At 37.6% G+C, this 273649-nt stretch overlaps 5 protein-coding genes across 13 annotated transcripts; 3 read left to right on the top strand and 2 right to left on the bottom strand.

Moving 5' to 3' along the window:
* Nucleotides 1–30676: 30676 nt before the first annotated feature.
* Nucleotides 30677–208999, bottom strand: TMEM117 (transmembrane protein 117). Of its 3 annotated transcripts, none has more exons than XM_021545319.2 (8): nt 208876–208999; nt 205932–206236; nt 182534–182666; nt 134389–134488; nt 96251–96348; nt 64811–64970; nt 39246–39375; nt 30677–31651 (listed from the first exon to the last, which is right to left on the bottom strand). In XM_021545319.2, exons 2-8 carry the CDS (start codon nt 206206–206208, stop codon nt 31014–31016), a joined length of 1536 nt encoding a protein of 511 aa, XP_021400994.1. In that variant the 5' UTR covers nt 206209–206236; nt 208876–208999; the 3' UTR covers nt 30677–31013. The 3 variants fall into 3 exon arrangements, with proteins under 3 accessions (XP_021400994.1, XP_021400995.1, XP_077639610.1); XM_021545320.3 differs by lacking the exon at nt 208876–208999 and adding an exon at nt 208142–208260; XM_077783484.1 differs by lacking the exon at nt 208876–208999 and adding an exon at nt 205519–205602 and having other exon boundaries at nt 205932–206002.
* LOC144246268 (P2Y purinoceptor 1-like) lies at nt 184431–190125 on the top strand. The gene is made up of 2 exons (XM_077783126.1): nt 184431–184500; nt 189104–190125. The coding sequence occupies exons 1-2, from the start codon at nt 184431–184433 to the stop codon at nt 190123–190125; spliced, it is 1092 nt and encodes a 363-aa protein (XP_077639252.1).
* An 11413-nt stretch (nt 209000–220412) lies between the features above and the next one.
* On the top strand, nt 220413–239519 carry TWF1 (twinfilin actin binding protein 1). Of its 4 annotated transcripts, none has more exons than XM_021545317.3 (9): nt 220413–220499; nt 223620–223697; nt 226276–226454; nt 228003–228098; nt 229292–229396; nt 233891–234016; nt 234150–234300; nt 234706–234827; nt 236356–239519. In XM_021545317.3, exons 1-9 carry the CDS (start codon nt 220475–220477, stop codon nt 236524–236526), a joined length of 1053 nt encoding a protein of 350 aa, XP_021400992.1. In that variant the 5' UTR covers nt 220413–220474; the 3' UTR covers nt 236527–239519. The 4 variants fall into 4 exon arrangements, with proteins under 4 accessions (XP_021400992.1, XP_021400993.1, XP_077639608.1 ...); XM_021545318.3 differs by lacking the exon at nt 236356–239519 and adding an exon at nt 235556–236292; XM_077783483.1 differs by lacking the exon at nt 220413–220499 and having other exon boundaries at nt 223670–223697; nt 226388–226454.
* A 1047-nt stretch (nt 239520–240566) lies between these two features.
* Nucleotides 240567–252952, bottom strand: IRAK4 (interleukin 1 receptor associated kinase 4). 4 transcript variants are annotated; one of them, XM_021545313.3, is made up of 12 exons: nt 252841–252952; nt 252494–252664; nt 251316–251461; nt 250796–250993; nt 249914–250074; nt 249188–249252; nt 248827–248941; nt 247053–247162; nt 243938–244121; nt 243097–243159; nt 242277–242435; nt 240567–242160 (listed from the first exon to the last, which is right to left on the bottom strand). In XM_021545313.3, exons 2-12 carry the CDS (start codon nt 252652–252654, stop codon nt 242128–242130), a joined length of 1395 nt encoding a protein of 464 aa, XP_021400988.2. In that variant the 5' UTR covers nt 252655–252664; nt 252841–252952; the 3' UTR covers nt 240567–242127. The 4 variants fall into 4 exon arrangements, with proteins under 4 accessions (XP_021400988.2, XP_021400985.2, XP_077639607.1 ...); XM_021545310.3 differs by having other exon boundaries at nt 240567–242435; XM_077783481.1 differs by having other exon boundaries at nt 240567–242435; nt 252876–252929.
* Nucleotides 252953–253398: 446 nt separating this feature from the next.
* On the top strand, nt 253399–264740 carry PUS7L (pseudouridine synthase 7 like). Its single transcript, XM_031507905.2, has 8 exons — nt 253399–254293; nt 254907–255066; nt 256003–256198; nt 257963–258061; nt 259525–259606; nt 260956–261233; nt 262890–262943; nt 263520–264740. Exons 1-8 carry the CDS (start codon nt 253399–253401, stop codon nt 263841–263843), a joined length of 2088 nt encoding a protein of 695 aa, XP_031363765.2. The 3' UTR covers nt 263844–264740.
* The last annotated feature ends 8909 nt before the right edge of the window (nt 264741–273649 follow it).

Below are 273649 nucleotides of genomic sequence, written 5' to 3'. Positions count from 1 at the left end.
ATGGCTTCTTAATGTTTTCTGATGGGAAAAGTCATCAATATTTCCTTGTTTTACTGCACTTACTATTATTTCTTGATTGACTTTGTTCAGTATAAGCTTGTTATTGTGCAAATTTAAATAAATATTTCTCTTACCTTAAATTTCTGTTTGTGCCATCTTTCCTTTTCAAGGACATAATTTTCATGTATGCTGTTACTTGTTCTCCCAGTGTTCCTGGGAATCTGGACAATACGGTGACGTATTGCCTGTGTAGCTCCTCTACATGTGGGAGCTTATGCCCAGCACAGCCTTATGCCTATCATGTCTATCATGTCTTATCTTTGTTAAGATACACATAAATAATTAGTCATTACAGTGGATTAAACAGCAAATTAACAGGCCTAAAGATCCCATAAGTGCCAGTGGGGTGTTGGCACGCAGAGTCAGTAGAGACCCTTTGTGTGTGACTTGGATCTGTTCAGATTTACAGGGGATCGTCTCCAAGTTCCTGCTCTCTCCAGCTGCCAAGGGTTGGTTTGTCTTCTGTAAGCTCTGCAGCTGTTTTCACTGTTTGTGTGAAGTGTCTTAATGCGTGGAGATTAGTTCAAAATGCAAACCCTTTTGTCACTACTGTTCTGTTGGGACAGTAAATAAAGGAGGCTACGTGACCAAAGCTATGCTATTCTCAAAGAAAAATAAAGAATAAAGCAATGCTTACAAACCGCAGGCTGAAAAGGCTGAATTTTTAAAGAACGCATCACAAACAGTGGAAACAAAACAGGAGAGGAGGAAGATGCCCAAGATGGCAGCATTCTTTAGATACTGCTTTAGTACTCATTTTCTTTTCAAAGTGCCTTGCTGCTCTTCACCATCTCTCTTACAAGTTCAGTAGATTGTCATGAAACCTGGACAGGCAAAACTTCCAATAATATTGCTCCTGTGTGATATGAAGTTTGAAGGGAGGACCATGTATGTGGTTTTACAAAACAGAATTTCCTGAAAACAGATGCTACTTCAGTTTCATGTACTGCAGGAGATCAAAGGATACTCATGCAACCACATGTATCCAGTAGGAATTCCCTTGAACCCTCAGTGTCTACTGAGGTTTGGATGTTTTTGGATGAGGAAACATTGGTGTAGGCCACCAAATGCTAATAGTCTAAACAAGTCCAAGAAACTAAAAATCAGAGAAAAAAAAGTCTCAAATGGATATTTTACATTGAATAAAGTTGATAGTAAAAGGGTTTTAAAATGGGGATTTGGGGGTTAGCAGGAAAATTAAGCTTAGTAGGCCCTGGGAAAGCGTAGGCCTTGTACTTGCTAGAACTGCACCTGTGTAGGTAGAATATGATAAATGATATAATTGTTAGATGTGATGATTGTTTTGTAATTAATTACTGTTTAATTGTAAGAATAATCATGAGAAACTGTGGTGAGGGGCTTGAGAAAGATCACGAGAAACTCATTCTTGAATAAAGTCAATGTATACAATAGAAAAATATAAGTTCAATAATTAATATGTAAGTTTTATAATGATAGGATATAAAATATGTTCAGCTCAAAAGTCATGTCGGAGTCAGATTTGGGTCTGTACCCCTGATTCCCAGAACTCTTCAATAAAAGCACCTGCATATAATCATATCCCGTGATTATGTGTGTTCCTGAATGCTAACGAAGTTATGAAGATTTCCAGACCAAATATAACCTTTTCCTCATCTAGTCCATAAATAACAGGTTTTTTTCCTGTTTTGTCCTATTCCTGGCAAGCTGCAATCACAATTTTATAAGAAGAGAGTTTGCTCTCCCCAAAAAAGGTGCTTTCTCAATGTTTTCTTGCCTGCTAGTAATTGTCAGGAGGTCTTGTTTTCGCCTCAGACTCTGAGGCACATCTCCAGTGGATTTCATGAGCTGCTGCATGCTTGTTTCTGAGAGAAGGTTTAGCAGAAGTTGTGTGCCCTCTGAGAACTGCACTTCAATTTATTTCAAGAATAGGTACAAGACAGACATAGAAAATGCATGAAGACCAGAGTTCTTTTTTTGAACAGAATGAACATTTTTGAAGGGCAGAATCCTTGAGCTCTGGCAGTGGCTGTACAAAGCTCTTAAGAGAACCACTGGAGGTGGTAGAGTAGATCCCTACAGAACATTGTAAGTAATGTTGTAAGCATCCCTGTTTTGGCAGTGAATAGAAAAGTTGCAGGTTAGGCAAGTGTCTCTGAACTTAATCTGTTTCTGTGCATCCTCTGACTTCGGTTGCAGAGCTATGACAAATATGAGAACTCTAAAGAAAATTATCTCCAAAATATTTTCTCAGTCCTTTTCTAATAAAGCAATACTAGTGTAATCAAAACCGAAATGGTGTATAGATAAAAAACAAGCATCCATTTTCTTTCTTGCCTACCATGACCTGAGTGTTGGAGGATCTTTCTGCTATTGTGGGTTTGTCAATCACAGTGCAGTACACCAATAGGCCAAAAAGCCAAAAACTGAGACATAAGGTAATAGCTAAAACTTGAATCTGATCCTTGGAGAGACACTGTGTTGCATGTATGTAAAGAGCAGAAGTCATACTACTGAACAAAGTTGGAAGTCTCTACTAAATAAAAAAAATGAGAATGGGAAGTCTCTACTAAATAAAAAAAATGAGAATGGGTTCAGTGAATATTGTCTAATTTATCGATGCTTCAGGTTACTAATCAGTTGGGAGTTCTTCAAAAGGTCAGTAAACTCCAAGAAGACATATTGGTGACCCCTCATTTTCATTCCTTTTCACCCCCTCTTCCCCATCTCCCTCCTGTTCAGTTCAGCCAGTAATTAGTACCTCCTGTTTTTAATTTTCCTTGAAAAGTAAATTTAAATATGATTAAAAATTGATGTCTCATTTCCAAGCCTAAATTATCTGTTAAACAATGTAGTCCATAAAAAAGCCCCAAAACAATTCTGAATGATGCAGGTACATTGTGCTGTCTTACTGGTCTTTTGTTATTGATGCACTGTTTGCAGTACCAAAATTCAATAACTATGTCACTTCCATAAAGGAATTGTCACCTCTCTGCAGAGTAATTGCCCTAAGTTAATAGACCTACAGAAATAATGGCAGAGATGTCTTCAGTTATAATGCTGAATTCAGTGCTATGGTGAAACAGGTTGACAAAATGCAGCAGCTTTATAAAACTGTTGAAAAGGGACCTAACTGTGCACTTGTGAATTTCTAGTACCCACAGATTTACCAGGGGCACTATTAGCCATTGCATTTTTATAGGATGCCTAAAAATAGGTGTTTATGTATGGAGGGCTGTAAAAGTGCCCTCCTTCATTTCCAGCACAGGATCTTGCTTTTGTCTCCACTGGCCTACAGCAGGTTCATCCTGGGTCACCTCAGAGAGGCACAATCTCATGAGCCACATTTGAGCTGGCTTCAAATGCAGAATGTATATTCAGTAGGATCTCCCCTCCATAGATTCTCCAAAGTGAGGAAGGCTCCCAGTGCAGCAAATGGCAGTGCTGAGCTCACATGCCCTCTCAACAGGAGGGAACTCCCTTGGTTTGGCAGATAAAAATAGCAGCAGCTTCAAAGTAGGGCTCTGCTAGTTATTTTTTAATACTTTAACTTACTCACAGTTTAACTTGTCCCCAAAGCAGTTAATAATTTAAGCTAAAAATTGCTAGCTAGCTTTTGCCTACTCTACAAAGAAAATGTTTCAGAGTAGTACAAGTAAGAGGGCTAGAGCAGCTCTGGCATCTTCTGAGAGGGTGGCCTGTGTCTCTTCTTCAGTGCACCACTAAAATACCCACTGCAGTCGTGTGTTCTATTCAAGTCACAGTCATATTCATTAAGTCACAATCCTGGCTGTGTCTCCTGTTGCTATTTTAAATTCCAATTAAAAATTAAAAGCTTCTTGTTGATATAGTATAGTAGCCAAACCTCTGTCCTGGGAGAAAAAGATAAAGTGTGCCACTGGATTTTTGGGTAAGCAGAAGCATTATAGAGAGGGCCTGAAAAGAAAAAGGTGGTGTTAAAAGCTGTTTTTCATCTCTCTGTGGCTATTTATCAGCCTTGTGAATGGCCACTAGTATGTCAGTGTATTTAACTTTTTTTGACAGTGAGGTGCTAATGCAAAATGATAAAAATAAAAAATCAACTGTTAAAATAAATTAGTCATCTAGGTTGGTCTTGCACTAATGCCAAACAAGCATTGTTTACTATAGCAGGAGATTGACAACCCTATAGCCTACTAATCTGTTCATAGATTATTTCTGTAACTTCCAACTTTAACTATTACAAACCATAACAATCTATTGATCGCATAATTTTCATCCATAAGATAGCCAAACTCAAATTTTGAGATGAAGCATAGTTATTGTTTTTTCAGTAATTTCATGTTACCATTTAAGACTTCAAATGTAACTCTCAGTGTCATTTATGTATCAGTTTTGCTTGGAATTATAAAATAAATTTTTAAGGGCTTATTTTAGGACTGAGTCATATATGAAAACCAGAATAATTAGAATTGCATCACTATAGGTAGAGGGTATCCATCTAAATAGAACAACAGAAACAAAGTAGACTCCAGTGAAATTTCATGGTGGGGAAAGAAATTTCATTGAGGGGAGAGGGGAGCAAACCAAAAAAAACCAATCCCTCTGATGTTAACTTGGTCCTGTCCTCTTTTAATGACTGCTGCTCTGAACAAGAAGAAGGATGCAGCCTTGTGCATGGTTACCTTAGTTTTTACAAGAAGCTCCTTAGCTGATGCTGCTTTTGAATATTTCATCTGACTGACAGAATGACAGCATTTTCCTATTTATGTTCTTAGTGCGTTTGGTAAAAATGTAAAAAATGCCTGAAAAGGCCAATGCAGGATTGTCTGGCTTCCTTTGAAGGCCCTCCACTGTATCACAGCTGGAGCATCCTGACCAAGGCAGTTTTAGGTACCAACCAGCCAGGGTGAGTGGAGCACCACCCTACCTAAAGATGTAATCCTGCTGTTTTTATCACCTCTGTGTAGTAGGGTGCTACATAAGCTGTGACCACAATGACCCAGCTCAGACTGATTCCTCTTACAACCTTGCAAGGCAAAGCCTCCCCTTTTGGTTGCTGTATGTGGATTTTGCAAGTCACATGGTTTGTCAGTGCAAAGAGATGCAGGGGTGGGGTTGGTGCTGTCCTAAGAGCTTCCATATCACCCCAACATGTGCAACTCACAGCCCAGACAGGTCAGTCTGGTGACAAAGTCAGTTAATGAAGAAGGTGTTAAAATTTGGCCTTGCATGCACTGCTGGTGACAAGCTGAAGGGATAATACTATTACTTTAATGATCTTTTTAAAATCAGTCTCTTTTTTAATTTTAAATTTCCATTTGGTAGTTTGATGGGTCCTGATGCTTCTTTGAAGAACACAGCAGGTGAGGAAGAAATTATTCTTTCCTCTCTTGGTAAGCTTGTGAGGCTGCTCAGCTGCTGTTGTGATCTCTAGCCTCAGCAGCAAGAGCACTTTCTTTTAACATCCCTGTCACAATAATGGGAATTATGTGGTTTTATTCCCACCCTCATCTGCTCTGTGGCCTCCAGTATCGGTACCTGGCAGATCACTTTCAGTGTTGGCATCTCTCTGCATGGCTTCCATAGCATGTGATTTTAATTTCCCAGATTTTCAAACTTTCTTACATGAAATTTATCACTTCTTGGGCTAGAGATCACTCATGTTGATTTAGAGGCTTTAGCCAGTGTTAACCATCCCTTTACAAAAACTAAAAAATATGGATTCCCACTGTACATATTACATGTTCCTAATATAATGTACAATTAAGGTCATTGAATTTGGATAAATATTCAAGTCAAATTCTTACCTTAGTCCCAGTTTTCACATTTCAGGTTCATCTGTGTTTTCTATTGCTCTGGAAATTGAATGAAACTGAGTATGTGGTTGCTGAAATTTTAATTAACTTTGTTTTCTTTTTGAATGAGGATTAAAGCAAACCAAGAATCTTTTTCTGTTTTTTTGTTTTGTTTTTTTTTTTTTTTTTTAACAGAAGCAGTTTCCAAAATCTGAAGCTCAGAAGGCCAGTTTGCACCCTCACAATCAGAGGTCTAATTTCTTAAATCCTCCTATACTGAAATTTAAAATGCTTCATCAATTCCCAAAAAAGCTATAGATATTCAGACATTTATATGGCCCATTTAAGTGATCTTTTTGTTTCTTATATAGCAAGTTTTTGTCATTTGTGTAGCTTTCAAGTGATTTTTGCATGCTTCATGTATTTGAATCACTTCTTGTGGGTAATATCCCTTTGCACATAAAGCTTCTCAGCTGTTGAATTTGAATTTTCTTAGCTATTAGAATTCAGGTTCATATATGAAATATATTCTTGAAATATATACACCTGATCAGCAAAAGAAAATCCTACAGAGAGATTAATTTGGCCCAATGCACATAATAATGAAGGCAAAACTGTGTTTGATCTAGTATTTAAAATAGTTTCTGTGTTTTATTGTGTTCTTGGGCTGTGTTCCAGCAGGTTTGCATTAATCTACTTTATAAGTATAAACCTGGATTCTGAACAATCAATCAGTACAAGGCAAACTGCAGCCATTGCCTGCCTGGTATGAATCAAAACTTAAGACACGTGGACATTTGTGAGAAAATAGAGAAGCAGAGTTTTCACTGTCACCAACATGCTTTTCATGTTCAAAAACAAATATATGGAATGGTTTCAAGTGAATTAGGTAATTAATTTTTTGCTAGATTTTGAGAGTAAGATCAGGGAAAAACCTAGAGGTGAAGTTATAGTGTATTTACTATATTTACTTATGAAGTTAGTGTATTTACTGAGTACTGTACTGTTCTACACCAGAGTAATCTGAGATGGCACTGACCGAATAGTGCAGCTATTGGTCAATGGTTAAAAAACTTCCTCAAGGTAAAAAATGTCTTTGACTGAAAACCTCCTGCTGCTCAGCTTTAGACATGTTGCACAATTGATTAAAGGCACCTGAACACAGTCAGGTGGTGGTGGAGAAGCAGTTTAGGGATGTTGCTCTCCCCTGCTTTGCTCAGCTACAGCTGACTCCTCTGCAGGCCTCCTTACAGTGGGGTTGGGGCAAGCACATGACAGCCACACTGCTATGGCTCAAGGTCTTCAGGAGGTGCTCACTGGTGCTGGTTGTGTAGCCACATCCTCTGTATTGGCTTGGGTCAAAAGCACCAAGTTCTGACAGGAACCTCCTGCCATGGAAACCTGGCAGCAGAAGGAGAGTTGGCACGGATGCTGACAACTGGTAGCTTGCTGTCTTGAGAGGCAATGACATCTGCCAAGGATACACCAACAGACATCAGAGAGTTGATCCAAAAACCCAAGAAGACCGTGGAGATTTTCCCTCATATTAGGATCTGTGTTAAGATCAGATTCTTTTATTTATTAGAGAGATGGCTCTCTAGTAAGAGAGGAAGGACCTCCCATCAATATGCCCCTGAATTAAGGTCAAACAGACAATATGCTGAAGTCTATAATAAGGATTTTATTTAATAATAAATGTGAGACAGAGACACAAAGAAACAGGAAAAAAAGCAGGGGGTGAATAGAGAGTGACAGAGAGACAAATTAAATAGAAAGGTATTAAGACCTGTGGATCCAGTAGGTGTCCTGTTGGTTCTCTCTGGTCTTCAGGTCTTCTTGATCGTGGGGGTCCCATAAAACATGGGGTTCAACAGGTTAATACATGTTCAAGTGTATGTGGGAACATCCAGGTACCTTCCCTAGAGTGGGTTAGATTTACACTGTCTTTTGAAATGCTGTGAAGCATGTGCAGTCCTCTGGTGGAAGACATTCAGTCTCTCACAGACCCAAGCCCTGAAATATTTGTTCACATGCTAAATGAGAGAGTGCTACCAGCCCATTGTTTTTGGTATGGTTGGAACACATACACATCTGGCACAGTGCAGATGTGCTCCTCCGTCACCTTCTCCACTGGGATGAAGTTCAAAGAGGCCATAAATATATATAAACCCGAAAAGTATGACAATGAGAAATAAATTTGACCTATTTTGTTTGACAGAGGAAAAAAGAAAGTAAGTCAAACCCATCTTTAATATATTCTGGTTTCTAAGAGGAAACTTGGGTGGTAATGTCAGGAAGGCCCTGTCTGTGTCCCTTGAGGCATCCTAAAGAAAAGGATCAATTTGCTATGGGGCAGCTTTTCAAAGAGTGCACAATTAGGGGCAGTGATGCAAAAAATTACAGCCACAAAGAACAAGAAAGACTTGCAGACATGTGACTGAAACACCATGACTGGGAAAAGCAGGGTCTGGTTGGTCCTGTTGTGTGCCTTGGTTTCCCTAATTACAGATGCAACCTGTTGGTTTATCTTCAATAGCTTAGCAAGATTACTTTCACAGTGGTTGCCTGATAAATGTCTACTTGCTCGTTAACATAGCTGACATTTCCTAGCTCTGCTTAGTTATTCAGCCTCTGCTAATTCATATCCTTTTTAGTTGGTAGGCCAAAGTTCAAATGAAACAAATTTTTGATCCTATTTGTATGGCTGCATATACTTTCCCTCCTATATGGTCAGAATAATAATTTCAAACCCAGAAAAAACCCCAAACCCTGAGCAGAAAGCTCATTTACATTTATTCTGGGGCAAAACTTCTTTTGAACTCTGAATATAATTTCTTCTTAATCCCTTGCACTTTTATCTCTACAGTACAGTAGTAGTTCCTCAAATCTATATTGCTTTCCCATGAGGCCTATGCTATAATTATACATATGTACCCCATTAAAGCAGCAAACATTTTTTCAATATATTTAAAGAAAATAGTTATACAAGCTTACTGGATAATGTGTGTTGTTAGAACTGGCAATGTTTTTGATATGGGACAATGACATAATATATCAAACCAAAGCCTGTCTTTAAAGAACTCCATTTATCATGACCTGAATTTGTAAGGATATATCAGAAAATGTTTAGCCTGAGGAAATGAATAGAAATAGAGAATTTTTTTTCTGAAATGTTTGCTTCACCACTGTAAATTTTCAGAGAGCAGTCTCTGAAATGGCAGTAATGAATCAGGTGAATGTTTGATTTCAAGGGCTCCTTGGGAAGATCTAGAATTACTCACCTGAAAAGAAGCTGTACGCAGCTGAGCTGTGTTGTAGTTGCATGTCTCAGTGCTCTTCTGGGATGGAGCAGACTGGAGTGTAAAACCCTTCTCTGTTTCCTTCTTCACTTGCCCAGGGAGTAAGTGCCAGCCATTACCTCCTGCACAATTCTGGTCCTGTTCCCACTTTTCCTTTTCCCTATGCTTCTTTTTAGTCTGATTAAAAAAAAAAAAAAAAAAAGAAAAAAGCCATCTCTCCTCCCAGCGAAGTGCCATAGCCTAGATCTGAGCTGTGCTGTCTTTACTCAGTCTCCTTTTTGCCCAAAACACGTGCATTCTTGGAGGTCCAGTTACTGCAAGGCATGTGGTGGATGAGAGGATCTTCCATCAATGTGCCCCCCCCAAGTCCTGCAGCTGGCACTTTCAAATGTCCTTTAGTGAATGCCTCTGAGGAGAAAGCAAATTGAATACCACACACTAAGGGCCCAATGTCAAGAGTTTTTCAGCACTGCCAATGCACACAGATTTAGAGCAAATCAAATAGCAGAATGGCAGCTGATCATGCACTTGCTATTTTCATTCATTGACTGTTAATTTTTTTTTAAATACTGTCTTACAGAAAAGTCACAACCTTTTAGTAAATAATTTTTAATTTAAAAAAATCTGCACAGGATATAATCTTAGTGTCATTTATAACTTACTGAGTAGCTTTTATTCACTGGGCCACACCATCTTTTGTTAACATCCATGAAACTTCCAAAATGTTGTATTAGTCATCAGAGAGCTTTCAGTTTACTCCCAACCTACATTAGAGACAAATGCAGAATTACAGGGAAAGCATTAATAAAAAATTGACACTGAAGACTACAAGGACTGTTGCAAAGTGCATTTCCTAGTATGCATCAAGAGCTAACAATATAAAAAATTCTATAAAATTCATTCTTAATATAGTGTGGTTTGATTTTTCAAGAAGAACAATGTATTTTACACTAGGCCTAAAATTGTTTCAATAAATAATAAACCATTTGAAAGCACTAGGTCAGTGCCGATGAGCAGAATCAGTGGCATCCTGGTGTTTTTTTTCTAGAGTCCCTCCCATGTTTAGGTGGTGACAGGTAGGTAAGGAACCTGGTCCTCCCTTTCTGATCACCAGTCATTTAGATTGACATGAAAGATTTAAAGGCAGCAAATGAACTGCAGAGGACAAGGATTCACAGGCAGCTCAAGTGACCAATAAGGGATCTAATTCTGCATCATAATTAAAACAAAGGAACTCATTCCCTTCACTTCCTTGTGAAGGACTTCTCACCTTTCTTTGAGGACCATTAGTGGGACAGAAAAATCCCCAATAATTCATAATGGGACATTTTTCCTCCTCCTTTTCCTTTCTCTGCTCTTGGTTTTCTGTGTTCCTGAGGTTTATCTGCTGAGGTTCCTGGCACTGTAAGCACAATGTTTTCACTTATTTGTCTTGCATTGCTTTCAGGTTCTCTGACCACTAAAACTAAACCATACCTAACCAAACAAGCCACTGAGGAATATCTGGAAAAATCAACAGAGCTGTTAAAAGAGACTGCACATTGCATAAATGAGAAGCCATTTAGATGAACAATCTCATGTCTTCATAAGCAAAAGTGTCTCATTTTTCCATGTAGTGGCATGCTTTTGAGCATCCCTCTTGCCTCCCAATTATATGCTTGTCAAAGATAGAGACAGAAGGTCACTACCACTTTGCTTTCTCCATTGTACAAATCAGCCAATTAAAACTTCCACTTCTTAGTGTATTTCAATTATTTATGATACCTAGTTTGAATAAATACACTTCTAGGCCTGAATCTGGAAGATAAAAGGGAAAAAAATAGCATAGCAGCTCATTTGAAATGGGCAACACCAGACTGGAAAATAGAGAGAAATTCTCCTAGCATGCCTTTGCTGGACAGCAAGTCATGGGGAACATAAATCATCTGGCTTTCTTTACATTAGTTGAAGTGATCATTTGAAACTACACCATCCTGATATACTTCTTCTTAACATTCTATTTGGAAGTACAGCTGAGACACATGCAAACATATGCATATCTCCCAAGTAAATAGGGTGGGTTTAACTTGCAGACTAGACTTGCTGGACAGCTGAGCATCTAGCTCCTTCTGAAGTCTTGATGGGAACCAAAACAAACATCTTATCAGTTATGTCTGACCTGATGTATATACTCAGAAGATGCCTGTGAGAATTTCTGAAAAGCAAGGGTTGGAGTCCTCTTAGAGAGTGCTGAGTCTCATGGCTCCAGCCACGGCTCCCTGCCTCCAGACCATGAATCCATGTGTCCCACTCCCAGAGCCATTCCCCTTGGCCCCCAGACCAGGTGTCTCAATTTGCAGCTGCTCAGTCTAGGTGCTGGTCAGGGTCAAGCACTGACAACACACCCTCATTGTCCCCTGTTCTGGGTCACCTCTGGCACTTGGGCATCATGCTCTTGGGTCTGCAGACACAAGCCTTTCATGGGCCAGCAGCTCCTGTGATATCAGGATGAGTTGGCCAGGGAGGTACTGCTGTTTCCCAAGTTATAGTGGTCTTTGAGAGTGTGTGAAGCTGTTGTCATGTAACCCCACACTGCCTATCCTCCCCTATCCAAGAGCCCACTAGATGACTGTTGGCTCAGAGGAACTTACAGCTGGATCTCATATGGCTATTGTAGCTATAAGCCATATGGAATTCTGGATCAAAATGCTCTTATCAGAAGCTAGTTGCAATGAACTCTGTAACGCCAAAGAATGACACTGAAAATGAACCAGAGAAGAAATTCTTATGAACCTCTTATTGATACAATGAATTTTTAAAGAAGAATGAATATATTTCCATAAAAGAAAGCAAGTGTCAAGTCCTGTGAAGCTCTTCAGAATAGGAGAGATTGTAGCTTAACAGTTTTTCTCTCCTGAACAGCAAAACAAAGTAGAAAGGCTATTCATCAAAGTAGGGACAAAGCATTTTGGCACGGCATTTCAGCTAACAAATGCAGCAGATCTACTCTTCTGCTCCTGGGAAAGCCCTCAGTCCTCCTTGGCTTTGGAAGGACTCACTTACAAAGAAGAAAACCCAGCTGCGCAGTCCAGCTAAGAAAAGCCTCATCCCTAATGCCTGTCTGCAAACCGTGATGAGTTAAGTGGACATTCCCAGGGTGACATGGGCACAAGAAGTCCCCACCTACCTTCAAGGAGCTCAGACACGGTTTGAACCTGCAAGGACACCTGCATGGGAAGGCACAGGGTTTGAAGGGATGGTGAACTTTTTGACCTTGTTACAAGGCATGTGCATGCTGTGCCCAGGGGGTACCAACAGTCTCTGGTTAGCCAGCATATGCTCCAGGAATGGGTACAGAGCCCTGAACAACAAAGGGAGTGAGTTTCACCCACTCCATGTTCTCAGCTTAGTGCTGGTCAGGGTTGGACTCCATCTCTATGTGTTTTCTTCACATTAGGTACATGTACAAATGATGAGGCTTGTTTCCTGAGCTTTTGTTGTGAAGGTTGTCTATGCAAATTGCTGAACTTGGTTTTCTCATGTTTTATCTCTTCCCATATGATTGCAGGGTCAGGATCACTCTGAATTTATGGTTGGTTTTTTGGGAAATATTGAGGGATATTCAACTCCCCCTTTTGAACTGGCTTCCTCCAGAACAATCCCAGAAAGCCACTTGTCAGGAAGAGCGTGGTGTTCTCTACAGTGCTCTGAGCAGAGTGGCTCCCTGCCTGCTGCCCGCCAGTGAGGATCCATGCCTTTCACTGGGGCCATCCTGCTGAGCCTTTGTCCTTCTCACTGGCAACACTTTCAGAAACTGAAAAAGGCCTGTTTATCCCCTTGCTCATTTAAATGCAGACAGGCTAATGCCGTGGCTATTTAAAGTAATAGCAGTCAGCAGAACAGATGCTTAGAATGTGCGTGCTGGACTATCATTAAAAGATATGGTCTATGATTAAAATATGTTTTTCCTATGGGAAACTGCAGCCCTCTGGGACTTTTTGGCTTATTAAGAAAGTTTTGAGCTATCATGTCTCTCTGGCAGAGATAAAATAATGCAAACTTGCTGCTGATGCCAGGAGCATGTTGTTCTCGTTCCTGCTGTTGTTTCTGGATCTTGAGACTATTTTGTTTTGATTTTTGTAGCTTAGTGACTTTGAGTAGAAAGAATTAAATATCTTATGTTCTTCTATATTGAGATCTTACTTTCTTGTAAGTACCTACAGGTACTCTTGACTTTACCCTGTGATTTCATAACATAATATAACGTAATATCATGCAATATGTAATAAATCATATTTTCCACTCTGATTTCCTCTTGTTCACTATTTTCTAGATAAGAGATCATTCTGGGTGCTTGGATTGATAATTTCACAGATACAGAATGGATTTGGCTGCACATATTTCCTTGAAATGAGCAGTGACTGTATTTCTAATCTAACGGAGTGATTCTGAAAAATTTCATACTTACAGCTTATTTTTAACAAAGGAATTATTTCCTTTCAGGAACAAACCCTCTGTAGCATGGGAAGCTGCAGCATGTTATCCAGTTCCAAACTACATCAATTCTCACCAGAAGCAAATCTAGAGGTGTGTGTTCTACATTTCTTTGGTTAATAATGTGAATCAAGTTTTATTCGGTAAATAAAAAGATATGTGTTGCAAAAGTTTTCCAACATCTCATTTAGAGTGTAATAAACTGTGTTGTTTGCTAGCCTTGTGGCTCCTCTTAGTTTCTGATTGTATGGTATCAGAAAAATCGATATCTCATTTCTCACATCAGCCAGATGGATAGGTCAGGCAAGGGCTTCAGCCAAGCCTTTGTGCCATTCTGACAGGGGAAAAAACATGTTTTCCCTATTTCAAGCTCTACTGTTTACAAGTAGCTATTGACAGCTTTGCAGTACTTTCTCTCAGTAAGATCTATCACAGTAGAACTTTGAAGTCTTGCTGGCTTGGCTGTATTTCTTATACCTTCTCACTTACCACGTACAGCTATAAATCCTTAAAGTAGTTACTATTGCATGTGTTCACTAAATGTTGAGATCAGCCACGTAGTAAAAGGAAGTGTTCTGAATTTACGGTCAGCCTGACTTATGCTGATCCTTCCAAAAAAAGCTGTCAGGAGATTTTGGCTTACAAAAACCTGGCAAGTGCACTGCCATGCCTGCTGATGAAATTAGTTTCCCTGCATGGCTGTGTGGCACAGCTCTGTTGCAAAACAAGTTGGTGCAGGACCAACTGGCAGTAGAAAAGGTTTGTTTTTCTGCTCTGTGGATATCATGGTACACACTGACAAAAAGGGTAATTTTTTTATACCAAAACTTGGGAGAGAATACTAATATTAATATAAAGAGTATTTTCAAAATTAGAAAAGAGATGAAAAAGGTTGTATTTTGAAATGCATTTACTAAATTAAAACCATTTCTAGTGAAAGCATTGTTTTTTCACTTTTATACACAATATATCATAATCACATCCAAATAAGAGTATTAAAAGAAAAACAGACCTTGTGATTGCCAAGTGAATTATGCAATGTATGGGAATATCAAATAAGAATCATCCATTTAACTCTGGTTTGTGGTCCTACTCACAGTGCTTATTACACATTTTTTTTTCCACAGAGACACTGCTTGTTGAAATAAAAACACTGAAATTATTTTCTCTCCCTATTAACAGTGGCTGTGGGTATGAAAATTCCCCACAACAGTTTCTTCACAGTTATGTTGCTACATATGAGATGGTGGTAAAGCTGGCTTCAAAAAAGCCAGCACTGCCATTTAGTGAACCTAAAGCACTATCAGTATAGTAATCCTAATGGTAATTCCCATGTAATACAAGAAATTTAAAATTCAAATGCAGGTACTCCATTTTCCACATGTCAGCCCCAGAAGAGCTATAGAGGCAGCTCAACTCACAAAGGGAATTTGTGTGCAAATTCAGACCCTTCACAGACTGGTGGAAAGCAGCAGAATACAAACCAGTCCTGTGCAATAATTTTATATTAATCTTCTTAAAATGCCCACCGGTCCATGTCCTGTGATGAAACTGGAACCTCATTCTGTATCCTCCCTCTGCTTTGCCACATCCAGTTCCCTTGGGCCTGGACATGTCTGGGGAAGCCAGCCCACGTGCAGACACAGAGTGACAACAGCCCCCCTGGGCTGAGCCTGGACACTCTGGGGCTTTGTCAACACACCCCTACATTGTGTGCTTTATGGTAGTGCAACTCTGTAAGATTCATTTCCCATTGAGTTTGTAGGTCCAAAATTTTAAACTGAGACTAGGAAGCTCAAACCCAAAGCAATGATCCTGTGACTCTCAGGGAATGAAACCAGGAGTGAACAATGCCACAGTCTTCTCTGATGGCTGCACAAAACTATGAAACGTAGTGGGACTGCATAAGGATTCTTAAATAACTAAAAGAAAGTAATGGGATCCAGGTTTAGGTTTGAGGAATTAAATCCATTTTCCTTCCAATTGCAACTTCTGAAGTGCAGCTGATTCAGAAGAAAGGCTCTGTTTTGTCTGATATCAGTTGAAAGCTCAAAATCAATGACACCACACATCAACACAGGCAAAGAGAATATAATGTTCCCTATTATACTTTTTGAAGCTTACTTCTGTTAAGCATAAACTGTACTGTTCTTCTGGAAATAAAATTTAAAGATTATTTTGTCAAAGACATCAGAAAGTGCAAAGAAACAACTTTTGCACATTTTTAGCCAGTCTAACTTCAAGGCAGAAATCAGAGTTAAGAACAGAAAATAAACTATGACATAAAAGCAATGATTCTTCCTTTTCTGGATGATTGCATGCTCAGATTGCACTTAAAATTCCCAGGAGATATACAGATTGAGATGAAATATTGGTTTGGTGTAATGGCAGCATAGAGATCATAGCTATAAGCTATTTTTGTGAATCATAAATCAGTGTCTGAGCACCAAACCATGGGAGTCTAGCATTCAATTCATATATTATCACTAATTATAGGTTTTTTTTACTTGACAATGCATCATCACTCATGCAAGTAGATATAAGCTATTTTTTTCACCCATAGCCACACAACTTATATACAAGACAATGACTCCTGAAAACTGTGAAGCATAAATAAGAAAAAGGATCTTTTTGTTATTGGTAATTCTGTATCCAGTTGAGAAATTGTTTCTTCTCACTACAGCCCAGGGCATTGAACAGTTCTTTGCCCAAAGAGTTTATCTTTCAACAAGGCAAGGCAAGCAGAGATTCTGAGAATGAGACACAACAGCCAAGAATTTAGACTGAGTGACAGTTTGCAGTCAGCATATTAATTAAATTCTTTATTTCCTTAAAAGAAGAAACACCTGAGAACCTGTAAGTGAAGATGGGGTACAGAGGCTGTGAAAGAGAATCTTGACAACCTTGTAACAAGTGACTAATTAGCATGGAGGAGGAAATATTTAACCTTCATTGTGCTTCTTTGACTTGTTGACCAAACGGTCGGTCATCCTGATCAGTTAATTTTCACCATTTCTCAGCACATGCCGTCACCCTCAACCTGCAGCTGAGAACATTGCCTCTGGAATTGGGTTCTGTAGAGCATGTGCCAGTGCTTTCCCTATGAGCTCACAACTCATGAGTTGCTCACAGATGTCACCTGGCATCAGCCGCAGACATGATCCTCACTGCAGCCCTCGCTGAGCTGTCTCTATCCTTGCTCCTCTGGCTGAAGATATCTTTTTGATCTCCTATGCTGCATCCTTTTATTTCCTTTCTCACATATATCTGGGCCCAAGCATGGCACACTTATTGTGTGCAGGTCTATCTCAAATCACTCTTACAGTGTTTGGGGTGGGTTTTTTTAAGGAATATGTCTTTCCCATTAACATTATGTTCAAGCTGCAGCAGCTCCAGATAGCTGGAATCACTCTCATATGACAAAGAGGAGCTCAGGAGACAAAATGGTCTGAGCATCATCTCTTGCCTTTAGTTATGTTCACCAAAGCCTCCTACATTACAGTAAAATCTTGCCAATCATACTGCATTGGAGAGAGAGATCAGTGCTGCCAGCAGCAGCCTGCCAGATGATGTGAGCCAACTGTGTGCAGGGCTCGGTGCCGGTGCGGGTAGGGCTCGGTGCGGGCAGGGCTCAGTGCGGGTGCGGGCAGGGCTCGGTGCGGGCAGGGCTCGGTGCGGGTGCGGGCAGGGCTCGGTGCGGGCAGGGCTCGGTGCGGGCAGGGCTCTGTGCGGGCAGGGCTCGGTGCGGGTGCGGGCAGGGCTCGGTGCGGGCAGGGCTCGGTGCGGGCAGGGCTCTGTGCGGGCAGGGCTCGGTGCGGGTGTGGGCAGGGCTCGGTGTGCGCAGGGCTCGGTGTGCGCAGGGCTCGGTGCGGGCAGGGCTCGGTGCGGGCAGGGCTCGGTGTGCGCAGGGCTCGGTGCGGGCAGGGCTCGGTGCGGGCAGGGCTCGGTGCGGGTGTGGGCAGGGCTCGGTGCGGGTGTGGGCAGGGCTCGGTGTGCGCAGGGCTCGGTGCGGGCAGGGCTCGGTGTGCGCAGGGCTCGGTGCGGGCAGGGCTCCGTGCGGGCAGGGCTCGGTGCGGGCAGGGCTCCGTGTGCGCAGGGCTCGGTGCGGGCAGGGCTCGGTGCGGGGAGGGCTCGGTGCGGGTAGGGCTCGGTGCGGGTGTGGGCAGGGCTCGGTGTGCGCAGGGCTCGGTGCGGGCAGGGCTCCGTGCGGGCAGGGCTCGCAGCTCCCTGCAGCACACGGCTGTGGTGTGGGGAGCACAGCAGCAGCACAGTACCAGAAACCAGGCAAAGGAATAGAGAGGGGTCACTTGTTTGAGCTCCAAGGAAGTTTTATTTCTCCAGAGGATTCAGGGACAAATTATGATAATTGAGGGCAAAAAGCTGCTTTTAAGGAAAGGCGGGAATATGGGGAGGACACAACCTTTTACCAGCTGGAAGGCATCAGGGGAGGGGTGCAGGGTAAGGATTATCCAATATAAGCCACCAAGGGGACGAGCAAACCCTGCACCTCAATCTTGCTTTGAGGAGGGGATGGAGGACAGGTAACATTGCAGAAGGGAATAAAGGAGATACAAGGAGATTGACAGGCACTTGGCGGGAGAATCCTGGGGTCAACAACTCAGGACTGAACCATTAGGGAAGCCAAATGGGGTACATGGAATGAACCATTACAAAGGAATATTTAAAAGCTACTAGTGAAAAGCAAACTGTAAAATAACAGACTACCACAATCCATGGGCACTGTGGGCTGTGCAGGGGATTTGTGGGTGTGTTCTCCCTGGTACAGAGGCAGGAGTGGGGAACCCAGCAGCACCAGTTTCCACTCTTGCCTTACGCTGACAGAGTAGCTAACCTGGTGCTGATGAGGCTGAGGAGTGTTTGGCTGGCTCCAGCACAGATGGCCAACTGCGTCTGAAACTCACAGTCCCAGGTGGACTATGTCATGAAGTTGGAGCTATAGGGAAGAGGTTTCCTGGTGTGGCTTCAGAAGGGTAATCCTGAGCCGGACTATGACAAGAGTATGGTTTACACCAACCAGGCTGTCTGCATCTTCAAAGCTAGGAATTTGCACATAGAGGGTGAAACACTGGAATGAAGTGCTGGCTAACTGAACAGCATCTTTGCACTGGACTAGGAGATGTGAGGTCAGAATTTTTCCACTGTGGAGGAGACCTTCCTTTGCTAGTGTCCATATTTTTGGTTTTGTCCCATTCTCCTTTTGACATACATAATATGGAAAACCAAGGCTTTTCAATGATCAGTCATGTTGTACAGCAGCATTTGAGAGTGTGACTAGTTCCCCATGAGCAATATCTGTGAAGTGAACATTTGTTGCACAGAAATCTATAACAACCTTTCTAGGAGCAGGTAGGAAACTTTCAGTCACAAGCAGATCACTGAAACATTCTTTGGTCATATAAAATGATTGCCTTTGGTGTTCTTGACCAATATCTCAGCAGGTATCCACCAGGCATATGAGCTTTGTTTTATTTGCAAATATAGTAAAGTCATTATTAGAGTTGCTTTTGTGTCTGTACTGAAAGACAAGAAAAGAGTGAGGCAAACACTGAAAACACCTATAAAAGTGTGATAATTTCACTGAATTGCAGAATCACAAAATGGTTTAGGTTGGTTGCAGGTCTTCTGGTCCAACTCCCTTGCTCAAGCAGGGCTATGTAAAGCCTGTTACCCAGGACCATATCCAGATGGCTTTTAAATTTCTCAAAGGAAAGAAACTCTACAACCTTCCTGAGCAAACTGATAAACAGTGAAAAACTGTTTCCTGATATTCAGAGGGAACCGCCCGTGTTTCAATTTGTTTTTATTGTCTCATCTTGCCATTGAAAAGAGCCTAATCACCTTTGCACCTTCCCTTCAGATACTATACAACCCAGTATGCACACACATAAATGCAGAGCTAACGATGAAAATTTACAAATCAAATAAAAAGAGTGAAGTCAGTGGGATGTAACAACCAGTGGGGTGTAGGACAGTGGATTATTCCAGGAGATGCTTAAAGAAAACAGAAGCCTTCTAGAAGGTGTACTCTACTTTCTCAGCTTCTCTTATTAGGGCGTGAGACACTGAAATGTAATGGCTAATGGCTCAAACAACTGGCCACTTGCAAAAGCAGAGGTGCTTTGCTGTCAATGTGCAAGATAATAGCCCAGGTGCAGAGGGGGTGAGCACCACAGGATGACCATAATAAATCAAATAAAACCTCTGCTCCCGCCCCCGAGGGGGTCTTGGGGTTCGCTGAATAAAACCATCCCGTTCACCCCCAAGTCCCGTGCCGCCCTCGTCTGTCCCCGCGCGCCACGAACTGAACTGCAGAGCTTGCAGGGGGAAGCGGCCGCCCCTTCTCTTCCCTCACCGCCCAGCCCGGCACGGCTCGGAGTGCCGCGGCGAGAGGAGCGTATGCCGCGCCACAACAAGTTGTCATGTCTTAGAAGTTATCAGAAACCATCAAAGCATCCACAGACTCATTTCTCCAGGCCTTCCATCAGAGGCCTGTCATGAGAAAGTGTAAAACTCCCCCTGCAGGGGAGGTACGTGGGCATTCCTACCTACACCTGAATACATTTTAACCCACTGAACTTTGTGTTTCACAGGCTTCCCCCTATTCCCATCCTCTACTGGATCAATACATTGACCATTGCTTTGACCAAGGGGTATCTGAATTTCAACAATCAAGTCTCATCACTGGATCCATGAGTGGTAATATCTTTCTACTCTTATCATCTTTCTTTCTTTCTTTCTTTCTTTCTTTTCTTTCCTTTTCTTTTCTTTTCTTTTCTTTTCTTTTCTTTTCTTTTCTTTTCTTTTCTTTTCTTTTCTTTTCTTTTCTTTTCTTTTCTTTTCTTTTCTTTTCTTTTCTTTTCTTTTCTTTTCTTTTCTTTTTTCTTTTTCTTTTTTTTTTTTTTTCTTCTTTATTCTCCTAACTTCTCAAAATAAGCCAGACTAAAAAAAGCTCCAGTCAATTCCTTGTTGTGTTTTAGTAAGGTTGAAGTTCCTTAAGTTTGTTTGCTGAATTAAAGTTTGTGAAGTACCTTAAAAGTTTGTTTGCTGAATTAAAGTTTGTGAAGTACCTAACTCTGGATGCTGTTTTAAAATTTGCCATGTATTTTACCCTACCTTAATAGTCTAAAGTTTTCAAGTAAAAGTTTGTTATTGAGCCTCCTGAGAATTTTTCTGTTTTTCCCACATGTCACCCAGAGTAAATCAAACTACCTTTACCTGAACCTGTTGAGTGGACTGGGTAATAACATAGGGTCTGTTGAGAATCCTGAAATTTAGTCTACAGGTCCTAGGTGGTTGCTACCCTAGACTAGTTTAGTACTGAAGTTAGACTGTGTCAATATGTGGAAACTGTGCTTTTGAGCTAAAAAACTGCAGTGGTCAGACTTAATTTCTTCTCCAACTTGGAAGCTCTACCTCATCCAAAGGTCATTTTCCCTTTACACATGCATTAGGGTCTTAACCTTGATGTACTGCAGCATGCTAATGCTTCCTGTAGGCTGTCACAATTCTAACAGAAAAGAGGGAGAAAGGCTGAGTAGGAAAAATCTTATTTTTCATTATAAGAACAGGTACCTGTAAAACACCTCAGTTCACAATCTTTTCAGTTAAAGTTCAAATCTGTATTTTGCCACCTACGTATATATTCACGTTCTCAAAAGGGTTGAGCACACACATCCATCAAGACTTGCCAATGCAGTACAGTTTTATAACAGATTTTTACTACCGTAACTCAGCCCTTTTCCTCAATTTCCAGCATTGATTACATCCTACTTGCCTGTAGAAGTTCTCTAAAAAGTCCAAGAAAACCATTTTAAAACATTAAAGAAAGTATGGATCTAACCCTTCTTACCCTGAATACTCTGTGCCTCTCACTGCTGTTTGAACAGATTGCTGCTTTAGACACTCAGCTGCTGATATGCTCTTGGTAGCCTGTTACTGTCTGGTGTTTGATCCTCCTACACGCTCTACTTGTGTCACATCGATGTCTCTCTAAGAAGAGTATATGCTTGGGTGCAGGTGTCTGCTGACATATTACTTTTTAATCCTGGTAAGCCATGACACTGCACAAGAAATTCAGTTTGGTCCATCTGCTTAAGCAACTGACTCCTTCCTGTAAGTCATGGAATATGACTGGTAACATGTCTAGGCTAATTAGATCCAGACAAGGAAGAGTTTCAGTACTACCAGGGATAGCCATCCTCATCACCAGGAGAAACCTCCCAGTTACAGCAAACCAGAAGCTCCCAACACTATGGGCAGTTTGAAACTCTTCAAGCACTCAAGCACTGCTGTGCAGCATCAGTGACACCCCAGGAAATCCCTCATATCCTTTATAGAAAGGTTGACCCTCAAGTCACTCCTACCAGCATCCTCTACACTTTCCCAATGGCTGCATCCATCATCTCCCTTGCTGGGATATGCAAGGTGCAACACTTTTTGAATTAAGAAATGCATTCGATTATCTGCAATTGACTTAATTTTTCCAGTGTGACTGAATTTCCCAGTGCTGCTGAAAATCAAGCATGTGGTATCCCTGTGTGCCTCCAGGAGCTGACTCCTGGGAGCACCTCCAACCCATGCAGCTGCTCAGAAACTTTCTGCGGTGCAATCAATCCTGTGGTGTGGTTTCAGGGCCTTTGTAAGGAGATGCATCTCTGTAATGCATCCCTCAGTCAAAGAGAGTAGGGGACACAAGTGCATCTTTGTATCTAGGGTGAATTCAGGGACATTGCTTAAAGCCACCATCCTCTTGAGTCCAATGGTCTGTCTAGGAAGTTAATCATGGATTAGACAGCAGGCACAATTCAAAGAGGTGATGCAAAACAAGTCAGAGAAAGTGTGATCAAAGCTGTACATGGAATACAATCAGTGTCTGAAAATCCTTTTGCACCACAGGATCTACATAAGTTCTGCACACAATGCTGACTTCTCAGGCCACACCTGCAGCAAGGACTGAGAAATTTGTTCTTTTTCTGTAAATCTCGAGACTGTGCTGGGGGTTCCAACTGCAGATCATTATGGAAGTGGAACATTAATTTCTTTCAAAATTAAATTATGAATCTGCTCACAGTTCAAAGTTATTCTACAAAAACAAGAACAATGCTGAAATAACTTTTTGCTGTATGATGTAAGCGCCTCAGGTTTCTACAAACTGTCAGAATAGAGAACATGACTTTTTTATATTGCAGTTATCTAAGAGGCTGATGTGTTTTAGTTTCCTCCCTTTTAGATCGTTTTAGGCACTTTTTTTCTTCAGACTTAGAGCTCTGAAAATGTTGCTGTGTTATCTGTTGCTTTTCCTCTGAAGCTGTGAGGAAAAAATATCCAGGCTTTTCTCTCAACAAGAATATCTAGATTATATTGTTAAAACCCAAGGCATCTTGGAATTAATTTCTAAAAAGATTCAGCCAGTAGGACAGAATTCTAACAGTCTCACATCCCCCAGTATTATTCAAAGTAAAATTTTGGCTCAAGCAACTTGAAGGAAGAAAATTTTAAGTTTGGATGATAAAGCTGCCTGCAGATACATGCATTTAATACTGCTTATCCCACCACCTGCCTTTCACCATTCCCTCCATCTGCACAGATTGACCTTGATTGGCCAAACACTCCAGCCTTGCTGTGTGCAGGCAGAGATGTAGCACAGTACTTGTCACTTTCTGCTGCTCACATGTGCTCTCACCAGGCAAATGTTTGCCCTCATCTTGTCTCTAATCTGATACTGGCAGACTTTCACATCTCAGATGAGACTGTGTACCAGGACTCTAGATGCAGAATCCCATTACAAACAGATTGTTGTTTTACAGGTCTCTTTTTTTCATCATTCAAGAAAAATTTTTCATCATTCAAGAAAAAATTAATACATTCACAGTGTACATGACAGGAACCTGTTAGCACAATACATTTTGTTGCTTGTCTTTTAAACTCCCAGCATTGCTCTTCAGTGACACTTGATAGAGTTGAAGGAAAACACAATCCAGTATAAATTTTGAAGTTTCCATCACAAAAACTCTGGCAGCCTTTGCTATTACTATGAAAAGGAATTTAACTACTTCCTTTTTGCAAAATATCATTTGCAAAGGAACAATAGGATGGCACCATTTGAGGGGATAAAAGAGTGGCTTTGTAACTCCTTTGCATGTTACTTGCTGTTACTTGAAGCACTGTTGAAGTCTGTTTTCCAGATCACAGTATCTGAAAGCAGACTGGTTTCTTCTGAAGGAAACTCCAAAAGGCAATTGAGGAAGGGGTGAGGTATTTCCACTTCCAGTGGCAGTTACCCTGAGGCAGTTTCATGGCACAAGACAGTGGGGATCTGATGCTAACAAAACTGCCTTCTATTTTTAAAAATCTAATTTCTCCATCTGAAATTTATGCAAGGGTGAAATACACCTAATTCTGTTCCTGGGATATTTCATGCCATGTTCATGTATATGTGAATCATATGGAGCAAGGAAAACATTTGACAGCAACAAACTAGAAAGACTAAAGTCCTAATAAAATAGGCAAGCAGGGGATACCTGACATGTAGGAAATTGAGCAAATAATTTCACATCTTAGCCTTTTAATTTTCCTCTCTACTTTTGCATTTCTTTTGCAAAGTCTTCAAGCAGTTCCTTTCTAATCTCTGTAGTTATATTTGTCTGAGAGATTTGAATGCGACAGTGGTGCCATTACAGGTGCAATAAAATGAGTGGGTAGTTTTAGTAAAATACAGTTTCCTGTGACCACAGAAGATGGGGAGAGATCTCTAGGAAAGGTCTTTTAAACTTCCTAGTTAACTTCTCAAAAAAGTTGGTGGGTATTTCTGTGATGTGAAAGTGAAGCCTTTAAAACACCAGGAGGGACATTTGGGCTATATGTATTTATTCCTCCATGTGCACTTTGAAAGGCACTAGAATACATCCAAATGAGCAGACACCTTTGAAGTCTAGTAAGATCAGTATTACACTGTGTCTTTGTGACACTCCTCAGAGCAACAGGGCTACACTGTTCAGGATCAGTGACCTAAAATAGCCATATATGTCACATAGATCTGAGCTTTTATCTTTTTATGGTCCTTCATGACTTTCAAGCACCTGTTGGTACAGACTGGTTGCTAACTAAGGACCTATCACTGTGCTCTCTTAGGTGATAGAGGTATCACCTGGGCTTGAAAACTGAAAAAAAAGCCACTCAATATTTTAAGTGCTACAGCACATATTTCTATGGAGGTTTCATTAAATACTACACCCTAAAGCTACCTGTAGCTGACAGGTTCAACAAATAATTATATTGGCCCTTATAGGCAGACTTGCTATTAAAACAGAGCAGGAGGTTACTGCCAACTTATATTGCATCTGTTTTAACTGGTTTTTTTGTATAAATACAAAACTCTTTAGACTTTAGAATATTTTTTTGTTTTTAATTTAATGAATGACGTATGAAGTCTCTCCAGGACAGCATAGGAAAGAATTTAATTTCTGTCCCCTTTGGGATTATTTTTGAGGAGTAGCTTTGCTGTGGATAAGCAGGTCAAAATTGAAGGAAAGGGTGAAAAGGGAGTAAGAAGGTTGCACAGATGAAGCAAAAATGGCTAGATTGTCTACTCATAATTTAACTTTAACCTTGCAAAGATTTGGAAGACATTCTGGTTTTTTTACAGCTTCGTGAAGCTAAAATAGAAAATTCTCCAGTAATCATGGAAACATGGAAACAATGACTACTGGAAATTATCTCTTATTTGTGCTATTATTAGCTGACACTAAATAAGCCACACGTGCATCTTCAGCAATGCTGCCATAGCCAACAAGGGATGAACCTTGCAAAAATCCTCAAATATCTGGAGCAGTTGGAGCCACTGCAGTTTTGGAATATTCTAATTTTAGCTGTTGGTGGCTCAAGCAATACTTGTTTTTAGCAAGTGATTCTGTGAACCATTAAATACTGAAACTCTAACCATGTCTGAGTATGTGTTTTGTTGACCAAAAGACCCAGTAGCCACCAGCACATGTGCCTGCAGAGGTTTCAGAGGAAAGATCAGCAAGTCAAGCAGTGTATCAGAGCAGTAACCATTGATGGTTATCCCTATTGAAGGGGAGGGAGAGGGATACAGATTGTACCAAATCAATAACAGCAATTATGGTCCTTTGGAGGGTAACTTGCTGTTTAGGTCACTAACAATAAAAGTTTATTAGAAATAAAGACAGAAGAATGAAATGAAATGGACTTTTAGTGGGAAAAATGAGAGAAAAATGAAAAGAAGGAATTCAGTATGAAGAGAAGTGTTACAGATGTCACAAACAGCGTGAGAGCTGGGTCTATAACCTGCCTGCTGGAATCAGATAAGCTGCTCTTGTGCACACCCCAACTGCTACACATTAAAAGAAAAGCATGAGATTAGAAGTATCTCTGTGACTGTGCTGCTGATATATTTCTGAAAAGATTTGATTTTGCTACTTCACTCCACTTTGCAAAGCAGTTGGATTCATGATTTTCCTTTTTCCAAGAAGGAGTTTGCTCTGGAGAGTACCAGCCTCATGGAGCATCTCCCTTACAATTTCTTTCCCACTTCCTTTTCAGAAAACTACTCCATTCCCCCAAATAGTGAAAAGCTGCTGACAACCCCCATGCAGAGGAAGTGTTAGGAAAAAATGACGATGGTGTTAAAATCTAGTTACCCAGAAGAGCTACTCACCCAGAAGTCATCTGGAAGCTGGGAACTGTTTGTGAACATTTGGAAACAGGGACTTGCTGCTTCTGTTTGAATATCTGAAGGGGATGGAAAAGATTTCTAGTGATTTCCTGTCTCTCCATTTGTTCCTTTGTGTTCCTATGAAACAGGACTTCTATTTATATTGATTTGTTTCTGAAATGGTCACGTAAGTGACATTCTTCACCTTGAGGCCATAAAACTGACAGACCAGACTCCCCACTTTTTCCTGCCCTTGGTTGTCCTTCCTGGAGTAGTATATTGGGCATTGCAATAAAGTGCCACAGCACACTCAGGTAGCCCTTAGAACTCCCCATTGGACAGTTTTGAGTGCACAGGGAAAGGAGCAATTCCTTTGTCATTTGCAAGTTAGAATGGATGGACAGGACAGAGAGTATGGCAGAAGAGCTGGTCTGGCTGGTGCTGATAGCAGTAGCACCTCTGCTGATAAAGGTACTGCAACTGTTTGTTAATAAATGCTGTTTGTATCTTTGCATGTCACTATCCATAATCCCAAGCACAGGGCCACTTAAACATCTGACAAAAGTGTTTTGTCTCCATCCTGTGCCAGGAAGCACAAAGTGAATCACCTTCATATTCTTACTCACAGTGTTGTCTAAATTTTATTGTTCTTGCAATCTGCTTAAAGTTTAAGTTAGTTGCTTTTAAATGCACCCTAAAAATGCACACTAAATCCTAAATGCACCCTAAATGCACACTCTACTTACAGGATGTAACTACTTCAAATTTATAGTCTAAGATAAAAAGCCCCTCTCCCACTGAGCCCCTTCTAGAAGGTTGTTAAAATTAGTGCCAGTGTAAAAAGAATCTGTAACAGTTGTGGGAAAATGAGCTTGCCAGTCTACTAAGAAACTGACTTGACAACTTTGTGAGGTGTCTGCTCTTTGTTCGCAGGTGGTTGTCATGATGGATGCCGTTCATTGCAGGATAAACAATAATTTAACATATACTGTAATACAATGCAGTAGCCCAAAGTATGATGATACAAGCTGGAAAGGAATCTTTTAAAACAGAAATAATTTAGCTTCCACATACATCAGACAAAGAAATAAGTTGGGAACACAGGCAGTGCAATTAAATGCTCTTTCTTTGGTCTTATATTTTGTCTGCAAAATAAGTAGAGGCAGAAGAGATGAAACAACCTGGAATAAGTAACTGATGGAGCAATGTAGCATGAAAAGGGCAGTAGTAAATTGCCTTGAGAAACTCAGCAGTTTTCCCAACAAAATCAACTAATTCCTTGTCTCCTAATGTACATTCACATATGCATTTTATATATGTGGTTTTTGAAGATATCTATACATTTCCATAAGCATGAATATTATATTTAAGGTACTTTCTACAAAAATTCTTACCTTCTATTTGGTTAATTTCATTTTCATCTCAGTGAAGGTAATTGTTGAGAATGCTAAGGCAATTTATGGGCACCTGTGGGCTCATAAATCTTATGTGCTTATCCTAGAGATGTATCTTCTATATATATATACTATATCAGGTAGTTTCTATTGTTCATCACTGTATAATGTATCTATGGTAAAAAAAAAAAAAAAAAAGGTATTGTACCAAATCTGGTCTTTGTCCAAGCAGACATCAGCCAGCCCTGTAGTGATGGCAGCTGCTAGATGGCTCATTAGAGAGGATAGAATGGAGATGTGTAATTTGTGAAAAAATCTGACACTTCTTCAAGTTTCTCCCCTTCTATGGGTTTTTCAACATCCTCAGAAAAAGAAATAGAAGCCTAAAAATTTTTTCCAATAGTTAGATTTTCAGGAGAAGGTCAAATTTCCATATTGAGGTCCCAGTTATGGGTACTAGAGTAGAAAGCATTTCAGACTGTTTTGAGTTAGCAAAACATTTCAGAATTGTAAAAGTGAACAACAGTCGACAACAGTGAATGTGCTTGGAGGAATATTTCCATTTTGGGAAGAAGACTCAGAATGACTCTGCATTAGCAGCTAAACTCAGGGGCAAAGTTGTGGTTGTGCTCGCTGACTCTCCTCCAGCTCAGACCTTGAGAGGTCCTCCAGCTCAGGGTCTCTGCATGTACCCCAGCCACTATCCTTCATTCACTCTATCATGACCAAACGAGCTAAACTGATGTAAACCCCTGAAATGCACCAACAGTGGGCACCGGGTCCTCAGCACCATACCCAAAAACCTGTTCTTGCTGGGTTGCACTACTCAGTAATACAGAAATAAATGACTGAGTTAGGTACTGAATCATCTTTAGGGTGTTCAGCTCCCAGGTCTCTGTTTCAGAAGGTGCTTGGGGCAAGCCTGGCCACCTAACTCAGGCTTCTCAAACTTAGCACTGGAAGTGGTAATGAAAATACTCCTCTCTTCTTCCATCTATGTCTGTGATTACAAATGAGACTCCTACATGACTGAGAAGTCCTTTCTCCATTAATTAACTAGATGAGTTGACCATGGTGAGTGGTTACACTGAATCTTTAAACCTCTTACAAATTCATAATATAAGCAGCCTCTATGCTTGGCCATTATTTAAATACTCATGCAAAATCTAGGATTACTTGATGCTTTTTTTCTCTTTCATGAAGGCTTATAAGGACCTTAAAAGCATTAATTCAAGATGAGGTCAAGGAATTATTTTAGCTGTGAAATCAGTTGCTTAATAACAGTCTTCTCAGAGTCAAGAAATCATGCAGGCTGTAAGGCTCAAGTAATTATTTCATTTTTCTGCCTACATATTCATGTATTTAACTACTACTCTGAACAAATAGAGAAATAAGTTAACGAGAGATTTTCAGTACTTGGATTTACAGTGTCCAAAACATACAGAGAAGCATGTATCTGCAAAATTAAAAAGCTATTTCTGTGACTTCTTAAGAAATCAAATGCTGCTTGAATGTCATACATCAGTAAATCACCTCTTATATAGTACAAGCAGGATCTCATGCTGTTTCATCATTACTTATTAATGGCTTGTCTTTGATTATATTGTAAGCCAATTAAATAATTTATAGGTTGTAGTAGGCAAAAGCAAATAAATTTGGGGTTAGCCATAAGTTTTAATTGACAAAAAATTAGTATGATTATAAAATGCTTTTTTTCCTGATAAAATATTAGATATTTAATAAACAAAAATATTAGATTTTGACATCACTGTGATGCTGTCTTTCTTTTTTAGTGTCAGAAATACTTATCAATTGAAATAGGGCAATGCATGGGTAAAGTGTTTTGAAAAATTGCAAAACTGACAGAGTATGTTCCTGCCTCATAATAAACAATTTTTAAGTGATGTTTATTAAAATTGGCTCTCAAGTGATAGTTAATAAAAGTATAGTTCTATTATGCATGCTAAATTCAGCATTCTGAAAACTTAAAAGCAAATAGATTAAAACCAACTGAGATAAAAAAGTCACAAAGACAAAATACAGCAACACCAGAAAGTGACAGGGAAATAATTCAGTCTTAAAAATGACTTATTATTGGGTAACATTTAACAAAAATTGTATAGACTGAATTGGAGGCAAATCAGAGTCTTTCTGATATTTTAGATATGCAATTTTTCTAGTGCATATAGTTTGATCATACAGCAGAGACATTCACATTACAAAGTTCCCTTCAAAAAACAAAATCACCAGTTTCCCTCTATTTCTGATTCCAAGTAGGAGTAGTCATGGATAATAAATGAAAGACAAGAAAAAAAAAAGGTGAAGTAAAATTTAACAATTTATTTTAATTAAAAACCTTCAACATTTCTTCAGGATTTGGAGAAATTAGACTATAAGCAGTATGTTCCTATGTATGTTTCACATATACCTAGATCCTATCTGCACTGATTTGCAAAAATAAATACTGGATTTAATGGGCTTTGTGTCCTTTACTGTAATCACTCCCTTGGCGCTTTGAGGCTGCACGGGTTTGGTGGGATGATGGAAAGAGTTGCTTCAACCATGTATTTTCACCTCTGTTTCTAAAAGGTGAAGGGCAAAACTTTAAATCAAGGAGCAGTTAATCTTTAATTAAGAAAAACATAATTAGGCATTATCACATAATTGCTATTACTGATGGAGAAACTCATATTTTCACAACTAGTGACCCATGCTGTATTATGTCTCTGCTGTTTACTGCACAATAAATCTGTATTCGTGTTTGGCAGCTAGCCAGAAAAATTAAAAGATAATCAACATGCTTCTCTGCAGTCTGGTCATCAAAATCTCTGACTTCACAGATGAGTAAATAACAAAGTCAAGTTGTGGTATCCTAACAGAAAACCTTCTTTAGGAATAACTATTTTATCTCCTCTGACAAGACATCAAATGACACTTGAAACAACCATATACAAAAAGCTTTGCAAAGCAGATGAGAAGAACTGTGCTATACACCTTGTGTTGAGTTAAAAAACAGTTTAATGTCTCAAGGCACCACCACGGTAGAATTTTATACCTGCAAGTAATCATCTAATACACTATTATACAGTTAAGGTAATGTATTAATAAATAGCTTGTGCAATTTTGGGAAGCAATCTATAAAGGAATGTTAGATATATAATAGGCACATACTATAATACAAATAAAACCCAAAATTCCTAGAAAAAGCATGCTGAGCACCTCTTGGTATAGGTTGAGTTTCTTATTCTAAACACTATGTAAATCTTAACTTACAAAAGGTAAAACTGAAATCTTAGAGTAACTGCTTATTTAAACTGATTTTCCTGGGTATTTTCCTCTATGTCACAGGATTACTCTTAGGGACAGAGGACTCTGGTACTGGCTGTAAAGGGCTGTCTTGTTCATTCAGTTGTGCGTTCAAGTTTTCAGAAGTTAGAAGGGAAGAATTAAAAACAATTTCACTTAAGTCTGATTTTATGGATACCAGATGTGGTTCTTGAAAATCCAATGGTTCTTCTAACACCTGTGTATTTTCCCGTGTCATTCCCATATCTGATGGTGACTTTCGTTTCATTCTTGTGTATGATTTGTCTAAATTCTCCATGCCTTGGTCAGTTTTCTGAAATCTCCCAAAGAACCAGATGAAGAAACCAAACAAAGCAAAAGCCAGCAAACTTGGAATAAAAGCCAGGCATTTGACATCAAGGCTAGAGCCTGTGAACCTGCTGTGCAAGAACATGTCCCCTTCGGCATAGGTCCGGTTCGTCAATGGGTTAGTGTTATTGGATCTCCACTCCCAAGATAACTTAGTTCTGTTAAGGTCTCTCAAGCTCTCTGAGTCCTTCACTGTGTAGATCTTCTGTCCAGGACCGATATATTGACCATATTCATGAGGTTTGTAAAATATTTGGTTCTTCCACATATTCAGATCCAAGATTAAAACAAGGAAGATAATTCCATAGTTAAACCATTTGCCTGTTTGGAAAAAGAAAGTTCTGTCATCTGATATATCCATTTTAGAAGCAGTACAAATGCCATTACACATAAAAAATACTTGGAGAAAAAAAAGTTCTTTTTTATTAATCTGTAAAGAAGAGTTGTAAATAAATTTCCACCACAGTCAGATTTATGCTGAATATCCCTTAGTATTTCACAATTAGGTCTGGACACAAAACAATTTTGTAACACAAGCACAGGAGTATAACTATTCAATTGACATTACAGTTTGTAAGTGACCAGCTTATTAGATTGCTAGGTGATATGTTATAGATCAATAAACCTAAAAAAATCATTAATTCTAGGGCTTTAAAAATATTCACATGGAAATTTTCCATAAAAAGGCCACATTTGACAGAAACATTTATATTCCAGAAATTACTGAAGTGACTGAGCTTTTTGAGGTTGGTAATTATATGAATTTTAAGAGTATATATATAAGGTTGTTTGATATACCAGCCATGGAGTGCAAATATATTCAGGTACGGGCAATCAGACAAACTGCAATTTATAGAATCACAGTGAGATTACTGAGAAATAGCAAGGGCTGATTGTAGACTTCTAAGTCTAGCCAGCTTAGATTTTTTTATAATCTGTGTCTATGAATACACATAACAAATTATATTATTTTCACAGTCAAAGCATATCTTGCATTCTAGTTAGACATACATTAAGATCTCACCTGTGCAATGATGACTGCTATCACCCAAGAACCCGGCAAATCTACATGTCAACATTAAGTGAAAATACATGCATAGTAGAATGTTCCTGCTGGTGATGAATTATCTTGGTCTTTGCTGGAATCATATTTAAGTATGCTTCAAGTGAAAAAGAAAATGTATCATAGGATCTATCAAATTACTTAGGCTAGTGACTTGCAAAGAATTAATGGATTCCAGTTCCTGAAAGTGTGTGTGTTCAAAATGTACAACCATAATTTTTCAGGATGGTAAGGAGACTAACTTGTAATCAGGAATTATGTTTAATAGTTCTCTTCAGTTTAGATTAAATAGATTGAAAATAAACAAGAATATTTATTCTCTTGTGTTATTGTCACTGTTCAGAAAAAAAATTGAACTGAAAAGGCCTTGCAGACAATCCTATAATTCCTGAATAACTTCTCTGTCAAAGTCAAGTTGGATGGGGCTTTGAGCACAGTGTAGAGGAAGGTATCCCTGCTCACATCAGATAGGCTGGAACCAAATGACCCTTAGAGTCCCTTCCAACTGAAACCATTCCATGATTTCTCCCTGTGATTTCATCAGTTTTATAATTTACATATTAAAGAAAACTATCTTTTCAGACTATTAACACCACATTTAATAATATTTAAGTTTCTTAAATCAACACCAAAAAACTGAAAGTGATGCTAAAGTATGAAATAATATAACAAACAATACAATGGAACTTGATGTTTCCTGTGGATGTTTGCCATGTATTTAATGTTTCTATTTTTCCCATCACATCTGTCTTTCAACAGAAAGACACAGGATTCACTGATCAATAGCTGCTGTCAAGCATATAATAGCTGACTTCTTGTTTTTTCCTCAGCTGGGCACTTAGATGACTCTTCTTTACCTTACCACCATTTCTTAGCACACACTGGTATTACTGTTTTTCATATTCTCACTGTCTGAAAATGTTTTGAAAATGGCCATGGGTTCAGAAGTTATTTGATGCTGTTTGATAGAGTGAAAACCAACCCATATGTAGAACAACATCACATAATTCTCATTTCCTTAGGAAAAGTAAGTTAAACACAAATTACAATGAAAATTAAAAAATGCTCCACCCCTGTCACATTAAGAATTTAAGCACTAGCTTGATCTAAGAAAGATATGCTGTTCCTGTTTCATAGAAAGTATGAACTTGAAACTCCCTCACTCAGCTCCTATTCAGAGCTGAAACAGGCAGAAACAATGCCCTGAGCTCAGCTGCTGCAGTTGGGTCCATGTGGGCTATACAAACCACTTAGGTCCATCATCCCGTTAGTGAACTGCCACCTGTGTGTCTAAGTGGCAGCTAGCTGATTGAGAACAGCTGCTGTTCTATAGTGGATTTTATCAAGAAATCCTTAAATTTCTTATTTCCAGACAATTTTTTCATCCTTTGCATCACTGCTATGCTTGATGAGCTCTATGACTTTTCCCTTTCTTTTGAATACAGTTGTCATCGGAACCAAAGGCTGTGTATGAGTAACAGTCTCACTATAACCATATATGAGCACAAGAACATCTTTCTGGTCCTCCTCAGTAATCCCTTTAGCCAAGGGCTGCATTAATCTCCTTAGAAACACAATGACTGAGTTAGTGCTGTCTTGGGTACTTACTTACTTATGGATTTCTAGAATACTGTGTCCTCTGCTATCTATCCCTTTTCCAGACAGGTATTCACTGCTGTACTAGCAGGCATGGCAGCCAAATAAACCAACCAAGCCATTCTTCTAGATCCATGATGTCTTGGAGCATAAATATGTCATTGTGTTCATATGTGGTTATACACATTTTTAATATACTGACCAACCTTTAACATTATAACTTAAATGTTTATAATCTCTGTATATGAAATGATTGTTGCAACTTAATTTTAGCATAATCATTTGATAGCAAACTTTAAGTCATATATAATCAAGCTTATATAGGAAATAAATTAATTAAAAGTCAATCATAGCCTTTGATCTTGCATGAACAAATTCAAGTTTGTATGAATGCAAAGGATCATAATAAATATATTAAGAAGCTATAGATTTTAATTTTATTTTTAAAAATGTCAAGTTCAATTCCAGATTAAAAGTAACAAGGGAAAATGGAGCCTAACACTATGAAGTCATTTAACTTGTTTCTTACCCAGTTTCTGTAGGATTAGTATTACTGCTGCTTTAGGGTTGGCTCTACTTCAATGAAATTTATGTGGCCATGTTTTTATAGGCTCTGTAAACTACAACCAGTATTTGGGGATGAATATTCACTCCTGTTTTCTGGGAAAGCATGTCTGTTGAAGAGGATTGTATCCTCCTGGTTAGAACACTCACCAGAAGGGAAACCTTGACTCTACAATAACCTCCACTTGTGGCAGCTTGGACCTGCATCATAAGACCATGCTCTGAACACTAGCCTGTACAGAACTCTGCTTATAAACTGTTTCCCCTCCCTGCTGAAGCTTAAAAACTGTGCACATGAATACCAGGGGTCTTCTCATTTTGAAAGTATGGATTTTTATTTTTCCCTTTTCCAGAAATTCACATATTTTCACTATTGAACAAGATTTTTGGGCAAACGTCCACACAATATTTGGAATATATCCCAGTATTCCAAAGCAGCTACTGATTCTTGAGCAGTTTTATTTTTGTATGCCCACTTTGGAACAGACCATTAATTTCCCAACAAAAGGATCTCATGTAGAAGACAGTCCTCAGGAACTTTACTGAGGTCAGGAGGTAATGTGAAAATTCCACTTAATAAGGCTAGACACAAGCAGCCTCATGCTGTGCAACCACAGCCAGAGGCTAGTGTAGGAAATGTTTGGTTTAGACTTCTATCTCAACTGTAATTTGTGTCTAAAATCGCTCAGACACTGCTGTAAAACATTTGAAATGTTCTTTCTATCTTCTGTCACATTAGTGTTATTAGCTTGATACATGCATATGGACAGACCACTCACAGCTGATCTAAGATGCTAATCCTGTGAGGATTTTACATGTCTGTGTGCATGGACAGCTTTGGTTTTACCTCTAACCTTTCTATTTATGCCCATGGACTCCCTCAGGCTGCTCTGTGTAAGCCTGGGCTGAATCTAGACATGCTGTTGGTTCAACTCCCCAGCCAGCCATGCTGGTAACTCCCCAGCTATGAAGGTGATGATTTCTCCTTTGGGTAGAAGGGCACTTAGTCCAGATGAGCCCTCAGAAACCTGTTATAAACAGCCAGAGAAATCTCCCATCACTTCTGATACCTAAATCATAACATTTTCAGTTTGAAAATTATCTGCATATTTGTCAGTAGATGCTCTTGGATTTCCAGTGCTACCATTCAAGGGTACAAGGCACACTGGCCCAGTGTCTTTTAACCATGAAAGAAGCTGAAGTAACAAAATTTACTTTTAAGTTTTGCAAATTTCTCTGGGTATTATAGAAAATAGGATAGAGTATGTATTTGCATAAACATCAGCCTAAAAAGGAAAACACACACTTTGCAAAGAGCCATCTGTCAAGGGAAATCCAGATGTGCTAAGCAGATGCAGGAATTCAAGTTTTTTTTCATATTCATAAAAAAAAGTGGCTATCAAAACAGAATGAAGATATTTAATACTCAGTAAGGAGTATTGCAAGGAATTCCTAGCTGCAAAGAAATGAGAGTAAAATGAGGTACTCAGGTACCAGTAAAAATAAGACAGCTTTTCACAATAAATTCAAAATTACACTGAAGCATATTAGCTAGAGTCAGGAGATGTTAATTCACTATTACTGCCAACAACATTCAGAAATCACAAGTCAGGACTAAGAAAGCATGTTATTAATTTAAAGTAGCATGGGTAAAATAATATACTTTGTAGAGTTGTATTTTTTCTGCCTTTTTGAACATTGAATTATGCAGAAGCAAATTTAATTTTTTTTTTCTCTGCAATCATGATCTTTATTCTATGAAAGCTGAAATTCTCATTTACTCACTGTATTCAGGAGAAAAGTCTTTAAGACAAAATATAAAAAAAGAAAAAGAGCAACTGTCTTAAGATTTGTGACAAAATGAGGAAAGCGTCAACATAGAACATGTAACTGAAACTCTTCACAGAACTTGCTCAAAGCCATCAAGGCCAAACCAACAGAATGATGGCTTGAAATACTTGACTTCTTGGAATGTCAATTTCCTTAGAGCTGCTCCTTTGTGGGACTATTGCTTATTTGAAAAAAACAATATTGAGTAGGGCTACTTTTATTTATATCAATCAATAGTGACTAAAACAAATTGTGTAAGAACTAATAATGAATAAACTTTGTCAGGAAAAGGATGGCAAATGTTATTTCAGCCATGCCTTCTTTCTCCTTGCTACTTGGGAGAAAATGGTTTTCAGTTCCTATAACTTAGAGCACAGGTCATAGATTTATAGCCTGGAGTTATCAGTATAGCTAGTACTAAAAGAAATGTTTTTCAGGCCTCAGTGTTCATTTCCTGCTTGTTACTTAAAAGAGGTCCTATGGTTGAATTTAACATTCTGGATTCTGTGTATTAAACAGGGCCTAAATAGAGCTGGTTCCCTGCCATTACCATTGTCCTACCCCCCATGTCACCTGCTGCAGTTGCATCCATCTGCATAATTTTAGATTTGATTATATTAATCTTAATTTTATATATATATATATATTTATATATATACAGGGTTTTTTTAATATTCTACGCCTTGATTTGAGTAGAATATTCAAGTATCTGCACATCTAGAGCTTGAAAATTATCCAACATGGTGCCCTAACCTAAGATAAGAACTGATGGCAAGAACAGATGGTTCAAGAAAACTTACCCAAAGGGAGGTTCTTGTGCCATGTGTTATGGCTGTTTATTAGCTCTCCTAAAGGGTGGTGTAGCACTGAGATAAAACAGGCTCTCAGTAGACAGGATACGTGATGTGCAGTCAAATGAATTGATTTGTCTAGTGAATCTAATAAATGGATCTTGTTAATGCTGAGCAGGGAAAAAATTTCTTCAGTCTTCATTCATTATCTCATCCTCATTAAAAGAATGCCTTCTCACTAGAAAATCAGAAAAGACTGCAGTCCACTCTGCAGAAGACTACAGTGCATAAATATTAGTTTTATTTGGTTGGTCTGTTTTCAAACAGCAGCAATGCTAGTGATTGCATTTCTGATCACTAATTTATGTTCTTTGGTCTTGTTTATTCTTTGATTATCCCTGATTATAATCTATGTCTTTGTCTCTTCTACAATGCAAATCTGTTCTTCGCTCTTCATTTCCTCTTCTATCCCCCATTAATTATATGCCAAGTTTCTGTATCTGGTGACACAGTCCAACCTACCACGCCTCAGCCATTTTTCCTACTCCTCTGTGCATCCATTCCACTACTTTTCCTTATACAATGGAATAACAGTACAACATCTGGGAACCTTGTGGGACTGAGCCCTCCAAATTCATTCCCTAGTCTTGAGAAAAAGGAAAAAAATATCTTTTTTGCTGTCCCTGAATTCCATACCTGTAATTCACATAAAATATTTGATGCTTAAACTATTTTTTTTATTCTGCTCCTTTCTCTTTTTTCTCACTTGGGAGAGAAAAATGTGTTCATCATGTACACATCTCACAACATCTGTTTTCACCCTACACCTTCTAGTCACTGACTGGCCATCATTTACTTTGTCCTGTTCTGTAAACCTCTAATGACTTAAATGGTCTCCCTCAGATATGTACTAGCTCTTCTTTCTCCTTGTTGGCTGTTTGTTCTCTGTCAGCATTCCAGCAGGACACCTACCTTCAATTTTGAAGAACTTTCTATCACTCCATCTGTAAATCCTGCTGGCCCATTTGCCTTCCCTCAGTCAATACCAAACAGGTAACTTCTGCACTATTCTTTATCTTCTTTTCTGTTTTTTTTAATCTCATTTCTGCATTCTTTGCCTCATTCAATCTGCCTCAACTCAGTGCTGGTGTCATTCTTTCCTTGACACATTTTCTTACCTAGGCTTCAGCTCTCTGCTGAGCTTATGACTCACCTGCTAACTCTTGGCCTTATCTTTGTATCATCTCTGAATGCTCCTTTTGTCCCTGGTCTGCAGGAGTTTCTTTTGGCTTGTCCTTGGTTGCCCTCATCTATCTTATTTCTGTGTGGTGTCATGTGCTGTGACTTTTTGTATTAGCAGTTAAAGACCCCTGCCAATTCACACCTGCATTCTTCTGTTATCCATTATTATCCATCTCTTCTCAGTGTAGAGAGAGGAGCTATCTATACTCCTTTTTTATAACTTGAAGGTAAAACCAAAATATTTATCCCTATTTAACCTCCTTCTCTTTTTCATTCCCTACTGTTATTAAAATACTGATTCCCAGTATGCAAGGATATCAGGTACTTTTTATCTATATGTATCATCCATTTCAATAACTGCAATTCTATTTTATTTGAGGTTATTTAACTGTCTGCTGCTTGTTAGATGACTGATGGAAGTACGGTTATGAGTGGCCTTTGCCAGATGAGAATGACCGAAGTTATGAAAAGATATTAGCATAAATCATAGCAAAGGCATCTGAAAGCATAAGAGATTTGAAGATGAAGTAAGCTGCTAATTTCCCTGAGAGAGTAATTTTAGATAAAAGATGTCTGAAGTTACATTATGTATTATTTAATGTCACAAGATGTTGCAGAAATCCATGAGAAACAGCAGCAGGCCTCTGATTTGTAAGATACAGGTTCCCCATTTCCTTGAGATGGAGAATATGGATATGGACAAATAAAGAGATAGAAAAAGTCTGGGACAAACACAAAAAAAATACACATTTAAGACCATGGTAGCACACATTTATCACACAGAAGCAGATCACTGTGTGACTGTGTCACAGTCTGTAAGATTACCTACCTGTTATATGTATGTGATATTCCTCTTTCAATATCTTTTGGAAATAAGGTACTTTGAATTGCATGTGTGCTGAGGGCAAGCCTGGAAGATTCACTTCAACATCACCCATAAAGTGTGGAAATTCCCAGTCCTGTTAAAAAATAAAAATAAGAGCCTAAAAGTAAGATTTCACAGTATATTTTTGCTTTAAAATGTCTTAAATTAATAAAAGAGAAGTGTTCTTTATTTAAACCTCCCTTATTGGATTTTCTTTAGATTTGACTGACCCATTTGAAATAGAATACCTTTACATTAGATATTACAATATAATTTTAACCTCAGATCTATGTAATGATATGTGTGAAAAGTTCACTTCAGAATGACAGTACTGAACCCACCTTACCAGCAGATAGTACAAAACAGAATAAGGATAAGAATATTTATTTAAAATCTGGCAACACTAAGAATACCTATATAAAAACCCTGCTATGCTACTTACTCTGAGTAACTTATAATTTGGCAAACAGTTCACAGGTATAAAATTGGCAAAGAAGGCCTGAGCCTTTCAAACACCACATATATCTTGTATTCTACTTGTTCAGCTTACAGGGTATTTTCTGTATTTTGCCTTCATATATTTAAATAAAGAATCACTGCAAATGCAGTCCCTTCAGTATAATCTGCCTGAATCAACCCAAGCACAGTTTTCTCCACAGCCATATTGCAGCTGACAAGTTAATGTTGGAAATGTGGAAGCTCTTATCTAGCATTATGCAAATCTTGGTAGTTTGTGGTACCCCCGGTGAAGAAGAGCTGAATTTAAAGGAATTTTTCACTTGGTTATCTGTACCCACCATCAGTCACTTGAAAATGGGTATGACAGCATGGCTCATTAGAGCCCAAACTGAAAGCAATGGGGCTAGAATCAGGATGATTACTGCCAGTGTCATTACTCTGCGCACTGCAGATTGTTGATGACCTCCTGTTACAAACACACTGCCCCTCTTTCCATGCACACTCCTGGATTTGTATACAACAAGCTAGTGCCACAAGCACCTGAATTACTAAAAATAAAATAAAGGAATTAAAAATGTGAAGAACTCTGTGAATGACTTGTGATTCCTTCACATGATAATCATTCCAGCACAGCCATCTTCCCATGAGAACCAATTCAGGTTTGTAAGGTTAGAAAGTATCCTTACAGAGTAATAAAAAAATTAAAATATTCAAAACTAAGAATCATCTACTAAATTGGGAGGAGCTGCTGACTCCCTTAAAGTCAGAGAGGTCCTGAAGAAAGACTTTGGCAAATCAGAGGGCTGAGCAACCACTAACTGTATGAAGTTTAGCAAAGGCAAGTGCCAAATTCTTCACCTGGGATAGGGCAGCTCTGGATGCACAGACTGGGGAGTGCAATACTGGAAAGCAGTGCTGGAGAAAGGGACCTAGGGGTCCTGGTCAATGGCCAGTTGAATGTGAGTCAGCAGTGACCTGGCAGCCAGGAGGGCAAACCCTGTCCTGGGGTGCATGGGGCACAGCACTGGGAGCTGGGCAAGGGAGGGGATTGTCCCCTCTGCTCTGCACTGGAGCAGCCTCACCTTCAGGGCTGGGGGCTGGTTTGGGTGCCACAATATAAGACAGATATAAAACTACTAGAGAGTGTCCAAAGGAGGGCAATGAAGATGCTGAAGGGCCTTGAGGGGAAGCTCTGTGAGAAGTGACTGTGGTCACTTGGTCTGCTCAGCCTGGAGAAGAGGAGACTGAGGGGAGACTTCATTGCAGTCTGCAACTTCCTCATGTGGGAAAGAGGAGGTGCAGGCACTGATCTCTGCTCTGTGGTGACCAGTGACAGAACGCAAGGGGACGGCCTGAAACTGTGTCAGGGGACATTTATGTCATATACCTCAAAAGGTTTCTCCCCAAAGGGTGATTGAGCACTGGAACAGGCTCCCCCAGAAGTCGTCACAGCATCGCCCTGACAGAGTTGAAGAAGTGTTTGGACAATCCTGTCAGGCCATGGTGTGATTCTTGGGGTTGTTCTGCAGAGCCAGTAGTCCTTCTGGGTCTCTTTCAGATGAGGATATTCTATGATTATATGACCTCTAAAAGATTAATCACTATATATAACTTAACTTCCAAGACTTGCTCAGTGCTCCAACATTTTCTACAATGAAAGGGAAATGGAAGAGCTTAATGATCTGGAAATAGCACAGCCTGATCACTAACAGCTGATTTGTGCTAACTATTCGTTATACTGAGTTAAATGGATTAACAGGAGTGCAAGCAAGGAGAAAATCTGACACCTTTAACCTAGTTCTTAATGTTCCCAGAAATGCAGAAAGTGCCAATTTTCAGATGTAAAAGATAAGAGAAATAAGGACGCTCTCCTTTTGCCTTATCACTAATGCAACACATACACTCCTGGTAATACCTGCCCAGCTGCAGTCCCTTACCCTGCATCTGTGGACATCCCCTTGTAGGGGGTAGGCATTCAAAAAATGCCCAGAGATAAAAATTTTATGTGTGCACATTTTCAGTTCACCGTTTCTAATACACATCTTGGGACTGGTGTCTCTTGTCAATTCATACACACTCTCACTCAGGAGTAAATAGGAAGAAATACATCACATATTCCTGAAAATAAATGAATTGAGAACTGTGAACTCTGCATTAGTTATAGGTAAACACAGGTCTATAAATCTGGCCTCCTGTTCCTGTCTTGCTCAAAGGCTCCTACTGTGCCTTTTGCTGATTTACAGAAAAAATTCCACCATGCAGAATTTTGTACTGGTCTGTGTCTCTGCATCTGAGTTTTTTATTAAAAAGACTTTTTTCTCATCTGGATGAGTATTACCTGACAATAACATTTTCTACATATATGCCCCATACTGCATGAAGCACACCTGGATTGTATCATGGCCCTTATTACACTGAAGCACTGTAATATGTGGCCATAACTAGAGAGATGGGTACAGGCTGGTGCTGCAGACCTCACAGCTATAAACAACTCACTGGTGTTCAGCTAAAGAAATGCAGATCTGGGCTGGGCAAAACTACTTTAGGGGTAACAAGGAGAACAAAGAAGCATCTCAAGTAAGACATGATCTGTAAAACCTATCTGTACCATGGATCAAGGAGCAAAGAGCAAGGTCTAAACATGTTACCAAAGATGAAAACAGCCCCAAGCAACTTCTAGCATAAGAAAAAAGAAGCCATCATGATGAAGATTATATCATTGCCAACAAAGGACTCCAGATGCCAATGACATGCCCGTAATGGTCCCACTGGACCCCATCAGACTGAAACTGCCCATTTCAAGAACCACAGGAACAGAGGGAGGGTCAATGAAACATCAGGAAAAGCAATAGAAACTGAGAAGTGTGTGCATAAGAATTTGACTTATAAGAATAAGAATTATTACTACTACTACTACTGAAACTTCTTTCTGCACAAAAGTATTGTTTTCTGTAAGGATTAGATCTCAATTAATAATAATTTTTGGATTACACTATTTAAATTTAATAATAAAATCTTGATTTGATATATAAAGGTCCTTCCTCACCTATAAATAACATTTTGAATGTAACACCTTTATCAGAATGTTTATACAGTCTGTTCTTTAAGAACAGTCTCATGACATTACAGAAATAAAATAATTTGTAAAAGCCATCAACTAATAATAAAATGTATTTGAAAGCAATTTTAAGATAAGGAAACTAAAATAATGTGTTAAACCTACTGACTTCCATGGGAGTCACTACAGATGCAGCAGTTAGGAAAATGAAGCTTCAAGTTAGGGATTCAATGGGTTTAATTTGGAGCTTCATTTGACTCACAGCTCTGCTAAGTGTGAGTGTCAACTGTCCAGAGGGAGACATTCTCACCCGCAGATACATAGCTGTAGTATTTTCACTGTGTCAAAGAAAAGTAGATTATTATTACATTTTCAGGCTCATGCCAATATCAGGCTGTCAAATCCAAACACAATGGTCAAAGTGGCTATTTTACCATCTAGATTCTAAGAAAATGCTGTCCAAAATCTTTTGAATATGGGTTTTTGGGTTTTTTTTCCCTTACTGACAGCCAAAAGGCAATTTAATTTCAGCAATATCCAGAAAACCATTTTCCTAAGAAAGCAAAGATGCCTTGTAGATATATTCTACCTCACTTGTTAACAGCTACATGAATAGACCAAATATTCAAACCCATAAATCCAAGCACTTCTCACTCTGGAACATAGTTCAGGCCTGCATCATGTTTACCTACACAGTGTTTTCTCTCTGTGGCCTCTGATATCAGTCTGTGCTCACCACTGGGATATGAGGGCCATGTGTTACGTTAAAGTTTTCAGCTCATAATTATGCAAAGTTCACTTGACCAGCTTTAGTAGTCATTGTTGAGGTGCCTGTACTCTGCCATTTGTGGGATCTCATTAGGAAATGGGCCCAAAATACCACATTTAAAATGCATTGCAGAATTGAAAACAAAAAGCCATGCAAACATACTGCTAGCTCACATATGTACCTTTCATACTGCACAAACAGATTGTTTCTCCTTTAAATCCATCAGCATCAGACTTCTCATATTCATTGAGTTCAGTGGTTCCCAGCCTGGGGGGATGTGACTGCCGGGTACATCCACTCTGTGTGTGGCAATGGAGCCAACCCAGAGCCAGCAGGCTTAAATCAGCTGCTCAGAGGTCTCTAACCTCAGCGGAAAGTTTTGTGGCATGTGCAAATCAAATAAGGTTATTGCCTCATTTCACTCTAGTCATTGAGGAAAGGGCAGCCAGAGGATGAATTTAAGATCACTTAGAGCCTCATCCTGGTGTTGCAGTGGGCAGAGAGTACCTCTGATTTCCATCAGCTACCTCATTAAATGCAGAAGCACAGAAAAATTCCTGAGGAGACCATGGTATTTTGAGTCTCTTTGATTTGGTTCTAGCTACCCAGGCCAAACAGATGCACATACTCTCTGCTGCAATGCCAGGTGTTAGTTTAAGACCCTACAGTGCAGCTGGCAGCACCAGTTTGCTACCTCTTTAAGATATTTTCAACAATGGTAACTAAGCATCAAAGCCAGACTTTCCAATATGATCTGGCCATTTTTTGCCATCATCTGAGGAAAAGAGAAGGCATTTCCTGGGCTGTCCTATCCTGACCTCAAGCCAGGACCCACAGCTGCCCAGGAGCATATTGGCATGCCGGGTGTCCTGGTTAGGTGCAGGATTGGTCCTTGATGTTTTTCGTTGCAGATTCTGGGCCACATCCCCAGAGGATGAGGAGCAGGTGCTAGCAGGATCAAGTCAGGATCATTAGCTGTCTGGGAGAGGAATGCTAGCCCTCAGCAAACCACATCCCATGCATCATGCACACACAACACCACGTGCCTCAGCCATAAGCCTCTTTCCCCCCAGAAAAAAATGCCACAGAGAAGTTGGAACCATGATTAGAAAACACTAACAAGTAATGGCGAATAAATGTGCCACAGTTTTATCCCTCTTCCTGTTTGAATGTAGCTCTTGGTATGTTCAGTAAATATGAAACAACACTAAGAATAATATAAACACTGCTCAGATATAATAGGAAAAGAGGAATAATGTACACTGAATATTTTTGCTTTAAGTAATAATGACATATGCTATATTTAATGCTATGATCACACTTGTACTTTAAATGTCTCAAAACAGTAAATAAAAACAGGGGAGGGACTGAGGAAAGGCATATATGAATGTGTATGTGTTTCAGAAACTGCCAATGGAATTTTTTATGTATTTACTAAAAACATTTTGAGGTGAAGATGGTTTTCAGATATCTTTGCATCTTAGAACATGATGGACACAGATACCATGAGGAAATTTCAGGAGATGCAATGGTTTTGTATTTTTGCAAGTGTTTGAAGTAAGAAATGAACAACCAGAATTCAAAGGCCCAACTCATCTATGGTTATGTCTAACTTCATTGCAGTGCTGCAACTCACCGTGCTGTCTATTCCTGAGATCTCTGTGAGATGCTAAACTGCAAACATATTTATAATATTTCATTCAAACATAGGTAAGAAAGGAAGTCAGTAGCCATGACTAGAACTCACTTTGTGAGATCAAACTTACTGCTCACCTTCTGACCTTCTGTTCTTTGACAAATAAAGGTAGACAGTTTGATAAGCAGTGCTGGTTTTAGCCCTTCTTAAATAAAAAACTACATCTATTCTTAATGTTACTACCTATATACCTGAATGGCTTCAGTGGGTCTACTTGGCTCCCACAGTGAATGATACATTATTCTTCAGAAGACCTCCTCCTTCATGTTGGTACTATCAGTGCTAATCTCTTCATAGTTTTCAAGTCCAGAAAATGTTATTTTATTTGGTCATCTGATTTTGCTTCACCTGGCTGGACTGTTGCTGACAATGACCAAAAAACCCCATTCGGAACTGTGGCACCAAGTCCCTTATTGAAGACACTGCTTCACCATTTATCACTCAGTGTTGATTTAAAAAATTTAAAATATGGGAAAACCACTGCAGTGGTAGAATAAGTGCTTCGGTTGAGATCCAAGCTGCAGAGACAGAAGACTGAAGACAACTCCCAGGACCAGACATCAGTATAGAAAGGCTATCCCTGCACTGTATGGCAATGTAAGGCATTAACATATACACAACCATGCTGTTGCTCTCCATAATTTTTGTGCTCTTCTGTCCTCAGTATTTGCTTAGCTTCTTCAAGCTCCTAGCCTTTCTTTAGACAGACCACTGCAAATCTTCCTCTTTTTCTCTCATTTGAGAAAATGATAATAAGACAGCAATAACTCCCTCTATGACATGCTTGGCCTTGAATGACCCCTTCCTTTAAAAAAATCATTACAGAACCCTTTGGTCTATTACCTATTTCTGCTTATTTAAGGGCAACAATTCCCAGACCACACAGGACGCAAACAAGCCCTTTGCATTCTGCACTCTGTGCTGTGAATCTACACATTAATGCAATTTGAGCATAGACAAAGCTGTGTATGCACATGTCCTCAAAACAGTACCATTTGTTACTGAACTGTCTGAATTGGTATTTAGCCTTTCCACAGGACAGTCAAATTAATCTCAGTATTTCAGTCCACCTCAAATAAGGAATGCTTGCATTTGACTGGAAGTTGCATATCAACGCCCGCTTCACAACAGATGGCTCTTCCTTCTCTTCCCCCTGTGACTATGGTATCATCTATTCACTCCTCAGAACCTTGTAGTGCCTTGATACTGCAGACTTATTTTGTATAACATGTGACAGATATGAAGATTTCTACCAAACCCCACAACTAAAATTTTTATCAAGGCTCTCATCATCTGCTGTTCAGTTACATTGGCACCTTTCCCTCTGGCCTTCATGGGTGCTGTTCTCCACTGATACAGAAATGCTTCTGCAAAGACCATTCACCTAGTCTATTTTTCTGACCATGAAATTCTTCTCTTTCATACAATAAAGTACAGGCCACTTCCTTTCATTCAAATTCTTTTAGATCTTTCAACACCTATGTACAGACTGTCTATATGACAGCTGCTCCTTCAGTCATAATTTTTTTCTTTATTTAGAGGGTTTTTTTCCTCCTGAGCAGTTCTCTATCAGATGAAGAGCTTTATCCTGTCTCATTCTTCTTTATAATTCTCTTTTGCAGGACAAAACATTAGGATGTCATTAATTAGGTATTCTGGCTTACCTGTCATCCTGACCAATAAAGTTGCTACTGTTTGTACCCACCTGTCTAACCAGTTATAAGTCTGGGATTTTCTTTAGCAATGAAATTCTCTAGGACTGGAGTTGTATTCTGGCTGTCTTTAATTATCATCTAGCACAATGCTCTGGTCCCTAGTGATCATTGCTAGTTTCTTGACAGGACAAATGCTGCTAGTAGTGTGAAGAGTGAATGGCTATCCATTAATTTTCTTACATTAGGAGCAAATTGCGAACAAGCCAGTGCACAAGAAAGGACAGACACTAGAAGGTCTCGAATCTTGAGATGTGGTCACCATTTCCTGCTGAGGACAAGGGCTGTTCTGTCCTACAGCTGCCCTTTAAGTACTTATTAGTGTCAAACAGGAGCAAGGTGAAACCCGTTTATGCATTCCTGAGGAGCGGCAGGCACCACAAAGCACAGCCTCTGTGCACTTACTCCCAGGATGTCCTAGGACAACTCCACCAGACTTTTAATCACAAAAATGTGAGGTCTCACACATCCAAGATGACACCCAGAGGTTCCTCTTCGTTCTAAATCACTCTTACCTGTTGAATAGCTATTCGCAACTGCTGACAATGCTGATGAAAAAAAATATACTCAAAAGTAAATGTTCTTTGATTTTATTTCAGCGTCTCTATTTTCTGTAAGCTTTTACTCTTTTACTGTGTCACTCATGTCTGACCTCAGTTGAGTTTATTAGTTCAATCCTACTGGATAAGAAACACCAGTTAAAACTTCCACTTAATTCTTAAGCCTGTTAAACTACTAGACAAAGTGTTAATGTTACAATATTGTGTATGTGTAAAAGACAGAGAAATCAGCTCCAGTAAAGCAGCCGTCTTGTTCTCTACTTGAAACTTCTGTAAACCACCAGCCAGTTGTAATGGTTTTAGTAACTACCTCAGTGACACACTTTATGAAAGCTATTTCTGTGATGAATAGGAGAAGTGAACATTCACTAATAATACACAGTACATATATTTACACATTTACTGAGACTACATCCTACTGTCAAGGGAAATCATGACAGAAGAGTCAATCTTTCTGGTACCCTAGAAAACCAAATATCTGACTATGATGTGGAGAATAAAAATAAATTTTAAATATATTGCTGTACAATCATCTTCAACAATATCAGAATATTGCGGAAGTACACGCAATGAAACACATACCACTGCATTGTAGGAAATATACACACACTGCAGCTGAACATTAAATGGTATCTGGGGCATTTCAAGATTTGTAAACACTGGTAATGACATTTGTACCTATTTGAGAACAGCAAGCTCTATTTAGGGTTCTAAAGTAATTTTACATTAAGACAATTGTCTCCAGCTAATTTCAGCTGTATTAAAATGAATATTGTTCCTTCTCTTTCTAAATATCCACATGCATGAATTTCCTTGTTGCCTGATATTTAAATTTTAATGGTGTTTTTTAGTGTTACCTAAACCTGAGAAGAGACATTTGCTGTAAAATACCTGAGCAGGTATTTCCTTGCTATATGCTTTGCAACACAATAAAAATAGTGTTATAAAAATAAAGAGCATCTGGAGCAAGGGGATTACTGTGTGTTGTTCACTGTAGGTGGAAAGTAAATCAATCCAAAGCTGCATCAATGTTAGAAATGCACGACTGAGGAGCCACTCTGTTCTGGAAAATATTCCTTCGGATTATTATATGTTTTACCATCATCTATTCTGAGTCCCCAAAATTTGTGTCTGGTTCCAAAGAAAAGTATAAATTCCCTTTGGGTATTCAGTGTGATCTGAAGTGGCAGATTTGGACCAATGCTCTCAGTTTGAAACTCATCCAGCTTGTTTTGGTTTAGCTATAACTAAACAAAATAGCATGGGCAAGGTTCAGCTTGCTGCAATAAAGGTAGTGAAACAGTAATATTCAATTTCCATTGGAAAAAACCCCAGTATTACATGCTGCATTTGGCTGATATTGAAAAAATAATAGAGCTGAAGGCAACATAAAGTAAAAACTCTGAATGCATATGGAATACTGAGAGAAATGTCTCATGAATTTAAATGTAGGGTTTGCAAATAAGCCAATGAGAACTCCCTTTTCCTTAAAAAAAATGGTAATAGCTCTTTCCAAAATGATTTTCCTCTTCATAACTTGGGCTAAGTAATACATATTGTGCTAATTAATATATAATTTATATAAGGAAATAGAAAGAAAACTGCATGCAAAGGTTGTAAGAAGAAAGGCTGTCTGCAAAACATGGATATCTGTACCTAATTTTTGTTTCAGGGACAAGAGTAATATGGAATATACTTGGTCTTCTCTGCTCCCTATTTTTTTTGACTTGAAGTTTAAATATTTTCTACATCCTGAATTTTAGCCACCTAGTAGGATCTGCAGCGGCAGCATACTGTTTGCAAACAACTTAATTTCCTGAAGGCAACTTATCCCATTCCTGAACCCCATCTCCATGCTACCCCTCTACCTCCAGTTTTATCCTCAAAAGCTGTGGTGTGGCCATTGGGCACATCTGTTCCAGGACCTGAGAAAAATAAGAAAACAGTAGGTCTCCCTGTGTAAGTACAGGTCTACTAGTATTATTATTTTTGGTAAGTAAGAGGCTATACAAAACTAGTGTGCTGCTGGGATTGCTATAGTGTATCTTCCACTGAGTGCACAGCATTGTGTTAGTCACACTCTGCAGTTCAGTGACATGGCATATCCTCTTATTAGAAAGAGTGTATGTCACTTAATAGCTACAGAATTATTTGCTTAAGCTCTCTCTTTTCTATCTGCCCTCCCCTCTCCAAAAACCCATTCATTTTCTTATCCCTTGAGGATGTGATGCTAGTACTCTATGTTATACATACATAAATTACATTACTTAGAGAATGACCAATGTCATAAGGCAAAAGGATAGTCTTCAATGTGAATAAAAATTAGGGAAGATAACTCTTTTCTACAGCCTCCTCTCTGACGCCCAATGCAAAACTCACTTCCTGAGCATAAGAGAGGAAAAATGCTATTTCAGCTTTTTATACTGGAGCAATATATCTGCCTTTGCCAAGCACATTCAGAAAACATGAACTTCATCCTAAAAGGTTTTCATTGTTTAGAAACCTCCTGGGAGAGCTTGTCAAAAACACAGTGAACCAATTTCTAATTGCATAAACTCACCCTGGTCTTCGCAAACACAACTGTTTGGTCTGAATTTCAAAATTGTTCCCATGAAAGTCCTGGGGAACAGAGAAAATGTTATTAAGGTATTTTTTCTAATCTCAAAGACAAAATCAAAGTCTGGTGGTAGGCAATGAATTGAAGTATTCTCCTAGTGAAATTTGAATGTAAATATAGCAAGTATGTTGACCATAAGGTAAGGCTGAATTAAAATTTAAAAAAAAACCCAAAAGACAGATGAGACAGGGTGCAACAGGGTGGACAAGCTCAAAAAATTTGGAAATTCAGTGTACATAAGAAACCATATATACAGCTCTTGGCAGAAGCTTATTCAAACTAACATGCTTCTGAAGGATGTCTTCCTGCAATCCTTCTATTTAGTCTTTACTTTTGATCTGCAAGAAATTCCTTTCCCCTCTTGCTGTTGATGCTACTTTTGGAAGACAACTTGCTAATTTCTATTCAGGGAGAATTTTCTTTGAGGAAAATAGTAAATGCCCCATGAGCCACACTTTTTGGAGGGGGAGATGGTTTCTTACATTATCTCTTTTTTCAGAAATTTTGCTCTTTCATCTACTCACATAACACTGTATCTAATTTTTGCTACAAACAATAACACTTAAATTCTTTCCCTTTACTTTCTTTTCTCCCACAAATTCCTTTGTAACATCTACAAGTGATAGACTTAATTCATAAGTATCTATTTTTAATTTTAAGAACTTTCCTGAGAAAAATTTTAGGAAATGACACATTGCCTGTTCTCAGAGACGCTGTTATGAGGGCAAGATCACAGGATCTTGCCTGCAGATAAATCCATGGCTTCCAAACTTCCAAGCTTCAAAAATTTTAATTACTGCCATCAATGAATCAGGGAAGCTACATTACAGCAGCTGAGTGATTACTCTGTCAGTCTGATTAATAGGCTGGGTGGAGTTTTAAAGCAAGGTTCTGCATGTGTATATGCATGCAGGCAAGGGGTAGATGTGTGTGGTTTTTTGTGGGGAGTTCCAGTTTAACCAGTCAAAACCGTAACAGTGGACACAGTTACTGAAATTTCTGAACAGGAAAGTATAGAATTCAAGCATTATTTTCAACAGTTTAAAGAAATGCTAAATTAATTTTCTCATCAGAGGAGCTGTTTTAGGACAATTCACCAAGTCAAGAAAATGAATGAGCTGTTCTTTCACAGCATTCCTCAAGGAGGAATTATCTCAAATGATATGGTTACTTAATACGAACATTTATAAAGGGACAGTCATTATGCGAATTATGTATTTTACATAATTTATTTCAACTTTCAGTTTATAGCAGCACTTTTATCTTCCTTTCATTCAGTGATAAAAAAAGGCATCAATTATAATTCTCCTAACATGTCTACAGAATAAATGTCTGCTACTGAAGTTGCTGTGCTCATTCAAACATATCATTATTCATCAGAGGGTCCCAGGCAATCTACATTTACCAAAATAATATATAGATAGAAACTAGATGTAGCAGTTTAGGTACATAAGAAATGCACTACAAAACATATTGAGGGATGTGCTGGTCTGTAGCAGTGCTACCTGCTATGTGTTGACTTGGCTGGGCATTTCTGCTGTTAATTATGTAAATGCAATTAGAGCCCAGAGAACAATAGACTTGCTGCCATGTTTCTAAAAGAAAACAGACCATTGCTTTGGTGTCTCCTCAGACAGTACATTTTTCCTGAGGTTTATCCAGTTTACGTGTACAAAGCATGGCTCCAAGATATGCAAATATGAAAGAAATATGAGCAAACGAGATTATAACAAGTACTACTGCAATTTCAAGGAATCTATAATCATAGTTGGAGAGTTACGATGCAGAGGAAAAAAATAGAGCCACACAACAGGTTATTATTACAGGAACTTTTGAATTAATTTAGAAATTAAAGACTACTGGGCTATTGGCTTGCATCAGCATGCCTGACAGCAGAGGTCAGCTAAATGGTCTGATCTGCCAAAAATGCAATTTCACTGGATTCTGCAAACAAAAATTCAAAAGCTGAGTTACTAGTAAAAAAACATTTCTCATGTACTATAGTGAAGACCCTACTAGACCTTGCAGATGCTGAAAAGAGATGAAAGCTTGAGCTTATAGTCTTTCTACTTCAAATCTCATTCACAAATAACAGACTTCCCTGATCTAGGCTCCAAAATCCAGTGACCAGAAAAGAATTTTTTAAAAGTTTTTTATCAAGTGAGCCACAGAAGACTACGAGCTCCTATAGGAACATAGCACATGAGGATACATAATGCTCAAGGACACAACATTTTAACAATTCCCTGTCTTGTATCCTTGACCAATAAAAAGGCTGATCAAAGACTTGACTACTCCTTAACAGTCACTTAGAATGACTAAGCCTTTTGTTAGAAATTCAGAAAAAGAAATTGTATTAGTAACTAAATTCTCCTTCCTAAAATATTAATAATTTTTTTGCCTCTCATTCCCAGTTCTCTTCTGAGTTTTCCTGCAGTCAGCTGACAAACTTTTTGCTTTAAAAGCTGAGTAAAAATTCAAGGAAAATATCTCTCATTTAACTCTTGTAGCAACCATTTAAGAAGCAAGCAGTACTATTTCCTTCTGATAAACATACTATTCAAGTCTACATTGTCTCATGCCTAATTCTACATAATTGTTTCCTATGAACTCATACTACACATGGAAATCCTTTTGCTAATAGAGTGAAGCCCCATGAAACAGATTCTTTGACAGGAAAGAGAGATATTAGAGGCTCGTTACTTAATTGGCACTAATGACAACATTCTACCTCCCTGAAAAAGCACTGAAAGTTTTCACTAATTTCCATTATATAAGGGCAATTACCAATCATATAACTGATGTCTACATTTATCTTTTTATGAGTATGATTCTGCACAATGATTTCTACCAGCATGTGTTACCTTTTTGGAACTAAATCACTAAGGAAAACATGTTCTCATTCTAATTTTAATGTTACAGAAATCTATGATTTAGCCAAAAAACACACTAATAATTTAAATTAATTTTCTTATACAACCTGAAGGCCCATCTAGCCTGTGTTGATCTCTGTGTGGCTATACAGACACACCTATTCTATCCCAAATGGAACTTGAAGTTTAGCTACAGTTTTTTTAAGATTCTCACCACTTTTCCAGATTTCCAGTAGCAATCTGTGTCATATAAACAAAGAATACCATTAATTGATATGGTAGATAAAATGTCTTTGCTGGATAATACTGTTTGCCTCTCACTGTCCCAGTGAGCAGTACTCTCTGAAGTGGTCTTTGCAGAAGAAACCTCACAACTGTGTATATTTGCATTAGGACACACTGTGGAAATTTATTTACCAGAACTGTATGGGGAATAAAAACTTCATTTTCAATTTTTTTTTTTTTGACAGTTCAAAGTTGTTTGTACCTACAAGCACTATGTAAAGGGAAAGAGAGATTTTTATTGCTAGAAGAATGAATACAAAATTTAGGTTGAGAAAAGTTGCATGGAAGTGGCTACATAATAACTCTACTCAGACTGAGCATCACCATATTAACAAGGCATTTTGTCTGCAAATCAACACAGTTGTGTCAGGTTGGAGCCACCATCTCAGTGAAGGCCAAAAATGGAGCCAGGATGCCAGAGCACAGTTGTGTCAAGCTGGGAAAAGTCTCACCTCTGTTGATCTGAAATTCAGCAGGTCAAGGGAGCAGAGGCTTTTCTTCCTTCCAGACCCCTCCCACAGTGCAATAGAGTGAGAAAACTCAGTTCTTAGTGTAGTTTTATAAAAGCAACTGAATGAAATGCAGGAAGTTCCTTGCAGTACGAAAAGAGAGTGGTTTTGCCATAAAAAATAGCACTAGAGGAATTCATACACAAAGGCACCCAGCTACCACCATGGCAGGTGCCATATAGAACAGGCAGAAATCACAGCGCTGCTGCTTGTCATGCAAGTGGGTTTGTGCACATACTGATCTCATTTGCTTATAACTTTTCCAAATATAACTGCTTGGGCTGAACACAGCCCATGCCTGGTGTGTGCCTCAGGCTCTATTTTTTTTTTTTTTCCTATTTGGTTCTATGTTTCTGGTTTAGGGTTTTGACATTTTCAACTAGCACCATTTAATCACTTCTGAGAGTGAGATCAAATGGAAAATAATTTACTTTGCTCTGTAGAGATATCTCAAGTGGAGATACACAGTTTAGCAAGGGAGTAACTTTGTTTCAGAGATGTGCCTCTTGTTTTGCTGTAAATACATGCCTCAAACTGAAAAAGTTTGAAAAGTCAGTAACTTTCATACTTACAAGAATTTAGCTCAAGATTCAGAAACAAGCACCTTCCCAAACTGTGCATGACTCAGCATGCCAAAGAGTGCCTTAGCACCTAGAGCATCAAGCTCTAGTGAAACTTCAAATCTCAGAAGAGATACAGAGCATCTTCCGTCTCCCCTTTGCCTTCACCCCCATTTTTTGCTGCTGCTGCTGGCAGGACTCCGAGCTGCTCTCAAACAAGGACTGAGCTGGCCCTGCACAGCAGCCAAGAGACAGAGAGACAGCTTTCCTCTAATTACTAATCCCAAGTACTCTGTGTGCAGATGGAACTAGTCAAGTACAGCTTGAGCTAGGCATTTGGACCTGAAGGAAGATGGAGGCAAAAGGGCATTTGTCTCTGAGTCTGAGACTGAACATAGCAGTGACTATTTTTTAAAATTAATTTTAATTTTTTGGTCTTCTTCTTTTTATTTTGCACATAGCACAGCATAGCAGTATGTAGACTCAAAGTATATAATCAAATATAATACAAAAACTTTGTATTATATGCATTGGAACAGGCTACCCATGTGCAGCCACACACCTGGGCCATGCTGTGAAAGGAAATGACCACAGAGACATAAAGGTTTAATAGGAAAAATGGAATAGACTGCACAAAAGGAGGGGGAAGAGAGGAGAGACTTGAATAAGGGCAAGAGGGTAGGGATGAGAGCAGGAGGTTGGGACTGGCTGGTTAATGAAAAAGGGACCGAATTATGGAGAGGTGGAAGGGAGACAAGAAGTGATTCTGGTTTGAACAGCAGCTGCAGGGTAGATGAGTCAGATTCACTAAATATGGAGCCTAGAAATGAGAGACATAAAGACTTAAAGCTGGAATTGGATATAAATAATGGGATATGTCACAGAACCGGACATGAGGAGAACGCAGGATCGGGGCAAAAAAGGAGACACAGAGAGAGGATTTGGAAGTGACAGGAAGGAAAAAGCCACACTTGGGGCATATGATCAGAAAGTGTCAGTACCTCATTGGCTCTGGAGTTTAGAGTGATCTTCATGCCTCCAATTATTACCACCCTCTGCTGTTAACAAGTAAATGTGAAGTCCAGAGGCAAAGTATATTTATCTTCTTTTTTATGAACTGTCTCATTGGAAGAAAAAGCAGACACTGCTATTAGCAGTTGCTCACATGGCAAACATCCCTGCAGGGGAGGTAAGAGTTCCAGTACCTGATAAGACACATTGCATTCATATGGCAGGCTTTTGATTTTGAGATTGCTATCTTTTTGTAAAAAAATATCAGATTTGTGCACACAGAAAGTCCTGCATTAAGGCATCTGCCTGAAAATTTCAATGGTAAAGACTCAAGAACTAGATGTCAGACTAAGGTTATCTGTACCTTGTGGGTAGGCATGGTACAAGCCTTTCTTAATTACTGCATCACACAGAATTTGTTCCAGAAGAAACAACGTTTTTCATTAAGGAGTATCTAAGTTATGATTGTGAGGTGGAAATATATAGTGACAGAGACTCCTGTAGTTCTCCTGAACTCTGCATCTGCTGCACAAGCTGGAAAATGTGTGGGAAGAGAGGGTAGCAGCAGATGTGAAAACATTTGCCTCCTGTTACAGAAGTCATTGCTGCTAGGAGAAACAGAATTTGACCAGCTCTGCTGTGACACATCTCTCAACCTACTCTGCTATGAGGCTATGAGACATCTAAGAGACACCAAGTGAATTTCTAGAACCAAACTATTTTTTTTCCTATAGGATTGCCTCCCGACCCTACCTATGCTTAGATTTGTACCAGTGACAAGTGTCCATGGCTGGTATTGAAACCAACAAGAGCTGGACCTGAATATATCACCACTGGGAAGAGGAAGGGTTGACACAATATTCGTGGGGAGAACAAAGGTCCTGTAATGCATGGCACTGTCCAGATAGGATAGCACTGTACTCCTTTAAGATCAGCATAAAACAGTAATCAGACTTTTTATGGAGCTATATATTTGACACAGTTATAGGCATCATTCAAAACAAGCAAAGAAACTGCTTTTAAAATAGTTTGAATGCTACAAGAGAAATAGGGCTGCCAGTATAATAACATATAAGTAAATAGGTGGCTCTGTCTGTTACTAATGAAATAATATGCTAGATTCTCCTCACTCAATTAGGTAACTGCTCAGATAAGAGATGGGTAATAATATGAATTTTCATAATAATGTCATCAGACATCTCAAATTAGGGGCCCTTTGACTTTAATTTCTTTGTGCCTCAGTATGAAATGTGGACAATAATGGACAATAATACTCCTGTTGTGAAGGCTATTGTGAAGATAAATATATTAATGCTTGAGAAGCCCTTAGGAAATACAGCAATGAGTGTCACAAAAAAAGTCCACAAGGAAATGAATGATTTCATCTTCACAGCAAGGTTCCAATCATGTGCAGTAAGCAAGGCCTGGGGCCACAGGCTGCACAGAAAAGGTAAACCAAAATATCGAATAGCTTCTCATTAAGTGAACACCATTCATCCAGTGCAGCAAGTGAGAGGTCCTGTGGAAAAATGGAATGTGAATAGATAATTAAAGATGGTATCACAATGCACAGACAAAATAGGGGTGAAAATTTGTACTGGTGACTTAATTCTGACATCTCCTAATTCCTGAATGCATGATTCTGCAGCTTCAGTATTGTCACATTTTCAACACCATTTTTTATATGTCACTGTATTCGTCTTGCTTAAATTACAATCTGCTCATTTCTGATATTAGGCTTGTTGGTGTGATGCTTTTCTTTCTCTAATCCCCTGTATTTAGAGCACATTGTCCAGATATGAAAATCTTTGCAGCCTGACCTTGAGGAACAGGAAGTTTGTGAAATTTAGATTAGTACAGTAATTGTCTGGCCCAGAAGCCAAAAACATGCCCAAGGGTATTTAACATTCATTCAGAAGATGTAGCTAGTGCTTTTCAACTTAGGGTCAGAATAAAAGCGCAACTTAGAGCCAAAAAAACATGCTGCAGTTCTTGTCTGGGAGGTTGCAGATTGCTGGGGCACCACCAAGCAGCTGCCTTCAGAAATGTCACCCGGCACAGTCTCAGAAGTCTGGGCAGGTTTCTCCAACACACAGTCTGCAAAAACTGGGCCAAATCAAGGCTATAAAAATGTACACTCGCACTCCTGACATGGAACAACAATCTTCTTGGTTTCCTCTTAACTAGCTGCCTGATAAAGCAGATCACTTAATCACTTCTTTTCTGCCACCTACTCCTTAACAGATTGTGTGCTATACATGGGATCAGTGCTGCTGTTGAGAGTTGTTTCTCCACTTTAGGCACACAGTTCTGAACTGGAATGAAATTTCATTATAGACCAAATGCATGCTGCACATTGTATATAGTCAAGTCCAAAAACCATCTGAGCGAAACTAAAAGTATAGAGCCATCCAAGAAAGATTATGGGATTATACCCTTAAATCCATGGTGAGATACATTAGAAAGGGATGTAAACAGTTTTCTCATTTTCATCTACAGGCAATAGAATGGATTACCTAGCCACAAATTTCCATCATTTAATTCCTTGTGTGGTATGTGATGCAGGAAACATCACAGCAAAGCTCAGCGAGAACTGATGGAGAGTGAAATCAAAACTGGGTTTATATGAATGAAAGAGCTTCAATGTCTCTGCTGAAAGATGAAATAAAATCACAGAAAAAATGACCATTACCAGTCAGAACAACTACAGTGCAGTCTTCTGACTTATTGTATCACTAAATTAATGCTGGCAGGGGTGCAAGCCATGAATTCACTGAGAAGTACAGTACTCCAGAGGCTTCTGTGATTCTTGAAAAAGAGATGGAAACAACAGAGTTGGCCAGAACAGAGTAAAAGCTTCTTGAAGTGATGGCCAAATTTGGCTGGCCACAGAAGCAAAGCAGCCCTGCCAAGGCTGGGTCACTGAAACCATGAATACTTCCCTGGGAGTGGGGCACCACCACCAGCAACTGCCTCTGGTCTATGCCTCCCCCTGTGCCTCTGGTGCACTGTACAGTGCTGTTGGATGGAGGGAGACTATTGCAGGGGATAAAGCCAATTCCCAATCTTTCTCTCTGCTGACATGCTACCCTGTGCAGCATGACTATCCTGCTACCACCATGATCTTAATGCAGATACAGGAAACTGCTTGCAAATGTCTGCTATGAGCTGGAGGTGGCCAGGCTTGGAGCTGCCACCATGACTCCTGGGCCTGGGCTTCTTTCTCCCTTATGGCCCCCATAAGTGTTTCAAACCACTCCCAGCATCAGCCTGCCTTAAGGACACACAGCACCTTCCCCAGAGCCAGCCCTGAAAGTGGCTCTTCAATTCAGCTATTTTCATCCAGGGAGAAATGGATTCCATGCCTGCTGTGACTGATTTCAGAGGCTCTGACAGCACACCATGCATTGGTTGCTAATGGATAGTCCCCTCTGTGCCTGTGGCTGCCCTCTCTGCTAATGAAGTGGGAGATGAAAGCACATGGCACCATCACACACTACTCGAGGCTGTGTCATTCTGGTATTAGAGGTATCAAGACAAGTTCAGCATTACTGGCTACTGCAGCATTCAAAAAAGTGTTGGGAAGGGTGAAGTGAAAACTACAGCTCTTTCCAAGTTTGAGCAACATCACCTTTGTCCCTGCTTGTACCATTTCAATAAGAGCAATGTCGTGTTGACAGCACCCATTGGCTCAGGCAAGGCTCTAAGGAATCTTAATGAAAAATTATATTGCAAAATACTATCTGGGTACTAGGAAGAGATAAAGAAAAGGTTAATTATATGGGGACCAGCCAAGGCAAAGCCAACTGCTGGACACTACTGAGACTATTTGGGAGACTCTATAGGCATATTGATTTTGTTGTTTTGCTGCTCCAGTGGGAAACACAGAAATTACACTGTGTTATGTAGTGCTGGTGCCCAATCTATCTGTCAGACCTGGTGTTATTCTGGGGAATCTCCTTTGCCTAAAAATCATTACATGACAGAGAAGCAAACATGGTCAGATTCCAGAAGAAGGAATTTTTAGCTTTTGACCTGTTGGAAACTAGAAACCTGGTTGACTGGCCAAGCTACACAATGCCTATGATCCACACTTACACAATGCCTATGACCCACAGGGAGGGACATGATGCCAAACAGTATAGCTGAGTAATTAAATGGTAGTTGAAACTCAGAAACCATCACAACCTATAATTTCAAATCACTAAAAGCACTAGGGAGTATTTCCCCTCCTCTATACATATGGAAACAAATTATTTATTGATGGGCTCAGTAAAGTTTGGATTCTAGCAGATGCAAAAATATCTAATTCATTTGGTATCTCAAGACTCAGTGGTTAAATATGTCTGTTTTGTTATACAAATAAAACCAGCAGCTTTATAGCATGTTAGAAGAAGTCAAAGGAAATAAAAGTAATTGTCTTTTTGTTAATGTTTCATATGAGATACTTCAAACTTTTTGAGGAAGTATAAAGATCTGACATTCAATCAGATTTCTAGAAATAACTCAGCTAGACTAACAATATCAAGCATATTCTTGTTTCTTTTCCCCTCTACGGTTTGTTTAAGAGCAACCAAGTAATGCTTGCTCCCTCTTCTTACTTGAACTCAGTATTATTGGTAGGTGGATCTGTATGCTCTGTACAACCTGTCTGTAAGTCTTGTATGTTCAATATGCCATTAGCTAAAGGTAAGATATGGATAGGCATAAAATGTGTTGCCAAGGCAGTTCTCTGTCTAATGGTGGCAAACAGAGATTTATCTCTCTCTTTTTAATTCACTGCTTGCATTTTAAAAATTGCAAGCAATTCTGTCACTTAGAAAGCAGCTGAACCTGTTCAATCTCATCTCAAAATTTTTATTTTCACATAAAAACCTGTGTAACACTCATAACAAAGCAGATTTCTACAGTCAAATAATACATTCCAGAGCATTGCTGTGGAGAGTTGAAATTATCTGAATGTCACTATTACTGTTACATCAACATAAATCACTCCAATATACTTTGAAACAATGCAACATTTCTTGCACATACACCCAGCAATAATAAAGCCTATCACATACTGATTACAGCAGAATGTATGAAAAGGCTCTCCTTGCTGTTAAAGATTAAAATAGCCCCATGAAAGACTTGCAAAAAATTTCCAGATTTTCTTGTTCCTATAAGTGCATGTTTTTCTGTGAATTGGGCCTGGATATTTTGGTTTCCAGGGGCAATATGTGAAAATGCTGGGTCTACTTTTAGACAACTGCTTTGTTATTTCAGGCAAATATCTGCACTGCCAAAGAAGGGCTTCAGTGTCACATGTATGGCATGTACCCATTGTCAGGGTAAAAGGGAATGACTGTGACAAATGAGAAGCTTTTTCAGCTAATTCATTTTGGGTGTAGTCATCTCAGAGCCATGAGGCTCCAGCTGGGACTGGTGCCTAATTACACTAGAAGTTGTACCAAGTCAGCCTCCTTCACTGAGCACCTTGGGGGCTTAAGCAGACAATCACACAAATAGTGAAAGAAAAGAACTACAGTTGTTCCTCTTCTGCAAATGAGGAACTAAGTGACAGAGCTAAAAAAAGGGCTCAGCCCTCAGCCAGTATAAATTGGCACAAGAAGATTCAGGTCATCACAAATACACCAAGTTACAGAAGCTAGAAATCACTGGAGTTGGATTTGTAATGCCTGAGATAAATATAATGCATCCGAGCAAGATTTAACCATCTGCAATCAGTATAAAAGATGAAATGTACTTTAAAATACTGTGCTTCACATGTCTAGTTTAATAAAATCCACAGCATAAAATGATGGTGCCAGTTATCAAACTAGACAAGCACAGAATGGTAACACTGCAAGAAAAACCAGCCAGCTCGTTAAAATGGTAAGGGTAATGGTAATGTGCAATAAGGGACAAAATACACCCACCTTTTCTCAGCAGAAAATTATTTTGCTTATACTTTTCTTAGTCCCCAAATAACTGAAAGTCTTGAAAAAATAAACTTGTAATTTTTAGTGGGGTCTGGCAAGGGGGCAAAAGAATGTTTCAAGGATTTTTAGAAGGAATTTATATATCCTACTGGATCTTGAAAATATTTCAACAGAAACATCTGGGTTTTAATTACACATATCAATGTTTTTTGCCCCTCATCACCCTTTTATATAAACACTACCTACACTTTCATTAAACTCCAAAGTGTTTTCCTTTAAAATAAACCCATTTGATTGCCAAAGCATTATTTCATTCTCTGAACTGTAATAATAATACATTTCCATTCTCTTTGCCTTATCCTCAGAAAACAACAAAGTGAAGGAGGTGTGGAGGTTACTCTGGTTACTCAGAGCCTTACTTCCCTGCCAGGAGACAGGCAGTGACATTTCACTCTGTAGGACACTCCATTTCTATGTGCTTATTCCTGAGCTGGCCATTTCTGGGACCACACTAACTTGTCTCTCTTAGAACACAGTAACTCATTCCCTTGTTACCAGTCACAGAGAGATGATACAGGAACATTAAGAGAAAACAGATGCCTGATGGATGGCAGTGAGCTCAGGAGAGCTACTGTTCTGTGTTCAAAATTGAAAGGAGAGATACTTGATATCATTCAAAGCAGTGACTCTCAGGAAAAAAAAAAAAACAAAAAAAACAGCACTTTAGGACTGAGGAATTCAATGCAGCCAAAAATCTATAAATCCATAAGTAGCAGCTGTAGAGGCAGATTCAAGAAAAGAAATCTAGGATAGGAAAGAGATTCACATCTGACCCACTACTAAGAAATGCCATGGCCCCAATAATGGCATGAGAAACATTATACTTTTCTTGGTTAAATGGTATTTAGGATTATACTCAGGTATGTCACTTGGATTTCATACTAAGTACAAATAAAGTGAAGCTGTAGGTCAAGAGTGTTCCTTTCTAGTCCTTTAATTCACTTTCCAGGATTATTTTCAAATGTTTTACATCAGTACTGATAAGGAACACTTCCACAATCCATAGATAGATGAGGATGTAGAAAGGACAAAGAAGCGGGGAAAGTCTTTACTGTGTGAGAGACTGCAGGAAGGAAAATCTATTACTTGCTACAGAAAGGTGTCTCCCAAAGTCACCCCACTTGAACCTATCTCTTCTCCTTCAGAGATCTGCAGGCCACAGGAGATACACTACAACAGAGCCAGCCCCCACAGTAGGATTCTTCAGCAAACATTGCACAATTAGCTGAGTACAAATGTGTCTTCAAAATGGTTATCCATTTCTGTAATGCTGTTTGACAGGCGTGTCTAAAAACTGCTAGGAAGAGCAATATACTCTGAATGGAATGAAACACTCCACATAATTCTGACAAAAGTAGTCCAGGATATATGGATATATGGATCCATCATCAGTTTTATTAAAGGTGAATTTCCATTTACCCTGACTCATCTGAAAAACTTGTCACTGGTCACCTGCCCTTATTGCTGAGTTCACATCTGAGAGATGACCTTATCAATCTCTGTCAGTATCTGAAGGGAAGGTGTTAAAAGGATGGAGCCGAGCTGTTTTCTATGGTGCCAAGCAACAGAACAAGAGGCAATGGGCAGAAACTGATACACAGGAAGTTCCACCTGAAAATGAGGAAGAACTTCATTACTGTGCAGGTAACCATGCACTGGAACAGATTTTCCAGAGAGATTGTGGAATCTCCCTCACTGGAGGTATTCAAGAACTGTCTGGACACAACCCTGTGCAGTATGCTCTGGGATGACTCTGCTTGAGCAGGGAGGTTGGAGCAGATGCCCCACTCTGGTCCCTTCCAACCTGGCCCATTCTGTGATTCCATGTGATTTAATACTTTGCTCTCTCAACATGAGATTATTGCAGAAGCAATGCTAGAAATATATTGTAAATAAAATACACCAACATATTTTCACAGTCCAAATAGACAACTACAAGCAAGTAAAAAACTCCATCACACAAATATCACTTAGAAATGCAATTTTAAAGAGCCTCTTGCTTTGTGCTAGAAAAATATAAAAGAGTGTTCGGGACAAGCTGTTTCACATAAGTTTTTTCTCTATATTCAGCAGCTCCAAGAGCAAAATATTGGAATTTCTTTTTTCGAAGCCAAAAGGATGGTTTAATAGTTATTTTATATGAAGACAGCTCTGTTTTTCTACCCTGCATGCAATACCAAATTCAGTATAGCTTGATACATCCTGCATTTTCATTCATACTTTCATTACAGCTCTGTAAAGTACAATAATTTATTATACATTCTCTTGAATCTTTTTGAAACATCAAACAAAATGTAAAATTCAAAGGTAGAGAAAATAAAGCACCTTATGAGAAAAGCAGTATCATCAGAAAAACAGCATTTCCTTTCTTATCCTCCCAGTTCTAACCATGAACCACAGTGAGCACTGAACAGTGGTGGACATTGGAAACCAAAACTGAACTATAGGATTCTATGCACCTTTCAAGTCCTAGTACAGCAGTGATAAAATCTGAGTGCCACCAGTGTCACCTCTATGATAATTACTCAAGTAATAGATAGCTTTTTAAAGAGAACTGAGTGTCTCAGAAACACTCTCTGCTGGCAGAATTAGTAATATATTGGAGAGGATGGACCCATTGGTTCTTCTCATATTCTTTGCTGACCTTCAGTTCAACAGTCTAATATGTCTAGGACTATGAGCAGCCATGGGTCTTCCATACTCTTCTTCCTTACCTCAGCCCAAATGATATAATTTTTCAAAGAGGTTCGGGTGAATTATTCACACAAGGCTCAAACTACATACAGATGCAAAGGGGAGAGCACAGTTTCAAATGAAGAAGGTTTATGGCCACATACTTGTGACCCAGACTCATTTCTTAGCAGGTGGATTCAAAGGAGCAGACACCAGGCAGATTAAAATTAATCATCTCCCCAGTTAAGCTTTCAGGCAGAAGTCATTACACTACAAGGACCTGTCATCAAGTAAAAAAAAAAAATTCACGTAGAATTGAAAAGTTGAATCTTAATAGCAAATACTAATTTTCATCTATTAAAGTATCTTTGTGTGTGTATACATAATATTGTAGGTGTTTGAAATTTTGAAGTATTTCTTTCTTTTTTATCTGAATTTATCTTCCTAAGAGAAGATTTGAATTTACAAAACTACCGGCTTCTGTTTCTTTTCATGATGTAATTTTTGCAGAAAACACGTTCTAATTTGCAGTCATGCAGTTCTTACCTAGCACTCTAAAAGAAATCAGCAATATTTTCACTATAAAAGGCCAGAGGACTTTTTTGCAAAGTCACTGAGAATGATGTTATAAAATGCCCTTACTAGTAGTGATTGCAAACTAAACATTTATTTACCTTTTTGTAGCCTTAGTTAAACACCATTTGCTCTAGAGGAAGTAGTGACTAGGCAGCCTCAACAGCCTGAGTGGAACATTAGGAGAGTGTACCTGCATGACAATAAGAAGGTCAAACACCAAGATGAAAGAAGCCAAGAAGGCTCTTGAGACCTCATCACTTGGCAGAAATCCACGATTCAGCTTGTCCCAGCTGATCCAGTCAGTAGTGATGACAAGAACAACTACAGAGGTCAGAGTAAACAGAACTGTCCTGGAAGGAAGAAGAAAAAACAGTTCAGAGAGAATACGATAGTAATGAAGATGCATCATTCTATTTTATCTGTCTTCTAATGGTCAACTAGTATTTTATCAGCACTTTTCCCATGATGAAAACAGACTAAAGAAAATTAAGTGCAAAAACAAATCTTTTAATTTAAGAAAGAAAGCAGTCAGCTGTATCCTTAGTGGAAATAAATTTAGTAGCTAGTACTAAGCATATTGCAAAATTAGCTGAAGTATATCACTCTAGTTCTTCATTCTGTACTTTTCACTGAAGATGAAAACCAGTTAAGTAAGAAAGAAGTAAAATCTACCAAGGCCTGCATGATCTAGGCCAAATTCAAATCAATTAATTGAGAGAACATTGTCTAAAGCACCAAAGAAATTAGAGCCTTTGAAAATTTTTCTAAGCTGTAAGAGCTATAAGACACTAACTGTGAAGTCTAATTTTCATACAGAAACATGTCTCCATAAAAAAAAAAATGTTCAATGCATAAAATTAAATTTTTGCAAATTCTGGAGATTGCAAAAATATTTTGCTTTGTGTTTTCTAAGATGTCCTTTGTAAAAGTTTTCAACAATTTTATGACTTTTCTGAGAAGTCAGTGAAGAGTGAACCACAAAAGTATTAAGGCCTCTGTATAAATGTTACAAGAATTCCAGAAGATACATTTGATTAATTCATACAAGTTTGAAACATAGTATTTAAGAAAATATCTTTCTAAGCTATCCCTGCAAAATACCTCTGCATCATTTCCAGCAGCAATTTGGTAATACCTTACAGAGTTGGCAGCAGTGATTGATTGAATTTCTGGTTCCCTGGAAACTGGAAAATTTAGCTGGTAATTTAAGGGTGAGCAAGGCTTCTTCCAGTAGCCATAGCTGTCAGCAATACTGTGCTATAATAGTGGAATATCAAAATCTGAATGCATGCTCATGGCTAAATAATTGTGGCAGTTTTTTTTTTTTTTCTACAGCAATAATATCTCATTTTCTTCAGCTACTGAGTGTTGTAAAATAAAGTGAAGAATATTTTCCATGACATTTCCAAACACGACCAATATTCAGCAGAGGAAAAAAAATCTGTACACCAGTAGTCACGGGCTACCAGTCTGTATGCATTTTTTTAATACAGCAGCCTTGTCTGTATCTGTGAGGAAGGGAAAATAAATGCACATAGGCAATAGTATAATACATTTGGACTCATAAACATAATTCTTTTGAAATGATGGGCTGCACTTCTTCAGAATGTAATGAGACACAATGTAATGCTACCACCTTTAGCTTGGTACATCTATTTTTGTTCTTAATAAATTAAGTCAGTTACATGCAACACTATGGTTGACATACTAACAATTTCCCCTGAAAGAATTATGAGCACCTAGACAAGTAAAAACCAATTAATGGGCATATTAAATGTAATTAGACCTAAGCAATAGTCAAGCCTTCTTATCCCAAAACATTTGCTTAGCTACCATCTCAACTGTCAGTACCTCAACCTGACTGACATTTTTACAAGCTCCACTTTGGCACATACACAGAACAGTTTACTTTGGAAAGACAGTTCTCTCTCTTGCATATAGTCTCTTGAGACACACAAAAGTGTTTTTTCCTACTTATTTCACCTTCATATCTCATGGTTGATGTTCTTACTTTACCTGAAAGGTTCTCCAAAAAGAAAGCAATCCTCAGCACTTGTCTGCTGGTCAAGGCAGACTCCCCCAGCCACTAGGCACCCTGATTTTCTTTGACCTCTTTCTGTGGAATCACCACTCCTGGGGCAGAGGAAGTTTAAAACCATAATTTAAATCTGAGTATTTTGCTATAGGAAGCATATACCCAGAAGTTATGCTCAAGACTATTCTGCCTCAGTCCTCTTGAATTATACATTTGCATTTTGGAGCAAGAGTTAAAGCATGGAAGATCAAACTTTGGCATGTAGGCAAGCAAAGGCAGGCTTATTTTTATTCATGCTTTGTTGGCATGCATGCAAAGACCGATGTGTGTGCTCAAGTCCTGATTTCCTTGAGGAAATGCATATGCACTTAGAAAATGGTTTTGTTATTCATTCTGAAATGTCAAATAGGGAGGGAAGGGAGCAGAAAATGGGCTGCTAATAGAATAAGAAAATGTGAGACCAACAAAGAAGGTTAGACATAGACTTTCAAAATGGTTGCATTAAACAGCACAATTAGTACTCAGTTGTATTTTTGACCTATGATACTGGAACACAGCAAGATATTCAATACGTGCTTTTGGAGTTATTATAAATAGAGTTTTTTTGGCTTAGAGTTCAGTTAGCTTCTTGTGAAAGTACAGGGTCCTGGAGATTAAGGAAAAAAGATGTGGATTTCATTTAACTTGACGTAACTTGTATTGGATAAACCAGTGTGAGCTGCCCTGCTATATTTAGCCCAGTATAGTTTGCCCTTTATTCTGCAATGCACATTATTGAGAAAGAGCTACACTGTCACACTATGCCCCACATTGCTGGCAGGACCTCTCCTCATTACAGAAGGGGAAAAGCTACAAGGTGAAGGGCAAGAGAGGACTGACTCTCCTCTGTAACAGGCATTAAGAAGTGCAATTTCTGTCTCTAGTTCACAAAGGAAACACACTTTTATATTTCACTTCTAATTCTAGCTTCCTGTGTTGAATGATTATGGATCCTGGACACCTATTCAGTTGCAATAAGACAACATACTGCATACTCCTTAAGAGTGAAAAGAAACACTATCTCGACCAATAGCATACCGAATAGTTAAAATTATGAGGTAGGTCCAGAAAAGTCACTACTGTAATTATCACTGCCAGTGATTATTTAACAACCCCATTGCTACACTGAAATGGGGAGGGATAAAAAGAGGGAGACTGAAAAACTTTTACTGCCAAAAATCTCTCAAAAACCAGGCAAGCTTTTAGACTGTATCTCTATAATAATCCTTGCTTCCTTGCTTACCAGGACTGATTTTGGTCTTGAATTTGTGAAACCAAATCACTCACGCCAAACTGAATCCAGACTACTGGCTCACTTGTCAATAGAAGACTAATCTGGTTCTCAAAAATTTGGCAAGGCCCAAACCAGATGCATCTTCCCTTCTACCCCTTTCCACAACAATTTCTTCCACTGTAAGCTTTGATCAAACTGACCAACTTTAAAACTATCATCCAGCACATTATACATTATGAAAGATTGTCAACCACATGGACCAGAAGCCTGAGCAGTTTTAGTCACTGGTGGTGGTTCCCTTACGGCAGACAGAATCACAGCCTAAATCTTGTAGAGAGAAAACACAATGATCTTCTGTGATCGTATGTCCTCGATGCTTGGAGACATTCTCTTCTGATGTTTAGCATGTCCTACCTCCCTCATCAGGAACTTCTAAGCAGAGCCCATGAGGCCACGTTCTCTTGCAGCTCCAGGGCAGTACCACAAAGCCTTTCACAGCACATCCCTTTGACTCCACCCAGCCACACCCTCAGGAATCAGTCTGTTATTTTTCTGTACTGAGTGAAAACCGGAAAAATCCAGAATTTGTCCCTGGAAAGATAAAAGACAAGCTAATAAATGCATAAATGTTCATAAAATATTTAATGTGGGAAACAAGAACTCTTTCCAATCTGAGTCTCATGATTCCTCATGTCTAAATCAGCAGGGCAAAGTATATCAAATATGGATTCTGGTCTGTGATGGAACTTCATTTCTCAAACTGTAACACAGAGAAAATGAAGTTTTTAATTCAAAGGCTTAACACAATTCTCTGCACAACACTACCTTCCCTTTATTTGTGACTTTGAGCTACTCATTTTTTGGAGATATTTAGACGTTACATGACCCTCTGCTAAATCTTTTGTGATGCTACACCTTTGATGATCAGATAGTAAGAGTTCTGTCAAGACCAACTGAAGAGATGAAAGACAAACTTTAGTTATTTTCCTTTTGTCTTCTTCAAGGGGCAAAAACACTATCTTGCCCTTTTATTACACCTTTTCCAGAAAAAAAACCTACCTGTGCTTAGTCAAAAGTAGCTCTCAGATTTGTATGACTCAGTATTTTGAGAACTTTTCATCTTAATTTCACACATAATTTTCACTAAGGTAGGTCATTTGTAAATCATTAAACATTGTTAACTAGTATTCCAAGTATTACTTAATACAATGTTCATTTGGGATGGAACACTTTAGACAGGACCAAGAAACTGATCAGTCATGCTCCTTAGGGCTGCTCTTTGTGGGAGAGGGGTGTCTGCCATTACTGCTGTGCCACCTACATCACACTGCCAGTTCCTGTCTTGTCTCTGCACTTCCCTGGGGTTTCCCCAACTCAGAAACCACCCCCACTGTGTCACAATCCCCTCACTTGCTGTGCCATGCACCTGCACTGGCTCTGATTGCCTTGGCAACTTTTCATTAATGTACCCAAATAATTGCAAATATCCTGTGAAAACAGATACAGAAAAGGAACAACAAATTTTACTGCTCTTTATATTTAGAAATACTTTCCAGTCCTCAGGAAAGAAAGATAATCCATTGAGTCAAACACTCTACATAATTTTTAATCTCAGAATCAGCACTGGTCACATATACAGTCACACAGTACACAGTAACTACAAAGAAAAATGCTACTGCAGATGTTCACATACAAATGCCAATACTTTTTATTTCACTTGTTTTAATTAAGAAGGGCTCTGTTATTTAATCTGTCAAAAATAGCAACTCTAAGCCCATTCAAAATAAAATATTTAGTCTGCCTGTTGCTTGGTGTCAAAACCACTTCTGCAATTAAGCAAATATAAGTGACAGATGCTCTGGTGGTGGAAAGCATCTGTGTTCCCTGGAGCAGCGTAACTTCAATCCTCCAGCTGGCCACTGCTCTTCTGCCCCTATGGGACAGCTCTCTGAAAGAAGAGAGAGCAGGGCCTCAAGATTTCTGTGTTTACCAGCAGCTACTGCAGTGCCACAGAGTGATGACACAGTTGGTGCTGAGGATCCCATATTCAGTGTTTGTGTAGTGTGCACTGAGCACACATCCATAACTTTAGCACATCAGGTGAGTCCTGGAAAGCAGTGTCCACTTCAGATGTACCCGGAAGAAATCCCACTTGTGCACCCCAGAGTAATCCATACCATTAGCCAAAGGGCAGATGGCTAACTGGCAGGTCCACCCCAGAAATGTACTACTGAGGTGAATTGGTAATGCATACAGACCCTAGAAATCTAGGAATATTTGGAGAGTTAATTACCTCTTTGTAAGAGGTAAAGACCTCTTTGTTAAGATAAGGTGTTTGATCCTGATGGAGACAAGTATGTAGCAGAGATATGGAGCAATACTATTGTCAGATTTCAGAGCACCACACTCCCCATGGCATGCTCTGCAGGCATGAATAAGTGGGAGAAATTACATTAATGCATATTACCATCAATGAGACTTAATTATCTGAAGTTAAATATCAATTAGAAGAAAATGGTTTATAATTCAAACGTTGAATCACATTAAAGTCCCTGTCACCACAGTAGTATATGCCTGACTTCTGTCCACGTTGAAAGTAATGTATAAGTAATTCAGCATTTTCCAGTAACTACCAGTTCTGAAATACTTTTTCTGAAACACTCCCTATGCTGTGTATGGCTCACAAGTACATATTAATAGCAGATACTGCACATTTTGAGAACCATACATTCCCAGTTAAATCTTCTAAACAATGCTTCTTGCCATTCTGACTGGTGAGCTGAAACAAATTGGACACCACAGAGTATATTTGCTCTCAGGTGGCAAAATTGGAATTGTTTTTCTGCTTTTTTCTATATTCACTTACTAACACTATGAATTTTCCAGATCAAAAAGATGTAGAAGAAGCAAGGCTGGGGCCTTGCCAGGATTGACTTGGTATGCCTTTTCCAGCCAATGTCCCTAGAACTTGAGGATCTTTCAATCTTGCAACCCTAGCCCTAAGTATAAACCCTAATCCTAACCCTAACACCAGCTTCAGCTCTAAACCTAACAAAATCCTATGGGTTTTCCAGATCAGAAAAATGGAGCTTCAGCAAGACTGGGGCCTTGCAGGGATTGTGTAGGCATGCCTTTTCCAGCCCTAGTGTTCCTGGAGCTGTAGGCTCTTTGACTCTCTCAGCCCTAACCCTAAGGCTAACACTAACACTAACCCTAACCCAGCACCAGGCTAGCCGAACCCTCTACTATGGGTTTCAAGTTCAGAAAGATGTAGGAGCAGCAAGGCTGGGACCTTGCTGGGATCGTTTTGGCAGGGCTTGTCCAGACCCAGTGTTCCTGGAGCTCTAGGCTCTTTGACTCTCTCAACCCTAACCTTAAACTGAACACTCAACCCTAACCCCAACCCCAGTTTAGCCCTAACAGTAAGCAAATCCAGATGAGAAAAGTGGAGGAGCAGCAAAGCTGGGGCCTTGCTGGGATCACCTTGTCTTGCCTTTTCAAGCCCCAGAAGTTCCTGGAGCTGACCTAATTCCAACAACCTTTCCCACAAACCTTGCTTTACATCTATCTTTTGACTGTAACAGTTTTGATTTTATTAGAGTGCATCAATATAATTCCAGAGCTATTTGGGATTTTTGCACAAAGATTTGTAAAAAGCCTGAAATTACATTTATGTCAATATATAAAGGAAACATTTTGCTATGTTTCATGTAATAAAATTAATAAGATTAGGTAATGTAATCACATGGTGCAATAACAGAATTCTAGAGAGCATCATTTTTTTTATTACAGGTAGAAGCATCTTTGAGTTTCCTTTTGCCACACCATCAATTTGCTAAAATGAAAGTGTTATCTATTCCAAACAGCAGCTCATTTAAATTAAACTCATCACCATAAGCTTTACATTTCAAATGCCATTTCCTATCTGTGACACAAAAAAGCAAAACCAGTTTGTTAAAGTTCATGGTCTTACTTGTAAAAAACATTTTCAATCACTATCATATGCAAGGTAGTATAAAACTCACATGAATCATATCCAAGGAACTCTACTTCATGTTCAAATTCCAAAGTTAGAAGTTAATTGCTTAACTCCAGCAAAAAAGTATTTGGAAAGAAAAAATGAACCAAAGCAGAAAACCAAACACAATTCTATATAAAGAGAAGCCATTCTTCTGTTTTACTTTCAGATGGATTCATCACTTATTTTATTAATGGAATGGGGTGTGGAAGACAGCTGCTCAAAAAATAACCAAAAAAAGATTTAAAAAAATATTTTAAGAGCAACAATATGCCCTAGGGTAGACCTGCCTGGCAATTATTCAGGAAAAATGGTTTCTATTCAGAAAAGTGCAGCTCATCAAATATGGTAAATTTACCAGTGAAAGGGATGATTTCTGTAATGCGAGGGAAGCTGTGTCAGAATCACTCACAATCCCTGCACTTCATTGTGTTTGAGGAGCCTGGGCAGCATCTCAGTTACACCAGATGATACAAACAGTGCAGAGGCAATTACCTGTTCTGAGTAAGTCAGACCAGCTATTTGAATATTACTGTTGATGAGACCAGCTGGATGCAATAACAAGAAGATTTTCACATGCTACAATATACTATTTGTTCAGACTCTCTAGCTGAAGCTGGTCTACTTAGTATACATGAGTCAATGTTAGTCATGACATGACATTAATCATGAGTCAACAGTTCTCAGGACACGGATTTCCTACACCCATGTGTCTTAGTGCTTAGTTATTCCCAGTCCCTGGTTAGAGTGAGGTAAAGGCTTTTTATCATAGTGGCAAGACATGGGATATATGCCAAAACATACAAAACAGGGACTTTGGCTTTCATGTTTCCAGCATCCTCAGCAACTGCTAGAAACTGGTTATGAGAAGAAAATCTTATTGGCCTCCATTTCTCAGTTATCATTAAATACTCAGTAAAGTCTTAAGTTCATTGCAATGTAGAACAGGAAAAAACTTTTGTAACAGAAAAGATATATGTTTTAACATTTAGAAGGAAAAACCAATTTCAAGTGCATTTAGATAGTAATTCAAATGCTATTCTAAAAGCCTAAAATGAAGCTTTTCAGACCTAGAGCAGGAGCTAGAACTATGTCTCAACACCTCCTTGATTTTTCCTGAATTGAGATACATTATTAAACTCTAGTTTTAGAAACAAGCAAGAGCATAACTGTGGATTTAACACCACATTTTCAAGCCTATGATCTGCATTATTTGGATTTCTAGATGGATGATTTAAGACAAAGTGATTAATTTTCAGAAGACATAATTGAAAATATCTAAGTAAGAAAAGTGGTAAAAATTAATTATTTTCATTATTTAATTAATAAATAATTGCTTCTCAATTGCAAATTTTACTAGCATTGTTTGTGTTTAAAGTTTATTCAATCATTAATGGAACTTTAAACCTGATCAATGTTTTACTTTATAAGCAACACTTTGAATGTTTCTTTTAGGATATTCTAGGCACATATTTCTTTTCTGTATTTTAGTTATTAAAATTTTTTCCCAAATCACAGTGAGGTGTGCTACATTTTTTCTAGGGCCAAGCAAAAAACTGATCATTATTTTTTTTAAAAAGACATTATTTTTACATATGGGTTAGTTTAGTGCAATTAGAACGTTTTATAAGGAATTCAGAATCAGCCAGAAAATTAACCATAGAGGTTTTTTTTCAGAAAACTACACGTGAAATAACATATCTAATCTCTCATGACAGTCAACAAAGGTGTAGTGTGATATTTGGTTGCCTAAACCAAATTTAGTTGAGTATGATTTGGTCTGCTGTGAAGTACCTTGGTTGGTCTTCAAACCTTGCAACAGAAGGTCCCCTCTGAGCCCTGTGTCCTGTCCACCAAGCCCGTGCACTATTTCAGTACACCAAAGCATTCCAAACTGTAATCAATGCCACCCTTATTCAAATGATGGAGTCTGGAAAATGGGGAAAATTATGCAGGTGACTACAGGTAAGGTTCTACTTGTGGCAAGCTGAATGATCATCATCTGCGTTGACCAGAGCTCCCCTGGCTGTAGCAGGAGCTGGCACATTGATAGCCATGATCAACACATTAACACAGCTGGATCTCAAAACTTAAGTCAGTTCTTGATGTTTCAATTTCTTTACAGAAAATAATGAAAAGCCTTTGAATTTTTGAATTGAAAGACAAATATATTTTATGAAGGAATTAACAACACTCATCTTTTAATAAAATATTGGAAAATTTGTATTTAGAAACTGTAACATGAAAGTAGTCACTGAAAAGTTGGGGTTTACTTGCTTTTTAAAACACATTTTAGAAAACTGAAATTATTTCACATATAATTTTGATGTGACAGTCATAAAATTATCCTCAGAAGTTTTTGAAAAGTAAACAAGAACAGAACCCATAACATTCCCTATAGTATGTGTGATAATAAAAGTATCACTCTATGGTTCTAAAGAGTTACAAAGCATAAAGAATAAAAATAGAACTTTACCTAAGCAGAACATATGGAACATGTTGTCCTTGCCCAGATACTGTCATGTTGCTACTCTCAGAAAACATTTATGATAAGTGGGTAGGAAAGCTGTACAGTATACACTTATATTGTCAGGGCTTCTCAGACAACATATTACAACCAAAACTGAAATTTAAAATACAGTTCAAATTTAGAATAAATTAAACAGAACAGTTTAATAGCTTTCTATGTTCTAGACTAGATTAGCTGTATAATTTATCTATACAGTACTTTTATGGATCAAGAAATTTCTCATTATTTTAGGCTTTATATACCATCATATCTATGGGATATAGTTTCTCATTCATCAAGACGTTGTGCTTTTTACAATTATATCTGTGCAAACCCTATCACAGTAAAATATAATTGCAATTGTTTCAAACTGCTCTTCAGTTTTTTTTCTCCAAAGCATTTTAAATAAATACAGGGTCTATCACCTAACAACTTGATTATATTTTGATTAAATGTATTTCCAAAACAACTGCAACATAAAAAAAACCCCAAAAAAACCAAAAACACAAAAAACCAAACCCAAACAAAACTTTAATCTTGTTTCCTGAACAATACATTTTTATGTAAAAATCTTTCATATAATATCAATTTTACCTCAGTGAGAAAAGGGCATTAGTAGAGAGCAAGGTGAGTGTATGCCAGGCATGTCTGCTGGCAATAAAGAAATTCCAACAGTGACCAGAGCTGCAATAACAGAGGCACAACCAGTAGATCAAGGGACATAACTTTGCTCATATCCAGAATATCACATCCAGTTTTTGGCCAACTGTGCAAAAAAAGCACCAATAAACTAAAGTGGTGTTTTTAAAAGTGGAGTATTTTTATAGCTTTACTTGTTAGGGACTGAAGCAGAAGCACCCATCAAATAAAGAGAGCCTGGGGAATGGGAGAAACTAACAGCTGCTCCCCCACCAATTGCCTCTGGGGAGGTGAGGAAGAAGATGGAGACAACTGCTTCCAATAAAGTGACTGGCAGAATGTCAAGAGAATTTATACCAAGAGAAATTATACCGACTCAAAAGTTCTCTAGAAAATAAAAGTTCATATACCTTATTTTTCACAAGTTGAGCCAGTTCCAGTATAATGCTAACAGGTCTTCTTAAGAAAAAAAAAATATTAAAGAAAAATTGCATGCAAATTACTGTGATTTTGACTTCCTGGGAAGTTAACCTTTCTAACAGTAGGACAGGACTAGAAATAAGATTGAACAAAAAGAAGTTAATAAAAAGACTCACCAAAACACATCCTGACAGCCAGTGATGTTTCAATAATTATGTTCGCAGCTCTATGACAATGTGAATATCGTCACTTTTTCAGTGGAAGATAAACATAAGAAATTTCCAAGAAGAATGTGCATAAAGGAACTTAGGAATTGTTATGACTAAATTCACTAAGATGCCCAGATACATACTGGGTAAACTTTGAGTTTTCCAGAAAATAGTTATCCCTCTCAAACAGAAACTTTTCAGTATTTCAGAAAAAGTTCTGTCTTCTACCCTGAGATTAATCTGCACTCTTTTTCAAATTGTTCCAGTAAACAGAAACCAGAAAAATGCTGGAAGAAATAACAATACTCAGGGAACTCAGCAAAGACGCAGTAAAACCTAGGCTAAAGCTTGTCCCACACCTGCCCTTGCAAAGAGAAGTGCAGGTGCTCAGATCAGCAATCATCCATGTGGATTGGATCATTGTGCTACTGGCTACTCTGAAGAGATTGGGATCTCACTACTTCTGATCAGAAATTCCTTCCCCTGGATGAGAAAAATTTATCAATGAAAGTCTAACCAATAATGATGCTTATTTGGATATTTTGGTTTTCTTAAAAGACAGCAATCAAAAGCTTTATTGCAGGATTCCCAAAAAAGTACAAAGAAAGATCCCTTTCATCCAGAAATAATTTGTCATCCTTTACCTTCCAGCCTTGATCTCTTCAACTTCTAACATCCTAACAAGTAAGACTTAACATTAAAGATGCTCAGAATTTACCATCCGAGTCACATAATTCTATGTTGGGAAAAAACCCCAAACATTTGCTTTTAGCTGACATTCCCTCCTCGCAGTTAGTACTCATTAAGTTTTAGACCCATTTCTTCCTCTTTACCTGTCCACTTGACCTGACTTAGTTCTGAATGGATTTCCATGTGGTTTGTAACTTACAACAGAGCCTCTTTGGCTCTGGCTTTTGTCGATCTTAAGTTTTTGTTGATCTGGGACTAATGCAGAGGATTGAGGACACCTCAGCAGGATTTAAGGCAGGGGAGTAGTGCTGGACTGCTGAATGACACTGCAGAGTTCAGGCAGTAGGGATTGACAGGCACTGCTAAAAAAAGCCAACAGTTTTCTTTTTTTTCCCTGGTATATAATCAGAGGCATTTGTTTCTTCTCTCATAGTTTTCTCTCGTGGATCTCCTTTAGGGTTATAACCATCTTTTAGAAAGACTTAACAAGTAAGTGATCAATCACAGCTCTTATACTATCCAACAAGGTAATTCTTTCACCACAACCAGGGTACAAGCTGGAGACAGGCCTTTTATCTTGCCTAAGGAATAGATAAGCTGTCTGTACAAGAGGCCACATCTAGGTGAGGTTAGGTATCCACCCAGTTTATCTCCAAAGACCTAAATAGTACATCAGATTTTGCTTTGCCTGTATGATTATACTGTGCTCAAAATAGTTTAGCTGCTGCTAAAGAGACTCCTAATAGAGATTGTGATGACCAAATTTTGTTAAACATATATTCCATGCTTAATAGTCTTAAACACTTTTACTCCTCACTGATTCTGTCCCCTCTGGTTTTACAGCTCTATGATCCTTTTCTTCCTGTAAAATACTTCAGCACATGTGTTTGACAAACATAAATGCCTACAAGCTGCCACCCTACCACTTATATGATTGCTCAGTCCATCTCCAGCAAGCACCTTCAGTGAGAAGCTAGAGGAATACTTTCGGAAGGGCTATATTTTGCACTGTCTCACTTTCTCTCTAAACAGGGAACTTTTGTCTTGTTGTCTTTAAAAGAAGTCAGAATTTGAAATAAATGGATGCACTGGGCTTCTTTGATCAACCACTAGAGAGACTAGAATTAGCTACATTTTTAGACATTTTTATTAATATGCAAATAACTGCATCCATTTCACAAAGATTCTTAGAGAGAAGACAGCTTTGGGGACTAGATCTCAGAAAGCTTTGTTTCATTATTTGGATTAACCTGATTAGTATTACCTTCCATTTCCTCCTAAGTCATCCAGTCATTGTACAGAGTTGATATTAAATTAATTTGACCAGTTCTTCAATGAGGTTTTTGTCTTTATGTTCTTCCTAGGAGCCCTGAAAATAGCTGTCATCTAAGAGGCTGTGAAAGATGAATGTGACTTACAATCATCCCTGGGCCTTTCCATCCATTACTGGTAATCTATCACAGACATTTCTGAGTTGATAACCCCATCAATGTCTACTAAAAAAAAAATCTATTTCATCTGAGGCAGTGACCACCTTCACTAAGTTAAAACAGGTTTTCAGTATACAGTGAGAGTGTTCTGATATTTATTTGGGGAGGAATAGACTTTACATTTTAAATGCCCCAAATATTGTTAAATGTTATACTAGATGAGCTGGTTTTTTGAAAAGTGTTCATAAATGCTATAACCAATGACTGCTAACATTTCATTCTGCATTTAAAAGTGGCTTCAGATATGGGTTATACAGGACTGGGGTGATAACCAGGTGCAATTACAAACAGTAATTGCAGGATGCCACAACATCATCTCTGAAGCTACCTGCCTGTGAAGCAAGATGCCCTTAACTTCATTCAGAATATTCTCTAGCCCACAAACTCTTGAGAATATGCTGCTAGAATAAATTTTAACAATGCTTCCAGACACTAATGCTGTTACCAATTTCTCTGTCAATCAAATGATACTTTCCTTGAATTTGCATAAATCTAAATGCTGGGAAACACATATTTAATTATATTTAGATTTCTGTAATTACATTTGCATCACATTTGTTTAAAGATGGGATATGTGTAATGAATGACACCAGCAAAGCTCTATTGCCTTACTTGAATGGGAATAACTGAATATATGAAAGGTTTTGGTTACAAGGCGTAATTCAAAGAGAGTGTATAGATCTTTCTCAAGGAAAAAAAGCCAAGCCAAACCAAAATAAAAACCCCAAAAAAACAAAAAAAGGGTTTTCATAATTCCTTCTGAAGAATTAAGACTACTTCCTAGCTGGACTGACCATGTGGAAAAGTGTCCTCAAATCTCTTTCAGAAAGATGATAACAGAACAGCTCACAAAGTCAAAAAGTTTGGAACAAACTAGTACCTTAAGACCTGTGAAAACTGATTAAAATCTTAGCTCCTGCTTAACATACTATGCTGGTGGTGTGTGTGCTGCTGTGTTGACACCCTGGACCTTGCCATCAATTTCATTCCAAATATGTCTGACCTAGGTGCTCTTCAAAAAGGAATTATTTGAAAACACCTCCAAGAGCTTTCTAGTTACAGTATTACACTTTGCAGTGATTTTTAAAGCCCATTCATTTGCAACCCCAGGACTGCTAGTGATTGTTTAGCTTCCTTTCATTTATACTGAAAAACATAATATTAGGTAGCAAATTAAAATGCTTCTTTAATTTTGGATTGCTGCCAATTAGTCTCTTATTAATGCTCATTAAGTTTGTTCATGTTGCAAAGAAAATGATAAAACTGAGCCCTAATTGCCAGTGTCCTAATGAGCACAGCTGTATCACAAGGCCAAAAGGTCCCTGACACAACCCAAAGCCCAGACCTTAGATGGCAAAATTGGATAAGAATATCTTTTTTTCCTCCTTCTGCTTATGCAGAGAGAGACATGAAAGTTGAATCCTTCCTCTCTCAGTTCAAGGAACTCTGTTTTTGTCCTTGCACTGGGAATTACCTCAGTCAAAGAAAGTCACATCACTGCAAACATCCATATAGCATGAATGATCTTAAAAACAAAAATGATAAAACTGAGGAGGCAAAATAAATAATGGCATTACAAAGTAGTGATTCCTCTCTCCAAACTTTTTAAACCTATTTCTATTTCCAAACTGATCAGAAAACACAAAACATAAACATAATAAGGTGGCTTGACAAGATGGATGGATGGATAGTTAAAATTTTCACAAGGTCCATTGAAAGACCTTATGATAAAACTTTAGTTTGTGGCTGAAGCTAAGATCCTAAATCCACAGCCAGGGAATTATATTTAAATGGTCTGATAATCTTGAGTACTGCAGGCCCCACAAATATCATGTAGGTCAAATTCAAGATAATTTTTTATATATTTGGATGCTTAAAATAACATTATAGGATAGTAAATTCAGATAGGTAAGGTATGAATATTTTGGCTATGACTGATTTTCCCAGAAGGGTAAAGCATTTTTCCTATGCATCACTTTCTGACTGCGTACACCTAGATATTAGTGTCAGCTTTCTTTATCAGTCTGTTCTTCCACTGAGAAGCAAAACCTGCTGCCACAAGACACATTAGAGTTTAGAATGTTGCATTACACAAGGTAAGTATGTAACTCCTGGCACTCATGAAGTCAGATTATTTGCCAACATATCACAGTCAATACCCAATCAGGTTTCTTGTACAGAATCATAAAGATATACATGCTAAGAATATGGTTATTACTCAAAATCAGACAGCAGGCCTGTAAGAAAAAAACTCAATAAATGAATGTAAAAAGGAGCCTGAACAGATGTAAAAAACCCAAACCAAACCAAACCAAACCAAACCAAACCAAAACAAAACAACCAAAAAAACCAACAAAACCAAAACATGAACCAAGCATCAGAATTTTGCTTATTGAATAATGAGAAGACCCAACACTGTGAAGAAAGAAATCCATAAGTTCTAAGAGGGAAGTGCTATCAAAGTTGAGGCAAGGATTTAAGACTTTAAACAAATCAAACAGGACAGTAATCATTATATGCTTCAGTAACCTATCTTTATGGATGCCATTGAGCTTATTAACCAGTTCAAGGAAAAACATCCCCTACACCGAACTGGAAAAAAAAAATCTGCCGGTATCTAAAGGAGGATTAAAGTTTCACTGATGACTACTGGGCTTTTGCCATTGATTTTCACAAGATGAAGGTCAGGCGCTTATTTAAACACAAGAAAATGTACCTTTTCACTAAAAAAAGTCAATCATCTTGATTGTTAAAGTCAATATCAAAAGCCATCAAAAACAACTGTTCAGAAGCAGAAATATTTGCTTAAATTTTCAACTTCAAGATTGCTTATTCTGTGCATGAATTGAATGTTCTAAATAAATTCTACTTCTTTATAAAATTACATGATATGACATACTGCTGATATCTCTGGTAATAGGGGTGATATTAACAGCATATTTCTTTAATTAAAATTATTTATATTATTAGCAGTTACAGGTTGATGATAGATATAAAAAGATTTTCCTCTAGACCTAAAGAAAATATATTGGAAGTTCTGAGGCCTCAAAACCACATTGCATTTAATAAAATAATGCTAGTGTCACTAGAAAGCAAATTTTGCTTCAATAACATCCTTGACACTATATAAAGAAACAAAAGCACATCTCTGGCTTTAGTTCAGTGTTTACTTCATATAAATGCCTTTGCTTCACTGTGCCATTATCCACCAGCAGAGTATGCCATTGCTGGAACACAAGCTTTCATTCCACTAATGGCATTGCTTAAAGAACATATTAAGATGCTGGTGTTTTCATTCAGGAGATATCCATACATCTTCCACAAGTAATTACATTACCAGTAATCCTTTTTAAAGGCTCTCTTTGCTCAGTTGCTTTGCCAATAGCTCTAAGTTTGGTTACACGACAATTGCACTCACTCTTAGCGCATGAATTGAAAACAGATGAACCAGCTAATACATGGGTGCTCTCTGACCAGTCACAAATCATAGAACTTGGAGCCATCAAAGGAAACAAACATGCTTTACAAAGCCCCAGATAGTTTGGTTTTATTTATGGCTGAAAACAGCAGAGAAAGCTGAATATAGCACATGCCCTTTCACATATTTTGCAAAGAACAACAATTACCATGAAAGAGAACCACTAACTTTTTAAGGAGTGCTGGCATACACAATGCTTTAAAAAAAGCAGTCTCTAAGTGCAGGACAAACATCTCTTTCTTGAAGGAAAGAAGCAGAAATATGAAGATATGGAATACAAGGCATATTGTGAAATACTCTAATAACACCAACAGATTCAAACTAAGAAGCTTTGCTAAATATTCAAACACTGGCCAAATTAAATCTGAAGGCTATTTCCATACTGTGAATTATGTTGAATTCATTAATGAATAAAAACTGTTAACCTCAATACTAACCCTGCACTTTTCTACTGCAGAGCCTACTCCTTGTTCCTGAGATAGTGATTAAAAATAGCAACTGTCATCATATCTGTCAGTCAGTGTATACATAGAGGATGCAGGAGACAGTGTGCAGAAGTGTTTTTTGAATCATCAAGCAGCAGTACACAGAAAGGCAGAGAATAAATTAAACCAAAAAATAAGCCTCAGGCTGATGTGTTTGAACTTCACTGCAAACATTCTTCATACATATTTAATTGCTCCATTGAGACTGTGACTGTTCTGGAGATGTTCCAGGCATTATTTCCATTCCATTAGTACACTTGCAGTATGTGTACTCCTTAACCCAAAATGATTGATGCTATAAATGTCTTCCCACTTACTGACCTGAACACTAATTGAGGTTGCGTATAGATTAAAAGGCAGTGTATGCTTTTTGAAACCGGCCAACATATATTGTAGGCACTGAAAGACCTTGTGGTGCAAGAAGAAAGTGGTACTCCTAACTGAAGACTGTGGTTTCACAGAAATGTTTCAGGTAGATAGAGTTGGAAATCATACAATAGGTTGACAAACTTTGCTAAACAACACTTTAAACAGAAGCTTAATTCTAACTCCCACCCTTCTGAAACATAAAACAATCATTCTTTGAAATAAAATTATCACATACCAGATTCTTTTGTCTGTGCTTGCACCTCCTAAATTATTTTGCTTTGGGAGAAAGTATAAATTTTTTACTTTCCATAATAATAAAACTTCAGGATTCAGATAATTTTATCAGTTCAGATGCACACAAGAGGAAAAGTTGAATGTTTTTAAAACACCTTGATTAGAACTAAAATAATGTTGTACCCTGCAAATTATTCTACTATGAACCAAAACTTTTCTAGTTCAAATTATAAAGGTAAATATAATTACAGTATATCAGCTAAAATTTTGAGTAAGCCACCCTGAGGGAGCTGTGGTTGCTTAGCCTGGAGAAAAGAAGGCTCAGGGGAGACCTTACTGCCCTCTACAACTGCCTAGCAGGAGGTGGAGAATGGGTGCGGTCAGTCTCTTGTAACCAGCAACAAGTGACATAATATGAAAGGACACCAAGTTGTGCCAGGAGAGGTTTAGATTGACTATTGGGATAAGTTTCCTCACTGAAAGGGTCGTCAAGCATTGGAACCAGCTGCCCACAGGAGTGCTTGGAGGTATTTCAATGACATGTAGATGTGGCACTTAGGGACAAGGTATAGTGGTGAACATGGTAGTGCTGGGTTAACAGCTGGATTTAAAAGTCCTTTTAATCTAAGGATTCTGTGATCAACCTGAAAGCTACAGACAGTCTTAAATCCTTAGCATTTAAGGCATTAAAATCATTTGTACCACATTTTGAAAAAAAAAAAAGCCTTATAATAGAGCTGCTTTATGCAGCTTGGTCAAACCTGTATCAAACATTGAAAGAATACTTGGGAAACACTAATACTCATATTATACTTTATTTATAATGTTTGCAAACATAAGTATGTTAGACTTCATGGGACAGAATACTGGAGAGAAGCTCAGACAAGAAATCTGGACCCGTCTTTGAGAGAAGTTTCATCCTGAGAACTAATGCATTCAAAATGACATTGCCTGTGCTGTCTTGCTCCAGACCCTCCAGATCAAATTTATTCAATTTAAAACTGATTGTTTCCCACTTAAATTCCATCTCTCAACTCAGTATATCATTTAAAAGTCAAATAAGATATTTCCAACTTGTTCACTGTCATTGAAAACATGCATCACTCTATTTCCTTCCCAAGACCTATGCTTCCCGTGCTATGCTAATTGGGCTTGAATATTTCAATAGATGAGGTCAGGTCAAAGCATGCAAATAACTGGAAGCTGAGCATGTGTTGAGGTCCATTTTTTCACTGGCACACCACATCTGTGAGCAGCAAATATATGTTTATAGATGAGGTATTTACCACATTTGTGTGCCATGTTTCTTTTTAAAATTAGAATTCCAGACAGTAACCTTCCTGGGGCAGAGTTCACTTCTCCTGGGCTGCACAATGCTGGCACAATGGAAGTCCCCTGTAAGAGCATTTATAATAGTAGTTTGTTTTTAAACCATGGTCATGGGTGTTTGTTTATACAAAATGAATTTTCTAAAAGTTATAAAATTATTGTTCCATTTTTTAGTAGGGATCACAGAATCAGAATGGTTTTGGTTGAAAGGGAATTTATTGATCATTTTTTCCAACTCCCCTGCCAGCACCTTTCACTACACCAGATTGCTCAGACCACTAAGGGCTAAGGCATCCACGAGCACTCTGAGACAATCTCTTCCTGTGACCCGCCACCATCACAGGAAAGAATTTTTTCCTTACATTTGGTCTAAACCTAACCTCTTCCCATTTAAAGCCATTCCCCCTTATCCTACCTTGACACCTCTTTGTAAAAAGTCTCTCTCCATCTTTCTTGTCAGCCCCTTTAGTCATTGCAAAGCTGCTGTAAGATCTCCATGTAACTCTTTCAACTTCATGCTGAACAACTCCAGCTCTCTCAGCCTGACTTCATAGAAGAGGTGCTTTGAAAAAAAATTCACATCAACCCATCTAAATGGAAAGTACCATGTATGAAAAAGGAGCTTGCACTGGAGCTAACAAAAGTGCACAATCTCAAAGAGGTTTGTTCAGAACTGGGACAAAGCTATGTCTAGTATTTAAAAAAAAACAAACAAACCTTACTTTTTTATTATTTAAAGCATAGCATAGAATCAATTAAAATTGCCATAGCAAGTCACAAAACTGAAATTAAAACCTCCTTAACTTTAATTTTAATTTTAATTTTAATTTTAATTTTAATTTTAATTTTATTTTTAATTTAAATTTTAATTTTAATGTAATTATTTAATTATTTTATGATTTTATTTTAACATAATAATTTGATAATTTCTTGGCCCTTGCCCTTTACCTTCTCAATTGTAAGATAGTCTTTAATAAATGAAATAAAATTCAAATTTTTCTATAGCAGAACTAGCAGAATCTGGTAGGATGTATAAAAAAGAAATGGGAAAGCAGCAAACAAGAGTACAACAGCAAAAACCATGAAACAAAGCTTTGAAAAATATGGACCTTTCTCAAGGCTGAATAAGTTGTTTTCCAATTGTTTTCACTGGCATTGCTCTACCCCCTGGCCATCACAAACAAGGGCTGATGCCCTTTCCACTGAAATCCAGAAAGATTTACTCTGTCTGCATGAGAAGCAGCACTGTGCTTACCAATGCACCAACACAATCAGCAATACAAAGCTAACAGCAGTAAACTGGAGTCAAGGTGGTTTTGATTGAAGGAGTAGATCAATCATTTCAGTACATAAAGAATCTGAAAAGATGGAAAATGTCAAGTACTGTATTAAAAGTATTGTTATTTACACAGTTTACTGAAGCTCTTTGATTAGTCAATATCATAAAATCATTCTGTTCATCAGGGTAACTTCCTGCTAGACAAAGCAGGCTCAAATATGCATGGTCTGAAATTTAACTGGCAGCTGGTTTTATAAGGACTTAACTGCTAACATGATTTTTTTTGTGTTAAAAGAAGAAAAATCTAGCAAAGATGGTACAGTATCAAAACGTACATTATGAAAACAAGAGCCCTGCAGGGCACCTTTTGTTAACAACCTTTTGTTGTGATTTCATTGAAAATTTAATCCACTTTGTTTTAGGCCTTGCTTTTTCCAGTCACAATTGCAGTCAGACAATATGCAATTATCTGAAATAAAAATAAAGCCACAATATTCTCATTATAGTACCCAGCCTAAAAAAGATATGAAGTTGGATGCCTTGCTTAAGACAGCTGTCAGTAGATGCATTTAATTTTACAGCCATACCAATTTTTCAAACTAGAAAAGTAAGTAAGAAACAAAAGAAAGGCTCTTTACATCTAAATTGAGGTTTTATACATGGACTAAATAAGCTTGTATACATTCATATTTATAACTGTTTTAAGCACATCCTAAAAAGATAGTTTTAATTAAGTTTTCTTTTGTATTGAAGGGGGTTCATTCTGACAGTGGTCATGGGGTGTAACAATCTGAGTGGGGGCAGAATGGGATAGAGGATGAAGTCTGGCAGCACTCAAATAATAACTTCTTGCTCCAGCTTTAAGTCCAGTCTTGGCAGAAGATATAGTACTATAATTCTTTTCTTAGGCCTAAATAACTCAATTTGGATACACCAAGCTATTTTTTCCTTCTCTTAAAGCATCTCAAGTTAGAAGTTACAACCACATTCTAGTCATGTGCAGAACTTTGAGTCTCATGATGTGTTTTCACTGGAACTGTGGCTGTTAGCCTGTTTGCATCAGAAAATAGGTGGATATGGTGAAGAGTTTCACTACTTGTATTTGAAAAATTGATAAGCAAAACATAGCAGAAGTTACATCATGAAGAACTATCAGGATCTCAAGAGGAATAAAACTTTTTTAATCAGACAATCAATGGATGACAACTGCCATATCCTTTTCAAAAGTGCAGAAGATTAATATTCTCATCCAGAGTGACCCCAGGGAGACTGATTTCAGTTCCCACTGTTAAAATTTCCATTCATATTGGTGGAACAGTTTCACTGTGTTAGTGTGTCCAGTTACACATGAAATCCATAGGATTTAAAAATAGAGTTTCTAAGCTGACCTCCACTGAAACAATCAGTTTCAGAATTGCTTCTTCAGATGGATATGAAAGCCAAACAGCATTTAACATGATAATGTGTAAATACCCAGTATTTACAGAAATAAGAAGACTGATTTCTCTTCATTAAGGAAGATTGGTGCCTGACGGCTGCAGTGGTCTACTATGATGCCATTACAGCATTGCCAGATAAGGAAAGAGCAACTGGCATAATCTACCAGGAATTGTGCAAAGCATTTAACGTTGTACTGCATGACAGCCTTCCTCCAAACTGGAGAGATGTGGATGTGATGGATGGAGAACTGGTTGGATAAGGAATTGGCTGTATGGCACTCCAAGAAATGTGATCAGTCACTTGTGATGGGTTATGATGCCAGGGGTTGGAACTGGGGCCGGCACTGTGTCACATCTGTGTTGGTGACATGGACAGCAGCATCAAGTGCACCTCAGCAAAGCTGCCAACACCAAACTGTGCGGTAGAATCAACATGGAAGGAAGGGCTGACACCCAGAGGGACCTTCACAGGATTGAGGGGTGGGTCTGTGCAAACCTCATGAAGTTCCACAAGGTCAAGTGCAAGGTGCTGCACCTGGGTCAGCTTAATCCCAAGCACAAGAAGAGGCTGGGCAGAGAATGTATTGGATTAATTTCTCCCCTTGTCCGAGGAGCCCTGGGAAGAAAGACTTGCAGGTGTTGAAGGATAAGAAGCTTAACATGACCTGGCAATGGGCACTTGCAGCCCAGAAAGTCAAACGTGCCCTGAGCTTCAGCAAAAGCAGCATGGGCAGCAGGGTGAGGGATGAGACTCTGCCCCTCTACTCCACTCTTGTGACCTCATTTGAAATGTTGCATCTAACTCTGGGGCCCCCAAAAGAAGGACATGGACATGTTCAGAGGAATCCAAATGAGAAACAAAAAGGTGAGCAGAGGGCTGGAGCACCTCTCCTACAAAGACAGGCTGAGAGAGGCTGGGTTGTTCAAAACAGGGAAGAGAAGGCCTCAGGGAGACTTATTGCAGCCTTCCAGAACATAAAGGGGGCTACAAGAGAGGTGGAGAGGGACTTTTCACAAGGACATGTAGTGATAGGACAAGGAGGAATGCCTTTAAACTGAAAGAGGGCAGGTTTAGATTACACAGAGGGAACAAATTCTTTCCTGTAAGAGTGGTGAGGCACTGGAACAGGTGGTCCAAAGCAGTTGTGGATGGCCCATCCCTGGAAGTGTTCAAAGCCAGTTTGAATGGGACTTTCAAAAACCTAGTGTAGTGAAAGTTGTTGGCAGAGGGGTTGGAAAGACATATCTTTAAATTCCCTTCCAACCTATGCAATTCTATGACTCTAGGAGAAAGATGAGTCAGAAGTTAAGCTAAGTACATCAGCAAATTCTAAGGCACAAATTTAAACATGCCATTAGGGAGAAATACAATTTTTAAAAAATACTCCAGCATTCCAGGAAGGCAAATAATTTCATTACTTTAATCATCACATTTATTTTAGAAAATTGTATTGATTTTTGGCATCTAGCCATGACAAAGTCTATGAACTCTGGCTGTGAGCATGAGCAGCTGAAACACTCTCTGATCTCCATTGAACTTTGTGGGCTTTCAGAGTTCACATCTTGCACAAAACCACTGGCTGACCCTGCAGCTTCTGTATATACTAGGTCTTTGGTGTGATGGATTCCTTACAGCTTTCCCAAAGAAATGAGTTTCAGTTGAACTGACCATGTTTTGGGTTATGATTTTGCCAGGCTTCTGCACACTGTAGCAAGGATGCAAGACTGAATTTCTACATTGATATTCTGAAATGTTACCTTTTAGCATTTTTTATGCCTATATGATCACACAATATGTATTACATGGCAGTTACACTCAATTACATGACATCCTGATTTTGGAGTGGACCTAGAATGAGGCCTAGGATAGCTGCAAATGCTAAAGATAGAAAAAAATTTCTAATAACAAAGGAAAAAAGGTAAAGACCTCAAGCAGAAAGTGGGCAATGATATAACAACCACATCACTGATCCTGTGCTTCTGGAAAATCTTCCAGTGCCTGAGTGGGGGAAGAGGTGTCTCCTGCTCAGCAAGAATCCTGCAGGAAGTGGAGAGAAGGTGCTAAAAAAGAACTTGCTCCAACTGTGGTTGAACCAAGAACTGCAACTGCCCATTCAGAGACAAGAACTTTTTGGAATTTCCCAATGAAGATTTTTATCAAAGAACTAGACCTTTTCAGATTTTGGCATAGAATGTGATTTTGTGAAACTATTGTAATTTGGCAGTACTGTTATTACTGAAACATTGGAGACACTGCACTTAAAGCTATACATTGGATAAAATATTTTTAGTAATTGTTCATGATATACCTCTTTCTCAGTAATAGAGATGGAATAAAATGTACTTTTAGAAAGAGGTGAACATGAATTGCCATATCCATCCAATTACGAAGGCGATACTTAGGAATCTAGCAATTATGTAGGAATAAAACCAGGGTTTTTTTCTAGCAGGCTATCAACTACTGAATTGCAAGTATCTACCAGATATAACTCAAAAAGATTAAACAGGATGAGAAACTGAAAAGATATGCTATAAAATACATATGTACTACAGTGGCTCAGAGAATTTAAATCCAAATTAAAGGTGAAAGTTATGTCTATGGGCCCAGTCCAAAATCCAGTTGTAGCTAATGGATGATGCTTTTTTCTCTGCAGTATAATTATCCTTCAGCCACATTGGTCTGTGAATATTTTTTTTTAAAACCCCAGGACATGAAATGTGTCCACACTAGCACTTATCAGGGACGTGGTGTAAGTGCAGGGATGTTAGGAGGTCCCTTCCTCCCCTTTGTTGCCCTCTTAAGTGTGTGGTTGACTGGGTGGATATAGATGAGCACATGTGGTCTACTTCATGTGAAAGGAAAGCTGGCACACTACACTTGCTCTCCTCTGCCTCTTATCCATGCCAATACAGATAAGAAGAAACATATGTTTTTGTTTGATTTCTAGGAGTCTCCATTAGAAAAAAAATAGGAAATAATTTTCAAGCCAAAGCAATCTCACAATTTTTGTTTGCTGCTTTAGTTTTAAAATATTTTTTTTTAATCTCAGAGTTCAGAGCTCCCTAAACTTATTTATATCCCTCTCAAATGCTTTGCCTTGAGAAGAAAAATGAGATGAAGAGTGATTTGTCTCATTATTCTTCCTGTCATGACTAGGGTGTGGGAAAATGCATGACACAGCCTTTCTAATAGAGACTGGCACAGGCAAGCCACAGATTTCTTTCTTGGTAGTTGAGACAGATGGGAGACTTCCACCTGCATGCCCTCCCGTATGCATACCTTTTCTCTGCTCATATATAAATAATTTCATGCAAAGCATCCACCCTTCATGCAGTGCATTAGTAGTCTGTGCAGAACATGCTCCATGTGGCCACATGGGAGGCCTGTGGAGTGATTGCAGTCCCTAAGATGCTCCCAGGAAAGCCAGGGAAAGGTTGAGACAGACCACAAAGTTAGATCAGCAAATGCAAAGTCAGAAGCCATCCTCTCCACAGCTGACCTAGGGCCCCAGATCATCCTTAACCTTTTCCTTTTGCAAACACTGCAGCATTTTGGGCTATTGCTGTGCTGGAGGAAGGGAGGGAGGGAGTGAGGAAGGGAGGAAGGGAAGGAGAAGGGCAGACGTTCTGCGAGGGACTGAGTGACACTTCCAGCTGACAGCAGCACCCGCTGAGGAGAGCAGGTTGGTGGGAGAACCCTGAATTGCTGGCACAATAGTTTTCATGCACTGAGGAGGGCTGGCATCTGAGAACAAGGTCCAAAAACGTATCTGACTCATGGGGCAGCCAAGCCTCAACCATTCTGGTCAGTTTTGACCACTTTTACTTTTCTGTACCAGAACGGTAAAAGCACTTTGCTATTGAAGTGGAAAAAATTTTCCTTGGGACATGAACCAGAGAATTGTTACAGGACCAAACATAGATCTGAAGAAAAACTTTCCTGTAAATAGTTTCAATAATACAATATTTTCATATTTATTTGATGTTTTCAAATATTCAAAGTAATAATTAAAATAAAAATAAGCAAAAATCTTAAACAAGTCTCATTTACATTAAAGTTCAGCATTCTGTATTATGTGGAATTCTTTTCAAAGTTTTTTCATGCCAACAAATTGGCATTTCACAGCATAGCTTACCGACAATACCCAGAAATTAAATAAATGCTCTCAAAAATCTGTTTGTCATTTTTTGAAAAATTACAATCATACATCTTGACAGCCAGACTAAATGTAACAATCACTATTCATGGACAGTTTTATCCTGACAGAATATATTTAACAATGCCAGACAAGATTAGTAGTCAGATCACTCTCAGATCACTCAATATAAATCATCTATGGAGGACTTTACTGAATTTTTTGTATTGAGACAAAAAGGAAATCATAGGAAACTTATGTATTGTCTTGCTTATCCAAACTGATATTATTCACTTGGGTTATAGTATAAGATTTTCTGTGAGCATTAATATTGGAAAATATCTGTATGTTCTTGTATACTATTTATGCTATTTACCAGGAAATCTGCCTTACCTTTTGGATGATGCCAGGTTTCTGTTCAGTAGTCAGTACCTTATGCCAAGATAAATTACTTAAATATGAAAGAATTAATAAATACACTTAAAAACTTCCAAACCAGGGAGAGAATACTGTATGTATATCTAAATGCATATATACTACAGATACAATTATTTCATTGTTTAATGCAGTTTTATTTGTGGGAATGTATCCCAAAAACTTTTACTCAAACTTAATGGAAGTTTGAGTAAAATGAAAGGTTTGTTTTTTTCAGTTAGTACACAACTTAAATTGACCAAACTATCATGTGTAGTTAGTTTTTCTCAATGCAGCCTACAGTGACAATGATTGTTTTTAGAAGCTGTCTTTTGAACATTCATATATGTGAAAAGAACATATTTTCCAGTATAAACATATCATCTTGATGGTGAAAACATAGAATATGGAAATATAATTTATCAAATTAAACATTCAAATAGGTGCATAATAGAAAATCTCTTATAGAAACTGCTTTATTTCTTTGTAGCACATGTGTCTATCTATCTCATAAGGATCCTTTCTCTATTTCCAGGGTATAAAATATTGTCTTGTGTTAAGAATACTAACCTAAGCTATGTTTGACACAATCCAGTATAAACATATGTACATAAAGGTACATAAAGAACTCTGTAGCAATTCTGCACAATTATTTTGAATAAAAGCTTCTAAACCTATACTACTAGGTTGATTTGCTATATTAAAATACTGTGATTCCTAACAATCATTTCTGAGCATGTGTATCTGTGGTTTTTATTAAAGAAAGCTAGTGGGAGCTTATGGAATTGCATACTAATAGAAGAATATTTCATTTGTGAAGTCAAACAGCAAACACAGAGAATCAAAAATTCACAATTATCTGTATGACTTTATTTCTTTTCCATGTTGGTATCGGTTTTGTATTATTTCAGACAAGAATCCTGTGTCAAAGGACAATTGTCCTTATTGCACCAATACTGGTCATTGTGTACACATACAATGAATGTCTTGCAATAGACACCACAGAAATGGATTCCAGCCTGGAACTGCATATTCAAAGATTCAGCTTGTGTATATTTTTCTGTCACCCTGTCTGCAATCAAGATTCAGCTGCACAATCCACTCTTATCTCTCCAATCCCCCATTTTGATAATCTACCTTTGAATATCAATTTTCTATTACCTGCTTACACAGCAGACCTAAGTCACTCCTTTCCTCTATTCCCATAAACTGGTTTCTTTTTGACTGTACTCTGGGTTTTCCCTATGGCTAAGACTTCACATTCTTTATGCCTTTCTCATTATAAACCCTCCATACTCTGTTAGGAAAATTTTGAGGGTAATTGATATTAGAGCAGTTTGTCAAAAAAGTATTCGGGTCTCGCCTCTATTGAGCAAACTGTGCACACAGCCCAGAGATGTCTTTATGATTTTATTCCAACTACAGCTCAGTTCTCCACAGGATGTGGCAGGTCACTGCAGAAGACACTCTAAGGAGGACTCAGTGATTTCAGGCACAAAGTAGGCAGAGGTAACCCCAGGCCTTGATGGCAGAGAAATGTATGTTAGCATGGGCAATGACTGTACAGCCTGAGCACATACTGGGGCATTGGTGTGGGCTGCTTCTAACAGCATCACCTGCCTGTACTTCTGCAGAGATGTGCAGGGCACATCTTTAGTGTAGGCTGGACTTATTATATGTTTGGAGGAAAGTAAAAAAATTATTTGCACAACAATCTGTCTTAAATTCCACTTCTGCCCCTACTTCATCTAATATAAAACATCAAAATTAAGTATGATTCTATATTGTCTTATTTATTTATCTTACCACTAGCTACAGCTGTTGGCATATCATCAGTCTTGTTCAAGATCTTTTTTTGACTTTATTCCACAAATTTCTTTTTGCTTATTTCAAATGCCAGTCCTCTTGTGTCATATATAATTTGTCTATCCTGAATCAACCAAGTTATCAACATATCAAAAAAAAAATCAGCCCGTTTCAAGTCATGCTTATAATTTTGCACTACGGATGATGACAGAGTACTGGAGACAGTGGTCTGTAGAGAGATGCATCTAATTGCAGGTATTTAACTCCTTCTGTGTATCATTCTTTTGCAAACCACAAACATGTCTGCACATCTCAGTAATTCCCTCAAAGTTCAAGATGCTTCATTGCTACCTAGAAGTCCTTTTGACAACATACTTTCTTAAGTCCATGAGAAAGTGTGCTTGTATTTCCATTACATCACTGAGCAATATAACAGCATTACACAAAGCTGCCTCAGAATGCTGGAATTAGCCATGAGCAGAGCTGGAAATTACCAAAATGGAGACTTTTTTTATGGAAAAAAAAAAATCAAAAAAGACAAGATCTGACTTCAAAAGAAGTTGAAGGCACTTCAAAGTACTCCTTAGTGATGGACTACACAAATGCAAATAGCAACTGATCATTCTTCAGCTAGATGAGATGTTTGTGGAAGAATTATATCATGAAGAAATTCAGAAGTCAGCCAGAATCCTCATGAGCAACCAACAAGCAGTTGCTGACAAAATTTCTAGAGAATTATTTGAAACAGAAGATGATAAGATAAATCAAAACTTTCGTGAATTAGTTGCATTGGAGAGCTGAAAACATTTCCAAATGAGAAACAAAGCAGCCACAAATTAGGTATCATAAATAAGTGATAAAGATGGTGCCTTCACCACCTTTGCAATCCATCCATCTTTGGTACATTTACAGAAGTTTTCTAATATTGCAAAGTAGACATGAAAATAAAAAAGACATTACCAGAAAAACAAGTCTAGTTTGTATCTAAGGTTTTCATTTCATCAGCTACCTTAGACTGTGTATCATATATCTATATTAGGAATAATAAATAAAAATAATAAATTAAAAATACACTGCACAGTGCTGTAGTAGCTCTCCTAAACAGGTGTGCTACTTTTATTGATGTCTAATTTTACTATATAAATAATGCTTACGGAACATAGACTGTCATCCAAACTATTTTATTTCACTGCTTAAAGCTAAAAATTAAAGCATTTATGTCACACTTTAGGTTTTGAGCATACCCTTTAGTATGAGACTCTTGCATGAAAACTCTTTTTTTTTTTACTTATCTCTATATTGAACTTTTGGCAGGATTTGTCAGTGTGAATATTATTAGAAATAAAATACATATTTTTAACATTTCAGAGTGGAAGAAAATTGCTTGCAATAATATTTAATTAATTTTAATACTGTTTTATTGGTCTCCCAATCTGGCATAGATATTTGAAAGTTATCACGTCACCTTGCTTTCAATCCTTTTTTCCCATTTTTCCAGTCTTCTTGTGTAATTAAGTTTTTTCTTAACTCTTAACTAATCTCCTTTTCAGTTTTTCAGACAAAGCTATCTTTCAGACAAGGATGAAAAAAAATCAATGTTGTTTTAGACTGAGCATTTTGCTCACATGATATTGTAATCATTGGTTGTCCACTTGGCACCTGTCTGTGAATTTTTTTGATACATCAGCTTTATCTTTTTGCCCATCCCTGCATGCTGAGACAGAATCTTTCTCTGCACATCCTACAGTGATGATAACGAGCTGCTTGAATACCACCACCCCCATCCATAACTCAAGTATTCAGCCACATTATTTTTTTACATAATTTTCTAATATCCTTCTTTAATGCATTTTTCAAATTATTAATTCTTTAAATTTCTGTCACATCACTAATATTTATGGTATATATAAATAATTAATTCAAACATTAAATAACATAACTCCTCAGCCTTATCAATGTAGCAGAAAATTATCATTTTACTCATAACTTTCACTGCACATTTCTGAGATGATTTCTAAATGTTAGCACACTTAGTCTTACTAGTTTTCTTAATTGCATTCAGTAAAGAACTTCGTCAAAACCCTTGGGAAGGTCCAAATAAATTATATCAAGCGTTTCTCCCTCATCCATTTCTTTGATGACATGTGCATAGAGTTCTGACAGACCAGAGAAGGTTTTCTTTCAGCAAAGATTCCCCAGTTTTCTTTAGTAGAAATTAATCTAAACCTTTGCTCATAATTCCATTATTGATATATAATGATATATCATATATCATATATTCAATAACTAGCTAAAACTGAACTCAGACCTACAGGCCAGTAGGATATTACTAGTTTGCTGGGAAAAAAAAAATGCAGAAAAAGCAAAACAATATCCAAACTTTAATATTCAATTTTTCAATGGGAAATTAAGTGCTAATAAAACTTGCATCAACTCAACCTCTTCAGTTCCATATAAGCTTTGTGTGTAGCCAATCAGCCATCTGATACCTCTTTCCTTTCAAATTTCTCTTACTGTTTCCTTTATTGTCTCAATATAATAGCTATATATTAATATATATAGCTAATATATTAAGCTGTATATTAATATGTTAGCTTGTTTTTACTCCTTTAAAATGCAAGATACATAATTGCATTTTCTGTAGGAAACTCCATACAAATAAATCTTGCAACTTCTCTGTAAGAGTTCTTTTGAAATCTGTTCTTTTAAAAACAGCAGCTCTGACGACATTTTCATGAGTTTTTCTGATTCTGATATAGTTGAAAAAATGTTGTTATTTCTTATATCTTCAGCCATAAGGTCTTCCGACTGCTTCTTAGAATATATATTCTCCATCTTCCATTTTTCCTGTCATAATTTGTGTTCTGTTTCAATAGCTACATTTGTCTGGAATTTATCTGAAAGGCTACATTTGAGGTAAAATAAACTCTCAACCCTCACAGCTTTTTGCACTGCTTTTTAATATTTTTCTTAATCATCTGAGACTGATGTGATGTTTTGAATCCTATTCATGTGGTAATTCAAAGAATTTCTAGAATTTCATGGCCACAAAAGGAAATTCAGATATCTACTTTATTACAAGAAATTACAGTAGGAAACCCAAATATCACATATAGCAGAAATTTCGCAACTCAATTATAAAGCATCAAAATTAATAAAAGAACCTTTATAAATAAATTTTAAAACTGTATTTCTACACCAACTATTTTGATTAGGAATTCCTCACTCATGTACCATTTTTGCAATTTTTACTTAGACCTGATTTACCCTTTTTTTTTCAACCATATCTCTTTCTGCCACAGACAGTCATAGAAGATATGTTTTTCAACATTCTATAAAAGATTTGTTTACAGTAATTTGATTTTACTATTTTCTTACCAGAATAAAATGATCCTAATGTTTCCTTTCTTCCAGAAAGCTCTGGCAGACTTTCCCCAGTCTGGGTAGGGTTTATCCTGAAGCATCATATCTGTGACCTATAGGGAAAGAAGAAATAGTAGATAGTTACACTGGTGCTACATAAAGCAGTACTAGCAAGGATTTTAGGAACATTTTTATTTAATTGTGGCTCAGTTGCGTCAGTTCTGATAATGATAACAGATAGCAGACTAATAGTGTGTCCAATGTTATTTGCAATCAAGATAATGAATACTGGGCTACATATTCTGCCTCTAGAACTGCATGCAGCTCCTTGAGAAACAATGAAACCTGTAAAGATCCAAAGATAAGAAGATAAGAGGAACCAATCTAAGAGTTACAGCAACCTACAGGATGTGAGTTACAATTCCCCTGTGACTGTGAAGTTTTTCTGGACCAATATGAGAGAGTAGAACCACTTCCATGAGAGCAGCATCAACAGGATTTCTAGTCTTGAAATCAGAACTGCAGCTAGGGAGTGGAATCCTGTGAATTAAGTACCATATAACATTTATAATGTCCTCTCAGTTCCTGCTATCAGTATAAAAAGCACACTTGGCACTGGCAACAGAAAAAAACCCTTAAAACTTGAAAAAGTTTTTAAAAGTATGAAATATTTATTCTCATTTTCATAATTCCTGTCTAAAGAGACCATCTGTTTCTCTGTCCAGAGACTCATATGTATGCAGTACTTCTGGGTGGTACATGAAAGTATAAAAAATTACTTTCAGCTCAGTGAGGGAGGTGAATACCCCTCAGGAAACTACTTCTTTGGGAAGCTGTGTTTTCATATCCATTTACTTCAAATTAACTGTACTAAAAAGCACCAGAAGTTTCATCACAATAAACTAATAAATTCTGTTGTGAAGAAGATCCAGGGTGGAAAACCTATCAATTTATAAAGATTTAAGAAATAATTGATCGGATAAAGGAAATGGGGGTGACCACTTGCTTCAAAAATACAGATAAGTAAACCACTGTTAAGTTCTATCTCACTGTTATCAGTACAGAGTGAGAAATTACTGTCTTTTGATCAAAATAAAATAAATCTTCAGGTTCCAGAAGGAAATAACTTTGACCTGAAGACAGAATTTCACAGATGCTTTAAAATCCAATTTATCATCTGGAGTGTAAGCTACCACTTTCGATCAATGGCATTAAGAGTGTTTATCAAAAAGAACATGTGGCCAATGAGTAAATTAAAAATGGATTCAACTGCTAAATTTTGGCTTCAAGTACATTTGGGGTTAAAAGTGCTCAGTGTATTAGCCTGGGCTGGGTCCAAAGGATATTGACTGTGTTAAATAAATAGAAATGCACATTCTAGAATTTTATTATTCAAAACCTAACCTTAACAAAGATAATATCCAAAAATACCACCTTTAATAACTGTTAATGCGGGTAAATCTTTTCTCTGATCACCAAATTATAACACTTTTTTTATAAGATCCTAATTATCTAAATAAATATTTCAATAAATATTTTATTCTGAACAAGACTTCTGCAAAGATTTAGTTCACTACTTTAGTAACACTTTTTTTCCTCTACATAGTAATGAGTCTACATACTAATGAATATTTACAAAGAAGAACAGCTATTTCAAGAGGCTTTATTCAAGTTTCAAAATAGTTTCTCCAGATGCTTTCTGAGAAATTATTATATTTGGGAGAAGGATACAATTTGCAGCTCTATGACCAATTACCAAAGAAGTATGTTTCATAAGAATGACATTCAAGACAGAGGTATTTTCTGAGCAAAATGGCAAGATGAGGCAGGAAATGTTCTTTCTGATATCAAATAGCTGGTCTTTCATCTCCCAACTTTGGCATTTATTTAAAGTCATATCACCAGATCAATGTCAGGTCAGTTGCAGCTAAATTGGCTAAAGCAGAGACAGTCATTAAAGGGATGCATTCCATAAAGAGAAATCCAATTACCTTTTGCATTAGAGAAATCAAATGCATTTTCTGATTTGATCAAGGACAGTCACTGTAGAAAACAGCTCACAGGAGAAAAGCACTCAACACTGTCATACAGCAGACAAGTTTTAGATATATATCAAATACCCATTGTTTTAAGAAAAAAAAATAAATTTTAATTTAATTTGCAGAATTTAATGTAAAGAAATGTGTGCATTTTTCTACCTCTATTTGTATTTCGCAATGTAATTCCTGGATGGCATACATTCATTTCTGCTTTACTGGACTATGTTTGGAAACACTGATGATACATGGGAATAGAAAAAAATTGGACGCTTTAGTAAATGTCTGCATTTTGCATAATGAAAATAAAACAGGGAAAGCCACTTACAATGTAATTAAGTAATGTATTTTTTTCTTGAACTAGGAGATGCAATATACTTTAATCAATAATTACACTGCTTCAATTCAAAAAGGAATGGCCCCAACATACAGACAGTGTATACATTTTCATTTTATTTAGTGTCTCATGAGAGAAACAGTTACACTATATTAAATTGTAAAAGCAAAGCTGTATCACACACACTGCCTGACTCTATAAGTTACGCAAATGCCACAAAAACCTCAATTCCCATTAATAATTACTATGTTTTATATATATTAAAGCATCTTAATTTTCATTTTGCCCTAAAAAATATGACTTTATCAACTATTCATATTGCTTTATATTAACTATAAGGCTACCACATAATGGTTTAAAAAATATATATTGTTGTCATTAATAGCAAAATGTTATGATTCCCATTTTTCTGTTACAGAAAAAGGAAATTGTTCCTTTTGATGTGATCCTTTTGATGTTTGATACAATCATCAAACCACAGAAAGCCTTGGGTTGAAAGGGACCTTACAGATCCTCTAGTTCCGACCCCATCCTGCCATGGGCAGGGACACCTTGTTCAGAGCTCCATCCAACCTGACCTACAATAGATATTACTGTACAATATATAATTATTTTAACAATTATATTGTATCACACAGAAGAAAGAATCTGGGATTCAAAGTCATTCAGAGCTCCGACAAGAAGTGCAAAATCAAAATCATAAAAAACTTCAAAAAAAACCCCAACAAAAGAGTAAGATACCTAAGATACGTGAGATGTACCAAGTGGAGCAGTAAGACACCTTAAGGATCATTTACTCCTTCCATGCAGTTATTCTTTGGGCCTATTGTTCAGGATACTCTGCACATACTCTACGTCTCTCTGCAGCCACTCATGTCAAATGATGCTGTGTTGTACCCCACAGGGTCCTTCCCAGCAGAGACAACCTCTGCACTGGGAGTGTCAGCTAAGCAAAGTATTTCTTCAAAGTTATCAGCAAGTGAAATTTCCTTTAAATTAAAAGGAAAAAGAAAAGGAAAAAAAAATGGCCTCATACTTCGGTCATGCCTAGAAAGTATCATCCAAATACTCCACTACCAGAAATTATGCTATCATCTTCCGAGCACAAAGAGATAACCCACAGAAAACTGATGTGGCATAGGCTGCTGGCCAAGCTGTTTACATCTGAAAAATTGCATTTTAGAAATGTAGAAATATAAAACTACATCATTTGGTTATATAGTAGCACTGCTTCATATAAGCAGCTGCAGAAACTCTTTCTTACTAGAGAAATGGAGTCTGGGCTTTAGGACACAATATATTCTATGCTGCAGTATTAATGAAGTGGAGACAAGCCCTGAACAGAGCATTTTCATTGTTTTATTCATACTAGTAAAAATCATCAAAATGGTAAGAGCAGCTCTCCAGAATTCAATAGTAGGTAGAAGAATCTAAGATCCACAACAGAAGCCTGAAAACACAAACCAAATGGTGAAATATTAATTTTTTTTGTATTATTTTGATAATGCAATGAGTAGCAAAAAGTCAGTAGGACTCCAACATAAAATATCAGTAAAGAACCTGTTCATGTGCAACTACTCAGCCAGAAGGACATGACATCATGGCGTTATTGTTGGAAAACAAAGTACCCGGGATAACTGCATTTGCCAAAATATACCTATCTACCACTGTCAAATACATGATTCAAATATTAGAAGTTTTCTTTTTTTTTCAAGTTTTAGAATTTTACAATTTAAAATAATTTAAATCATAAACCTATTTGTAAGTAGCACTATATTAATTTCACTTTACACTCAGCCTTTAAATAGTACATAACTTACACATCTCCACCGACCCCAAACTCAAAACAAGAAACATTATTTTCAGTCCTGCAACTGGGGTATTTCATTGATAAGAGTGAATATCATAAATTCTAAAATCTTCTAGAAACTGTAAGGATGCCATAATGAAGGACAGGCCAGAGGACAGTTTCCCATGGCAAGATTATGAATATTGTATTCCTCATCAAAAGAATACATCAATAGTTTTGCAAAGACTGAACATTGCCTGTGTGTTTCTGAAAAGTATGTGAGTTTTTTTCTAGAAAAAAACAGGGGCTAAATCAGGTTAAAGTAATTATGTTTTCTGAAGTCAGAGTGTGAAGTCAATGAGAGCTAATGCATACCGCTGAGGGGATACACTTCCCTTGCTTTGCTGTTATGTGCTTTTAGGTAAGAGCTATATATAGGTGTCCCACTAACTGCACATCAATTCTTTATCATTTCTCAATATTTAAGTACTGTACTACATCACAGTGATCATACACCAAGCATTTAGTACTCAGTCATTAAAATTTTCTATCCATCACTTTTCTCTTCTTTGAGATATATAAAAACTGTGGAGCTGTTCATTTGATGTATAAAGTAACCTATAGGGAAAATGTTTTTATGCTTTTTTCATCTGGATTTCTGAGAGAAAATTGTCTTCTATGGGTGGTGACCAATCTGATACTCCTCTATGATGGCATGACAGGATGGGTCAATGAGGGGGAGATAGCTGATGTTGTCTGTCTCAACTCCAGCAAGGTTTTTGACTCTGTTTCCCATAATAACATCATGGATAAGCTCAGAAATTGTGGCTCAGATGAACGGACAGTGAGGTGGATCAAGAACTGGCTGAATGGCAGAACTCAGAGGGCTGTGGTCAGCCAAGTAGGATCCATTTGGAAGCCTGTAGTCAGTGGTGCTCCCCAGGGATCAATACTGGGACAAGTCTTTTTTATCAGCAGGGTGGACAAAGGGACAGAATGTACCCTCAGCAAGTTTTCAGATGATGTAAAACTGTGGGAGGTGATTGATATACCTGAAGGCTCTGCTGCCATTCAGTGGGACCTTGGTAGGCTGAAGAGTTGGGCAGAAAGAAACCTAATGAGGTTCATAGACGTCAAATCAGGATCCTGTACCTGGGGAGGAATAACTCCAAGTGCCAGCACAGGCTGGGGCTGACCTCCTGGAAGCGGCTCTGTGGAAAAGGAGCTGCCTGGGGAACCTGGAGGGTGGAAGCTGAGTGTGAGCCAGCACTGTCCTTGTGGCCATGAGGGCCAATGGTACCCTGGAGTGCATTGGGAAGAGTGTGGCAGGCAGGTTGAGGGAGGTGACCTTGCCCCTCCACTTGGCCCTAGGGAGGTCACATCTGGAGTGTTGTATCCAGTGCTGGGCTCCAGAGTTCACAAAGGCAAAGACTTACTGGAGAGGGTCCAGAAGAGGCAACAGTGGTGATGAGGGTCTGGAGCATCTCATCTTATGAGGAAACATTGTAGGAGCAGGGCCTGTTTGGTCTGGAGAAGACTAAGAGGGGATCTCATTAATACATAAAAATATCTCAAAGGTGGGTGCCAAGAGGATGGTGCCAGACTCTTTTCAGTGGTGCTCAGCGACAGGACAAGGAGCAATGGACATAAAGTGAGAAAAAAGAAGTTCTACCTCAACATGAGGAAGAATTTTTTCACACAGAGGGTTGCAGAGAACTGGAACACGCCCAGGGAGGTTCCTGTGGATTCTCCCTTTCTGAAGACATTCTAAACCCATCTGGACACGTTCCTGTGTCACCTGCTCTAGCTGACTCTGTTTTGGCAGAGCCTTGGACTAGATGGTCCCCAGAAGTCCCTTCCAACCCTTACAATTCTGTCATTCTGTGATCATATCTCAACTGTTACACAGTTTTACACATGATAATATGCAATGCCTCTTTTAATTCTGAAATTGTTTTGGCAGTTGAGCAGAAGTGTCAAGAACTTTGTTACACATTCTTCTAAAATAGCTGTTAATTTATTTCAATCCCCTCTGCTACATTTTGGAATAAATAAAATGTGTGTTTGAAAACAAATTTAACAAATATTTGTAATTAGGCTTACAGATTTATAACGGGGCAATATTTTTCAAGCTAAATATTATTAGTCAGCTGTAAATACACTACTAGATTTTAAAATTTTTTCTGCTTCCTGTATTTTGGAACATTCCTAATTTAGTTGATTTCTACCCTAAAAAATGAAGCTTCTTTTAGGTTACTTCTTCTTCAATTTAATTGCAATGAATTCTTTTCATATTTGCATTTCCAAAGCAACAACAATCACAGAGACAAAATGGCCCTTTCAATATACTTCTTATTGTTTCCTTATTTTAATCAGACCCAGAACATTTTTCTTGTCCTACGAATGCATACTGTTCTAACAACAAGTAAACTCTGAAAAACAACATTTAATTGCTGTCACAATTCAGTAATCAATATGAGTGATAAAGAATATTATGGTTCACTTTTGTGGCTCTCACAGTGGTCACCAGTAAAATCTTGTGCATTTGCATATTTCCCACCATGCTCTAAGTACTGTTCTTATGAGCTCTTATTCTCCCAATCCACAATATTTGGACACGTGTACTGTCTTACACCCAAACATCCACCAAAACCAGTTAAATAACTTCTTCTGTATAAACATGGAGGAGGCTCATGTTAATTACTGCCATCTTTACTGATCCATGCAAATTCATTTCTCCACCCACTGAGGAGGCAGTTAGCCTCTTCTTTTTTAACTGGAATGTCTTGATTTGTTTCCAAATATTGTCATAATGGTTTCTACGTAATCCATGCTAGGATTACAACTCAACAACTCAACAAGATGGCAAGAACAACTGAAAATATATATACGCTTTAGGTTCAACTTTAGAAAAGTCACTTCTGCCAGCATTTCATTTCAACTTCCAAATTCAGTTAGAATAGAATGATCCACAATGCATACATCTAGCCCATAACAAATCTCTGGTAAAAAGCTTTAGATATCAAAAGGTGAGTTAGGGAGAAATCTGGTCTGTAATTATTTTAAGTCTATTCAATTTATTCTGGAAATTATACTTTGTATTTCAACACCAGGATAAATAATTTCTAAATAATTGTTTATTTTCTTAAAAGCCAAATCTAAAATTAATTAAAAAATAAAATTTAAAAAAATTCTTTTAACTGGAAATTCCTTGACAGTTCATAAATACAAGTAACTGTTTAGGATCAATTTTACAATTGAAGCAGACCTTCTGCAGAAAATCTGTAAGCTGTGCCATTTAATTTCCTACCATATTTTAAGTCCCTACATTGTTGAACTATATACATGCAACAAAAAATCCTGGCTGCCATGTGGCAAGCACTTGCTGTTTATATAATCATTGACAGCACATTTCAGAAGACTTTTTTCCTTGCTTCACAGCTTCCTTATTAGCTTTACAAATGCAGAAGCAGAGGTCTGGGTAATGTCACATATTACAGACAAAGTGCAAGACATAAAGCCACATCATGATTTTCATTTAAGGCATTCAGCTCAGTTCCATTTTAGGTTGTCATGGCAGGAAAGTTTGCATTACTCATTTAGAGAGCTTGGTGGTTCAGGTGAAAGGCCAGAGACAGAAGTCATGTCATGTTGGGCGCACATGGCCCATGCATCTAAATCAGTGTAGATTCTTTTTATAGTCAGTGAAAAGAAAAAGCATTTCTGGGGTGAAATTCACTTCAAAATAGGTTCTCTTGTAAAGATGTACGCATTTTTCTTCACTCTAAACCAGAACCTGCTCAGATGATCACACTTCTAGCACTGGAAGTCTGATAACATAAATCCCAACGTGGTTTCCTACGTTTTTTAGTGTTTCTCACCAAAGTGTCATTAAACTAATTAATGACACACGTGATGGCTCATAGCCAATGAGGTTTTGTCATAGGAAAGGGCTGTATTCATACATCCTATGCCTAAAAAGTAGGCTTTTGTCCTGAGTAGGCTGTTTCAGACAAAGATGCTTAGAGAATCCTTAGAGTCCCTTTGGAGGTCCTGGAGAGAAACAACCAAAGGATTTTAGAAAATGGAGAAGTCGTATCACAAAAGGGTAACCCAACCTAGGGAGCAGAGCCAGCCAATGCAAATATCAGAGATACTTTCCTATGTTTCCAAAGGATGTGTTTCTGTATTTTTGAGACTAAAACTGCAAAGTTCTCTAGGGAATGATGCCAAGGGTGCTTTGGTTTTTTCTTCTGTGCAGTAGACTGTTGTATTGCTTCATTCAATGCTTAAAGCAGTCAAATCAGTGTGCCTATTTTTAGTCATGGATCAGTGCTTATATCTTAACCAATGTTATAGGCATTATCCATGGACTTTAATTCTAAAGACACACCTAGACAAAGTAGCAGCCTTCAAGTCTCCCCATCTTCTGTAGCTGCAGAATCAGACTCTTCACAACTTATCCTTTCTTTAATCCTATGAATTACACTATACACCTATCTACAAACCAAAGCACTGAAGAAAGAATTGAGCCAGCCCCTGATTAGTATAGAGGTAGGCTATGGCTGAAGGTTCAAAATTAGTTCATGCTGAAAGGGAGTTTTTATGCAAAATTCAAGTAGAAGTTTTAAAATTAGGGTTGAATCCATAACATTCTGGAATCCTGGGGGAAAGCAAGCATTTCCGTATTTACCTAAGCATTTACAGGCTCCCACCTTTGAGCTGTACAATCACATCCCATAATCATAGAGGTTTTATTTTAGCATATATTAAACTATACACCAAATGGTGGCACACAATAATTAAGGTGTGTTCATCCTCTGACACTGTCTTAACCTAAGCAAAATTTTTTATGCCTGAATTTACCTGTCACAGATAAGTTCAACTGCCTGGTCCCATAAAGGACATAGAACTCAGGAAGGTAACTGTCTGCAGCAATGAAAAACTGGGAACAAATTCTGGTTTGATTTATTGCAATACAACACAGATGATAAGCTGTTCTGGATAGATTGCCAGCTGTTCTGGGTATACTGACAAGGAGTAGTTATGTCTCTAAAGACAATTCTTCTGGACTTTGCAAATAGGAAGCCTTCCAGAGTAAATGATGTAGAAGAGAATACCAGCTTAGGCATGGAATAAATATCAGTTCCCAAGACATGAAGGAGTACCATGCCAGACAGGTTCACAAGACAAAGGTTTCTACTGATCAAATTTAATTTCAGGCCTGTCTTCTTTCAACATCTCCATCTAACAATTTTCTCTGTAACATTTGCACGTACCCATGTCCTCTAACAGATGCAGACAGCTTTCTGCATGGGCCATTAGCTATTACTTTTGAGCAGTGCCATCATTTTTATTTGTATCATAATGCCCTCAGACACTCAGAGTTGTAAACTGTCAATGCAACGTCTGTGTAGTCTATGTTTTGATGTGCCAGAAGGTCAGCATTTGCTGTTCTGACAGTCATAGTTTTGAAGTTCTTCCTCTTCAGAATAAAGTGACAACACACATGTCACTTGGTGCCTTTCACAAGCCTTCTCCTTTCCCACAAATACTTTTAAATTATATTTGGTGAGTTAAGGGATGAAAGAAGAACAACAAATGTATAAATAACACTTGTCCAACACTTGAGTAAACAGTGTTAGTGTGATTCGGTGACATGTGAGGAAGCAAAAAAAGTAACCTTTGTAACAATACTTTGTGACAATAGCATATTCCCAGTTAATTATTTGGGAGGCTGCTATTAACTTCCACTCAGTGACTAATGAGGGAGTATCTTGTTATGAATGAGTGAATGTGAGATACAATGGGTGCTTCTGACACTTGATTTTTGGGAATTTATTTCACTTTACACAGTTTGTTCTACATAAACACTTAAATAGGGTAAATATTAGTTACAAAAGCTTATTTTTCAAAATTCTCTATTGGTGTCTACATAATGCAGACCCTAATAAAAACAAATTAATCTGTTTAAATGAAGAACATGATTTCAAGCTCTGATGTTTACTCTCTGCCTTCCACCTCTCTGCACCCAGACACATAACACAGGAGAACCATCTGAACACTGGGATGCCCCTGGCGAAGGGCAGGAGGCACACAGGCCACTCTGCTGAGACACTCGCCTGTCTCCTCTTGCCAGAACAAGGCACCTAATTAAATGAAAATCCATCTCCATGCTGCTGGCACCATGCTGCTTTTCCAGTTGATTCAAGGCTGTGATGTACTGACAGCTCAGAGTGGTTTCAATCCATTTCATTCCTTGAGTAAGTAAAGGGGAACTTGAAACTTCCTTTACATGGCCTTTTCTGTTCTGCACTCAAGGCAAACACAGCTACTACATGACAATATTTTCAGTCTAAATAGAGAATTGGAGAAATTCTGCACAAAACAAGTTTCTCATGAAAACTCTTACTGGAAAATAAACTGAAAACTGAAAAAATGAAGCACTTCTGAAAAAACCTTTCATTGGCTCTTTCCCGTATTTTCTTTATCATACTGAAAAGGATTATACAACTAGAATAATATTTATGTGTAGCTGCTGGTCCTTTGAAAAATTTATGGGCAGCATCATTAATTGTTTTTAATTACCATTTTATACTGAAGCTACAATCACACTGAGAACATAGTCCATCAACAAAATAAGTCCTTCTGTTTGTCCCTATTTCCTGTGCAATTCTGCACTTGAGGTGCAAGCATGGCCACAGTTTTGTTCAGTCCTCTTTAAATGGTAAAGAATTACTTTGATCTTACTTCCAGAATAAAAAGTACTCATGGAAGGTATTCAGTGGAAGGTGATTAGTACCAGTTTCAGTTCAACAGAAGAAAATATCCAGACTCCGTTGCAAAGTCATTTGCTATTCTGAATAACAAATATTTTGTTTTGAAAAGTCAGTCGATTATTTTTCCTGTTGGATTATGTTCTTTAAGAAAACCTAGACAATTAACAGTTCAGATTGTAATTAAATTGTAAAAATACCCATCAAAAATTCACAATAGAATGTAGCATCTTACTAGAAAGCTGAGAAATAATGATTACTCTTAAACGGTATTTGCATTGTTTGAGGAATTCTCAGTGCTGAAAGAAGAGCACAAAATGAATGCCCCTATTCCCTGAATAGGGAACATTTGGGATTAGATATTAAAAAAATTGAAATAATAACTAAAGTTGTCTCTATTAAAAAATCATAATATTGAAGGCCTTGAGGATTTCAAGTGATAGTACTATTCCCTTAAAATTGTGTGATTGGCTTAGCTCAGATATACTAAATTAAGAAAGATAGTACCACTAAGTTTCATTTTGTTTTCATTCAGGTTTTAAGGTTTATGTTTTCATAGACTCTCCGCCAAATTTGATGCCTTCAAATAAAGCAGATTATAAGACACTCTTATATCACACAAAACTCCACGATGGCTTTCAGACAAAATTGCTGCTTACTTCAGCGTCAAGAAAAAATATTACAGATTTTGACAGTACCAAATATTGATATTTTTTTGTACAGTAAGCACCAAAGGGGAAGCTGGTTATTAAACATTAATGGATACAACTGAAAATGTTTCACACTGATCCTTGTTTGGGAAGAATATTGAAGACACACAGGGGATAAGGGTTTGTGAAGAATTCTTAAGTACTTGTTGGGTTGCTAGAGAGGATTTCAGAAAAGGAGGTACAGCAAAAAGAGAGCTGGGAGAAATTGCAGTATCCCTAGGGACAGCATTTTACACTCCCTTCTGGACTTGTGCTGAAATATGTTCCACAGCCAATTTGACAGTAAGTAGATAAGAGGTTTTGCAGACTGGGAAGTCAATGATTGCTAGAAATGATTGGTAGTAACACTGCATTCTCACATGCCCTTGGCTATAGAAAATAGCAGTCTTTAAGTAACTATGCTTAGTTACTGAGCATAGGCAGGACTTTGTGCCTTGGTTGGTTTTGTTCAATAAGAAGTGAAAGAATACCAGGACCTCTGGGCAAAGAGAACATTCAAAGAGAATGGAAAGAAATTTGTTCCGCTTTTAAGCACACTTGAGAACACAATCCTTAAAATATGATTGTTTTTCAGCCCCGGTACACTTTCATTTGAAATGTATTATCTCTTATATAAGCAAAGAATCAAGATTTTTTTTTTTTTTTCAGGTTTTCTTTTTGGCTTTTTATGTATGACTACCCATCTACAAACATTCATCCCATGGGGAAGCAGGATTGATGTCACTTTGAAGAAAACAAGCAACTTTAGATCATGGCTGCACAGTTATTTGCCATTAGTCAGACATGTTTGGTTTGTTATCTACTGTCTACACACAAGAACATGGGAAATCAGCTAATGGTCACTCATTAAAACATACTTATGCCTTATACATATTTATAAGAAACACTAGTAAAAACCAATACATTCTTTCAACAAAGAACAAGGGAGAAAAAGCTCAAGGAGACCAACTTTACATGAAAGGGAAAGATAGTTTTCTTAAATGTTCAGATGTTGCAAATTTAAAAATGCTGCTTTATCAACATGATGTAAAGCAGATTTTTTCATCAGATTCTCTTTTGAACAACAATTTGTGGTCAATTACTACTTCCCATGTGGACATTTCTCAAGGCTGAGGCAAAATGTGTGCACAGCTGATATGGTACAATCTTTGCTCTACACCTGGTCTTGTTTGTCATCTTGGCATACTTGATTAAGTATTTTAATCAGTGTTTTGCTTAAGACCATGCACCTTGTGTTGAAAATTGTCTAGCTGGTATTTAGTTAAAAAACAGTTGACTTCTCAACATCTTTCTTAGACTTTTTCCATTTCTCATGCCATAATTTTTGAAGGGTCTATAATTAGCAACTTAAATTATTTATTACAAAACAATAATGGATGTTCTATAATACCTGCAAATTTTCCACTAATAATGACAGTAAGCAGCTCCCAATTGAGCCGCTAAGCTGTTTTAAGTTTAGTATAATGCCATAGAGAATATATAACAAGATTGTCTTATTTTGGTTTAAACTGTGACCTTTTTGCCCCTAAAAACCAAAATACTGTGTTTAGTAAAATATTTATCCCTTATCTCCTGACTGTTTTGTTACCCCTTTTATTCAGCCAGATCAGGTGTTTTGATAATTTTCTTAGACAAAGTAGTTCTGATTTTTCTCCCAGAGTTCTCAGGAAATGAAATGCAGATTATATTTACATGCTTGAACTAGCTTTGATGTACAATCTGAAATTACCTTTATTCTATTGATGCTGTCTATGTTTATATATGTCTCCCTTATGATATTAACATAACCCAGGAGCATTATCATTTGGGCTTTTCTGAGTACATCATTTGGCTGAGCTCCAAGGCTGTTTGCCTTTCTCTCTCAGCACCAGGAGGGAACCATCACATTTTGGGGAAATGTAAATCTGCCCTCCAGAGCCCACATTATATTTTCTTAATATCTTCTAGAAATTTTTGTTGAGAAATAAGAAACAAAAGTTCTCTAAGCATAAACAGAAGGACTTAAAAAACCTATATCTTATGACTGTAAAGAGAAGGCAAAGAGTCAGATTATTGGTGTTCTCAAATAGTAACTACATATTCTCAAGTGTTATGAGACAAAAAATTCACTTTAGCTGGGAAAAGATAGAGATACCATCTTTACTGGATATCCACTACTGCAATAGTTGAAGTAAATTCATATCTACAGCTTATTTACTTTAAGTTACACCACCTCTCTATCAAATATGTGTGTTCTGCTTTACTAAAGTTTCATCCTTCCTGCCTTGACTACATTAGGTCACCTTTGAACCAGTCCTTAGACTTCAGTTTTTATGCCTCGGAATTCTCGCTGTTAATCATAAGTCCTTGCTCAAAAAAAAAAAAAAAAATTAAAAATTACTCAGCCCAGGACTATGTAGCCTGTTTGTACGAGAGCACTGTGACATTTCCTGACAGCTCCACTCTAATTCCAGTTTGAAAGACAGTCTGTTGAATACTAAGCTTGGGCTGATGCACTTGCATTTTAACCCAGGTGGATATTAACCTAGGAGGATGCTGCTGGTTTAACTACTACCCAGTCGAATTAATGTGGTACCACCTCAAGCATAAATGACAAATATAAGTGGTGATGCTCAGTGTATGTATAATGCATAAAGCTGAAATACACATTCCCTGATTTCTTTTGCCACATAAGCAGGAATCTCATGAAAATGTCCATGTCAGTTGGCTGAAAAATTGGAACAGAATTTTTACGGTTTATTTATATAAGCACATAAAATTTATCTATGTATGCCTGAAAACTAGTAATGTCTTTAAACAGTTTTATTAGAATTGCAGCTCCTCTCTGTATATTGGCAAAACCATTTTATAACAGATGAATAATGAAATATGATTACAGTTCTAGATTAGCTAAAATTGATATGACCTTAGGTCTACTATGAAGCATTTTTCATGTAAAAATACAGTCTATACAGACATTTTAGTTTGTAACAGGGCCTCCTGAATCCTATGCAAACCCAAAGTTTAATAAGGACCCTTATCAACTTTGAAAACTTTTTTCATTTTTTGATAGGAAAATGAAACAAGAAAATAGACAGTCAAAGATGACTGAAAGAGATTCTAGAAAGAGAGCAAGATCGAAGACAGAGAGTGAGAAGTATATAAAAGATAAAATACTAAAAATGAGAGTATGAGTTGAAATAAGCTTAGTAAATTGACATAGTAATGTATAGTTGCAAAAGAATGGAGATCAAATTCAGAGCTCTTCACACTTCCTTCAAAGAAAAGAAGGTTTGACACTGACAGATAAATTATCCCTAGATTAAATAAAATTACAGCTTTAAACCAGGTACTAGAATATTTCATGGGACATCTCAGATTGACTATTAATTACTGAAGTGTTTGAAAGGGAATCCTAACAGCTGTTCAAATAAGATAAAATACCAACACACAGGACAAGAACCAAGCCAAGGCAGGCCAAAGATACAACTTCCAGGAGCAAAAAGTTCACATCTAAGACCCCAGTGTTATCATATGATTGAGAAACAGTCAGAAATTAGATACTACCTGAAGTTATTAATTATAAAATACTCCTAATTGGAATAGTCTGTAGATTTTTCACTTTCATGAGTAATTAAAATATTTTCAAAACACACAGAATCCAGTGCTGTCATGTGAATCATTGAAGAAACAGAGAGGAGCAATGGATAATTTAGTGATTTTTAAGCTTTACTGTCTCATTGGATAAACATGTAAAGAGACTTTATATGAGTCCTCAAAAACATTTGGTCCACTATGAAGCAATGCTAGAGCCCAGCAAGGAGAAGCCTAAAGTGGCATCAGTGCAAGTCAGTGTGTCTTCCCAGTGGACTGCAATGCCATCTACACACACTTAGCTTTGGTTCACAGGCAGCTGATCTAACGTGCTTTGGCCTCCTGAGACTCAGGCAGATTAATTTTGATGAAGGACCACAAAGCATTGCTTTCATTTTTATGACCCAGGCCTGACATCCATGCATCGTGCACCCTTGTGCTTCTTACGCTGGGTTTGTAAATATGGATTTGCTACTTTTTTTCCCCATGCCAAATGAAAAGTATTGAAGGTAAACTGATTCACCATGTGAATATTTCATTCCAATTACTAGGCTAATAAGTTAAACTATGTTGTATTCAGCAGTCAGCAGTTAAATTTAGTTTAGCATGACTTGAATTTTTCATTGCTGTGAACGATGTTCTATCAACTGTTGATTCATGGGAGCTTCTTCTGTACGGGTCTACAAACAGGTAGGTGATTATCACTGTTGAATGAAGGTTCTCTGTGTCAGACACCTCTGGTGATGTATCTTCACCCACAAAACTTCTGGGTTCCAATAATGTTGGACATAAATTTGAACAGCTCTTGAATCCAGTATTGCAAAGACACCTGTCCCTGGCTTTCCACACAGATGTGTCTACTATCAATCATTTTCAATACAAAAATAAGTCTATGAAATATCTGGGACAATCCTGCAAACAATTTATACACAGAATCTGCAGGCAAGCTTGTGTGGATCAGGCTACGGAAGGACTGACTGCAGAATCAGATTCTACAGTCTCAGTTCTTTAGCCAGGGCTAGTATTAAAAGCTACAGCCACAATTGCTATTAAAAAGCAATATTTCTACCATTTTTAGTAAAATTGCTTTTTTTATTTCTGACATAATTACCAAAAACCCCACAAAGCCCAAAACAAAACAACCAAAAAACCTGAAAATTACCAGTGATGGTAAAGAGGATATATTTAGAGATTGTACTTGCAACCTGGTATATAATTGATTAAAATAATCAGAAAAATTATTATTTGTTGGTTCTTTCAGTTTAACAATCAAGATAGAATAAAAACAGCAAATAGGTGTTTGATTTCCTCTGTCATATATGATACATATATATCTACATAGCTGCATATTTTCTCTTTCAGATATTAATATTAAGCTCTCCTATAAGGAGAAAGAAGGATGTAGGCTTCTGGAAAAATAAACCACTTGATGGATTAAAGTCTTTAAAATTATGTTATAAATAAGTTTATTTTAATGGTGAATTTTTAATAGCACACTTAAAAGTGGTAGTCACTTTTTAGTGACTACACATGCAAGTACAAAAATATTAATTTATACATAGGAAGATGTACTTTTGCCCATCTGTCCTCAGTGCTCTTATGATCTGTCAAAGACTAACACCCTGAAAAAATTAAACTGGGACATAGGTCTCAGTGCCACAAAGAATTTACATTCTACAGTAAAGTCAAATGCAGTCAGCATTGCCAGGCTAAAGCTCTTGTCCTGGTCTCTAAGGCTGGGAAATCTATTACACTGACTATCTACACCCTCTTAATGCTACCTGCCTCCCAGCAGCATGCCATCCTCAAATTTGACTCACTGAGTATCTTCCCATTCCAATAATGAAAGAATATTACCTAATAAATAAAAAGAGGATCTCAAGGTTTAAGACTTTTTTTGTACAAGCTCAAAGATTAATTTTTTCCGCATTGGGTTTTTCTCCATTGATGCTTCTGGTTGCAAAAAATGATCTAGAAACATTCTTTGGGAGTCTGTGAGAAAGCTCAAAGAATGCCAAATTTCTGGCAATCTGCATTGTCCCTACACTGTTACAATTCCACTGCAATTTTCACTTACAAAGTAAATTCAAAATGCTAGAAAACAGAAATGGACAGTAAGAAAGTGCTTCTAGAAAGCAGCCTGACAGAGAGCTGAAGATACTCTGTTGCTGCAGAAATGTAACTGAGGCAAAGAACCAAGTAACTTCAAATGGAAAAATTAGTATCAGGTAAAAGGGCTTACACAAGCAAACCAAGGCATATTTACATATGTTTTTTAAACCATAGCATCGTAAAAGTCCTCATTTGAGCACTAAGCAGGATATTTCTGAAGGATGCTATTTATGAAGGGCATTTCTCTTCCAAAATTCTTATATGACATTCTAAATATATAGTATTTACACATCTATACTATTTTTACAGCAGAATGCCCAGTCAGCACAGACACCATTCATATGGCTGCTCTTAATTTAATATTTCACAGTACTCATTCTACTGTAGGAAGATACTGAAATAGAACTAAAATACCTTTTGCCTCTGGTCATTCTTGCTTTTCCAACTGTTGTTAGACTATTTGATTAGTTTGAGTGTGTCTTCTTTCACATTCTGGAGTCTATATTTTTCTGATCCAATAAATTTCTGGGTTTTAAATTCTTGCACTATTTTTATTAGCACTGTATATATTAGCATTATACAAATGTGTCACCCTTTAGAAAAATAACATTAAGCATAATTATTTTAAGAGTTTTTAGAAGTTTTATAGGTAAGTAGCTTGCAACATATTTTCGGTATTTTTTTTAGTAGTGTGATAGCAACAAAATTCCATCTTGAAAATAAATCCTGTGGTTTCTGGCTATGCTCCTTTCTCATTATCTGTACTATAAATTAAAAACTCAACAAAAAATATTATGGAACAATAATTAGGAATAGATTAAGTTGTCAGTTGGAACATGACTAGTAGCAGATTCCTATAGCTCACATTTTTTTCATGACAATTTTCCATTTATGAATAAAACTGGGGATTTTAAAATCTATAGTTAACTTCCTGAGATCATAATAACAAAGCTTTTGGCACCATTTTAAGCTGTCTGACTTTGTACTGAAGCTGATGGAGAAGATCCATATGAGCCATTCTGCTGACTCGTGCATGGTTGTAATATCTGAAACTGATGGGTGGTAAAAGAAAAGAAACCCAAAACAAACAAACAACAACAACAACAACAAAACCAACAAAAAAATGTACAAGCCCATTTCATTTCAGCTTTTTGAGGTCAGAGGTACTTGCTCAGACAGCTCTACCAGTTTGCTATACGGAAGTTTTCATTGTTTTTTCATTACAGTAAATGTTAAATTATGGGCATATTTTGGACATGCTTTATTTTTTCTGAAGCTGTCTTTGCAGACACATGACATTTGCTTCTGTGTGAAAAACAGTCCAATTTTAAAATAATTTTCTAAGCTAACAGTATTTCTTGGCCCAGATCCCTAGTCCTAGACTTGGGCATTAGAAGACAGTAAAAGCTTCAAACTACATTTGTACTTTTCTGTTCCTACATACCCTCAAGCTCTGACTCAGCTCTCAGTGTTCAGATTGATGAACACCAATGTTGTTTGATCCCTCTTTGAGGCATCACCATCATATCAATTTGCTCTCAATCTGCCAGGCAAAAAGTGTGATATTTTTACACCTGCAGCCCCAGTTGTAAATGTGCAAACTTCACTCCTCTAAGAGCAGTGAGGTTCACACACCTGGACTGATGAGGTGTAGCTATGGATTGCCAAAAACAACATATTTCCTTTTGTTTGTTGGGATATTAGTAACAAGATGCTGCAAGTACAGCAGATAGTGGAAGTGTGGCTTACCATCCAGACACCTACTGGAGGGTAAACTAGTGTGATAATCTTCCCAGAAAAATGCAGGATGTTGCATGTGGATGAAAAGTATAACATATCTCTTTGGAACTGCCCTTTGAAAAGTTAACATTTTCATGTTTGATGTGGAAGAAAAGTCTCAGCATTCTACACATGGCAATAGAAATGCCTTTCCAAACAAAAACTAAAATGGAGAAGTTTATGATTCACGTGGGATCCCAAAATACCTTCTGCTCATTTTAAAGGTTAACAGCAGGTGTGACTCAGGAACTGCATATTGCCAAAATCAGTGGAAAGTTACCATGAAAAAGGATGAAAGGGATGAATTCTGCTCTCCATTGCACTGATTAGGGAAAGTCCATTAATGTGATTGTATGGCAAGAAGGACCTTTATTTTTATTGAACCCTTACCCTTATTGACCTAAAAGAGAACAGAGTTCAGCCTAGACTTTACTGTTCTACCTGCATTCTTGTCCTTCACAAGGCAGTCAGACTCCTGTCACATTTTATTGCACTCGCATCAAATTTGTTTGACACAAATTACAGATCTGACACTCTGGGTGCCTGTCACTGCATATAGCACAATTGGCATCAATAGGGATGGCATGCTCAGTTTAGGAACAGGTATCCTACAAAGCTGATGGAAAGTACATATGAAATACAGAACTTAAAGTTACAAATAATTTTCATTAACTAAATTAAATTCCAATTATAGGTCACAGTTTAAAAAATTAGATAAATAGTTTTAGAAATCATGCCAACAGCAAAAAAGTTTCTAAATATTAATTAACGGTTCTATTTAGAAGCATTTTATGCATGATTTCCTTACCATCTGTATTTGTAAGATTTGAAAATAAGAAAAATGCAACATCTGGTTAAAATTACTTGAAGGTACTAATACTACACTGCTTGAATCTAAATTCAATAAAGGCATTCACCCTCCTTAAAAACATATTCTTTTCTAGATGAAAAGACTACCAATATATTATCTTTGTAGACTTGTCATGTGTCTACAAGAAGTGTCAACTGTATTTTTAGCTATGGAGTTCACTTAATCCCACAAGGTTTTATCTTGCTTTTGTGTTGACAAATGAACAAGGCTGAAATACACGGGATCTGAGCTTCTGTCAAGATACACCCTGTTTCAAAAGCCATTTTTCTTGCACAGCTGTTTCCTGTAAGCTATTGACTTAAACACAGTTTTATTATTCTTCCAGGCTTATTACTGAATTCCTCAGTAGATGCACTTAATTTTCTCCAAGCTTTATCTCTGTAGACAAGGCAAGTAAATGCAGCAGAACTATAACATGATATTCCAAGATGCAATGGGGTGACTTGAATAACTAATTTAACACATATGGCTGTGTTGTGGCTAGGTTTTCTTATCCCCATGTTCTTATTTTTCAAAATATACTTACAACATACTATCAGATGAAAGTGAAAATGCTACCTCCATTGCTTGTAACACCTTTTAGCTATTAGCACAGGCAGTAATCATTAGTAGCACATAGGTGCTGCAGTGAAATGCTTAAGTTAGCAGGTTGGCTTGCTGAACATAGCACAGGAGACAGATTCCTTACCTTGAATTTTCATGTCCTTTCTAATCAGCATTCCTCACAAAAAGTTCTTTCTCCTGGATTTTAACATTTATGATGAATGAAGGGTGGTAGGCTACCTATAAAATCAGTAAGGTGCACAAATACTTGAAAATAAGCAATTTTCCTATTGCTACTAACAGAAGGCAGTGCAGGAACATCCATAAATTCCTACAGTAATGTCAGTAGTGTGTTTTCTTCCTTTTATTCAGTATCTATGTGTGGCAGTACATTCTCTGCAGAAACATGATTTTGAATAATCCTTCAAGGTCTTGTTAACTGCTCTGTGTAAAAATATTTCAAGAGTATGACATGAAAACTGTTTGCACAGACTAGTTCATCTATCTGTCAGACATGCTTTTGAGTCTCCTCTTTTTTCATTTAGAAAAAGGATACACATAGTTTTTTCTTAAAGCACCAATTACTTCAATTTAAAAACTTCTTAGTTGTTATTTTCAAGCAAATTAAAAGATAAAGAAAACACTGGAGAAGCACAGAGAACATTCAGATTACAGACAGGCTGTTGTTCCTTAGTTACACAGACGTGAATACAGAGATAAATTTGAACTGCAGTTCTTAACAGGAAATTCTTAATCATCTAGTCAACAGCTGCCATCCTATGAGCAATGTGGAGAACCCATAAACCTCACGCTGTACCCATGGAAACTGAGCATTCTGAAGATGTATAGGATAGATGGAATACAAGAACTACACCTAAATCCTGTCAAACTACTACTTCTTCCTCTTCACTCCCAACAAAGACCACAAAGAAATGAGGAAATTCTGCCACCTTACTAAACATCAACTTATTGTTGAATGAAGTACTGAAAAATATACTTCTCTTCAGAATCTATCTGACAGAGACTTGGCAGCAGGGATCCACAAGCGTATGACCTCCAGATTGATTACTGCATCTCATAGTATCCAAGACTGAAAAATACATACTGTGAAAAGAACTCCCACTGCTACAAAAGCAGCTGCTAGTCTGCTTAGCAACACAAGCCACTGTGAATGCATCATTCTGGCACACTGGTCTCTGCACAAGCTCCCTCATGATTCCAGAGTCCAGGTGGAGGTTATTTCCATGGTCCTCAAAACTCTCAGTGGGACTGGCCTTAGGTACTTGAGAGACTTCCACCCCTATGCAGTGATGACCTTTTATGACAGCTCTGTTCCCTTGGAACAATGAAGCTGTCAGCCAAGGGAAGAAGCTCAGCAATGCAGAAGAACTAACTTTACAGAAGCTAAATCTTGGAGAGAGTGCTACCATTAAGAAGAGAGAGAAACTACTAAATCTCACCAGCCAAAATCCTCAGACCTTCCCCAATTAAGTTTCTTCTCCACCAAACTGCAATATGAGTGGATGGATTGGATACCAGTCTTTAGTGTATAATCATTGCCAGATGTAAATACAAAATAGACACACATAGTGAGAAGTGTAATACTTTAATAACTGCTCTTATTTTGTGATTCCTAGACTAGGAAAAAAGCATAGAAAAATGCCTACCTCCTCTGACACAAATGTATCCTCTATTGAAGCCAATAAAAATTACTGAAAAGTGAGTTTCAAGTAATTCTTCCCAATTGCTTACTCACTGGATTAGAGTTACTGGAAATTACAATTTAAGTTCTTTCTGAAAGACAATGGTCCTTACTCCCAGTAAAGACACTTCTCTCTCCTTTTCCCACAAAGTACTTTTACTTTAGGGAACTCAACAGTGATACAAAATTCAAACCAGCCCACTTAAAAGGGCTGTGTTTTAAACAGTGCAGTGCTTCAGATGGACAGGAAATTAACCTCTTGAATATTTTTGTAAAAGGAAAGGAACATTCAGTCTCAGAAAATTTATCTCACTTTAACAAGTGTTTTCAGCATCTTTAAGAAAAATATCACAGGCTGTCATTAAAAGTTATTAGGATCAGAAGGAATGAGACTGAACTTTTAACACTCTTTTCATAATATCACAATGTCACACTTCAGTCCTGGAACTTTATCCTTAACTGGGTGTTACTGAAGAAAAGTGCTGTACAGAGTTCAAAGATGTGTCAGCTGGTGGAAGAAACTGGCATGAGTAAAAACCTCAGGGTAATACAGTAACTTGGCATGGATATAAATGTGTGTCATTCACTCAAGGGATTACATTTCTGACATCATACACTAAAAAAGCACTACCTAAATGCTTTATGGACAGCAGCAGAACCCCAAGAACAAAATCAACACTGCTCTCTGAAGTCATTCAGTATACTGTATAGAATAGACTGTGAACTCTTCAACATTTGAAGTTCAAAACATTTTAAAAACACAATGAATAATTCAATTTTTCTCTCAAGTGACCTCATGCAATGATGCTGGGGGCTGGATTCAATGTTTATAAGTGAACTGAAACCAGAGCAGCAGCTACTAGTGCTACAGCACAAGGAGTGGGAGCTCTCTTAAAACTTTTAAAGGGCTCCTCCAAATTTCCTGGTTTGTGGGCTTGATCTATACACTACTTTTTACACAAATACTGCTGTAAGGGTTGTGGGATGATCATTCTGACATTGTCAAACTAGTTTTGATAAGGGTGCAGTTAAATTATTATAAAAGTGTATGTGGAATCAGACTTTTCTTTCAAAAAATACCTTGGCTCTAACATCATCAGTAATAAAAATAGTTTTTCTGACTTTATCAGTGCTAATGTTGATAGTTACAGCACAAGCTATAGCTGCAAGAATGGCACACTGAGTGCTTCTGTAATGTGGACCTGTTTTGCAGCCTGGAAATGTTCATTAATGAATTGCCCACAAGTTAATGCAGCAAAGTAAAGTACATTTTCCTGTGCTGCTACTAAGTTTTAGAATTTATTTTTATTTCAATACAAGCTATTCAACCTACTCCTCTTCCAAAAATGAACTGATTATTTGCTGCAGCTGTACACCTTATTCTGAAATGCATTATGATTTTAGCAATTAATTTTATTTAATGAATCAAAATTTCTAATGCCAATCTGAGTTTTCTCTGACAAGTCTGTCCTACATTACTATGTTGCAGTAAATGTATGTCACCAGCATTGTGGTTCATTACTAAGAGCAGGTGTAAAGATGTAGTTTAACCACAGAGAAAGGACCACATTCACCAAAGTCCACCTCATGCAACTCTGTACAGATAAAAGTTACAGCTAGGGTTAATTCAGCCTCCACTGTCTCCTGCAATTTCCTTTAACAGTGTTATAAAAGTATAGCCATTAGAACTGGCTAGCAGATTGCTGTGATCAGGCCCCTGCTATATTCCTGTCAATCTCCTAATTTTAGTTTCCTTTGTATAGTCTGGTAGGGCACTGATGAAAACCTCAGTAAAAGGGATTCAACCTTCTACATAATATTGACCCATTTGATGACAGAGAAGTCTCTCCTGGGCTGAAGAGGAGCATGTAGATATCAGAAAATATGCAGCAGGACTGCACAGCAAGGACAGTCCTTGGTGCCAGTGAGAGCTGTAAGCTTGTACGCTGTCCCCTCTGAGCATCAGAACAGACTAGATCATTACAACAAGAAAACAGCAAGCGTGGGGGGTGTGCAGGACTTACTCCACTTCCCACGATACAAGAGGAGAGTGAAGCAATTGTGTTAATGCTAAAAAATTCAATCGGCACTAATGTTTATTATTGCAGCATTGCCTTAGCATTGTACAGTTTGCAAAAACTCCACACAGACAGCCAATGAAAGACAGTCAGTACCTATTTTACACTACAGAAGCAAAAATGAAACACAGAAAATAGAAGTGCAATAAATTAATTAAGTCATTAAGTGGTAAGAATTTTAATTCCATGTGAAAGAACTGAAGTATTGTGTATGAAGTAATGTGTATGAAGTAATGTGTATTGTGAGACTATTCAGTGTGAAAATACTAGGCAAGAAATTCAGAATGAACAAATGGAAAAGACAGAATGAAATATGAGGAATTTAAGATATTGTGTGGTGCACAGAAAGGATGAGAACAGGAAGAAAGACAAGCAGAACCAGAAATAAAAGATATTTGGGAACAACTCAGAATATCCCAGAATACTGACACACAGGAATAAGAATAGAAAAAGACAATCCTTTTTTAGCATCTACAGTTGAAATGAATGACAAGCATTGAGTTAAAAAAAAAAAAAGGAAGCTTAAGAGGAAAAAGCTGATTTCTAAGGTAGCAGAGACAGCATCATTCAGTGATTAGATTTCAGAGCTTTTAATACAAACCCCACATTACAGCTAAATTCTCAGTACCTTCCTTATTATCTCTTCTTGTCAAATAACTGGGTTTTTGTAATATTTGTTAGTAATTCAGATTTCATTTTTGCAATTCAAGGTTTTATTCCAGTGAGTGCTAAACAGTTTTCAAGAAGCCAACAGGGCAACACCATGTAATGTTAGAATGGCTTGGAGGCCTCACTACATCATATTTTCAGGTCCAAATCTCTGTGCATTTCCGAAGGAGAAAGAAGGTGTAGAGTTAACCAGACAAGAAGTCAGAGAAACAACCTCACAGAGGAATAGTCAGCCAGCGCTGGCATCTGTTTTGAAATAATTCCCAAGTACCTGGCTTTGAGCATCATATGACTGATTCAGGCCCTTCATGCTACCTCAACTCATTTAATAGTCCATCTACCAACTAACATAAGATAACCTTGTAAGTAGGTTAAATCAATAAAAATAGTAGGTTAGCAAACATGAACAAACTTAGTAGATGATACAGGCCCAGTCTGGCTTTGGTAACACCAATGAGAATGTACATGGAAATTACCACAGGACATGAAATTCAGGGCAAATCAATGAGCCAAAGCTTTCTATGGCCACAGATCAGCTTAGTCATAAAGGTTTGCCTTCAATTGCCTTATAAAGACTAAGGCTGTTTTGAATCAGTAACAACAGAACACAAGAAAGGCTCCCTTTCAGGAACACACACAAATTATTTAATCTATTAATGCCCAATATCCTCTGAAATACATCTTGAAACTTAGATAAATAACATTTCTTCTTAGCAATTTTCCTAACTTCAAAGCAAAATTTAAAGTTTGGGAGTATTCACTGACATGCTTGTTCTCATTACTGGCCATACAATCTTTGATTTCACACTGCTGTTGCATGTGGATTTCTGCTGGTTTATTTGTGTTATGGTTTAATTTACTCACTGCTGCATGAACCTCTGATTTTATGTGGAGTTCTTTTAATGTTTCATCAGGAAATCCTTGACACTCTGTAAGTATTCCTTTACTTTCCTTAATTCACAAGGGATGTTTAACGGTAAACCATTACATATTTTAACTCTGCTTGTTTGTAGCATAGCTGCTGGCATTTCAATACACCCTGTAAGTGTCCTGGGTTTTCCCAGGACACAAAACCTTAATACCTTGAATGAATCTAACTCGGAGTCACCTTATAATTCCTTTATTACCAGTGGACATTAAAAAGTGGTTTTACAATGTATTTATTTGCATCATTTTAGATGTCAAATATAATCCAATGACTCAGCAGGCCTCTTTCTCTTAATTGATTATTACTAAGATAATCCAGAAAATCAGCTCAGAATAAAATATCAAAATATGTAGCTGTCCAAATGTAAATCTTACCAATTCTGAAACCAAACTACTACTTGGTCACAAAAATCCTACCTCCATTCTCTGGGTTGAGTGTTGACCCAAGTAAAGCACAGTGTAAAGCCATACAGGTATAAAGCCTGTTCCTCATCTGCCATGGATATTCTGGAGGTCTGTGAGGTATAAAAGGAAGTGCACACAAAATAGGTCTGCAGTCTCAAAATTATGGTTCTGCCTAATACAACACTTAAGTGCTGCAACCTGAGCTGTGCCTTGCACTAGTGCTGGACCTTTGCAAGTGCTACACCAATGTAATCACACCTACGTGATTTGTCTTCATTCTGATAATGCTCCTGACAGGACTCTGTCCATTATGAAGTAGATTATCTTGTCTAATAACTCTTCTTAGGTTGCTTCTTTACAGTAAAATTAGGTTGTTGGGTGGTAAAAATAATATTATGTCGCCATGTGATGAGCCAAAAAAATTTAATCAAATAACATCTTTAAGTTAAAGGAAAGGGAATATATGCCTTGATTCTCTGCAACCATACATTAGTATGAACTTCATCCCTTTGGTACAGTTTTACAAGCTATATATAATCTATAAAAGAAATACAAAACAGAAGAGAAAACAGGCCAGAAATGAGCCCAGAAAAAACATCACAGAAAAAACCATATAGTGTGGGTTCACACACAGCTGAACCCAGGGGAAAAGGAAGAACTGTCCAGGGGCATTCACCACTTGGAAGTATCTCCAGTGCACATATATTCCATTGCAATTTTCCAAGGAAGAAATTATTCAGCATATTTGCAGAGGCAGATACTTTTAAGAATGCTGCCATCAATGAGGATAGAGAGAATAATTTCCCTTAAAGATTTGAGGAGAGCAGGGATGGGATGAATACAAAACTGAGCAGGGTCTTATCTCAGCTCCATCACCAATTCCCTTTTTTCTTGTCCCTTTTCCTTTGTTTCAGCTCTCTATTGTAAAACAGGGGCATATTAGCATATGTATCTCCATGAGTTGCTATAAAGATCAATCCCTAGTGTCTGCAAAATGCAAAACCTTTTTTATTACTGCCAGTGTAGGAGGCAATGATTTCTTTTGTGATTTGGAGAAGCATAGTATTGTAAAAATTTACAAAAATAGCTTTTTAATGGAGGTTTTAAAAGTACTTAGAAAAGTTTAAGTGAAACTCGACAATCTCTCTATCCATTAAAAAAGTACTTCAAGTTCCCACTTCAAGTAATGTAAAATAAAAATAAGAAGAGACCAAGAAGAGATTAGACTCATCTTCCTTAGTGCTTTCTATTAAATGAAGTTTTATAATTACTTTTAATTTATATCCATTGAAACTTTTTAATATCTCAGTTTTTAAGACGCAGTTGTATATTTTAAGTCTGATACAATCAGCAGAGACACACCCAAGTTGGACTTGGGTTTTGACAGTAAAGAGATTTTGGAAGCCAACCTATCTGATTATTTCTGTAGAAACCGGATTTGAACATACTGAATTTTCATTCTTTCTTGAGCACAATCATATGTATGGATATCAAAAAAATTACCTTCTGGCTAGAGTATCATAAGCCTAAGTTTGACAGTTTCTAAGATTTATCCATACATGCAAGACAGAGTTGGGGATTTCACTTACAATTCAGGTCTCCTTGATCAATTCAATTTAGGGTTCATAGCAGGGTTGTTAAGAGAAGACTTCTTACACCATTTTACAGTTCATATATTATGCAGTACTGCACAGGAAACTTAATTTTGTGCTGTATTTGCTCAAGCATTTGTTTAATTACTCTGCTAATATATTGTGGGTTGAGTTGACCTGTGATAACATGGAATACAATTTAAGGAACTGTAGCTGTTGTGACAATCATCTTTCATTTTTAGGCATAATGTAACACAAAATGAGTAATATCCTGGTAACTTGAGTGACTAGGCCATTACTTTCTGGACATATTCTAAATACATTTTCTCTACAAAACAGCATCAGAGATAAAAGTTTCTCAGCTGAACACCCACCCATTAAAATTATGCAATTTAAGACCAGCAATAGCGTCTTCCTTAATTTACCAGTTTTAACCTTGCTCTTCCTTGTAGAGAAGAATGGATAATGTACAACATTCTCAACATTATTTTAGGCAAGAATGCTGTGATATATTTCTTAATAATAAAACATCCTTCTTTTCTTTTTTCCCTTGTACATTGTGTACAGTGTCTAATAGTTCATCCCACATATCCTGAAGGAATTCACAATTAATAAAATGTATTGCTGTGTACCACTGCCATCTGCTGCTAATCTCTCCCTGTGAATACAGGTCTTAGTTCACCACATATTTAATTCAGTAAAGATCTTTAGCTGAATGTGCATGGTCGGTCCAATACCCCTTTCATAATACTTCTTAAACCATCTCTCCCTATTTTATCACAGAGCTCCTGATTGCACATCTTAGCTGATATATTGAGGCAATTGTTTCAATTTCAGTTTCAGAAAGGAAATTTTCTTCCCCCAGTCAGTGAAAAAGGTTTGTGCTGCAACCTTATCCAGAACCAGACTGTTCCAGAGAGGAAGTGTCCATCTTAGACACTCCAACAGTTTACACATTTGCCATCTGTACTCAAAGATCTTCAGTAAGAACATGTTATTTCTAAAGTCCCACTTCTCCAGCACTTCTGACACCCACTTATTCACACCATTTCTAAGGTGTCATCATGTCAGAATGCAGAATTGCTGCATAGTTACTTTAATTTATATGCTGCTCTGACTTCAGTTTCTAAATACATGTAACCAGGATATATCAAGATGTGCTGCATAAATATTCTCAAGAAGCAAATATCATTCCACGTGAAAAAGAGCAAAGTAGAGTATGACAACAAGGAAGAGAAAATAGAGGACCCCCAGTCTCATTTATAGCAGCATGGCTGCTTGAAGCTACAACACAAATCAATCAGACAAGATTTGAGTTACAGAAAGACATATCTTCTCCTTACAGCTTCTCTTTTGACTTCTATGATATTTTGAGAATAGACTTTATCTTACTAATATTTGATATGGCCCTTCCTGTGTTTTCAGATGGGATCCAAACTGAAGAAAAGTGTGCTCAAGGTCACAAAAATATGTGTATGAGTTCATAAGCATAAGATGGCAAAATGTCACACCTATTTGAAAGGACTCATACTACGTCTGCTTATAATTGGAAGATGTCAGTAGCTGCTTTGGAGAAACACTAGGAAATATTTTGGGACCCGAGTTTGGGGTTTGCATTTCTTACTCTTGAGCTCTGAGGTACAGCTGGCTGTGGCCTTCTTCAAAAAAAATCTGAGGCTTTTACTGCTAGATACTAAGCACATGTTTTAGAGCCCAGAAAATGGCTATCAACAAAGGTAACTGCTGTAACAATGAGCTGAAGGAACTCATTGGCTGGGAAATAGAAAGGGATGAAGTAACACATCTGGCAATGCCTGGTCAGAACTGAAATGACAAAATAACAGGGGAGTACAAAAAAAGATCAAGCTTGAAAAGACAGATAATTATAATCTAGAGCATATGAACAGATGGCAACACCATCAATCAATGAATAAATAATAGTACAATCTGACTTGATGGGATGATGGATGAACTCAGATGACACCAGGCACACTCCACCTTACATAACTAAGTGGCAGTCAGGAAGCAGAGCAGGGTATGAGCACATTCATGCCTCAGAAAGTGGAAAAAAACAAAATTAGCAGCTTTCATATGACTGGATATATTTGGACTGCCATTGTACTGATGAATTTACTTGTGGTTATCACCTGGAGATAGAAACACTAGCTACAGAATGTTTCTGCAATGGGACTGGTTCTCAAGAAAAGAAATGAAAACCAAAACAAGATAGACAGGTGAACAAAAAAGGGCAACTGGCTTTTGTATGCCTCTCTGAATGGAAAGAAACATATTGCCACTTAATAATGTTATTAGTTACATTTCTGTGCAACCCTGGCAAGTGAGTTTAAGAACAGGTGTCACCCATTTTGCTCCTTCCAGTTCATGTTTCATAGTTCAATTTCATTTCCACTACTCAAGAACAGCAGAGTTGTTAGATGTACGGCACTTCAGACGCTGCTGCAAATTCAATTACAGTTTTATTTTGTCATTTGATACACCAGTGGAATAGAAACAATCAAGAAGATTGACACTGATCATAATCTAAATTGTCATGTCCAAAACTTGACAGAGGCATGAGTTAAAAACGGTGCCAGTCATTCAAGACTCCTGACTCTTAAAACTGCCTTGCAATGTGCATCAAAATGGATTCCTCACTGCTTGCAAATAAACCTGTGCACTATTCTTTGCTAAAGAGAACTTCCTCGGTAGATTTACTTTCCAAGAATAAAGCTTAAGAGTTAACATTTTTGGCTATTATTTTAGTCTAAAAGTTAAATACAAAATCCTGGAAACTTTGTTATTTTTAATAATGACGTTATGTTTTCTTTCAACATAGACTTTATAATGGTGTCCTTTCCTGTACTAAAGTAAACTTCATTTTTTAGTCACATTATTATTTTATTTTCTATATACTTTCACTGCAATAATTTAGTGTGTCTGCTATTTTCATCAATATAATAGCATTTCCAGCATAAATGTTGCTCACATTGTGTGAACATGCCCTAGCAACACATATGCATTTTGAGATAAAATAAAATGAAGAGGTAAATTAATCTAGTTTCTGCAGAGTGGTAATGAACTCTTCATTACTCTAGGATGTTGACATAGATAGTTACATCTCAGCAAAAGAGGACAAGAATAATATTCTCTCTTAATGGACACAAAGAAAGCACTTTGAAATCATTGAATAGCTTGCTATACTACTCTACAAATAAATTTTGTTTGTCATGATCACAGAGGCAAAAGTCAAAAGCAAATATCTCCAAATATTTTAAAACTCTTGCCAAGAGATTGCAAGCCATTAAAAATGTTTTAATAGCAATAAGTAAACAACTATTCTTATCACATAAATTAGTAAAAAAGAAAGTACACAGAGTATTCTACCAGGTATCTACCAGACAATAACATCAAGTGATGGGTTTACTAACATGCAATGCATGGGCATTGTTAATTCACCCTATGCAGTGCAGTACAGTATTAGATCATTATGCTTGTATTTTATAAAGGAACAACACAGCATCATTTACAAAGTCAAAATGAAGTGCCAAATGAGAATATGTTTGGGGCAGTTGAGTACTTCTATCTAAAATACAGCAATTAGATTGTGTCCACTGTACAGCAAGGAATTTTAAAAAAGGCATTTCTCAGTAAGACTACCAAGAGGGATTCAGATTCAAAAATTACTTTAGCAGACAAATATCACTGTGCTCAAAATTATGATTCAACAATTCCATCTAATCATGAAAATATCAAAAACCTTTTAACAGCTTCCCTGTTCAGCCAAAGAAATCCATAGACTACATAAGATTTCAGGAAAGAGAAGTTATGTATCTACGGTCGATGTTCTCTGAACATGGAATCCAGGCCCATACTCAGAATGTGTCTTACCACAAGCAGTGACATTTCTGTCTTTGAGATAGCAGTAACAGCCATGTTCAGACTCTGCTGAACATTCTGCTATGTGCAAGTACATACAAAACAAAATACTCAGAGCTTAACATTTTTTTTCACCTGCAAAATAATGTCCAGGCCATAAGACAAAGAGGTGTTGAGGAAAAAGGACAGAGAAAAGTAATGATGAAGTAAGATGAAGATGAGGAAATAAGCTCACTATCTTTCACTGATAAGGCAGATGAAGATGGCTCCATACCTTTTCACACATCCACAGCTCCTGAGCTGTGACTTTGTCTTTCCTGCAAACTGCACTTTCAGGGTGTCTTGGTTCAACAAGACAGGAGTCTGTGAAAGAGGGCAAAGCCTCCTGTGCAATGGAGAATGGCAAACCCCCCTCCCTCTGAATTACCAGGATCTCCAAATTAAAAGGCTCTCAGGCAAAGATATGGGAATGGGAGTAACAATTCTTTACTAGGAGAAAACTAGACAACAATCCAAAAAAAAAAGGCAAATGCAATTGGTACAAACAAAACCAGTGAAAAAAGTCCAGAACCTGAGGATTCGAGGTGCCAGCAGCAGTCCTGCCGGGACGACCGCTCCCCTTGCAGTGGTGATCCCTTGAAGGGTACAGTTTTCCTCTGAAGATCTGGTGGCAGTGGGGCCGGTCTTCCTCTGCGCCGGGGTTGCCTCCGAGCTCCGCTGCCGTCGCCTCAGCGCGCTCCGGCTGCTTCGCTGCGAGATCCCGCGAAGACAGGGAGAGAGAGCTGCTTCTCTAGGAATCCCCCGAAGAGAGAGAGCGAGCTGCTTCTCTCGGAGTCCCGCCCAGAGAGCTGCCTCCTCTCCCCAAAAAGCTACCCCTTTAAACAATAATAGAGTGCTTGGCTTCCCCCTCTGGGTGGGACCCCTCACGGTGTTACATTTACCAGCCCTGCATTGAATCAGTCAATGGCCCACTAACAAACCATTACCTCTTAGGAGCAAAACCGGTTCTTGGAAAAGATAACAAAACCTGTCCAACAGGTTTGCCTTCAACAGATGGCAAATAGAATACAAGCTTATCTTACAACCTAGGACACAGGGCCAGCCAACATTGTTAGACTACCTCTTTAATGGCAGAGGGAATATCAGAGGCTGCAGAAGGAGTGCTTCGTGGCTGGCTCTATAAACAACAGGAATGGCGATATTTCAGAACAGAATTACTGAATGAGGTCAACAAAACTCATGGATAAAGGAGATGTGTTTAAAATAAGCAAAGCTGAATTTTCTAGTAGGCTTTTGAAAAATTCCTCATCACAGGCATCTATGGAAACTCAACACTCGGAGCTTTAGGGAAGGTCTTTATGTTGATAAATAACTGATTAAAAGACAGGGAACAGAAGGTAAATAGGTTAGCCAGACAGCTCTAGCAACGGAGGGAGGTCATTACCAGAGTTCCACAGGGATTTTTGCAGGGGATGTAGTTATTCGTCATATTCCTAAGCAACCTGGGAAAATGGATGAGCAGTGAGGTGAGAAAGCTTTATAATGATATTAACTTTTGCACAGTGAAAAGGATGATTGCTTGCTGGATGTGAAGAATTAGGAAAGGTGCTTATAGAAGAAAGTCCCTAGGCAATAAAAAGCCAGATGAAATTCTTTGTAGTTGAATGCAAAGCGTTGCAAAAAGAGCAAAACAATTCTGAGATCAAGAGTCATTATATACACAAATGCATGTGTTTTAAGAGAGCATTAGAAGATCCTACCGCATACTATTGGCTTGCTCTTACTCTCCTGGTTGGCTTCTGTTTATAGTCATGGTTTAAGGTAGGATACTAGTCTGGGTGGATTTTTGGTCTGACCAGGGGGAGGAACTGGGTTTTTTTACAATTGTAGCCTGAGATCCAATATGGTGCATGTGACAGAAAAGCATTCTGGTCTAGGACTCTACAGATTTCCTGTGTCCTTGCATGGCAGTAACCATGAACTTAAACCTGCCAGTTATTGATGTTCATAGTATTAAGAATCCTAAGGAAGGTTTCAACCCTTTAAAGTATTCTTTACAAACCAGCTACAGGCCCCTCTAGTGGTTACACTGGGACTACCCAGGTAAGACATGTTAAATCACATAAAATGCAAAAATACAGAAAGTTTCTTCACCACAGGATGAAGACAAAAATGTTTAACAGAGGAATGTGGATGAAGAAAAAACATGGACAAAATCTATTTCTTTCACAACTAGCAACACCAGAACACAAAATGGTGTGAAGTTTTCTCCCAGAATTATAAGGCTGAAAAACTGGAACTTTTACAGCTAATGCTGAAAATCTTGGAGAACAGAAAATCCTCCTTGCATAAGATCAGATAATCTTTATCAAGGGGAGGAGCAGACCACCAAAAGTTATATTTCAGAATGCCACTCAGTGAAGTGACTTTTCCCTAAAAGACTTCACAGAAGCCCAGGCTGTACACAGGAGTTATTATCCAGTTCCACTAATGAGGAAAGGGAGTTGTTGATTCACTACACAGTCCTAACCTTTTGAAATCCCAAAACTATGTCCTGACAAGAAGTCTTAGGCAGAAGGTCTCTACTTGCATATCCATCCATCCAAGTGGATACGATATGACTTGGTCAGCATTGCATCAGCAGAACATTAGTGATCTCTCACTCTGCCATCCAGACTATACTGGGAGTACTACTTCCTAACTTCCTACTAATTCATCTGCTAAGATGATGAAAGACAAATAGTCCCAGAAATCTTCATCGTCCCACACAAGGGAGAAGTCAAACTGAAATCAAACAAAGGTGTCAAAAAGAACAGTCAGGAATTGCTGCAATGATTCAGCTCACATTCATTGTGTCAAGTACTCTGCTAAAGCACGGTGATGAGAAAATTCCTGGCTTCTCTTTTTAAAAAGAATATGGTGGTACATTTGCAGTAAACACTAGTTTGATGAATAATATACTAAACCATCCCTAGACTTTATCATTGTTTCTGGTAACAGGAACAGAGTCTCTGCTGCTCAGTGATTTCTCAGATGTTCCCAGTTCTCTCTAGCAAATAACATGGGAAAAGAGAATCTCAACTAAATTACCATTCAGAAAGAATATAAATAGGAATAGGATTCTTTGTCAGGAGGATCAGCCTGGTATATTCGTAGAGATCAGTACCAAACATTGGCTGAAGACAGCTGCTTCAGCTTCTGACAATCCTAGAGAGCAATGTCTAAGGAAGATACAACAAACTTCTAAACTTCTACTGTTTAGACTCTTACACACGTATGTAGGGTTCATAGGCAGCAATATTTCTTTAACACAAATGGTAAAGGCAGTTGGTAAGCAAAGCTCACCATGTGCACGAGTATAGTTCACAGCTCAGGGCCAATCTTTGTAGAGTCCAAAAAGCCATTACCAGAATGGAACAACAATTTGACAGTCTGAAAGCCGACACTACTCTGCTCTCTGTGTCACTCTTCAGTGTCACCCACTCACTCCTGTAACTATCCTCTGAGCATGCCTTACCCCACATGCTGAGGACTGTGTCCCTCACAAAAACACAGCTGCAGCAGGCTGCTTATCATCACAGAGAGGCCACTCTAATCATCAGAGATTCTGCCCTCAAATCAGCTCCTCGCTCAGCCTGCTTGCACTCTGCCAGAAGGCAGCCATAATTGCTGGTTTATAGGCTTGTCTGGGTGAAATCCAGCCTTTCTTCCAAGATGTCCTACTGAGCAAAAATCTGTGGTGTCTGCCTCAAAAACATTCTCCAGGAGGACAATGCACTTTTTATGGGAAGAGGAGGGCATGTCAAAGCAGGTACAAGATTGCAAGATATACTTCCATGGCTTCAAAGAGGGAAAAGTGCAGAGAGACAGTCAGTGTACTGAACCCATTCCCTTCTTCACAAACTTCAGAATATCCAACAGTTACTACAGATTCCAGCAAAGATATTTATTAGTAGGAGACACTCCTATCTGAGGTACAGAGGAGAAGGTTCTGTAGCCATAGTATGGCCCCATTCTCATTACACACAATGGAAATAATATTGCTGACTTTATTAGAAATTTTGTCAGATCCTGTCACCAAACTAGTCAGTCAGCTAGGAAGTGTTAAGGAGAAGGTCTTACTTCTGCCTTTTCAATCCAAAACAGTGATCCAAAACGTATTTTCCCATTTCAATCACTTTACACCTCACTATCCTAGGGTAATAGCATTGTTTACTGATTACTCATTTTTAAATGGAATCCCATCTGTTTTATTTCTGCTTATTCCCAAAGCTTCCGATGAAATAAGGAATAAGATATGGCTCAAACACAGTGAAGTGAAGGCTGCATCTTCTTCTACTGCTTCTAAAAGATATTTATCTTCTGCTTTGGAGTCTATGGATTGTTTCTTAAAAAAAACTTCTTAAACATTAGAAAATATAAACACTGCTGTCAATGGGAAGATGTGCAAATGTTCCTTTACAGTTTGTTTTTTTCTTTTCTGTTTCAAAACAGGATGAGGAAACTTCATAAAATATAATGCCACAGAAAGATTCCTATTACTTTGACATAAATTCCATGCTGGGTTTTATAAGCAGAAGGTCAAGTAAATTAATATATAACACAGCAATTTCTGTTCATATAGAATAAGATGGATTGTTTAAATTAGATGCCATGGAAGATGATTTGTGCCAATGTACACGTCCATGCACCAACATACACGTCCAATCTCATCTTTTACTAATTCAGGTAGAGACCTGAAAGTGTAGGTTTTTTTGATGTTCCCAGGCATGGCTGCTCTTGAACACTGTCATTTCCATTGCCTAGTAGATATACTTTGCCTAGAGATTTGTACTGCAGAAGCAATACCACTATTCGCTTTCAGCCTGAAGACCTAAACATGAATCACTACACCCCTTAATTCTCCTCATGCAATCAAAGCATGTCCTAAACACATTGACCCTCCAATCCCATGTTCTCTGCTCTTCCTGAAAGCTAATAGAACCAGACTAATTTAAACAGTCTCCCCTAATCAAACCACTTTTTTTCTGTAGTTTCTCCTAGTCTCTCTCCCATTCTTCAGTGATAACTCCATCTGCCACAGGAATCTGCTGCGGCACAATCCAATTGTGACTCCGCTGTTGAAGAGACCTGAGAGGGTTTTGAGTACCCAGAAAATGATCAGGACTCTCATGCCTTTTGAATCAATCATTTCCATGCTTTGTACAGCGTTGCACAAAACAGATTATTTTTAATGGAAAGGAGAAAAGAGGGACTGAAAAAACCTCACATTACCTAATGTAGAACAACTTATCTTTACCACTGGAGCCCTAAGTCACATATGTAGGATGTACATGTTCTCTCTTAGTTCAGCTTAGTTTATGCATCATCTCTTCTTTGATAGTGGAATAAAGGTGTGGAAGCACATGAGAAAAAAAGCAAGCTAAAGCTATTCAAAAGTACCCATTAATTTTATTACCAATTCAGAAGAAGTCCACATTAATTGTCAACATTAGTCAAGGCACTGATTCTGTGATGTCCTTTCTGTAAAGCATATACAAACTATTTCACAGAGTACAGTTTGTCTTGGACAAACTACAGACTCATACTGAACAACATCCTGAAAAAATCCTTGATGCTTTTTTCCCCCTCTGTCTGTTGTACAGTTTGTTCCAAATATGGAGGGTAGAAGATGTCAAAATATAATTGCTAAAAATCTTACCTAAACTAATCTTAAAAACCTAATCTTAAAAAATAATTAAATTTATTTTATATCACTTTGTATCAAAGAAATGCATTTTCTGAACAATTAAAATGTGTAGATGCTTTATTTTGTTCCCAAAAAATTAGCTGTCATTTTCTGGTTCTTTGTCACTAAGGTGATATTTGGCTTGCACATAGAAGAAAGCCTTTGTAACAAGTATAATCCAAGTGAAAATTTTATTTTTCCAAGTCCTAAATTAGATACAAAGTTAATCAGATAGTTTCACATCAGACTACCTCCAAGTCCTGGCATGTAACTGGCTTGCTTTCCTTCTCTCATTCCATTGTTCTCTATCACATCTTTCAGTTTAATTTTTCTTTAAATTCTTTTCATTAGACTTATTTCTCTTTAGCTGTTACTGTTTCACAGGATAGTAACTTGTGATGGCTACTTCATAGCAAAGGGCCACCATGCAGAAGTCAATGGCAAAACTCCCACTCACAGAAAAAAATAATCTTCTTGATATATTTTAATTGAAATTCCTCTGGATTGTCAATTGAATACCTGCCATTATGCATTTTACTTTTCTGGGTTGAAACACTTGAGTTAGAGAAATTGAGTTTTCTCTCCTCTCCTCTTCCTCTTGAAAGCAACGAACATACTCCTTTCCTTTAAAATGTAATTATGTTTCTTACCATCCATGCTGTGACAAAGTCTCCCATCCAAGTCCCAACTGCAGCTACCTTCATAAAATTTTCATTCCTGATGCCCATGAAGTCTGTTATAATGTATGCACTGTGAAAACAAGAACACAAACATAAGATATACAAATTTGCTCAATGTATTTACAAAGAACTTGCATTTGTGACAAAATTTATGATTATTTGTGAAAGATTTTCCATCACTTTCATAATAACTTTTCTGCTAGATCTGAATCTTGACATAGAACTGAACCCATACAGATCGGTTTCAATTAGAAATGTAATGTGAATCTGATTTTGAAGTCCATGTCTCTTTTGAAGGTGCTAAAGTAACAGTTGGCAAAGATTTTAGGATTATGTGAAGCTTCTGGAAGTAGAAAATGTTTTATGGTTTTTTTAGCTTTTTCCTTTATACAAATAGAATTACAACATTTTTCAAATCTGTGATATTGCAAAATCTTTATGAAGAAAAATAAAAATCTTTAAGGTATCTTCAAAAAGATAATTGAACTGCTTGACTTTCCACTCTATAAGTTATACAACCACTTTTTTAACACATCAGTGCAAGCAAGTTTTGCAAAATTTCAGTGAGATGTCACTGTTTCTAGATTTATACAATTTATTTTCACAGATCTATTTTACTTAAATCCAAAAGAAGCATTTCTATTCTGCTTAAATAATGCAACAGATAGGATTTACAACCTTACTTGGTAATTTGACTTCAAGTGCACCAAGATGCTATAAAGACAATTCAGAAGGTAAAGTTATTTGTTCCAGATTAAAACCTTTCTGAAAAAACCCATACATTTTAATATATTGATATCCTTTTCTAAAAGACTTTTGTAGTGATCAAGAAGAGGCAACTCTCCCCAAGAGCTAAAAATGATGATAATGTATATGAATGCCACTTGCATTTTAACTTTTAAAGTTATATATTTGTTTTCAAGACACTTGTAAACATTTTTATGTATAGTTATGCCTATTTAGAAGTGTGCATAAGTGACACAGTTATATGTAAAAGTGTCCTTGAACACTGTGCTATCCATTATTCAAATCTTAACATTGTTACATTCCAAATATTGCAATGTCTAGGAGCTATACAGACCATATCTCTGCAATTGGATCCGTGCAAACTGATTCCACTCTCTGGGCCAGTTCTGTTGAAATCTAAATATCTGATCAAGATATAAAGTCTTGCTAGCACAAGTCGATGCATAGCATGGTATAATTTCTTGGAGAGAATTTAATATGTTGTAGAGCAGAAATACTATTGTCAGTGTATAGTTTCATGACATATGAAAAATGTCCTCCTAGTGTAACAGCTCTTTTCATTATACATATTATGACCTTTCAGCTGGTATGTCACTAACAAAAAATGCCATCTGTTTATTTTTTCTGTTGAACAGCACATAAAGGATGGATCTGATTTTCTGCTGGAAAAGAAATCTGAACTATTTTTTACAGCATTCCATGTAGTTAAAAGATAAGTACCCTAAATTAACCATGTTATAAATAAGGATGTAATAACCCAAAACGGGGAACATCAGGTTAGCCTAAAGTCTCCCTGCTTCTATGTTCTGCCTCCAAGAGAGTGCAACAGCAGAAACAAAGGAAGATGGAAAACAGGCAAGCACAACCCTCCCAGATATATTCTCATAGATGCTTTAGAACTGGAAAATATTCGGAATTCCTTTTTTTCTGTATCTTGGCATGCTATTCTTGTAGCATCTGTGAAGGAAGAAAATAATCAAGTCTGCATTCCTTAAGAAGGCTTCTTGTTCACAAAGAAGGCACAGCAACAAGTGTCATTTGTAAGGAATGGCCCTCAAATGCAAAGCATATCTTAGTCTTTTCCATCAGTAGGAGACACATACAAAACCCCAGGGTTCTCACCTTTTCTTATGTGCACTACACATTCTCATATGCATTACACATGATTACAGGTGTACAATAAGCAAACACTTGCCCAACACCCCCAGAAAACTGGCCACTCGGGCCATTCCTATAGCCCTGGCACACAGAGCAGGCCGGCCACAGCCACCCTGGCAGGATGCTGGGCACAAGGAGGGTTAACCAAAAATGCTGAGAGGTCACTGATCCATGAATACTGGTATTACCTAGCAGAAGAGAAACCAACTCAGACATAAGCGATGCTTTTTAATAGAAATTGAAATTCTCAGTGTAATCACTTGTTTTTATGAATGTTAGAAGTATCAGAAGGCTTATTATAAGGTTGAATGAGCTGGATACAATAGTTAAATACACAGAAAGGTCTTGAAAACATCACATCCTCCCAACAGTTCTTGTCATTTAAAACATGAAAACAACAAGGAAGTTTAGTATAAATTGTGCATTCCAGCCTACAAGTAATTAATGCATGAATTAAATATGCAAATTGACAAACCTTCAGTTAGTGTCAAAATAGTATATTATTATAAAGAAACTGTTAGGAATATAAACTGTGCATGTTCAAAGTACATTTACTAATTAAAATACAGCTATAACTTTTTATGAACAGGAAGAATATTTTTAGAATTGTCATCTTATTAGAAATAGTAATGAAATACATTACTATTTCATTAACTGTTAGCATTACACCCTCTGTCTTTTATCGTATCTGCAGTATTATTTTTCTTTCAAAACACAAAGAGAAATCAACTACTTTAAAATAGGGATTTGGGGCTGCTAAAAATGAATTTAAAATAAACCCTGACCCTCCAGTTTTCATTTTCAGGTTTTAGTTTAAATAGGAATAAGAACACTTGACATTTTCAAAAAAGACATGCTTTCCTGATTATACCAGCAGGACACATACTATAACAGTATCAAAAGTAAAATTAATTCTATTGTGGAAAATCCTCACATTTTTCTAGCTTTAGCTAGTGATTAGAGTAGTTTTCTTTAATTGTTTAGCCTTCTTCCTGGCTGGGACCCATGTCTGCACCTTGCAGGAGGACTAAGGTCTGCTGGGCCCCAGTTAACTGTCATGGCCAGCCCAGATTTTCTACAGCTTGTCAAAAGGCTTCTGTTTGCTCCACCATATGTGTAGGCACCAGCTTATTGCATGAGCAGGGCAACCTAAGGAAACACTGAGGGAAAAAATACAGCAGTTAAAGCCCAGAGTAACAAAGATCTTCTAGGGTGGGATAAGTGTAAATAAAGTCTGAGGAGCCAATACTTGTGAATATTATAGATAAAGACAAATTTGTGACTGGGATTTGGGAGCCTTTCACAGAAACACTGGAAGCTGCAGCTCCAGGGAAACTGCTCTTAGCAGGCCAAAGTCTAAGGAAGGTAGAGCAACATTTTAACAGAATAGGATGAAAGAGAAGGATCAAAAGACAAAGGAGATTTGATAAATACAATTCTAAAACAGGTTTTTAAAAAATCATAAGTAACTGTCTACATCCATGTTGTTGCAAAAGGTATGTTAATACCCATGAGTCAGTAAAAAGACATATGAGCCCAGTGTATTTGAACAATTTCTGGAGTAGCAGCAGTGTGCACAGAATGGATAAAGAGGGACACAACTACACTAGCCTGGAGATTTTGTTCAAAGGAACATTTCAAAGCATTTTTTCAAAGAAAGATGACACTGCTAAATTTACTAAGTCTGAAAGCAAATGGAAGGTTTTAAATTTTACATTGGATAAAGATGCACAAGTCACTGTGGTGCTATTAACACTGTTCCAAGACCTGGAAAAAATGTCATGACTGAGACTTAGTGCTGAGATGGTGTTTTCTTGACCAGCACAGGATCTAAGAATGGGCTTTAGCTTGAATAGAGACGCTTAAATGTAAGGGTAAACCATGAAGTCAAACTCTATATGGAGCTTTGTCAAACTGGGTCAAGGATTTAGTTGCTTTATGTTACTTCTTGATGGCTAGCATGTAAAAAAACAACAACAAAAAAAAAAACCCAAAAAAAACCCCAAAAAAAACCCCCACAAACAAACAAACAAAAACCAAAAATACAAAACCACATGTTCACATATTAAAAGGCATTGTTAAACCTATGTGATTAAGTGATTCCCAGTGCAGCAACATAACTTGATCTCCAGTTGATAATTCAAAGAGCTCTGTATCTCTTGTGAGGTCTGTGACATAGCTGACAACCCAGACACATATGAATGGAGCCCTGGGTGTCCTGGGACAGCAATGAGAGCACAGACACTTTGGGGAGGTTTTAGTTGCCTTTTAAAGCAATTTTAGCAACCCTGATGTATCTTAACTAAACTTGAGCTGGTTCTTTATATATTTGAGATTATTGAAGGCACTGGGCTGGCACACAGAACAGTGCATGTTCTGTACAGAGCCAACAAGAACTGCATCCACAGAGAGCCATAACATAATGCTCTTTAAAAAGGAGGGGAGGCCTAGATATCTTTTATGTTGAGTAACAGAAGTCCATCCATTATGCACTTTTCTGAGGTAGTTTTATTATTTGGCCTTCCCCTTAAATAGCTGATTACCTATATGGAACCCATCTTGCTTGATGCTTCTGATAAAGTGAAATGCTCTGACACTGGCAAACAAGTGGAAAGCACAGGAGTTTACACAGGCTGCAAAGAAGTATTTGTTTAGATGTAGCACCACAAGCTTCCATTACTGTCAATTTGGAAGAGGCAGAGAGTGTCAGCATAACTGAAAACATACATAAAAGACTGCAGATACAGTTCCTGATCTGTATTTGTCACTCTAAAATGACAGAATGGCAAATGAGACACTTGATAGCAATTCACTCAGCTGAAAAGTTATTCTTCTAATGTTAGGAATTGAAGTTAGAGCCACAGGGAACTGGAAGGTGCCCAGAGACAGCAAGACCTGCTGTCCTATAAACTGGCACATCATTATGAGGATGGCATAATGCACAGATACCAGCAAGCAGCACAGAGAGCACAACAGCAATTCATCCAGCCCCTAACCATCCCCAGTGCATGCTTTAGACATACAGACAAAACTTCTATGAGACCAGAACAGAGAGAATTAAGAGGCACAGAACCAGGGATTTTGCTTGACAAGACATCAAAGAGGTAACAGCCACAAGAGGATCAGCAGGCTAATCTCCAAGACACAAAAATCTGAGAAGCAAAAACAGCTTGGCTATAGCGAGGCAGATCATGGCACAGTGCAGAACACCTGAGACTGACAGACTGATTCTGTAACTGAGCATCACTGGTTGGTAACTTATTTATACATGTTTCTTTTAAATCAGGCAGCAGAACTATAATTCTGAAAACCTCTGCTCATCAGCCACAGGCCCAAGGGCTGTGTAAGCTGCTCTGGGGACTTTGTTTGTAAAACTCCCAAGCCATTAGAAGTTCTGCTGCTAGGATACACAGGAGCTCCTCACTGTCCACAGGGACAAGCCATTTAGCTTCTAGCTTTGCAAGCCTGCCTTTAAGACAAGGCAAATGGAAAAATGCAGCAATTTCAATTCTGTTAATGTAGAAGAGGTATGTAACTTAAATGGTAGGGTACACATGAGATCCAGTCCCTATTCCAAGTGACACTGGTTTAATGCACCTCAGAGTTAGAGAATTGAACCTCACTGTCATTCTCAATATGAAAAGATGATGACACAAGAGGATAAGAAATATGTGTTTCGGGAGACTGTTCGATGAGATGAAACTGAAGCTGTATATTCCGTATTTTGTATAAAAATCACCTTTCACATATAAGAAAAATATTCCCTTTCCTTCACTTTTAGAATGGATGCCACTGGTAAGTATAGATGTTTGGATTAGATAACAACTGCAGTCCAAATTAAGATGACTAAGCAAATTGGGACAGGATTTTTAACATATTTTTGTTCTTAATGTAGCTTTTTCTATGGCTAGTTGTAGGAGTTTCCTGTGTGGATTTTTGTGGCTCTTATTCCAACAAACCAAGCATAAAGCACTTGATGTCCAATAGATTCGGGACTTTTCTTTAGAAATCAGGTGGTATTCATATAGATTAACTTTTGCCTAATGATGCTAGTCTTCCTAGGCTGTCTCCACAATTGATCTGACAGCAATTCAAAGCAGAATGCTAATTTAGATTATTTTCTTCTATGGCATAGTGATGTCATAGATGAAAATGGCCAACAGTTGCAAAATGGAGTTGCAAAATGCAAATCAGAGTGACAGACCTACAGCCAGAGGCTGTGAGAATCTGCATCTCTACTGAGAAAATCTTAGGGATCTGCAAATTCAAAGCACTAAGGACCTCCACTATGGGAGGAATGCAGCCCTTCAGGTAAAGGTAAACTTGGGTGAGTGTTGATGCATACTTCCTGCAAGTTTAAATGACAGGATATGCTGCACCTACACTTTTGTGTGTGCCTGTCAAACCCTAAGTGACAAATAAAATTTGAGACAATGAACAGAAAAATTGGAAATTGAACCCAGATTTCTTCCCTCAGATGAGCACCTTTCTCCATCATTACACAAGTGCTCTGCTGAAAAATATGTACTAACCCTACAGATTTCACTACAAGGAACTTAGGATGGACAGGATAGTGTGGGGGAAAAGCATAAAAGATGCCTGAAAAAAGAATTAAACAAATTGATTTTTCAAATTCATTTTGTCCATGAGATATCTTTTACAAACTTTTGAGGAGTTTTGCTATTCATGTGCAAGGTGCAGCATATAAACATATATTCTGTTTAGTCAGAAAGAAGAAAAACAAAGGCTGCAGAGTGCATTTAGCATTTTTCTGCTGCAAATAGAGGCTACAATACTCAGCCAAGGATAGGTTGCAGAAACATTTTCTAATTATACTGTGAACAGATGAATGCTCACCCATTCACACACAGCACAGCCTTTCCTGTCCCCACCACACACTCACACCAGCACTGCAGCTTGTATGTAGCTGTTTATGCTTCCATGTCAACTCTATCACTGCTGCGTAAGTTGTTTTTACTGTAGCAATGACACACAGGGTTGCCTCTTACATGCCAGTTTGATACTGCAGGAAAGGATTAAGATTTTTTCTCACTGCTAAGTGAATTGCTTGTTGAAAATTATTTTAGTGGATAATGAAACAAGTCAGGAGAACTGTGACAAGTAAAGAGAATCATGCCACTTTTTAGCATTTCCTTTAATAGGCTAGTAAAATTCTGCAGCTAATCTGCAACACTGTACTATGTGCTACTACATTAAATGACCTGTTTGATTCACTCCATGTGCCTATATAGTAGGATATCAGAATAGTTTTATGGCAAAAATTGCCAAAATGCAAGATAAAACAGGTGCCCAGGGACACAAATAAAACAGGTGGCCTTGAGCACTTGCTAAGTGTTGTAGATATGCTTATCTTAAAACACAGATAATTTGTTTGGTGTGTGGTATTTCAGAATATTTCAGCTACTAAAATTAAAAAAATAACATATTTGGAAAGAGTATTAATGTATTTGAAAAAGCAACAGAAACTATAGAATATATCAAGCAACACATTTATAAAGATGAAGCTAGATAAGTGATTTAGAAAAAGAGATGAAAAAGATAAAGAGTGAAACTTTTTTTAAGAAATAAATAATTCTTTGTTTTTACACTTGTTGAGATACTGGTAAGAATGGATTTGAGTAATGCTGCACTGGCTGCACTGTTCAGAAAGGGTCATGGCTTGCACATGTCCATACCTGGTTTTGACATTTTAATATGCCTAAGAACGGATATTAACAGATGTGTAGCAATATTCTCAGAAATTGAAGTTCAAAGACAAAAAATATTAACTTTAAAAAAAGATAACTGTTCATACCATCAACAGAATATAAACAAAATTAAATAAATTATTATAGCTGGAACTCAATCATTTTAACCAGGTGCTTTGATAACTTCAAAACTTTAGTGAATTTCAGCAAAAGTTCTTACTTTCTAAGTGTTTCAGCTGTAGGGATGACAGAGAAGTTTAAATGCATTATTACAATGAATAAACAAGTAACTGCAGTATTATTGTTATTCAGAAAGTGGAAAATAGGACAATTTTCAGTTGTTACAAAACACCAAATAGACTCTGCTTGTAAACAGCAGTCCAACTGGGAAAGCAGAAAAATATTTAACTAAATTTTAATTAAAACTTGTAAGTATTAGCAGATGATGCAAATTTGCATATTTATAATTCTTTAACTTACTAAACTTCCCTGCAAATTTGATTTTAAAAAATTGGGGGTTTTTATTTTAAAATAATGAAATGCCAGAAAACTACAAAAAATGTGCTATAAGTTAATGAGTTGGAACAGAGGGAACAAAGAAATGTTGACACAGAATCTCTGCTGACAGATACTCAGTGATCATGCTTGAAGAGAATTTGAGCTGGAACTGAAAAGACTTGCAAGCCACAGCTTTAAAAGGGATACTACGATCTGATATAGCTACAAATGAGCCCTAAATAATAATCTTCTGAAGCACTTTGTCTGCAAAAGGTTTGTTCTAAAACATTATCCAAGTTCTACAGCCTGTAGACACATAGCCAGTAATCTGTGGATAAATCAAAATTAATTGGGAAACTGTCATAGAAGTAAAAGTTATTATTTAAAACTACTTACAGGTGCAAACAAAATATCTTTCAGGTTGGGTGGGGCTTTGAGCAAGCATCTCTGCCCATGACAGGGGGTTAGAACTGGATGATCTATAAGGTTCCTTCCAACCCAAACCTCTCTATGATCCCATGATTCAGTTATATATATTTGGCTTTGAATCTGTTTAAAATGAGTGGTTTATATCAGTCTTGCTTCAGTCTATAAAATCAGAAATACAGAAACTAGAGTTGTTAAACAAAAATTATTTACCATGCTCACAGGTACCTTGGAGAAGAAATGGAAGGAAAATGAGGCTTGACAACTCAGGGGCTGATCCGAGGATTTGGTTGGCTTCCCTCATGATGTACTATCAGCAGCAGATTGCAGAGCAGATGGAAAAGAACTAGACTTCAAGCAATGTACAAATTATGAAATTGAGGAGATTGTTTCTTTACTTTATTACTTGAAAACTGTATATAAAGAACAGCTGTGTCTAGGGCCAGTCACTTGACAGGAGCTGGCATGTAATTGCAGCAGAAAGTTTCACATGGAAAACACAGCAAAGAAGACAGCCTGTTCTTCCACTCCTTGGCTGACAAAGCAAACACCTTTGCTGTGACTTCTTAACCATCCAATGGTTGATACCAGTCCAACACTTGATATAACTTTGCCTGGTATCGTACTGACTGATTTATTTTCTGGCCCCTACAATACTCAGCATTTTAAATAAAATTGTCATTGTAATATAAAGGAAAAAGTGATAGAAGGTTTTTATTGATTTTACCCTCAGATCAACATCTCTCTATTGCAGACTGTCCATTTTACAATACAGCCTTCTTTTAATGTCTTGCAAATGAGTTATCAGAAGATAGACACATCAGAACCACACGCTGCTCAGGTTTTGCTTTTCCACAATCACTTGTAATACAACCATAAGACACACAAATGAAAAAAAATAAAGAATTTGTGGTCTGAATTTCATTGAAAAGAATATTCCCCTAATTTTCCCTAAGGAGTAGCACATCTTCAAACAATGGGGAGAGAGAGAGGCATGCACATGCCTTTTGTCACCTAGACACTAAGCTTTGATGCTTTTGGCTAAGTTTTTAAGATCAGTTAGTTACAAATACTACTGAGTTTCATCTCAGCTACAGACTTAAAAAAAAAATCTCAATTTCAGCTGGTAATTCTAGGATTCCCTGGAAGAATCCACTTGTCTCCAGAGTCAATGAAGAAGCATAAGCACTTTACAGACATAATTCATCTGATTTATCTTGAACATCTGCAGTGGGTCTGGCTGAGATTGAGTCAATTTTCTTTAGAGCATCTCATATTGTGCTGTCGTTTAGATTTGTCACCTAAAGAGTGCTGATAATACACTGATGCTGCCTACCTATTAGCTTGCCTTGTTAACATGCAAGAACACCTCTGAATCAGATTAACCATCTTCTGGGGATTTGAGTTCCATTAAATGCAAACTCACCTTTACTGGATTCTTAAACTATGAAATATGACGAAGTATGGATTTTTATGTTTTAAGACTGGTACAGTTCAGATTTCTAGACTGAAGGTATAACATTCCTTGTAGGCCTGCACATATCCCAAACCACAACTAAAACTAGTGACTTCAATTAAGATATGTAGTCTGGAAAATACAATTCTAACTGAAAAAAATTATCTTTAAACTTACGTATAAGATTGAAAAATACACTTCCAAATAATGTAAAAGATTACATAATAAAACATTGTCGATAAAAAACCTTTAAAAGAATGAGCAAACTTCAGTTAAGATTTTATTTAAATATTATGTTAAATCTAAAGTTGAAAAGATGACATCAAGACAGATATAATTACATAAACTGTGGAGTAAATATCTTTGTCTGATGCTCAACCTGGAAAACATTTCAAAATGCTACTCTTCAATGATAATTTGATCCAGAAATAGTTTTATACTGACTGAAAGTTATCATCCACATGTTACTAGCTAAAGCAAATGGAGTCCTTAATAAGGCTACCTTGAGATCTTTACCTTGGATGTGCCCAAGCTTCAGGAACACCACCACTGCATTTTCCAGTGTTTTCTGAGTTTACATAATGATTATGCGGGAGAATTTGTGTCTAAACTAATATTTTACACTGATGAGTGGAAGAAGTAGAAGGTTGCTGAAAGGCTTGGCAGAGCAATTCTAAACCCTCCTCTCTGCTCAGGAACAACAGCGCAAAAATTCTCCATCAGTTGAAGCCATGAGAATGCTTAGAAGCAGATAAGATCAAATGTAATTCTTCAAGTAAAACCAAGTATTTTAAGCCTCATACAATAATATTTGGTCTTTTAGATGAGAATATAAAAATAGTAAACGGCTCATTTTCAAGCAGCAATGCTCACACCACTAAGAAGGTACAAGGCAATAAAGTAATATGAGATCTAATCAATAGAAACTAGGCACTACAAGGAGAGTATGATTGAATGATCATATTTCAGGACTCTAAAATCTTATTTTTAATTAACATTTATGGACACTTTACCTTAAACTTATATTATTTTTCAAAATAAATATTTTTCTAGCTATATGTCAGATGTATTGCCCACCCTTTTTTTTTTAATGTCTTTTTCACACTGTCTCATGAACAAAAAAGTATACCCCTATCTAAATACAGCTTTAAATCAGATATAATACTGCACATCTCCATTGTTACACACACTGGGTCTGGTTGAGATAGACTTTAATTTCATGTTAGCATCCCATGCAGTGGTGTGCTTTGCATTTCTAGCTACAGGGGTGCTGGTAACACTGATGTTTTGCTCACACACTATCAGGGGTGTCTCTCCAACCTACTACTCACAAGGCCAACAGGCTGTAGATGGGCAAAAGGTTTGGAGGGGAGACAGCTGGGGCAGCTGATCTGAACTGACTCAAAAGCTATTCCCCACTGTATGCATAATAGTCATAAAAGGAAGGGTGGAAAGGAGAAGGGAGGGTTATGGTGTTTGACTTCTGAAGGCATTGCCATGTGTACAAATTCACCACTTCCCAGAAATTCAGTGGACATCTGTCTGCTGGTGTAAAATGGTGAATAAATTTCTTTTTTTCTTCACTTCCACATGTGGCTTTTGCTTTTTTTATTTTTTTAATTAATCTATCTTTACCTCAACCCATGATCTTCTACATCTTATTTTCTTTCTGTCCTCCTGAGGGTGGGTGCTGGCAGCCAGTCAAAATCAGCCCTCCACAATATATTCCGTACTGACTTTGTAGCAATGAAAAGAGTCAACAACAGATAAAGTAGTAAGTACTCTGATTTAACATTAATTTAAATATTCCTAAGCAACAGTTCAAATACAAAGCATAATGCCAAATTTCTAGTAGGACTTTCAGAGATCCCCAGCATCTATATTAATAATATTTATCTCTCAAATACATGCTGTTAAATAAGATTAGAGATTTTTTTAAAATCATCAAATAATATCTTCATTTGCTAATATAAATTATTTACCAAACCAAACTGCTCCATAAACTTTCATTTTCATATTTTTTCCAATTTCTTTTAATCTAGATAGAAGGATTGCATTCTTACACATAGATTAACTTCATGTCATCCCCTTCTGGCCACTCTCTGAGATGTTTATACCATTTACATCCTCAGTTCAAAATTTATGAACCAGAAAACTTAACAATTATATTTATGATGTGTCAGCCTAGTGAGAAATTTTAACATTACACAACAATGCAGTTGATCTATAAAAATTCTAAAAATAAGTATCACCATGCCTGTGAGTTATCTCCTGCAATGTTTAAAGAACATTTTCTTGGATTTGTTTGAAGCCTCTTCAGCCAGTAGTCTGTCACATTTGTGAACTTAAATCCCATTTCTTGTTCTGTACTGAAAATGAAAACAAAATACTCTGCTAGATAAGAGAAAAAAGAATGGATTGTGACACTGTCTCTTTTGATTTACTGGTTGTACAGGCACACTGTGCATTACACTGAGTCATCTCTTTAATTTCCCCAAAGATTGTATCTCAGAACTGGCAGGAGATCTCCCTCTTACAGGAATCCAGTTCCACTTTTTCATATCCCGTTTTCACATTTCCTATTATACTGGAGGGGAGTCATTTGCCAGCATTTAAAACTGGTAAATTTTTACCCTTTTCTGTAGTGACCAGAACTCACTTGTTCTACAGGTGATTCCAAATAAAAGCCCAGACAAGTAACACTGCAAATACATATTACATACTTTCCTATTTTTGTACTTCTCATGAACACATATAATAAATTAGGTTGGAAGAAAACTCTGGAGATGACCTAATGCAAACTCCTGCTCAACCCCGGGCTGATTTCAACCTGAGCATGTTGAGGGGTGTTAAGACCTTCCCTCAGCAATAGAGCACAGCCCAAACTGTTGCTAATGTTGGAGACCTCCCCAGCTGCTCTGGTCAGAGGTGAGGAGTAGCACAAAGGAGAGGCATTGCTGTGCTGAAGGTGCCACTTGGGAAACTCTTTAGAGTTGCATTAGGATAATAGTACAAATATTCCTGCCCTCTTTTGCAGCTTGAATGACTAATTTCAGGAAGATTGACAGGAACAACAATGCCAAAAGAAAAGTTTGCTCCATGTTCTGCATACTTTAAATAGGTTTCAACTGATCAGATTTGGAATGACAAATACTATTCATCTAAATTTGAAGTAAAAGTTAGATCTCCTTTTTATTTTTTTTTATCAGAAGTGTATCACTCTGCTACATTTTTGTGATAAGCATTTTGAACTGATAAAAAAGTGAACTCAATTTCTGAAAATTTTAGATGAATTACATTCATCTTGGAAGTAATCATGTTGCTCAATAAAAAAAAAAAACCACAGCTGAAAATACAACCAAATGCGTTAACTGGTTTTGGACAGAGAAGCCCACAAATAATTCTTGTTAAACAAAGATTTGCCAACAGAATGGTAAATAAAAAGTTATAGTTTTGGATAGTTCAGCATCAGTGCTTGGCACTAATCAACAGTGGATGGGAACTGACTGTCTCCATCAATTTATCACCCTACTGTAAAACTTTCACACCTTCTCTCTGTCAGTTCCCATGGGCCGCTCCTCCCAGCGCTGACTCCTTTTCTCTTTCTTCCACACAGCTGGCTGACCCCTTCCTGCCCCTAGTACAACCACCAAACCATTTCTGTTCCTCACAGCACATGCTGACCCTTACTGTCCCTAACATGAATACCCAACCCTCACCCCACACAGCAACACAGCCAACTGACCCCAACTCTCCTCTGCACCAGCTACCCCACTCATTTATAACACCCATCCTTACTGGACACAGCTGTGACCCATTAAAGGCAAGGCTGTTCCTGCTCTTTGGTGATTAGCACAGCTGCAACTCCTCAGAGGTGAGGTTGCCTTCAGCACTACCTCTATTCTCTCACAATCCATCCTCCCACAAGTTAAGAAGAAATCTTCACTAATCAGGCTTTGGTCTTTAATTGAACTCATGAAATAGAGGGCAATTATAATTTTTTTAAGTCTGTATTTTTCTATCCCTCTTAAAGGAAAACAAGACTTTGGCATTAGTTTATCACATTGTCAGGAAGCTTTCCTAGGGCTCAGAGAACTTCTTATTAACAGACCACTCAGGAGTGAAAGGAATCCCTGCCCCTGATGAGGAGCATACAGGTGTCCTCCAGAAGACAGATGGATGCTTAACGTGGTGTTGCTATGACACGTTTTAATTTACTTTTCCAACATACTTTTTCACCTTGTGTTCTCTCTAATCTGTTGCAGGGTTGACAATATCTGGTAGAGGCCCATTTCCATCCTGCAAGTAATATGGTTGGCTGTAACAGTGAGCACAGTGCTGCCTTCCCATGCAAAGACACCTGCTGGAAGACAGCACAAGCCACATGGCTTTTTCCAGATAGCAGAAAAAGTTAGTGTTTGAAAAGAAGTACATGAACTCTGCTAGTATCATGCCTTCAGTCTGCAAGAAGAGCAGCCAACAGAAATTTTCTGAGGGTTTTACACCACTTTTCTTAATGCTCTTTGTTTTAGAGTCCTATCATGACATGCATCTCTCTTTATGTCCCTCAAAAAAGATTTAGTTATTAGCGCTTCCTTTTCTCACAAAATGTTATATGATTACCATGAGATAAAACTGAAATCTCAAGTGAAAACTTCTTTATAGAAAACATGGAAATAGACCCTTTTTTCCCACAAAATAGATGATCATTAAACCAAATAAATTATTGTTTTTTAAGTCAATGTGGAAGTAAAGAAACCCCATATGATTTGGTCAGACCAGCAAGCATAAAATCACTACACTTCAGATGCACTTCTGTATCAGGGATTTGTTTTCATTAAAAAAGGTCATGTTTTCCCTTATGGAAACTTTGTGACAGACATGTCTCCTCATTAAACAAACGCAAGCAGTTGACTTCAAAACAATGAAGAGAGAAGAGATTATTTTTGGAGTAAGACCAATAAATCAATCCTATTCCTTTAAAAGCTGAATAGACTGTAGAGACAGTCAGTGTTTTAAGTCAAGAGAGAAAGTAATCAAGAGAGTAGAGTTTTCTTGATGCCACCAGCAGTGCCAGTTTGGAACAAATATTAGCTTTCAATAATATCAGATGACCTCCAGGGCATAGAGAGACTTGAAAATGAATTGGATCCTGTGTTACTGGAAGAATTTTTTCCCCCAGATAGTCTGGGGATAAACTCCCCAAAAGATGAGAAAGAGAAGTAATATACGATGACACATTTGACAGGCCAAATTTGAAACGCTGACAATTTTTGTTCTTACTGTTGTAAGATACTGCTGCCATAGGTTTGTTAAGACTAACTTTTCTGAGACATTTTCAAATAATTATAAGCACTATGGTCAGTCTCTCTTCTCCTGGGCAATTCAGGCACTACAGTAAACCTTCTTACTGCAAGGAGATTTTTGCCACAATAGAGGCTTTCATTATTAATTGGTAATTCCTTCAGGAGCTGATGACTATGGCTGCAAAAAAAAATTTATGTTTAAGGCAGGCCAAGTGACTACTGCTTACTGAAATAAGAGCCATGAAACAATAGTGTAGCAAGTGCCAAAAAAAGAAGTGATGCTGAAAGAGAGGAACTCATCTATTTGTCTTTCAGACTTTGTGTGGCCTCTAGTCTCACTCATGAGTCTTTTCTTAATGGAGTGAACCTACTCAGAGCCAATCAGTTTATAGCTGGAAAAAAAATTAATGTTTCTTGAGTTCCGTAGTACTAATTTCAGGCTCTGGCTACTTCCTTGCGGATGCTGCTTACATAATTTTGTCCTTATGCGTGATGTCCACCTGAGCAGAATTTCTTTCATAGTCCATGTTTTAAACTACTTTTTAACAATATTTTGTCTATAATATTTGAGTTTCAAGTTTAAAATGTGTTGATTAGCAGTATAGTTTTTGATTTATGGATAAGAATTCTTGATAGCACTTATTAGTTCCTTGAACAGTAAACAGAGAACTTGAAAAATTGAAGTTTTAGATATAAGAGTGAAGACTTTCTTAAGTCTGGTCTGTTATCCCAGCACTGACCTTTGAGAAGGTGAACAGATAAAAGTTTATCACAGTAGATCATTACTTTTCCAGATCAATCTGCCATTTCAAGAGCAGGAGTATGAGCTCTGCAGGGGGGTAAAACACTTTCAGTACAGTGGAACACCAATCTGCTACCCCTTCCAGTCTCCATCAAAGAATTTCGAGACTAAGATCCTGAAGGTAAAACTGTGAAATAGCAAAGTGAAGCTGATACTCAGAATGTAGGTGCTATAAGCCAACATGATTTGGTTTTAAAAAAATGTTTCAAAAAGTATGGAGGTTCAACTTCTGACTGGGGAAGTGCTTCCTAGAACCAACTTCTTCTGACTGGATGAGAACTTGCAGAGGTAGCAAAAATATTATTTGGAAATTATATTTAGAGCAGCATAAAACAGATTTACAAGAGTGCAAACAGCAAATGGAAATACTAATAGCGGATATCATTAGCACTGTTTTTCAGAGCCTTGGCTTTTTACTTTGTTTGTTTACAGGTTCTAGAAACAAACATGTTTGTTGGTCATTAACTACTCTCTGGAGGTCCAGCTCTTTCTGTCTTAATTGGCATTCTTACAGTCTTAAGCAATATAAAGACAGCTCACATGGTGATCTAAGGAGGATCCACACTAATGATGGATTTGGAAAGTTAAACCAAAAGTGAAGCAAACACACATTTAACCTGAATTATATTTTATAATCTAAAGTACCTGAGTAATGTTCATACTTACCTTCTAACATCAGTGTGTGTGAGCATTCTGAGCCTTGTTTTATGTAAGTTCTTTATGGAAACAAGACCAAGTCACCTCTGTTCAATAGCATTGCTCCCTCCTCTCCTCTTGACAACATTTTTTACAATCTTCTTGAATTATATTGACTACAGTGCATTTTCACTTTTTTGCAATTCTAAATATTGCATTGCATTAATAAATACAAATTATTAAAGGTAACAAATAAATGACTTCTGTGCAGGGGTATTTAAGCTCATTTCAGACTGATATAATCAAAATAGGCTTTCGTTACAACATTTTGGACAGAAAGGCTGTTATGATCAAAATTAATGTTTCTCAAAATCTCAAAACTTAAGTTCCTTTAGGACAATCCTGTACAGAACTCACTGTTCTTGTGTTTGTTGGACTGCAATCTTAATCATATACAGGCAAATTTGCCAGAAAATAGTTTTTTAAATTCCACTTTTCACCAAATCAATGCTGCAGTTAACAGGAAAGGTTAAGTAACATAGTAACTGTATGGGTTACTATTTAATGTCAACAATACTTAAAATGGTTTGTGCAATGAGTTTTTAAACAACTGCATTACATGGCCATAAAATAGCCTAAAATATCAGTATGATATTCATTAATTTATTCTGACAGAATTTCATTAGTGGAATTGAAAAGCATAATGTTACTAATCTTTTACGCTTCCCTAAAATAACCTGACCAATGAGATTAGGGATTTATGTGTATCCCCTGTCCAAAGGCTTTTATCTTGGATCCATTCCAGCCTTGAAATAGGTCCCACTGAGAATTATTTACTTCCAAACTCATAAGAGTCAATAATTCTAGAAGCTCAATTGAACAGTTTCAAGTCAATGAAATCTTACAAAAATAGGTTCAAAGTTTATGGTGCTTGCTTAGTATTATCAGGTTACAGCAGTCAATAATTTTTACAATGCTTTGAAATTTTCAGCTAACCCTCTTTTTAACTGTGTTTTAACCTTTTAGAGGACTACACTCAATATTTTAATAAAACCATAACATAACTGAAGTAAACAATATTCCAGCAACCACAGTATTTCCGTGGGTTTATTAATTACAAATAAGAACAAGTACTGAGACAAGATATGCAGCAGTGATCCAATCAAAGGACAGGTCTAAATCCAAGTTGCATTAAAGATGTGAGGAGTACATTATAGCATGTAAGGAGTAGTGAAATACATAACTGGTCCCTACATTTTTGTGACTCCCAGACAGAAAGAGAGAATTCATGTATTTTACTAGCAGTTAGGTACTGAAATATACTTTTTGGTTTTAAAACAAATTGTGTTGCAAGCTGGCTGCTATAGTCAGCTACAACAGAACATTTACCTTCAGGTGTATCACTAAAGCTAATTATATCAGAAAGTGTCTACTTAAATTAAGCATGATTTCCTGAAACACAGTATACTGGTAAAACCAAGTTCTTTGGAAGCAACCTAATAATCCTGGCAGAACAGAGGCCTTTTCTTATCAGTCACTACACAGCAGATGTTTTTCAGCTGGCTTATCTGCTTATCTGCAGATACTGTCTGCAGAGTGCCCTCAGCATTCATATAGGAAAAGTGAACAAAACCAGAATCAAATAAAAAACAGCCAAAAATATTTTATAACAACTGTTACAAAACTACAACTATTACAGGCCTAGTTCTCCATTACTTTGTGTCATATATGTAGGGCTTCACAGAAAGTGAATATAAAGTTTCTAAGGAAAGTTGTATACATTTTCTTTGGCAGATAACTGGACTGCTCTCAGGATAAAAACTCCTTACACACATAGGTAAACAACACAAACTAAGAACAGATATATAAGATATATAAGTCACAATATATAACCATGTCAAGAAGATACAAAACCAGAAATAATGTCTAAGTAGATATTATCAACTGTAACAAAGCAAAATGTAACACCAGGTATTCATGTCAAGAATTCCATGTAGAGACTTGCTTGAAGAAAAGACAAATGTAACTAAAAGTCACAAACACTGGATCAGATAGGCAGCTAAGGAGAGCAGCATAGTTCCTTGGATTCACAAATTTAAACAACTCATGGTTTCATCTCAGCTGGCTCTCCTTTAAGTGGACTCCTTACATTTTCAGGGTCATGTAAATTGCAAATAAGCAGGAAATCCAATTTGATCAAAAAGGGCTAAGGTTGAATATGGGCTTCTTAATTCACAAGTGTCATTCTAAAGTGCAACTCTAAAGGCTTTAATCTAATCAATCCAATAGTAAACTACTTATTTCTGGACCAATAGAAAGGGTAAAATTTTAAAAAAATGCAGAATTCAGGACATTAATGATTAATGAAGTAGAATTGTAAGCAAAATATCAATATGAAAGAGTATCTGTTCCTGACTGACTACTGAAAATAGTTGTCAAATAAAAAATACATAGGTATAGCTGTAGTATAACTGACATGGAATTGTCAGTTTCAAAATAAAACTTCCTTCATTGATATACAAGTATATTGAATGTATTAATTGAACTACTGCTACGTGTTAGTTTTACGAGTCAAACTAGAGCTAAAAGACTATCAATAATTTAATGTTACAGTAGGTAATTCAGAATCTCTGCACAAGGTCATGAAATACTGCAAATAGGTACCAAATGGACTGGTCTAATTTACATTCACTGATGAGCTGACCCTACCTTTATCTCGTTTCATTGAGATACATTAATGATAGAGATTATCCAGTAAAGAAAAGGAATCTCAATATGAGATAAATGGTGGTCATTAATAGTGCACATTACCTTGTTGTTGTACTGCATGCAGATTGATTTCACTAAATAGTAGCTTTAACATATAATAGAAGGCTCAAACAATAATACTTAAGAAAATTGCTGCAAGATGAAGAATGTAATATCTACAAATCTGGCGCTATTACACATTTGAATATGCTCTGCTGAAACATCCTTATCAGCAAAGCATAAACTTACTTTAATTTAGGAATAAATACACATACTTTCTCATGCAGACCTAAATTTTACTGAATTTTCCATCTTTTACTGCATTTTACAGCAATTGGCACTGTGTACAAATCTCTGTTATTAACACAAGTGTGGGAGAAATGATGCTGATTCCTTTATTCACATTCAAATTCCTGAATCTTTATTTACACTTTTTATTTACATGCTTAGTTCTGTCATCTCATTCTTTGGTTTTCTATTATTTCTCTTCATGCCGCCATGCCTTAGGCCTGTTTACACTGTGGATTACAGTTCTGGAGTGTGAACCAGGAGATGCTGACACTGCAAAAATGCCTGGCTGAGGAGGAAATAATTCTGTTATGAATTAATATCCCAGACACAGACAGACCAAAGAAACCACATGGAGCTGACAAGAGATAAATAGGATCATGCTGCTAGAATCACTTGCCTTGCTCTAGAGAATGCCAAAATGAGAAGGGCTGACATTCCCAGTAACATTTCAAGCTTCCAGACATAAAAATAAATAATTTACTTTAATTTATTGTAGACAGACATTCACTCACAAAATCACCAAATGTAGTTGAACAATTTAACAGATGCAATTTTAAATTAATCCTAAGGCTACAGAAAAAAAAAAAAAGACATCGGTTCCATACATACTAGGACAAAGGTACAGTTCTAGGCAAATTCTACATCCTAATGCAATATGGAACTTGATGTGTTTATCTCAGAACAGTTCAGGTTGTTGCTTATATTTTTGGGATTGATAAATTCTGAACTAATTCTAATGACAGAAAAGAATTTACATATTTTTAGCATAATACATTTTTTATTTTCCAATAAATGACAATCAAATTAAAAACAGCAAAGCTATACAAAGATCAGATGCAGTTGGGTATTTGTGAATGTTTTAAAGAACCAGAGAAACAGGGAATTATTTGGGCTGGAAGGGACCTTAAAAATCATGTGGTTCAACCCCCCTGCCATGGGTGGGGACACCTTTCACTAGTGGGTTGCTCAAGCCTCCATCCAACCCAACTCTTCCAATAATGCGATATGCACAACTTCTCTGGGCAACCTGTTCCAGTGCCTCACAGCCCTCATCAAAAAACAATTCCTCCTTCCATCCAATCACTTTCAGTTTAAAAGTGTTGACCTTTCTCCTGTCATTAAAGACCTTGGTAAAAAGCCTCTCTCCATCTTTCTTATGATCCACCATCAATACTTTGCTGATGGTGCTTTTCCAGTGGAGCCAATTCAAACACGTAATAGGCACAAATACTGAAAGGCTTCGATAGGGTCTCCCCAAAGCCTTCTTTTCCCTAGGCTGAAAAATCCCAACTCAGCCTGTCTTCACAGGAGAGGTGCTACAGCCCTCTGACCAACTTTGTAACTCCTCACAGACCTGCTCTAACAGGTCCAGTGTCTGTCTTTTACTGCAGACCCACAACTAGACACAGTATTCCAGATGGGATGGCAGGAGAATTGAGTAAAGGAACAGAATCAACTCCCTTGGCCTGCAGGCCACACATCTTTTGATGCTGCCCACAGTAAGACTGGATTTCTGGGAGGTATGTGCACATTGTTGGGTCATGGTTTTTTTGGTAATGCAAACATTTTTTTTTTTTTTTACAATCAAGAAAGGAAACCCAGAGATCTTTCCTGCATTTTTATTTACAATAATGTCTAGCTTTAAAGCCAATTACAGCAAAAAACTTCATAAATAACAAAATACAGACATGCTTCATACAAGCAACAGCATTTGCATTGCTTGAAGCAGGTTAAGACTATTAAGCCTCTTTGTTGCTGCCAAGTATGGCAGATAGATTTGTTATCTCTCTAAGAACTCGTCATAATGTCTCATGGTAAAGATGTTTTTACATTCTCTAGTCATTGGTTAGTAAAAAGTATTTGCCTGAGATCACTAATAAATTATACATGTTACCTGTATGGCAGCAGCTTAAAAGTGATTTTATAAATGGTCTATAGCTTAAAAATGACTAGTTCACCTAGTTCAGCTCCCTGGTTGAGCCTATTTTTAACAAGCCAGTGAATTCCATGCCAAGTCTTCTTACAGCTGATTGGAAAATTTATGAATTATTCAATTAACTTTATATGCATGTTTAAGCTGGCAAAAAAAAAATAATTTTCCAATTTTTAGTAAATTAATTATTTCAATGCTCATTTTTTCCTGAAAGAGGGGCAAAACATTGATACCAGAAAATTTTCTGATGGAAGATGAAGTCTAAAAAACTCAGTTCCAAACTTTAGTTTTGAAAAATATCTTCTATGCTGTATTGTGGACTATCCTGCTACCAGAGAAGATTCACTACAGCATACAGTTGTAGTGGTGACAAGGGACTATGAAGACAGGAGTTACCCAAACTATACCTCCTATAATCCTATAAAACACCACAGTGACCTAGATTTATGCAAGCCGTAATGGAAAACCATTTTAAAAGCCATCATTTTTAAACTATTTTTCCTTAAAAGTTAAAAAAATATATAGTGTCTTTTTGAAAATTTTTATTTAGCAGAAAATACAGTTTCTGTAGAAAATTTTTAATTAAAAGTTTTATCCAACTGTAATACAAATTTATGAGGGTTGGTTGGTTGCTTTTTTTCCCCTGTCTGGAGGACCAGATTTTGGTCAAACAGCACACTTCAAGAGCCACAGCATTTTCCACTTCAGTTTAGCTACAGTTGTCTTGACAGCAGATGTCAAGAAAAATCTGCCACAGGAAAATCAGACACATATGCAGAACAAATTTGGAGAAGACTTCAGGAATGGCAACATGCAAACATTTTTAATGACATACTGCAGGAGGGCTGAAAACAAGTAGTTCAAGAGTTTTAACCCACTGTTTGAACCAGTAACTTTTGTAAATACAGACATGTCACCCAAGTTCTCTGCCACAGTTTCTGCAGTAGATTTAGTGGCTAATAGAAGGTATAGCTACATAAAGGATGCATCTCCTTGTAGCTTAAAGAAATTACATAACTGCTAAAGGGAATTACTTTTATTACTACAAAATTTATTTATTAAGAGATTAGAATTACTTAAAGTTGCTGTAAGGCCTCATTACTAAGGTATCAGTAAGAAAACATAAGCAGACCTAACTTTGGGGTTTTTTCCACTCCAATGGTCAAAATGAAACTAAGTAAAAGCATAAAATGAGGTATTTTGAACATCCACGAGTATCTACAAGGACATGTGAAGAAGTTCTACTGCATGAAACCCCATTTGGAAATATTTATACTTTGCTATTTCCATTTCTCCTCTCTTCGCTCTTGGCTTCACGTAGTTACCCTCTCCTAGCTTTCAGTGACTGAAATGGCTTCTCAAGAAGTGAAATACTATCTATCTATCTTCACTCTGTTTTGCAGCTGCTGATGCCAAAACTCTATGTACATAAAGCATGAGTAAGATTCTCAACAATGTGCATAATTTGATATAACCGTTACCTCCCCTGAATATATAAATCCACAGACTGATGATGCTGTTTCTTTTCTTTCTCAGTGGTACACAGGCAGGAGGATATCCTTGGAATGGCAGTATTTTCAGTCAGACTGTCCCTTTCAAAGCCTTCATTACTGAGCAGTAAATAGAAAAAAGCCCTAAAGCCTTCCTGCAAGACTTCTAAAGAGAGGACATCCCTTGCAAAATTAACGCTTTGTTCTGAAACTCAGTCATCTGATGTGCTTGCACAGAGCAACCCTGGTCTAAGCAGAACTCATTACCAGCTTCAGAGAAGATCATACTGTATTTTTACTCTACCACACTCTAAACTATTCACTTTATTTCAGTTTCAAAATGATAACAGCAGTACAGTGTTACCCTTGAATTTCACTGCCTTGTACTGTGCTCAAGTAATTTGTTCATCAAAGTTGCTTGTTGTCTTTGCTGGTTTCACCTTCAGGCATCAAGATCAAATTCTTTAAAATTAATATTCTGGGATGATATAAGCATGTGGGGAAAAGCTCTTGCTGTAAATATCTCCACTATGCCAACCACAAGTAGGTCACATTTTGGTGGCAAACCTTTAATTTGATTGACAAATATATTGAAAAACCTTTAAAAATGTTTTCAAAAGAAGCAAAAATTCCAAGTTCATGTGGCTTTTGTATATTAAGAGTTAAAAATAAGATGAAAAGCAAACAAAATATTCTCTGAAGTGGTGCTTTCAATGGGAGCATTCCTCCCTGGATCAAAACACCACTGATGTCCAGCAGATTTAATAAGTTCATTGTAGTGATGACGAGGCAAAGGATATATATAGGAGAGATTATAGAATAGAGGAAATATGCAAAAAAAAAAAAAAAATTTATCTGTTTTGCTCCACTTCATAACTATCTGGGTGTAATAACAATTCTTTTTTCAATGACAGTAAGCAGAATTTTAGCTTTCTTTTGCAAGGTATCTAGTGCCAGCTAAATTGCTGTTCTAATACATAAGGACCAATAATAAATTCTAAGGGAGTTACCTGCATATACATGTAACAAAGGGAAGAAAAATGCAGACTGGGACAATTAATCTATCTAAAGTCTATGAATTTCCTTTTATGGTGTTTTCTTTATTTTATTTCATTTTGCATGTCCCAGAAAATAAACTTCATTTTATATGCATTTCCTCATGGGATTCTTCCTTCACTGTAAACTGAAAGCTCACCTGGTGCTGACCTTGCAGGTACAATAACATCATTAATTCAAGATGGCCATTGTCCTCCCCATCCTCATCCTGCTTTTTGTTTTTTAACAAATTAGTTCCCACTTCTGTTTCCTGGATACCACTGAAGATAATGCCATTTTTGAGGCTTAAACTGAGCATTTAAGAGAAAAGAAAGTAAATAGCAGCAGAAGACATACAACAAGATTAAAAATTACAAAATTTTAAAAGGATAAACAATATGAACAGAGGTTGTTATTAAATCTGTCTCCCAACACAAAATCTAGGAAATAGACAATATAATTATCAGGAGTTTAAAGTAAGTATTTTCCAGAGTGCTTAACGTGAGCAAAAATGCAGGTAGTTTGAAAAAGTGGAATTCTAAATTGATGTTAAGAAAACCCATATTACTGTAAGCAGTATAGGCTAAAGTAGTATTAATTACTACTATATAGGTGCAGAATATAGGTCTGAAAGTTATAAAAATAGTATCACCACTGAGATTTTTTTTTTCTGGGTTCCAGTGAAAACAAACATGTAGGAACAGTGTTTTATTTATGTATATGCTGGCAGCAACACTGAGAGATAATTTATTAATGTCTTAATGTTCCTCCTGGTACAACACAATTTCATCCAAGGACACTTTGGAAAATTCCACAGAGCAACTAACCACTGTTTGCTTGAAGTGCAGACAGTTTCAGAACATTTTTTTAACATATTGTGGTACCATTGTGCATATTTTAACTGCAGCAAATTATGCCAATAACTAAAAATTTTTTTCTCCCCAAAAGAACAGCAGAATAATACAATTCCTCTGAATTTGTAATTGTCTTTGGCACACCATATCAACAGGAAATAATAACTTGGTGCATCTATTAAAAAAAGATACTTTGCCAAAAAATAAACACTGTAAGTAGACAGGAATCAAAATTCAGTTATCACAGTTTAGCCCATATTCTTTTCTGCAGTATTGCATCTAGAGAGTCACTGGTTTTCAGATGTCTCTTTTTAGTGACCCATGGAACTTCAGAGAAATGGCACAAAAGGAAATTATTTCAACAAGCCAAATGGCCCAGAAGCAACATGCTGCCTTACTTATGCTAAGAAAGAACAAAACTGGTGCTTTCACTGCATGTGATCAGATCTGTTTCACATCTCTCTACAGATCATCAGCTTATTCACAACACAAATAATTTCCAAGGCTCCTGTACAGTATGGCGCTGTTTTGGATCCTAGACATCAGCTGCCTCCCAGTGGTAAGGAATATAGGAACTGACTGGAAAAAAATTGAAACTGAAAGGGAAGGCTGACCACTACTGAGGTCCCAGCTTTCTACTCGGCTCCCACCTTCTATGCTCCTGCAGGGGCACTGCTGCTCACCCCAGTACTGACTAGAGCCAGGCTGAACCCCCTCACACTCCCCAAATTGCATGTATTAAGGATGCTCAGTCCTCAGCACCTCTCTTTTTTTTCTTTACAGATCCAATCCTATTTTGCTAGGCAACTTGCTAACACAGATATAGGCTGCACAGGTCCCTCTTGATTACCTGGAAGCAAGACCAGTCTGTGTTTATTCTCATCCCTTTGAGAAAGCTAGGAGTTAGTCCTAGCTTAGCACAGAGCCTGTTCTTCTCACTTTGGCTTTATAGAATTGTGAAAGAGGTTATGTTCCATGACTTTTCCAAGCAAATTTTGACCTGACAAGATAAACTGGGGAAAATATTTTGGAATATAGGTTCTCAACAAAAAAAAGTTTTGATACCCAAGGTCAAAACAAAATATACTACATTAGGAGGTAAGCTTTCACAGTGGGTGTCACAATAAGGGCCAATTCTTCAGAATGGTAGATCCTACCCATGCAATGTTGAGTCCATGATGTGTAAACACAGCAGGACCAGCCTGAGCTCTGCTCTTCTGGAAGATGCAAACAGATGTGGGGAAGCAGAAAGAAAGCTCCCATCAAATAAGTAACAGAAAGGGAACAAGACAATCCCCGTACTTCTTGACTGTGCCAATTAAAGTGGTCCTGTGAAGATAACACAGGCCAGAACACATCAATAAATTACGCTATTCATGTGAAACACCTACAGATAATAATAGATCTTTCTTTTTTCTACAGCATTGACAAGAAGATAATCAACTTGGTGGCCCTGAGGTGGTCTCAGAAGAGAAGTCAGACCACAGGAAAAGAGTCCATCACATCTATATTTAAGAATTCAGCTAGATTTAATGCACCAGGTGAGTCATACGAGGTCCTTTAACTATGAGTACATAAGAAACATTTAAAATCTCTTCTTCTCTTGAGGTGATGAGCAAATTTTCTGAAGAATTTGTACCTTGTGTGGTCTGTGTGCAACTCTGTAACCTGGATACTCCATTCAAATTTCCTGCCTAACAGTTAGGAGGTGATGGCAGAGGGCTCTGTTTCTCAAGCTCTACTCCATCCCCTTTGAATCTCTTTTTCCATTTTTCAAGTGGGAAAGCTCACCTCTAGCCAGAAATGGAAAAAAAAAAAGTTTTCCTGGATTAACCAAGGTATCAAGTAACCCTCAGTACCTCAGCTTGTCCCTGCTCCTTCCCTGAACCTTCCTTCAAGTACTTGTCTCCTAAAAGACAGAGCAGTGGCCAAACCAAACCAAATCCTCAGCAGTCTGAAGGAAATTAAAAAAAAAAAAAAATGGCAACTCACACACAAATAAAGTCAGACTCCAAGGAGAAGCTAACCATGCAAAAACAGATTTTAAAACCAGTACAGGCACATCTCTTTGTACCAAATTGCTTACTACTGAAGAAAACCTGTGGCCTGGAGACTTGAACTACACTTGTTGGTCTCCCACAGATATTTTCGCTGCCCAGCTATGTATGCTCATTGTTCCTGTGATACTATAATTTCTAGCTAATGAATTAATTGCTTCCAATTAATTGACAGCAGCCTCATACTGTATCACTGAAGGATTACAAATTAAATATTAATTATGTTTCATTGTGTTGAAGAAATCAAATTAAACATAATCACATTCCATTATGAAGTAAGTACACTAGACATTTTCCAAAACAGATGCACACTGTCCAAATTATAGTCAGTTCAGATATATTGTAAACAAGCTAAGGCTCATTTATTAAACTGAAAGTATCACACCTCCCACACAGAAATGCATGAGACAAATGTTTAAAGCTTCAAATTTTCACAGATGGTAGCAAGGAGAAAACACTCTTATAAGATAAGTATTTCATGCCTGCAGTCTTTGGCAGTCACTGGTATTCCACTGAAAGGAAAACAAAATTCCCAATATAATTTTTCCTGTACCACAGTATCAGTAAAATTGCTTAATTGTCACTATGAGTTTGGTCTGACATCATGTAGAACTTCATCCACAACCATGGGCTGCCAGGTACCTAACTCCAAATTGCTAAAAATACATGTCTGAAAAAAAGTTTATTGGCTTTTCAGAAAAGAAAATACTATTTTGCAATAAGGGCATCTGAGTTTGAAAAAACAGAGAAGAAAGCCTAGAGAAGTGGAGTACATCACTCAGGAAAAGGGCGTCTTTATCAGCATGGCACCTTGGAAGGGACACAAGAGCCTTGGAAGGGACACAAGAGCCTTGGAAGGGACACAAGAGCCTTGTAAGCTCTGTTTTCCTCCTCGTGTTCCCTGAAACTTCACCCGCTCTGGAAGAGCAAATGGAGTATTTTTGGAGGCAGTGGAAGGAAAAAGGATAAAGGAGAGACAGATCTCTCCAGAGGAACATTTTTTTTTTCTCTCAAAAGATTGACTTCAACACATCTGATTGTCAGCTTACCCAATGAACAAAAAATTTATTACAGAAGATGAGCCAGATCCTCAGCTGACAAAGTTTATTTAGCTCCACTGGTTTCAGTAAGAGGAGAGGTGAGCTCTCAAGGACCAAGACAGCACCTTTCTCAACAATATTGCCTATGGACTTGATTCCTTTTTAAAAGATATTCTATGCATAAACAGCTGAGTAAAATTTTCTATCAAGAAAACCCCAAAGCTACCAACAGAACCAAAAAACATGATCAATAGTTTGAAAAGGCATCCAATGACTTTTTAGTCATCACTACTTCACTCTACCAGTTAACACTAACAACTTGAAAAGGACCATTTCAGCATATGACAGACTTCATATAGGTAAGTATTCTCAAAATACTCATACAGTTGAGTCATCTCAAAAATTCTAATTCAAGAGCTCCACCAACTAGCAACCATCTAGCAAACCCATGCATCATGTGTGGCAGCAAGAGAATGCAATCCTTTAAACTGATCACATCTGAATACAAAACCAAATCAATTTTTCACAAGGGATATCTACAAGAATGTGAATTATTTTGCATTATACGATGCAGTCATGTACATTTTGTTCTGGGGTCCTACAAGATCAGCTGTCATTGACCTGAAAACACTGCAAGTTTATTGTTAAAAAAATTGCAGATGACACAGAGCTATACTGAAAAGCAGAGGCACAATTATGTCATCTGTATCTTCTACAGATGTGTTCGTTCATTGCACATTACATTGTGTTCATTCAAATAAAATTTTAATATTTTATAAAATAATCCTAATCTGTATAAAAACGTGGATATCATCTGTGAAAACACACTATTGAACACCATCATTGCTAACAAAACACAAGGTCCTAATGCAGTATTACAGCCAATGGATAACAACATCCCTGGGAATATAAGCAGAGGAATACCTACCAAGACTTTAATGATGGTATTCCTTGTCAATATGGAGGTATTTGTGGACAGGATGTGTATTTTCAGAGTGCTGTTTTGGATTCTGATGCTCTGAAGTAAACACCAGCAAAAAAGAAAAAAATACATATAGTGGACTAGATATTCACTAGATAATATAATACACTAGTTAATCAGAGAGCCATAAATCCTGCCTTACAATGACAGACTTAAGAATTTGTGTCTGTCTGATCAAAGCAAAGGTTAAGAGGGGACTTGATTACACCATACAAGTACTTACATGAGAGATTATTGATAGTAGAGAGCTCTTTAATCCAGCCAAAAAGCAAGTACCACCATAAAATGATGGAAAGATTAAGTTAAATACCAAAATAGAGTAAAGTAAAAGTGTTTCACTATTAAAATAATTAATCTTGGAAATGTCCTGGCTTCAAAAGTCTATGAATTATATATTATATAAACTGGTAGAATTTATGATGGAAAAGAGATGCCTCTCATACACCTAAGTTCTTAAACTTGCAATTTTTTTAAAGAGTATGAGTTAAAGAGCTTTCTGACATTCTGGCATAATGAACAAAAATAAAAAACACCTTAATTTCATCTGCACTTCTCTAATATTTTATTAATCCTCTGTGTTTATATTATACAAGTATAGCTAAAATTTAATTTTTTGTCCTGCAGCCTATTCCTCCTCAGGTAATCCTTGGGACTCAGGCACATGTTTGTGAAAACACAGGTACATATTACTAGCAATACTGAAATACTGCTTTTCAAGACCTCAAATTTTCTATGTGTTCTCTAGCAGGAGCAGAACTGTTGATATTCTTTCCATGGAGTAATATCATTTAGTTAAGTAACACAAGCCACTAACTGCAGGTCATAACACTATCACATGCATACAGGCAAGTCAAAAGTAGTGCATGCACACATCACAATCACACTATTGATGACAGTATTTCAGGCTATACTGCTGCAACTTTAAATGTATTCATCTTCAGCTCTCACATGGGACCTGCAGTCTATTACGAGATGCTGTTTTATGCATACTGCAGACATTTCACTGTCATTTAGCAGTCTGACAACAAAACCAAAATTATACTAGTGACATGCAACACAAATGTGTTACCTACGGGATTTGGAAAAACAAGATCATAATATGTGTACACTTGTGGTGATAAACAGTATGAAAATTGCAAATATAGGGACGGATACTGAACTAATTTAAGGATTTGAATGTTTCATGTGATCCACGACACATGCGCATGTGTGTGTGTGTGGGTGTCAGAGAAACTGAGAGGAGCTGATTTATACTGTCAAGCTTTCCAATGTTTCCTTCTTTGGATATTTATAACATTATGTCACTTTTTAGGGTCAGGGTAGTGATGGCTTATTTAGCTAATAATTTACGACTGTAGAGAAAACATTTGAAAATATTCAGTCCAGTGTCTTTTAGGTGGTGTATGAGTGAATGAATGAACTGAAAAAGACTGAATGAAACCAGCACTTTGTCTTTAGTATAGATTTGTTAAGAGGAGGATTTAGACAGAAGTAGAATATACAGTGTACCCCAATAAATGTACAATGCTGTAAAAAGAAACTCTCAGAAAAACCCTCAAAACACCTTTCTGTATTCCCTTTCTTAAGTACATGTTTTGCATGTTTCTTTTAAAAGCAGTGTCTTTCCTTTAAAACAAGCTTTTTTGCTAAAGGAGTAGTAAACAGTCTGCCAGAAGTAAATTCATTAGTTTGATGAGAAAACTGAAATATCTTTATGAAGCAATCACCAACCTTTGGTATCTCTCTTACATAACACTTTAGCAATTCACAATCTCACTTACTCTTTTGCAACTTTTTTACATTTTGTTGTATCCTTCCTATATGTTTAGCAGCACTGTGAGCATGACAAAATATTCATTCCATCTCTGATGGATATTTACTTAAGTTTGATACGCCAGCCCTGCACTTGCTGCAACTCTTAAATAATATATACTGAATCAAAAGCTACTATTACAAATAAAATAGCACAGAAACAGAATCCCAAATAGAATTAGACACACAACCAGAATCTCAGATGGCCATAACACAGGCCAACATTTTTAACCAATTTTCCTATTTGCAAGTCTATATACACTTCTTTCCCCATTTTCTTGCTAAATTCCTTCAGTGCCAAAGCATTTCCAGATTTTTATTGTCATCACTCCTTATGGTATCTGGAAGAGAATTTCTGTCTTTCATGAGATTTCTTCAAGAGATTTTTCTTGACATCTTTCATGATAGTATCTGGAAGACAGTTCCTATCCCTCATGAGATTACTTAGAAGAAACTTCAAAAAACATCAATTTTGTGTTCAAAGAATGGTAGAACAGGAACATTGGAGATGTGATCTGTAACATTATTCTGTGTGTTTTTACACAGCTTAATGTGACATGACATTTTTTTAAATATCTCTTCTATTATGATCAAATAATACTACACACTATAGTATATACCAAGCTGTAGTACCAAAGCTGTAGGATATAACAATAATGGCTCTACCTTTTCCAAACACCTGTCTGTCCCAATATTTCACCCCTGTACGATGACCAAGGAAAGTATTAGAAAAGAGAAACCCTGTAGGTGATACTATCATTTATCAGGTGATACTGTAGGTGGTACCTCCCATTACAGACTCCCATATGGGAGGACTTTCAGGGACTTTCTCTGACAAAGTTGATAACACTGTGTGTAAAAGTCTAGCATATACATTCTTGTTTCATGAGTTTATTAATTGCTTTTGCATCTACACAGACATCTGCAGTTTTCTGTGGCAATGAGTTCCACAGCATGTTTTTGATATCACTTGATATAGTCTAAATTTTATAGCAGAATAAACAGTTTAATGAGTTAATTCGCTCTGTGCCATCCATGAATTTATAGACCTTTTCATAGAGTTTAGTCTGCTTCACAGTTTGTAATATAGAAGGCGTTCCTTTGACCATCCTTGCTGCACTTCTTTATGCATTCTTGAGCTCTTTGTACTAGGGGCAGCAGAACCACGTATATTATTTAAGATGCAGGAGCATTAGTGGTATGAGGAGTTGGCTAATCATTTCTGTTTTGTTCTAAATGCAATCCCTAATTCTCTGTTCTTTTTCTAGTAATTCTTTACGTTCTCTTCCTTGCCCTTTGCTCACCTTTGCACCGACAGTTTTTATACAACCACCTGTATTAGCTCCGAGCCCTGCGTCCTGAGAGGGAATAGCTTGTCATCTGCCATCTGCTAACTTAGTATTGTGAAATCCTTCTGTATCTCTGCAGCAAGCTTTCATTTTTGCTACACTCAATAACTTGGGACCATCAAAACCTTTGCAATTCTGCTCCTTTCCAATACACTTCTCCAGACATCAAGCAATGCAAACATCAACACAGACTCTTTTAAGACAGTCCAAATAATATCTTTTCACTTTAGAAGTGTCTGGAACAAGTCACAATACTGGATTTTTAATGAGTTTAGTAGTTTAGGTCACTTTTAGCTATTATAATGCAGCATTCAGAAAAAAAAAAACAACAACAAAAAAAAAAAAAAACCAAAAAAAAAAAAAAAACCACCAAAAAAAAAACCCACCACAAAAGTATTGTATACAGCAAACCAGGGAGGAAAAATATGCAAAACAAAGAAACGGCTCCTACTGAACAACAAATGCCTGTAGTAGGGAATGAGATAATTGCCCATAACTGTAAACAGCTTCAAAAGGCTTTAGTAAACACTGTGAGAAACTCACAGATGAAGGAAACACAAGTCTGTGTGAAAAAAACATATCAAACAGGGATATGTTAAATCCAAAAGTGACTACTACCTCTGAATTCCTTTACTGGCATGGGGAGTGCCAGTGTAGGGAATTCAAACATCCTCCCTGAGCTTTGTGCCCCTCCTACACAAATCTTACTGCTATCACCTTCCCATGCTCTTGCAACACAGTCAGCTGCTGGACACTGAGAGCATTTGACTTGCACTAATTTCAGTATTTCTTTATCATATATTAAAGCAAGTTACAGGAAGCCAACTACTGTGCTCTGCCTCTAAGGCAATCACCTATAGAGCTTACAAGTTTAATTATTCTCCTATCTTCCAGCTCATTCCCGCAGCTCCAGAAGAAGCTCATGCCATGCAACGTAGATGGCAGGACACAGATGACACCCATTCTCCTTCAAAACAAAGGCACTTTTGTTACAGACATCAGTAGAGGTTTAAACTAGAAGCCCTTTAGGCCTTAAAAAAAACAAAATAAAGGAATTAAGTTGAGCAGTGCAAGGTGCATCCCAGTATTCATCAACTGTTTGATGAGCACTTATGGAAGCAACCAAAACACTGAGGGTGTCAGGTGCCCCAAACACCTTCTCCTTCAGTATATCTTTCAGTCCTAGTGTGTGTTATCGACAGAGGACAAGCTCTGGTGGAGGATGTTTGAGCTCTGCCAAACTCATTAATATTCACAATAAGGTGATATCTAATAGCCCCAAATATCCAGGCAGTTGGACTGGATAAGAGGTAAATAACATCTTCCCAGAAAAAGCTCAGTGGACTGAGAGGCAGGCTTGCTCCTAGGAGTGGGTGAAGGGAGGGCTTCACCTCAATTGGTGGCTGCAGTGTAGTGAGAACTCTGTGACTGGACACTCATACCCATATAAATGCCACCTACACACAAGACAGGGAACTGGATACACACTATTCTCTTCTAACATTTTATTATTAAAAATACAACCTGAATCAATCTCTGTGTGTCTTCTTCTGGGAAAGACTTTTATCAGACTTGGATCCTTCCTGCCTTTCAGACCATCTATTTGACTATGATGCATAAACAAGGAAAGAAAGGCGCAAGAGAAGCTATTTCTCTACATTGGGTCTTAGATGTAAAGTACATTGTCAGTAATGACACAGCATTATTACAGAGATGAAAACCACTTGCTGGGTTAAAAGATTACCAAATAATCAGAATAAAATAAATTTTCAGGTTCCATTACACATACGTGAAATCACATTTTAAGTAGTCACAAAAAATAGGTGCAGAGCAATAACTCTCCTGGTTCACATGATTTTCCCTAAATAATAAAGGCAAACCAATTTTTTGTAGATTTCTGGGATTATACAAAATTACGCTTATGAAATACTTGTTTTGCAGAATAAACTGCTGGGAGGACTTTTGTTTAAAACATGTACTGAATCCCTGAGTTACTCTTGTTTTGATCTTTATACCACAAGACAGGGGAGACAAACAAGTTTCCTGTTGGACAGAGGAAGGTGCAAGACAGAAAATCAATCCATTGTATGTTAAATTGCCTTAAACATAGCTTAGAATTGACAAAGCATTAATATAGAGAGTTAACTTTTACCTTAAGACTCTGGATTTTAATGAGAGGCATCAATTATCCTCTCATCAATTACCAGGGTAGTTTCCCTGTAACCTAAGGGTTTGAGTAAGTCAATCTGATTTTTTCATACCTTCCTCAATAAACATTCATTTATTTTTTGTGGTATATTATACAATTTTCTCATTCAAAGTAAAGAACCAAACTGATAAGAGTCAGCTTCAATTAAAACTACTGACAGTTAATATGGTATGCGATCTTAAAAATCATTAATTTAATACACTTAGTGCAACCATTTGTTTAAGTCAGCACAATGAGTTCCAATTAACATTTTTAAAGCATACTTTCTGCACTAGTCAGAGAAGCAGAATAACTATTGGTAGGGTGACAGAAATTCAATATCGATATTTAATGTGTGTAAGCCTACTGGAAATTCAAATGTTCTACAGGATATACTTAGTGATGCTGTAAAGGTGCAGATACGCATTTTTCAATGACACTGGAAAAAACAAGCCCAAAAATCAGGAATAGGCTCAACCATAAGCAGCCTGAAAAGGAAAAACTTACTCCCTTAGGACAGAAATCACTTTATCTTTGCCTTGAGCGTGCATTCAAGTCACCAATAAACCCAAGACCAATAACTGGCTCAGCTGTTACCTGTACTGTCATCTCCCTGAATAAAACAGACAAAAGAGAGGAGTTGAGTCATGGTGCAGCTGCAACACCCAGCATGAAACTAATCCCAGCTGAACCTGCACAACTGATAATAGTTACCAGCATACACCCAATTAGGTGGGATTAATAAATTATTCCATCAAATAGATGGTGCAATTAAATAACAGCAGTTACCTGGTATGTGATTTATGTAGATAAAAACATCCAGACATATCAGATGTAAACTTTGCATTAATGAACCTCATACAGAGCCATTTTGCATCCTGATGAAGTTTTAAGCCAAGAATTCTGGAACTGTGAAAAATAATGTTATACATACTTTGATTTTCAATATTTTGATTCAGAAAGCAAAAGTAGTGCTCTGAATCACTACTTTTAAATTTCATCACAGCCTTACACATCTCAATACACTTTTCTGTATACATATAAAAACATATTTTTTAAAGATTGTGAATTTACTCCATTAGCTGTGCATTTATCACTTATGCAGCAGAGATTACCTTGTGATTTAGAGTGGATTATCTGGCACCTAAATGATTAATTCATAGCAGTTTAGCTATGGACAGGTTTGGTGTATTTTACTCACATGAGAACCAATTCACAGTAGGTTGTTCTACTGGTTTAAATGAGGTCACAGGAGAGCTAAGGCATTCTTCAAAGAAATCAATACAACAGAATCTCACTCTAAATCCAGCTTTGTGTGTTCAGAAGTTGCCATTCTCAGTAAGTCAAAGTCTGGAACCTTTCTTTGTTAAGATTTCCAAGAGATACCTCTCACAGATGAAATATTGCTATGTCTGTGTGGGGGAACTGAGCAGGTTACAAAAAGTTACTACTGTTTTATTTCATTTCCCAAACACAGACTAATGACTGAACAAACTCAAAAATCAATATTTTATGTGCTGCACTGAATGCCTCCTCAGGGAAGCAACTTTTGACATATATAGCAATATCTCATTTGTCACTTATGTATGTAAAGATTACATGTAAAGATTATTATGTAAAGATTTTAGTATAACATAGAGATACCGACTTCATTAAAAATTATTTATCAATTATACAAATGTGAGTAATGGATAGAAGATTCCACACCTGAAAATGTGCAGAGGGCACTGTAAATAATCATATCGTTTATAGTCAATATATTGTTTTGTGGGACTTCAATAACATTCAGTTCTGTATATTTTTGTCTCTTCATTCAAAAGCTCATTGAATGAAAGACAGAAACAGCATTTTTACAGTAATTTTGATGCATTCTACATATGACAAAAGACATGAGGGGTGACTTTAAAGGTATTGTTAATTTCCATTTACAGTTTATGTCTGGCGAATAAATCAGGTCTTGTTAAACAGCAATTACAAATGTTTAGCCACAGTGCCCTCTAGCTGTCTTGATTCTTATTTTACAATTTCAGTGTCGTTTTTCATGGAAGCAAAAAAATATGAGAACTGAGCATTTACTCTACAGTTCCTTGAGGAGGTAGACAGTTCTTACTTGAAAAAGTCCAAAACTGAAATATCTAAAAACATGTTTCTGAGTCACATGAACTGATCATACGTGGATGGCTTGTGATGGTGTTATGCTCCAACTTAGAGAATTTTGGTGTCCCTGTACTGGCAGGGGTTTTTTTTCTTCATTTTTCCTATCCTAATTCCATTCACCTTATTTATGCATATGTGGAAATCATTTCAGTGTGGAACACTTATAGTAGGTAAACGTTGCGAGAAAACCATTCTGAAAAAAGACTAGAAAATATCTTTGTGACCCCAAGTGCTACATGATGCTACATATGACCAGAGGTTAAGAAGAGTATTTTCAACCCTGGAAAATTCCAGGCTTTTGTGATATGTTTCAGAAGTCTCTAATCTGGCTTTTCTTTGTTGGTTTTGTTTAGTCCCAAGCCAGCCTTGCATGCCTCAGTACCAAGGCCAGGAAGCAGAGCACGCTCCCAGCTGGTGTCACAGTCTCAGCTGCAGGTTTCTGCCTCTGCTGCCCCACTGCTCCAGGTGGATTGTCCCCCAGGGAGGCCCAGCACACAGCACCAGCCTCCACTCCTCTGGGACAAGAACAGGAGCCTCTGTAAGGTCCCTCACTGTACTTCATACAGAGCAAGGCGTCATCCTTCTGCTACTGCACATACTAAAGGAATATTCCTTTCTTAGCCTCACAAGCATTTTAAGGCTAGAAGAAGGCTTTTTGAGTCTATTCTCATGTATTCATCTCTGTAGGACTAATTGTACATGTCACATGCTGCTGTTACCTAGCACCAATTTATGTTCTCAGTTACCATTATCTGTTAGATAGACTTGAGGTATTACAATGGGTCACCTGAAAGAAGCAGAACCTATTGTGCATCTTGACTCTACTTTTCAGAGCATGTGTCACTGAATCTCATTTTATCACAATTTATTTTACAGGTTGATTCCATTTAGATAGGTTCTAACCGTGTCATTTTCAATGTTTCATTATAATTTTTACAACCAGTAGTGCTCTCCATCACAGTCATGCTGATTCTCTTACAGTAAAAATGTCTCTAAAAATAAATTTCTATCCTATGCTTTCCTAGGTGAGAATTGATAAGCGGCAAAACATTTCTGACCTATACTTAGAGATTTTCTGTAAGAAAGCTTTGCATGGAGAATTTTGGATTAGAAAATGCTTGTATCCTAAGTTACATTAACTTTTTTGCATGCCTGTATGAGTAACACTTCAGCATGCAAATTCAGAATTCTTGCACTCAACTATTTTTAAGTTCTTTCTTTCCTAAAATGGTGAATTACATTAAAAGTTTTACATATTTTAAAAAACAATAAAAAATCTCTAATAACTACAGCCAGTAATGGAAAATTATATGCCTATAGGATTAAAACAGAATATTTTCATTTTTTTTTCAGAAACAGCAATATATCAAAATTCTTCTGAGTCTACATATACATTTATATATATATACAAGTACCAATTCACAAACAAACACATACTAAAATAGACAGTCTATTCCTTCTTTCACAGAATATTACTACAGAATGGACAAGAATGGATGTAACTGCATTCTGTCTAAATAATACTGAAACTTTCACACTAATTTTAAAGCTTTAACACTAAATTTAATTGAAGAATGATATCATGGAGAAAGCTTTTGGCACATTAATTATAAAAAAGCTCTTTTATTTAATTTAGCAATTTTTTTCTGCCATCTGGTACCACCATAAGTAGTTATCTGTATATTATTCAAAATTATTTTTGAATTCTTGAATTTTAGACTGCTTGTTAACTTTTTTACAGTAAGTATTTAATCTTTTACTGAAAATAGCCGTTTCAATTTGCTGTGACTGGTGCTTTGGCTACCTATTTAAATGTGAAGTTTCTTTGGGTGCTAAAACTACAGAATAAGCAGTACTGGCACAAAAAAAAAATGGGAGTAATTCCTGCCTCAAAACATTGTACACTGTTACTACACAGCAAATAAAACTATTTACTTCAAAACATATAGATAAGTGTAGTAGGGAAATGCTTAAAATGTGTAATGCTGTGAAAAACACTGAAGCCATTCCAAGACTATTTCTTGATAACATGCAAAAGATAAAAAAAAGCTGCTGCTAGGGCTGCAGCTACTAGCAAGCAAAAAAATCCTGGATCATCTTGTGTATATTCTGACTAAAGAACTCGAGATTTGGCACAAAGACTCACAGAGAAAAAAAAAAAACAGCAATCTGAGTAATCAACTGAAAAAAATAAAGCAAGAAAGCCTTTAAAGTCCTAAGTACTTCTGTAGATTAAATTTTTTTTATCAAATCTCGAAAATTTCTCTCCCTCCACAAATTTACTGTCTTTTTTCCTATCAGGGGCCTAGTCTGAAGGTCTCTCCATACTATGAGTATTGCTAACACTAAAGATTCAAGATCAATTCCATAATGAAAATACTGCTGGTTTCATTTTAGATTAACTTAGGTAAGTTTCAGATAAAACAATGCAAGTAGCAGGAATGAGATACCTTAATTTGTGCCCTTTACTATCTGGTAACTATTTTCAATCTATCTGTGTCATTCATGGAGATTAAAACACTTGGATGTTTTTAACCTTTTTTTTCTCACTGGAATATACCTGAGGGTTTTCTAGAAACTCAAAAATTGTTCATAGCTTCCCTTTTACAAACAAAATGTTAAAATTCATAAGCCTGGGTGGAAAAAAAAGAAAAAAAAAAAAAAAACAAAAAAAAAACCCAGAAAACTTTAATAAAAAAACTCCAGATTTTCTAGTTTGGAAAAAGGTACTCAATTTTTAATTGGCATCAAACATTTATAACTTCTTATGTACAAACACATTTCTTAGTCTGCTGATTTGTAGAGGTATGAACATATTAATGAAGAGGTGTCACCTAAAGGTGATGTCCTGTTTTTTAAAAAAATTAATTAACAATGCAGGTTAATCACTAAAACATCACACTTAGAGATTCTCTTTAAGAAGACCTAGAAAACAGTAAATTGCTGAAAAGTGCAGGTAAATAGTTTTTAAATTGACTACTTATTTTTGTTACAGTTGTGTTTTTAGGATGATTGATTGTTTCACTATCAGATAAAGCAATAGGAAGACATGCATTATCACTTGCTAAATTCAGACATTTCTATAATAATGTCTGCACAATGATTTTCAAGATGACAATAAAATATGTCATACAAATGCATGTATTTTTGGGAGGGACGGCAATCTTAAATGTTTTAAATAAGTTCAAGTCGTATTTTCTCAGAAAGCAAATCAGTTTTTCTATTTTCTTCCATCATCCCTTGTACTACTAAATGGTAAAGAAAACAGAAACTTCAAAATTGTCCTCTCTAGCAAAAGCAGGTTAACTACTAGCATTAGGGCCATAATCTGGCAAGAATTATCTCAAATGCTCAATTTAATTCACACAAGCAGTCACCTCCAAACACAAGGCAGTTGATGCACCCAGGAGGGCAGAGCCCATCATCCTGTGTTACCCATGGGAGCCGAAAGCACCACGGGGCCAAATCTCTCTGAACCGCATCAGCTGCTGCCACTGCTGCCAGGGGAGACCAAATGCCTGCAGAATTCCTTCCTGCACTTCCCAGTTCTTCCTCTTCCCTGCCATGGCTTTCATGTTCAGCAGCCCTGATCACAAGTGCAGCCTCCCCTCCACCAGCCTGGGAAACAGGCTGCCTCCCCATCTGCTGCTGCCTCGCTGCTGGCAGGCACGCTGGGGACAGGTGCGCTCTGATGACAAAAAAGAGAATACAGCAGCAGTACCTAGAGCAAGCAAATGTCTCTCTAGGGTGGCAGCTGGACCACAGAATTTTCTATTCCAGGTGCTTGGTATTTTCAGGGTTTTCAGCCAAAATGAAGAAGGATAAAAAGTGTCAAGAAGTCTTTTCTTCTTAAAAAACCTGATTTTTATGGAAGTTTTCATTATTAAATTTCTATTTTTTAAACACTGTTTATCTCAATGTCCTCCTGTAAGCTAAAAGCAAACAAAACAGTAATGGACCAGCTCCTCAGCTAATAGAAATTGGCAGTATATCCTCTCAGAAGAAAAACCTCAATTTTATGTTTTCCTGGCAAAGGACAAACGTCTTAGAAGTGTAGATTGCAGCTTTACAGATTTTCTAGTTCAAGGTGAGATGACCTAAAGACATGACATCCTATACAAGAATAAACTGTGCTTTACTTGGAGCATTCTAAAAGGACTATTCCTTAACAGGCCTCAGTAGTGTCTTTGGACTTTCTACACAGAGCTATCACCCACAGACACGTGGCCTCACCTCATGAGCTGCAAATGCAGGGCAACTCACTAACTTGTTCCCCAGACTGTTTTTCTCTTTGGAACTCAATCTTCTGGGTAAGAGAAAAGTATTTTTCAGCTTTCAGGGGATCCAACTCGTGTGTGTCATGGGAAAATAAAATGAGAAACGAACACAGCAGCAATGTTATAGTTCCTGAAATGGGAAAAGACCTGCTAGAGCAGAGCATTTTCACATCATCCTACTGGTCAATGCTACAGCTGCAAGGTTAGTGTGGTTAAGGGAAAACACTCTCAATGTCTACATGTCAGTTCAATACAGAGGGTATGAAATAAAAAAAATTATAATAGTGCCATCAATTAACTTTTGCATAAGGTTTAACAGCACTGGGCTGTGATCAATTACCCTAGTCATTTATCCCTAGCACTGGAAAGGATATCTATTTAAAAGGAGGAAAGAGGAATCAGTCTATAAAGCCCTAAGACATTCCCACAGCTACATCAGTCTCACCATGGCAATACCACAGGACAGCTAGGACACAACCACGATACTTGTCCCTCTGTCTTGGGTTTGAGCAAGACCCCTCTGGTGCTGGACATACCTTTGTCTCTCCCATGCTTCTCCCATCACAGCCTGCAGCATCCTTTGTACTTCCTGCTCATAGCCAGCAGGTCTGGCTGTGCTCAGCACTTGCAGTTCTTCCCTCTGGCATCTCTTATAAGTCACAACCTTCTTGGAACCAGAGTCATTGATTTTGAGCAATAGGAAGAAAGCTCTTAGAGGAAGGGGGTTTACAACAGTGCTACAACTAATAATAATTAGTTAAATATAATTCTCACCGAAACATCTACAAGTATCTGAGATTAATTCAGTCAGCCCACATGACAAGTACTTTACTCCCAAGCTGTCTTCTGCCCATATTTTGACAAAGAACTCCTTCCAAAACTGGTATGTGTCACTTGAGATTCTGTGATTTGGCCTTTGCCTGTAACCTATCTAAAAGAGTTTACAGGAAAATAATTTGGTTTTGATTATTTTTTCTTGCTGTTTGGTGTTATCTACAAATTTCTATTAATTTCAGTCATTCTATCCAAGTGATTAACATTGCTCTCACCCTGATTCACCTGTGTTACAAGAGAGTCAATTATGCCACAGGAGTTTTGGCAGCATTCAATGCCAACAGCCAGCAGGTTGTCCTGGGATAACTCTATGGATAAGAGAGCTCTTTGGTGTCCTGGGACACCATCCTCCCTGGGATCTATGATAATTCTATGCTAACAGTTTTGTGATGTGCTAAACCTCCTTTGCCCTTTCTCTGCAGAGTGTGGTTTGGGGAATGAGTTTCTTGATCGTTAAAAGGTTTGGGTTTTCAGAATCATTGTCTTGTAATTACACCTAAATTAAGCATTTTCTATTCCTTGTCATTTCCTGGCTTAGAAGAAGGAAAAGTTTCATGAAGTCTGCTTCACAGAAGACAGAAGCAATATGGCAGATTTAGCACATGTAGAGGTACTTTTTGACCAGGTGGGAGTAAGTTTAGCTTTCAAGGTTGAGACACCGTGAACTATCTTGACATTTTGATTATTTTGATTTTCAAGTACTAATCCTGGCTCAAGACAGTGACTTGGAAAATACAGTTTCTATTGCTGCTGCGATCTCACTAGACACCTGTATCTTAGGATCCCAGCTGGAAGGACAACCTGCAATAAAAAGGCTAACTTGTAAACCTCTTACAGACTGCATTCTTGGAGAAATATTTTACATCCATATTTTGTATGACTATAACACAATAAGAAATAAGAAACTTTCTGCCTCTATATACTTTTACATAATTTAAACTTGTCACCATTTTTGCTGTTTAGAAGCTACAAATATTCTAAGGAAGTTCCTGTTTTCCACATACTTTTGAGAAAGAAAGATGGCCCCAAAGGATTAGTGTCTCAGGAGAGCACAGAGGCCTTACAGATTTGGAATCTTTCCTTCCAGCAGTTCACAAAAGCTTGAACTTTCTGAATATCACAGTATGACACTATAATCTTTGCCAAATATTAAGCATGACTACAGTATGAATACGCAGCTATGCCAAATATACACAGAGGATACATCAACATAAAGCCTACAAAACATATGGCCAAGTAGACACAGCTATGAAAGTATACTGGAGGCCTAATAAAGATCCACTGTGGGCCTCACAGTTCTATAGAATAGTAACCATGGTTTGGAAAACAGACCAAATCTTTGTTGTCCCTAAATATTCTCCTAAAATTATGCTTATGATGACTAATCCTTGACTCTAATGAGCAATCAAACAAACTAAAGCACAGAACCTGAACAACATAGCTTTAAAGCTTTGAGTAAATGCACATTTCCAGGGACACAATAATCTGTATCTTGGGGAAAAAGGAAAGGGAGTAGGAACTAATTTGGATAAGGGTAAAGTATTTAATAGAAAGCCATTATTGTGGCTTTTAAATATATAAATAGCTGTTTCCTTGTCTCAGCTTGTCAAACAAAATGCAAGACAGGCTTTTGTCAGATGCAGATTGTAATTGGGTCCAAATCCACTTAATCAGTCTAACTAAAATTAATTATAGTTGCAGTATTATGCCTAAGGAATTTCTGCAAGTAATGTAAAATGTACTGAAATTTCACACTTATTCTGCAAAAGAAAGGAGCTGTAATAGAAGATAAAACTACCCAAAAAATATGTGCTCTCTCCTAGTGCTTAATAAGAATAACCAAAACCTTTGCAGCACAGGTAATAAATTCACACCAAACCCTCTCAAGACACATGCAACACTCAAAGAAGACAATCCCAACAATTTGTGTTATTGCTAGAGTGATGTGACAATTTGCAGCTAAAGAGAAAATGGGTTTGTGTCTGTTATTTCAATGACACTTTATAGTGTTGAATAATGAATCACCTGAGCATTCTTTGGACAACTGAAAATCTCTTCACCTAGGACAAGACAGCTGATATTTGTGACACAAGCAGCCACAGCTTTGATTTTTGGATGTATATGAAAAGTACATCACTGTGCTGTAATGTTAAACATCAAAGCATTATTTACTGATGCAGGCTCCCAAAGGAGAAAATGGGCTTCCTTTTGGTGATATATTCTCTACTTAAAGCAATACAGTTGGGACAACTTCAATGTAGGTACAGACTAGGAATACCTCAGTATGTCAAGGGTAAAAAAGTCACATATAAATGACAAAAATACGGGACAGTCCCTGGACATTTATAGACCTGACATTCCTTTAAAGAAAGAAATAATAAACAAAGGACCCTGAATTTGCTTGTGGCACAGAAAAACCCAGGAAAAACGTTTGATAGCGAGGATCCCCGTATACTTTCAGGGGATTGAGCTTCTTAAACTGTGCCCTTTGCTGCCACCACGTGGCCTTGCCGCAATACACTTTTTGATGCAGAAAAAGAAGTTTCTTCCTCTCATTTATGTTTCAAACACAGCCTTTTATAAACAAGCCATGTTGTTCCTCTGTTACACAGCTCAAAATCACTGCTTAATTCCAAGAATCTAAATGACCTTACTTAATAAATGAACACCCAATTCCCTCACTTTTTATAAAAAGTATTCAATGGTATTTTGATAACAGATATAGTCACCAGATACAGTTCTGGCTACACACACAGTGTATCAGTGCCCAACACTGTGAAGTACCTAAAAGGAAGCATCACTGAAAAAAATTGTGACTTTAAATTTAAAAAGACACAGTCCAATAGGTCACAAAATTTTTATTTCAAATAGTCATGCTTTCACCCAGCAGACACAATGTACAATGTAATTCAAATACCAGCAACTTGTTCTTATAATTAGAGAATTGTTAACATTGGAAAAGACCTCCATGGTCATCAAATGCAACTGTTTACAACATATCCCCAAGAGCCACAAGTCTTTTGAACACTTCCAGAGACTGTGGTTCCACACTTTCCTGGACTGTCTGCTCCAATGCTCAACAATCTTTTCTGTGAAGTATTTTTTTCCCAAAATCCAATACACACCACCCTGGCAAAACTTGAGGCCATTCCTTCTCATCCTGGGAGATGAGATGAACCCCATCTTGCTACAACTTCCTTTCAGGTCATTGTAGATGGTGACAGGGTGGCCCCTAAGTCTCCTTTTTTCCCCCATGCTAAACAACCCCAGCAACCTGAGCCACTTCTCTTATGACTCAATCTCTAGACCCTTCAACAGCCTCATTGCCCTTCTCTGGCCATGCCCCAGCACCTCAATGTCTTTCTTCTAGTGAGGGACCCAGAAATGAACACAAGATTCAGCTTGTGCTCTTTGAAAATTCAAGTCCCTCCTGCTACATTTTTTAAGGGATATATTCACACTTTTTTAGGTTTGCTGCACTAAGACATGTGAAGTGTCTTTTAAAAATACTGTTTAAAAAAACCCCAAATTTTGGCAACTGTAAAATGTACCTTTTTAAAATATGGTTATATGAAAGAGCTTCCAATCACAGGTTTCTCTAGCCCTCAAAAGGGCTTTTTCTGTAGTCATCCATGCTGGCATAATTCAGGATGTATGACTTTCCTACTTGTGTGCTAAAAAGGGATTTTCATTGACAATACCAAACATCTGACATAAAGAAACTTGTCAGAATCCCTCTGGTGCCAGCACCCAGGGAAAGGTGATCCAGAGACATTGCAAGGAGAAAACACACACACACCAAAAAAAAAAAAAAAAAAAAGGCAGAAAAAAAATGTTTTTCATTTAGTCTCATAGATAGGAAGGCTTCCATAGCCCTTGTATTGAATGATGTGTAATCTGGGATGCCTGTGTTTCCTAGGTGCCCACAGGCTCAAAGGTCAGTTTCTCTCCACAAACACCATAACCTTCATGCAGGCAAACTCTGACCTTCATCTCTGGTCATAATCATTTCAGCAAGGCACTGTGGTAAACGATATAGACAGAGCTATTCTTTTGCACAGAAGTACAAACCTATTGGGTGTCTGGTGGTCAAGATGACCCCAAAATTGTAAAAAGTCTTTTTCTCCCAGCCCGCATGGCCAAAGAAGAAGTCAGAATGCGTAGGGTCGGCTTCTAAAGGTTGTTTATTTTCTCTTATCTATAACATGCTTTCCCAAGGAGCTGCAGTCTGTCTAGCAGGTCGTTTTGAGACAGACTCCCACCCCCTTAGGGTGGTGTTACCATTTTATACTAAAAATTAAATGTACTATGCTTACAAAAAAGTGCCAATATCTATCATTTATGTTGGACAGTGTGTCTCTACCTTAAACCAAAAGTCACAGCAATACATGGAGGGCAAGAAGAAGGAGAAGAAGGTCAGGACATGCCCAAATCCCTCCATCTTGTCCCCTTGAATTTTAAAACCCTACAATTCTTCTTTTTCACCCTCTGTTAATTCAACTACCACACTACTCAAACCCTTGTGGCTTGTAATTTCTCATACAAAGTTGGCAGTTTTTTCCACCGGCTAACCTTAAAGCCACGAGTGTTTTTCACTTTGTGCCAGGGTCCCAAGACAGCCAGGGCAGCCAGAGGGAAGTGCTGCATTCCCACACAAACTGTGAAGCAAATAGCTTTCATAAAGATTACATTTACTCAGGAAAAAATGCACTCCTGATGAAACACTTCATCAGGGCAACATGGAGCAGTTGGCTTTGATGTTGTTTGTTGTAGAAACCCTCTTTTCAAAAGCACTACACATTTTTCTACCCCAACTTTGAGAGGACTGAACCAAGAGCTCTGAACCAAGATTATTTAAATTCTGTTGTTTGAGACTGAAAGCAAGAGGGCACATTGTCTGACACAGCTATTTTAGCACTAGGCTGTGCCTATTTCCATGGATGTGGATGCTGAAGGCCACACAATCTCTTCAGTGCAGCTAATGGAAGCAAGAATGTGGATGGACAAATGAAATCTGATTTCCAGACATGAGTCAGGCTTTCAAGATTCTTAATGCTTTGCTAACAGCTAGCTGGTTTTAGTTTATGGAACATTAGAAAGACCAAATATAAATCTTAACATGATACCAATAATAGTATGACTACGTAAACGGGAAGCCAGAAATCTGCAATGCTCCCTGCCTCCCCATCCTAATTATCCCACCTGTTATTGAGTATTCATATTTACCAGATCATTACTGTGATCGTTTCGTAAAACAGTCGATGACTCTGCTGCTTTACCTGCCTGCCTCAAACCAATACATTTAGTCTTATGTCACAGCCTCATGATTATCCCAGCTGGTCTGTGCTTATGCTCATTCAGTGACAGGCAGTCTGCCTGCTACTCACCTTTTGCTTTATGTCACATTGTTTACAGGACTTTGAGCACTGCCCATTTTTGTCAACACGCTTAAGATCTGTACCACACCACACCACAACCCATTAAATAAGTCATTGTCTGTTGGCATGGCTCTGATATTCTGCTAGGAACAAGGAATTTAATTATTTGCATTGTTCTTCAATTTAAAAATACTTTGGATTTCTTATGTCTTGCTGGGAAGTCCTTAGATGCTATCTTGCCTTTCATAAACAACACTGCTGTGGGTTTTTTTATCCCATGAACTAAATTTGTACATATTAGATGACTAATAATATAGGTTTTCTCAGGAAAATCAACACATGAAAGCGGTGTTAATTTTGAGATAACAGGAGAAAGCAAGGCTTTAGACAGAAAATTAATATAAACAGGTCCATTTTAAATAAATTAATATATAATAGATGGCTGTTCATCAGCCAAACACAATTTTGCTCTGTCAGAGCAACTTGTGGGAAAAAAAAAATAAGAATATTCTAAACAAACTAGATCAGCTAATATTGTTGTACATAACCAAAAAAAAAAAAAAAAAACTATATATCCATGAGCTTCCTCAAATTAGATGTTTCAATTACTTTTAACTCTGAACTTCCTCCCCAGGCACAATAGTCATGTTTAATCTTGTAAACCACTCAGCCCTAACTTCTAATCAAATTTCTTTAGCTATAATTTTAAACAAACAAAAAAAAAGATAAAAAGATATAATGATCATTATTACCATGATTTCACAGTTGCTAACATTAGTCTAGGATTTCATTTTTATAACTAAAAAAAGTTATTTTTTATAACTTTATTCTCTGGGCTCATTAACCAATTAAATTACTATTCTACCTAAATTCAGAAAGCAGAGGAATAAAAAAGTTTACAGTAAAGTATATTCTAGAGCAAAAAAGACAAAAAAAAAAAATCTGGAACCTACCTCATATTCCCTGCCATAATGAGGAATAGGTTATAAATGTGAGAAAATATGAAGAGAAAGAGGATGGTACTGAAGAACATTGTCATCCAAGACCCATGGTCCTCTCGAAACATTTTCAGACGGAGCAACTGACCTACGGTACAAAAATTATGAGAAGGCATATTTTAGTCAGTCAGTAAATACACATAATATTTTACATCATAATAAAACCAAAATAAACTACTAAACTGTACTTCTTCCTATGGCAAATTATTTTACTGTGTGTGAGGAGGATGTACTTAGCATCATGTAGACAAACTACCCTTCTGTAATTCAGCATGAACAAATATTATTGATATAGAATTACAAATTACTTGCAATCCAGAGGTGGGGGAGGAAAAATAATGCAACAATAACTTATTAATAGCAGTATTTTTAAAAGATGGTGAGAACGATCACAGGCCATAACAATGCATTTCAAGTGATAAAAAAGGTCACTGATTCATGTATAATTTTCCTGTTTCATGTCCAAGACAGCTTTTCATGTCTAAGACAGTTTGAAATACTTTAGGTATGTCCACTGACAAATATTATTTGTTTCCCTAATTTAATTTGGTAATCAAATTATGAGTCTGTGTATAATCTTGTACTGTATGTTTTTCTTAGACCTATCACTTTAATCATATGATATGGTATTATACTCTATTCTGCAAAGAATACCTTTTTTCAAAGAATACTGGTGTGTCTTGCCACTTGAAAAGAAAATCTCCTTACTCTTGCCACTGGTGTTAGGTGAAACTTTTACGATATTTTTGCTACAAACTTATTTTTCCTGGGCTAGCTTTTCTTCTCTGTCATCTCTGCCTTTAGAGAAGTGTTTAGAGTATTGAAAACCTCACTAGCACAAGAGATGGGAATTTGCTTTTTGCAAGGCTGAAAGTGCCACAGCAGAATCTAACAGGGGGTAAAGGAAGACAAGAGATAATTCAAGCAGCAAGGTGAAGGACATCATCTAACAAGAAGACAGTGCAATCTGGCACTAGAAGGTGTGAAAACAGGGAGAACAGAACTAATATGAGGAGTTGGACAGGAAGTGTCTAGAGAAGTGATATAACAGACTGAGATGTGAAATGGTCTGGGATGAAGGCAATTTCTCTCAGCTGGTTGTTGAACTACCAAGTTCACATTTAGCATTGATTAGGGCTGGACAGAGAGGGAAGCTATAAAGTGGGAGAAAATAACAAAAGTTTTGAAATGCTCATGCAGGCAGACAGGAAGATTCCAGGGCTGGTATTTGCCGCTGAAGATGGAGATGCATGTTTGGGGGAGGAAGACTTGAGGACCTGGATCAGACATGGGCTATGGGCTGAAGAGGTAGGATGTGAGCTCTGGATTAAGCAGCTGGAGAATGAGAGTTCTTTGAAAAAACTGAGACTTTGGAATGATGTTGGAACCATGAGGCAGGAGAAGTGGCAGGTAGGTATATGGGGGCTGAATTAAGCTCTATAATGGGACAAGAGCAACACAGGTTCACAGACCAGTCCAGTAGCAGGGCAGCAACAAGGTTTCTGTGAGCAAAGAAAGGTGAAGAAAGGGAAAGTGCAAACACACATACACACGCCCCAAGCCCCTGTACTCTTCTACACTTTCACTGCTGGAAACCATGACAGCCCCAGGCCTAGCTAGACTGAGGATGCCACATAAGTCTGTCCTTCCCTAAAGAGCAAGCAGAGGCTGTCATGGCAATAGCATGTTATCCTGACTTACTGAGAGGAGGGGCTTAATGATAAAAGATACTTCCCTTGCAGTTTGATACCTGCTCTCTGAACAGCTGCCATTGCATATGGAATACTACCGACACCTCGGATAATAAGCACTACTCGCAAAATAGAGGTGTGATTTCAGGAGGTCCAGATTAATGGAGAGAAAAAATACAGCCTGGAATCTTGACTTCTGTAAAACAGATAACTCCAACTTTTCTAAAACAGGTAAGAGGAAAGATTTAATAAATATTCATTGCACCTGCACTCTCCAAAGCAATGCTGTTTCCTGTTTAGTTATCACACATCGATTAATACCTACTAATATGTATAAATATCATATTCTCAAAATAATATTTTCATAAATACTGTCTTCAATAGGCAAATTCTTCCACTTTAACTTTCCTTCTACTGTAACTTGTGTTTGTTATATATGACTTCATTAATTCTCAAGCAGGGTTCATCAGCATAATTTTTTAATGAAAGAAATAGTACTTAATCACAATACTGATATATAAAAACAAAAGGAATTGGATCTTAGCACAATCTTCTTACCTAACTGCATACAAATGTCATAGATGTTACTTTTGTTCCCACCGTACGAGTAAGTATAACATGCTAAATGCAGTTAAACTAAAATATGTTAAATAGTCCACGTAATGCTCACATTGCTTTATATACCCTTTCACATCAATTCAGTTGAAATAAAAATGGATGATCAGATGATTGTCTAACAGGTAAGTTATTAAAGTAAAAATTGCAAGTAATTCTTATTATTTTTATAACAAAACCTAGGACTTGGTATAATGGAGGTTTTTTTATAAAGTGAGCTAAAAGGTTACACTTGGAAAAAACACAACAGAAATATTATGGGGTGTGAATGGTCAGAAATTTGGAAAACCTATCTAGTAACAGAAATAGACTTGTACTAGATTAAAATACAATTCCAAACATCCCAACAAAATTCTGAGTAATTCCAGAAAAATAAAACAGTTCATGTAAAATTAGGGCTTTTACTATAAAGAGTAGCAAACAAAAAGTAGCAAGGGACAAAGAGAGTAGATAAGAAATAATATTACACAAAATAAGCTTTTGACTCAACCTTTTTTTTTTTTTAACTTCAGAGAAAATTACTTGCTTATTATGAAATTGTTAAAAATGTAAAATAAACCCCAACAGGTATGACACAGAAGAACACGGTTATTAGGATATATTTACACATAACAAATTATATACTTAAAAATTCCCAAATAAGTGTGTTAAGCCTAATGGACCTTTGCAAATGCAAGTTAAATGCCATATGAATGACTGCCAGCAAATTAAAAATATACAAAAATCAAGATGCTCCTATCATAATGTTTCCTATCTCCACCAGAAGTTTCCTCCAAATGTAATTTTTTACTGGAAACAGGTCTTTTTACCTGCTCCAAGGCTTTGGAGAGCACATCAATAGTACTAGGGAAACACAGGGTAGCAGAGATTTCAGGGTCCTGTAACAAACCGGGCAGTAACCGAGCAGTATTTCTTTTCCATTCCAAGAGAAAAGACAACTCAAAAGGCAGATACAAAAAATTGAGTCAAACAGGTCACTTTTAAAAAAACTAAAGCTTTTCTAGTATCTTTAGCTCTACAGCCCATAAGATGGTTGCACTCATTAAACTGCAGAAGCAGAAACAAGAGAAACAGTAAGTTCTTATCCATGCATTTAGCATGCTTTCTTGTCTTAATTATGAGTGATGGAAACCATAAACTTCAACCATTCACAGGCATATTTGTAATATTCGAATACCAAGCTTTTAATTGAATCAGATGTATTCCTTTAATTCTGGGTGGACCATCAAGGGATTGCCCTTTCTGCCCACTTAGTGCTCCAGGTCATCTTCATCTATGACCAAAACTGTTCAACTGAAAAATTAACCTCAATAAATGGGAAGTATTTTTTAACCTCAAAAACCAATTCTACTTTCATCAAAGTTTGGAAAGTCTGATTTTAGTCAGTACTAACAACATATGCACACTATAATGCCATGGTGCTGTTGCTCATTCTGCCTCAATACAATATGCATATGTGTGTTGGCTGGCTTTGCTCCAGAATAAATAGACTTAGCAGTGAATGCTGTAATGTTCAGAAAAATAAAGTTTTCTTAAAATATAGATGCAAAATTTTGGATTCAAACTGTGAACACAATCTAGTCATATCCAACTCATAGCTTGAGTTATTCTGTTGGTGCCAAGATAGTAGACAGAAAACTTGCTATTGTCTCATAAAAAAATGTCACATCTGAAAATTATTACAGCACATATCCTCTGGACATCAGGGTAGCTCCAATGGCTTCAGCATAGAGCAAGGCATGCTGATTGTCTTCCTGCATGCAGTCAGACTGCATCTGTGATTGTATAAGGCTTTAAATTCTTCTCATGGAAGACCAGGAGATCCTGGAATAATACCAAGCTGGGGGTCAAACCCCTTGTGTTTTCCTCTTGCTTATTAAGTTATCTCAGGAAAAGTTCTTTTTATCTCTGCATCTGTTCCTCTGTGTCCACCCTGTAAGCCACTCACTTCAATTGCAAGGCACAGCTTCAAGAATCTAGTCTTATTTATGGTCTCTAAGCTCTACTACAATACAAAGAATTAACAGGAGACAGCAAAAATATTTTAGAAAATTCAAACAGTAATCCCAAGGTAGACATGTGGGAGATGCCTACACAAACAGACATATTTTCTAATGACTCTCTGAGCTCCAAATGCACCTCACACAAATGGGCAGCTCCATCCCCTTCAGCGACAAAACCAACCTCATACAGCTCAGCCCTGAGTGCAGCCCAGCAAACTGAAAGCGATGAAGGAGAAAGGGGATTTTGTTTCATTCAAGTCTGTGACTGCCCTAACACACTTATAAGGCTGCACATCCAGACTTTATCCAGCCAACTTAGAGCAAAGCAGAGCAGGGGGCACAACTGTTTGCCTCCCTCCATTTATACCTACCTATAGAACTTGGCCAGAAGCTTAATAAGATCGGGAACCTGGCATTACAATTCCCTCGTGCAGCTATGGCCATATTGATTGTAGCCAGTTTAGGACTAATTTATACTTCCATTTGTAAGTACTGAAAAGGAAGGCAGAGAGGTAGGAAATGCCATTTAATTCCAACAACACAAACTCTAGCCAAGAGGATTTTAGGAAAATATAAATTTGCTATACCTATTCCAACTACTTTTAATTGAACATATAATGAGAAAATGTTACTTAACTATGTTTCACATTTTAAAGAATTTACAGGGATATCTTAGAAATTTCAGTTTGCGTAATTTTTTATATTTCACAAAGGCTAAGGAGAAGGGAAAGTATAACTACTCTAGGTTAAAGTCCGTGTTTCAATACTTTAAAAAATACATTTATAGAACAAACACTCCCCACCTGTGAAATACCCTGTGAGTAGAACAGATGGTTTTCTATCTATATCATTTCCTGGAAAGTCATTTGACTGCCTTTGTTGCTGAGCTTCTAGAGAAACCACTTTCCTTCCTAATTTTGTTGAGCATAGTCTAAACCAGCTTTTTGTCAGGTAACTGAGTGGACTATAATTTGCAAAGCACAATAATGCAGTCTGTATTTAGCAGGTTTTCACTGCAGCTTCTATTTGTTATATTGTGACCCATGTATGTGAACATACCTTTGGAAAAGACTTATTGTATTAAGCTTGACATGAAAGCAAAGCATTATGTTAGGAAAAAAACCACTATTGCCAACTCAACAGTTGAAGATGTTTCAAAATTTTCAATGAATCAATAACATTCTGAAAAGGTCCTTTATTTCACTCAAAGTGTGGCCTGTACTCATGAGAATTTTATTCTGTCATCCTAGCAAGCACTGTAGTGTACTCTGATTTAGAAATTGCTATTTGGATGATCCTCATACACAGCTTCTACTTGGACAGATCTCACAGTTTGGCATAGTTTGGAAATTTTCTAGAAACATAACAAACTGCAATTGGTGACAGCTCATTCTGACTGAATATTCCAGCCTTTGTTTTCATTTGGAGTAAAAAAATCATTAGAATTAAGCATAAGACTTTATAAGCATTAAAAACTTGCTTTGAAAAATACACTGCAGATCTATAGTCCACATATTCCATATTGGGAATTGATATAAAGTAGGCCATAAAGTTAAACAAAAAGAATATTCTCTAACCCTACCAAAGCACATCCTGAGACAAATATTTACAGAAGAAAACAAAAAAAAAAAAAGTCAAAAAAAGCACTTTGCCTAGCACTTTAGATTGAAAGTTTCTGTGGCCTTCACTAAAAGCAGAATTTCATCCACATTTGTTTTGATGCTGTTTTGTTGATCTCAGTCACAGTTCAGTGCACAGCTGCCCACATGAACCTTGCCCCTAGGCCCCATATGAATGCTCAAGGCAATCAAAGCAATGATGGAATGAGCATGGGCAAATACTGTCCTTCTGTCACCTCCTCTGCTTTTTCCAAAGATAGATTAGTGGCCAAGGGACACTGCTTTCACTTGAGAGTGCACACTTTTTTCTTCACATCCATTATACACTACAATAAATAGCAGAGAGGAAAATATATAAACCTTTCCATATAAATTCATAAAGATCTGCTTGTGTGGGTGTTGTAGAGTAAGCTGTGTTACCTACTTGGAATTTACATTTCTTTCAGATAGAGGAGAGAGTTTGTACATTATACCATGTTCTGAATTCTTTTGCCAGTTCAAACACACTGAATTTAACTTAAATTTTTTGAATTTTATATGCAATGTATTCAACTCTATTTTTATTTTAAAGGCTGTTGGTCTCTCTTTTCCCTTCAGGCGTACTCCGTGGACAGATGATGAATGGTACATGCATTATTTTCATTTGCAACAGAAATCCTAAGCTGGAGTGGTACTGTTATTTGCTGATTCTGGTTTGCCTTTTCACTTTATTAACAGGATTTCTAGGCAATATACTTGCACTACGACACTATGTTTACTGCATGAAGACATGGACTACCAATACCATATTTCTCTTTAATTTGGCACTGTGTGACTTTACTTGGACTCTCATGGCACCTTTTTCAGTATATTATAATATCCAGAGGTTTGCTGTCTATTTCAGTAAAGCTTTTTATCAGATCATAGGGCTATTTTTTAGTATTAATATCTACGGAAGTGTGTATTTCCTGACACTCATCAGTTTTGACAGATACATAGGTGCTGTTCATCCCATCAGTTCATTAACATGGTGGGACAAAGAAAAGGCTGTGTTTTGCACCATCGGGGTATGGATCTTCATAGGGATTGCATCGGGGCCTGAGATTTACTACACAGTTGCAGCTAGAAGACAGCACAACATCATAAATTACCTGGATAGCACTGAAGAACCATTACAATTTGCCGTGCCATTCACAATCTCCAAAATTGTACTGAGATTCTTAATTCCAGCCACAGTCATCTTCACATGCTATATGTTGACTCTCAAAGCATTACTACAATTCAGTAAACGTCAGCAAAGAAAGAACAGACTTGTTAGGCCTCTGTTACTGATTTCAGCTGCTATGATTGTGTTTGCTGTTTCTTTCATACCTTACCATGTTATGATGATGGTGATACTAATTAACAGAATTAATTGTCAACCACCCTGTGGGAACATAAGCACATTAAATGCCATTTACAAAGTCACAGAGATCATCTGCAGCATCAACAGTTGCCTTGACCCAATTATTTTTACAATAGCAAATAAGACATTCTATCAAAGAATTAAAAGTATAAAATGTCATCCCAAGTGCCAGTACTGCTGTTGTCTGAGAGGAAGGGTAAGGGACATTACTCTGTCCCTGAGAACAATGACTTAAACACCAGGGTACAAAGATTTGCATCTCCAGCTGCTCATTGGGTTTTGTGTCATCAGACCTATTTAATATTTGGTCTCCCATATTGTACAGGTATCTCTTGAATAAGCAAGAATACACAGAAATGTAGAGTAAAACTTAACAAGACAAGAAATACTAGCGGCTCCTATCTTTACAGTATTGGCATTTTAAATATTTTTGTCATACCCTAATTTATTGTAAAATAATACTTCTATCTGTATGTACATGCAACATGGAATAAAAAATGATGAAAAGTTCTAAGTAGCTCCTTTAATTCCGGGAGAGAAAAATACAGCAGGATTAAGAGCAGACAGTGTTGAGGATCCTCCTTATTGTTTCTGTTAATTATTTCTTCATCTGTTTTTAAGTGCTGCTGTGATTGTGATTGTGCAATTAATAACTGTCAGAATGCTTCCAGCTGAACTGCTTGAGCATTTGCAGAGAGGCTTTCTACAAGTACTTCATTTTAATGCTGCTTGCTCTGCAGCTCCAATGGCAGTGGAACCTCATTAACCCAGGAAAGTGCAGCACATTTCCAAAAACAAACAAACAAAAAATAAATAGTAAGATAAAGTCCTTGAGGATAGTCAGAGCTACAGTGGACCTGCTCATGAGATAAACAAGCATGGATTAGAGAGCTGTGCTAAGTCTTCTCCCAGGCAACAGGAGTTCCCCTCAAAGCCCAGGCAACTACAGTTGTTCATTATTAGTGCTCTGCTTCAGAGGAGCCCGTGTTCCACCACGAACTCTGAACTCCTCAACAGGGAGAAGTCCGCACTGGAAAAGCTCTGAAATAAAAAGGTGGCCGAGCTGCAAGAAGGGTAAGAGATGCCACTCCAAAGAATGCTTCTGCTCCTTTGGAGTCTTAGCATCACAGTTTCAGGACAGTCCAAGATAATTAGACTACAATACATTTTAGTCATTCAACCAGCACAACAGTCATCAGAACATCCACCTTCAAGAGTCATTAAATATGTGTTCTTTCATCACACTGTACGAGCAAAATAATCATGTTCCAATAATCAGCCACCTGCTGACTTGTTTTTGTGCCAAGTTCCACACATTACCTTGTTAATTATGAAAGCCTATGTATCAGTGAGCACATTAACTTTATTTTCAAAGTTACTTATGACAAAATAATTTTAATGCACTTTGTACCGTTTTAGTTCTTTAAGTTCCACAGTTTTAATATCATTTTCTCCTTGTCTGTATTAGAAAATTATTTTATTCTACATGGGTGTTCAATCTCTCTTGTTCGGTTTCAATTGTATTGACTAAATACATATGTATAAAATCTAGAATTTTTTTTTTAATTGTCTGTAACTGTGACAGGAAAAGAATCCAGTTCTGATAATCTGAAACATTTTACAACTTTACAAGTGTTGGGATGTACTATTACACTCACAAAATCCCATGGAAGAATTACATGCCTGTGTACTTACCTCATTCTAAGTAGTGCTTCTTTCCTTTGATATGTCTTAATATTTCAAATTTTCTTACTTTAAAATAAAAACATTATGTTTTTTAATTTAATTATCTACTGGAAATATGCCTCTATGTCTGTTTGCCTCCATTGTCTGTGTCCACAAGTTCTATAAAGCTCATTAATTATCTATCAATAAAGCCATCTATAACAGAGGTCCCAAGATGCTCACCCACATGAGAGAAAAAGTGAACAAAAAGAGAAGTAACAACCTCATGCTTCTAGAAAAATTTGTCTCAACCAACCCTGAATAATGAAGAACAGAAGGAAAAAAGGTAATTAAGGGCATTGCTACAAAACACATCTGTGCCACAGTGCCTCTGTTGGCTGTTCTCCCAGCCTGGACATCTCATATAACATGCCTTTGTCCTTGGCTGAGTCTAAAAGCACTGCATCATCTTTAAAAAGTCATCCTTCCATCTCTTACTCCTAAATATTCCAGTTTCTCATGATACTCAGCAGTGAATATACTCTAGTAGCTGATTAGGGTTCTAGACATTTGTTTTCTTTTTTAAAGCATTTTTATTCAACTAAGCTGATCTAATGTTCATGTTGCCCTGATTGAAACCAAAGGTTTTCTGCAAAGTAAAAGGCACAAGACATCTGTTCATATTTATTTGCTTATATTTTTCACTTTGAAATACATGCTCCTAGAATGTTTTATTATAATATTACCTGGATAGAATGACATAAACAAATAAAATTATATGTGTATTCCGTTTTGCTACAGTAAGTGGACAATAAACTAAACAGCCAAGAGCCAAAGTAAACATCTTCTACTATGACAAATATGTTGCAATATTGGTTTCTCACTGATCTTCTTTTGATGAAATCTGAGGATATGGTATCCAGTTAAATACCTAACTATTATGAGTTTGAACACATTATAGTATATTGTAATAATGCATTAGCCTACAAAACTGACTGCAAGGTCTAGGTAGCATTTGTGTTCCTTGTCTAGATATTCTAACATCTTCATAATACATTCAATGAACACAAGATAGACCTTGACCTGAAAGATTTAACCTTTTATGTATATCTATTCTCAGAGAAACAATTTTCTCATTTACTATTGTACATTCAGCATTGTTTTGTAAGCAACAATTGTTAAACCAAAAATTTCTAAGTTGAAGAGAGAAATTTTGCTACAAATTTCCCAAAGTTGCTAAGAAAAGCATCTTTATATTCTCTATTTTTCTTCATAGTACTTTCACCTCACAGAGAAACTACTGAAATGTTTCGTTATTTGGACTTTTTAAAATAAAAATTTTCAGATGTTCCTTAAATGTTCAGATGTTCTCTTCAATATACATAAATAAGTGCATTCCGGTATCAAAGATTTTCTTTGCTATGCCTGAGAATCACCTCACTTGGCAAACAACTATAACAATACCGCAATGCTATTAAAATACTTCATTATTGTACATTGCTTTAATCTGTGGAAATCAAATCTCTTAAGGCAGGAGAAAAAATATGCCTAGACTGTTTCTACAGCTGGAGGAACCACAGCAGAGGCAGGTAATATGGCTAAGTCCATCATCTGCCTTGAAAGAGGAAATGTTATCTTCTCTGTTCCTGCTTTAGAGATATCCAAGATTCTGCCTGGAGCCTGCAATTAAGAGATGGTGGCATGTGCTGGTCTCCTGCAGGGATCTATCAAACCTACAGTCCTCCCAAGTTCTCTTTTCAGGACTTCTCCAGGTTGGCACTTACCAGCTCAATTCACATGATGCAGCATAGATGGGGCTTCCTCCAGCTGGGAAAGGTGAACCTTAATCAGGGAACACTGCAGCTCTCAGCTTTTGCAGTCTAAGGTAAAATGTAGCCTGATGTCACAAAAGGTAACAGTCAAGGTCTCAGCTACAGACCCAGCTAGAAAACTGATGTCCTCACACAGAACATGGTGTGCTAAGACAAAGGGAGCTTAGGATCTCGGGTTTCCCACCAATTCAGCCAACATCAGAAGACTGATGTCCACAGCCAGATGTCTTTTCATTGAGCTTCTGTACTACCTGTGTCATCTCATTTTGGTGGTCTCAAGAGCTTTATCTGAACTAGAGGCTGCAGGTGAGTGCACACAGGGGAAATGCATAGCACTCTGCCTTCCTTAGAGAAAGAAATGCCATTTTAGAAATGCCACATAGCCTTTAAAGATTTCCTGTGATTTCTCAAAGAAGAAAAGAATTGTGCAAAAGAATGCACAGTTCATCTTTTAATACCAAAACAAAAATAGGAGGATGGACTTTTGCTGCTGCAAGGAAAGAGCTGACACTTTCTTTTCTTAATGGATTACCTAAAGGCAAGAAAGAGCCGTGTGATGATGGTCAGTGCCATCTGCCATATCAAACGTTGTAGTGGGGGTCCTGAAGGCACCACATCTCTGCTTTACATTCATGTTATTGCTATTACCTAGAAGGAATACTTCAGTCTGCTGATTTGGAAGAGTTGTAAATGTAGATAATGTGGGAAGAACTAAAGTTGTGCTAGAATTAGTGTGTAAGTAGGCTTAATTCTGAATATTTCTGCACCTCTCAATTTCCTTATAGAGATTTAGCCTACAATTTTAATTTTAGACTTTACTATTACTGATTTTATTACTTCAGGTTTAGACTGTGCTGATGCAGATAAAAGGAAACCTGTAAAAATAGATATTGATTTCCTGTAACGTTTTAGAACATTTTTAATGGGGAAGTAACTGAAAACCCTGCATTAGCAATGGAAAATGCTAACGTATTTGTTCCTGAGGTGTAGATTTTTTAACTCTATGTGACACAATCTCAGGTTACAAAACTAGAAAAAAAAATTCTCTTTTTAAATGGCCTCATTGCATAATCTAAAAAAAGATAGTTAAAGGGCATGTAAGTATTAGACTATATTTTTGCACCCTTTATTCTTTTAGAATTTTTAGCACTTTTGAACTCCCAAACCTATGTAAGCAATTTTATGATCCTCCTTATTTTTTTAATTTTAGAACCAAAATGTTTTATCACCATTTTTCCTTCTTTGAATTCTTTGGAATCCAAACTTCATCGCAGATAAAAGAAAAAGCAGTATTTATAGCCTGTATAATGCTGATGCTGAACTCTGAAGGGAAGTGATGAAATCCCTGTTCTTCAATGCCACTTTAGTGATGCTCTGCAACAACCTGTCAAAATAATCAGGGGTTTTTCTATACTGTTTGTTCTTTTCTCCTGAAGCCAATTCACAAGCTTTTTTTAAACAGTAAATAGAATTGCTTAAAATGTATCTACTACACAGACCTTTAACATAAACATTTATAAATAATTTTGAGTAAGAAAACAAAGCAGATTAAGCATGAGGCTTATTTTTTATCTTCAATAAATACTTGTAACTCTGCTGTCTATTATGGAGACTGACTAGATCTCACATTGGACAAACAGGCACCCCAGGGGTTACTGAGCATGTCTGTGTTTCCAGTGCAAGACAAAGTGGGGAACTGGTTTTGTGGGACCAAGAGGAAGCACATTTCAGTGATGAAAAAGACGCTCTCTAGCTCACAGTGGTATATGTGCACATATACCACATACAGGGGTATGCAAATAGGCCTGAGCCTTTCCAGACTCAGTGAAAATTGCTTTTCTGTAAGCTTTACACTTCTCAACTGACACCACTATATGCATCCAGATCAACACCTGTCTGAGCACCAAAAAAGGACACAGTTAATCTAGCCCTATCTCAGAAGTAGTATGTGCTGCAATCTGCACAGATCTTACAGAGGAAGGCTGATTATTATTCTGCCAGACTTGGACCGGTCTTATATTTAACAGTTGTGCTTCTAACAAGTGACTGTATGTTTGCCGTAGTTTTGTTTGAGTTTTTTTGTTTTGGTTTGGATTTTTTGTTTATTTGTTTTTGTTTGCTTTCTTTTTGTGTTGGGCTCTCCTTCAGACTTCAGACAATTGTACAAGCTCTCATTATGGATGCATTCTGCCTTAGTTTACTCCAGTAAGGGGTTTAGGTATTGTTAGGTCTATGATTGGACTCAATTATCATAAAAGTCTTTTCCAACCAAAATGATTCTGTGACTTTACAAAATGTTTGTTAGTTCCACCACAATTTCCATGCCTCACCTTCCAGCACAACTAACTAGATGGGATTTTAATTTATCAGAGAATGAGTGATAACAAATCTGTTATTTTCAGGCTGTGATAATGGTTATAGCAGATGAGGTCCAGCTTTTTATAGCAGGGGTAGTGGCAGCAATTACAGTCTCTGTAACAATTGGCCAGAACCACAGTTATCGGAGGGCAATTAGCTTTTAACAGCAATTCAGACAGGAATAATTATCTTTCAACAGAGGAGCACCTTCTAGTGGTCTTGAGTGAACATGGCAGCCAGTTAAACAGTTCTCCAAATAAGGAGAGCTAAATATGCTAGATAAAGAATAGCAGTGTATATTTCTGTACACTATTTTATTATTAAATTCATAATTCATTTAAAAACAAAAGAAGAAAAAACAAGTATATATTGAAAAAAATTAAAACATTTTTCAATTACAATATTTTCTGCTTCTCCCCTTCTCCTTGCTGACCTTATAGTTTGCTAGCTTTTTATAAAGGTACCTTGAAAGAGTATTTTTGTATGTCCTACTTCTAACCTACCAACTCATTTGTTTTCTTAGGAATGAAAATTTGTCTTCATTATACACCAGCTCCAAAGGAAATTTGCCATAGAAATATTACTTTGTTCAGTTTCACTGACTATTATAACACGGTTTCTCCAGCCAGAGTATTCCTAGTAAGCATAGTTTTTGCAACATATTATTACTACTAAATATAGTGGCTATGATAATTCAGTCTAGTCTGTGGTCCTTTTAATATGTATGTAGTAGATAACCCTTTTTGGACAAAATTATATAGTGTGTATAATACAAATTAGTTATGTGCTATTTCTAGAAAAGCAAATTAAGATTAACAAGCAGGTCTTAATATCATATTATTGCAGGATATTTGTGCATTGGTGGAAGCTAACTATATGAAACAGATTCATACTTAGATTTTCATTACATTTCTCTGAATTTTGCAACTGAGTGAAAAATGTCAAGTGCAAAAACTCAGATTTTCAGGTGATTAAAAGAAGACATAGCTATTAAATTTTTGACTCTATGAACATTATAAATATACTCCTGAGTTATCAAAGTAGAGAACCTGACCTTTTTTTTTTTTCAGAAGAAATTTTTCAGCATTTGGAATCTTCAGCCCAAAACTGAAATAAGTCTTACAAAGATTTTAAGACATGAAAGCTAATTTTGCATCATTTGTTTTGGTGGAGCCATTATAAAATAGGTTTGTTGAAGTAGTTAGTAATTTGGCATCCTCCATTGACACTCCTACCTCTCTAAGCCCCTAAATTATTAGGCTAGCCCAGAGATACGAAGCCTTGAGGGGAGGAATGTCAGGAGATGGGCAAAGATTCAAAAGAGGCTCTCACCCCAATGGGGTTGCCCAGCTTCTTTATTCCATGAGATCCGGGGGGAAAGAGGGCAAACAGGAAGGGTCATGGCCTTATCTAGGCTCTGGACAGGGAGGGATTTCTGGCTCTCAGCCAACCCCATCAGGGCAGGAAGGAGGGGACCAGGCTTATCTGATCAGAGTCACAGGGGTCCCTGGAAATGGGGAAAAGCATAGCCCGAGTGCCCTGTAACACTCCACCCACTTTACTAGGAGGGCAAAGGGGTAGTAAAATAAAGTTAATGAAGTTTTGGGGTTAGCTACTTCTGCAGCCACAGGGACAATATTCTGCAAAATATCGCAAGTGCAATATTCACTATTATATTATATTATATTATATTATATTATATTATATTATATTATATTATATTATATATTATATATCATAATGCACTAATTCATCTTTTATACACAACCTTCTATGAGCCTCAGCCAAGTTCTGATTTAGTTTGCTAGCCAGCGTGGCATTCTGATAGCCTGTGGCACACACAGGCTGCCTCGGCCAGCTCCTGGCGCAGGCAGCGTGGCCCTGCCCTCTGCAGAGCCCCTGATCACCTGCACTTGCTCTGCCGTGTGCCCAGCAAGGCAAGCAGGAACACAGCCTCCAGAGAACTTTGCTTTTTATCTGTAGCCTACGAGATGGAAATCTGTAGGCATCCCCAAGAGAGCTGCACTCCTGTTTGACTCTCCGAATTTAGACAAGTCATACAAAAGTGACCTCTAATTTAGATAAAAATTGCTCCCCCTTTGGCTGCCACAGACATAAGGCTCATGGGATATAAGCCCCAAACCACTTCAAAGTAATCTCAGCTGGAACGCTTCAAGGATGACATGAAGCAAAGTGGTAAGCATGGAGAAAACTGTTTGTAAATACTTTTTTATTTCCTGCATGAAAGTGACACAAAATTGAACGTTGTGCTAAGCCTTGAATTCCCCATATCAGGAACTCCACAGACATTCCTTATAAAATATTAGTTTTCAGTTCCTTCTCCCTTTTCTATACCTCTAGCACATTACACTGTCAGGTGTGAATTAAGATCCATATTTTTTGTCACCTACATCTATTAGCAAAAGGGCTAGGATATTTGTGAGGTTTTGTTATTTAAAACTGCAGTCTCTCAGTCTTTAGGCCTTTTACTTAAGTTAAAATTAAATATTGGTGCTAGTGTGACTCTCTAGGAATGTTTTTCTCCATCTTGCCTCATCTCTTTACTCCCTCACTGCCCTAATTATTTTTTTATTATTTGTTTAGCATGTTTGACTTTACCTGAATCTTGTACAGATTTAATTTCTTCTTTGCTTCACTATTAAATGAAAGTGTGCTTCATAGTAGACAGACATTACATCAGTGTCCCAGAAATAGAAAATATTATTTGGCATGCACATAAGTGAGCCTAAAAAGCCCTACACAGCTGGGCATTTCAAAAGATCATACTCCAGTGCTGCAGATGAAAGCTGAATTCAAGGCTCTGCTGCTACCTCCATTCAGATGTCCAGCCTGCTCCTGGGAGACTCCTTTGCCACATAAAGGCAGCAGGGATAGTGTGAATCCTCAAAGCATGAGAGTTTCTTCTGTTTCTGCCAAACCTGGCATGAGTTACTCAGTGGGGAAAGGGGCATTTCCCCTTCTGATGAAAAGAGAAAAAGAAGAATGCAGAAAATTCTGTTTTCCAGTATCTGAAATTAGGGCATGTGCCTCTCATGTCTCAGCAATCACATTTAGAAACACTGCATTTCTGCCCTACCTGTGTCATAGGGAACAAGTACTGATCCCTCCTCCTTGAAAGTCACTCTGCTTAGTGAAGACATTTACAAATTCTCTTTACTTTGCCATATGTAAAACATCTATGAGAAATGTATATACCACATTTGTAGAAAACTATTTGCTAAATAGTTCTTATACCCTGATAATCTGATAATATATTAAAAGTTTTTTAAGGACCAGAATATGTTGAGGTAGTTTTTTTTTCTTTCTGGACTTTAAAAAAAAAATTATACATATATTTCTATTTTTAAAAACTTTATAAGGCAAGTGCACAGGCTGGGGAGTGCACAGGTTGGATTTAGCTTGGAGTCTCAGCAAAATCACACAGAGAGAAATGTTAGTTTGTATGTGAAGGACCTTCATGCCACTGATAGCCTAAGGGGACCAAGGAAATCATGTTCTCCTAGGTACTCTTCAGCAGGCACATGGCAAGGTGATGTTCCACACTAATATCCTCCTCTTCTCCTTGTAAGGGATAATGATACATTAAATTTGCCCCTGCACTAGGTTGCACCTGCACTATGCCCATCAGGATGCATCTACTAAGAATAAGGTCACTTCTATTTCTGGAAACTGGGGAATGGAGACATATCATTCCCATAAGTGGCAGGCATCATTCCAAAATCACTCCCAAAATCACTTCAAACAGAAAAAAAAATCTGGAACTTGTGTCAAAAAGATCAAAACAGATATTTGACACATCAATATGAAATAATAATTAACTTATTTTTAGTTTTCAGTCACTGGATGCTAAATATTATCTAGAGCTCTCCCATTATGGAAAATCTGACACACGTAACTCTTCCTGCACTCTTATTCTACTGCTTGGGCAAGGGGATATGCACCTCCAGTAGAAACAAATCTTTCATTGAAGAGAGACTAATCTTTTTGTAGCTATTACCTGTATCTCTCCAATTAAACTCTATAATTTACTACCCAAAGACTGATTCCGCAACTAAGGCTAAATGCGGACAACAGTCTTCTCATTGAGTGTGAAAAGAGGAAGCAGTGAGATGTTATGGCTCTTCTAAAAATAAGAGTAAGAGAAGAAATTAGGAGGTCACTTGCATGCTTTTCATTTATATTTGAAAGGTCACTTGTGGTCTCCCTCATGAACGATGTAAAGTTTAAAATAAACTGAGATCTGAATTACTGTCAACTTGCCAGAGCTGGAATCTGATGAGCCTGCAACTCATTCAGTGGCTGGCTGAGAGCTTCTTTTTATGTTTTTTATGTTGCCTTTTTTTTTTTTTAATTTGAGGATTCTGGCTCTCAGAAATGCTTGCTCACAGTCATTTGTGCGTTATTATTAGCAAACTGTTAGACTGGCCCCTTGGCACATATTTTGTAGGACCAAAATAATTTTATTTTATTGCTTCAACATTTTACTGATACAAAAGAGGTGAATTGACTGTGAGGCAATCACAGCAGACCTTGAATACCTTCAACAGCATTAACTTGGTCATTATTATTAAAATACTGAACAGGCTCTTTTTTTACCATCTATCACCTTAGTTGTTTTCTCTTAGGCTGAAGTCATCAGTGGGAAAGAAAGAGGAGGAACAAAGTTGCTGGGTTTTAAGTGATAGTCCTTAGTGTAATGTAAAACATAGAACTGACAATAGAAAAGAATATGCTCTATCAATCAGCTTAGAATTTTATGCAAGTATTGCTATATGTACACCACTTGTTTCTACAGATGGTGGTATAACTGTTCCTATCACTACCATCAAACAAGAATGTAAAACAATCTGGCTGAAGAACAAGCATGCAAAAATCTTAACAAATTTATGGAAAGCTTCTTTGGCAAAACAGATCACATGGCTCATTATCTTTTTCACAAGCACCACTATGAAAGTGTTATGCCAACACCAACAATAATACCACTGCCCAGATTTTACACTAACATGACCCTTAATATATCAGGATACTAACTAATCATATATGTAATATTGTATGAATTTCTCCTGTTACCTAACATCCAGTTTTCCCATGTAGTGCACCATCATCCTGACTAAATCTCAGTCTGCCCAATTTCTTCTAGCAATCTTCATTTATTTAATACACCCCTTAAAATTCAGCATAAAAGCAGACACTGAAGAGTCTGCTTTTAACACATTTGTATGATGTTTTAGAGCCTTCCAGATAAGATGTTTGACAAAAAGAGTAACATTTTCAGACTGCATAACCTTGGTGGGTATCTTGTTTAAAACCATCTATCATGAAATTATTCCCAGCATGGCACTACTGTCCGTAAAAAAATCGGCAACATTTGTTCAGATTTTTTTACGGACAGTTCAGTTCAATTCCTATAATGAGTGCTTTATGCATTTATCCCAATGTCTATGAAGCTCACATTATCATTTAATTTTAAACAAATTGCATACTGTGAACATTTGTAAGAGATAAACCCATTAAATTCAACACTTATACAACAGCTCTAATTTACTCACTGTATTATGATTCCTCCATTTTAAGAGATACAGATTTGGCTATATATATATCTTGTTTTCTGTAATTATTTATAACACATTAAGTACTTCATTTTTCCATCCACACCATATAGAAAGGAACTTACAAGTATAAATCTGAGAACACTCATTGGCAATTGATTCAGATACAGATACAATACAAACATAGTCTCTGCAATCAGGCTTTTAACCAGATTTTAATACATCTTCAAAATCAGAAAAACAGACAAGTAGAAACATGTACATTTTGTAGTAAATTTTTAAAAACTGATGTATCTAATATTCAGCATAAGCTAAGGATTAGTACACATAAGGACCAGTCAAAGCAAAAATGCTGGACTGAAAAAAAAAGGTATTTTTCCAAGTATACTGCCCATTTATGCATACAGCTAAAAGTCTATTCAAATTGAAGTTATTTTTATATGTGTAGTCCCTAGGCTTTTTTTCAGGTTTTAATACCTTTCTGGTCCCTAAGCTTATTCTCTTTTCCAGAGAGAGCTCCAATATTGTCCCTAATATGTAGTTTTTACACTAGAGGGACATGGATTAGAATAGCTATTGTGCTGGGCTCAGTGATAATGATTTATAAGGATCATGTTTTTTCTATATTGATGCACAGCCTAAACTTTGGGAAAAAAAAACAACAAAACCACTAAACTCAGAATTTAGGTCTGAAGTAGTGCAGAAGAGCAATTGAGCATATGCTGAGCAGGTGACAATTAAAACATACACTTTCTTTACCTTAAACACTGTGCTATCTTCCATACAATGCCACAGAGTAATATGAAAACAGGCAAATGCTTATTTAGGAATTTCTTTTACGTCAAGATTTGAATGCATTTTTTGAATCCATAGTGTCAACAAATGAGTCAGTTTATAAGCTCTCTCTGGTTTAAATAAAACAGAAAATTAATCAAGAAATTACCACTTTCCCTCATCTCAAGTAATTGTCTCAAACAGAAACAAAAGAACAAACCAGGGGTAGGTACCTTTATTTTTTATTTCCCCAAACTCCCAATATTCTTCTATGACCTTTCACTTTCCATTGCAAAATTAAAAGCACAATAGAGTAAAAGCACAAGAACACAATACCTAACCAAACAGAAGATATGCTTAGTGATGGATCAAAATAATACAGTGGATAACAGCCAAAAGACAATGTTAAAATTCTAATTGTTCTGACCATATGTCATGAATATATAAAGAATGTACTAGATAAGGGCTTTTTTCCATGGGAAATATTTATCAAATGAAATAAGCTATTTCTTGACTGATGAACAAGAAAAGCAATTTTTTTCTAATCTTGTTTTAAGTCATGAGGAGTGTCTTGAAGGACTCCCTGAAGATAATACTGCTCAAAGGTTGCAACAAATATTATCAACTGAAAACATTCCATTATGTCCTCCAGCTGAGATTTCTACTTCTTATCAATATAGTTTACTTACTCCCTTATCTCTCTGTAAACTCAGAGTGATGATGCCTAAATCAAGTTTCCAGCACCCATCTCCTTCCACTTTTAGACACATAATATGCTTGAACCTATTTATTTTATTATTTTAGTCCATGACAGTCATGGCTATCAGGCAGTGACTGTCACAGATTGTAAACTGTATTATGACACACTTCCAGCTACACTATCCTTCTAGTTCCTATGTAAACTCAGCAGCAAGAAATACAGACAACATGGAATAAAAAAGCAGAAAGGACATAGAGCAAGAAAATCCCTTCTCTTCATTTAAAGTGAGATGTGCAGACTAATCCTTTTCATTTTCAGTTTGCAGCCTGCATGGTGAGCCAAGACCTGACAGGGAAGATTGATTGGTGCTATTTGGTTTCCTGACTGCAGAAAATTATACACAGGCCATAAGAAACAATCAGTCACAATTTTGTCTGCAAACAGAGTTTAGCAGAGAAAAAAAAAAAACAAAAACAAATAAACAAACAAGATTTAAAACCAGCATGGTCCTAAGCAATAATACATTTTTTAAAAAAAGTTAAATAAAAAAAATTACAAAAGTAGCAGTGACTCAAAGAAATAGACTAGAGAAACTAAAACAATAAAGGGGTGAATTCATCAACTGCTTGATGCCAGAAGATCCAGAGGACACATTCAATGAGGATCTCAATAAAAGGAATTTTTTATAGGCAATTAAGTCATTAAAGTAGTAGCAAATAACAGGCAGAAAATATTTCAGCGTGGGCTGTACAAATCTCTTGTAGACAGAGAGATACCTGAAGCTGTAAACTCACATTCTCATCACAGCAATGTCTATCCACACCAGCTACACAGCCACATCAGTCAGCAATTCAGTCAGCTCCAGCCCCACTGCCTGCCATCTGCTCGCAGTGTATCACAAGCAGCAGCACATTTCCACTGCCACATGTGTGGGTGCAGTCCCACAGCACTCGAGCCAACACAAGGTACGGCTGCCACAGCCCCCAGCTCTCTTGGCTGCACAGTCCTTGGCCATTCCATCAGCACCGGCACTCAAGTGAGCACATCAGTTCAAGGAGCTGCTGTAGATGACAGCAGAAGCAACTGATTTTCCATGAGATTGGCTGCCTGAGCTGGCTTGCTGCACTGTAACATCAACAGCAGCACCGGCTCAGTGCTGGCATTAGGAGGGTGAGGTTGTGACAGATCTACAGTGGCAGAAATTGCCATGAAACTCAATGTGCAGCAGCTAGCCTCAAATCGGATTGCACCCACGCCCATGTTGCTTGCCCAGGCCACAACCACAAATATCCATAAACCAGCACTGCCTTCAGGGTTAGGAATTTTTTCCCCATTAGTTTCCTCTCAATGCTGACCCCATTTTAGTGCTGTCACAAACATCAGTATGGTCAGACATGTGATCCTTACAGAAATAAAAGATGGGTGCTGCTAATATGGGTAAGTTCCCTATCCTGTTTCACTGAGCAACTGCACAGAGGCACAAAGCAGCAGGACAGACCTTCCCCATTTGGCAGTAAGACTGAATCAAGACACTTTAAAATTCATGTTTAACTACATATGATATTCACTTACAAATCCTGAAGGAATTATCACAATAACCTACCTAGATAGAAGATAATGACTCAATAGTCAGAAAAAATGTGTTTTCAAAAAGAAAAATTCATGTCTTGATGAGGTCATATCCTATAAAAACTTGTTCACTGATTGTCTAGCCTTCCACATAAAAAAAAAATGCTGGCTATTTGCCACTTCCAAGCACTGGACCTTGCATTATATATGCTGAACCAAAAGTTCTGCCCTTCAAATCTAAGCAAGTCACTCTCTAATCTTCCCTTTATCCTCTCAATCCTCACTATTGGGTTAATTTTCTAAATTTATAATCAGTCTCATCACTTTTCCTTAAACATCTTCAATTTAACAAAATCATTTCTCAACTGGGGAAGTCAGAATAGAAAGCATTCTTGTGGTAGCCCTTGTTCCAGGTAAAATGTCCTCTTTATGGGAATATTTTACATTTACCATTACACTATGTTAAAATAGCTGAATAATCTTCATGATGCTTAATTATTTTTCAGAATAACTGCTTCAAGAGAAGTCTGTATTAAAAGTCACTTAATGTGGCTTTGCTTGTTCACTCCTCAACACACCAGCTTTACATCTGATTTATTGAAACAATAGTGGCTCTTTCTTGATCTTAATAGAATGAGACAGACTAAGGAAATGGCCTATTGCTCATGTGCTTTGAGGTGTTCCAGTAACCATGCATCCTGCAGTGCTACCAGTATAAGGATATGAGGGCTGGCCATCTAGACCAGCAGCAACACACCCAGATGCTTCAAAGAATAGTGCAACTGGCAGAAACAAAGAAATCTCTTCTACTGAAGATTTCTAGCTATCTCTAGAACACAGAGACAGCCTTGAGCCTTCAGATGCAACATTCTCTACACATAAGTTAAGACAATAACAGATATTTTTGTATCTCTATATATTTACATCTAAGTTCTCAGAATCAGAATTTATTCCAGGGCCACTTCTTCCCTTTCAGTTAGCCCATGTATGGTACGTTCCTCAGTCAAGTCATGGTTTGTGTATGGAAACATTTACTCTCATGTTTTTCCCCGTTTCCCGCCTTTCCATTTTACTGATTTGATCTTGTACTAAAACAGAGACAGGTCCTACCTCTCCATTTTCACATGGGAGCTCTTCAGCACAGCTCTGCTAATACTTACAAGAGCCTCTGCTTCCACTTAAGTGTCTTTTGACAAGGCATGAAGAGTTGCTGCCCCAAGGAAGAATTCCTTTTCTTCAAATTGCTGAGAAAGTTACATAATAAGACCTAAAAACTAGTCTGAAGGTACAAAGAAGTCCATTTGTAACATAGAAAAACTGAAAGTTACTGACCTCCCAAGTATTTAACACATGTCAGCTTTCACTATTTTTATCCTTTTCAACTGAAATCATTGAGAGTTGTGCTATGGCATTAGTTTCCATGACAGTGAAAACTTTGATGTACTGAGTTCTACACAGCTCTAAACAGTAAAAGCAATTAAAAGCAAAGTTTACTAAATTGCCACAAGTAGAAAGCTTGTAAAAAGTCAGAAAGCCATTACCAGGAAGTTAGCAGATGCATCTTTTAACTTACCAAACAAGCGCTGATGGAAGAGAAATTTCCCAGCTATCAGTCCTGTGAGAATGGCAAGGAGCCACAGAAACACCTTCAAAAATCTCCAGCCTCCTCCTTCAGGGTATTTATTTGTTACAAAGGAGAAACAATTACCAACAACAATAACATTGGCTTCTGTCTGGCTGTGAGATACTGGGTCCTCAGCAAATATTAAGAAGTTAAAGAAGATCACTAAGTAAGCCACAACTAAGCGAGACCACGGGTGCTGGAAGTAGTAGCGGAAGTCTTTATCCATCCTCAGATACTGAAGAACTGGGTTTTGCCTGTATGTAAAGATACAAATGCATAACGTTATATATACCCCTAATTCTCAGAGTTTAGGAGAGACTCACACATTACAAAAATCAAATCATTGCAATCTTGTCATCAGTAATTTTTAACACTTTAGACTTGACTAGAAATGAAAGTTTCAATCAAAACGTCCCGGCAGAGGAAAAAACTAAAATTTCTCCCTATTCCAATGTAAAACCCAAACATATATACATTGTAGCACAAGATTTTCAGCATCAAATAAATATACTTCATGTGCCCCCTCCATAATAGGGCATGGAAAGAATGAATATAAGAACATGGCAGGCTACTTAAAACACAGACTGCCTTTCCAGCCACACAAAAAAATAGAACACAAATTTCATAAAGGTTTTATGCTAAACCTAAATGGAATCTTTTTCCATGTAGGAGAAAGACAGAACCAGCCCCAAAGTCCAGAAGTCTTCTACTGGAAGTTTAAAAGCATATGACCCAGAAACATCAGAAATGTGTGCTCATATGAAAGAATAACATATTGGAAAAGTTTGTAGAATTTATTATTGCAAGTCAGGCAAGCCTGTATAAATCTTTTTGCTGACTTCAGGGAGTACATCTGCATTTTCAAAACTATAAAATAAGATAGCCTGAAAACAGACTGTTCTGTATGAATACAAAAACTGTATTTTGAAACCTGCCTACTTATTAAGTACTGCTGTAGAAAAATGCAACTGAACATGGAGCATTTTAGTTGTTTGCCATTTAATTTCTTTTTCTTTTATTCACAACCAATTAGTTGTTTCATCCTCTTCAACCACTTTGTATGCACGAAGATACAAGGCCTTTGTGTTGAAGAACACCAAATTTATTCAAGAGACAGTGTGTAGGAAGATAAAAAAATGTGTCTAGTAATAGTGCTTGTTTATTACAGCATGATCCTTGAAGGATACAGTGGCAAATTTTTGCAAATGTCATACGCCCTGCAGCAAAAAAACCAAAACAAACAAAAACCAGCCCACAAAAGACCTAAACCCCCTATCAGTTACTCATCCCTTCCTGGACTTCTAACTTAGGACTTGCAAACTTAGAAATGGCATGACTTTCAATGTCTCCTCTTAGTTAGTCCCAAAATTATTTAACTCCATAACCCAATTTATATTAGTAAAATTGCAAGGAATCCTGTACCTAATAAATGAAAAGGATAAAAGAACCTCTCGACAGATTCAGACAATGCATTCAGTAAATAAAAGAAAGGAATAATGTCCCATTATGCATAAATTACATATGAAAAAGAAAAAAATATCATATTACAGAGTTTAAAAGCTGGCAGGAGGAAGTGTCGGTCCTTCAAAAACTTTATGAAAAAAAAGTGATTTAAAGTAAGGGTCGTTGCCTAAGAAAATATCACTATGGGGAGATTAAACTGCCTTTAGAGCCATAAGGACGCCCAAAACTACTTCTCATTCTCCTTTCGTTCTGTTACCATTAAGAAAAGTTTTGGTATTTCCTTACGTGTATTAACCATCTTAAAGTCCGAATGGATCAAAACAACCTCACGTCCTGGTATTTTTAACAGCTGCTGGATACCCGAGAGTTATCAAACACCCAGCTGAAGACGCGGCTTCTTAGGAAGCGTTTCATAGCATCGGAAGCCAGTATTAGCAACAGCAGCAGTGACAAACTGCTAACAAAAATCCTGCTCCTACCTGCCTCAACGCCGAAAACGCGGGCGCCAAGAGCGCCGCGGTCCACACGCCCGTCGCAACCTGTTAAATCGACCCATTTCCCCTGGCCCGGCGCAGACCCGGGCACCCGCGGCCACCTCCCCGGCGCGCCGCTGCGGCCGCCGCCGCCCCGCCGGGCACCGGCACCGGGCCCCCGCAGCGCCGCCGCCCCGGGCCCCCGGCGCCCGCCGCACTCACCGCGACGGGATCCGGCGCCGCGGGCGCGGTGCTGCTGCTGCTGCTGCTGCTGCTGCTGCTGCTGCTGCTATTGCTGCTGCTGCTGCGGCGGCGGCGGCGCGGCTCGGCGCCCGCCCCGGTGCGGTTCTCGGCGGCGGGCGGCCCCGCTCCGCTGCCCGCGGCCGGCAGGGCCCCCAGCCCCTCGGGCGCTGACAGCGGCGCTGGCTGCCGCGGCGTCCCGCCCCCCGGCCGCCGCGGCGAGGCAGCGGCTGCGGCGGCAGCGGCGGCGGCGGCTGCGCTCCTCCTCTCCGCTCCGCTCCGCTCCCGGGCGCGGCGAGCGGCGCCGGCAGTGCCGCAGCCGCGGCGGCAGCGGGCGGCGCCGCTGCGGCAGGGTCCCGGCGCCCCGGCGCCCGTGCCCGGCCGTGCCCGCCCCTCCCCCGGAGTCTGCCAGCAAGGACCCGAAACGTGCGCGGTGCGCCGCGGGTATCTTTATTCACCCCGGGAAAGGGTGGCCGGGGAGCCACGGGGCTTGTCCAGCCGGCGAGGTGAACGAAACCCGAACAGCACCCAATTCCCATCTGTCAGATTCCAGGATTATGCAAATTTACAAACACGGAAGACAGGCGGGTAAAACTGGATATTTATTATCCGAAAGCAAAAGCACAGGGCTGGCAATAACAGCCGTATCACGCAGGACACGCTATGAAAACCCTTATATTTGGAAGGGGAAGGAGGTCTACACCCAATTTACTTACTTGCGAAGGGACTATGCTGAGGCTCCAGGGTACACACCCGGTCTGTATGGTCACTGTGTTGGGCAAAATGCCCCTGTGCAGCCTGCCAGAGTTGTTGACGTTGCACTTCAGCCGAATTGTCAACCAAAGCCTTTTAATGTGGGATGTGGTCCCTAGTGCCAGTGTGCTGGTATTGCTGACATCCCAGCAAAACGTTTACAGGATGCTCTTAGCATTGCATTATGACTGGGTTTTAATGCAGTATGTACTAGTTCTGGTCATTGCTGAAGACAGATAAAACAAAGTTGAAGTTGCTAGACACAATATATTGTTGGGAAAAGTCAGGTAATTCCAGTGGAGTGGGTATCTGAAATTTGGCGTCAGACATCTGGCTGCTTCAGGCCAAAGTAGACGGGAATGTGGCTGAGAGCCACCAAGGAATGTGGAAGGGTATTTAGAAGAGTCACGTTGCAAAAGACCAGCACAACCAGAACAAGCAGCAGAAGACTTGTGAACCCCTTCTGTACTTCTGGCAATACAGTATAATGTATTTTTGTAAATAAATGTAACTGCTATTGAAGATGTCTAACATAATCACCACATTATCTTCCTCAGTGGAATAATCTGAGACCCTCAATTTTATGTAGAAAGATGCAGTATTCAGTATTTCACACCAACATACCCCAAACTATCTTTACAGTAAAAAGAAAATTCAAAAAGAAAAATCATCATGCGCAATGTGAGAATACAGAAATACAGTGAAAAGCATGGCCTGTTCATGCAACAGTTCTGTGTGTACTGCCACGCTTGCAGAACTCTGTCTCCTTATGTTCAGCTAATGAGAATCCACAGAGGGAGGCAGCATGCACTACAAAGAGATCACACTCTTCATGCACCTACACACCAAAAAATATTCTCTTCAGCTCAGATTGAAACCCACGCTACTACAAAGAATCCATGAATATTTTTTTCAGATAGTAAATCAGTGAGCAAGTTTTTGAAGTCACTAAGTTAATAAAATTAAAATAATCTACTTTTCTATTAAAGTAACCAAAAGCATAAGTGCTCCATGTATCTCCACCAGATTTCATGTTGCATTTGCTGTTTTAAGAGGGAGCTGACATAATTTTTTAAAGTGTAATGTTTCACTCATATATAACAAAAGATGGACTGATCCTATTTCTTTTTTTTAACCAAGCAATCAAGATTTCCTCGATGAAATACATACCTGAATAGCAACAATTAACAAATAATCTCAGTAGACAAGACTAATCAGGCCTGCTCACTGAAAGCCAGGGACTGCCTGCAGCTAAAGAATATAAACACTTACCTACAAAACAGTCAACAAATGAAAAAGCCAGAAGTAAAACCAGTAAGTTGAACCTAAAAGGCAGGCTGAATCAGGACAATGAGTCATCTTGAAATGTTAGTTTTGATACTTGTGAATGAAACTGATCTATCAGCACTGCTGCTATAAAATAGCACTTGTGTAAAGGCTGTCATTTTACACCCAATTTCCAGCAGAGCTGTAAGTATTGAACTAACCATATAATTATAGTACTAATTGATACTACAATATCAGTTTTTGTCTGAATGTCATTTTACACTCAGATAAGAGTAATCAGCTTTCAGCACAATAGTCTGTAACTGGAATGTTCTCTTTTTGTAATAAATTATATGAAACTTCTTGTATTTCAGTTTGCACCCACTGCCTCTTGTCCCTCACTGGACATCATAAGGAGTCTGTCTTCATCTTTACTCCTCCTATCAGGCTTTTAGACACATCAATAAGATCCTCTACTTTGAGCCTCCTCAAGATTAAACAGTCAGTTTTCTTATCCTGTCCTCCTTCTTTCATCTGTGGATGCACAAATGCCTCTTCCCTGGCATACTTCTCATTAAACATACTTCATTCCCTCAAATCTCAAAACTCCATTACTCAGAGATTGTGCTCTTAATCTATTTTTCTTCCACCCTGCTCTTGTGGGTTGATCACATCCAGCAGGTAAGCACCCACACAGCTGCTAACTCATTTTCCCCTGCCTCCTTCCTAGTGGGACAGGGGAGACAATAGGATAAAAAGAAAGAAAACCAGTAGGTCAACATAAAGATGGTTTAATAAGTAAAGAAAAAGAAAAAGGTGACAATTATAAAATGTAATAAGTAAGGATTTAAAAAAATTCTGCTAAGTCAACCACTCAACAAATCTCACAAGCAGACCATCAGTCTCTGATAAACAGCTTTGAATACACCCCGTATCTCACACTTTTCTTCTACTCTGTTTTATTAGTGAGCATGATGTTACAGATTATACAGGGTCAGCTGTCTCAGCTCTATCCTCTCCCAGATTCATGCCTACTTGCTGGTATGGGAAAATGAGCAGAATGGGAAAGCAAGACAGCCCTGATCCTGTGCAAACATTTCTGACCAATAGCCCAAACACTGGCGTGTTTTCAACACTGTTTTAGTCACAAACACAAAACACAGCACAATTTCACTGCTATGTAGGTAGTCAATTTAATTCTGAGCCAGAACCAGTACACCTGTAAAAACATCCTTGGAACAAAAGACTCCCTGATTTGGAATTTTACACTCATGATTATGACAACCTGTCTTAGCTATACCACTTCAAACTTACTCCTTAGCTCATCCCCAACTCATTTCTTAGTCTCTTCTAAAAGAAGAGAAAGCAGCACAATAAAATATGAAACAAATGAGGGAGAAAAAAACCACACAAAAGCTAGCAACAGTTAGTGTATAACTGAAGAACTAAACAGTTGAAGAACTTAGAAAAAAGAAAAGGCAAATAGATACATCCTGTGGAAATTAAGAATGCTAAGTTAATCAGAAACAACAATATTTTAAACACTAATATTGCTTTACAACTAGGAAAAAGAGAATTGTGTAAAAGGATGTGGAACAGCAGAAATGTTTCTGATGTATGCTTGGAAAATATAAACAGTAACAGTGTTTTCACATTATGTAGCATGAAATACTTTCCATTAAATCAATCATATGAGAGGATGGTAAACTGCATGAACTAAATCTAAACATTTATATTTAAATGACAGGTTGAAGAGTCATTAGAAAAATAAATTAAAGACACGATAGGCAACAATGTTTGCTTCCTAACTGCTGAAATGCTGAGGAAAATTCACAGAACTAGAAGAAAGTTAATGTTGTAATGAGTGAAAGAGAGAAAAACAACCACATATGCATGCACATGTGTGCACACATGTTAAGGCAAAAGAAAAAGTGAAAAAAGCAGTTGGATATAGATTTTAAGAAATATAAGTGATTCTCCAGCTAAAAATCTTAGTGGAATCTTGGGATATGGGTGATTAATATGTACTTTTTGATCTTTGTCCACTTAGTTTTAGATTACTAAGAGGAAGTTAGGGATGGTTTCATCGCCGTTGATAGGTTAAATCACAAAAATAAAATGTTGAGCAGAATTTAATATATTTACTATATATATTTATACATACATATATATATATATATTTATACATACATATATATATATATATATATATATTTACTATATATATTTAATATATAGATAACTTTACAATACCAGTGGAACTTGGAATAAAAAAGCAGTAGAAGAACCAGAACTTGACATAACCTTTTATTTATGGTCAAGCTGAACCTCAATCCCAGAGTCAAATGATATAGGGTTTACCAAAATTGAAGCAGAAGCTGTACTCACAATTTTGAAGATGATAGTCCAGTGATAAACCTTACACTTGAATTAAGTACTTTTGTTCATCCAGACCAAGTTTACTCCAAGTAAGCATGATTCTATTTCAGACAATCCATACTGGTGTCAAACAGACAGACAATATACACCTTGCTTTGATGAAGCCACTAAAGGAGAACTGAATGAATTTACCTCATTCATTAAACACCTTTTAAGTACATCTGCTGACCATATGGATGCTTTCAGCAAATATAACAACAACATGTGACTTCTGCACTAGGAAAAAAAAAAAGAATAATCAGCTTGCAGCTACTCTGATAGCTCCATGTACAGACTTAGAGAAAACACAAATCTAGAGAAAGTGGAATCTGAGCTCAGCCTTACACAGATTCAGTTTAACCACACTGTCCAAGCTGGTTGCCGTGGTAAAGAAATACTTCAGAAAAATAGAACTAAGCTGGAAGACACAAGGTCAGAAAAATAGTAAGTGGCAACATAAGTTGTGTCAGAGAAAAAAATACGCTCTAATGTTGCTGAACCCTTGATGCATGGACTGTTTGGTGGATAAGGACTTTGCTGGATGGTAGCACTCAAAGAGCTGTGGCCAATGGCTCCATGTCCAAGCAGAGACCAGTGATGAGGGACTCCTCAGGGATCAGCAGTGGGACAGGGGACATTTAACATCTTTGTTGGTGACATAGGATTGAATGCATCTCAGCAAATTTGCCGAGGACACCAATCTGTGTGCTGTGGTTGGCACACTGGAGGAAAGGGATGATATCCAGAGGGACCGTATCTGTCTGAAGAGGTGGGTCTGTTCAAACGTCATGAAGTTCAACAAGGGCAAGTGCAAGGTCCTGCACCTGGATCAGGGCAATCCCAAACAAAGGTACAGGCTGGGCAGAGAAAACATTGAGAAGTGCCCTGGAAAGAAACACAGGTGTTGGTGGACAAGAAGCCCAACATGACCTGGCTACGTGCACTTGCAGCCCAGAAGGCCAAATGTGTCCTAGGCTACATAGAAAGTACATGGGCAGCAGGGTGAGGGAGGGAATTCCCCTCCTTTACTCCACTATCATGAGACATCACCTGGACTATTGTGTCTTTCTCTGGGGTCCCCAAAATGAGATGGACACAGACCTGCTGCAGAAAGTCCAGAGAAAGGCAAGGAAGATGATCAGAGGGCTGGAACATCTCTACTATGAAGACAGGTTGAGAGAGTTGGGGCTGTTCAGTCTGGAGGTTTATTCAATACTAAAGAAACATTTGATTCAAAACAATGAGGGGAAATTTCTTAACCTCACAAAAAAACCCACAAGACAAAAAAAGTCCTGTTTCCAACATACTGTGCCTCATGATGCTCCTCTAAAGTGCAATGAACAATTCCAGTGTGTACAACTACAGTACAACAATGAATTGCCTCTGTAAAATAAAAAATCTGAAATCTTTACTGTGTTGTCATATTAATTCACTGCATCTTGGTCCTATTTCTGTTAAAACAAAAGTAGGTGTATCATGACAAAAATTTTACATCTTGAGAGAAGTACTTCTTGGGTCTTGGCAGAAATATTTTTTTTAAGCATAGTATAGTATATCAAGCATAGTATGAGAACTCAAACAATTAAATTACTTTATTTTCAAATCTCTGCATACCTGAAATTGGTGTATGCTATCTATTACAATAAAAGGACTCTGATTGTGCATTGCCATGTACAACTGACCAAAAGGGGGGAACAGAAATGCAGCCAGGGTAGGGAATTTTATGAGGCACTGGCTGCTTCGTTGGCTGTCTCAATAGAGGCTGTGGCAAACCAGACACTGCACTAATATAAATGAAGAGAAAATCTGACGTTGCCAAAGCAGACCCCTTCAGGTGTCCTGCTCAAAGCATGGCTGGTCCAAGCAGTGGATTGAATACAGGAATACAAGTGATCTATGCTTGCTAACAACTTAAATATGACTGTCCATATGGTAGCACATGGTGAACTATAATCTCACTGAAAATAATTGTGTAGCAATACTAAATATGAGAAAGCCAATCACAGTCTGAAGAAAATTAATAAGGGAATCATATATACACTGCTATGTCTAGTGAATTGAGGTTTTGCTGTCTGATTTTTAGTTATTAAGAGATGAGAAGACCAGGTTTTGTGACCTTTCTTTTAAGCTTTTTCCTGTCCTTTATAGGGATATGTAGTATCTATTATGCAAATTGACTTTCTTCAATGTCCAAAGAACAGCCTGTGGTAAACGCCTGTTATTTTTATCTTACACTAATGCAATGTGAAAAAGCATAGTTATGCAAAAAAATTTCAATGATAAATGTAATAATTTATTTAGCAGCTTGTAATCTATTGAAAATGGACACACTTGGAATAATGGCCTGAGAGAACAAGTAAGAATGTACAGTGGAGTAAAAATATCCTTTGTTTTTTCATCCTTAATTTCCTTCCATTTTTAAGAGCACTGAGTGCTCTGTGGAATCTTTTGTAACTAAATTGAAGTACTGAAGTCCTTCAGCTTATGCTGAGACATAGCATACATCTGAGTTTGTGTGTTCTGCTGGGAATTAAATGCAAGGAGCTGAGCACTAAAAAAGCAATCTGAAATAGACAAAACAGTCACAGTGCTAGAAAGGACTAATGCAACTACTTCAGGTTTCACTGCAATTCTTCTACCCTTCTTCCACATTTCTGTCTATTTAAACAGTAAGCACTGCATAATAAGGAACTGTGTTAGATTTTTATTCTCTAACATCTCATAAATTATCTACTACATCTCAGAAATGCTTTCTACAACAAATTAACTGGCCTCATGGAACCCTTTTGGGATAAAACGTCCCATGTTTTCTTGCTACTATTTTTATATAGTATTTCATGGGTAGAAATTGGGTGTCACTTCTACATGACTCAGATGAAAAGCCTGTCCAATTGAATTCTTCTCCTGCAAGTAAGGATCCCACAAGGAGGAATCCTTTGTCCCAGGTCTTCCCATTCTTTCACCTCAGCTGAGACATCCCTCAGGTCTTAGCTGTCCTCCTGATGCCGATATAAAAATGTGGAATTATCTAACAACAGTTTGAAATTGGTTGTGTAGCTGCAATTGTGTAGTAGTGGTCAAAGTCTCAATGCCAGGATGGAGATCAGTGATGAGTGGTGTCCCTCAAGGATCTGTATTAGGACTCCTTACTTCTGAGTCAGTGACCTAAACAATGGGATGGACTGCACCCTCAGCAAGTTTGCAAACAACACGCTGAGTGGCGCAGTTGACTCCCAGTGAAACACATGAGGTCCAGTAAGGTCAAGTGAAAAGTCCTGTACCTGGGTTGGGGCAATCTCTGGAATCAATAAAGGCTGGAGGATTACTGGATTGAGTCCTGCTGAGAAGGACTTGAGGGTACCGGCGGATGAAAAGAAAATAGTAAAGAGCCAACAATGTCTGCTTGCAGCCCAGAAAACAAGCTGTACTCTGGGCTACTCTGGCTAGAAGTGTGGCCAGCAGGTTGAGGGAGGTGATTTTTACCCCTACTCAGCTCTGATGAGATTCCACCTGAAGCACTGCATCCATGTCTAGAGTCCTCAGCACAGGAAAGATGTGGAGCTGTTGAAGAGAATCCAGAGTAGGGTCATAAAAATAATCAGAGGGATAGAATACCTCTCTTATGAGAAAAAGCTGAGAGTGTTTGGGTTGTGGAGAAGACTTCTTCTTGCATTTTTTCAATACTGAAAGGGTGTTTATAGGAAAGGTGAGAACAGTCTTTTTGGGCCTGTAGTGAAAGGAAAAGGAATAATGGTTTAAACTAAAAGATAGTCGATTCAGACTAGATATAAAGAAGACATTTTCTACAGTGAGGGTGGTAAAACACTGGAAAAGATTATCCAGAGAGGCAGTAGATATGCCACTCCTGCTAACATTCAAGGTCAGGTTGGATGGTGCTCTGAGGAACTTGATATAGTTGAGGATGTTTCTGCTCTTTGCAGGAGGTTGGATTAGATGACCTTAAGGGTCCCTGCCAACCCAAAATATTCTATGATTCAATGTTACATCATAGCCATACATATCATGAAGAAACAGGCAGAAACTATGAGCTCAGAAAGGGTAGACAAAATGTCAAAGAAAATATAAGATAAATGACCAAAACGCTAAAATATTGATACTCCTAGGCTACAAAGGCCCAGAGACTCTGCAACACAAATTAAGAAAGGAAGTGACTTGGGACTTTGTCTTCAGCATCAAGTGCAAACAATGCCTTGGCCAGAGCTGCGTTTGCTTCCTCTGGAATTAGTTTGTACTAACTGTACCTTGTCAAAGAGGAACTGCCATCTCTAAAGTAATGGAAAACAAGATCAACAATTGCACAAATCATCAGTGCTGATGTTTGAGCTGATACTATTTTACAATGACTCAATGCACTCATCTAAAGTAAATAATAAAAGAAAGTGGAAATGGGCATGAAAGGAATGTTGCCCAGCATGTCTCTTTTGAGTTCACTAGGAAAATTACTGGATCCATACTAGTGCTGCACCAGTTTATAATCCTAGATCATCTGCCACTAAAAGCATTTCACAAACTTCCTACTAGTAGATCCTGTTTGTACCAAAGTCAGTGAGAAAATTCTTAATTATTTCAATAGGGTTATTGTATCCTTCACATAATGTTAGGAAAAACAGAAGGATAATCTCTAATTTTTGTAATATGCATTTTCACCTAATCATTGCATATGCCTTGGTATTATTTTTTATATATTTGTAATAACAGGAATATTTGAGTGAGGAAATATTTTAGAAAATTACTGCTTTCCAGAGTACTCAAAGCTACCTACCAGCTCATTAGATTCATGAAAACTTTAAATACTGCTCTGTGTTTAGACATGACTACTGGCCAGACAAGCAACCCCTGCAGGAGGTAATTAACGATCTTGGCAGATAAGATCTACTCTAAATCTAGACGGTATTGTGTTTGGTGGCTCTCTGCCAGGACTCACTAGCTTTCTAAAAGGGGTCCTTCTCCAGCCACCATGTGCTGGGTTGTCAGTATGATCATCCAAATGGAACTGAAACAATCCCAAGAATATTTTCTTTCTCTTGGAGTAAAAGCTAGCAAATCAAATGGAGTGGAAGGTAGAGTAGTCCTAGTTGACATGAAAACATACAAGGAGAGGCTGCTGTAAGACATACCTAGTCTCTTAAAAAAAAAGAAAAAAAAAAGGATATTTGAATTTTTTTTTTCTATCTTGACTTACAGATAAAAGTTTTACATGAATACAAATAGCACCTCCTGTTTGCCTTGGAGTTTTTTTCCTATACAAGATCTCCATTTTTAATATAAGTGTTATATAAGTGAAGTTTCTGTTTGGTGGCAGGAAGACTGTCTTCACTCTAGTTGAATGAAAATAGCAATATGCCTCCTGTTACTGCTTTGCTTTATCATCTTCGATCTTTATGGTCTGGATAGGAGTTTAATGATTTAGAGCAGTTTAGTAAGAATCTGAAGGACACTAAAATTTAGACCTTTAGGAATCTTCATTAGATATAAAAATCCCTACTAGCTTGTGTTAGTTTCAAAGCAACATCTCTTCTTGGTCACACATTAATCACTGTAATATAGGAAAATATATGTGATACTTTTTTTTTTTTAGATTTTAAAGAAAATATATTTGATGTTCAGTTTGTCTTTTTGCCAAAAAGGTGCTACAAAATGTCAATATGTACCAGTCTTGTTTAATATAAAACTGATGTTAGGATCACATTCCTACACTTCAGAGCCCTCAGACTGGTGGAAGCTGTAGTGGTATGACCTCAGACAGACAAATAAGACAATCTGAATATAGTGACAAATGTTATACCATTTTGATATTTCCAGTCTAGGAAATATCAAATTTCCACTGAAAAAAAACAGTTCCACAGTTTTAGCTATACATCCTTGTTACCACACTGTGACAGTAGTAGTGGTTCTAGGGACACATGACTAACTGGAGCAAGGAACTGATTGGTGTTTTCAGGCATCTGTCTATAAATGAAAACTTCTTTATCCCTCATATACTTTTCAGGCAACTTCATCCATTACAAGCACTAATTCCAAAACAGGAGAAACCCAAGAATTTAGGAACAAGCTTGGGACCAAATAATTTAAAGTAATTGCGATAGAACCACATCTTTTGTTGCCATTTTAATTGGATCTCTAGTACTCCTTTCCTCTTGAGAAAGTTCTCCTCCAAGAGTTTCTTTTTTGATATAATCCTGGTGCTCCTGGAGCCTTACAATAGAGGAACAAGAGCCAACCACTGAGTACCTGGTAGGTGCTACCTGTCTCTTATTTCCTGGTTTCACATGAACCCTTTTCCCTGTTTCTTTCAGCCTCCTTGCTAGAAGAAAGAAAAGCTGCAGCCTCTCTGTTTGCCCAGCTGCTGTTAGTGCCAGTTCATTAGCTGGTGACATGTCTCCACAGTGACTTTGTATTTGCTGGTCTAGCATTACACAGCACAGTTCACATAACAGTTACAGTGATGTTTCACATTTCCCAAATAGGACACTAAATCCCACATGTTCTTTAAACTAGGGATCTGACAAAGCACAGGCACACACATTTATCAACACAGCTGACTTCAAAAATTCCTGAGCTGCAGCATCCCGGAGGCTGAGAAGGTGAACCAGGGAAGGATTACCATGTGCCTGTCTTACTTTTCAATTCTTGCCTGGTCCATTGGGCTGGATATTTGATATGCCCTCTTATAGCACTTCTTGTGTTCTCTAGCTGAATAGCACCCCTAAAAATCTGCTAACTCCCAGGAATCTGAAGGAATCATCAGCATCAATGACTACAGCATGCACATTTTGTCTGTGAAGTCTTAATCTAGAACCACAGCACAGATTACAAATGCTAACCGCATGACAATGAAGGGGTTTTTAAAGAAGCTATAGTACCCATCTTTTTGTTGTTAAGATGATGGTGCTTCTCAACCCATGGATGAACCTGAAAAAGCTAGCAAAAGCAAATAAACCTTCAGAGCATGCTTAAATTCATAATGCAGGACTCTCCTTCACTGGAAACTTTGAAAGAAAAAGCTGAAGGAAACTATCAACACAGTTTGAAAAGGCATAAAGGAACCTTTGGCCATGCGGATAGGGTCCTGAGAAGCAGATGCACCCTTCCTAAGCATGGATCCATGCCCTGCCGAGGAAGACGAGTGTCTCAGTCACCAGATCCGCACTGAAAGAGAAGAAGTCTTCATTGTTTCTGTTGATACGGTGCCACCACGTACCACGTACTGCAAAATTAACAGAGAAAGACTGCCTTGTCAGAGGCAAGGGCTTGAACGGAGTGAGCCCTGGCTCTGGGCTCTGTTCCGACTTGTGGGCTCTTTGTTAGGGACTTTAATCCAAATTTCCAGTATATGCATGCAGCCTGCTGTCACACACACACCTGATGACTCCTGCGCTGCCCTAAGCGAGAGTGACAGGTCTCCATCATGGGCTTCTACAGATCAGCTAAATTCACCTCAGTTATTTTCCAGTACTTCGGTTAACAAGCAACCCGGGCCGCAGGGCACATGTCCCTTCCTGCGGGGCAGGACTGACAGCAGGCTTTGCGCCCGCGATGCCCGCGGCTCCGGGACAGCAGGTGAAGAGGGCGGCAAACAGGAGAGGGAGAGCAGAGGGTAGAGGAGAGGGGAAAGCAGCGCCCCGTCCCCGCTCCGGAGCGCCGAGAGGAGGCGCGGGGCAGCGGCGCGGGGCGGTGCCGGGCAGGGCCGGCCGCCCCGCAGCCCCCGGCCGGCGGGGCCCGGAAGGCGCCGCGCTCGCTCCCGGCCGCTGAGTGGCGGCGGCGCGTCACGTGCGCGCGGCCGGGCCGGGCCGGGCCGTGCCGGGCGGGCGGCGAGGGAGGGAGGGAGGGAGGCGGCGGTGCCGGGCGCGGTGCGACATGTCCCACCAGACCGGCATCCAAGGTACCCGCGCGGCTCCCCGCAGCTCCGCTCCGCGCTGCCCGCTGCTCCTCATGACAGCCGGCCCCGTCTCCGCCGTGGTCCTGCCGGGCGGGCGGGCGGAGCGCCTTTCTCCGCGGGTCGGGGCGCGGCGCTGAGCGGGCCGTTCCCGGCGGGATTTTCCCACTCCTGCGCTCTTTGTTTGCTGCCGGAGGAGCCCGTCCTTTGCGCCGGGCGAGCGACCGGGGGAACTGCCGCTGGTTTCGTCCCCGGCGGCCACGGCTCCGGGGTCGAACCCCTAGCGCCGTTCCCATTCGGGTGAAGCATGCAGGGCTTATCGGCCCAGCGAAGCGCGCCTGTCCGCCCCGGGGAGGCAGGGAGCCCGCCCGGGGCAAGTGTTCGCTGCAGAGCCCCATGGATGGCGGGCACGGCCCGCCTGGGCTCAGGTCGCTCCCGGTGCAGTTTTCCTGCGGTGGCGGAGGCAGCGTCGAGCCGGGGGCTGTCGCCTGCTCGGGGTCGCCGTACCGAGTTTGGGATGGGTCGGACAGCACGGGAAATGCGGGGATCGCTGCTGGGTCCGTCGGAGCGAGAGCTCTGGGGAGGAGCAGGAGCCCTGGCGTAGGAGGGTCCGCTATAAAGCCCATCACTGGAGAGAGGCCACAAAGGGGGAAAGTATGTGGGAACCTGTTTTCCCGTGCTTCCAGGCCTTGGACGGTGCGAGGAGCAATTAGAAGGAGACAGTATTGTTTCGCAGTATTAGCGGGTTCCCCTGAATCACAGAATTGCTAAGCAGGGATTATATAGCAGGATTATGGAGGGCTCGGGTTTTACTGTCTGGATTTCTGCAATCTCCGTGTTCGGTGACTAGTACCATGTACTTTGCCTGCTCTCCGGTATTTATTGTTGAAGGTGACTTTTGTCCCAGCACGGCAGCCCTTAGCTGCTCTTCTATGCCCTTTTTTGTCTATTAGCTGCATATGGTTTGCACTCTTTCCCCTCTCTTCCTTCCTTTGCATGCCAATCTTTGATCTTTTTTTGCAGCTTGTTGTTTTAAGTTCTTCAACCACTCTCAGGCTAGAGGTGCACCTGGAATGGCTTTAATTTTCCAGTCTGGGGAAACCTGTTAGTAAATCATAATCCCTTGTTCTCCTGGCAATGCTGGCAGGGAGGAGCAGAATACTCTGTTGTAAGCAAAAGAATGGCTAATCCTCTTCTGCAGCTCTGCTTCGTTTCTGAGAATCATTTGTCCTCGGAGGAGAGCTGTAGAGAACTCGGCAGCTTTCCTTTGGGAACCTGCCTCAGCAGGCACTCATCAGGAGTCCTGTTTGCAGCAATGCATCAGCCCTTGCCATTTGGAAGAGGAGTAGCTCTACTTGTGCCATTGCTGGCTTTAGCTACAAACAGGCTACTGTCACTCATAAACAATTACAATATTTGGCAGCATGGGCTGCTTTTTTCTGGAAACAAATGAAGTCATGGGCACAGTGATGTGTACCAGGCAGTTGCTAAAAGGACTGGACTTTTTAAACAGGCCAGTGCAGAAGAACACTGTAGGAAGTTACAGAATGCAGTAACTAGGGTGAAATACAATTGAATGAGTTTACAGTCCTCTAAATAATTTTAAAATAATATGCCCTGCAAAATAGTTGTGAAATAAGCCCAGATTTTGATTCGGTGGCCCTCTGCTATGCAGAAAGTTTAAACAGAAAATAATATAATTTTTGTGATTTTAAATACCTTCATGATGAAAAAAAAAACATAAATCACTTGATAGTGAGCTGGTTTCGTAAGTGTCTCTAAATATTTTTTCAGGAAACAGTTCTGGAATTGGTATAGAGACATGCTGTATTCTGTTCTTGTTTTGGTGTGTAGTGTTGAAATGAGATAATAAGGAACAAAAGGATAATAGACAAGAAGAGGACAAAGAATATTCTGGGGCAACAAAAAGTCTAGAAAATGGCACAATGTTTGGTTGCTCAGTGGAATGGTGAAGACCAACAGAGATGATTAGAAAAGCTGTCAGCAAATTACTGTGACGGTCTGCACTGGTTAGTGGGAAGAAGACAGCTGGGATGAAACTGGGGTTGAACTGGAAACCAAATGCAATTCAGTTTGCTTAACATGTTCTTTTAACATGCCATTTTGGACTCTCAGAATGGGCCTGGCGCCACTTGGACAAACATAAATGTAAAATGTTGTGAGTATGGGCAGTAATGTTGCTGGATACCATCTGTTCATTTGGCCTCAACCTGACTATAAATAATCTATTTTATTAGTTTCCTGGTTTGATGTTTGTTTTGCTGGTACTGTGCTCTATCCTATGGGATTACTTAAAGGACCAGCTTGCAATAAATGTTTCTCAGTAAATCCTTACACTCTCAGTCTCTGGTATAATTAAACCAATTTGCACTCAGATTATTTAGCAGAGCAGTTAAGATAACAATAGTCTTCACGCCAGTCAAGAGCACTTCTTCAGTGTGCTTACGGAAGTGAGTCTGTCATGTTGGTGGTATAGTGTCAATGTGATTTACAAGCATGTAAAAATATTTTAGTTACATTGTAAATTCACTATAAAGCTATCTTGTTACAGTAGGTTGGGGCTTGAACAATGTCCTCGACCATAGAAGGAGATAAGGAGGTATGAACGATGAGCAATGAGTGGTAGCTTTCACTGGTATGCTGCAGAGAGGTGCTCTCAGGAAAGACCATCACTTCAGCCAGACAAGCTCTAACATTTTCCTGGCAGGCGTAACGTTTCTGTCTGAAAGTTTGTACTAAGCCTGCAGACTTCTTAAAGCTTTTGTAATTTGAGATGCGTCATATTTTTATTGTGTTGCTGTGTTAACTCTGAAACATGAGATTGATGATATGATGTCACCTGTAATTTTCACAATGTTGAAAATCATTTGGTATGCTAGAAAGCAGGGCTGTTTTGTAATGTTGCCTTTCATCTTTGTGTGGTATGCTGATGGTTGGAACAGTGTGCAGCATAGCAGCAGCATCACTCCTGGGTTTGTTTTGTTGTCCAACTTCAAAGCAAAGGGCCAGTTGTACATTTTTCTAGTGTTCTTACCCTCATTAATATTTTTTGTCCTAGGGAAGTGAAGTGTGTTAATTTGATTACTTTTATTTTCTCTTTTTCAGCTAGTGGAAGTGTTAAAGACATCTTTGTTGGAGCCAGAAATGGACAATACAGGCTTTTAAAAATAGTCATTGATAATGGTTAGTCAAATTTTATTCTTTTTTTCTGGTTCTTTTAGATATTTTCCTAGTTGTTTCAATGACTTACATGTACAATTGTTTGAAAAACAGAACTCGGCCAAACTTAATGTTACTAAGGCTTTTCATATACAGAAGGTAAAATTTAAATTTTGGCGATACTAAGCTTTTTTACTACAATACTACTGTATTTTTGTATTTGAATTTTTCTCCCAAATGTAATTTAATATTTTACCAAGAACTGCTGTGTATTTTGTATGGATGAGCTTATTCTTGTCTCTTATTAAAGAGTAGAGGAAATGAAAATTTCCACACCTGTGCAGCATTTGGACACTCTGGTTGCTTTCACTAGACAAAGAGCTAGTCTTACACAGCAACCAATCACCTTAGATGTAGAACTGTAAATTTTATAATGATATATCCTGGTTAAAAAGGCAGATAAAAGTGCTGCATGTAGAACGTCCTGCTAAAGCAAGTGTTTAAGTAGTATTCTGACTACATAGAAAATATCCTTATAAATCTGTGACTTTATTTAAATTTTCAAAGTTAAAACCGTTTCTTAAATCTCAACATATATGTATAAATAGAAAATTACATAGGTTCGATCAGAACTTGAGTTTGATTTTTGGACTTCTTGGCAAGGGATATAGGTTGCAAACATTGAAAGATAGATTAATAATTACTTTTATTTTCTTTAATAGCAATGTTGGTTGGTTGTATGATATTTCCTGGTTTAGTCCATCTTTTCAAGCATGTCAGTTGTCCACTTTGAAGGCATTTGTTTTAGACTCTATTTATTTACAATACACTAAAAAATCTGTTAGCTGGAGAAAGTTACATGTACATAGACAGATACACTTTAATTGGTAGGTAAATAACCTACTGTTACCTTCCTTGTGCTTGCTTTTCTTAGGAAGTCTTCCAATATTTTAATAAATTAGAGATTAATTTATTAAATTAGATTTCTTTAAGGCAGTGGGAATAGTAAGATTACAGGCAGGGCTTTGTGATAGTCTCAGTAGTACAAAGTAAATGCTGACAAAACATTGTTTTGGGTTTTTTTTTTCCATTAAGCAAGGCAAAACAATATGCTTTTGTGTATATGCTAATATACACAAAATATATATATGAAGTGAAGCCTAGAAATAAGATACAAATGTAATACTTTCCCTACTTTTTCATTTCCTATTTTCATTTCCTATTTTTTAATTTTTGTGTGCATGTATTAATGTGTATACATATATATAGATATAAACATATAGGTATTTCATCTCTGTAAGAAGCAGAATCCAGTCTTTGATAGTATTTTCTGCAGTTCAAAAAGAAACCTGTGAAACTCCCAGTATACTGGAAGAAGGGCAGTTGCTTCATCTGTCTTCAGGAGCTTTAAGTAACAGATAATATTCAAATTGTGTTTTGCTAATCTGAGTTAATAAGGGAAGAGATTTGCTGCTGGGCATGAAGCTCCTCTTGCTGTATCTTAAATCCAAGTGGGTATAAATCCACTTAGAGTTCAGAATTCGCAAGTACATTCCGAATACCCTTGGTTTAGGTGTACAACTCCAGGTAGTTCAAATATTTTGTGTCTAATTCAAAGGGCCAAACACCCTTGCCCTGAGCTGTTTGTGTTCTGTGAGTTACTGTGGTAGAATGCTCTGCTTGAAGTTTTGCGATAGAGGCATTTGTGTGCAGTTGTACTTTTGTATGAAATTTTACAAGTTAAGCCCTAGACTCTCAAAAGGTGATTTGTATACTAGGTACTATGATGGTCTTCAAACTGTTGCAGGATGCCATTTAAACAAGGTATTCCTATTCCACTTGTGTGGGCTAGTATTTCTTGGGAAGCTGATAAATGTTTTGTAAGACGGTATGCTAACACTTTCATTTGGAAACTGAGATGTGATTATAAATAAGAGAAAAATCTTATTGCTGCAGCTGTTCACATAATTAGATATAAGTGAAGTATTCTATATCAACTTAAACGAATTACGCATAATAAACAACTTTAGTCATTTAAAGAGACCACAGCTATGAAGCTATATTAGAAAGAGGTTTATCAACTTTCATAGTCAAGTTAGTGATTAGAGCAAGCATATTCATTCCAAACTCCTTTCATGGTATAACTGGGTTATTGACTCCTGACAATGAGTACAAACACTAACATGTTATACCAAGAGCATCAGTAATTATAATTCTAACATTTGAAAGTTTATTCTTAACTTACTAATACTGAGGTATTCCAAGTTAAAAAATAAACTGTTAGAACACAGTTCTTATTTCCCTTCCCTTCTTTCCCTTTAGCTAAAAAAGCTAACATCATTAGTATCACTTCAGATCAAAGAACTTGATGACAACCAGCACGTTACTTCTCAACTGTCAGAGTTTCAGTTAAAGTAAGTTAGGGTTTGAATATACACAGCTTTTGTAGTAATTCACCCACTTTTACACTGACTGTTCTTGCATTCCATTCTTCTGGGCATAAATGGTTGGATGACCAATTAACTTCTTATTGTAATTACTAATTTGACAGATGCTATTAACTGTATTGTTGCTAACCTGTAGCTTTGGTTATTGATTTTAGAGCAGCTTGTTGTGGGATCCTCTAGACAGCCAGTTGGATCATGGGAAAAGGATTATGATTCCTTTGTCCTTCCCCTTCTTGAAGACAAGCAACCATGTTATATATTATACAGATTAGATTCACAGAATGCTCAAGGATATGAATGGATCTTCATTGCATGGTCACCTGATCACTCTCCTGTAAGTAATAGTCATCAGAGCCTTCATGTTAATAATTTTTCAACAGTACCATTTGATCTGAATCTGAGATATGAAGGAAAAGGATTTCAGGAATCCCTTTCAGGATTTCCCCTCACATTCCCAGAAGAAAACTAGGAAAATGTTTATTTAAGATGATTAAAGAGCAAATCAGTACGTCTAGATGGAGTACAGCTGATCCAATGTATTTTTAGACTAACTGGGGGACACAATACAGTTTTTTGCCCTGTTTGTCTGTCTTAATGTCAGTACTTCAGAAAATTTATGAAAGGATATAGGACAGAAATCTTAATGGGTGGTCATATAGAGGAGAATTATAGTGTGAGCTCAAGCTGTTTATTCTGTTTGGCTTGCTGGCTGCCAAGCTGGCACTTGTATATATGTAGTGTGCCACAGAATACACTCCTCCTTAGTGGTTTGAGAGCATGGGAGAGGACTAAGGTCAGAATTAAGGATTTCTAGGAGGAACTATGTCATGACAGTGGGCCCCCAGCCTGGTAATAATTAGCACTGACTCCATGATTCACAGAAGGCTGATCAATCTCTTTATTATTAAGAAACCCATTGCTTTTATAGACAGTTATGACACAACTGGAATTGATTAGTCCTCCAGTCCAAACACCATCACCAATGCCTAATTAAGAAACCACCTTTTGGTAAACAGATCTCCATAACACATTTCACTTGTTCACAACAACAGGTGCAGCAAGTGAAGATAAGAATTGTTTCTCTCTTTTCTCTGATCTTCTCACAGACTTTTCTCAGAAGGGTCTGGGAAAGTTGTCTCTATGGCCAGAGAGCTGCTGCCACAGAACCAGGATACCGGTTCTGGGAATGTGAGATAAGGGAAGGCAGAAAGAAAGTTGATCCAGTATTCCTACTGCTTTCACTAGCAGTTAGGAAAAAATAAGACACCAAAAGTTGGTGTGTGTAGAGACGATTATGTGGAAAAGGTGAAGTATTGTGGAGTGGATAACATGATGGTGAAATAAAGTGGGAAGGTGGGACTGCTGAGAGAGGAGTAAGTGACTATGTTAGAAAACAAGTTTGTAAGGAGCAAACATAATTTTTCCACTCTGTAGTTGAACCATAACTATCTGAAGTCGCTATCAAATTCAGAGTAATAATGAGTTACTTCTAGTCTGCTTTTTTGCTGTCTGTTGCATCCATTAGTACACAGATGGTGACAACAGATTCAAACAATTGTGGTTTTTCCCATTTAAAATTACTAATGATTATGTTGATTTTTTTCCTATTTAAAAAAAAGCTCATACTCCAACTAAAGTTGCAATTCAATTTTGAAGTTACTTTGATAATACATAGTATCATGACCTTGTGAGTTTAATAGTATGAGTAAGTATCATGATTCACAGCTTTACAAGTTTATTGTGCAGTTTCAACACTTGAAATACTTGTTCAAGAAAGATGTTTGTTAATGGACTTGGTACACCAACATGCTGGATTCTCTGTGTACAGCAAAACTTTGCAAAGGAACCAATCCAAAGAGCTACTGTTTGTATTATATGCTAGGTTCGTCAAAAAATGTTGTATGCAGCAACCCGAGCAACACTTAAGAAAGAATTTGGAGGTGGCCATATTAAGGATGAAGTATTTGGAACAGTACAGGTATGTTTTTATTTTCAAAGTCAGGACACTGACTTTAAATACTGAATATAGTAGCTGGTGTTACTGGTATGAATGCGGGTTGCTTATGGTCTTTTTGGATTAAGGAAAAATGAGTTAAAAGCTATGTGTGTTATTCCAGTGTTAAAGTGTATTTGAGCTCATTTGAACAAGTTAATAGGTATACTTAACATTGTCAAGCTTAGAAGTCCATGCTTCAAATGGTTATGAAAACTAAAGAACCTAAGAATAATAGGAATATCTCTTAATCTCACTGAATGAACATGAGTCCTCTAATGGAATGGAAAGAATTGGAGGTTTGGGGAAGAATAGAGGATATTACAGGGGGAAAAAAAGCTATGAAAGAGAAATGGGCTCTTGTGGTGGACATGAGACTAATAATTCTGTTGCTCATTCAGTAAATAATTTGTTATATTTATCATTAACCTGTCATGAAGGCTTCATTATCCTAACAAACATGTGGAGAGGCTGTATTCTGGGGAGCAGATAACTGACTTGCTAAGAGGGTTTACGGTTAGGGGTCCTGTTATTTTTTTCTTGTCTGTTCAATCAACCAGTCTCTCACTGTCACTTGCACTAAACCATTAGCAGTCTATGTAATATGTGGAATTTGTGTCTAGCCCTACAAGTCTGAGCTTCCATCTCAGTTGTGAGGAAGGGGCATTATATCTGTCTTGCTCTTACTTCAGAATGGGCCTGGGGCACATGGAAGATGATATTGATATAACTCACTTTTCCCAGGCTCATTATGTTACAGCTTATATATCTCTAAATTGCTGGTTTCAGTGTCTTTATAAATTTCTTAATTGTTGCTGGCCTGTTTGAAAATCACAGCTTCTTCAAGGTGTTAAAGTTGCTGATCTCACTGAGGATCATGATAATCAGTATCCAGTGGGTTACTTCATCTTTATTTTGTTAAACCTAAGGATGGTTTGGTTGCAACAAACACTGTTATTGTGGTGGAACCTTATTATGGTCCCACATGCTAATTCATATGTATTAAACTGGATACCTCTGGGCTTCTGAAACAAGACATAATGGAATATTGGAATATTCAAATAAAATTACTATAACTGTATGGAAGGCAACTACTTTTTGCAATGCTCCATAGAAAATCTTTGAAGAAAAGTTATATTCTAAAAAAATCCTAATAAATATTGATATTGTGCTTTCAGGATGATGTTTCACTGAATGGATATAAGAAATATTTGATATCACAATCCTCCCCTGCACCTTTGACTGCGGCAGAAGAGGAACTTCGACAAATTAAGATTAATGAGGTACCAAAAATGTTTTCAGGCATGTGTGGGAAAAGCTGCAGAGTTCCAAATACATTGTAGGGAAATGCCTTTCCAGGGTAAAAAAAGGCAGAACAGAAAATGGAAAGGTTCAGAAAGTGTGAATGGATGAGCATATAAATGTACTTCTCAGTGGGTTGAAACTGCAGTATGATGATGGCTGGAGTTGAAGTGGCATGAGTGATCTCATGGCATTTAAAAGGCCTAGTGTCCACATCAGAGGCCTGGCAACTGCAGAGCTTAATTGTTGCAACTTCAGCTTTTAGTATCACTGGATGTCCTTGTGAAGGGTGATCAGGTGCTGGCACTGGTTGCCCAGGGAGATTATGGGGTCTCCATCATGGACATATTCAGAAGATGTTTGGTCAGCTAGCTGAGCAGCTGGCTCTAGGTGGCCCTGATTGAACAGTGTCATTGGACAGGATGACCTACAGAGAGGCTTCCAAGCTCAGTCATTGCCACATGCGATTGCCCCGATGCATGGCAGAAATTGTAGAAAAAACACAGAATAGCAATTATTACAGTGAGTGATTGCCAAGAGAATTTCAGCAGCCTTATTTTTAGAAGAAGGGTACATAGTTTTTAGTACCACTGCACTTGTCCTTAAGACTGAGAGGAAAAGAAGAGGATCCCAATAAAAATAAACATAAATCCAAACCAAACAGCTGATCACTTAAGAGACTGATTCGCTTATGCTACAAATACCTTTTAGAAAGTCTCTATCAAATGCCTTTAACCAAAAGAATTGATGATTGCTAGCTAGCTAGTGACTGAAAAGTTTCAGAGGATTCTTCTTAACACATTTTTTCTTCATTTGAACACTTGTTTATGTCAGATGTATATTAAAATATGTGCTGAACTTACCTGTTCTTTAGACTTATATGTTAGAGCTGTGGTACATGTGTTTGAAGTATTATTTGTTTCTGCAGCTGGATACCAAGCAACCATTGTGTTAAATACAGATGTGTATCTTTTGTTTTCACTTTACTCTGCTTTTGCTGCAACTTTGTTGTTTATTGACTTTTTTCCCCAGTGGTGTCTTTTGTTAGTTTTCATGTCTGATTTTAACAATTAAATGCAGAAATACATTCACCATCATTAAATACTGCATTTTACTTCATCAGCTTAAAAAAACCAAAACAATATTGAATGTAAAACTTCTGTGGGATCAGTGATCACTTCTCGTATTAGTGTATGTACTACATACAATGTGTTTAAAAGGTGATTCATGCAAACCAAGTCTTTGTGTTCTGAAATTTCAGCAGCAATACCTTTGCTTTTCAGTGACACATAAATTATATATTGCTGCCATTTTGGCTTTGTTTGAAACATCTCAGAATACATTAACTTACTTCATTATTCTCTTCATTGTTTCCACCATTACAAACCCTGTAATTAGACATAGAAAACAAAAAGCTTTCTGATTTTAAAAAGTTTTCCATATGTATATTCTTTCATAATTACCCTAAGAAATATTTTACTGGGCCAGATCAAAGGATCATCTAGTCTGTTGTCAAGTCCTTGAGAGAACAGCAGAAAACTAGGAAGGATGTTGGAGCAGGGCAAGAAGGTCATAATTACCTTAAATACTCTTCTGTTACCTCAACATTTGCAGGTAGGGAGCTTCCTGCACAAAAGATGACATCTTACTATATAATTCTTCTTAATGGGTTTTTCATCCATCATCTAGTCTTGTCATTTCTATAAATCCACATAAAGATTTTGCTGGCCAGGGGTCCTGTGGCAGGATATTCCACAGCTTGACAAAATACTATGTAAAGAACCACTGACTTTTCTCTAGAATCTCTAGTTTATTCTGATAGCTTTACAGATAGTATGGTGAAGGCAAAGAGTCGTTCAGTCAATTCTCAGTTTCCCCCTCCCCTTAGATAAAGCTTTCTGTATCCCAGAATGCCAACCATACCCTGGGCTGCATCAAAAGCAGCGTGGCCAGCACGTAAAGAGAGGTGATCCTTCCCCTCTGCTCTGCACTGGATCCCACCTGGAACACTGCATCCAGCTCTGGGGTACTCAGCACAAGAAAGACATGGACCTGTTAGAGTGGGTCCAGAAGGGGGCCATAAAAATGATCATAAGGCTGGAATATATTCGCTGTGAGAAAAAGTTGAGAGAGTTGGGGTTGTTTAGACTGGAGCAGAGAAGGCTTCAGGGAAATCTTAGTGGCTTTTCAGTACTTAAAGGGGTTTATAAAAAATAAGGGGACAGATTATTTAGGGGACAGATTTAGGGCCTGTTGCCATAGAACAAGAGGGAATGGTTTTAAACCAAAACAGGGTATGTTAGATTAGATATGAGCAAGAATGTGTTTTATGATGAGTGTGAAGAGGTACTGGAAGAGTTTGAGGTACTGGAAGAGAGAGGTGGTAGATGCCCCATCCCTAGAAACATTCAAGGTCAGGTTGGATGGGGCTCTGAGCTGCCTGATCTATTTGAAGATGTTGCTGCTTTCTGGAGGAGGGGGAAATTGGACTAGATCACCTTTAGAGGACCGTTCCAACCACAACTATGCCATGATTCTCTATCCATAGACCTCTGTTGTATTCCTTATTAGTTATCTCTTCCAGGCTGACAAGTCCTAATTTGGGTAGTTCTTCCTCCTAAACAACGCACTCCATACTTCTGATCCTTTTGCTTTTCTCTGCAGTTTTTCCAGTTCTGCTATATAATTTATGAGATGGAGGGATGGGGAAGCCAGATCTGCATGTGGTATTCAAGATGCAGGCATGTTACTGATATCTACAGTGCGTAATAACATGTTCTGTTCTCTACTCTTTTTTTCTAACAATTTGTAAAATATCATTTGTGGATGGGGAGTGTTTCAGTTTTTGTGGTGGTTTTTTTTTTTTGTCTTGGGGTTATTTTCAGATTTAGTCAGAATGATATGCAAGGTCTTGCTTCTGAATGGTAGTAGCCAGCTCAACCCCGTCACCATACAAGTAGAAAAAGAGGTTTTTTTTTCCTCTGCATACATTTACATTTATTCACAGGATATTTCATCTGCCATTGTATCCAGCACTCAGCAGCCATTACTAACTAAACCTTAGCAGTGTGAATTTAAATATTCTTAAGCGACTTAGGTGGTTCTGTTCATTTTCCTATATCTGGAGTTACTGGGTTACTCTCTTCCCTTGTCTATCTCCACACTTCACAGCCTGTTTTTAAGTTTGGAGTATTTATTTTCTACCTGTATTTTAATATGGATTCTAGAGTATGGTATTTTATGATAGTTTATTATTTTCGTGATGCCTATTTTACATTTGGCAGTCAGGCTTTTATGCAGTTACATGTTTTGCAAAAGATTTTTTCTATAACCTTGTTCATAAATTTATCAATTGTGCAAAGTAAGCTCTCCATCTGCTTTCTTTTTCTTTCCTTGTTACTGACAAGCTGTTCTTTAAAATGTGAAGTATAAGTGTTGCCACATATGTTTGTTTTTAATTTTTTTTATCAGTTTGTTTCATATTTTATCGTTACCTCTTTTTAATAAAGCTGCACATCTTCTAGTTGATAGATCTAAAGTAGGAAAGGTCCACACTTTCCATTTGGTACATTTTTTTTTACTTTTGCAGCTTCATAACCAATGTTAAATGTAATTGTGAAACTTTAAAAGGAAGTAAATATATTATAAAAACAGTACTTAGACAATAAATTAAGATTGAAGAAGACTGGAGGCTGGAGCTCATTTTAAGAGAAAAGGAATGAATAGTAAGATAAACATAAATTCTTGAACATCAGCTTTAAAATAACTGTTGTCTCCAATAATATGACACTAATATAACTGGATTATGAATAATTGTCTGGCTTGTCCTGGATTTTTATTTTTTTTACTTTGTGGTAGACCTTCTAGAAATAATTATGCTTTTGTTTGTTTGTTTTGTTTTATTTGGTTTTTGTATAGGCTGTTTGGAGGAGTATGTTGAAGGAGGAAGGAGAGTAGAAGCTTTATTTTTCCTTCTAGAAGATCAGTTTGTCTCATAATTTCTCTCTTCCTTCAGAAATTTTGACTCCCTAGAAATCGTGTCTTTGTTTTGATCTAAAATTTTTTAAGCTATAACAAAGTTTATGAGGAATATTTTCAGTTCAAAAGTATAACACAGCATATGAAAATCAATTTTTTTTTTTTTTTCCTGGATTATTGTGTCTATACCAGATTTTAACTTAGAACTTCTTCACTGACACTTGAATCAATTTTCCCTCTGATGATTTTGTTGCTCTGCGAAGCAGAACTGTTACAAAGATAAGAAACTTTGCAGGCTGGCAAACAAACATGACCTGTAAATTAAAAAATACAAATCTTTTGTACATGGGGATGATTTCTTGGGGTGGTTTATTTTTGGAATAGCTACTGCTAACTCTGTGTGTAACCATATGGAATGAATTGTCAGTCATTGTCAGTCACTGAAACTAAATGGCTGCAGAGGTTTCTTTTAACAACTCAGCTGACTTGTGTTCCAGGTACAGGCAGATGTTGGTGTAGATACCAAGCATCAAACACTGCAAGGAGTAGCATTCCCCATTGCTAAAGAAGCTATTCAGGCTCTGGAGAAACTGAAAAATAAGAAACTCAATTATGTACAACTGGCAAGTATAACATATTTTAACTGTTTTTAAATAATGAGTATAAAATGGATTACCCACATATTAAACAATGTGTGTTGATGTAGTATGCTGTTTTTTTGTATATTAACTATATTTATGTTTGCTTTGTTTACAGCAAATTGATATGAAAAATGAAACTATTGTTTTGGCCAACACACTTGATACTGAACTTAAGGACTTGCCAAAAAGAGTTCCAAAGGATGCTGCACGTTACCACTTTTTCCTGTACAAGCACACACATGAAGGAGACTATTTGGAATCCATAAGTATGAGAAAATTTTTCAAATTTTTTTTCGTATGAAACTTCACTGACTTCTTTCAAATTCCTTAGGAATTTTGAGTCAGAGAGAACGATGTGTCAGCACGACCATAAATTTTAGAGTCATTTGGTTGTGAAACTGAACTTGTGAAGGAGAGCTCTTATATTTGTAAAGTAGTGAGCTATCCCTGTTGATTATGAGCATCCATAAATGTGAAAACATACAGATACTGGCCATTCTCTTATCCTCTGTTTGAAATTAAACACTCGCTGAAGCAAAAAAGCTCCAGAACAGCACTACATTTTTTGCTTTCAGATTGCATAGTTGCTTTCCATTGCCTTTCTACTATAAATGGTTTTATGATACAGCTTTTGATAGAGTGTATTTGTGGTGTGTTTTCTTTTCCTGCAGTTTTCATCTACTCTATGCCAGGGTATACCTGTAGTATACGAGAACGAATGCTCTACTCTAGTTGCAAAAGTCCATTGTTAGAAATTGTAGAAACACAGCTGTGGATGCACATAGTTAGAAAGGTAAGTGCAGGGGGGTTGTATGGGTATTTTCTCCATACCTGTCTTCCCTTCTTAATGGAAAACTGTAACTGTCTCTGTCACCACCTTCTCTAAACAATGACAAGTGTACCTTAGTTTGTCCTGAACAGGACATAATTGTTGATGGAGCTAGAGATACGAAGTTAAGTCTTGAAGTTTTACTCTGTTTCATAATTTCTTAACTCTTATCTTGAAAAGATATTCCTTGTGCATCAAGGAAGTATTTGAGTATTGAGGACTTCTATAAAGTCCTTTGAAGGACTTTATAGAATAAACATGATTTCTTAATCAAAGTTGTGCCTTATTTTTCTAACATATTGCTGTTGTTAAATACTAAATTTCTTTAAGCCTAAGTTATGTAGGGATTTTCAAAATAATTTCAAACTGCAGTTCTGAAAATTAGAGCTGCTATCTTATGAGTCTTGATGGGGCAAGTAAGCTGATCTTTTCACACTGTATAGATTTTACTGCAATGAAAAAAGTTGCTTCTCATCTCCGAGGCAGAGACCACAGAAATGGTCCACTTGTGACCTATGGTTACTTTTTTAACACTTCTGCAGAAGCTTAGTTTCTGTAGAGATTATGTTTACCTGAAAAACAGAATTAATACTAACCATTTTTGTGAGATGACATTAATTAACTAGATTTTTGCTATGTATATTTTTATGTAATTATTTTTTTGAAATTGCCTTTCTACAACAAAACTAAAGCACCATGTGACTCCTGAAGATTCCTGCAGACAGACATTTCTGAAGCATGTACTTGTAACAGCAGAACTGGGGCTGGCAAGTCTGTCAAGTGTTATGCTTGGCTGGGCATGAAGTGCTGAATGCTCAGCACAGCAATGCCATAGCATTTCTCCTGAATTCTAAATTCCTGCAATTTAAAACAGTGGAATTTGGCTTGAGAACACTATTTTCTTTCTATTTGGTTTCATGTATCTAGATTTTGAAAACTAAAACACTCCCCTCCCTTTTGTTCATTATTTTAGCTTTTCCTTGCTAAACACTTGAGTACTTGCTGAGTGGCAGTAGCTAGCTAATAATATGAGCTTTATACTCCTCCCCCTCTTTCTCAAGAGATTACAATATGCATGCACATTGCACTACATGTAGTGTTTAAAACATGTTATAGTGAACAATTTTGATTCTTAAAATGTGTAAATATTTAAAATGAGTAAGTAAGCACTAGTTCATGTGGAATGTGTTCTTCTAATTAGTGTTAACAAGTACACTGTGCCAAAGCTTGGGACAAAAAGAAGTCCTTAGCATATGTACAATTTAGTTGTGCTTACATTTCAGGAAAATAATTAAGTCACAGTTAATAGTGGTAAGAGTGTAGGGGAGTCTTAGAAAAACCAGCGAGTATTTCTCAGGGCATTAGGCACAGGTTGGAGAACTTTTCATGCTTGACTTTGAACATTACTGCACATGTGGTTTTAATATAGTATTGAGTATCAGCAACATTTCTAAATGTTTTTGACTTTGAGTATGATGTTTTTTTGTGCCAGATTGAAATAGATAATGGTGATGAGTTAACTGCTGACTTTCTTTATGAAGAAGTACATCCAAAACAACATGCTTACAAACAGAGTTTTGCTAAACCAAAAGGTCCTGCAGGGAAGAGGGGAATACGAAGACTGATCAGAGGTCCAGCAGAGACTGAAACACCTAGTGATTAGAAACTGTGTTTGTATTTGTTAGTGTGAGAAATGGAATTCTGGCTTTTGATAAGGAACTGAAATCATTCCATTCATAGATGCTAAGGATAATAAAAAGCTCTTTTTACTCTTCTCTTTTCTGACCTCAACACTTTTTATATTATTACATGATTATATTTGTTGACCATGTTTTATGACATATAGAAGAGATAATTATTTTGAAGCTAGAAGAAAAAAACTAAGCTAGTACCCCTTTATTTTAATTTAGAATCCATTATTTAATAGCTGTACATGTGATCATAAACTTTGCAGACATAAGACAATGAAGTCCATGTATTCTGTGAGTAAGTCACAGCTGTATTCTTATGCATGAACCTAAATCTAGTTAAAGCTCTAAGACTTTCCATGTGAGAAGAGATGAAGGACTACATAGCATTGTCCCAATTAAAACTTTATTTCTCCTTGTAGCAGTTAGGGACAATAGTATAATAGAAGGTTGTCTTTGGATTTTGACAAGATGGATTGCTGGATTTTGTTGTTGTTTTGTTTGTGTTTTTTTTTTTTTTCCTTGCAATGGAAAAGATAAACTAAAATCAGTTATTGTTCAATTAATGTAAGCATTCAGGAATAGGTGGACATTTTCCGTGACAAGAACTTGGTCATCTAAAATTTATAACTAATTTAATGAATTATCTTTTAAAGAAATCTGGCATAAAACACAATAGCTTTTCCAGACTTCTGTATCACTCATGTTACATATTAGGTACTAAATGACCAAGTAAAAGGAGATTAAAAGTCAATGAGTTAGTATACTCAATAGATTATGGAGCTGCTTTCAGAACAATATGTCTAAAGTATCTAAAAAGTAATTAATTATTGGTGCAGTTGGATATAAAAACGTGTAAGTTCAGTAAAAATTGAAGCAGTCTTACTTCATAACATTGAATTATCCTTGAGGTCCTACTGTGTTTGCACTATCAACTGCATTTTTACTTTCAAAGTATTCTGAAAATTACTTTTTCTAAGTGTTTGAACTTCAATTGTAACTTGCATTTGTTAGTTAAGTCCAGCTAGGTCTTGAATAACTGCTGGCAGCAAACCCCTAGTTAGGATTTCGATTATTTTTTTCCTCCCTTCTTCCCTTCTTTAAAATACTTAAATCAGCTAGAATAGTCTAAACTTGATTGAACTGTAAGTAATGTGTTTAACAGGAAGAGGAAACGTAAGTTATTTTAATAAGTGCATTAAGGGGGAATTGGATGTGGAAATCAAGTATTGGATGACCTTAAATATTTAAAACTGTGTGATGAAGCAAAGTACTTGTGAATAGATTATATTCCCAGTGAGGACTTGCTTTTTAGTGTCTTTTATGTGACCTTTGTGGGTTTTGAGTTTTGTTGATTTTGGATTTTTTAAAGCTACATGGGAGTTGCCAGCTTTGGTTTATTGGATATTATCCTAGCTCCTGGATATACGCATAGAGCTGAATCGTGTGTTTACTTGGTGGAAGATGGAATTTAACCTAGTTTTGTAGGGCATAATGTTTTGACAGTAGTAGTTCCTGACAAAAAAATGTTTTATCTATTATTTTGTTTGGCTATACTAGCTTACTATTGACATCTGAGATTGCACTATATAATGTGATGGTTGCAATAGTTGGTATCTCCGTGGGTTTTTTATATGCAGCAGCAATTTTACACTTCAGCTTTTTTTTTCATTTAATTTTACACACTACATCAGTCCAATTCAATAGCTCTTGATCCTCAGCTAATCTCCTGCTTGCTCTTGTGTTCTTTAACTGCCTCTTGCGTTCTGTACTGTGTGTCAGGCAGGTGTCATTGTTTTTTGAATATGGTTGCTGTGTGTGCAGCTCACTGTATGCTGTAATGAAATGTATTTTTAGAATAACTCAAGTATTTGTAACACACCTAATTCACTTTGGAATTTTTGTTTTGGTTTGGTTTTAAGGAGTGTAGCATTTAAAAATTACTGCTAGGGGGTTGTTTGAATTTAGTATTCCTGCCCTTACGCCAGCTGTTGCAAGAGTGCACATACCTCTACACTTTTTTGAGCCAGTAAAGAAGTCCAGCTTCTTAAGATTAAATGTTTTAAATAATGAACAGTTTGACCCGATATGGTTGTGTGCATGTTGTGGGGGTTTGTTGGATGTCTGTTTTTTTTTTTGCTGTTGTTTTTGGTTTCTGTTTTTGTTTCTTTGTGCAATCCTGCCCTAGGTAGATGAGGATAGGAGATGGAAAAACTTAATCTGGAGAATGATGAGAGCTGGTTAAGTGATTATGCAAGAGCATTTATGATGAGCTGCTTTAGAGTTAAGCCCAAACCAGACATTGTGAATTTCCCTATGTGAAAATATTCTATGTGATATACACACCCAGCCCAGACAGGAGTCAGTCATGCCCTGAGCATGTCTCCCCCTCACTTTTTCCCAAAAAGAGAATTGTATGAAGTCTTGCACTGCTGGCTGCTTCTTCAGGCCTCTTGTAGCTATTCGCCTAACAGCAATAAGAATTATCTGTTCTTTTTGTACAATCTATCATGTTTACATCTACATAGTTGCCTCCACTTCTGTTCACGAATGTTCAGAACCAGGGCAAAATGTGGGCATTAATCAAAGTTGCTCCATTAACTGTCTCTGGTCATTAAATAATTGAAAGTGTCCATTCAAATTGTTGTTGGCCTTCAGAAAGCTCAAAAGCAATGCAGCTGCTTGCAGTTAACTCACAAGCTATTAAAAAGTTAATCAGCAGGACAGGTAATTATTTAATAAATGTTTATGTTGCAAGTTAGGGAGATCCCAGTCTTTTAAAAACACTCCTATCAACGGTTAAACTAATCAAGGTAAAAATTGCTTTGTTGCTTAGATTGACATTGTAAATAAAAAATTTTATCAGTGTGTTAATGTATTAAATGAAAGTCACCTTCAGATGCGAAAATTAACTAAGTTTACCGTATCTATTTTGTAATTTACTTTATAAATAAAGATTGATGCTTTAGCTTGGTGTTGTCTAAATCATTTCATAGTCTCTTTAATGAAGATCTATATTCTAAGATCAGAATGTGTAACAGGCAATTCCCATGGAACTAGAAAGTAACAGCGGAGTGTAAGAAGGGAGGTGAGCAGTAACACAGCTCCTGGTTTTTGCTTTTAGAGAAAAATCACTTTTTTAGAAACAGCTACTTTCTCATCGCTTTATGGGAGCAGCACCATGACAGAATCCAAGCGTGTTCTTCTCTTGAGCTTTTTGTGCTTTCAGTAATATTCCCCTTCAAACATTTTAAAATGCTGAAGTAGTTGACTGGTGATTGAATAGTTCTATCTGTTCTTACTTGCTTAGCATGAACTACTGTACTATACTACTGGACTTCCAGTTCATGAAACTAAATCATCCCATTACAAGTATCTTGAATGACTCAAGTCAGTAACCTGTGTGCTAGTAGAAAGCCTTATTATAGTAACTAACACAAAGTAGTATGTATTCTAGGATAACTTAATGTTTTTGGAGGGAACAAAATAAACTGAAGTCAGCTACTCTTATTCTGTTAGTGTTTAGAGATGTTGACTTTACTGTATGGAGAACTCAAAAAAAAAAAAAAAATCCAAGTTCCTTCTCCTTGCCCCCTGCATATTTAAAAAAAATAGTTGCTACATACATTAGCTAGTTTTACCTAGTTAACCCCTCATAATCAATAAAGAAGTTCAAAACTTTTTTCTAAATTGTATGAAAGAGTAGCTAACATTGCTTCATTTTCAGTGAGGAAGGGAAAACTACTGCCAAAACCTTACTGCTGAGAGCAGCACTGCAAATATTAATGGTCTAGTATGACAGAGTAGGAACTCCCATGACTGAGATTCTCCTCAAACTGCAGAATATCACAGTTGGTGTATGAACAAAAATGTTCCACCTTACTAGAGGTGAACAGAGCTAACCAGGGAGTTGCTACAGCAAACAGACTTCTGGACAACACTACAGCTGTATTCCAGCTCCAGGGAATAGCAAATAGACATGATCTAATATGAAACCTTCACATAACAGCTGGAGTTGCTTAAAACTGAAGAATGGCTTCAGCAGATTTTATTCTAATTTAGCTTTATAGCAGCTTTTTTTCTCCAGGTTCAGAGCTGTACAGCTTTATTCTATGCAGATTACCATTATGTTATTAACAAAAATGCAAGCAACATAAAATTATAAGTATTTTCAAGGCTTTAGGTTTTAATAGTAGAAAGAAGTAGTAATGCAGAGGGTTTTTTAATGTTAACACTTTTTTACAATTTATAATCAAAAAATCCAGAAGCCATTAGGTAGATCCTTTTTTCTAAATTCTAAATAATTAATAAATAGCCAGAAATCTAATGCTATCATTAAATTAGAAATCACATGCTTGCTACAATGAGATATATATTCCTGAATGAAGTTACACAATCACAGAATTTCAAATTTAACTGTAGGCTGGACTGTATTTGTATCCCTAAGCCATTAAGAAAGTTCATGAGGTGCAAAATGAGTTTATATGAAAATAACATCTTCATTTACAATGGTAATATGTTCATGCTTATTCCAAAGTATCTGGAATCTTACTAGTCACTTTCATTCCATTTTTAGTCTGCTTTGATCTGTCAGTGTTTCTATTTTAAAAACCTTTCTATTTATACTTTCAGAAGTGCGTTTTTGTATTTAGTTAATATATATTTAAAATAGCTTAATTATTTGACTAAGTAAAATGCAGAATTGATCTTCACATCGTTATTCTGATCACTTTAAGAAAAGCAACCATTTGTATTTATAATCCATATAGAAGCCTCTTCTAAAGTACTAAAAATACTCAATCCTCCTAAAATAGTCAAAGTAGCTAAGAGTCTTCCTGTGAATAAAAATTAAATGGTTTGTCATCATGGAGTTCAGTGTAAGAAAGCATTTGCAAATGTAAATGCATCTGCACAGCAAGATCACCATTTTTCTTGGGAATTACTGAAATGAAAAAACAACCTAGAAAATGTCTTGCAGCCTTTATTTGACTAAAACTAATACCAAGAAGACTTTTTGATAATAATCACATTCACTAAGAGTACCAGACCATTCACTCTAATATGAACTCTTAAGCTAAAATATTAAGTAGAAGCTTGTTTAAACTGTGTAATACTATTGTCATTTCTCAAAAATACAATATTAAGTACCATTATAGCTATTAAATGGTTTTGTCTTCAATAGACAAAGGTCTAGTACACCTGATCAAGAAAGCAATTTACAGAGAAAACATTCTGACTAGTTACAGTCATATGCCTTTGCAGCAGACATACTAGATATCTAGAAATAAAAAGAATCAAATAGATTAAAATATGGAAATGCATTTAAAAAGCTGCAGGAGATGATGATGTACTAGCACTGCAACTTGTTAATACAAGAAAGAGTTTTCCCATGTTAATAAGGGTCCTGTGACAAAGGAAATGTGAAAGAGCTGCTGACAGGCCAACAGTTCACTTTACGTGTGTCCAGAAAGTTCTGGAAAGCAGAGTCACTGATAATGTTGGACAAAATACTGATTAAACGTTTGGTACTGATGTCTCCATTACAGAAACATTGGTGTATCAGAAGAAAAACATTATCAAGTTTTTATCTCTTGGAGCTGCTGTTGGACCTGGACAAGAACAGACAGAAATATAATTAACTGATACTGTAACCATACACAGGGAACACACACACACACACACACACACACTCACCTAAATAAGCCTTTTTCCTGAGACTACATACCATTTTAATGTCCGGCCTTCTGTTTTTCTTGTCATTCAGACACCGATCAGCAATTGAATACATTTTATGAATTGAAGGTACATCCCAGTCACTCATCTTTACATCAACATAATCCTCAATAGTTGCCTCCTCATCCTCAATTTCATCTTTTATGGTTAACTACAAGAGAATTTGAACCAACAAGCAGATAACATTTTAAGTATCTGAACAGCATGTGAGAGTATAAATAAACTATACATTTTAATTAATTATTTATTTTTTATTCTGTACCATTTTAATTACTACAATGTCATAGAGCAAATTTCCTTAAGTTGTATCATACAGATTTAACTGTCTCCCACTTCAAGACTCAATTATCTAGTATTGTTTCTTTTGTAAGAGAAGAAGCACAATGAACAAAGTATCCTAATAACCCACAAATACACAAGCTGAAGTTGGTATAATTTTTTAATCAGTTTTATAAAGCGTCTTCCTGTAAATGAATGTCTGTCTATAAACTAAATTTCTGTCTCCAGTCCCAGTGGCTGCGGTATCTGCTAGAAACTTCTAGTCCAAAATCAAATTTTAAATGTGATTGGTTTAGTCCAAAAGTCCTCAGTTCCAACACACCTGAAGTGGGTTATCTGTAATCACGCGTACTCTTTGAGGAAGTATAAATGACATAAAAGGCAATGAGTAGAGGCAGATCTGCCTTCCTCAATGGGTCAGTCTGAAATTACTGACCAACAACTGATTGTCTCAGAACCTGTTAACTTACTATGATTTCATATAAAGTGATCCTGGAGCAGTGGGAGGGAAGGAGAAAACAGGAAGAACATACCAGCAACTGTGGCTCCCGGTTTTCATCTACTGGAGGAAGACCTGTTATTATTTCTAGTAAGACCTAAAAGGAAAAAAAATCAGAAGAGAAAATAAATCACAGAATAACCCTTAGCATATATATGATTTGCAAAAAGGAGCATGACCTCCAGCCTGTCAACACATACTCTCAGTATCTGTGTTTGTCCAAAGATTTCCTATACAATTAATTGGTTTTGTTCCTACCTTTATTTTCATTAACTCTTATTAGCAGCATTGCTTACAAATTTCAACACAAGTTATTGTCACTACATAGTGTTCCTTCACAGCAAGACTGAAGGATTTCCAAACTATTCAGACATAATGTTGGGCCTACCTTCCCATGAAACTAAACGCTGTGAAGGAAGTGGTCAATAGTGATTCAGAACAAATTAAATTTTCTTTCTAATATTAAGCTCATGTCTTTTTTGTACTCAGCTCTAAGGTAAATTCAGCATGGACATTATATTTTTGGTGTTGAATATAGTAAAACACAATAATTTTGGACTATTTCCTTAAATTTTATTTTTCAGCCTGAGTTACACTTTTGTGCAATACCATGCAAGCAAAAACTACGTTCCACACCACTTCAAACCACATTTAGCTAGAACTTGGAATATTTTGCTCTGGTATTTCACATAGCAAATCAACATATTCAAATTATTTTTACACAGTGAAAGTTTAGAAACACTATCTTAAGAAAATATCTGTTGGGGAAAAAAAATTATGGACCACAGTAATAATTTCATTTCAGATACTCTTGATTTTGTGTGCTTTTAGCATTTACAAAAGAAGTCATATACTGCTTCCCACATTCTACTTACTACTCCAAAACTGAAGATATCTGATTTAGGTGTTATCTCTCCTCGCAGAGCTTCAGGTGCCATATAGGCTGCTGTTCCAACAATTCTTTCAGTCATGATTGTCTGTGTGAATGTTACTGATGCTCTTGCAAGGCCAAAGTCAGAAATTTTGGGCACATATGTATCAGTTAATAAGATATTTGCACTGGTAGAGAGGGGAGGTAGGGGAAAAAAAACAAAAAAAGTAAGAGAATTTTCCAAACAGTACATAAATAGGTTTTAATAAGACTAATAATTCTTTAGTAACCAAATGTAAACTGCTATTTTGACTATCCTGAAAGCTAATATATTTATACATTATTCACAAAACAAGTTAAGTAAATTTAGTTTTGTTGGAAATTGCTCAATTTCAAAATTCATTCCTATAAACAAATGAAGAACTGACTGCAAGATCCATCCATGTTTTTTCTTGTGTGTATGCATGCATGCAAAAAAAAAAAAAAAAAAAAACCAAAAAAAAACCACAAGGGAAAAAACTAGACACTCTCTCTACCCCCAAACCTTAGAAATACAAAACTTTCTTTTAACAGACCAATTATGTTACATTTATGGTTTGCTTTAAGAGGGACAATACAGAATACTTGTCTCTGATCGACTTCTACTGGATCACAGTTTAATTCTTACAGTCTAAATCTCTGCTCAGAACTAACAAAAGCAGTTTTTATACGTATTATCTAATACTATGTCAACCATGACAAATTGATGTGCCAAATGAGTAATACTCTTATGCTTGTCTTAAAAGAAAACCAGAAAACTTAATTACTGCTAGAATATTGTATGTGCCATATTTTTACTTGACCTCCAGCTTTTATTTTCCTTAAAAAAAAAAGCAACCCTGGCAAATGGGGCTCATCTCAAAGTCCTTAACACTTTCATAAAATACTCAGTGGGGTGAGTTACAGCAGAAATCTACTGGGTTTTAATCTTGTACCATTTAAAACCATTTTAAAATAGCTGGATTTAATATTTATGAAATCCTCATTTTCTGATCCCTTTAATGGAACTGTAAGAAATCAACAATGCCAGATATAACATATAAAACTTCCTAGAAAGTTAGAAGTATAACTTCCCCTTCTTGTTCGCCAAACCTGAACAAAATTAACACAGCTGTAAGTTACAATGGATCACATGATGTCAGAACTGCTGTAAATAATGCTAGATATATGATTATGACAAAAGGCCAGACACTTGTCAAGGCATCATCCACCAGCTGGTTTCCTGTTTAAAGCTCAACTTCTTAAAAAAAAAAAAAAGATATTAATATCACAACTTCATAAATCTCAGCTTCTTATCAACAGTCAAGTCCAAAGAGTGGTATTTTTTCTTTTGGTACACCACAAAAAAGCATAACAAATGCAATTTTTACTGCAACCTTCAAGCTTCAAAAGAGGACTGAACTATTTCCTGGGCATAACCAGTCCAAAAAACTATGAACAACTGTGAGAATACCCATTAAATCTTGTCCCCTCTAGCCTAGAGAAGCTGTTCTAATGTCTGTGTGTTTATAAATGGTCTACATATAACAGCAAAATGAAGACTGAAGTAATCTTAGATGTCTCTTCATCTAAATGTTATCTGGGAGTGGCACCATTAATAGTACTAATCGAATGTACTGAACTACTCACACAAGTTGCAAAATGTTAAAAAAAAACCCCAAACCCAGTTGTCTAATATGATCAACTCACAGCAGTTAGAAGGGTAGAGGCAGCATAAGGTAAAAAAGTGCATCCCTTCCAGTCATTACACTTCTCCAGAGGCTTAAGCAGGAAAGAAGAAACAAACTGTCAAAGCAGGAAGCACATAACATACATGAGAGGTAGCTGAAGCAAATGCTCGTTCTCCCCAAGCTGAAAGGTTGCAAAACTGAAGTTGTCTGTATTTAACAAAGCTGCCAGAAGCCAGAAAGCTACTGAAACATTCATCCGTAACACCCAATCAGTTGCTCTTTCTTAACCATCAGATGGAAAAAGGCATTTGGGGCTTTTCTTCAAAGATTTGGGCTGCTTTTTAAAAAAGCCAACACAGCAAACTATGTAGCGTGAAAGAGGAAATAAACAACAACAAAAAGAGAAAAGCCAACCAAACTCTCACCTATTCTGAGTTCTGATATCCATAGGAAAAAAAACTCTGGTGTAAAAAACAATTAACATTTATTATCATTGAAGAACCCTGAACTTCATGAACTTGACTGAAATAATTTTACTATATTCATAAAAAATAGGAGTAAATCAAAGGAGACAATCTGAGGAAGTGTTCTACAAAAAGGAAAAAAGAAAGGTGTGTTTTTATCTGAAAAATTCCCTATTTAAAAATTAATTGCTCCTCAACAACAGCTTCATTAGAAGCAGTTGTTAAAGAACAGAACTCCATGTGTTCTCATGGCACTCAAATAACTATTTCAAAGTATAGATTATTATATAAATTACAACTTACATATTAAATTTCTAACACAATTACAATTACAATGCAAAATCCTATGACTGGAATGCTGTCCAGCAGCTAAGGGAGCTGGCAGAAAAGGAGCCTCAGGGAAGGTGTTATCACTCCCTACAATTAAACTGTCTGACAGGAGGCTGGAGTCAGTCTTCTCTCCCAAGCAGCATGCAATAGGACAAGAGGAAACGGCCTCAATTTGTGCCTAAGGAGGTTTAAATTAGGTGTTAGGAAAAATTTCTTCACCAAGCAAAGCAGTGAAAGAGGCTGCCCAGGAAAGTGGTGGAGTCACCAGCCCTGGAGATATTTAAGAGACATGTAGATGCAAGCATCTTGGGACATAGTTTGGCAATGGACATGGCAGTGCTGGGTTAATGGTTGGACTTGATGATCTTAAAGGTCTTTTCCAGTCTAAGCAATTATATGGTTCTAGCCCCATAATTATCTTTAGAAGCCTGTACTGGTCATGTTCCTGTGGCACAGACAAGGTTGTGGTGATGGATGTCACTTGCAGAAGATTGTGCCCTTGACTGAAGTAATGCTTTTTACAGTTTGTTCTCTCTAAAATTGATTTAACAGGGGAAAGATGAAAAAGAAAAATTAAAATTTGAAAATGCAGCCAGCAATACTCCACAGGTTTTACCTTTTAATATCTCTGTGAATGTGATTATTTTCATGCAAAAAGTTGATGCCATTTGCTGTACCTTGAACAATTTTACACCTCATATTCCAAGGAATTGGTGGAGTTTCATCCTTGATTAAGAGAGAAAGGTAAGTAAAAATCTGAAAAAATATATATATGCTCACATAAACCAAACAAACATACAAAATCCCCACAACCCAAAAGCAACTTCTTGCTATGTTTTGTTGTTTTCAAGTAGATGATTAAAAACACTACCAGCATACATGTCTTAATTTATTTGGGCAGAAATACATGCCTCTATCACATTTCATTTTTTTCCGGTATTTTGCCTTAGATTAAGTTGCCAGTTGCAAAATATGTTTTTGGTTAATGTTTGATTCTGACACTCCAAGGCCAGCTGCTCTGCAAAGACCTATCTGTATCTACTGCAACTCCCACTTTGTACTGGCACTGATACCAGAGCCTTCAACCTGAAGCAAATAATTCAAAGCAATCCATAGTTTTTACTAACAAGAAGAAGTCAATCTTCCAGCCTTTTTGGGATTTCTTGAGAGTTTAGTTTTATTCATGCTACTAATTAAACCTCAGAAGTAAGGACATCTACATTTAAAAACCAATCATCAAAAATCTTGTCAGTGGCCAAGGGAAGTGGCCATTCTCACAGTATCTCACCATTCTACCACCTCTCTTGCCTGCTCAATATCCAGACACAAAGATGACACAATAAAGAGTCCATGCATCAAATACATCCAGTGAACTCACAAAATCTTCAGCAAGAACAGATATTCAAGTAAATACATTACTCACTCTCTGATCTCATTAGAAAAAAAGATTCTAATTTATAGATTATGATTTAGATTCCTTGATTTATGTCATAAGTGTGTCTCTTCCTTGTAAAGGACTCATCTTTAAAGCTCCTTTGATGATAACAGCTAGTTACATGGATAACCATTTTCATATGCATCTTTTTAAAGCACTGCTCATTTCTACACATAAATTTGCACTGTCCTTAGGTAAGACTTAGTCTCTCTTCTGCACTGATTCATTAAAAAAAAACAAAATAATTGCACCTGTAGCAATGTATGCAAGTAAACAAATCTAAACTGACACAGCAGTGCTAACAGTACTAGTCCTTTCCCCAGGCACTGCTACTCATTTTCATCACAGCACCACTTTTTTCCCACTGCAGCAGAAGAGTTTGTGCAGCCCTTCAAAGAAAATGCAAAATCTTGTCTCCAGGTGAAAATTAAATATTTTTTTAACCAAGTATTATTGTATCAGCCTGATCAGTTCCCTAATCCACATATTTCTCCAACTGATAGATGCTTGAACCAGTAAAACCAGAGAATCAGTGCATAAAAAAAAAAAAACAAGCCTGACAATTTAGGTCTGGGGACATGGGTGGTTGAAGTAGCACCAATGTAAAATGTTCAGCAGATTACAACCTCAATTGCTGCAGAAGAGAACATGCCAACATAAGAACTGGGAAAAAAGACTGCAGCACCCTCTGCACTGCCTCACACAGGCATAGCCAGTCCAAGCTTCTGTGATGCTTCAGATACCAGTACATTGACATTGCATTGACAACCTGATTTGACTTTAATCTAAAATGTTTGTGTAAAATCTTATTGGAAGAATACTTATTATTAGAACATAAGAAGAAAGTAGTAAAACACCATTTGGACATCACAGTTCAGTTCCATTTGAAGGACATTGCACAGATTCCTATACTTTAGCAAAGTAAGGCAATTGGAAGCTAAGAGATTTCACTTACCAGACAAGCAAGCCTGTCAAGCAATGAACCATTAGGCATGTACTCATACACCAGACATGGCTGAGCACCATCACTTGAGAAACCAAGTAATTCTACTAAATTTTCATGCTGACACCTATAGCAAAAAAAAAAGTAAGTATCTGTTCACATGTGCTCTGAAAGACTCTAAACATCTGAGGAAAACACAAGGCAGAGGGAACTTGATTCCCAATGACTTATTTCACCTCTACTGCATAAAGCCAGGTTTGTGCGGTGATGTTTTAAAACAAACAAAACGTGATTGTGCTGTACCATACACATTGTCAGTTAACATGCAAATTGTTACGTTAGAAAGACAAAAATTGTATAATGATGCACTCACTTTGCCATTATGTTTATTTCTTGCTCAAATTGTTGTTTCAAGTCTTGAACACTAACATCAACCATCTATAAAAAGAAGTATTTGACATTAACATCATTGGTTCATCATAAAATGCACAGCTGTCAATTAAGGAAAAAAAATAACTGAAGGCCTTTCTTAGTAACTTTCACAATACACCTTCGACTCAGCTCAAAAATAAAGTATCAGAACATGACTTTAAATTCCTTGAAACACTGTATAAGTGGATCTAGTATAAGTCAACAACTTACTCCATTCATTGCAGTTACCACCTAAAAGCACTTAATTACAAAATTCAATATTCACACAAAAGAATGGTTACAAAGACTAAAATTCTGTGACAATACCTATTTACCTTGTGAATCTCAGCCATCCTAATCTGAAATGGAAACCTCCTTAGGACCCCTTCTCTTCTGGCACTTCTTGAGGATGAGGGGAAAATAACTGGGAAAGCACTCTGCTCTTCCCAACAATTTGCTTAGCCCCTCAAAGGAGAGCTACAGAGAAGGCAAGAATTAGCTCCTGTGACTGTGCTGACTTGCAACACTGATGGGACTAAGGGTAAATTTCTTAATCCAAATAATGTGCAACATGGTGACAACACTTTTTGAAATGTATCATTCAACACTTTTCACAATAAACAAGATAAAGAAGTCTATTATATAAAGTACATAGTCATTAAAATGAAAAATTCCCAGAACAACTTACAGCAATGAGCTTCTTGACAGCCACATTTTTGCCATTGATGTAGCCTTTGAACACAATGCCAAATCCACCTTCTCCCAGTTTATTACCTCCAGCTGATTCTGGTCGCACATCAAAATTATTTGTAATGCTTTCCAAGTCATGAAACAAAAAATTCTGGAAATCTGAAAGATATTGACATTTAGCATAAAACTATGTTTTCACATAAGGAACAAGGTTCTCTGTTTCAGTTCTCTTAAAACAAAAACTTGCTACCACACGAAACCTGACACAGTGGAGCCCTACATCCAGCTCTGTGATGAAAATTCCAGACACACAAAAGGAAGGCAAATAAACATATATAATTACCTACACATCATTTTCTTCACAACTAACACTGTAGTATGCACTTGATTGTGTTTTTGATTCATATTTGTAATACAGATAATAGAAATTAAATGTGTGGCAGAGAGAGTCCCACTGCCTTATATACAAAAAATAGACCAAGATTACATCATGTTCCTGGCAGCAACCCAAAAGTCAGCCTTTAGGAAAGAACAGACCAATCACACACTTTCCTAAAATGCCTTCTTTAGTCATCTTTATTCCAGCATTCTTAGTAATTTCTGACATACAAAATCTAGTTTTAAAGCATGAGATGCTGAACAGTCTATAAAATAAGAACTGGAAAAGTGCAACAGGATTACGTGTGGCAAAAAAGAAATTGCAATTTAATTAACAGTTACGTTTTCTCTCAAATTAGGTGACTTATTGGCAAGATGCTGTTTTCCACAGATGCACCATGATAGAATAGAGTCATCACTCTCATGCGCCCCTATGATTTATTTCACATGGGGTGAAGGACAGATCAGCAAAAAAACAGCACTGAATTCTACCAATGTCTACCTGTGTTACTGGACTGTGAGCTGCTGTTTTCTTCACTTGAGTAGGAAGAACCTGAATGATGCTTCTCAGTACTCTGAGCTAAAACAGGCTTTACAGATGCCACTGTTTTTTCCTGTACAGGTAGTTGTTTCTCATGCATAGGCAAGGTTTCCTGTGAAGAAAGAGGTAATGTAACTTCTTGTGGCATCCTTACAGCTTCTGAAAAGGGAATTTAGAAAAAGCGTTAACTACATTAGGAACCAGAGAAAAACTAAGTAATGCTAATGTCAGTATTTTTGAAAACTAGGAGACACATATGTATCACCAGGTTATATTCTGCCACCATGTGTAAACTCAAGCACTCTTATTGGAACTTGAAACTCTTACTTAAACTATTATTATAAATGATAGAAAGGGGAAAATATATTCAAATTTGGTTAGGTTTTAATGCAATCCTTTCTGATTTTCAAGTTAGTGTGAAGTTCCCTAGCATCTTAGAAAACTGAGAACATAGTACAAAATGTACAAGAGTGACAGTTACCTGGAAGCAAAAGGCTTGCTGGTGCTAGGAACTGATTCCTAATCAGCAGATCCACAAGATCAGCAACTGTACAGTTTGTGGTTCCCCAGTCATAAAGCAATTCACACGTAGGGCTCTTTCCCATTTGTACAAATGCCTCAAATCTCCTTAAAAGATAAGTTAAGACAAATATGAAAAAAAGAAAAAAATGCCTCAAAAAGCATGAAGGGAAAGAGATTAAAGGCAAATGACAAAAAAAAAAAAACACATTGAAAAAAATCTGAATGCACTGCAAAACCCACAAATCTTCTGAAGACACAGCCAAAAAAAACCTAAACATATTTAAAATCAGGGTAAAAGCATGCAAAATATGAGAAAAATGATAGGAAATACATGTATACATGGCTTCAGCTGTTTGTATAGGATCCATAATATAGTGGCATCTTGGACAAACAAAGAAGAGACTGTTAGCCAGAGACCCAGAGAACAGTCAGAGCCAGATCAAATGTAAAAATAATTGTTTTGCATTCATTTAGCATTCACACCCCATCTTGAATATTTTGAGATGAGCATTAAAAATAAGATCCAGTACTCTGACTGATTTAATATTATTATTGAAAGAAAAACAAAGATTTAATACTACCATTACTAGAAAAGACTGGAAACCCATGATGATATATATACAGCATCTAAAAATCTGTCTTTGAAACAGCTTCAACAAGGATTCAACAAGTCCTTCAAACAATGAGGTGCTCATAAAATATTGCAAGCATTACTCCTCAAATAAACTTGTCAGTTTTAGGCCTCAGGCTCCCCACGTTTATTGGGCATTTTCTTGGGAACAGTGAATTAGGAGTTACAGTACAGCTGTCTCTTGGGCACTGTAATATCAATCCTAGTCTTTAGGGTACAGAAAGTTATGCAGCCCGTGCTGTATTGCTAAAAATACCCATGTCTGTAGTTCTAATTAATACTAATTACTTTAGTCAATTTTCTGAAGCTTGCTTAAAGCCTGAGCTGCAGTACAATTAGGAGCAATTACCTTGCTTTCCCTAAGGAAACGGGACTGCAAGACCCAAGTGCCCACCAGCACACGAAGTGCAGCAAGTTACAGGAATGGGATGGAAAGCGGGATTAACAAGGTGTTTGTGTTGAACGAGTAATTCACGAGTTTACGTTACGAGACTTTCATGTAGGACCTTATGTGCACTTGGCTGTATCTGCTTTCACCGGACGGGTTGGTTATATCCACCGCAAGTTTCTTCCACCCTTCCTGCGGGTCGATGAAGTCTGCCAGCCTCCTCACGAGCCCGTAGCTCAGGCAGCGGACATGCGTGGAGTCCGTCACGGGCTCGCCCATCCTCCGGCTCCTGGCGGGACACAGCGTTACCCGAGCGGCTCTCCGGGAAGCGCCCGCCCAGCGAGGCGCCGCAGCCGCCCCCGGCCTGACGGCTGCCACAGCCCCCACCGGCGCAGCTCCCGCCCACCATTCCCGGCTGCCAGCGCCCCCCGCACCCGGAGCCGCCCGGGTCCCCTCACGCCTCACCGTCGCTTCCTGCCCGCGGGCCCCACGATCCCTACCGGGCGTTCCCGGCGCGCCGCTTCCCCTTCGCCTCTCACCTTCACGGCTTCCCCTTTAAGGGGGCGTGGCCCAGCCCCGGTGCCGCTGACGTCACCGGCGCGGGGAGGACACAGCGGAAGCGCTCTCCCACCTGGGCCTCCCATAGGCGGCCGAAAGGGGCCCCGCCCCCGGTACGGCCCATGTCCGGCCGCGAGGAGGGGGAGCTCGCTGCCTCGTCGTCTGTCCCCCCGGCCCTGGGGAACTTGGTGACGTCCTTGGGCCCGTTTGATGGGAGGAGGGAGCGGTGGAGGTGGTGGCGCCCCCTGGCGGCGGTTTCCGGGGCGTGCGGGTCCCGCCGCTCCGTCCGTGCCTCGGTCCCTGCATCCATCCATCCATCCGTCCGTCCGTCCGTCCCTGCCCCAGCCAGCCACCCTCCCCGCCTTCCAGCAGCCTTTTCGTAGCAGTGGATGCTGTTCCGGCCCTCTCCCTTTTCCCTCTCCGCCCGCTGCGGGTGCGGCGGGCCTGGCGGGGAGCAGGGCAGCCATGCTGCCCTCCTTCAGTTACCTGGGCGAGCACACCGGCTTCCGCGGCACCATCAAAAACTCGCCGAGGGACTTCGTGGTGACAGAGCTCGAGGTGCCCGAGCTCCTCCTCAGGGACGCCCGAGCTGAGCTGCTCCAGGAGAGCAGCGAAGCGCCGCCGGCACAGAGCCGCCCGTGTCCGCGGGAGCCCAAGAAGCGGCGGCCGGAGCCGCCCGGGCCCGGCGCCCTCGGGTGCCCCCGGCATGCCGCGCCCGGGCCCCCGGGGCGCGGCCCAAGCCGGGCGGGGCGCGGCTCTGCTGCATCCCCCGGCAGAAGTCAGCGTGAGCGAGACCCCGATCTGCAGCCCGGCCCCGGGGAAGCCCCTGTGTTGGAGTCCTTACTCGGCAAGCCCGTGAGCGAACTGCTCAACAAATTTGCCTGCGATGTGAAGGATGCGTGGGGCTTGGAAAACAACGCGGATGCTGGTGCCAGGGAGTTCTCGCTGGGACCTAGGCTGGACAAGAAAATTCGAGCTGATTTACACAGTGCTGTTAGGCAGAAATATCCCTTTCTAGTCACTGTTACGAAAGACAATGAAATGATTGTAAAAGGGAATCCCGATTACAGAGAACTTTGTCAGTTAGTAACTGAAAAGGAAACAAGTGATTTCTTTAAATTTTTAGATGCAAAGCTAGAAAATTCTACGTTTTCTTTTGAGCCTGATGGAAACAAAGAGCACAGGAAAACAGTTCACCACTTCATCAATAGGAAATTTGGAAAGCTTTTAGAAACAAAATCTTTTACCATGACAGATGCCAATGATCAGCCAAATACATCAATAATAGTACGGTTTCGAGAAAAAAGTTTGTCCAGAAAAAGGTGTGCTGGTGGTTTTCAGAAGCAAGATGTTTATACAGGTAAATTCATTTTTAGTGAAGGTGTTCTGTAGAAAGACATACTCAGGATCATTTCTATATGACACATAGGCCTGTCAACTCATTGTTGATGTTGAAATAAATAATTATCAATGCAGTGGTGTTGTATCCCTGGAGAATGAAATGGAGGAATCAAGTTACTGCAACCATTTGGCATAACGGTTACAGTTCTTTTGATTGTAGCCACTAACTAACTCTGTGGCTTTCCCAGGGTGATAGCTTTCCCTTGAAAGTAATTGTGGGGTTTTTGGAGGTGCATCTAGATACTGAACATGATCTCATTCTTGCATCCTCTGATACAGAGAATGTTTCCTGCAATATGTCCATGCATGTCTGTTGAATTGTGTTGTATTTTATGAGGTGCTGTTTTTAAAGGCATCAGGGTTTTTGATTTGTCTGAATTTTGTGTATAATTTTTATTCCTTTCCTTCTATACTGTAAAAGTCTCATTTGATTTAGTTTTGTGGGGTAGGAGGACAGTTTCTTTACAGTTTCCATGTTGTTGCAGTTTGAGGGGAAGAACCTGCCCGTCTGTCATGGCAGAACACTGAAACATAAAGTCAAGTTCCTAATAATTCTGAGATGGTTGTTTCAGCTTTCACCCTTCAGAAAGAAAACCTAGAAACACTAGAAGCAATTGGCTTGTTGGCAGTTGAACTTGATGTTCTTCCTTCAGACTTCAGTTACACTGGCATCAAAGATAAGAAGGCTATCACTTTGCAGCCTATGGTGGTGAAGAAGGTGACTCCCGAGAGGTAATTAAAATCTGGGTACAAGCAGTTTAATATGTAGTTTTTGGCGTTAATAAGTATCAAAATAGTACAATCTCTTGAAATGTCCTTTCTGATGTGTTTTCCCCTTGTCTGTATAGAGCACAATGGAAATGGCTTTAATCTTTTGTGCCTTTATGGAATATGCAATTTAGCACTCAATGGTAAATATCCACTGCAAACTGGACTGTAAGGCCAGTTGTCTAGGAGGTAATTAGCAAAACTTTGTGTTAGTGTTTAAGTTATGAAGAAAAATAGGTAAATGCATCCTCACAGCAAGAGAAATCTTTTTTATGAATAAACAGTTTATGAAATTATTAAAATATTGCTTAGGATTCAAGCTCTTATGCTGAAATTTTCCTTTGATTTGAGTCACTCTTGTTTACACATATGAGCAAAGAGATTGAGTGGGTATTTTAAAGTGTAAATATTTGAACTGTCAGCTGTGTTTCCAATTACAAGCATTTGCGAGCACACCCAGAGAATCAGTGCACTGAATTTGTTTTTGTTAAGGCTGATGAAGAAAGAGCAATTTTGGGGTCTGCTAGAGCACACTACCTTTTCCTTTCTCTCTAAAAACAGGTTTTGAGGAGGTAAGAGTAAAAACATTACTAGTTTTTCAATTAAAAATATTAAAAATTCAGTGCAGTTACTCTTGAGAAAGTTCCATGAATTGCTTAATTCCAGCATCTGTCAGGATCATAAAAATGACAATACTTTAAAAAGTATTTCTGGATTATAACTTAATTTTAAGACTTTTATCTCTGTATTTGATTTTGTTTTCTCATAATAATTGTTTTACATCCCATTTTATTTTTTTATGTGTTTTTAGTATCAGTGCAAAGGTGAAAAAGACATTCATTAGAAGCTGTATAGCTTTAGTAGAGGACGGTTCATAATTTCTCCCAATTACTTATTCAGGTTGAAGGAAATTGGAAACAAAATGGAAAAAAAGGGTATGAAAATATACAACATCCGTCCAGCATACCAGCACCTCAGACTTGGTCAGCTGAAGGGTAATCATTTTGACATAGTTGTGAGAGATCTCCAACACCACAGTCATGACACTTCTGCAGATTTGAAGGAGAGAATATCTGAAGCAGTGGAAAGTGTTGAGGTAAGAAAGACTCATGATAATTAACAGAGTTTTAATTCTTTTCTGTTATAAAAAGTACCTTTAAGGAAAATGCTTGTAATAGCACAATAATGGCAGTATTTCCCAAATTTAGTGGTTTTTGCAGTTTTATGTCTTTCCTGCATTACTTAGGGACTCAGGAGTAAAATTGCCTTCCAAGAAGGGATTACAAGTGAATTGATTCCGTGTTTCAGCCTGGAGGCCCCAGGGTGGTGCAGCAAAAGAAAAGGGGAATTCAGTAACAAATGAGTATGGATATAAGAGCCATTGCTGCACAGAGCTGAGACCAGCCAAAGTGATGGGTCTCACTGTGGCAGATGAAGGAGGAAATAATGTACATCCATATAATGTGTACGTGTATATCCACACATATGCTCAGTGCAAATCACAGCTGGTTGCCTTTTTTGGTCATGTGAGGAACCTGCATGGTTGGCTTGGATGAAAAACTTTCATGGTATGAACTTATGTGGAATATCTATCTCTGAGAAAGACTCCCCTGAAATGCAGTGGATTTTGATTCTGCTTTCCTTAGTTCCTGAAGGAAACTCTGATCATGCAACATTCTTAAACCACCAAGAAAAATAAGAGCAAATAATGGAAGGGAAAAACTATAAATATTTTTTACAGTATTGATTCTCTTGCCCTAACTTTCGAAGTAATAACTATAATATAAATTGCTTTAAGAAGATTAATCCAGGAATAAAGTCTTGAATGACAACTACCCAGTGTGCAAAAGCAAAATACATTACATGTACTTTGGAAATTAAATTTTATTGTTGAGAAAAGCATTCAGCTGCTACTATAATGCTTTCTTTGCTTCATCTGACTTGTTTTATTTTGCCGTTTGGAAAATGAAGCCAAATTCCTGTGATTGTGTGTCTTGCTTTATTGGATTTACCTTACTAGTCAGAAGATAAATTACAAAACAGGATACATATTAATCCAAAATACGCATTTTTCATCTTCTGTGAAGGCAAAATTGTGTATGGGACCTATAGATGTCCAAAGCAAGATTATAAAATTGGAGCCTAATAACCATTTGCAAAACAAATATGTATTTTGTGTTTGTCTACTCCATGTAGACAAGACAAACTATTTTCTAGAAAATAATATTATTTTCTAGAAAAGATTGCTATATATATTTTCTATTTTCTATATAGATATTTTCTAGAAAATATTACTATTTTCTAGAAAAGGGTGTTCTCTTTGGGTCACATGACTGTGATTTTACTTCTTGTGTGTTACCTAGAACTCATCAGGAGATTTAAAATCCCAATTAACAGAAGTGTTCACTTTTGACCTTTATATTGCACTAATAACAGAAATTATCTCATGTGAAAAAGATTAGTGTTTTTAAGCAAAAACAATCAATGGTTACTGTTCATTAGCTGTGCTGCATTTGCTTGAGTAGAGATTCCATAATCTAACACATTTAATAGCTTAATTTCTTTGACTTGATCTATAGTTGTAATTATAATAATTGACTGTATTGGAATAATTTTATTTCATTTACATGGGATCTTTTTAATAATGTGAAGACAATGGGAGAACCTGATAGTCTTTTTAGATGTCTTTTTAGTGCCAAAATATCATAATGAATTATGAGTTTTGCTTTTCATGTAACTTCTGATTCTGGTTTTATATATTTTGGACATAAATATAGATGTGTGTGTGCTGTCTGCCAGGCCTTATTGGTCATACCCAGTACTTTCACACATGTGATATATTTATTCTTTCTCATTCTAGACAAAAGGTTTTGTGAATTACTACGGACCTCAGCGATTTGGACAAGGACAAATTGTTCAGACAGATCAAATAGGCTTGGCTTTACTGAATGAAAAAATGGTATTTCCATTTTGTAATTTGAGTCCTTATTGTCAAGAGAATTTCATATTACTGTTGCAATATCTAGCACTGGAGTTGGCCTTCTCAGTGGACAATTTCATTTTTGAGATAAACCCGTCTGTGTGCTGGAAACAATTGCTTAGATCAGTTTCAATAACAGCATAAGCATGAAGATATTCATACTGAAACGAAAACCTTTTTTAAACAGCAAGTGAAGCTTTAAATAGTTCTGGGGTGATAGTTCTGTCTGTGATTGGGATTGTTATCATACCACTTGGCAGGAAAGTGGTTGCATTCTGTACAGGGTTTGAACACTGAAAAGAAGCAATCTTCATACAGTGTTCATTCATGGTCCTGATCACTCTGAACTGTAGCTTCTTTATCCTGCTGGTGGTCTGTTTACTTCTTAAAAATGTCACATAAGTTTGTAAGAAAGGATTTGCTTTTTCAATATTGTGGTAATTTATCTGCTATATAGAAGAGATTTCTGCTTTCCATTATTCCTTGACTACTTTCCCAAACTCTCAGTTCTGAGCTTATTAAATAATAAGTAATAAGATAAGAGTAATGTACTTTTCAGTGTATGTGGTTTAGTGTTTGGCACTATAGAAGAAGTAAGTAGAAGACTAATCAGACACTACAAAGTCGAAAGGATACTTGAATATCCTTTTCTTCTAATCTTGTTTTAATTCTGAGAAAAATCAGGAAAGCTTATCTTTCAAATACAAGAATCAATATTTGAGAGCAGCCCATGAAAGTTGCTGTTGATGTATCTGATATTAGATAGCAGTTGGACCAGGTGCTGGTCCCTGAGGAGTAATGATTTAAATACTTAGTCTTAACTTAGTTACTTTAATTTAAAATATGTAGGAATTACTGTTTATATTAAAAAATGTGTCAGTATGTGATTTCACAGTCCAATACAGAGGAGGACAAGAGCCAGGTGTAACAGGTTGGTAGAATTGCTAGCAAATTGAGCAGCTCATCTAATATTGCAAATAGCGGTAATTACTGTAGTGTTTTCCTTGTCGCAGTGTCATCTAACCTAATACCGATCAGTATTAAAAAACAAAACAAAACAAAGTTTTCCCTCTGTATGAGACTGTGGAAAGTGTTCAATCTAAATTTTGCATGAAGCATGTAGGATGGAAGCAAGGAACCTTAGTGTTCAAGATAGAATGATGACAATTTCAGGTGGAGAAGTTTGAACTGAATGACCAGAAAAGTGACCTGGTTTCTCACAAAGCTTTGAAACTGTTTTACATTTTCTGGGTGACTAAAACCTCTTTTTAACTTGAGAAGGGGCACAAGACATTGTTCTGTGGTTCATAGGATCTTCTGTGAAAGGGAGAATTTGAATTTTATTTAATTTTGAGAGCTTGCAGAATATGTTAAAACAGAATTGGATGCATGATTACCATGATTTTTCCATATTTAACTGGAAAAAAAATTGTACTTTTAAGGTGAAAGCTGTGAAATTATTTTTCATGCCCGAAGATACTGATGATCCTGTAAACAATGCAAAAAGATACTTTCTTCAAACTGGTATGTCCACTTAAATTGTCCACTTTAATTGTTAAAGTGTATTTATGCAGAGTCAATATTGTGAGGTAATAAAGTGTTGCTGCACAGGGAAATATGTTTTATTTTCCTACTGCGTTATTCCACTTACACTTCATTATAATGAGCTTCATTATAATTTTTATATGTGCAACTCAATAGAGTTGCACATTTCAAAATTATATGATGATGAGGCCCTAAATGGGCAAAATAGTGGAAAATGAATGTACTTCAAGTGCAAGAAAATATGGAAACAAACACTGTATATCATAATGCTGGAAAAGACTAAGATTTATCAGGGGACTTCTGCTTCCTTCCATCTGTTTGCTTTTGGATAATAAACTTCTCCCTAGTGAGGGAAGTATGCAAGAATGTGGCACCCAACTCATACTCAGCACTTAACACATCTACTTTCTTTCTTTCTTGAATTAAAATCAACAAAATAGGTCAAAAACAGGAGTGTGCTGAGTAGAGCACTCTGCCATATTTATTGGTTTTATCATTCACCTGAATTTTCTCACCACTTTGAAGTTGTTCTCAACTTCAAATACATTTTTCTTTTCAAATATTCCACATCTCTATTAGCCTGCTTATCATTGTAGATTGACATACCAACTATGATATATAGCTTCAAAAGACAAAGATATGTAAGATAAATGATTCGGTTCTGTACATGGCTGTATGATGCATGGAACTTCCAGTTGATGTGGACCCTGAAAGCAGCTGCTTGCCTTTTCCTGAAAGCAGACATAGAAGTCTGTGCAAAAGGCTTAATCAGGTAATCACTTGTAATATGAAAACAAAAAGCACCCCATACAATTTTAAATATATAGCATTTATATAATGTAGTAAAAATCCAGTTAAATGCATTTTTCATCTTAAGAGTCAGACTTCCCTAAGGCAAATGAAATTTTTGTCTTTAAAATAAAGACAAGGTTTTTACCTGCTGTGAAATACATCTTCTGAAATGATTAGTAGAGATTTAATGTTCTTTTATAGCTTGGTTTTTACTTCCAGTTACCTGGCTCAGAAAAACCCCTTTGAAGTGATAAAATAAGTTTCTAAAAAAAATACTGTTCAAACTAGGCTGAATAACTGAATGACACCTAATTTAATTCATACTGCATTAGACAGAATAAAATTCATGGGTCTGTGTTGATAGGCATACAAGATGAATTTGTCTAACACAACACATTGAAGGAAAGGAAATAATCAAAGCATGGAGACATTAGACTGACGCCTTTTTTCTCTATTTGATTATTTTATCTTTTTAAATGTCAGGTACTGCTTGAATAATCAGGGATTACTGACATGGTTATTTTTGTTTATATCAGAAGATGCAAAGGGCACACTTGTGATGCTGCCAGAATTTAAAGTAAGAGAGAAGATGTTGCTACGAGCTTTAAATCGCTATGGTGTAAATCATGAAGGTTGTACCAAAGGATGGCTCAACATTCCTCACTCCTTGCGCATATTCTATGTCCATGCTTATTGCAGTAAAATTTGGAATGAAGCAGCATCATATAGGCTGAAGACTTATGGCTCAAAAGTGGTTGAGGGTGATCTTGTCTTCTTGGAAGAAATTGATGAAAGCATTTCCCTGAATGACAAGGTGAGTCTTCTTGTAAAGTAGTCCTTGTAAAAAAGAAAACAACAACAAAAACCCCTAAATAACTTAATGCACTTGAATACATAAGGAGACATACTGTAATGCCTTTATTTTGGTTCATTCACTAAAATATTTCATATTGTGACAAAGTTAAAAAACATAATGTAGGAATTTTTTTTTGTTTCACCATAAATAGACCTACGAGCTAGACATATAATTAGCAGCTTTAATCTGTTTTGGCTGTTCATTTTATTCAAGTGAGAGGAAGGAGCAGAAGGTCAGAAATGATACATACGAAAATTTAGTCTCCATGGTATATAATGCTCTTCATGATTTGACTGGGGAAAACCTTCAGAGTGGACTCTGGGTGTGCCCATATTACCAGTCAGTGCAGATCTGAGTTTTGCTCTCCACATCAGGCCTTTCCTAAATACAATGCTGAATGTGATTCCAGGGTGAAAGCCTCATGCTGAATTGATAATCTCGTTGCAGTTACAGAGGCAAAACATGTTTAGCCCCATTTCATTGGTGCTGGGTCTAAACTGGTAGCAGCTGTTCAAAAAATGCGGTGGTCTTCTTGCTAAAATACTAAAAGGCAAGGGAGTGCTTCTGCTTGCTCATAGCTGAGCCTGGGCGCTGTGCATGGAGCCATAGAGTAGAGTGAGCCATAGAGCCAGTGAGTAGAATCTGGCAGTAGAGTGTCTGGTCCCAGGTTTTGACATGCTGAAGTCCATTCTGAAGTGCTCTCTTCTTTTAGGGTTAGCATACCTTATTGTGAAGACAGTTGCCAAGTAGCAAGTGGTAGGACAAGAGGAAATAGCCTCAAGTTGTACCAGAAAAAATTAGGTTATGTATTAGAAAATATTCTTCACCAAAAGGGTTATCAAGCACTGGAACAGGCTGCACAGAGAAGAGGTTGAGACACCATTCCTAGAGGTATGTGATATGGGTTTAGTGGTGCATTTGGCAATGTTTTGCAGCTGGACTCAACCTTTTCCAACCTAGATTATTCAGTGATTCTATCTTTCTCCTGATCAGATAAATCATAAACTGTGCAGTGTTTTACTGGAGAACAAACAGATGTATGCAGAGGCACAATGTAATTAATTGCTTTTGGGTGAACCTCTTACAAATTTGAAGGCAAGAGCATTTGAAAGGTTATCTCCAGTCCCTATGGAGTAGCTTGCGTTTCAATTGAGATTTTTCTTTACTAGTATATTTGAGAGTGAATGTTAATGAAACAATTAGATAAAATGAAAAGCAGATATATTAAATTCAGTATTGAATTATGGAGTTTTATACAGATATATTCCTTCTTAATCTAAAACATTGTTTTTTTTTTATTTTTATATTTGCTGATGTAGCACAAGATGGCATTGACTTTGTTAACTTCAGACTCAAAGAATAATAGTGGTAGCTAGCATCAGTGTTTCTAGCATCAGTAAGTGTTTCATGCAATGCCATCTACCAGTAAACTGATTAATATAAATTAAGCATATCTTAAGATTTTTTACTATCTGAGTTTATTGCCCCTGCATTAGCCATATAACCTTAATATTCTGTGCAAGTTTATAAGTACAGTGTGTAATTCCTAAAATAAAACATATATTTTTACTTTTTAAAAGGTTGGTATTTTTCTATTCTTAAATCTCTTGTCAGGTTCATGTAGTCACTGCTTCCGAAGAATCAGCTAACAAATATTCTATATACCAAGTAAGTCTGTATGAAAAATTCTGAGTTGTTGATGTTTTTATTTGATTAAAATGTTTTATTTTAAATAATATGATCAATTTAACTGGTGCAGTCTTTGTCCCTGCCAGAATGCACATTGAAGAAAACACATGTGAAAACTAATTTTTGCTCTCATAACAAATTTACTTGGTAGTAGAAATAAGTAGTGTCATTTGCAGTATGGCAATATTTATCCTGAAGCCTTCAGGAAAGATTTCAGTCTACTGGAAAAAAACTTTCAAAAGGAGTTGACAATCTAATTTTTGAAGGTTTCATAATGTAGTTGTGAGGTCTTGCATGGCAACTGAATATATGGCAACTGAATGTCTTTACTGCTGTATGCTGCTTTGTTTTTGGATTCCTGATATGCTGATTATATTTTATACTTTATTGACATTCAATATACCCGCCATGCAGAACATCATTTCACAAGAGAATCTGCTGGTTTACTATTTCAGGCCCCAAAACACAAGGTTTAAACACATTTTAAATTATCACATTTATTTAAAGGGGAATGGATGAGTATTACCTCAGATATCTTTGTTTTTTTCTTCGAAGGTGGTTCTTCCGATGGTGGGACACAGTATCAAGTATCCCAGTAATAAAGTTGGACAGTGGTACCATGAAAGACTTTCTAAGGATGAGCTGGAGTTGTGCAAATTCAGAGTGTCTCCATTACAGCTAAATATACCTGGATGCTACAGACTCATTTTGAAAAATGTTCAGAATCTCTCATATTTCTTGGAAAGTAGTGAAAAAGAGATCAAAATAGAGGACAACCATCTGAATGATTTAAAAGTCTCTCTTCATATATCATTTGACCTTGATCCTTCATGTTATGCAACAGTCTGTCTGAGAGAAATAATGAAATGTCATTTTTAAGATTCCACTTAAGGAAAGATTGCAGGAATATTGTACAATGTTGGTATTTTACATTTAATGTACATGTAATGCCAAGAACATAAAGGAAGTTCAAGTCACAAACAAGAGAAATTTGTAGATTGAGATTCATCCAGATAAGGAAAAAAAAACATTATCAAAATCCTTTGGCATGTTTCAAAATAATTCCAAGCTCTAAATGCATAGAGTGCATTGGTGTAAAACTCTTTACACTAGAAAGGTCTAACAGAACTTAAAGAAACCATGGGCAACCAACATGAATTGCCTGTTTGCATAGGCATCTGGCTTGCAAAGTTAAGTCCTGGAAAATATTTGCAGCAAACAAATGCATCTTGTAATTAATTGTATTTTTTTAAATGTTTTATACTAAATGCTATTCAAGCAATAATGTTGCAAGTTTGCAACCTAAAGGTTTCTAAGTGAAAAGTTGTACTGAGGTTTCCTAAATATATTGTGTTTCATTGTGTTCAGGTAGGTAGTGTTAAAGTCCTGAGTCAACAGTGACAAATTGTCAGTTGCTTTATCAGACATTTATGAATGCCCCAAATAAAGTTAATGCTGATGAGTTCAGGATTCAGTAGTGCATAACTGGGAGTGCCTATTTCATTAAGCTCTTCAAGATCAGGTGAGTACTAGACATCACTGGAAAAACATTTATAATAAAACCAAAACCATGTAACATTGTTTACAAGATGCAGGCTCTATTCCTGTTACTGTCAAGCCTTATGGTAGCACAAAAAAAATACTAACCAGGTTTGGAAAAAAAGCTTCTCTATTTTCTTTTTGATTAAATAAAAAAAAAAAAAAAAGGCACTTAACTGTGATAAAATGAGTGGATTTTTGAACAAGGGTAGAACAATAAAAGCATCATTTACCTTGTCTGTTTGCCACTGTGCCACAATATTTGTGAAACCATGTTAGAACATTGTGATTTGGATAGGTGGACAACCAGATGAGTGAAAAAGTGATTGGATGATGAGGTGCAGAGAGTAGTAGTTAAGGGGTGACACCCTCCCTGGAGTGAGTGTCCCTGGAGTCTTTTCTGGGCCCCATTCTGCTTCATGTCTTTGTCAGTGGCCTGGAGGAGTGGATGGAATTCACCTTCATTGAATCTAGGGATGACACCAAATGAAGGGAACAAATGGATATTCTGGAGGGTCAGGCTGCTGTTCGGGGCACCCTAGATAGGTGGAATGAAGAGGCAAATGGGAACTGTATGACACTCAACAAGGACAAATGTGAAGTGCTACAGAGGGAGGGAAGCACCAGTGCCACTGCCCAGCTCTGCAGGGACATGGTGAGCAGCTGAACAGGGGCCCTGTCCAGCTCCGTTCCTTGGCAGCAAGAATGAAGAACAGGCATCTGGAATAGGTTAGCAGGACACAAGCAGCTTTGTTTCCTTTCAGGAAAGGAAACTAAATCTTGCAAAACAGAAAAGAAAGGCTCCCAAAGACTCTGGAAAAGGAGATATGATCAAGAGAAATGCCATTCAGAAAAACAAAGAAATTGGGAAATGCAGTGAGCACAAGAAAATGATCTGGGAGCGAATGAGGTGCAGTGAGAAGGGGCAAAAGATGCCAAAACAAAGCTCAGAGATGCTGCAAAATCATGGGAAAAACCAAGGAGGAGGAGAGGGCACTGAGGGCAAGACAGATGTGAAATGGCCTGGAGAGGAAAACAAAAAATTACAAAAACCTCTGCCCAAGCCAAAGCCAGCAACAGGCATGGCATGCCAGCAAGTGCAGGGCTATGGACCAAAGCTTGCCACTTTGATCCCCACTGAAATCGCAAAATTTCATTTCCTTTCACGAAAGGAAACTTTCAGGACACAAGCAATACATCTTGGGAAGGTATTACACCCCAATGTCCAGCAGTTGTTTGACCACGTTTAACTTCTACATTCATTTATGATCCCTAGCACAAGAAAAACGTATAAGAACTGTACCAAGTTCAGCAAAGAACTCTGAGCTATTACGGCACTGGAGCCCTTGTTGTTTGAGGAGGTGCTGAAGGAACTGGGCTTCATCAACTTGTAGAAGACATTGTTGGGGGGGAAATCAACAGCAGCTCACCAAGTACCTATGAGGAGGTTAGCAAGAAGGTGGGACCAGTCTCTTCGTAGTGAGTGTGGCAGGAGAACAAGAGACAATGAGCCTAAATTGAAATGACAGATTTACAATGGTTAAAAGGAAGGACTTTTTACCGTGAGAACAGTCAGGCAGTGAAAAGGTTCCCCAGAGGCTGTGCAGCCTCCATCTAAGGAGGTTTGTAATACCAAATGGGATAAAGCTCTTAGCAACTGTCCTGGTTTGAGCTAGGGTAGAATAAATTTCTTCACAGTGGTTGTTACAGTGCTGTGTTTTGGATTCAGAATGAGAATGGTGTTGGTAAAACTCTGATGTTTTGGTTTTTTTGCTAAGGTAACTATATTGAGTCAAGGACTTTTTCCTTGTCTCATGCTCTGCCAGTGAGGAGGTACACAAAGGAAACTGGGAGAAAGCATAGCTGGGGCAGGTGACCTCAACTGACCAAATAGATATTCCACCCCATAGAACATCATGCCCAGGGGATGGGGAATTACCTGGAAGAGATGATCTGGGTTTGGGAAGGGAGTTCTGGCATCAGTATCAGATACTTTTTCCCTTTTTATTATTATTGTAATTGTGTGGAGGCAAACTAGAGGCCAGAGACCTCTTCCAACCTGGATTGCCCGTAGATGGCAGCATAACTTAAAGTAGGAAAGTTACTCATTTTTACTGCACAAGAACCAAAAATATAAATTGATTTCTCTTTATTGCATCAGTTGATAAAATGATTGCATAATTTTTCAGATTATGCTAACAGCTGAGTATGATAAATTTCCCAAGCTTGAGAATTATAGGAAGAGGAAAAATAGAAATAAGCCTCACATAATTTCAAATGTATAAAACTGTGCAGCAGTGAAGGATACAGATAATTCTGTACCTTAGAAGATTACTCTCTAAGTCTGTGTCAGTAATTCAAAATTTGATCCTTAGCTTTTATACAAGAAATATACTGTCACGATAGCACACAATAGCTACAGAGCCACTGCAGGTGTCCTACAATGCTTACCCTATTACATTGCTTACTCCATGCCTCAAGTTTATGGTATACAGGCAAAATGATAGAAAATCCATTCCCTGCCATGACCCAACTAAGTCAGCTTTCTTCCATCTTTGCATTCACCTCTGTCTTCCACCTGCCCTTAAAAATCTCCCCATTTTGGAAAATTATTTTTGGCTTAAATAATTTTGGTACAGCACAGCTCAAAAATAGTTTTGTTAGCACAGGCATTGTAAAGTGTTCCAGTGCAGACAGGAAGCTGCATGCAGTTACAATGACCAGAAGAAATAAACTAGCACTAAAGTTTTGTGTATGAAGACTATTGTAGTCATTGTCCATGTGGGTGAGAAGAGCCTTGAAAACCATCTCATCACATACACAGTTTGAATACAGAAGGTATTAAAAGTTGAGCATTGATTTGGAAAAACACAAAAGGTCAGATTAAAAGGTTTTGACTGAAAGGCATGCTATTTCAAAATAAAAGATCAGAAGATGGTGTTGAAAGAGTTCCCCTATAATCATTTTAGGATCATTTGTCAGTACTTCTATTGAACACTAAAAATCCCTAATCTTCTTAAGCAAATCATTCTTTCAGCAACTTTAAGGTGAAAGAGCTAATTATGTGTGCCCATAGGTTAAATTCCTAGGGTAGAAATGTTCTACTAGGGAAATTAGGTTACTCAAGGGAGCAAGCTGAGAAATTATTAACACTTTTGTTCATTCTGAGGTCATGTCTTGCAGCACATTGGTTCAGATCTAGATTCCTTCTGGAGGAAATAAAACCAGATGAGCTCCAGCTGCAGGCCAAGCATATTCATGTCCACATAGAGAAACAGGGATCCAAATGTGAGGTTGGTCATTTGGAGAGTCTCAAATCCTACACGTGGGTATGTTCTATTGAGTATGTTTCAATTCTCCAATATGTTCATCTGTTTCTGTCACACCAAAAAGCTTTCTCCTGTAGACATAGTCTGGGAGTGTTGTCTTTGCAAGGAAGGCAGAATCAATGAAGTCAGATGTTCACATTATCTGAAGCTACTTTACTCTTCTTAGCAGAAGTCAGTCTTTTATATTACAGCAGTTTAAATGTATTTTCAGCTTATATAAAAGTGCTTCTCCCTGCTTCGAACAGGAAGGTTTTTAATGACCTTTAGAAACAATTGATTTAAAAAATGGATTCTGTCTTCCAGAATGTTCCTGCACTTAAAAACTTGAAACTGCTTCCTTCTGACTTAATTTGATCATCCTTGGCTCCTACATTTCAATTCAAGGGATGGTAAGGAGTTTGTCTCTATCCATTCCCTTGGTATCCAGCTGTATGTATATAAGTACCTCTGGGCGTGCTTGCCAGATGTATCTCCTACATGAGGTGCTTAGCACAACTGTGCAGCTGTGCAGTCCGTGCTCCTATGGAGACTATTCCATACTTACTATATTTGTTGTCCTTCTGTTGGCTTTTACTAGTTTTTAGTATAACCTTTGAGATGAGTGATCTAGAACTGCACATAGTTAATTATATATTTTATTTAATCCTAATTTTGCTCCTAAAAGTAGAACTTGCCAAAACACATGAAGTTGCTCCTTGGAGCAATGGGAACACCTTCCATCCACCCTCAGCACAGGCTGAAATGACTGGAGAAGGCAATACCTACCTTCACTCTAAACTGCCAGTGGACACATCAGATGCTGTGTTAAGCCAAGTACTTTTGGTCAGGTCATCTAGCATTTTCCCTGGGATACATAGCTCTGATGACAGCTACCCCACAAAAGCAGCTAAAAAGGCGTGGGTTTTTTTCCTGCAGGAAAGAAGTTTCTGGAAGGAGACAAGAAGTCCTTCTTCTAGGAGTCAGAATGTGCTTCAGATTCAACACTGAATTTCCCTGGGTCCCGAGGGCTTGCAACTCTGATTAATCCTGACATGCCTTGTGCCAGATTCCCCCTTCCCTGCCCCTGATGTTCTACCTGATGCCTGGGGCTGGGCCTGGCCTGCATCCCGCACCTGCCTGGGGCAGTGGAACAGGCTCTGGCCATGGCATGGTTGCCTGACAGACAAAAGATTTTCTCCTATATAAAACTCAAGTTTCAACATGCATCATTTGGGTTACACACTGCAACCAGGCACTTCCTTTGTAAAGCCATTTTCTTTTACACCTTGAAAAGAATGCTTTTTAGTTAAGTGGCTGACAAATAATTAAACTGTGTTATTTTACAAATCCTGAAAAACTACAGGGCAGAGTTCACCATCTCAAACTGTCCATAAGCCCTAAATCTTGACTAGACACCTGATACAGATAGTACTTATCTTTTAGTGGTATGTTCAAGGCAAAGAGTAGTTTTCTGTTTCACAACATTTTCACATAAACATGCACTCAGACATTTTAGTAATGTGTCAAGCATCCCATCAGTTGCCTATTGTCCTAATGTTACTATGAATTAACTCTTGCTTATTTGTTTTTCTAAAGGGGAAAACAATATATTCCATCAAATTATAATGCTCTGTTAAAGGTCAAGAGTCCTCTACCTCTCCTTTACTCAGAGAGCTTCTCACAGCAAAGCTAGGGAAGTACATCTTGGGATGTGTGAAACAAAAGAAAATTTTCCAAATAAAATGAAAGCCTTGGGCTGGATTCTTTCAACAATTGTTATAAGATCAGTGTGAGGGAGAGATGATTTTGGAGAATGGGATGACTGCTGTATGAGAAGGGGTTATTGATAGGACTGATACTCTGGAGTGGTGTTGAGAAGGGCAGGAATGGGGAGAGAGATGATCTGAGAAAGAAACAGTGCTCATAAAAAGAATTATACTGGGAAATGAATAATACAGGAGGAGAAAGTAAGAGATAAGAAACTGTATCTGTGTAAATTGTTGTTTTCTTATTTCAGTCAATATTTTTCAGCATACTTTCAGTGTATCAGTTCAGAGTGTGACTTGCACTCACCCACGCTGCATTTTCTTGAAGGAAGGAAACCAGTCAGTTTCTGAAATAGCAAGTCAGTTAAAAGCTGGGTGGAGATCCTTGTTAGCTTGACTGGCAGGAGCCAGCTGAGATACTTCAGGGAATATATAGTACAGTGGGGTGTGGGCTGTCAAGGAACATGTTGATTAAAGGGCAGTTTAAAATAACAGACAGTCTAAATGGAGAAAAAACATGATTTGGGTCTATCTCACTGCAAGTGCAGACTCAGTGCAATTATAGTATTCAAATAGGCTCTAAGATTTTATTTTATGCTCCTTGTTTTCAAAAGAAGCCAAAGAGTGTATTCTGCTATTAAGTACTAGCAGCTTTTTCGTATTTTTTTATCAGAAAAGCATCATATCAACCTTCCCCCTTCTCTCCGTGTCATGTGTTTTTATTTTACTCTTTTATTTTACCCTGACTTCCTAGTTTCACCTTTTATTTGAAGCCATTCCTCTCTCTGATGCTGAGAACCATCCTATGCAGCAAATAACTTGTGCCCCACTTAGCCAGGACTGTGACCTTTTAATGTTCACCATCCCAGTCGGAGGACCTGCCATGGTCCTTCAGTGCTCATCCCTGCCTGTCCCTGCACTGGGGACTGTCATTCAGCTTTGTGTAACTGTACAGGCATTTCTTTCCCATCTTGCTGGTACTTTAAACTGCAGGACAGAGGTCCAGTTTCACTGCAGGAGCATAGTTTCATGAAGTCACTGCCTCATTTTTTGATTGAGCTCAGGCCTTCAATACTTGAGAGCTCTCCAATACAGGCAAGAAGAGACCCAGTTGCACCCAGAACTTGTCTGACTTGAATTTATCCAACAAAGACCTTAGCAAACAGAAGAAAAATAAGTTTTAGAAGACTGGTATATTGTCTTTGGCAAAGTAGCTGGCCCACAGCTGATACTTTTTCCTCTGAGGATCTTTTTGATGCTGAATCTGTTCAGGAACTGTGAAGTGATTTGTTATCTTCAAAGGACAGGTTCGTCTTTAGTGCTTTTAAGGTTTACTTGAGCAAACATATGAAGTGTTATTCCTAAAATGCAATAAAAAGTGCTGCTCTGTTCAGAATCTAGAAAATTCTAATGAATTGAAAAATGAGAATCAGGTAAATGAGAAAACTTCATCCTTGAAAACTTTTCCCTTCTGCCCCATATATTAAAGCAGTGCAGATGTAGAAGGTAAATCCCTTACTGTGTGGTAAAACTATGTTTTATGCTGTGGTCTCTTAGGCTAACATCAGGAAATAATTGTAAAAATACTATATCAAAGGTCTTTGTTTTGTCACATGCCTTGTTTACTTTTTAACTGTTTTCTTCCAATGTTATAATGCTGAGAAACACTACATGAAAAGAACCAACTAGCATTTCTACTGTTGCCGCTTCATCTGTCACTGGTATTTACTAGCCTCTTTTATGTTCTTCACTGTAATATATGAGCAATTTTCTGTGGCATATAACATCCTGTTTTCAGACAGGAATTTGTGCAGGTAGAACAATTCATAATTCAGTTTATTATCAGCATAACTGTTCATTTGAGTAAGAACATTACAAGAAATTTGATTCTAGGATTTAAATTGCTTTTAGGCATTAGGAGATTTCCAGCCTGTCATATTTTTAACAGTTGAGTAAAGAATAAAATAGCATATTGTGCAGAGATTCTTGAAAGACCATCATGTGGCTGTGAAGGAATGTTGAGGTAAAATCAGAGCCAGACAGACAAATTCACAAAAAGTATTTGTGTGGGAAGGGCATTTGATTTTACATGCCATGGAGTCTAACTACAAAGGTTATCAGAGAGACCTGCGTAGGCCCGGAGTGCACTGAAACAAGGTATTGACTCAAAAAACCTGCTACTTTCCAGAGATACATGTGTGGGGGAGAAACTGTGAAAATTGTGTCACATTCCTGATGTTCTGTGTTTTAAAAGGCACATTGATACATACTTACTATAAAATAATTCAATATGCATTCCTTATTCCTAGAACATTAGATTGATACAATTAATACAAATCAGATTCCAGCAGAGGCTGCACATACAGGCACACGTGTACATGCACACTTCAGAGGATATCTCTGACCTGTCTCTTGTTACCCAGTACATCTGAGGCAGAAGGACTTTTCCAGGGCCCTTTGTTAGCTCCTCATGGAAATATCTCTGCACTGGATACCTACATTCATGTAGACCTGCTTATCTCAGCTACAGACAGATCATTCTACTGGAGTGTAGCAATTTGCATGACAGTACTAATAGGAATCAGAATGTGGGCATAATTTACTGCAGTTTTTTTACTTTTTATGGCTTAGTTATCTATAAAAACAGTAATTCAGAGTTGAAATAGAAACAAATCTATATTAATAGACTCTTGAAATGAATATGCTTCTTTTCAGTGTTCATAATTAGTAAATCATACAACTTTATTCCGTAGGTGTTTCTTTTGCATCTCTTAGTAAGCACAATAGACTAAACAGAATTTGCTACATGTACTAGATTTACTAGATTATTCTGGTATATTTTAGTGGAAAATGTGCAAAAGACTATCTTATGGGGTTTTAGATATTACCTATTTTAATGGATGAAAGGTGGGTTTCCAGGGCAAAAACCTAGTATGAATAGCAATAGACAAAATAATGAATACTTCCCTTTAAAAGCTGAGGCATTCCTGATATTTCAGAATTGCTTATAAAAGTCAGGCCTGCCTGAAAGCCATACATGAAGCTAACTGCAGAGACCTCCCAAGAGAAAAGAAGGCTTGGGTGTTCTAGATGCTTTAGACTAGAGCCAAGCTCTCTTTTACCCAGTTCATGAGGGTCAGGATATTCTGTGCCAAGCACACTTACAGCCCCATCCAAGCAGATACCCTGAGGCTGGTTTTTTCTAAGCAGTTTTAATGTTCTCAGCCAAGCTACAACAGAGTCCACAGTAAATAATGTGAGCAGTGCAGGCGTGGCTTTCCCAGCCTTAAGCCTGCTTTTACTCTTGCTATGTATGTAGGGAGGTTATGTGTGGACATAGTTTGCAATTCCATGTTAAAAAATTTTTGGAGTCTATGCCTGCTTTTCTTAAAACCCTAGGAAGCTGCCTGTTAGAAAGTGCATAAAAGAATATTATGGTAGCAAGGAGAAAGATACTGAAATTGAGATTCCCTGTGCAAGCTCAATTCAATCTTCCTCTGTGTTGCTGTCATTATACAGCCCTTTATTAATTATTTTCCCACAGGAAATGTGAAGGATGGATAGAGTTCTGAGGAAGACTTAAGAATTGTGTAGTGAAAGAGGCTTTGTGTTGTGATCTGTTCTTATGATGGAGGGATCCAAAGAGAAAGGAAAAATGGTCTTTTGTTTCAGACAGTTGAATACAGGATTGTAAAATGTGGAATTGCAGCAGCTGAGTTCTGTGGGACTAGATTCTGTCCTTGCCTCCAGTATAAAATTCCTGTGTAGGAAATTTGTCAAGGCATTTACCCACAGATTTTTTACAAATGTGTCCTCACTTTTAAGGAAAGCTTTTTTGAGACCCTGTCTTCTGCAAAGTGTGAGGCATGAACTAAAATTGAAAATAACAATACACTGAATTTCCTTTTTTTGAAAATTCAATGGTAAGGATCAGACTTTTCACCTAAATTAAATGAAGAATGTTTCCTGTAATTTCAGCCCCTCCCCCGCCCCATACACATTTGGAGATAAATTATTGTCTCATTTTCTAAAGTGTTTGAGAAAAAAATTACTGTTTGTGAGGCATGTATGG

This window comes from Lonchura striata, chromosome 5 (genome assembly GCF_046129695.1).
Source record: "Lonchura striata isolate bLonStr1 chromosome 5, bLonStr1.mat, whole genome shotgun sequence".
In the NCBI taxonomy this organism is placed as follows: Eukaryota; Metazoa; Chordata; class Aves; order Passeriformes; family Estrildidae; genus Lonchura; species Lonchura striata.
Note: the sequence above shows the minus strand (reverse complement) of the source record. Positions and strands in the feature narration are given on the sequence as shown.

Excerpts from the sequence above, each read along its gene's own strand:
- LOC144246268 (XM_077783126.1), top strand. The coding sequence starts at position 184,431 with ATGGAGAGAAAAAATACAGCCTGGAATCTTGACTTCTGTAAAACAGAT. Across the intron at positions 184,501-189,103 it reads CTCCAACTTTTCTAAAACAG|GCGTACTCCGTGGACAGATG; the intron begins GTAAGAGGAAAG and ends TTTTCCCTTCAG.
- TMEM117 (XM_021545319.2), bottom strand. The coding sequence starts at position 206,208 with ATGGATAAAGACTTCCGCTACTACTTCCAGCACCCGTGGTCTCGCTTA. Across the intron at positions 96,349-134,388 it reads ACTTTGTCACAGCATGGATG|GTCACAGATATGATGCTTCA; the intron begins GTAAGAAACATA and ends CTTTCCCTATAG. Across the intron at positions 64,971-96,250 it reads ATTAGGATCATTTTATTCTG|GACAGTTCTGTTTACTCTGA; the intron begins GTAAGAAAATAG and ends TCTTCCTTCCAG.
- TWF1 (XM_021545317.3), top strand. The coding sequence starts at position 220,475 with ATGTCCCACCAGACCGGCATCCAAG. Across the intron at positions 234,017-234,149 it reads AACTCAATTATGTACAACTG|CAAATTGATATGAAAAATGA; the intron begins GCAAGTATAACA and ends CTTTGTTTACAG. Across the intron at positions 234,828-236,355 it reads GGATGCACATAGTTAGAAAG|ATTGAAATAGATAATGGTGA; the intron begins GTAAGTGCAGGG and ends TTTTTGTGCCAG.
- IRAK4 (XM_021545310.3), bottom strand. The coding sequence starts at position 252,654 with ATGGGCGAGCCCGTGACGGACTCCACGCATGTCCGCTGCCTGAGCTAC. Across the intron at positions 250,075-250,795 it reads CTCACAGTCCAGTAACACAG|ATTTCCAGAATTTTTTGTTT; the intron begins GTAGACATTGGT and ends AATATCTTTCAG. Across the intron at positions 242,436-243,096 it reads ACCGGGAGCCACAGTTGCTG|TTAACCATAAAAGATGAAAT; the intron begins GTATGTTCTTCC and ends ATTCTCTTGTAG.
- PUS7L (XM_031507905.2), top strand. The coding sequence starts at position 253,399 with ATGCTGCCCTCCTTCAGTTACCTGGGCGAGCACACCGGCTTCCGCGGC. Across the intron at positions 256,199-257,962 it reads AAGCAGTGGAAAGTGTTGAG|ACAAAAGGTTTTGTGAATTA; the intron begins GTAAGAAAGACT and ends TTCTCATTCTAG. Across the intron at positions 262,944-263,519 it reads ACAAATATTCTATATACCAA|GTGGTTCTTCCGATGGTGGG; the intron begins GTAAGTCTGTAT and ends TTTTCTTCGAAG.